Source organism: Equus caballus, chromosome 2 (assembly GCF_041296265.1).
Source record: "Equus caballus isolate H_3958 breed thoroughbred chromosome 2, TB-T2T, whole genome shotgun sequence".
In the NCBI taxonomy this organism is placed as follows: Eukaryota; Metazoa; Chordata; class Mammalia; order Perissodactyla; family Equidae; genus Equus; species Equus caballus.
In genome coordinates, this window is record NC_091685.1 from 21,602,501 (window position 1) to 21,830,617 (window position 228,117).

Below are 228,117 nucleotides of genomic sequence, written 5' to 3' on the forward strand. Positions count from 1 at the left end.
GCTCCCAGTTCTCTGAAAATTATGAAATCGCCAGGACCACTGTCTGAGCACTTACTGCACTAAATACACAGTTCTAGAGAATCCCACACGACATTACCCTTGACTAAGAAAAGAGAGGCTACAGACTGATGCCCTGTAAGTCACTTTACTTATTAGGTGGAGAGGTGGTATTATGTTATTTAGAAACAACTAACTTTATAGAACAATGGGATGACCAGTTGATGACTCATTCATGCCAGGTTGTGTGCTGCCCTGCAAGGTACAAGATAGGCTTTAAATCAACAATCAATATATAATTGTCTTTTGTAGCCAGAATACACATGAAGAGGTAGACGCGGGTGTAGCACATTATGGGATTGTACCTAATTACTTTCTCAAAGAGTTTGCTTCCCGTCTCTGACATTCTAGGTTCTGCAGGTCAGGAGGTTTTAGCATCTAGGGAGGAATGTTTCTAATCAGGGAACATAAGATGATTCTGCTGCATTCCAGGCGCTCCTCATTATACTAGAGGAATAGAAGAAAGGAGGTCACAGTGTAGGCTGGACTGATAATGGATATCAAGAGGAAATAGAGTTGCTACTACTTACTGAGGGCTGAGAGGTGCGTGAGTGGGACCCAGGGGACCCCTGCATCACCACCGTGTGCTCTTGTATTAATCAGGATTCTTTTGATTGCTAGTCAAAGAAATTCCACTCAAGTTGGGCTTGGCAAAATCAGGGCCTTATTGGAAGGTACACAAAGGCCTCGGGAAACGGCCTGGAACATCACCAGGACTTCTGTCTTTTGTCTCTGTGTCTGTGTGTCAGCATCATTTTCTTCTATTACAAACTGATTTCCACTTGGCAGGGAATGTGATTGCTACAGCCCTAGGCTCACGTCTTCCCTTAATTTTATTTCAGAAAGTCCCAGAGAAGGACTCTGACTCACCTGGAGTGGAGTTCCTATCCCTGGACTCATCAGGCTCTCGTTTGGAGACAGAGCCGGAAGGAGGGGTGGGAGGAGCTGCTCTGGGCCCACCAATTAGATGCCTTTGTGGCTGTAAGATACGAGAAGACCTGCATAACTCTAGCCCACCAAAGCCCAGAGCCTTCAGGAGTGAGGATCTGGGTCAGCTCCTGAGGAAGAAAACTCTGGCTAACGGCAAGTGGGACTTGCAGTGGATAATGGAAGACTAGTTAGGCCCTAGGACCTGATGGAGGAATGGGACTGAGGTCTCCACCTGCGTATTCTTAGCTGGGGGAGTGGCCAGAGTTTGAGTTACTTCTGCCTTCACCCTTTTATTTCCATTTCCCTCTTAAAATAGGAGTTGTCATAATCATAAAGTGGTTTTTTTCTCTTCCATTCCCCATATTTTTGTATATAGGATTTGGTGGTGTGATGGAATTTGCCTCTTAGTCTCTAGGTTGCAGAATGGACATTGGAATCAAGTTGGGACTAGAAGAGGATGCCTCATCACGCAGATCACGGACTTGAATTCTTCCTCATTAAAAAAGAAAGCAAAAGAAAGGGAGGCGGGAAAAAGACAGGGGTATTTCTAATGTCTTAGGATTCAAAGATGAATCCATATAAGTTTTGCTTTGTTTTTAACGGGGGGAGGCCATGAGGAAGGGGTAGCCAATTGCTTGGTTTGCTCAATAAAGTAGGGGGTATGGAAGGGACTTCCTGGGATCTCATGTCCCTAAAGGCTAAATTTGTCCCAGTCTTCTTCCTGGGCCTGTCTCTAGGCAGAACTTCATCTAAGAAGCCTTAACTTCCCTAACACCAGCTAGTGCTTTTTGGTTTTATGGTTAATGTTAGCAATTACTCCGTTCTTTTTGATTCAAACTGAGTCCCCGCTCCCTACACATTCCCCCCCTCCCCGCCCCAGAAGGAAGGGAGTGAGGGGATCAGACTTCATTAAGTAGAAACTGCACAGCTCACAGAAGAGCTCACTGCACAGGCGGCATGAAGGGGTACTCTGCCCTGCCTGGAGGAAGCCACCCAGACCAGGGTACAGGCCATTAGCTCGAGCTTTGTCCCAGAGGGGATTTTCTTTCTTCTGTTGAAACACAGCTTTCATTAAATGACTTGAATGAAATAAGCACAAAATGAATATATAATTTCAAATTGTGATACATGCTATGAAGAAAAGAAACACCGGGGGATAATACAAAAGGGGGAACTAATCTGGGTCTAGGAAGTCGGAGAAGGTTTATCTGAGAAGGGATCTGAAATAGGAGTAAATCGGGAGAGGGAAGAGAATTTTAGAAGGAACAGTGTGTGCAAAAGCCTCACGGCAGAAAGGAGTGTGAGGCCCAATTGCAGAGACGGTGGGCAAAAGGATGAAGCTGGAGAGGTAGGCAGGGCTGGATGCTCAGAGCCCTGGGGCTGCTGCCTTAAAGATTTACGCCGCAGTGGGGAAGCCGTTGAAGGGCTTTAAGCAGGAGGGTGGAACACGATCAGAATTTCATCTTGAAAACGCCACTGTATCTGCGGTGAGGCAAACCGATCGGAGGGGCCCAGCGACTCCTATTAGGAGATAAAACCGGACGTGGACGGGCTCGGTCACGGTTGCGGAAGGCAAGGGAGGCGGTTCCGGCGCTTCGACCTCGCGCGCTGCTCCGCGGAAACCCGAACCTGCCCACGTGGGTCGCGCCGCCCGCCCCGCCGCGCCCCGCCGCGCCGACGCCGCCCGACTCCGCAGCCCCGGCCCGGATCCCCGCATCCCGCGCCCCGGCCCGCGCGTGCGCCCAGGCCGAGGGAGCACCCCCCGCCTCCAGCCTTGAGGGACGAGTTCCCGCCGCGGGGCCCGCGGAACGAGAGCCAGCCGCGCCGGGCGGGCGCCTCCAGGCCGTGAGTCGGAGCCGGAGCGGGAGGGCTTGGGGTCCAGCCGCTGGGGTGGGGTGGGGTGGGGTGGGGTGGGGTGAGGTCGGGGGGAGTGGCAGCCTCTGCCCAGCTGCCTCCTTTGGGAAGATTAGGGAAGGATGATCTCCATCCTCTGTCTCCTGAGGGTGGTCTCCCTCTCCCGCAAAGCTAGGCGGGAAGGGAGGCCCCTCCCGCCATCCTTACAGAGCCACTTTTCCCCCACCCCGGCAAACTGCGGATTAGCTTGGAGAGAAGCCTGATCCGGGGGCGTCTGGGTTCCCATTTTACGGCCTCTGAGAACCGGGTTATCTTTGGCACCATGTCCGCTGCATCCCAGCTTCCTTCATGGCCCCGCCCAAGTTTAGGAAAAAGAAAACATTTGGGCGGGGAAGATCTCCAGGCACCTTGCTTAGCAGGATGGGAGTGCGTAGGTTACACAGGGGCTGTCCCCACACCATTCCCCCCAGGACTTCCACCCACTACTGGAAGTGGGGAGGGCTCCTGCCACCTCTACTAATGCTATCTCAGGCTCTCACAGATCCCCAGTTTTTCTAATTCTAGTCATATGTGGTCAGTAGAAACCTCTTGTCAGTTCAAGCCCTAATTTGGGTAGAAGCTGGCTATTGGGGAGGAAAGAATAGTGTGCTGTGCCTTCCCTCCAGGGCCTCAGGATGGAGCAAGCTAGGGGCAGGGACACAAGATAGCAGATAAAGAGGGAAGGACGCAAGGTCAGGAGAGAGGCTTGTCAGTGGGGGGAGGGGCTTCCCTGGGGCAGAGGAGGGAACTGAACCCAGTTCTTCCAGCCCTGGGCAGCCTGCAGTAGCCTCCTGCTGCTGTTGGCCCCATTTTCCTGAGCATAGGTTATCCCACTGCAGTCCCTCACCCCCATTCACTCATCAGGTATGTACTGACACCTGCTTAGCGCCAGGCTCCGTGCTGGCTCCAGGGAATGTGATGGAGGACGTACAGAGGAGTTCCATGTCTAGTCAGGGAGCCAGATTTATAAGATGCTATTATAAGATAGTTTTAAAAAAAAGCAAAACAGTTGAATGGACATCTACTGACTGTCTACTATATGCCAAGGACAGGAAACAAACGTGGATAAGATAGTGCATCCCCAGGGCGGTGGGGACCCAGAGGAAGGCCTGCTTAACTGTTTGTGTGTATTGGGACAGTGGGGAGAATATCAGGATGGCTTCAGAGAGGTGGGGGTGTTAGAGCTGAGTTTTGAGGTACAAAAAGGAATTTGCTGGGTGCAGAAGGGAGGACCTTAGAGGGGAGAGGAGAGGTAGGATATTTTAGGCCAAGGGATTGTGTGCAGAGAATAATGGTGTGTTTTGAGATCTCTGAGCAGTTTGGTGTGGCACGAGGGGCAGAGTGGCAAGAGGCAAGTCTGGAGGGGTGAGCAGAGGCCAGAGGAAGCACAGCCTTGAGGCCATGGAGAGGTTTAGCAGGAGTTGAGGGAAGGCCCTCGGAGCTGTGAGAAATCAACTGTATGTTTTTAACTGGAGGCAGAGAGATCAGTGAAAAGGCTGTGGTGGTCAGTAATCCAGGTAGGAAATGGCCTGAACCAAGTGAAAGGAGTGGACATGTGTGTACATACACACACAGAGGTTTTTAGGAGGAAGAATCGTCGGAATTTGGTGGCCAGTGAGATGGGGGAAGGAAGCAGGGTGAGGACCTGTGGTTGGTTGTAGAATTGGAGAGCGGTTGGATCTGGGCTGGAGACAGAGCTGAGAGTCATCGACACATGATGGTTCTTGAAGCTGCAGCAGAGGATGGGGTCATCTGGGGAGAAGTGCATAGAATGAGAAGACAGCCTGCCTCAGAGGGCTGAGGGAAAACTCGGTGCAGGCGACTGAGAATCCACAGTCAGAGAGGGAGGAGGAAACCCACGAAGGGAGGTGTTAGCGGAGTCAAGGGAAAGGGACTGAGGAGTGGCCAGGCTCTCACTTGCTGCCTGGTCCCTGCAGCTAGATCGCCATGGCTTGAGGTGCACCACCCTGTCCTGCTCTGACTCATTCTTCTGCTTCCCCTGTACAGACCAGATGTTCGCCATGCAGCCAGGGCTAGCCGAGGGGGGCCAGAACCTGGGGGGCCCACCCCCTGGAGTATGTCCGCCCGAGCTCCAACCGGACAGCAACTCCAACTTCATGGCAAGCGCCAAGGATGCCAATGAGAATTGGCATGGGATGCCAGGCCAAGGGGAGCCCATCCTGATGAGGAGCTCCTCCGAGTTGCCCTCGGACAACCAGGCCTTCCGGGCCCCTGGACTCTCCGAGGGGGAGGTCCGCAGCCCACCGGAGGGGGCAGAGATCCCTGGAGCTGAACCTGAGAAGATGGGTGATACCGGCACAGTCTGCTCCCCTTTGGAAGACAACGGCTATGCCAGCAGCTCCCTGAGCATCGACAGCCCTAGCAGCAGCCCTGAGCCTGCTTGTGGGACCCCTCGAGGCCCTGGCCCTTCAGATCCCCTTCTGCCCTCGGTGGCCCAGGCCGTGCAGCAGCTGCAGGCTCAAGAGCGCTACAAAGAGCAGGAGAAAGAGAAGCACCACGTGCACTTGGTGATGTACCGTCGCCTGGCCCTGCTCCAGTGGATCCGGGGCCTGCAGCATCAGTTGGTTGACCAGCAGGCCCGTCTGCAGGAGAGCTTTGACACCATCCTAGTCAACCGAAAGGAGCTTATCCGCTGTCTCCAACAGAGGGCAGCACCATCTAGGCCCCAGGACCAGGGCTAAGGGTGTACCTCCACAGGGGTGCAAGGGTATATGTATATATTTGCACGCATGTGTGCGGTTGTGCACAAGTAAGTACATGATTCTTCACTGATATGAGTGCAGGTAAGCGTGAGTATATATGTGCCAACATGTAGGCAGGTATGTGCAAGCATTTGTGAAGCAGCACTTGTGTATCAGCTTGTGTGTGCACACGAGCTAACTTAGGTGCACACCTATACGAGTATGTAAGAGGGAGCATATGTATATGTATAACGTGTGGAAGAGTGAGTCAATTTGTATATGCACGTGTGGACAGGTACCCAACAGTGTGTGTATATGTGCATGAGTAAGGATGTATGTGCAAAAGATGTGTGTACATATGAGTGAGTGAGTAGGCTTGTAGTGGGCGTATGTGAGTGAGCCCTTGTGTGTACAGGCCTATGTGCGGGGGTGCACGTGTGCAGGTGCAGGCATGGGAAGTGTATATTAGGAGCATGTATATTTTCAGGCAGACTCACAAGCAGATGTGTGTAAATAGATATTCAATTGCATGTGCGGGGCATCCATCCACACCCTGGGTTACCCATGACCTACCCTAGCCTTTTTCTCCATAGAAGAAGGAGGGCTCCCTGGAGAGAGAGGGCTAGCCTGCTGTCCTTTATCTGAGGGTTGTGACTGATTCATTTTCCTGGGATTTCCCAGGCCACCTCTCCTTCTCCCTTCCCCTCCTCCCAGACCTCACTCTGCTAAGCTGTTGTCCCTGATGGTGGATTTGCTGCAGGAAGTTTGGTGGCTGCTCTGATCTGCTGTGGCTTTTTGGCTGCGTTTTTGCCAGGGCAATTGGTAGAGAATTAGTATCAGGGAGGGGAGCTGGGGGTGGTGATTGACACCATGGCAGGGGTGGGGGCAGGGTCAGAGAAGATGGGGGACTTCTCTTGAACTTCCCTCTTGAACTCTGCCTTTGGGCACCTGGGAGATGGGGATGAGGGAGACGACAATTGCAGAACCCTGTGAAGAATAGAAGAATTCTACAATATCAGTTCCCAAACAAACCACGCCTCTCCGCTGCAGACCAAGTCAAATGGTTGCAAACCATGCTGACTTAAGCTTCTGATGAAATGGAATGTGCTAATATAATGTTATATGGCAATTGTACCTCAATAAAAAGTTTTTTTAAAAAAGAAAAGCAATGTGTGCTTATAAGTTTGCAAGGAATGGACGAGGTGTTCCAAGGCCTTGGGGAAAAATCTCACTTCCCTCTCTAGGCTTCCTCTCTGCTTTAAGCAACACTGGATGTTGAATTAGTTTGGTCCATTTCCCTGAAATCAGACTGTCCGGGCCAGGAGGAACCACCGTTCTGCTTCCAGGGTGGGCAGGAGGCAGTGTCAGCCCAGCCTCTGGAAGCTCTTAGGATGCTGGGTCATACCCACTTCTGTCACCACATGGCCCTTTAAATGGGGGTTGACAGGCTCCAGCAGAGGCTCCGTGAGGTAGAGGGCAGGTGGGTTCTGGGCAGAACCAAGGTCTAAAGTAGCTGAGCTCTCTGCCTTGCTTCTGGGAGCCAAGAGGATGCAAGATCCTGATGGGTGAGTAGTGGCCTGGAGGTCACGATGCTGCCTCTGGCCCTCATCTCCCTATCTGCAAAATGTGGGGCTTTGGGGCCGGCCCAGTGGCGCAGTGGTTAAGTTCGCACATTCCAGTTCTCGGCAGCCAGGGGATCGCCGGTTCGGATCCCGGATGCAGACATGGCACCGCTTGGCAAAAGCCATACTGTGGTAGGCGTCCCACCTATAAAGTAGAGGAAGATGGGCATGGATGTTAGCTCAGGGCCAGTCTTCCTCAGCAAAAAGAGGAGGATTGGCAGTAGTTAGCTCAGGGTTAATTTTCCTAAAAAAAAAAAAGTGGGGCCTCTTTCTGACAATCTCTAAGAGTTCCATCCCTGATGGTGGGTGGCTGAAAGGTGTAGGGAGTGAGTCTGAAGCAATGGCCCTGGGGATTCGGTGTCCTAGCCCTTGCATGCTGAGTGTGAACCTGGCCTCTGGACCAACCCAGGATGAATATACTGGGACAGAGAAATGCATTTCCTGAGTTTGTGTTTTTATTCTGCCTGGTGTCTGATGGCCTCTTTTCCACACCGGCTGAGCTCCCCTTTTGAGCAGGGTTCTGGGTTGGGAGCTGGGGTAGGGGGGGAAGACCCTGGGGAGGAGGAATTCTGCCTGCAATGGCTGGCAGTCTGATGGAGGGGAGGTCTCTCCTCAGGGGCCTCTCAGTCTGACAGGAGAGACTTGGCCCCTGCCCGAGAGCCCCATATGGGACTGTCCTTGTCCTTGCACCTTTGGGCCTGAAAGGGGGGCAGCGGTTATGAGGGACACATGCTCCTGTCCCCGCATCCAACATGCACAAACACACTTACATACTCAACCCTGTCCTAGAGCCACCGCTCCGCTGAAGGGGGTCCCAAGTGCAAGACTGAGTTAGGGTCCTTAGATCGGTCTGACACGAATGTAGCTATAATACATGTACATGACTTCAGATACTTGTGGATGCCAATCTAGACTAGATCTATTTTACATTAGTTTGATGATTTACTAATTTCTCAAAAATTCATTACTTTTATAAAGTATTAGTTACCTATTGCTGCATAACAAATTGCCCTAAAACTTAGTGACTTAAAACCACACCCATTTGTTGTCTCCCTATTCCTGTAGGTCAGGAATCTCTCGCAAGGCTGCAATCATTCCAGGGTCCACAGTCACATTTGTTGGGAACATTCAGTTCCTCAAGGGCTGTTGGCTGGGGGTTGCCTTCAGTTCCTTGCCACGTGGGCCCTTCCAACATGGCACCTTGCTTCATCAAAGCATGCAAGCCGAGAAAGTCACAGAGTACTAGCAAGACGGAAGTCACAATTTTCTGCAACCTAGTCACAAGAGTGACATCCATCCCCTCAATGTTCCTATATTCTATTGATTAGAAGCCAGTTACTCAAAGGGAAGGTATTACACAAGGTTCTAAGTACCAGGAGGCAGGGATCACCAGAGGATCTTAGAGGCTGCCAACCACAGAAGGTATATTTTGGTTGATTAAATAAAGTCGGGTTTTTTTTAATCCTTTTTTTTGGAGAGGAAGATTGGCCCTGAGCTAACATCTGTTGCCAATCTTCCTCTTTTTTTTCCTCCCCAAAGACCCAGTACATAGCTGTATATCCTAGTTGTAAGTCATTCTAGTTCTTTTGTGTGTGTGTGAGGAAGATTAGCCCTGAGCTAACATCTGCTGCCAATCCTCCTCTTTTTGCTGAAGAAGACTGGCCCTGAGCAACATCTGTGCCCATCTTCCTCCATTTTATGTATGGGACGCCTGTCACAGCATGCCTCAATAAGCGGTGCATAGGTCCGCGCCCAGGATCCAAACCAACAAACCCTGGGCCACCAAAGTGGAGTGCTCAAACTTAACTACTGTGCCACTGGGCCAGCCCCCCATTCTAGTTCTTCCATGTGGGATGCCACCACAGCATGGTCTGATGAGCAGTGCACAGGTCCACGCCAAGGATCTAAACCAGCAAACCCTGGGGCACTGAAATGCAGTACACAAACTTAACCACTTGGCCATGGGGCTGGCCCAAGTCATATTTTCTTGTTGTTTTTTTCTCCTGAGGAAGATTTGCCCTGAGCTAGCATCTGTTGCCAATCTTCCTCTTTTTTTGCTTGAGGAAGATAAGCCCTGAGCTAACATCTGTGCCAGTCTTCCTCTATTTTATATGTGGGTGGCCACCACAGCATGGCTGAAGAATGGTGTAGGTCTGTGCCCAGGATCTGAACCCACAATCCCGGGCTGCTGAAATGGAGTGCGCCAAACCCAACCACTACACCATGGGGCCAGCCGTGTTGATCATTTTTTAATTACGCAAATAAAAATTCTATTCTACTTATAATTGAAACATTTCAGAGAAACGTAATGTCCCCTTTTATCCCTTCCCAACAAGGTATATATATTTTAAACCTCGCAAAGTATACTTCTCACTGTAACAGTCATTGACCCAGAACATTAATAATTCTTGCTGTCTCTACATTTGACATTGAAATAGAAACAATACTGAACCAGTTTTAACAAACTCCCCTTATTAAGTGTTGTTCCAGCAAAGGGCTATAGCTAAATTCGAATAACTTTAAGCATGGAGATTTCTAAAAAGGCGACAATATTCAAGCTCTCGGAGCACAAGAGGGTGAATTGCCAGAAGGGGCCCCTTTCCTGAATGTGTGAAGGCTCTTCTAGAACAACCAGAGGTTAAGAGCACAGACTCTGAAGCCAGAGCCCCAGATTTGGATGTTGTCACCATTGCTTCCTGTCTCTGTGACCTTGGACAAGTCAACTTCTCTGTCCCTCAGTTTCCTCATCTTGAAGTGGAGACAACAGTAGTAACTACCTCATAGGGTTGCTGGAAGAATTGAATATATAATATGCAAAATACTTAGAACTGTACCTGGCACATAGTAAACCCCATTAATGAAAGTTATGGTTTATTATTATAAACAGTGCTTTTGTGATGCACATTTAACTTTTTCATAGAAAAACACATTTTTCCTTTAGGAATTTGAATCTAAAATTTGAAAGGCATGGGTCCTGCCCGGTGGCGCAGCGATGAAGTGCGCATGTTCTGCTTCGGAGGCCCTGGGTTCGCCGGTTCGGATCCCGGTGCGGACATGGCACCAACCCGCAAGCCACGCTGAGGGAGGCGTCCCACATATAAAGTAGACGAAGGTGGGCACCGATGTTAGCTCAGGGCCAGTCTTCCTCAGCAAAAAGAGGAGGATTGGCAGCAGATGTTAGCTCAGGGCTAGTATTCCTCAAAAAAAAAAAAAAAAAAAAAAAAAAAAAAATTGAAAGGCATCTTAAAAAAAACAAAAGCTTTTTTAAAATAAAGCTGCCTAATATTCCTGGCCACAAAAGAGCTTTCTGAGCTGAGAAGGAGATGAAACCAGACCAAGGACCAGTGTGATGAATTGTATGTTTATAGGACCCCTGCTGGTCACTGAGGGTCTAGGGACAGGCCTGCCTGGCTTGGCAGTGGGTTAGGGAAGGAGCCTGCCAAGGGCAGGGAGTCAGCCACAGCCAGGCCAGCAAAGTTTGGGGTAGGGAAACTGAGGCCGTACCCCAGTGAATGAGCCAACCCAGCCAAGAACTGCTGTTTTCCATCAGGTAGCTGGCCCTCAGGCCTGATCTGGGAAGTGCTGAGGCTACTGCTGCCCGTCCTGTGGGTGGCAGACCCGGTCCAGAGATTGTCTAGACGGCCTGCATCTCTTCGCCTGTGGCAACTGTACGGACTGAATGAGGAAATGGACCTGAAGGCGCTTTGTACGCATTCGAACGACTGAGCGCCTCTGCACCAGGCCCTGCGGAGCCCGCCCCTGCCCTAGAGCAGATCTTGCCGCAAAGGGAGATGAGACTTGCATCCAAAAGACGGCTACACGAGCCACTCTGAGCCTAGCAGAGGAGACGGTGGCGCGGGAGAAATGGGTGTTCATCGTACTAAGGTCAGAGCCGGGGGTGGGGCTAGGTCCCCCCCAGGGCCTGCCCGCCCCCCACCCGGGTTGAAACAAGGCTCGGGCTGTGCGTTGGGAGCAATCCGAGGGACTCTGAGCGTGACCTTGCCCCAAGAGGGGGCGCGAGGTGAAGCTCCAGTGCTCCGCGCTGGGGAAGGAGAGGGCTGGAGGCCGGCGTTCAGCTGGTGTTCAGCGGTCCTCGGGGGGGGGGCTCGTCCCCCAAGGCGCAGACAAAGGGGCGGCCGCCGCGCACCCCGGTGCCACCTCGAGGAGCACGGGCCGCGGGCTCCGCACAAAGCGGGGGGCGGGCGGCGCCGAGTCCGCCCCACGCGCCGGCGCGCACCGGCCTGTTGATCCGCACGATGGTGAGCGACGTTTCCTGCGCCTAATCCCAACAAGCATGAAAACGGCTCGCGCCGGCCCGCCAGCAGGCCCTTTGTCCCGGCCCCTCGCGGGACAGCTGCAGCCTGGGTCCCTCCCCACTTTTGTGTCTCCTCCCCCGCCCCCATCTCCCCCCCAGCTGCTGGAAGGCCGGGAGCCTCCCAGGGCTTTCGCCTCCGGCACTTGGGCGCACAAAGCGGGACAGCGCCCCTAATCTTGGGGCGGGGGGCGGGCAGGATTAACCCCAGGGTCTGCAGCGAGAGGTGGGGCCGCGGAGGGAAGAGCAAGAGAGTGATGCGGCCTTCTAAGTGAGAACATCCCTGTGGGACTGGACCTGTGGGTGTGCCTGTAGGGGTGGGTGCGAGTTAGAGAGCTGGAGGGCACTTGGGTTGTTCCCCATGCTTCTTGGACTCCTCTAGCCACCCCCTAACATTCAGTGTTCAGACAGCTCTCAGGGCAGGAAAATCCCTAGACCTTGATGCTCTCCTGGGCTGTCCGGAGGACCTCTTCTCTCCACACACCTCCTGGGATCTCCTCCACTCTGTGCCTTCAGTCCCCACCCATCTCGGGGCTCCCAAACCTCTGTCTCCAGCGGGACGTCTGCCTCCCATCCCTACCTACACATCAACGGCCCACTGGACAGCTCCACTCAGATGACCCACAGCTCCTCAAACTTCCCCGGTGGGAAGCTGAGCTCATCTTCCCCCCCACAAACCTGCTCACTCCACTCAGTTATCTGGGGCCTAAGCCTCCACCCTCCTAGTCACTACTCACGCTCGTCAATCACCAAGTCCTGTCCCTTTCACCTCCCAAGCACATTTCCAGCCCAAGCCTTCCACTCCATTCCAGCTTTCCCCACCTTGGTTCATGCCACCGTCATCGCTCACCTGGACAGCTGGAAGCGCTGCTGGTCTGGCTCCCTCCCTTCGGTTCACCACACTGCCCTCCAGTGGGCTTCTAGAAGACTCTGCCAGCTTAAGACCTTTTCAAGGCTCTCCAGTGGCTCAACTTGCTTAGCTTGGCTTGCAAGTCCCTCTCTGACCGGTTCCTGCATCCCCATTGGCCTGATCTGGTGTGCCACAAGTTACTGTCTAGTCCACAAAGACCTTCCTCAAGAGCCTTCATGGGGGGTTTTCCCTCTCAGGAAAGGGAATGAAATCACTGGCTGGCCTTGCTCCTCAAAGAACCATCCATCAGAGCCCAAAGGTCCAGGGAACTACAGGGCAGTGGATGGTTCAGGAAAGCCAGACCCTCCAGAGATGGTGTGTATTGGCCCAGCCTTACCCACACTATGCCTGCCACGTGCAGGACAGCTGGGTTCCTCCCAAGCTGATGAGGTTCTGCCCTCCTTTGGGCTCCCTTAGGCCCCTTGTGGCTACCGAGGCCACTCAAGGTGCCTGAATCCCCAGGGATGCTGGCACCCTTGTCTCTGTCCCAGATCCCTCAGGATGGACCACATCCCCTGAGGCCCCAGAACCCCACAGTTTGCAAGCATATCTATGCCACTCTGTATGTCACCATTGTCACCAGACACCTCCTCCCAGGCACTGCCGGGAACCTGCCTCCAGGGTGCTCTTCACATCCTCATCTTAGTCACAGACAGGAAACTCCGGCATTCAACAAGTGTTTCTTACTGTCTACCATGTGCCAGACCCTGTGCTAGGCACTGGGGACCCAGAGGAGTCAGACACAGTCCCAGCCCCCAGGGACTTCACAGTCTATAAGTGCTAGCAGAAGTCTGTACACGGTGCCATGGAAGCACTTTCCAAAGCAGGTTCCAACAGGTGGGAAATAAAAGATTTCCATGATCAAAGGGGCTTGGAGAACACTGGGTTAGACCATGCTAACTGGACTCCTTTACTGCAGGACTTCTCAGGGCCTTTACAGTGCCAGCATGCATTGTAAATTCCTAAGAGGAGGACAGTGTTTGAAGAGGGCTTCTTAAACTTGTTTGAGCATGGAACCCTTTTTTCATGGATCATCTTATAGATTGAGTGTTCCAAGGATCACATGTGGGAAACACATAGCCATGGGAATCTAGAGAATGGAGGGACAATTCTGTGTTTGGGGTGGGAAGAGGAATGAGGGAGGTGAGGGACAATTAGGAAAGAGTTCAGAGAGGAGCTGATGTCACCTGGAGGATGAGTAAAAGTAGGTAAGGAGAAGTGAAAAGCATCCTAGGAAAAGTGAAGGGACTTGCCCTGGGGAGGCAGGGACCAGGGGTCTCTGAGGGTTCAGAAGCAGGGCACTTTCCCAGAGACAGAAGAGTCTTTTGGAGCCAGAAACTGCAATGTGGAGAGGGGCTTTATCTGTACCAGTGTTTTGAATGCTCACTCACATGAACTTGGCCTGAGGCATCTCATCACTTCCTGGGATGCTGGACAGTATACTAAGGTCAGTGAAATATCCCACCTGTTTGTGAGCCAGACACACCTGTCTTCAGGTACGCCCAGGACCTTCACAGTTTAGATGTGTATGGGGTAGTAATGGATGCAGACCTGGAACCCCAGAAGCCAGTCCTCTGAAGAGAGTTCTGTACCAGGGTCATTGGGCTTCATTATAGGAGCCAACGGGATTGCCTCGAAAGACCCTCCCTGCTTTGTGTCAACTGAATTTGCTTCAGTAGAAACCCACCAAAGGCTCAGTCCAGAACACGCAGGTGTATACAGAGGTGTATGTGTGTGTCCAGACTCCTGGGAAGAAGTCCAAAGCTTCTATTCTCTGGTGGGTCTGGTGGGTTTTAATGCCATGCTCTCTCCCATTTTATTTCTCCCGCATCCACGTGTTATTCCCATCCCCGTGGCCAGCTGATCCCCCTCCCATTCTCAACACCATCTTTCCCAACTCACTTCTCTATTACAGCCCAAACCATCTCCCTAACAGCAACAACAACAACAACAAAAAGAGAGAAGAAGAAGCAGGAGAAGGGAGAGGAGGAGGCAGAGGAGGAGTGGAAGGAGAAGAGCATGCCCACAGAGTGCCTACTTTGTGCCAGGGCGGGCATCGTTCTTAGTACTTTAGGTGTTATCTCATCTAATCCTCACAATAACCCTAGGAGGAAAATACTATTATCATCCTCATTTTGTAGATGAAGAAATGAGGCCCAGGGATTTCCAGCAACCTGCCTAAATTTGCATAGTTGGTAGGAGGCAGAGCTAGGATTCAAACTTAGGCAGTCTGGCTACAGAATCAGTGCTCTCACCACCCCAAAATCCACACTGCCCCACATCCATCCCCTACCTACCTTTATAACCATCTCCATTTCCTCCTACCTGTATCCCCATCTGGATCTCCTTCCCAATACCTGTCCTGAGTATGCTATTTCCATCCCACTTACTCCATGTCAGTTTCATCCCCATTCATCACCCCCACCCCTACCCAATCTTTGAATCTTCAGCGTCCCCATTCCCTTCCTCTTCCTTGTAACCCTTGGAAAACTGGCTTTAGAGTCTGTTTTCAAGCTCACTAGCCTTGTGACCAAAAGATTAATTCACTTAATCTTTTGGAGCCTTAATTTCCTCATGTGTTAGAAGGGGGGAAGAAAGCAAGTACCGTCTACTTTACAAGATTGTTGCAAGGATTAAATAATGCTTTTGAAGTTGCTTTGTAAATTGCAAAATATTTTATAGCCCAATGTGTTGTTTTGTTAATTTTCCTTGATATTATTTTTCACCCCTTCTGGAAGCAACTGTTTTTATTTCAGTAATTGACCTTTTGTTTTCAAAACAGGGAAACTTTTGTGCTGTTTTGAAATTAATTTTAATGGATGCTACCGAAATGGTAATCTTTATTGTTTGTGATTATTAATAATTTAAGAGAAAGGAAAGTAAATTTGCTTGTGTTAACAAGGTTGTGAATACTTTCCACAGGAGGTCCTGCTTTTAGTATTCCTAAAAATGGAATTGTGAAGAGTGAAGGTGCTCTGGAACAGGGTGGAAGGAGATGAGATGAGAGAGGAGAATGGGGAGTGAGGATGGAGAAGTGGTTGCAAATACAGTAGAGATAAAGAGCAGCGAAGGGATATGGGTGAGAAAAGAATGACCAACACAAATCAGGCCTTCCTGTGCAGTTTCACCCTCACAATAACCCATGAAGCAGTTTCTCTGCTGTCCTATTTTACAGGTATATAAACATAAGTTTCTTTAGATGGGTTCCACTGCTGGCACACAGACACACTACTCTCCATTCTCACATTCTCCATTCGACCCCGACCAGGAAGAAACAAGGTTACAGACTTCTTGCATGAGAAATGAGCTCGTTTGTACCCAGAAAGGGTTCTCTAAGCTAGGGAGCATCCCCACTGACCCACCTGAGGCTAAGTGCAAAGGAACTGAGCAAGAAAGAGGTGGGGCAGGGCTGGCCTGGTGGCACAGCGGTTAAGTGAGCACGTTCCACTTCGGGGGCCCCAGGTTCCCCCGTTCGGATCCCAGGTGCGGACATGGCACTGCTTGGCAAGCCATGCTGTGGTAGGCATCCCACATATAAAGTAGAGGAAGATGGTCACAGATGTTAGCTCAGGGCCAGTCTTCTTCAGCAAAAAGAGGGGTATTGGCAGCGGTTAGCTCAGGTCTAATATTCCTCAAAAAAAAAAAAAAAAAAAAGAGGTGGGGATTTGCCATTGGAATGGAAAGGGGAGGGAGACACGACAGCAGGTGACAGCTTCGTGCTATACAGCTTTACAGTTAATGCTCTAGAGCACTGTTTCCTCCTTCTCAGGAAAAAAGAAGGAAGGGAAAGGAAGGGGCTGCCTCTTCTGCTTCCTGAGCCTGGAGTGCCTGAAATAATCCTCCCAGGACTCACAAACCCCTTTCCGCCTGAATTCGTTCCTACCCCCAAACTCATCCAGAGAGCAGCCGACTCTGCTAAGTCGATTTCCTGTCCCCCCTCCCCAGACCCTCAATTTGTCTCAGGTACAATCACCACCTTGATCTCCATAATGAAACTTCTCTTATATGAGACTCAAATACTCCCCTACTTCTTTTATTTTTTTTAAAGATTGACCCCTGAGCTGACATCAGTTGCCAGTCTTTTCTTCTTCTTCTCCTCCTCCTCCTCCTCCTCCTCCTTCTTCTTCTTCTTGTCCCCAAAGCCGCCCAGGACATAGTTGTATATTCTAGTTGTAGGTCCTTCTGGCTGTGCTATGTGGGACCTGTCTCAGCAGGACTTGATGAGTGGTTCTAGGTCCACGCCCAGGATCTGAACTGGCGAAACCCTGGGCCACCTAAGCGGGATCGGTGAATTCAACTGCTTGGCCACGTGACTGGCCCCCTCCCCTAATTCTTAAAGGGATCTTCTACTTTGTATGTACACGTGTGTGCATGCACATACGCATTTCGGGGATGGGGAGTCAGAATGGCTGTGCACTCATCTAACAGATGAGGAGACTGAGGCAGGAACAGGAGAAGGGAGATTTTCTGGCTCATCTGGAAATGGCAGATTACCTTATGGAATCTTCTAGTACCTTGCCTCTTCATAATATTTAACATTTTTCAAAACACTCCCAGTTCTGCTATTTGGCTATAGAGTAGGTGCAACCAACCCCAGTTTTCAGCCAAGAAGCTGTAGTCAAGGTCAAGTAGCATCAACTGACCTTGTGACTTATATGGGTCCCTCATTCAGTGAGACAGGAATGGTTAGGGTCGCTGCAGCCTTATAAACTTCACCCATAGAAGGATAACTGCCCTCAGGAGACTCTAACTAAATTAACAGCCTACTGCTGTGCTCCATGTTTGTAATAACATCCCTCACATGTGACCAGAATTTTATAGTTTATAGAGCCCTTTACCTCTCTTTTCCTATTACTTTCTTGTGACTACACCAAAAGGTTGGCATTGCTATGCCTTTTTATAAAAGAGGAAATAGAGACTCAGAGAGGTTAAGCGACTTGCACAAAGCCTGACAGCTTGTGATGGAGCAACGACTCTGCTCATTCAGCTAACTAACTACTCAATGGCCCAGGTCTTGATTGACTCCCACGGCAACATGCGGCAGGACTTAAAGGAAAGGCTTGCGCATGCATGCCGGGAGGGTTGCTGGCTCAGTGGGAATGCCTTTAGCATTTGGACAATTCTTTGAGTGGGACTGTCCTAGGCAATGCAGGGTCCCAGTTTAGCATCCCTGTCCCCTAGATATAAAATACTAATAAGATTGCCTACCCAATTATTGAGACAACCCAAACACCTCTCTCATAATTTTAGAAGCCCCCTGTAGAGGTGGTATCGGCCTCGCCCACCCCGCTCCTCCCCCTGCCACTGAGAACCACAAGGCTAGTTCTCAGCTTTGGACACTTGTCCCCTTTCTATTGTCCACCCCTTTCCATCCTTCTTTCCTCCCAGGGCAGTCTCAGGACCCCTCCCTCCCAGGCTTTCTCAGCAAGAAAGTGTTAAGAGGTACTGAGACTTGAGCCCCAACCTGCCTCTGAGGCTAAGGAGGCTGCTCCTTTTAGGAGGTTGGTTCCCAGGACTGGGAGGGGGGTGGAGGATAGTTGAAGAAGAGGAGGGAGAGGACCCCACCCCCGCCCCCTGTAGGTTTCACCTAATCTCCACACTGTGCATTATTACCCGCCTAACGCAGCGTGCTTTTAAATAAAATATGCAAAGATTTCCCTCTCAAATTATCTCCCCGGGCGTGCTAGCTCAACTCCAGCTTGTTAATGGAAAAAATGCAAATAAAGCCTCCCACTTCTCTCCCCCAGCCTCTAGGCTCCGGACAGCTAATGTGATTTCCTTCTTTTTGGGAATTTCTGTTTCCATTGAAACCATTATTTTTAGGGGGACAGGGGGGTTTTTCCCAGGTGCCATCCAAAGGGAGAGTCTTAGAAGGGAGGGAACAGCTCAGGTAGAAGTTTGAGGAAATCACTCCGTTATGGAGCCTGTCCCTTTCTGAGCCTCATTTTGCTCATCTGAGATCTCAATTAGTCCTTCCCAGGGCCCTGTGAGGCTGAACCCAGGGGAAGGCATGGGGCTTGCTGAAGGGTGATGCGGCTTCGGCAAACCAAGGAGTTGAAAGAAAGATTTCTTGGACTCTCAAGGTCTGGTCGTAGTGCTCCTTTATTCAGAGAATAGCATGGGGATAGGACCCATGGGCAGTGAAGAGCAGCAATGGGTTGAGGGTAGGGCTAAATTTATAAGGCATAGGTATGTTTATTATCTCTTTACAAGACAAAGGAAAGAGCTTGTAAAAAAAAAAAGTCGTTAAAATGGTATTAGTGCAGGTGGGGTCTGGTTATTGGGTGGTCCTATAACTTTGGATAGGAATCAGGTTGGATCAGGTCAGGATGTCCTCTGCTTCCCAGAGGATAATGTTGATCAGTTTGTAGGCCAGGCCACCTTGGCCTTCTCTCCCTGGGGCGGCCTTGGTCCTCATCATAAAATCCCCCCTGAACACATTTGGCCCCCAAATCTTTTGGGGATATGGACGATGGTCAATCTTCTGTAACTACGTCCAGCTGTGCAAGGTCATAGAGCTGTCCGTAAATGGGGCCGTAGGGGTATAGGCAGGAAGTTCAGTGGACTGGAAGGCTGCACCTGTGGAGTCCAAGACTGATAAGGTTACAGATCCTCTGGAGACGAGAGAATCATTTTATGAGAAGTGGTCCAGGAGGCAAAACTTCGCTGACATGTGGAAGACAAACAATGAAATAGACAACAAATTATAATAAGAAATACAAGCAATATGATTAAACCAATGAATAAGGCTTTGATAGTAGTCCAGAGACCTGGACCCGACCAGGAGTCCAACCAATCATTTAGGGATAGGGTAGGGTCAGACATAGATTTAATTTGGTGACTCATATTGGATAGGAAATTTGTTTAGGGCTTCCATGTGCCAGATGATACTTTAGATTCCTCATTGGGGAAGGAAAATTGGGGCAAGGTGATCATACCAGTGGAAGACAGAACAGGTCCAGTGTTGTTGTAAGCTGGGTAGGTTAGAAGGAGGAGATATAGTAAATGTAGTTCTACCTTGCATTCAGGCAAAGTCTAAGTTGCATCATCCAATCCATCCAGGTGGCAGTTAAGACCATAAATTGAAGACACATAACCATTGAGTGCCATGGTGTTAACCAACATATGCTGGGCCATCTATCCCAGTCAGTCCGAAACCACAGTATGTTTTTTTAAGGCTATGATATAAGAACACATATAACATGGAATTTTTCCCACAGGTCGGGTTCTATTAGGTTACATATCACAAGTATGATTGGTTTGCTGCCAACATAGAGTGGCCTTTTGACTGAGTTGACCTCTAGTAGGAGTGAGCCAAATATATTCATGCCAAATTTGATATTATCCATCCTGTTTGTTCGATGGGTTGGGGACTTTACCTTATGAACTCGTTGTTTATGATCCACCTGTAACAAGGTGAATCTAGTTAGTATTTGGGCAGTAGGGTTGAAGGAAAAGGTTTGATTGTGGCCAGGGAGCTCCCAGGTATCAGAGATGGATGGCCACAAGGTGACATTATGATTAGTAATAAATGAATCTTGTAGAAGAGAAGAGCTATAATCTAATATCCATGAATGTGTACTATAGCTTCTACTGAAACATAATTTTTCTCTCTAAAATCACCTTCATTTTTACAAAAGATAGCCAAATTAAGACGAACTGGTTTGCAAAATAAGTGTAGTTTCAATAAAACTTGGTTCAATTATTTACATAAGTGCAGCAAGAATAGAAATTTGTTGTATAGACTCTTTTAAATCTGCTTTGCTGGAATTTTTTGAGCAACCTCAGATTGAACTTTAAAGGCCTCTCAAGGCCAGGAAAGCCAAGCCAAGGACTCGCCATCAGATTTTGCCTGAAATATCTACAGATTTGGGTGGATTCCTCTCTTCTCAAGCTCCTCCAAAATATTTCGAGATTCCAAGCACCTGCCAGATAAGCAGCCTTCCTTACTTACCAGATAAGATTGCTGGAATCCCTGTAAACAAGGTACCAAGGCCAATATTTCCAGAAATATTTATTTTTCTTTATTCCAGCTTTATTCCAGAAAGTTAACCTTACCCTTCAAAGACTGTATTGTCCAATCTGAGCCTGTATGTTTCTCTCAAATATGACATTCCAGTCACAGCCTTGGTAAGATAACCAATGTTTCCAAATGTGTCCTGTTATAAGGAGAACAGATTCTTATTGAACTTATGCAAATAACTATATTGTCATGAAAACTATACTCACTCACTCACTGAGTTTCCAAATTCTGGACGGATCAGGTAGGGAGAAAAAGATAAATGTTTCAGTTCTGCTCACAAAGGTATAATTTCACCAAATTGCTATAAGTTATAGTTAGCACAAGAGAAAGGAGAAAAAGATTTCCATAAATCTGAGAAAACAAAGCAAAACATCAAAAAATCAACAATATTTCAAACAAAAGTCATAAAAAATTATAATCATCCTCGTCAGTTCATACGGTCCTGTATAATAGATTCTTTTTTATTTTTTTAAGATTGGCACTTGAGCTAACAACTATTGCCAATCTTCTTTTTTTTTTTTTCCTGCTTTTTTTCTCCCCAAATCCCCCCAACACATAATTGTATATTTTTAGTTGTGGGTCCTTATAGTTGTGGCATGTGGGACGCCACCTCAACGTGACCTGATGAGTGGTGCCATGTCCATACCCAGGATCTGAACTGGTGAAACCCTGGGCTGCTGAAGCAGTGCACACAAACTTAACCACTAGGCCATGGGGCCAGCCCCCTCAATTCTTGATCTTGATCTTCTGTTATCAGTTTCATGAGGTCATCAGTTTCTCTGTTAGATTTCTGTAATTTACCCAGTTCAGTTTTACCATCTGAAAGTTTATCAGAAATCTGTATTCTAGAATCCTGTGTCAGAATCCTTTCCATGGATTTCTCTGAAGAAGAAACATATTTGCAAAAGCAAAAAGCATCAGAGTAAGCAGCAACTATCTGCAAATTACGAAAGACTCAAAAGGACAATTGACAAAGAAACTTGGCTGCTTCTGTGACATCAAGATAATAACTGGGGGCTGGCCCCGTGGCCGAGTGGTTAAGTTTGCACACTCCGCTGCAGGTGGCCCAGTGTTTCGTTGGTTCAAATCCTGGGTGCAGACATGGTACTGCTCATCAAACCATGCTGAGGCAGCGTCCCACATGCCACAACTAGAAGGACCCACAACGAAGAATATACAGCTATGTACTGGGGGGTTTTGGGGAGAAAAAGGAGAAAAATAAAATCTTTTTTAAAAAAAGATAATAACTGAAATTATGGCTGACAACCAGGACAGATCAGAACTTTAAGAATGTTATATAATTTTAAAACATTTATATCAATAGCATTCACCCATATAATACCACCGAAGAAAGTTTATCATCACTTATTTGACAATGCTTCCCATGTAATTTAATAGACCAAATAAGGCTAATTAGTTTAGTATTTTCCTTCTTATAGGAAGAGAGAGCAAATTTCTTTGAGAAGTCTCAGGGGCCCTCTGAAAATCCTGAGAAATTCTCTTCCTTCTACCAGGTCAAAAGAAAGCCTTTATTCAGGACTTGAATAGTTTTTTGAGGGGACAGCTTGTCAAAAATATCAAAAGGTTTTAAAACACTTGTTCAAATAGGTAACAACACTCACTGAGAAACAATGCTCAGGTATATATTCAAAGTGACAACAGAAACAGTCAAAAGATCTTAACAGAGAGATCTCAGTGCTTCTGAACATAGGGAATTATTTTAACAAAACATAAGGTTTCTGTCTTTAGGTGGACTTACTCAAAGAAACACCTTTTATAACCTCTTTATCAAGAGCAGACCCAAAGTTCATGAAAGTTATCCTTTTGAAAGAGAAAACCAAATTTTAATTTTTGCACCAGCTTATTTGACATTAAAACTCAATTACTTAATTGGATTTACTTTAATCTTAGCCAACTTGACCAGGAATAAAACTCTTTTCAGAATTTCTTCTTTACAGCCTTCTACAGCTTTCGGAGTGTGGTCAGGAGCCATAGGGAGGGATCCCAATCCAGCCTTAGGAAAAGAAACCTGCCACGGGAGTCTTGGAGATTGATGACCATCCTCATACTTAAGTGGTCAACCCGTGCCTATGTAAAATTTATATATTAGAGATAGGATTAGGAAGGAATGGATTAATTCATCCTTCATCACCTTTAGGCTTAAGATACTGATTCTCTTCAGGCTGAATTCCATGGTTTGCCCCATAGTGTATCCATGAGCAGCAAACGTGGATTCATACAGCTGTCTGAGAAAGTTCCTGATGAAGTGAATCTAGAGCCATCCTTGAAGAAGAGAAAGGCACAAGGAAGAAAAGTGCGCTTAGCAGAATTTAAGCTCAAAGGCCGGTGAAGCAAATTCCCAGTATGGGCCACTAGAAGAAATGAGGCAGGCTCAGCGAGCTGAGGAGTTGAAGGAAAGATTTCTTGGATTCTCACGGTCTGGTAATAGTGCTCCTTTATTCATAGACTAGCATGGAGTAGCATGGGGACAGGACCCATGGGCAGTGAAGAGCAGCAATGGGTTGGGGTTAGGGCTAAATTTATAAGGCATAGGTATGTGAGTTATCTTTTTACAAGACAAAGGAAAGATCATGTAAAAAAGTCGTTAGAATGGTATCAGTGCAGGTGGGGTCTTGTTATTAGGTAGTCGTATAACTTTGGATACGAATCAGGTCGAATCAGGTCAGGATGTCCTGTGCTTCCTGGAGGATGATATGGATCAGTATGTAGGGCAGGATGCCTTGGCCTTTCTTCCCGGGGCAGCCTTGATCCTCATCAAAGGGTGGGTGCGCCTTTTCAGTTTAAACCTGCTATGCTTGGTGGATACAGAGATGGAGAAAACACACAAGGCATCTGCCCTCATGAAGCGCACAGTCTAGCAGGAAAAAACCCAGATCATTTAACATTTTAAAAGCAATTTTAGGATACCTTAATCAAGCAATCAAAATCAATGTCATCATAGTGAGACCAATGGACACCCATCTCCTGATATGAAGGCCTGAGGATACACCATCACCAAGGTAACATTCTCACCAAAGATGCAGAACCTGAGGAATTCAGAACCAGAAGGGAAACCATCAGACGAACCTAAATCCAGGGTCAGGCTAGGAAACAGCTGGCAGGGGCTCTTTAGAAATCTCATGTCATGACAGAAGAATTAACTGTTCCAGATTAAAAGGCCTAAATAAACATGACGACTAAATGCAATGCATGATTCTGAATCAGATACTGGATTGAAAAAAATTTCTGTGAAGGACGCATTGGGACATTCAGCAAACTGTGAATATGGATTGTATTATACACATTTTATTGTGTTTATCTTAAATTGCCTGAATATGATCATTATATTATGGTTACATAGAACATATATTTCCTTGTTTGGGGAAAATATGTGGAAATTTTAAGGGTAAAAAGATCACGATATTTGCAACTTAGTCTCAGATGGTTCAGAGAACAAATGTGGCAAAATGATAACAATTGGTGAATTAGGTGAGAGGTTTAGGGTTATTGATTGAATTATTCTTGCAACGTTTTTGTAGGTTGGAAATTTTTCAAAATAAAAAGTTGAAAAAATTGTCGTTGGCTTTTTTTAAAGCATGAAAATGATATTGTCACTATGATGTTTAAAGTCCTTATCTTTTAGAGACACTTGCTATCAAAACATTTTCAGATGAAATAAAATAATCTGTATTATTTGCTTAAAAATAATACAGGAGGAGTGAAGTAGTTGCGGTGAAACCAGATTGGCCGTGAGTTGATAATTTAAGTTGTGTGATGAGAATATCCTCTTCTTTTTTCTTTTTTTTTTTTTTGAGGAAGATTAGCCCTGAGCTAACTGCTGCCAATCCTCCTCTTTTCACTGAGGAAGGCTGGCCCTGAGCTAACATCTGTGCCCATCTTCTTCTACTTTATATGTGGGACGCCTACCACAGCATGGAGTGCCAAGGGGTGCCATATCTGTACCCGGGATCTGAACCAGTGAACCCCGGGCCGCCAGAAGCAGAATGTGAGTACTTAACCACTGCACCACGAGGCCGGCCCCCTCTTCTTTTTTCTTATATTTCAGTTTTCCATAATAAAAAAAAAAAATCTCAGCCTTACTGGACAGATGGAACACAGATCCACAAGAGCAATATCAAAGCATTGTTTTATTGCATTATTTACAATATTAAATAAAGCTGGGAACAATGAAGTGTCCGTCAATAGGGCAATGCCTAAGGAAATTATTACATCCAGTCATGTTTAGGAAGAGGTTGAGAAGGTTCCCATTTTATCATATTAGATGAAAAAGCCAGAAGCAAAATGGCAAATGCCATGTGACTTCAATGATATTTTAGAAAGAATAGAGACAAGAAAACATTGAGAGGAAACACACTGAAATATTTACAGTGGTTACCTCTAGATGATGTTATTTGGGTGTGGTTTAATTTTTAAAAATCTGTTTCCAAAATATCTAGTAATATGCTTGAATTACTTTTACAATGGGAACATTTCAACCTTATTTTGTTTTTTTTTTTAAACACCATTGTTTTTGGTTACAAATGAATAATGGTGAGTATCATTAGCCATCAGGAAAATGCAAATCAAACCACAATGAGATACCAATTTACACCCACAAGGCTGGCTATAACCAAAATGACAGATAATAACAAGTGTTGATGAAGATGTGGAGAGATTGAAACCTTCATGACCTGATGGTGGGGATGTAAAATGATGCAGCTACTTGGAATACAATCCGGCATTTCCTCAAAAGGTTAAGCATAGAGCTACCATAATTCCACAACACAGCAATTTCACTCCTAGTGATACCGACCCTGATATCAGTTCCCCCACATTAAACCCAGTGTATGTGGAGTTAAAACCAAAGCACTCATTCCCTGCTTGCTCCCTGGCTTCCTGGCTCCAGAATCCACTATACTCCATGGAGACAGACACAGCCAAGGACAAGCACCTGGATTCACTATCTCCTCCCTGCAAGGACATACAGGCTGGTGGGAAAGCTGCTGACCAGCAAGGTCATGGGCTCCCTCCTCTCTGCAAGTGTCTCAAGGCCAAAGACAGGCTGGTGGGAAAGCTCCAACCAGCAAGGCCATATGGTTCCCCTCCCCTACCTAAAACCCCAAATAAAAACCCTTCCTCTTAGCTTTTTGGGGAGTTTGGGATTTCAGCGTTAGCTGCCCTCTCTCCTTGCTCAGCGCTGTGCAATAATAAAATTCCTACTTTCTTCCACTACACCCAGTGTCAGAGATTGGCTTGCTGCGCAATGGGTGAGCAAACTCGCTTCAGGTTCAATATCACTAGTACACATATGCCCAAGAGAACTGAAAACATATGGTCGCACAAAAACATGTACATGAATGTTCATGGCAGCATTATTCGTAATAGCCAAAAGTGGAAACAACCCGAATGTCCATCAACTGATGAATGGATGAACAAATGTGGTATATCCGCACAGTGGAATATTTCCTAGCAATAAAAAGAAATCAAGTACTGATGCATTTTTATTTATTATATTATAATTATACTACATTATATATCTTGTATCATATCATATCATATCATATATTATAAAATAATAAGGCCACCAACTACAAGTTTGAAAAATAGGCTTGTGGAATTGTAAACAGCTGGTAGTGACTCCATAAGTATTGTGTAAGAGGGGCTTCAGATAGCAATCTAATGGAAGGGCATGGATCTTGAAGTTGCATTTCCATAGCACTTTACATGCTAAGAAATGATGTTGTCAATATCACAGACTGAGAGGGAGAGTATGATGAGGAGAGAGAAGCTAAAGATATCAGGGATGACTTTTCTCAAATACAACAACTCTTAGAATGCTGGTGTATTTTCTTTCAGATTGTTTACCCTGAGCATATTTTTCACATGGTCACAATCATAATACATAAGCATGACGAATTTGAATTTTTTTTTTGAGGAAGATTAGCCTTGAGCTAACATCTGCTGCCAATCCTCCTCTTTTCGCTGAGGAAGACTGGCCCTGAGCTAACATCCTGAGCCCATCTTCCTCTACTTTATATGTGGGATGCATGGCTTTATATGTGGGAAGCACAGCATGGCTTGCCAAGTGGTGCCATGTCCGGACCGGGATCTGAACTGGCGAACCCCGGGCCGCCAAAGCAGAACGTGCAAACTTAACCACTGCGTCACCAGGCTGGCCCCATGAATTCGAATTTTTGACTTAACATTGTAGTAATTATTTTCATACTCTTACATAGACTTTTTGACCATTATTTTAAATGATTTTATAATGTTACATAGAACAAACCACAGCTTACTCAACTCATTAACCCCTATTGTTAGATATTTAAGTTGCTTCTGATTTCTTTTACTATAATGAAGAATGCTATAATTAAATCTTTGTCATATTTTCCCTCATATTTCAAACTATTTGTTTGGGGTAGATTCTCAGAGTTAGAATTCCTGGGTCAAAGGCTCTTCATTCTCTTGAGAAATATTACGAAGTCATTTTCAAAGACAACTTTGCAAATTTAATAAATACAAAATCAATAATTATTAGATGTAATTGCACATATAACAATGAACAAAGTATACTGCATATTATTATACACAATATTACAATTAATAAAATATTATTAAAACTGTTATTTTAATTTTCCTCCTTCCTTTTTTCCTTTCTTCCTTCCAGATTTCTAGGGAGGTTGAGTAGCTCTCTTTTTTTAACAGTATCCCCATAAATCTTTCATGTAGCACCTATTTTGTGCTAAGTGGCTTTTTCTGCTGAACCTGTTGGAAGATAATTGAAGTACCATGCCATAACAAGGATGTGAGGGCCTGAGCCAGGTCAGTGGTGTTGGGGAGGGAGGAGATGCGGATGAAGTCAAGAGACTTTAGGCAAAGTCTAATACCCTCTATAGGATGAGGCAGGGCAAAGGAGACGGAGGATAACTGAATCAGAGTTGACAAGCCTGGGAGTTTGGTCATAAGATGAGAGAACCCAGAAAAAGAGCAGGTTCGGTTCAATCTGGGGCATATCGAGTTTGTGATATCCGAGAACATCCAGTGTGGCTGGCGTAGTGGATACTGTGGTACATCACCCACATTCCTTTTCAGGGGCAAAACACTGATTCTCTCCATTTCTGGAAGCTTTAGTGGCTGAGAGAGCTCTCAGCTGAGTCTCTTTATTGGCCCTCAGCTGAAGAAGCCACCTGGCTCCAGGTCACACTGCCTTCCCAGGCAGCCAACATCAATGTCTGACCAAAATGGGGATATAAAGGCCAGACACCCTTGCTCGAGGCAAGACAAATCTGAAGGCCATCCAGATTCCAGAGGTCATTATGGGATTGGTTGTGGCTTTGGTTTTGACCATTCAGTTCCTTCATCTGCCCAATTTTACTTCCTTCCCTCCCTGACTGGTGTTGACCCCAAGAGCACTCCCCAATACACTTCCTGCCCACAGATCTCCATCTCGGAGTCTGCTTTCAGGGAACCAACTTTACATTGTTGGAAATACACATCTGGGCTTGGGAGGAAAGATTGCTTGAGCGATAGAGATTTGGGGACCATTTGTCACAGCAAGGATGGTGGACGTGGGGCAGTGGGTGAGATGATGGGAGATGAGGAGCCAAAGAGTAGAGAAGGGAATCTTAGGGAGTGAAGGGATGAAGGCCTACATTGAGGGGGTGGGAAAAGAAGAGTAGACAGAGAAGGGAGCAGAGACACAACAATGTAGGCTCGAGACCCGTGTTTTCGGGAGGGGCAGCCAGTCAGGGCCGCTCAGAGGTTGACAGAGTCTAGGCCACTTCTGTTTATTTGAAGGGCCAGAGTACATTAAAAAAGTCTAATACCAGAACAGTGTATTTTAAATGTGGTATAATTTAAATGCTTTCATGAATAAACTAATTATTTTAATAGTGATATAAAAATACAATGAATCTGTGTACAATATCATTGGAAATAAAATTAAAAGTGCAAAATTTAGGTTCTTCATGCATATGAAGCCTGGGCCCAAAGCCTCTCCTGGCCACTGATGGTCCCACCTTCCTCTGTCCTAGGCCCTGCAGTCAGCAGAGGCTGACCTGGTCATAACTCGGAAAACGAAAACAGAAAATAACAAATGTTGGTGAGGATGTGTAGAAATTGGAACCTTGTGCGTTGCTGGTGGGCATGTAAAATGCTGCAGCCGCTGTGGAAAACGGTATGGCAGTTCTGCAAAAAATTAAACATAAAAATTACCATATGATCCAGAAATTTTACTTCTGGGTAAATGTCCAAAAGAATTGAAAGCAGGGACTCAAACACGTTCATAGCAGCGTCATTCACAGAAGCCAAAAGGCAGAAGCAACCCAAGTGTCCACTGACGAATGAGTGGATAAGCAAAATGTGGTATATACATACAATGGAGTATTATTCAGCCTTAAAAAGGAAGGAGGGGGCCGGCTTGGTGGTGCAGCGGTTAAGTGTGCACATTCTGCTTCTCGGTGGCCCAGGGTTCGCTGGTTCGGATTCCGGGTGCGGACATGGCAGTGCTTGGCACGCCACACTGAGGCAGCCGTCCCACATATAAAATAGAGGAAGATGGGCACGGATGTTAGCTCAGGGCCAGGCTTCCTCAGCAAAAAGAGGAGGATTGGCAGCAGTTAGCTCTGGGCTAATCTTCCTCAAAAAACAAAAAAAAAAAAAAAGGAAGGAAATTTTGATATATGCTACGTCATAGATAAACCTTGAGGATGTTATGCTAAGTGAAATAAGCCTGTCACAAAAGGACAAATACTGTATGATTCCACTCATATAAGGTACCTAGAATAGTCAACGCCATAGAGACGGAAGGTGGAATGGGGTTGCCAGGGGCTGGGGTTCGGGGGAAGTGGGGAGTTATTGTTTAATGGGTAGAGAGTTTCAGTTTTGTAAGATGAAAAGAGAATTCCAGAGATGGCTAGAGGTGATGGTTACACAACAATGTGAATGTACTTAACACTGCAGAAGTGTACACTTAAAAATACTTACGATGGTGAATTTTTTGTTACATATATTTTACCACACACACAAAAATAAACAAACAGAAAAAGTGATCGCCTCAAGCTCCGCTCTGAGAGCACATCCATCGCTGACTGTTGCCTGGACCAATCAGACCTGAGTGACTTCATGCAAGCCACCCTCAGGAGCATCACGTGTACGGCAAGTCGCACAAGCTGCACCAGCCGTGAGAGCTCAGGGACTAAACTAACTCTGTAGGCGACCTGGGACTTTATAGGTTATGATTGAAACATCAATTACTTATGGTTGTTAACTAATAAAATAATTAGCTTATACCCACTGCAAAAAAAAAATTGTCTACAGGTAACAAGCGTGGACAGCCTGAATCAGGTGCTGCAAAAGAACTGTAGTTCTCATTTCGGAAGGATTCATCTCTTTGACTTTGGTAATCTGTGCCTTTTGGAAAAAGGAAAAGAACCTGAATTCGTGTCAGTGGACTTGACAGCCAGTAGTGACTGGAAGGAAGTGCAAAGATGGTTATATTATCATCATGGTTTATGTAAATGGTACCCTAGAGTTATAAAGTCTACAACCTGCACAACTGTACTGAGCTCCCTGGGTAGCAGGCAGTGGGTTAGAGGAACACATAAACATGTCCCAGAATCCTCAGCAATACACGGGAGAGGGGATGGACTTCTGTGGTCACCCACGATGGGCACTGGGATTTGTGTTATTTGACTGTAGCCTCAAAGGTACAGGTAGCTATGTTAGGGAGTCTCCGGTTAACATGTGGGCAGGTGTGTATTTACCGGACACGAAGATCACCTCCTCCTCAAGCAGGTGAGAGCAGAAGGAAGTGCTTTCTCCCTAATGCCAGGAACTGGGTGTGATGCCCCTGGCTGTTAGAATGATGTTTGTACAACTCCCATAGACCATCCACTCTTCCAGAACAGATGTGAACTGTGGGCTATGAGGGCTGGAATGGGGTCCTGAGATGCTGACCTTAGAGACAGCCCAGCCCCTCCCTGGCCCAGTGGTTCAGCTGAGCCCTGCTCCACTGTCCAGGGGCAGGGAAGGAGTACCCACCCGGGAGTTAAGTGTTCCGGCCTTAGCGAGTCTCCTGGGGTCCTTTGACCCCCTTGTGTTGGGGTGAGGGGAGGGCGCTCTGAGGAGCCTTCCTGGCTGCAGCCAGGCCTCTTCTGAGGGGCTGACCTGGGGCTCCAGAGGCTTAGGGTTCTGGCCACGTGCCTGCTCCGGTGTGGGCATCCATTCAGCCTCCCAATCTTGTTCTTAGTTATAGAATCCTCACCCACCCCTCCCCCAGCTCATCAGAAACGTGGCGGGCTGGGTCTCCCCCGGGCAGGAGCAGAGACGGTGGCAAAGCCCAGGGTGGAAAGCAACCCCATTCCTTCCCCGGGACCCTCTTTGCCCCTCTTTGCAACCTCTTTTCCAGGGGCTCCTTTGTGGAAACGGAGTGAGAACCAGAACAGAGCAAGCCTCTGGCTCTTTATTAAAGATGTGTATGTGTGCGTAAGGAGAGAGAAGTGTGCTGAAAAATGAACGTGTCCCTTTTCCAATTTCCCCATGGCTCCCTCCTCCCAGCCCTGCTCATCTGTGCAGGTGGAACCGCAGGCTTGTCATTAACTCTCTGTCTCCGACGCCTCTGCCGCTTCCATGCCTGGGGCCCCTCCCCCGCCTCCCCTCCCCCTCCTCCCCTCCCCCTCCTCCCCTCCCCCTCCCAGCTTCACAGCCGCTGCTGCTCAGCGTCCCTGAAGCTACTCCCTCCCACCCCAACACCCGACCCCAGTGCTTTCCCTGAGAACAAGCCCGTCACAAAATAACCCCTCAGGCACTGAGCTCCTAGATAATAGGAGGAGGAGACGGAGGAAGGAAAAAGGGCAGCAATGCAGAGAATGGAGCTGAGTCTAAACTGATCAAGTTTAGGGAGGAGAGAGTCAGACTGTCCATCCAGCTTTTCATTCTTTTTCTTTCTTTTTTTTTTTGAGGAAGATTAGCCCTGAGCTAACATCTGCTGCCAATCCTCCTCTTTTTGCTGAGGAAGCCTGGCCCTGAGCTAACATCCATGCCCATTTTCCTCTATCCATGCCCATCTTCCTCTACTTTATACGTGGGACGCCTACCACAGCATGGCTTGCCAAGCGGTGCCATGTCCGCTCCCGGGATCCGAACCGGAGAACCCCAGACCACCGAGGAGCGGAACGTGCACACTTAACTGCTGCGCCACCAGGCCGACCCCACAGTGCTACTATTTTATCTTCATCTATTCACCTAGCCATCTGCCCACCTGCCTCTCTCTCTCTCTTTCTGTGTTTTCCTTTGATATATTACTTATCATTCATTCATTCATCCATTCATTCATTTCTCATTTATGGATCAAGTCCCAGTCAAATAGAACTACAAAACACTGTACATATAAGAAAAATTTTCCAAGCTTCAATTTTAGAAACCTTGTTTCACCCAGTACTTGCATTCTTGCTTCCACTCTCTGCCAAGGACGGTTTGTGCCTATCCCCCTTCTATCTCTCTGTCTCTGAACCCTAACACCACCCAGCCCTACCTGGGATGGCTCCGCCTTCTCACGAGCACCCCACTTCCCTCCATCTTGGCCTCCTGCAGGCACTGCCTGCCTAACACCCGCTCCAGCTGGCACACTGCTGGCTGCGGGAGGGATTCCCAAGGCCTTTCTGCACTTGAGGGGCACTCAGTGATGCTCTCTCTCCTGTTCCCGCAGTATTGCACATGCACAGGTCTTCCCCCAGCACCCCCTATTCTGCTCCTCCTCATCCCCTCCCTCAACCTGGGCTACGATACTGACTCCACAGAGCCCCCTCAATACGCACCCCCGCCCCAAGTTGAATGATCTCTGTGCTCTTCCCATCCCTCCTTCCCTCTGGATTCTGATTTCTCCTTCTGGGAAACCTTGTTTTTTGAGATGTAACTGACATGTAACGTTATGTTAGTTTCAGGTGTACAGATAACCATTCGATATTTGTATACACTGCAAAATGATCACCACAATAAGTCTAGTTAACATCCGTCACAATACATAGTTACAAAATTTTTTCTTGTGATGAGAACTTTTAAGATTTACTCTCTTAGCAACTGTCAAATATACAATGCAGTGTTATTAACTATAGTCACCATGCTGTACTTTACATTCTCTTGACTAATTTATGTCATAACTGAAAGTTTGTACCTTTTGCTCCCCTTCATCCATTTAGCCCATACCCGACCCTCTGGCAACCACCGATCTGTTCTCTGTATCTATGAGCTTGATTTCTGTTTCATTTTTTAGATTCCACATATTAGTGAAATCATATGGTATTTGTCTTTCTCTATGTGACTTATTTCACTTAGCAGAACACCCTCAAGGTCCATCCTTGTTCGTGCAAATGGCAAGATTCCATTCTTTTTTATGGCTGAGTAGCAGCCCATTGCATATACATACATAGGCTATATCTTCTTTATCCATTCATCTGTTAGTGGGCGCTTAGGTTGTTTCCATTTCTTGGCTGTTGTAAATAATGCTGCAATGAACATGGAAGTGCTTATATCTTTTCAAATTACTGTTTTCATTTTCCTCAGATAAATACCCAGAAGTGGAATTGTTGGATTATATGGCAGTTCTATTTTTAATCTTTTGAGGGACTTCCACACTGTTTTCCACAGTGGATGCATCAATTTACATTTCCACCAAGAGTGCACGAAGGCTCCCTTTTCTCCACATCCTCACCAACACTTATTATTTCTTGTCTTTTTGATAACAGCCATTCTGACGGGTGTGACATGATATCTCAATCTGGACAACTTTGGGTTCGACCTCTGCCTTCTCTACTCCTTGTGGGGCTTTTCTTTCCTGCGTCTTCTGTCTCTTCTGCCTCCACTATTTTCTTCCCGCAACCCACAAACGCCTTCCGCCCTACCTTTTGTCCCATTGCCACCAGCTCAATCTCCTGTCTGCAAAGTTCCACTTCAGGAAGAGGGGTCCTAACTCCCCCTCTCCAGTGTCTCCCTTTCACTCTTTAGTCCACTACAATTAGGCGTCTGTCCCCCACTACTCCACGAAACAGCTGTCACCGGGGTAACCAATGACCTCCAGCTCTTCAAATTTAACGGTATCCATTCAGCTCTTATTTCACTTGTCCACAATGCAATATTTCATGTGATATACTTGATTCCCTTTCTTGAAACGTTTTTCTTTATTGTCTTCTGGGACATCATTGTCTCCACGTTCTTATCATACCTTTGTAATAATTTCTTCCTAGTATTTCTGCCCAAAGATGTCAGACTGAGCTGGCATTTTGATCCAAACACGTAGAAATGTGGGATAGAAGGTGTTAGATTTTTTTTTCCTTCCAATTAAAGATAATGTGTAGCTGAGCTACACAGCAAAGGTAAAATTTCAAACGTCAAGACAACACTATGAACGCTTCAGGGGCGAGTAGGAGCCCAAGCCACGTAGGACATGAAGGTGTTGAGATCTAATCCTTGGAGCTGGGCTTTTATCACTAGGTGCTGGGGCCAGAGGCAAGACTACAGGCTAGAACTGGGCTCCGTGCATAAAGCTGGAGGCAGGAAAGAGCTGTCCTGTCTGTTGATTTGGGCTTACAAAACTCCCTACCTGCCCACTGCCTGGGGGATACGGCCAGAAGTGGAAATGGACCACTCAGTTCAAACAAGGAGAGGTATTCATGTCAACCCTGAGGAATCTGAACCTCCGGCTTGAGCAATACGTGAACAGAGGGTTACAATTCTGAACTACTTTCCTGATAGAGATACCCCAACCTCAAAATAGCCCCAGCCCAGGAGAAAAATTGATCCAGAGCCAGTGAACCACATTGGCCAGAGGCAATCCAAGATCTACTGCACAACCCGGGGCATTTATAGAATCCTGTGGAAGGCAATTTCCTAGGAGATAAGTTCACAAAGAAAAATGACAAAACAAGTAAAGAAATCAAATACCGTAAGAGATAGTCTGCAAAGCATAGATAATAATCTAATACTGTTTAAAATGTTCAAAGAGAGAAAGAAAATAATAAAAATAAATAATAAATTTAAAAATAATAATAAAAATAAATATTTATAAGATATAAAAACAACAGGTGAATTTGAAATATGTTCTAAAAATAAAAAATTATAGTCTTTGAAAAAAATAATTCAATGGATGAGTTAAACAGTTGACTAGATATAACTGAAGAGAGAATTGTTGAATTCTAATATATATGTCAGTGGAAATAACTAGGATATAGCACAAGGCGGGTATAAGTTAAGAGAGGGGGGGTAAAAGTTAAGAGACTTGACAATAGGATAGTAAGCTTCAAAATACGTCTAATAGGCATTCCAGAAGGAGAGAAAGGAGAGAATGAGGGAAAGACAATATTAGGAGAGAAGAGGGCTATTAATTCTTTAGAATTAATAAATGATATGAATTCTCAGATTGAAAATAAATGTGGTGTCCCAAGCAGGATAAATCAATATAGAGTCATACCCAATAAATCACAGTGAGACCACAGAACGTTAAATAAAAATAAAAATAAAAAATCTTAAAAGCCACCAAAAAGAGAAGATAAGATATATTACATAAAAAGGAATGGCCATCAAACCAACAGCAGATTTCTTAACGGCAACAAAAGATGCTAGAGGGCAGTGGAATAACATCATGAAAGTGTGAGAGAAAATAACTGTCTACTTAGGGTTCTATAACCAGCTGGCATATCATAGAAAGGTGAGGGCAAAGTAAATTTATTTTAGTCAAACAAAGACGAAGATAGACCTTGCTAAAAGAATTATTAAAGGATGTACTTCAGCAAGAAGGACTTTAAATTCAGAAAGAATATGTGGGATGCAAGAAACAATGGTGTTCAAAATGTTTCCGAATACTAAAACCTTTTTCCATCTCCTTTACAGGCTTCTCCTTCTCTGTTGATATCTTAAATATTATTATTCCCTTGAATTCTGTCCTCTGTTTTTTTTCTGATTCTACTTGGGCAATCGTATCTACACAAATGCCTTCAGCTAGCATCTATAAACGGATGCCTCAAGACTCTATCTCTATTCTTGGCTTTGGGTTCATATTTGCAATTGCCTGATGGACATCTCTATTTGAATGTCCCAAAGACACCTTCAAAGCATCATGCTCAAAGTAAATTCACCACCTTCCCCAAACCTGCTTCTCCTCCCGATCCCCTCTCACAAGAAATGGCACCAGTACCTACTCAGGGGCCCAAACTAAATGTCTGGACATCACTCTCAACCCGGTCTCCCTGAATCCAATAAGTTACTGACTTCTAAAATGTTTCTTAAATCTCTCCCTGCCTCCCCAAGTCATCGCCTTGTTTCAGACCACCATCATCCCCAGGCTTGACTGTAAAGATAAGTAAGCTTTTGCTTGTAAAGCTTGACTTAAACAAGGCAAAATAATTGGCATGGTGCCTGACAGATAGTAACTACTTAATAAACGATAGGTATTTATTTTTTCAAAAATTAGGTAATCATAAACACTTTGTGAAGTAGGTTCTACTCTTACTCTCATTTCAGAGTTGAGAAAACTGATGCTCATGGAAACTAATGTCACTGACCCCAAGTCACAGAGCTTTCTGATTGAAGACCTCAAATTCTGAACTACTGTCCTCCTCTGCTTCACTTACCCCGTGCTTTTAATCATAGACAGAGGCGACTATTTCCCCCAAAAGATCAGAAGGTGCTCAAGGAGAGGGACCAGATTGGATTTGTTTCTGCGTTATCAATAAATATTTGCTGAACTGAATCTGACTGACGCTTTTAGGATGGAGTGGGCATGGGGTGGGTGTCCCTAAGGATTAATGGTAGAGTTAGTGAAGAGATTAGCAGACAGGGGAGTGTTTGTGGGCAAGAGGTAACTCAGGGGGCTTATGGAAAGAGGGGCTTGATGAGAGGGGCACCTGAAGGACACTGCCTGGGAGTTTGAGCCTCTGGTCCTATGGCTGCTCCTCTTTAATGGTTCGTCTGCTTTATTTGGGGGTGTGGTGGGGGTTGGGCAAGGTAGGGATGCAGGGGGACTATGCTGGCACTGAAGGGCTCACATTGCGAGCATCCACTCTCTTCCTGGGACCTCAGGATGGAGAACAGAGAGATTTAGGGCTCATTTTCCAGGGACAAAAAAGTGCCTGATTCAAAGCCAGGTAACACAATGTCAATTTCTTAGTTTTGACAAATGTACCATGGCAATATACAATGTTAACAATGGGAAAATTGGGTGAGGGGTATACAGGAACTCTCTGTTCTAGCTTTGCAACGTTTCTGTGAATCTAAAGTTATTCCAAAATAAAAAGTTTATTAAAAACAGAAAAGCGGGCCAGCCCAGTGGCACAGCAGTTAACTTCACACGGTCTGCTTCGGTGGCCTTGGGTTCGCCAGTTTGGATCCCGGGTGCAGACATGGCACCGCTTGTTGAGCCATACTGTGCAGGCATCCCACATATAAAGTAGAGGAAGGTGGGCATGGATGATAGCTCAGGGCCAATCTTCCTCAGCAAAAAGAGGAGGATTGGAGGCGGACGTCAGCTCAGGGCTAATCTTCCTCAAAAAAAACAGACAAAAAATATCAACCAGAAGAGCGAGTTACAGCTGATCCCATGGCTGGAATCCCAGGAGAGCATGGCTTTTGAACAGAGAAAGGAAAACTCCTGTTGTCCTTGGACAAGCTATTCTGTTGCTCTGAACTTCAGTTTGTTTATCTGCAGAAGGGAGAAATATCCTTTTACAATGTACCTGCTGGGGGTATGGTGATGATGAAATGAGTGAAGGGACAGAAGGGAGGTCGGGATCCCACAGAGCAGTGAGATTCAGGAGCAGGCTATAGGTCTGGCGAGGAAGCAAGCCCAAGTCCTGGGCAGAAGCAGTGGTGGGATTGGGTTCAGTTCATCCCAATACACTGGATACTGAGGCAGGCTAATTCAAGACACTGGCCCTGGGAGGTAAGGCAGCTCCATCCTCCGCCTGATGGAGCAGGGGCAGGCAGAGACTAACACTTCCTAAGAGATGATGCCCCAAAGCCCTGGACCCTGGATGGCTCGTCTCTGGTCATCTTGTCCTCTTGGATCTCCTGGGAGAGATGGATAGTTCAGAGGAAGTTGAGAGGACAAGGCCCAGTAAGAGTAGCGGCCCAGGTTCTGGCCCCAGAAGACAGGTCCTACGTTATACGTGGAGGTAGGCAGGCAAGTAGCAGATCATGGCCAGAGGAAGAAAGTGGCAACTTTGGGCTGGGGGCAATGAGTGAAGCTGGGCTCTGGCAGGCAGAGCCTGAGTGTTTCTGCCTGCGTGGGTCTTCTTTACGTTAATTACCCGCCAACATGGTTTGTGCGCTGCTCTCCCTTGTGCTGTTTTAATTAACAGAGATCTCCTCTGAGCAAACCAGCTGCTGTGTAAGTTGTCAAACTGTCAGCACACGCAGGATGGGTGCCATGGGACATTAAGTGTGGGAACTACCCATGGGTTCCCCATCTCCCTAGCACATTTGAACCTCCCTCTAAACCCACCCCAGTAGTAATAATGGGCAGGAGAATATCAAGATCAAGAACTTGGCTTTGGGTTCAGACAGACTTAGGTTGAACTTTGTGCCACAAATTTGCTGTGAGAGTTTTGGCAAATCACTTAACCTTTCTGAATTTATATTCCTCATCTGCAAAATGGGAATAGTAACACTGATCTTGCCACAAGGATTGTGGTAGATAATGTACATTACGTGTTTTATCTAGTGCCTGTAGTGCCCAATAAGTTGTTATGAAGTCCATCTTCCTGGTCAGTATAGAGTTCCCTGCTAGGCCCTTTGTAAGTTCATTATGGCCAGAGAGGAAACTTTAACTAAAACATACATGGGAGAAATCCCATAGTTCTCATTATTGATTTTCTATTTTTCTGTGCAATGTCATTTTCCGTTCAATGAACCCTTGCTTTCTCAATAGCTTTGCCTCCCATCAAATCATTAGGAGCCAACAGTCATCTTCTCCCACTTTCATCCCTTCCTTAGCGGGTCCTTAATTTTGTCCAGGCCTGTAGGCCTCTGTGAGTGTGTGTGTGTGTGTGTGTGCTCGTGCACATATGTGAGCCTAAATAGGAGTGTATGAATGAGCTTTTCTGTGAGAGTATGCTTATGAACTTGGGTGTGTGTGCATCTGTATGGGAATGTGGTGGATTTTGTGTGTGTGTGTGTGTGTGTGTTGGCCCGTACATATTTGTGTAGGCCTACGGGGGAATGTGTGAGTGTGTCTTAGTGAATTCATGGACCTGTGTGAACATATATTCCCTAGCCAAACAGGGTGAGCTTGTGTGTGAATCTGTGTGTGTAAGGTTGATGCATGAGAGCTCCTGCGTGTGTTCATGGGTTTGCGTGTGTGTGTATATGAGCCTGTTTATCAATAATAATACCTAATATTTGCATCATGCATAGTTTTACAGAGCATTTAGATATGCTTTTCATTTGATCCTCACAACCTTGTGAAGAATACAAAATGGAATATTCAATAAAAATTCCACATACACTAATAATGTCTACTATATGCCAAGTAGTATGTTGGAAAGGGTATGTGTGAGTCCAGGGGTGGGAATGAGGACATATGTGGTTAATATCAGTGTCAACACACCCACATCTGCCCGTGTCAAAGGTCAAAGGGTTCCCTCTTGTCAACACATGTGGAGCCTGAGCTGGTCTGGGCTTTCTGACTGTATACCGAGGAAGGAGGTGGAAGGAGAGATGGGGGAGGGGGCGGGATTTGTAGCATGGAATAGCAGGGAAAGCGGAGTTTGTAGGACTTGGGCAGGAGGTTCTCTAGGCATTTGCCAGATAGGCTAGCAAGATGTTCAGTTGCATTCCCATGAAGCAAACTGTTCCAGATGGAACTTCAAAGGTGGGTGGGAGTGGGAGGAGGGAAACATATTGAGCAGAGTTCCTTTGCCAAGCTTGGCACTGTTAGGTACAGGTGTGTATGAGGGAGGACTCAGATATGAATTACGTATTAGAAAGTGCAATGCCATGTGCAGGGTCATGCCTCAAGTCCAGAGAAGGAGAGGGGAATCCCAAGCCATCTCAGCCACTGGGCAAGGACTCTCTGTGCCCATCCCACTCCTATTCTGGGCCCTATGGAAGGAAAGCATCAATAAGACAGATCACATCATGTTAGACCCTGGTGTGGTCTGGCTTGTGGCATCCTTTGGCTTGTCTTGTCCTGGTGTAGGCCATCTCAGAAGCTCCCTGGATGTTGCCTTGTGTCTCATTAATGGCATTGCCAAGCTCATTAAGTTGATCTTTCTCCTCTTCTTGTCTCCCAGGTCTGAGCCATCACCTCAGTCACTCCAAGCCTGGGGCTGGGTTAACCCTTGATGGCTCCAGCACAGAGGATCCTGCAGAGGTTGCTGTCGGTCCCATGACACAGGTTCAGAAAGACTGACCAGAGCTCCCTTTGCAGGTAGATTAGTTTTCCAGGGCTACTGTAACAAAGTGCCGCAAACCAACTGGCTTTAACAATAGAAATTTATTCTCTTACAGTTCTGGAAGCTAGAAGTTCGAGATCAAGGGGTCAGCAGGGTTGGTTCCTTCTGAGGGCTGCAAGGGAAACTCTGTTCCAGGCCTCTCTCCCAGCTTCTGGTGGTTTGCTGGCAATCTTGGGCATTCCTTGGCTTGGAGAAGTATCACCCCAGTCTCTGCCTTCATCTTCACATGGTGTTCTCCCTGTGTGTGTGTCTGTGTTCAAATTTCCCCTTTTTATAAGGACACCAGTCATGTTGGATTAGGATTTACCCCTAATGACCTCATTCTAAATGGATTTCCTCTGTAAAGACCCTATCTCCAGATGAAGTCACATTCTGAGGTACTGGGGGCTAGGAGTCCATTATATCTTTTTTGGAGGGCAGAATTCAACCCATGAAAGGGACAATCTTTTGCCTTTCCTAACCCCCATCTGAACACTGTGTGTCTTTGGGAAACACCTAAGCCTTTGCATCCAGAATGGCATGAACTGAAGCTCAGAAATAACTTCCTGGTAGAACATGGTGATAGATAAGTCTTTGGCTGGGGTAAGAGGAGGAGAGCAGGAGGAGGAGGAGGAGAGAAAAGAGGAGGAAGTTGAGAAGGAGCGGGAATGGAGGAGAAAAGTCACATCCAAACTCGTTTCAAGACAATGCTATTAAGAAGGGAAACCAGGGCAAAGTCTCTCTAAGGACTTGGGTTGAATATCTCAGCTGGACCCAAACCAAGGCCTTGGCCAGGGAATATGATTTATAAGAAAGAACCTTTCTTCTCACAGAGAAAATGCTGAGCGAAAGAAGTCACGCATAAAAGAGGGCATGCCATATGATTCCATTTCTCTGAAAGTTAAGACTAGACAACAAGAGTCTATGGTGATAGAATTCAGAAGTGGTTCCCTTTGATAGATATTGACTAGGAGGGGGCATAAGGGAGTCTCTGGGGTACTTTGATTTGGGTAGGTGTACATGTATGTGACACCATCGAACTTTATAGTTAAGATGATCTCACTTTACTGTAACTAAATTAAACCATAGAGAAATGTGTAAATCAACCCATTTCTTACTTTTCTTCTCACCACTGATCACTCCGGGCCACTTTGTCCAGCTCTCAGGTTGCTTCCATACTCTTTATGCTCACGATGCTCACAAATGTGAGATAACAGAAACGTCCAGCATGATGCCCGGCACAGAATACGTACTCACAGGACGCAAATTCCCATCATGCTCCTGTGCACATCGTGTTCTGGGAATACAGAAGGGGTGGTGTCCAGAGATGACCTGGGCTCCCTCCTCTCCTACCATCCATGGGGCTTGATGCCGGGCCCTGGGAATAGAAGGTGTTCAGGGCTTGGTAGAAGACTAGTAAAAAATCATGTCCCCTCTCCCCAGGAACAGAACACAGCCCAGCAGAAACCCCAAATCATAATTAAAAGATGCCCTGAAACTCTCTAGGCAGCATGAATTTTGAAGATGAAAGTAAATGATTAAAATAATTAAACACTTCAAGCTGACAAGCTGGAGCAGAATCTTGCCAGCGGACGTTTGTCAGTAATTAGCTAATTAATCCTGGTGCAGATTATAAGCCATAACAAACCAGTCAGGCTGAACAGAGCCGGCTGCTCAGAATTAGACTTTTAAAAAAGAGGAGAAGGAAGGGTGGGGTGGAGAGGGCATATAAGAGGGAAGAAGGAAAAATAAGAAAAAGATATGGTATTTAGGGTCACCTGTCCTTACCCTAGCAGACAGTATGGGCCCAGCCAATAGGGGGCCTTCTGGAGAGTTCTGGGCCTGTGTCTAGACCAGAGACCCAGCATCCACTGGTACTTCAATCAGAATGGATGCTAAGGAGGAGGATAGGGAGTGCTCTGGACCCCAAACCAGAAGGAACAGTAGGAAGGAGTCCAGACAGGAGGTGATGTCTGCATCAGGTGGGTACAGCATTATTCTATTCATTACACCATTCAGCAAGGGACCCCCAACAGTGACAAGGGTCCCATTGGTGTGGACAGGAATGACAAGATCCAAGAGAGGGATCAGGGCCCAACCAAGCAGTCTGGAATCAGGACAGGCTGCAGACCTGTGCTTCCAAGAGAAAGAAAATGAGAGCCACACATGTAATTAAAGAAAGTAAAAAGAAACAGATGGAATTAATTTTAATAATATTTTTTACTTAACCCAATATATCCAAAAGGCTATCATTTCAGCACATAATTAATATAAAAACATTTTTTCATATTTTACATTTTTTTGTACTGTCTAAATTCTGGTTTGTATTTTACATTTACAACTCATCTTAATTGGGACTAGTCATATTTTAAGTGTTCAATAGCCACACGTGCCTAGAGGCTCCCATATCAGAGGACACAGCTCTAGACAGAAGAGAAGTGATGGAGTGGGATCCCAAGCTCTGGGACAATCGGCAGCAGGGTGGAGGCAGACCAGAGTGACATGACCTCCTCACTGTTTGACTTTCTCTCCTTGGCCATTCTCCCTCCTACCTGCTCGTCTTGGCTATTTCCAGTGAAATCAGCCTCAACTTTGCGGGTCTCCAAGAGGAAGGGTCAGGGAAGGAGAGGAAAGAATCCAGAGTGACTGGACTTCTGCCCTGGTGTGACACGTGGGACAAGACAGTGCTACTGCTGCACGCAGAGTCGTGCCCTGCAGTCTGAGAGCGTGAGTGCATCTATGCACCTGCGTGTTTCAAAGGCGCTCTAGGACATGAGCACTGACGCTCAGAGAGCTCCCTGCAGCTGCAGCCCTTGGGTAAAGCTCAGTTTCCTTCATAATAATCACATCGGTCAAGGTACAAGAGACAGCACATTTCACTCAACTGGAATGTTCCGTAAAGACTGTCAGATGGAATCTGTCTCTTAGAAAATAAACAGGATCTTTTCTCTTTCCAATTTTTTTATTGTGTAAAATACACATAACATAAAACTTACCACCTGAACCATTTTCAATGTGCAGTTCAGTGGTATTAAGTACATTCACATTGTTGTGCAACCATCACCACCATCCATCTCCAGAACATTTTCATCTGGCAAAACTGAAACTCTGTATTCATCAAACAATAATTCCCCATTCTCCCTGTCCTTCAGCCCCTGGTAACCATCCTCCCACTTTCTGTCTCTGTGAAGTTGACTACTCTAGGTACTTCATGTAAGTGGAATCATACAGCATTTGCCTTTTTGTGGCTGGCTTATTTCACCTAGCATGTCTTCAAGGTTCATCCATATTGTAGCATGTGCCAGAATTTTCTTCTTTTTTTAAGGCTGAATGATATTTCACTGTATGTGTATGCCATATTTGGCTTATCCACTCATCTGTCAGTGGACACGGGTTGCTTTCACATTTTAGCTATTGTGAATAATAGCTAGTCAGGATCTTTTTGAGGCAAAGACCAGCTGCTTCTAGCCAGAGATAAGTCCATTTTCCACCACCATCCTGGCTTAAGCTCTCTGTGGATGTGCACTGAATCTCAGAACCCACATCAAAGCTCTGGTAAAAGCGAGGGAGTGAAAGGACACAGCTTCTGGATCAGTGGTGCAGACTTGTCAGTGGAGACGTGCCACTGTCCCCACTGCCTGGAGGAGAGATCTGGAGAGAGGGGAGGAGACAAGAGGGACAAGGTGGATTTTGAGGGCCAAAGCCACAGATCAGACTGCAGATTAATAGAAGGCACTTTAACTCCTAAATTCACCACCAAAGAAACATAACATTTCCCTGCCCCCAAACCTCATCTTTGCTTAGCCAAGCCCATGTCTCCCTTGTGTAAGAAGAAGGAAGAAAGCTCTTTAGTTGTACACCAAAAGATCCACATCTGACTTTGCACCTTGGCCAGTAGCTCTTGTCCGTAATTGAATAAGGCAGCATTGCTTAGGGCCAAGGGAGGTGCAAAGAGAATCTCGTGGTGGTCCAGGGCTCAGGGACATCCTTATCTTGGTTAGTGGGATTGATCAGGGAAGGCCCCCAGGAGGAGAAAAGCTTGAGCTGTACCTTGGAGACGGTGAGGAATCAGAGAGCAGAGAGAAGGAAGGAGGGCACTGTGGTAGGGGAATTTAACATAGACCCTCTCATTCACAGAGCTCTGTAGAGCTTATAAATTATGTTCACATGTGTAACCTCATTTCATCCTCATTGGGCTGTAGGATCCCAGAGGTACTGTCTCATTTGAGAGGCAATATAGCATAGTAATTAAGAGTGAAGTCTTTGGATTTCTGGCAGATGGAATACATGCATTTATATCTGTTCCCTCAACAAACCTCACTAAAAGAAAAGTAAAGGAATATGAAAGAGACAATGGTGGACCACAGATGTCAACACATTTTTGGAAGACAGCAAGTGGATGGAAGAGTTGGCAGAGCTGGAATAGTTGCATTCCAAGTGCTACAGAAAAGGATGCCAGACAGGAGTCAGCCAATTGGAGACCCAGGACCAGGGAAAGAACAGATATTGGAGGCAACAGTTACTGCAGAACGTGGGAGGGAGACATGGGGCTAAGAACAAGGGAATGGGCTGAAAGTCTGCCTAAGAAGCAGATCCCTTATGCAGACAGCTGACTACATCTTCTACACCCTGCCAGAGACTGAAGGGTTTATTCTGTTTAAAAAGTAAACCAGAAAAGCTCCAGCCAGGAACACCGGGCAAGGAGGATATCAGGGGAGAAATGTCATAATGAAAAGAAGGACATTAAAGGAGAATCTGAACAGTGGGATTCTAGGGCCCACGAGACATCATTTCTAGAATGCTTGTGGTCAGGTGTGTACGCTCTCAAATGGAGACTGGTACATTCTTCACTGGAGAAACTGAGCAGAGAGAAGACCTTTGTATATTAAGAGAGAGATCAGATAATACGGAGAGAAGATATTCACAGAAGTAATAGGAGAAAATTTCTCAGAGCTGAAAGACATGAGTTTCTAGAGTGAAAAGGCCTACCACAGGTGTAACAAATATGATAAACGGAAATAGGCCCATACCAAGTGTCATCAGCATGAACTTTTAGATGGGCAAGGATACAGACCAAATCTTAAAAGTTTCCGTACAGAAAAGACAGGATAGATATAAAAGATAACATAGAATCAGCAATAGCAAATAGACTTCTCAACAGCCATGTTGGAGCAATGCCTTCAAAATTCTGAAGAATTTGTATACCAGTCAAGCTATAAATCAACTGTGATGGGATAAAGAATTTTCTGAAATTCAAGGTCTCAAAAATTTCACTTCTCAGGAAAAACTTTTGTTCTTTCTCAGGAAGCTACTAAAATATGTGCTCCATCAAAATGAAGGACTAAACCAAGAAAGAAAAAGATGTGGGATACAGGAAAAGGGGATCCAGCCCAGAAAAAGTACACAGGGAATCCTCTGAATAATCACCATGCAGAAGGCCCAGAGAGTAAGTACACATCGAACAGGAAGATGGAAGGCTCCAAGAAGCCTTCAGGAAAGAAAAAAATGGAATTAATAAATTACCTGACGTGTTTTGCCATGTGGATATTAGCATTTAGAAGGTTTTTACATTCTGTTGAAGAGTTTGGGAAGAATTCACGGTCAGAATATGGAAAACTAAGAAAACGAAAGAAAAAATAAGGCCATTAACACAAGGGAAGATGAAAAAATCTGTACAAGAAACGCAATGCACTATCTGTTTCAGCAGTGAACCGTGTGTGCAAAATCAATAGGGCAAACCCTGAATATTGATTCAACCAAAAGTTGCTATATAATTATGTTAGATGGATACAAAAGGAAGAGGTAAGTGGGTGGGCACGGTAATAATATTAAATTATCATCTTTCATAATAGATAAGAACTAGCAGAAAAGCATATTATTTATATATTCAGAGGTAAGTACCGGTAGACACAGCTAAAATGATTTTAAGTAGTTGCCTTGAAGAGTGAGACTGGGAGGTGGGGTATGGACTACCGTTTTCTGTGATAAGACTTGAAGTACTAGTTGACTTTTTAAAACCATGAACACGTATTGATTTGCTTTTAAAGAAGGAAACATACCATGGAATATCATTCAGCCTTAAAAAGGAAGGAAATTCTGACACGTACAACATGGATGAACCTTGAGGACATTATGCTAAGTGAAATAAGCCAGTCACAAAAGGACAAATACTGTGTGATTCCACTTAGATAAGGTACCTAGAATAGTCAGATTCATAGAGATAGAAAGTAGAATGGTGGCTGCCAGGAGCTGGGGGAAGAGGCGAATGGGGAATTATTGTTTAATGGGTATGGAGTTTCAGTTCTGCAAGATGAAAAGAGTTCTGGAGATGGATGGTGGTGATGGTTACACGACAATGTGAATATACTTAATACCACCGAACTGCAGACCTAAAATGGTTAAGATGGTAAATTTTATGTTATGTTTATTTTACCAGAATTTAAAAAATATAAATAACTTAAAAGTTGGTTAAGATAGTAAATTTTGCGTTATGTGTATTTTACCACAATTTAAAATTTTTTAATTAGAAAAAGGAGTGCAGTCTAAAATTCAGATTTCCGGAAGATCAAATGTAAGATTAGAATGTAGGGATGAAATGTAAACTCCAAGAGGACAGGAAATTTTGTCTGTCTGCTCACTGCTGTATCCCTGGAGCCTAGTATAGTAGTCACTCAATAAACAAATATAATGACTACTCAATAAATGCTATCTATTATTATTCTTTGTATTTGTCTTCAGGGCACATCGCTTCCTGCTGCAGCATCAGCATTTCTTCCCATCATGCTTGTGCACACCTGTACACACATGCACTCAAATATGCAGGTAAGCCTCAGGGCATGTTCCTTCAACAAGTACTTGCTGAATGAATTAAGAATGACTCTGCAAGGCAAGCATTATTACCCCACTTTCCAGATGAAGAAAGTAGGCCATACAGCCCATAAATAGGATAACCAGCATTTCCAACTTGGCCTTTAGACTCCATGTCAGGTGTTTTTCCCTCAGTAGCCAACTGCTGAAGAGTGTTAGAAGAGCAGAGCTGAGTAATCACCTAGCTGTAATGGGAATGACTAATGGACCTGTATGGCTGGAAAAGAGGAGGATTTTTGCAGGGGAGGAGTGGGTGATGACTCTGGAGATGTGAATGCTTGTCAGATGATGGGGGAGGGCCTTGAATGTCAAGTGAAAGGACCTAGAAATTATTCAAAAGCAATGTAGAGTCATTGAAAGTCTTCAGACAAGAGAGGCCCTTTAGGAAGCTTTGTTTGGCAGCAGTATATAGGATGTACTGAAGTGGGAGGCTGGGGCACAAAGGCCTCTTAGGAGGCTGCCACAATGAAATGATAACGGTGTAAACTGGCACAGTGGAGGCAGTGGCAGGAGTAATGAAAAATCAATGAGACTTATAAACCTTTAGTCAGACTAATGAGGAGAAGTGGAGAGGAGATGCAAATTACCAATATCAACATCAGCAACGAGAGAGAGTTCATCACTACCTATTCTACAAAAATTAAAAGGATGGGGCTGACCCAGTGGTGTAGTGGTTAAGTTCGTGTGCTCTGCTTTGGTGGCACGGGGTTCGCAGGTTCTGATCCTGGCTGCAGACCTATAGACCACTCATCAAGCCATGTTGTGGCAGCGTCCCGTATACAAAATAGAGGAAGATTGGCACAGATATTAGCTCAGCAACAGTCTTCCTCAAGCAAAAAGAAGAAGACTGGCAACAGATCTTAGCTCAAGGCCAATCTTCCTCACACACACACACACACACACACAAATTACAGGGATAATAAGAAGATAGCATGAACAACTTTACACCAATAAATTTGACAACTTGGATAAAAATACAATTTTCTTGAATTACTCAAGAAGAAATAAATAACTTGAATAGTCCTACTTCTGTTAAAGAAACCACATCTTGTTTTAAGGTAAAGGAGAGTACACCTATAACTTCCCACTGCTCGTTGCAACAAGGCTTGGCATTCGGTCCACCACAGGTCCCATCGCACTCATCCAGCTCATTTAAATGCTGGCTTGAGCTAGTTTAAAGTAGGTTTCCACTTCTTGTAATCAGAAGAATCTTGGCTAATCCAGGATCTTAAAGACCGCTCTTCCAGGATAACACAGCCTGTGGTGTCTGTCCATGGTGCTGACTGTGTGCCCCTATTCATTGCTTCAGCATGAAGTCAGGGCCGCTGAACTCACCCTCAACCTCAGGCCCTCTGTACCCTGTGGATTCTGTCCAGGGTCCTGACCACAATCTGATTTGCCACTACAGCGCTAAGGGTCAATATCAGAGCTTATAACTCTTAACCATACGCTCCAAATTTGGAGACTCAAGAATATGCCCCCCTCTGGCTGTAGCGTCAGAGAGCCTCAGTGGTTCTGCAGTGCCCACTCAGGCAACGCTGAAGCCAAGGTCTGGTGACAGAAGGGCTAAACAACCCGGGGCAGAAGGCCAGCCATCAATAGACAAGTCCAGCCTCCTGGAGAGGATTCTGGCAAGATGAAGGAAGGGAATCAAGGCCACTACCTACTCGGCAGAGCTCCACCCTTTGAGGGACAGGAGAGAAAACTAATGAAAGAAGCCGACGACATAGACTAGGTACATTTGGGGGTAATAGAAGAGGTCACAGCCTGACAAGCACAAGAATGCACAGGGTACCCCTAGATACAATGTGACAAGCTTAGGATAGAACCTCTAAGTCTAGGTGGACCTTGCAGGTCTGATAAATCTGAGTCTGTCTGGTTTCCTTGCTGGAACTTGACAGCTCATTCCACAAAGGCAATCTAATACTATGGCTGAGCTTCCTTGGAGGCAGAATTTCTCCAGGTCAGAGAAAACACTGAGTCTCTTGCTGTCACTTGCACATGGCACTCAAATGATGAAAATAAAGATAGAAGTGGGATCAACCAGAGAGAGCTTCCCAGAGTGGGTGCATCTTGAGAAGAGTAGAGAGTCAATTTCCAACTAACATTTTTAGTTCCTACTATGTGCCAGGGACTGCAAAAGTACTTTCACACACATACTTCCTTATTTAATCCAAACAGTCCAGTGAGAAAGCTATTTTTAATCCCATACTGCGTTAGTCAGGCTTCTCCAGAAAACAAAACCGATAGGATATATATAAACATATATAAGAGGAGATTTATTATAGTAATTGGCTCACACAGTTATTGAGGCTGAGAAGTCCCACAATATGCCACTTGCAAGCTGGAGCACCAGGAAGGCTGGTAGCATAATTCAGCCTGAGTCTGAAGCCTGAGAGTCAGGAGCTCTGATGTCCGAGGGCAGGAGAAAATGGGTGTCCCAGCTCAAGAAGAGAGAGAGAATTTCTTTCCTCTGTCCTTTTGTTCTATTTGGGCCCATCAGCAGATTGAATGATGCCCACCCACATTGGTGGAGGTGGATCTTCTTTATTCAGTCTACTGATTCAAATGCTAATCTCTTTCTGAAACATCCCACAGACACACTCAGAAGTGTTTTACTAGCTATCTGGGCATCCCTTAGCCCAGTCAAGTAGACACATAAAGTTAACCATTATGCATACACATAGGGAAACTGGAGCCCAGAAGGGCAAATGATTTGCCCAAGGTCACACGGTTAATATGTGGCAGAGCCCTTGCTTTTTCCATTGCATGTAAACTCCAAGCTGAACCCTGCACCCACTCGCTCACTCACACTGGACCCTCCAAGCAAGCAGTGCCTTTTGGAAAAAGGCCATCAGCTCCTAGCATGGTTGAATGAGGTGGGTACCTGCCGTGCCCTCCTGTTTTGGTCAAGAGCAGCTAGAGGAGCTCTGAGCACCTATTAGGCCTGGGAGTTGGAGGAGGTTTGGAGACTTTAGGTGGCAGGGAGGAGGAGGAAGCCTCTGTGGAGGGAGGAAGCTGGTGGGGATGGAGGTGGGAGGGGACTGGCTCCCTGCTGCTCCCAGAACCATTCTCACCTGCAGATGGATGGCTAGAGACTCATGCAAGTGCTAATCAGCTCCTTTGACACACGCAGGCTGGGGCTACAATCCATTTTCACATGGAATGCCAGATCGATTCCTCATTCTCTACAGTCGCCAACCAGCCTCCTCAGGCCATCCATCCTTGAGGGGCTGAGGAGCTGGTTAACTCTCTGCACCTCTGGCCACCTGCAAGCTTTGGCCTTCTCTGTATTCTCCCTGGATACAGTCTTCTCCTCAAACCATTGCCAGGCAGAACAATTTAGTGGAACTCTGGGCTGGGAGTCCAACAGGTCTAGGTTCCAGCCTCAGATCAGCAGCTAATGTGTGACTTTGGATAAGTCACCTCATTTCTCCTAGTGTCAATTTTCTCAGATGTGTAATGAGGATAAAAATTTCAGCTCTGCAGGGTCTTTGTGAGGATCCCAATTACATCTAGTGGATGTAAAGTTAGGAAACATTGCAAGACGTAGCTAATCTAAAGCACAGGCTGCTGCTTCTAGAATAGGTTCCTTCTCCAAATCTGGCCCTCCCCCTTCACCTCAAGCCCTATCCTTGAGATCTGACAATTCAGGGAGGGAAGATCTGTTAACATGGTTGTAAGAGAGGTTTTCTCCTCTCTCAGGTTACGTTAAGTAGCCAAAAACAGCTCTTGAGCTGTTGATCTCCTGACATGGTCAGATCTTCTGGTGAGGGCCCGTGAGTTCTGGAAACTGAGCTTAGAACCATCGGAAACCAGCAGACAGGAGCTGGACTCAACAAAGCCAGGTGGAGTGCCTGGGAAAAGGTGTTTCTAGAACTCTGGGTAAATTTCTCGACTTATCTCCTCCCCTCAAAAATGAAATCTCACCCATATTGACAGAAATTTTGTCAGTACTCATCAGTTTTATTTAATTTTAGGAAAGAGGACCATGTTTTAGAGATACCCTCCATATTCTTCCCATGCATATCCTCTTCCAGAAGAAGGAGCCCTCTGTATTCCTTAATCCTATCTCCTAGTCATAGATGATTAGAGAGGAGTAGGGAACATTTGCCCTAAGCTGAGCCAGTCAGATCCTTTCTAACTTCGCGTGCATTGAGGCAACCATAATAGTGTATGTGGAAACAGAAGTCAGTTCACTGAGAGAAGAATGGAGCAGACAAGCAGAAAAACATAGAGACAAGAAATCATGGGGCCCTAAGAGAGAACAATGGGAGGAATTGCTGTCTGAGGATTTTCTGTTTCCAGAAATCTATCTGGAATCTATTAATCTAGGAATCTGTCTACCTCCAACAATGTGTGTAATCCTATATTGGAATTACTTGTTGATCTCATCCTCTCCCTGTGGACTCCTCCTTGAAGATTTTAATCTTTGTAACTCCTTTAGAACCTTGCCCAGTACCTGGCATACAGTTCGTTCTCAGTAAATGTGTTTTGCAAGAATAAATGAATAGTTATCAAGAATGGTGATGACAGTAATGATAATGTCAACCATTCAGATGAATCTGGTGTGTGACTGCGACAGTGTGGGCCAGGGGCCAGGTACATCATCACAGTCAAGCCCCAGGCCAGGAGGCTCCTGGGGAGATGACAAATACTTCAGCATGTAGACCAAGCCGTTGTTGTCACTGTGATTATTTCTGTCATTAGAGTTGGTGTTATGCTACCGTGTGGCAGCTGCCAGCAGAAAGCTGGCCTGCCATGCTTCCTCATGGCAGGAGAACCATCAGGGAAGAAAATGCTCTTAGAGGATAAGCAACAAGGAGGACCAGGCTCAGGATAGGCTTTTAGCTGGGACTCTCATCAATCTAAGCAGCAGTTCTGGGTGGTTGTGGTCATTTGCATCTTCCTCCTGTATCCACAGTACAAATCCCTAAATATGTTGGGGAGCAAGGATATAGAGGAAGGGTGCTATGGAGCAGGAACCACCAGATTAAGGGCCCTAAGCAAGAGGGCTCATCAACTTTCATTGCATTAGGGCCTGAGTGGGCAATGGAATACTTGGGGATGGGCTCCAAGTGGAAGTTGGATTTAGGGTGAGAATGGAAGGGGGACAGGTAATGCAGAGCTTAACATGCTCCTGAATTCTTTTCTAGTCCCAACCCTTGGAGGCGGCCCGCCAGGATTCTTGGATCTGTATAACCTCCTTGGGGACCAGAAGTCAGATAGAACAAATTATACTTCTGATGTTTGTGCAGAATCCCCATAAGTCCTCTGTGACTTTTATTTCCTAAAGGATCCCAGAATCATTGTATTGAATGATTACAGGCTTTTTGGGCCACTGGAATCCTCCAAAAGTCATTAGGTCCAGTCCCTTGCCTCTGGACAAGAGGTTGAGACAATTATAGATGGTAAATAGCAATTGTTTGCCACTGATGTGCTTGGTGAAGTCAGTTTTAGACAGTACAAGGCAGCAACAGGACCAACGAACAGGACCACGTCAATTCTACTGCAGCTGCATCAGCTCCTGTGGGACCTACAGGAAGAGTTGTGTTTTTGGCCACCAGCAGATGTGACCGCCCTGGTCCTTAGGGGTCATTCAAGGAGCATGAAGGTGTCATTTGTCTGACAGCCTCTGAGATGCTGGAGCCTGCTGCTGAAAACACCAGTCAGCCCTGGTGTTTGTGTTTTGGGTCAATTACACACTCCAGGGAGATGGGGGGGTGGGGTGGGGCGGGGAATAGGAGATTTTCCAGGGAGAAGTCTTCCTTTCCAGGTGGAGAAGCTAAAGCCTGGAGTGCAAGACCCAGCCATAGAGTTTGTCCAAGCTCTAGGTCCTTGAATTGTAATTTAACCTCTTCCCCAGAATTGGCACCATTCCAGAGCCTTCTAACTGAGAGCCAAGCTTCTTTTCCCCAGGTCAGTCGTGGGGAAGACGAGAGAGAATTTGAAATGTGAGAAGATACTTATCTGTCTTGGCTCTTTTTCTCTGAGACTCTGCTCCTATCACCTCAGGTTACCTTGGGCATTCATTCCAAATCTGCACAGTTCACCCATTTGTACTTTAATCTTTGTCTGGTTACCCCAAACACACCCTCATCTATCCCTGGTCTTCTCCCCTACACTCCCTCTCCATTTGAGCTTTTGAGGGGCTGCCTTTCCCTTTCTATGCTTTGGTTTGGTACCCTCGGTACCATCTGGCATAACTCCCCTCTGGCCCAACTCGCCTCTGGCCCAATCTCTTCTGTAATGAAATTCCTGCTGGTACAGCCCTGGTACATCCACCTCCCACGGTGGTAGATAGCCCTGATGGACAGTTCTTATTCGGCATTGACTGGCCTTTTGCATAACTACTGGATACCTCTGGGGCTCGAACAGCTACATATGAAGATAGTGAATGATAAATAATAATAATAATAGTATCATTTATTGCTTACTTAAAAACTTAATTTATTGCTTACTTAAATATATGCTGATCAGGCACAGTTTCTCCAAGAAGAGGAGACTACATATCTTAGAGTTTTGGGAAAGCATGGAATTCAAAGATTCGTGGATTTTCAGGGGCTGAATGGATTGACATAATTTTTAGAAGCGTGGTCATTTGGGTGAGATTTCATTGGCTGGCATTCAGAAGTATGTTCCTTACAATGAGTCAACTCTTGATTGGCTGACTTTTAGAAATGAGAAGCTGTCACTCAGTGGTTGGCTTGCAAAAGCAACTTCACTGATGTAACTGATTATATCAACAAATGTTGATTGATGAAAATGGTTTAAAATCTGTTCTGGTTATTATTTTTTACCAAGGGTATAGAACTCTCATTTATCAATTAGACAGGTTTAAAACAGATTCTCGCTTGATACCATGACCTCAGAAAACAGTCAGTCTTGGGGCCGGCCCAGTGGCCTAGTGGTTAAAGTTTGCGTGCTCTGCTTCAGTGGCCCTGGGTTCACAGGTTCTGATCCTGGGCATGGACATAGCACCGCTCTTCAAGCCACACTGTGACAGCATCCCACGTAAAATAGAGGAAGATTGGCACAGATGTTCGCTCAGCGACAATCTTCCTCATACACACACAAAAAGAAAACAGTTAATAATTTCATAATACTGTGGGAACTTTTAAATTGTGTTTTCCCTTTTGGTCTTCACTGAGCCAAAACTAATCAAAAGAGTCTGGAAGTCACTGTAGAAATGTGACCCAAGATTTCCCAGGTCTGACCAAGAAAACGTGTTCAAACAGCTCCTTGAGTCTGCCTTAGATAGCCAGGTTGTGTTTTCTTTTAGCTTAGATGTGAACTTTTCAATTTCCCTGTGTTGTAATTGATGTAAAATATGAAGTTGGCGGCCAGATTTTGTGCACTTGTGATATAATCTTTGCACCTCTCCAGGAATTTGTTTTTCTGTTCTATAAGAGGTTCTTGCCTAAGGTTCTTTAGACATATCAGCTTGTTAGCATGAATATCTGCTAAAGAATTCCCTTTAGCTTCTATATTATCTCTTTTACTGTGGGTATCTACCCTCACAACAGCAATTTCTTTGGGTAACATCAAGGCATTAAGCATATTAGCTTTCAGTGAATATATTAACTCTTTTGTTTTCAGCAATTTGACATGCCTAGAGAGGGCCACATTTTAGTCATTTGAATTGATTTGGCTTCTAGTTAAGGAATTGGATTCTATAAGAGACTTGGCTAGTTATTGTGGGAAAATTAATATAACACAGAGATGACACCACGAAAGTTGCTTATTCCACGTGAATGCAAACTGGTGGATTTTTTGTTTGTTTGTTTGTTTTGAGAAAGATTAGCCCTGAGCTAACATCTGCTGCCAATCCTCCTCTTTTTGCTGAGGAAGACTGGCCCTGAGCTAACATCCGTGCCCATCTTCCTCTACTTTATACATGGGCCGCCTACTACAGCATGGCTTGCTAAGTGGTGCCACGTCCGCACCCGGGACCCAAACTGGCAAACCCCGGGCTGCCAAAGCAGAACGTGTGAACTTAACTGCCGTGCCACCAGGCCAGCTCCACAAACTGGTTTTGATTCTCCTTCTTGAATGATATAGAAGGGATCAATAACTGCATACCATGTACCCAAAGTTGCATTATTCTGCTCTAGTAAAGATACTAAATCCAACACAGCAGATGCAATGGAGGCTATTACTTGGTTAAGTGTTCAGTAATCCACTGTCATCTGCCATAATCCTTCCAGTCTTTGCATGGGCTAGATTGATGAGTTAAATGGAGTTATGATGGGACAACCACCACTGCGTCATTCAAATATTTGAGGGGGGCACCAATTTCTGTCACATACCCCCAGGGTGGAAATATTGTTTTAAAATAGCTATCTTGAGATATAATTAACATACAATAAAGTACACATACAGTCTGATGAGTTTTGACGTATGTATACATCTGTGAAACTATAACCACAATCAAGATAATTAACATATCCCTCACCCTCCAAAATGTCCTCATGCCCATTGCATCCTTTTCTCCAATCTCTCCCTGGCTCCTCCAGGCATTGCCAGGCATCCACATATCACCTTTCTCTCACTGTAGATTAGTTTGCTTTTCTAGACTTTCACATAAATGGAATCATACAGTGTGTACTATTTTGGTCTGGTGTTTTCATCCAGTATAATTATTTCGAGATGTTTCTAACGTTGTTGTGTGCATCATCAGTTCATCCATTTTTATAGCTGAGTAGCGTTCCATTGTGTGGACACACAACAACGCGTCATTCACTCACCTGTTGTTGGGCATGACTCCCCTCCTCCATCTTTTCCAGTTTTGGGCTATTACACATAAAGCTGTTCTGAACATTTATGTACAAGTCTTTCGTGTCTTTACATTTAAACTGAGTATCTTGTATACAGCATGTAGTTGAGTCTTGCTTTTTTATTTAATCTGACAATTTCTGGCTTTCAATTGGAGTGTGTGGATCATTTATATTTATGTGACAATTGATATCATTGTATTTAAATCTATCATTTGGCTATTTGTTTTCTATTTGTCAAATATGTTTTTTTGTTCACTTTTTCTTTTTTGTCTCCCTTTGGATTGAGTATTTTACTTCATTTTACGTCCTTTGTTGGCTTATGAACTGTAACTCTGTGTTATTTTAGTGTTTGTTTTGGGTTTATTACGTACATCTTTTACTTATCATTGTCTAATTTTGAGCAATATTATACTACCTCATATATAATCCAAGAATTTTAAAGCAGTATCTTCCAATTTCTCCTCTCCTGGCTTTGTGCTTTTGTTGCCCTACATTTTACTTCTAAATATGGTACAAACCCCACAAATACGTTATTATTTTTCCTTTAAATAGTCAATTATCTCGTAAAGACATTTAAATCATAAAAAACAAAGCCTTTTTATTTGTCTACATAGATATCATTTCCAGAACTCGTCATTCCTTTGTGTAGATAGAAGATTTCATCTGGTATAACTTTCTTTCCCCTTTAAGGATGTCCTTTAATATTTCTTGTAGGGTAGGTCTTCTGGTGACGAATTTTCTCAGCTTGTCTATGACTGAAAATGTCTTTGACATAGCCCATCCTAGTTCAATACAGGGGAAAGTCTTAGCAATTGCACTGTTGTAGCAAGTCTGGGACTGTGACTTTTCCTCCTATCACCAGTGTTGGTGTCCTCATTGTCATCCAGCTGGTGAGTGTCCCACTCCAGAATCCCTTGGAGACTGCTTTCTGGGATCACTTTTGGTACCAAATATTTTAGTTTGAGTTCCCTAGAAGCAAAACTGAAATGCTTATTCAAGTCATTTATGGGGGGCTTGCTCTCAGGAGAAAGGGAGTAACAGAAGTAAGATAGGACAGGGAAAAAAGCTAAGCAAGAATGTGGTCTTGTCTGGAGACTAGCGTTAGAGTGATCCACGGGGAAACTCGGGAGGACAAACTATATCCCACTTTAAATTAAGGAAATTGACCTTTTAGCTCTGTGTCAGTCAGTCATTGGCTGATGGGTGGGTCTAGATGCATAGTCTCCCAGGCAAGGATGTCTCCCAGACGGTTGAGAGAAATTCCCTGCATAAAGGGACAGTTGTGAGTTGTTATCAACCAACATTTACAGCAGCTGGGGATGGCAGCTACCACAGGTAGGTAAAAGGGTTATTGGCAGGGCATGAATAGTATCCAATACATTAACGTTTCTGAATATTTACAGGTGGGCCACTGATATCCAGTCTACCATCATCTCAACCCTATTGTCTAAGCTCACAGGATATTTTGAGTGTGGGCTGTGCTGATGCTTTCATGTCCAGCTTGGGCTTGGGAGTCTTGGCAAGGCTGGCAGCTCCCATAGTATGGCCATGTTCCCTAAGGTCCTGCCAAACTTCCAATGAAGGAGCAGGATATGTTTCCTTATACTTATGGAACCATCCAAACCTGCATCTCCTTCCCATCTCAAGAGAAATGCAAGCAAATCTCTCTTCTAAATGTCCCTTTTATAAATAAGGAAGTTGAAGCTCAATGAATTTTGCACCAAAGTGGGAAAAGGTAGGGCTGTGACCAGAGTTAAGTGTTGATTTACAGGTCTCCCACTACATCAGAGATCTGCAAACTATGGCCAAATGAGCCAAATCCACCTCTTCCCCTCCCCCTGCCTTGTTTTTGTAAATAAACTTTTATTGGAATATAGCCATGTTCACTTATTTATGTATTGACTATGGCTGCTTTTGCACTACAGTGGCATCGTTGAGTAGTTGTGACAGACACCATATGGCCTGCAAAGCCAAAAATATTTACTATCTGGCCCTTTACAGAAAAAGTTGGCTACATCATGCCAGTTCCGGAACCTCTACAGACATTCTTTCCAATTCTAAGACTCCATTATCCTAAGACTTTAGTTGAAGGAAGGATTCCCTCTGATTCTTAGTGAGATAGAACAAGTTAGGTCTTGAAAATCCACTTTCTTCTACACTAACAGGAAGTTACAGAATCTCTGGTGTGACTTAGCTAGAGGGGATTTCAAAAGAGTCCTGGGGAGGAAGAGGGAGGAGCCAGCTTGAAAAATCTTTGGGTCCTTTATTTTTTGTGTGGTGGGGTCCTTTTTAAAAATTGAATTTCCCAATTCAGAATGCTGCAGCCTTTGTGAATGAATGAATGAATGAATATTGGTATATACAAAGGAAAAAAGGTCTGGAAGAATACATGCATCTGGTGGGTAGTTACCTCTGGCGGGAGCAGGAGAGATATTTAACTCTTCATTTCTTCTGTATTATTTGTGTATGTGTGTGTATAGTATAACTATGTATTTTTGGCATTTAAAAAACACACAAACACACATAATGAGAGAGGGAGAGGATGGGAGAGAGAGAGAGAAAGACTTAAGAGACTTCTTCTCCAGTGGTGTTTAGAAAAGGATCTTTCTAGGATGATGGATGCATCTGCGTTCATAGTGGGATACTTGACTTAATGACCTCACTTGCCCCTGGCATCCATCCCAAGATAAATGGGCCACTCCAAACTCCTCAGGCTCTGTGTTTCTGCATGGGCAGAGAGCTGGAAGAAACATTCAGAATGGAGTAAGGACTGCACATTTCTGCAGAAGCAAGTGAATTGAATAGTTCTGTTTGGAGATATAATTGCAACTGGTTTTCCATTTCCGAGGAAGTTAGCATGGCTAGTATGAAGACACAATCATGGATGACAGAAACTAATCACGGAATATTTCATCTTTTCCCAGACTGGCTGCAAGATATAAAGGGCTAGCTGCGCTTTTTCCTATTGATAAAAACGAGTAATACATGAGCATTTCGAAACATTCAAACAATACAGATGCGTATAAAATAAAAAGTGGAAGTCTTCCCTTCAAATCATTCTTACCAAAGGTAACAACTGCATGTAATTTGAGGTTGGAACACCTGTAAATAGATCTTTTATGATTTTAGTCTTAATGCTTAGATCTTTAACTCAACTATATTTTATTTTTGTGAAACATGTAAATAGAGCTCCTGTCAAGGTTACTTTTCTCTCTCTAATCCGACTTGCAGGGAAGGAGTTTCTGGCGATACTTTACCGAGTAACGAAGGGAAACGACCACGTAGGGACGCACGCCTTTTTGGCACCCACATGTGCTCGGCCCTTTATACATAGTGCGTGATTTCATCCTCAAGCAAGTCTCAATCTCTCAATTTATAAAGAAAGAAACTAGGCGCTACATAACATAAGCCATCCGCAGTGCCCGGATTGCAAGGAACCGGGACAGGTCGACAGCCGAGCACAGAGTTTAATACACCCAACGTCACGCCCACTTTCCAACCTCTCGCGACACTTGTACGTCATCCGAAAGCGCCAGTGACCGGGGCGGTCGCGCGGCCTGCGTCGCGCGAAGCCTCGCTGGGTGGTGCTGTCTCACCGGTGAGGCCCGGAAACCGGCGAGGCGCGCTCTCTGTTGAAGCTGCAGCCCCCGGCCTCCTGCCACCCGCCAGCATGGAGTACCTTATCGGCATCCAGGGCCCCGACTATGTCCTTGTCGCCTCCGACCGGGTGGCCGCTAGCAATATTGTCCAGATGAAGGACGGTGAGAGGAAGTAGGGGAGGCCCTGCCGGGCCTGGGTGGAGGGGCAGTCAGAGAGAGTTGGTGTAGGGTTGGATGAGTACCAACCAGGGAAGTCTGCGAGGTGGAAGCCCGCCTGCCCTGATCAGCACTTGCTCATTTTTTGGAACTAGGAGGCGGGCAGACAAGTTTAGGGCCTTGACATTCACTCCCCCCCGGGGCTCCTGGGTCAGTGCTGTGCTCTGGCCTTCGCTAAATGCTTGCTGGGCGAGAGTTGCCTAAGGAATTCAGTTTTTAAGTGTTTAAGCTCCTGCCGGGCTCCAGGCTCCCTAGAGGCCCCCAAATCTCTGATAAGTTTCTTGTTGTCACTACTAATGAGGTTACTTTGCTGACACCGTAAGTGGGATCCTGGGGAGAGTGAGACTGTACGACTGGAAACCTGGCATTTCCCTTCTGCTGCCTGTATCTCCCCGTGTCTTAGCTCTGATCCTCCTTTTCCAGGGCACTGGCTGTTAAGTTTTCCTTGTATTTAAGTAGTCAGGGGACTGGAGCCCTGTCACTTATTCGCTTTGTGACTTTTTACAGGTTATTTCACGGTGCCCAGATTTCCTCATCTGTTAAATCAGATTAGTGATACCAGCCTCCTAAGCTTGTTGGGAGGATTGAGTGAAAAACTTTTGTGCAAATGCTTAGCACCGCGACAAATACTTAGTAGTAGAAATACTAAATGCTTAAGTAGAAATACTTAGTACTTACTAAGTACTAATGCTAATACTTAATAAATACTAAGTAGAAATACTAGTACTAAATTCTAAGTGAGTTTTTATGTAGTAGGAATACTAAGTACCGTTGCTATTTTAAATGATTTACATTAATTCGTTTAACCTTTTGGGATAGGTTCTATTACTTTGCTACTTTACAAATGATATTTCTGGAGTGTAGAGGTTAAGAAACTTGCTTTAGGTCACAAGTGGCAGAATCCAGGTTCTTCAAACCTATGCAGTTTGACTCCATATCTTTTGCCCGTAACTACTATGCTACACCGTCTCCCTATAGTCAGTACTCAATAAATAATTTTAAAAAGATTTTGCCTGTTGATCTGTGGAATCTAAGATTGTGTTTTCATAATTGATTGTAGACATGGTACTGTTGAAAAAATGTTATGCTTTCGCTCTGATGATTTAATGTTCACTTGACAAATAGATTTTGGGCACCTCTGTGCCTGTTACAGTGCTAGGTGCTGAAGGAATGCAAGGAAGAGTAAGATGTGGCCTGTATCTAAAAGAAGTTACAATTTAATACAGACTCATATGTGTACAAACAGTTATAACACAAGCTAGAAAATGATACTGCATATGAAAAGTACAATCAAACTTCTCAGGTAGTGCAGAGGAAGCAGAGATAATTTTTAGGTAATCCAGAGGAAGAAGAGATTCTTTCTAGTTCTAAAGATTAGGGAAAGCTTAGAGGGCAGATAACAGTTCCTCTTGGGTTTAAGGAGACAAAAATGATTAAATCTGGGGTTTCCTGAAGTATGTGAACAGAGGCAAAATAGTGTCCACCACTGCTTTTGTAAGCGACAGGCATCTGATTGTCAGGCTATCATCGCTTGGGGAGCTGGAAAGAACTGAGGGACTTTGCCTGAGTTCTGTTCTTTCTGAAGAAGAGAGACCTAAAAGTGATTTGTTAAACATCTATGATATGTCAAATTACTTTACGAAATTCCATGATAAGTTTGTAGAAGTTCTATTTGTAAACCATACTTTCCAAAGGAGTAAATTTGTTTTGAGAGTAAATCTGTCCATTTTTTTGAATAGTAAAGCCTTTGACATGCATGTGATTGATTTTAGCATGAAGTAGTTTCTAGGTAGAGCAATAACCAAGTCAGTATCTTTACAGGGGATCTGTGTCATCACAAAAACGTATGTGAAATGACTTTGAAGAGTGGAGTGTACTTCTAGGTGTTACAGAGGATGCAACATACTAGGTATAATCCATAGAGGTCTAAGACATTAAGAAAACAAATAAATACTACAAGGTGATTTTGTATGATAAAGAAGTATCACTAGTAAGTACTAGGTTAGTTTTAAATTAATGATTTCAGGAGTATATCCTAAGGGTATTCAGAGAAAAGGAAGGTCACTGGGATGTGGAAGAAAGATGAATTTGAGTTAGTTCTTGAAAGATAGTTGGAAATAATTGCGCTCAACTCTCTCTAATTTTCCCTATAGCCTTTCCTGGTATAAAAATTTTTATTATAGCAGCTTTGGAATTGTATGAGGACTTTTTCGTATCTTTCATTTCATGAGGGACTTGTGTAGGATAGGCACGAATGCTGAAAATGAGTAACCTTTTGGAATTTGTTTTCTCTAAGTATAAAATGAGAATAATAGTTCTAGTCAGTTTTTTGGTTTATCATTTGTAAGATAGTTTGATACCATAGAGAAGATGTTTCCCAGAGATTGCTTGCTTATTAAAGTGGCACAACTCTTCAGTTTGGTTACATGCCACATTTCATGTCTCTTGTCTCCAGGCCTATATGGAATTGCTTTTAAATTACTCAGTACTTCAGCCCACACAGAATTCTTTTCTCTAAATTCCTGTAGCGTGTATAATGTGAACTCTGTTGTTTAACACTGAGTATAATAATAACATGTACAGTTTTCCCCACCTATAAGTTAGGCAGGAGTAAGTGATAGTGTTATCATTTTACATGCTTGGAAACTGGGGCTTGGAGAGGGCAAATAATTTGCCCAAGTGGGGAGGGCTGAGCCCAGATTATAGCCAAGGTCTGTGGGGTTCTAGTTCCAGTTGGCTTTCCACAGTATATTGTACACTGATGTTCATTTTGTTGTTCATTTGTTTCATGTGTGTGGATCTTGTAAGTTCTTTGTCAGGGACCGGAAATTCTGTAGAGCTGCATAGGCTGTTTCCCCGCACAACGCAGGGAGCCATTAGCATCTATTGCTTTTGTTTTCATATCGCCCTTCACAACTCGCTGGACGTGTAATAGATGTTTGAAAAACACTTTAGGTGTTATATTAAGTTCATTTCAAAATTGAACAGTTTATTGCCTTAAATTTCAGCATTTCTTTTAAAGGTGGCAAGTTCTTTGTAAACAAGTTTTTTTTCCCCTCAAAATAACAGTTTTTTAAATGTTTTCTTACCAAATGACGCATGTCACCTATAGACATTTTAGGAAATATTGATAAGCAAAAAGAAGGAAATAAAAATTGCCCATACTCTTGCCACTGGCAAGAACTTAGATGCCAGTGGCATATAAGACTCTTCTGGTGCTTTTTCTTTGCATTGGTAATATACCTTTAAGTGAATTTTTTTCTTTAATAAAAAGTTTGCAAACGGTCTTTAAATCTCCTGTAGCCTATAATAAAGGTGTGTTTGTTTAGGAGTTTCAAGGGGGTTTGATACTATCCACAGGCACATTTTTTGTGGGTTTTTCCCCAAAGTCTAAGAAGCCATATTACTGTTGCCTACAACTCTCAAACACTTGTGAAGTATTTGACTGTAGCATTTTGTTCTTTAAATCCTATTTAGGGATTTTGACATTTCAGAAGCTTTCAAACAGAAAACATGTCTCCCAGGGAAGATTATTCAGCACTACTTGAAAAATGAAAAGTGAAAGTGAGAATAAGATGGGGAGATAGGCTTTTTCTGAAGCTACAGACTGAATATGGAGTTTTCTTCCTTGGGCACTAATTGCTATCTGAATATTTATTTCTCTATCTAATCTGAATGAGTCTGGTTCAGCTAGATAAGATTAGAGTATTGAGATTTTCGAAGTGTTTCTAAAAAGCTTAGTGTTAACGATGTTTGTTAGAATTTTTGTTTTGGAAGTCATTTTAATTTTCTCTTTGCTTTAGAAATGGAGTTGATTTACTTTTTAAGATGATTTATAGTCTCAGTTTTTTTTTTTTTTGAGGAAGATTAGCCCTGAGCTAACTGCTGCCAATCCTCTTCTTTTTGCTGAGGAAGAGTGGCCCTGAGCTAACATCCATGCCCATCTTCCTCTACTTAAATGTGGGACACCTACCACAGCATGGCGTGCCAAGCAGTGCCATGTCTGCACCCAGGATCCGAACCAGCGAACCCTGGGCCGCTGAAGTGAAATGTGCAAACTTAACCACTGTGCCACCGGGCCAGCCCCCTCAGTTAATTTTTTGTTCTTTCTAGAGATAGCTTCTTAATTTCAAGACCAGTATTTTTCATATATGCTTTTGTATGTGTATAAATATAATTAACATTTGTATTTATAGAGACATTTCAGGACTTTGAAATCATGAGCCTAAAGATAATGGCTGTTGACTTGATACTTTCATTTCTTTGATTGTTCTGTTGCTTGCATTTCAAATGCCTTTACGTGTTTTTAGCTATATTTTCAATTGTCAGCTTTTATATATATTCTCTAACTGAAATTGACATTAATAAAATATGCTGAGGAGTTTAACATGGAGAGTGAAAGAGAGTATTTAATACAGTTGCCCATTAAAGCCTTTTAAAAATAGTGATTAGTAAAATTATTCGGTATAGTAATTAATAAACCTGTTTATGATTGCCTATATAATAGCAAGAAATTTCTGATAAGGTAACTTCTAACAGTGGGTGTTTTTTTCTTTGGGCAGATCATGACAAGATGTTTAAGATGAGTGAAAAAATCTTACTCCTATGTGTTGGAGAGGCTGGCGACACTGTACAGTTTGCAGAATATATTCAGAAAAATGTGCAACTTTACAAGATGCGAAATGGTGGGTAATACTTAGAATGTAGCATTGTTTGGTTTATCTTTAGATTTGCACTGAAAAAGAATATTCTCTACTAGCAGTTCTGCACATGAGCAGACTGGTGTGGTCATATTTTTATTTGAGTCTTCCTATTTTTAAAACCTTGTCTAGACCCTCCTTCTGATCCTAAAGATTTTTCTACAAGAATCACAGAGCAGAAAAGAGAACCGTTAAAACACTGATACTTGGGGGATAAAACTAACACCATCTTGTCGATGAGCATGGTGATATCAGACTTTTTAAGTGTTAGATATTTCAGAAGATGTGCTTTGAGCTAAAGTATATCTGAATCTCAGACCTAAAAGACCTGAATTAAACTCGGTTTTACTAATTTTTTTTATGTGACAAGTCACTTATCCTCTCTGGGGCTTTATTTTCCTTATTTCTAAAATGAGACTCTAGAAATATTAATGGAAAATATGCATAAAAATGGTTTGTAAACATAAAGCTCTGTGTAATTGTAGGAGGTCACTCTGTCATACAAGAGTTCTGCCTTGCCTCACTAGTAGGTTGTTGTCTAGGGAGATAATTAGGATTTTTGTGAGATATTTTGCAAGCCCTCATTGGAGCTATCCCCAGAGAGAGATTCTTATCCACTGAGAAAGCCTCCCTATGCAATAATACTGGCCACTAGCTCTCTAAGCCAGGAAAGTTTATAGTGCCACTCTAGCAGAAAGAAACTTACTTCACAGTTTAATAACACTGTTATACACAGCACTGGTATAATGCAGAGCTATGAAAGAAGTTACTTTGAATATAATTTTATGTGTAATATGACTAGATATGATCCGTTCATAGTTTTTTAGGCAGCAAATTTAGCATCATGCAATCAATTCCATAAATATTTTTGAGGGCCTCATCTATGTGAAGCACTCTCCCAAGTACCACAGAGAATTCGATGATAAACAAGACTCAGTCCTTGCCTTTCAGGAAGCTAAAACACATGGTACTTAGGTTTAAGCAAGTTCAGAATATTTCAAGAATTTTTATTATTATTATTCTTTTTTAAGATTTTATTTTTCCTTTTTCTCCCCAAAGCCCCCCGGTACATAGTTGTGTATGTTTAGTTGTGGGTCCTTCTAGTTGTGGCATGTGGGACCTCGCCTCAGCATGGCTTGATGAGCCGTGCCATGTGCACGCCAGGGATCCAAACTGGCGAAACCCCGGGCTGCCAAAGTGGAGCACATGAATTTAACCACTCGGCCACGGGGCCGCCCCTCAACAATTATTTGTTAATGGTTCTACTTTTTGCTTACATGGCAGGTGAGGGATACCAATAATGTTTCTGAAGTACAGTAGGTACAGCAATACTTTACTCTCTTGTCATGGGAGAGGGAGGAGGAGTAAACATGAGTCGAGAGAGCTGCTTGTTACATGTGTTTTAGGATCTAAAGTCAGTGCATAAACGAGAATTGTGTATGGTTAAAATTGTCCTTAAAACCCCATAAGTTGGGCCGGCCCCGTGGCCAAATGGTTAAGTTCGTGCTCTGCTTCAGCCACCTGGGGTTTCGCCGGTTCGGATCCCAGGCGCGGACATGGCACTGCTCATCTGGCCACGATGAGGTGATGTCCCACATGCCGCAACTGGAAGGACCTGCAACTAAAAAATACACAACTACATACTGGGGGGATATGGGGAGAAAAAGCAGAAGCAAAAAAATATATACATATTAAAAAAAAAACAAAACCCAGAAGTTACCTGTCAAGTATAGTTCGGTGTATGTAACCCTACACAGTAATTCTTCTACATATTAAAGTTGAAGAACTGAGCTAAAATAAGGGAAAGAAAAAATTTATATGCAGATGGTCAGGCATCAGACTTTTCTGCCTTTAAGATAACTCTCAAGTCCTTACTGGTGTTCAGGGGATTGGATAGAAAATTGAAAGTATTCCTGCTTGTCCAGAGTTGCTTCCATTATGATTTAATATGTACTGATAGACTGGTTGTGAGGATGGAATTCGGTAATATATGTCAAAGCACCTAGCACAGCATGGACCCTGAAACATGGTAGCTGTTAAATATTTGTTTGAATTCTAATCTAGATTGTACCCGATATGACGCTGGTGTTTGAAATGTTGTAGGGAATAACTTAACCACGTGCCATCTGTCTTTTTAAACTGGTGTTTTCTCTGTGGGTCCACTGAGTTGTGGGTCATTCTTGTGTCTTCTGGCACTAGTCCCAGTTTATTGGGGAGTTAATTTCCAAAATGAGTGCACCGTTAAATGCACACATGATGCCATTCCTCTGGGTTATACTTTGTTGGTGTTACAACTTTTTTCAAAGGTTTTACTTTTGAGATACTCTATTTTTAAAAATGTTGTAGTTAGTGATGGAAGCATTCTTTTTCTGTGACTCGTACTTTTAAAAAATCATATTATACTTAATAAAGTTACTTTCAATGGAATACTACTCAGCCGTAAAAAAAGGACAAAATCGTCCCATTCACAACAACATGGATGGACCTTGAGGGTATTATGTTAAGTGAAATAAGCCAGATAGAGAAAGACGAACTCGGTATGACTCCACTCATAGGTGGAAGTTAACATATAGACAAAGAGAACTGATTGGTGGTTACCAGGGGAAAGGGGGGGTGAGGGGAGGGCACAAAGAGTGAAGTGGTACACCTACAACATGACTAACAATAATGTACAACTGAAATTTCACAAGGTTGTAAACTATCATAATCTTAATAAAAAGAAAAAAAAAACCTTATAAAGTATGACTCTGAGGCTGTCCTAACTTCCAGCCTCTCTTTTCTTAATATCCTTTTTAAATAAACTTAAAAAATTGGCATCTCAACACCTCTTTTTTTTTTTCCACACTTGTGTATCTGTACCCCTTTCTTTCTATTGAGGAAACCACAGTCTGTTGATGAATGAATCACTTAAGGAAGGCTGTGAATTTTATCTCACCACAGAATAGTTACCTTGGTTCTGTTTCATGGCCAGGAATTACTGTCAGTACTGACCAGCTATTTCACAACTGTTGAATGGGGAAAGGGACGAGAAGAAAGATTGCACCCCTCATTCTGTGCACTTCATATACTCTGAGTGTACAGTGGGTGGTAGGGGGTAAGAACAAGGTTGTGGAATGATTTGGGGTACTGTTATTCCTTCTGCTTCATTTTAAGTGTGACTGTTTATCTCTTGTGCCAGGTTATGAATTGTCTCCCACAGCAGCAGCTAATTTCACACGCCGAAACCTGGCTGACTGTCTCCGGAGTCGGGTAAGCAATAGAGCCGGCAGCCTTAGGTACCAGCAGGAAGATCTGTGCTGCTTTACATTCCGATTACATGCAAGTAGTATTTTTGCCGTTTTTTGGCCTTTCTGAGCCCTTTCTGTTGCTGTTCATCACTCTTCGGTCTCTTTGGATTTGTTTTCTCTTTTTGCAGAGTTGCTAATTAAAGCCCAGAGGGCAAATACGCATTCCCAGAGAATTTGGATGGGGCAAATTCTCCAACAGAAAGACCTGTGACAAGCTTTTAAAGTTTTTTTCAAAGTGTTTTCGTGCAAACCATGTTTCTTAATTCCTGTCGTTGAAAGTCCCTACAAGGTAGTGGAGGTGAAACCTTGAAAATAATAGTGCAGATTTCATCTTGAGATTGTGTCTTTCTGTGACTATACTCTCCAAAGCACACAAAATGATTCCTCCTCCTGGGGGGCCGGCCAGGTGGTGCAGTGGTTAAGTGCGCACGTTCCTCTTCGGTGGCCCGGGGTTCACCAGTTCGGACCCTGGGTGCAGACATGGCACCGCTCATCAAGCCATGCTGTAGTAGGCGTCCCACATATTAAAAAAACAGTAGAAGAAGAGGGGCATAGATGTTAGCTCAGGGCCAGTCGACCTCAGCAAAAAGAGGAGGATTGGCAGCAGATGTTAGCTCAGGGCTGATTCTTCCTCAAAAAAAAAAAATTATTCCACCTCACTTGTTGTGTCTGTATTGCTATCTTGAAACCGTCTTTGTTCCATAGACAGCATGTTAAAATGCAACATTAAGTTAAGGATTGAATGTATTAAAGATTGTGTAGGATGTCCCAAAAAGGTTCCTATGATTGGTAAAGGTGTGTATTATTCCCTTCCCACAGGGACTAAGTAATTGGAGCCTCACCATGTGACCTTACCCTCTGTGCCTGTTTACTCATCTATGAAATCGAGATAACTTCCTAACCCCACAGGAGTGCGAGGAAATGAATGCTTGTAAATCATAATATTTAACATTCATATGGCTTTTGCCCAAAGCATTTTGCTTAATAATTTAATCTGCTCACTATTCCACTGAGATATAGTAGATAATTCTCTATCACTGATAGGGAATGAAAGGCACAAAGTGGCAGAAGAACTAGCTCCAGGTCACACAGCAGGTCAGGCAAAGCTACACTAATGGTGCCATAATTGAGTGTTCTTCATTAGCTGCTTGGTTTTTCAGTAGTGTTTCTAGAACAGAGGTGCTCTTTGTATTTTTATTATGGTTTTAGTTTCGTGTGCATTTGCTTAAGCTGAGTTATGACAGAAATCTAAATAAGTACAGGTGTTACTTTTTTTAAGTTGTTTATTACAGATCTTTAAAGCAGTTTATTTTCTAGTACCTAATAATACTATTTGAGAATGTCTCAATAAACGGAATCTCTTTTTCTTAGTGCTAGCTTTGACCAAGGGCCTTGTGCAATATGAAGGTCATGAAATTTGAAGAGAAACTAGAGACAAGATGGATTGGGAGGAGGAGACAAACTTACATACATAGTTCTGATCTGGGTAAAAGGTCAGTCGCCTTTTCTTGTTCACTCCTCCCTGAGTGAGCAAAGTGAGTCGGTCGTATGTGACCTTTACTTTCACCCAGAAGTTCCTGTGGTATTCAGTAAAGAGTATGCTGTGGCTTGCTGTGTAAAGTATTCCTCTGACTTGTCGGGCAGAACTGGAAGAAGAATTCTGGCTTTGAGCACAGTAAACACTTTGTCATAAATGCTCTAGACATTAAGTGAATTAAGCTTCTTTTAGAATTGAGTAAGAATGGCACTGTGCTTCGTGCAAATGCAGTGAATCTGGTTAATCTCCTGGCAGAAATATTTGATTCTTAACAAATAAATACCCCTTCTAGACAGTGACATGGGGCTCTAGTAGATACTGACTTCCTCTGCTTTGTGCTTCTGGGTCTAATCCCTACTCCTCTACCTTCCTATCAGTATAGGTTGTTAGTTCTGAAATATGAATTTATATTTTAGGCACTTTATTCTGGAGAGAAGGGTAGTGGTGGTTTTTCAGTCTTTCTAATATAAATGCAAAGCCACTAGATTTAGTACATTTACACAGTTAGACCAGTTGGCACATGAGGCTTATTTTTGGTCAACCAGTTACCATGCATAATTGTGTGTCTATATCTCAGATTGTTTGATTTCCAGTTTGCTGGATGTGGGTGTGTGGTATTTGGTTCAGAGGACATTTATTTATGACAGGGTATATAATGAATCTTGTGTGAACTGGTTCTTTAAAATGCAGGCAGTTTAGCCTAGTGGTTAAGCACAGTTTCTGGATTTAATCTGCCTGGGTTTAAATCTTTGCTCGCTGACTTGCCAGCTATATTCTTTGGACAAATTCTCAGCTTAATTTCCCTACCTAGAAAGTAATAGTACCTACTTCATAGAATTATTATAAAGATTAAATGAGGTAATCATGCAAAGCTGTTAGCACAGTGTATGGCACATATAACTAATAAATCACTTTTGTTTTTATGCTGTTTTTGCTTTCTGGTTGAAGAGGCAATTTAATAGCTATAAGTGAGTTTCTTATGGGAGATTCTTTGTTGTGGTATTTTAGTTGACCTGATTTGCTAGTAAAGAGTGGGGTATAAAAAATTACTGATATTGATAGGGAAAATAGAAGTAAACCTGTGTGGATTGTCTGTTATGTGCTAAGCTTTTTTCCAGATCAACCCAGTCCAGTATGGTAGCCACTTGTCATATGTGGCTATTTAAATTTAAAATAATTAAAATTAAAACAAATTTAAAATTCAGTTCCTGGGTGAGAGTCTCCTGGACTTTGAATGAGAAATAAACTTTTATTTCTTTAAAAAAATGTGGTTCCTCAGTCACATTAACCAGATTTTAAGTGCTCAATAACCACATATGGCTTATGGCTACCGTTATTGGACATTGCAGATATGGAACATTTTCATCATCATAGGAGGTTCTCTTGGACAGTGCTACTCTAGATAGTTATATATGTGACGTTATATATGGGACGTTATTTAGTGCTTATTATGACACCGTAAGATGAGTGTTATCCTCATTTTATTTACAAGGATACCAAGGCTGGTTAATAGAGAGGTTGAGCTTACCAAAGGCACATATATAGCTGATCTATAAAAGGCTGAGGTAAGATTCTAACTTCAAATACTATACTCTTTCACTGTCTCCTTTATTGGTTACTGGACTAATGTATAAGTATGTTTGTGCATTTGGGGAAGCATAAAATATTCAGTTCTAATAAAATGTAAGGATCTCCACATAGGGGCCTGGCCCCATAGCCCAGTGGTTAAGTTTGCACGCTCCGCTTTGGCGGTCCAGGGTTTCGCCCGTTTGGAGCCTGGGCATGGACCTAGCGCTCCTCATCAAGCCATGCTGAGGTGGCATCCCACATAACACAACTGGGAGGACCTGCAACTAGAATATACAACTATGTACTGGGGAGCTTTGGGGAGAAGGAAAAAAGATCTCCACATAGGATTTTATAGATAAGATATAACAATAAATATTTACTGAATAAATGTCATCCAGTTAGGTCCACATATACCACTGAAGTGTTATTGTGCATTTATACGCTGGAAGGGAATTTTATTGAAGTATTCTTAATGAATGGATATTACTTCTCCATGTAAGGATTAAAGAGCAGGAGGAGATGAAAAAAGACACAGATTGGGGAAAAAATCAATAGCTTTCATTTTAGTTTTTATGTGAATCCATGTGTACATTTAAGTTGGTTTGCTCCTGGTTATACTCCAAGGAGCTGGAAAAGGGCTTATTAGGCTTTTGCTATGGGTTTGACTCCCCAATTTCAAATACTTATGAGGCTTCTTTGAGCATGGGTTTTGGAGTCCAGAGCTCCAGTCTCTTCCCTGGTTTGTATTAATTTGGGTAGTCTTGAATAAATTACTTCTGTTTGCTGAGCCTCACTTTCTTCATCTATGAAGAAAGAAGGAGTGATCAGAGTGGCAAATTAGGAAAACTGAGAATTAACCAAATGAAATATGTTTTGAATGAGTGAATGATTGTTGTTAGTGCTGTCGAGTCAATTCTGACTCCTAGTGACGCTGTATACAGTGGAGCAGAACCCTGCCCAGTCTTTTCTCTCCATCCTCTCACCTTCTAGCTCTGTGTCAGACAATGCTCTATTTCAGAGGGTTTTCATGGCCAGTTTTTTCAGAAGTGGGTGGCCAGGTCCTTCTTGCTGGTTTGCCTTAGTTTGGAAATTCTGCTGAAACCTGTCCACCATGGATGACCCTGCTGGTGTTTTGAATACTGGTGGCATAGCTTTCAGCATCACAGCAACATGCAGCTGCCACAGTATGACAATCAACAGACAGGTGATGTAGTTCCCTGACCGGGAAACAAACTCGGGCCATGGCAGCGATAGCAGTGAATCTTAAGCCCTAGACCTCCAGGGCTGGTGAGTGAATGATACCTCCCTGGAAAATACTAAGTATCTAATTTAAAAGTAACTTCATTGTTAAGGAGCTGCTACTTGGATTTTTAACAGGATTATTTTGAAAATTTTGTAATGTCTTAAAGGAATAGTTTGCACAATGCTTGTTTAAAATTCTCCTTATGATTTGATTAGTGGGCTATAGAAGGGAGAGTGATAAGTAATGGGGCTGTTTCTTGCTTGAAATGAATTATGTGGCATGTTTGGTGTAGCCTATCTGAATGCCCTAAAATCATCTATGATAATCCACCAAGGTCTCCATTTTATATATGTGGAGACTGAGGTATGAACCAGCCAAATCTGATATCTTGGGGGAATGTGGAGTTTGTGGCAAGGCTTAGAGTACAGTGCTGGCCTCCACGGTGTGTAATCTTCAGGCTTTACTACTGCTACTCACTGGCCAAAGTGTTTTCATAGAACCTTTTCTGGAGTGCTTGGTGAGCCTTTGGTAATTTATCTTTTTATACGGCTATACTTGTAAATGCTTAGCAAATAAACAGTAGAAATAATGAGTTTGAAGAATATCATTCAACCCAATGTAGAACTTTCTAAACTTTGTTCCATGAAGCTGCCTCAGGAGACTCACCAAAGAAGACCAGTGTGGCACAACTTTAGCTCTGCTTTATATAGATCAACTCGACTTTTATCTACTTTATGTTGGGGATTCCATTTAAGATTTTACTTGAAAAAAGTGTTCACTTCTCACCAAAGTTTGAAAACTAGTGGGATAGTTGCAAGAGCCCTGCTCCAAGAGGTTTAGCACCAGCTCTTCTGTGAGCTCGTTGAAAAGCCTTGGGAGAAAGAGAGGATTTGATTGAATCATTTTTATGGTTTCTTCCGGCCCCCAAATAGTATGATGTAAAGATCTGGTGTCAAGACTATAAACAGATTTGAATTTATTTTTTCAGTGAAAAGGAAAGAATATGTAGGAAAGAATTTCAGATATTAGTCATTTCCAGAAGTGGCCATGACTTGTCCCAGCACTGTGGCCTAAATGCGTGTTTGGTCTGATTAATAGTAGTCATGTTTAGTGTGTTCCTTTCCTAGAAGAATCCTGTTACTTTGAGCCTTCTATTCTGACCACTAGAGTTGTTGTCCTCATGCCTTTGGTGGCTAGCACAAAGACATCATCTCTTGGTATCTGTGACCTTGTGAACAGATGGTCCAGGTGAAACCTTGACTTTGCAGGTCTTGTCCCCTAAATATGACCATTTGTTATGTGTGATTAAAATACCACTAACAAGGGCAATTTCACATGCTTTTTGGCAAATGTGGTTAGCAGGATGTGACATGACACAGTACTGCCTTCTTCCTCTGTGTGCCATCTCCCTTGAGGCCTCATCTCCCCTGCTTGCCCCCGTCTCACCCATGCCCAGGCTTGCCTTCCAGCTCACCTGCTCCAGATGGGCGGCTCAGTGGGAGGACACTGGCAAAGGCAGATGTGTTTATTTTCCGGAGACAAAATGTTGTGCTGCTGCAGATGGCAGTGCCTTGGAGCAAATGGCAGCCTTTGACACCACTGCCACACAGCCTGGGCATCTTGACAGACAGAGCTGGCTTCTTTTTGGTGATGGGGAAATTGAAAAAAAAAAAAAAATCGAGATGTTCATCGTGAAGCTCATGGAATTTCAGTGTAAGTAGCAGTTCTTCTGGACCTGGAGAACAGTTTTCTTCCATACTGGACCTGGTCAGCTAACAGGATGTTCACTGTGGGCCAAGAGTTATATGTCTATTAATTACTTTTGTCTCCTAGCCTAAGTAAGACATAAAGTAAAAACTGAAAACATGCCTACATTTAGATGGATATTCAGTGGTACTGCAAAACACATGTGCATCCCAAGTTGCATCTCACAGGAGTCTCTTAGGATTGGGGCTGGCTTGTGTCTGCCCCATTGGAGATACTCCTGTTCTATTTTTGGTGGTCATTTTGATGATCCAAAGGCCCAGAGACAGATGTGCCTTGAAGTTGAGATGCCTTAATTAATATGACAACACTCTGTGCTTATAGTGTTTTTCTACCAAGAAGAATAAGAATTCTGACAGCTGCCCTTTTAAGCAGTTTGCTTATACAGTCATTAGGGCTTGAAGGAAGACAAAGACCTGGATGTTGAATCATTACACTTACTAGTCTTCTAAGAAAAAATGGCTTAAGAAGATAGCTCTTGAAAGTTACTGGCTTTATCAGGAAACCTTTTTTTCTTTTTTTTTAAATATGTGCTGTTTTTCCCAGCCCTAGTGCTGATAGAGTTAGGAGTTTGCAGGTGTAAAGTCCTCCCCCCTCCCCTTCCCCATCTCTCTCCAGGGGGCTGTATGTGAGAAGGTGTTGCTTTCTCACTCAGAGAGCATATATGTGCTACCCTGTTGGATGCCTGCTGTGAGCAGAGAGAACCCCAGTTCTGGTTGAATGGAATGATCCTGTTGGGTGGCTGGGATTGTGCAACCCCCTAATGCCAACTTTTCACTTAAAGCATCTTTCCTACCTACAATGAGGGGGAGCCAATATAGGAAATGGTCTAAATTTGTAGGGTTTTGAAACTTGCATCTTGAAAATTATGTAATTTCCTGTTAAGGTTTGGTTTAAGCCAGGAGCAGCAGAATACTGTGTCTGCTTAGTAAAAACATGCTTTATTTTGAAAATGTTTACCATTAGAAGTAAAGATTTATCACACCTTTTAAGATTACTTTAAACCAGTGCCCTGGCCTGGTGGGAATGCCCTCACACTCACAGATACAAATACACATATACCTTGGCTTCTTGGTGCCTCTTTTTACCTCTTTTTACCTGCCCCAGCCTAGGATTGTGCAGGGATATGAATTCAGTGGCTGATCCCAAAAACTCAGTGAGACAATGAGGTTTTCTTTATTCTCTCCCAAAAAATCAGTAATCTAAAATGCAGGTCGGTGAGAAGTCTTTGGAGGGAGAGTTGACTGTTCTATTTCTTGTCCTGGGAGGTAGTTAACATGTGTATTCATTTTATTCATTAAGCTGTATATGTGTATTTTGTGCAGTTTTTTATGTGTTATTTCACAAAAGAGTTTAAGAAAATAACAAGGGTAAAAGGGCAGGAAAGCATAACACATTTTTTGAAAAGTTAAAAATGGAAAAAATAAATTCAGATTTATTGTTACTTTTGAGTGTAGACAATAGAACAAATAGGATTAACTAGCTTGAAAAGTAAAAGGGAAAGGAGAGGAAATAATAATCTCTAAATCTTTATAAACTGAAATAACCCACCAGAATTCCACATTTCCCTTTCTGATGCCTCCTAGAGCTGAGAAGTTTCATAGGTGCTGATAGTCATTCATTCAGCAAATCTACAGCCTGCATTGTCCTTGGGGCTGAGGAAAAGGTGGAAAGCTCAGAGTGTGCCTTCAGGTGGGGAAACAGAGAAGTAAACAGTCAATTGCACCGCAGAGTGTCAAGTACTACAGTAGCCCTTCGGATAGATAGGTGCTCTGGGAACAGGGCCTAACCTGAGCCTTGAAGGACTAGCTGTCATTAAGGCAAAGATGAAATCAAGGAGGTGCATGAGAGAATGTGTTAGGTTAGGCACTGTGGTTTCCTAATGATGTTCAGGGCAGGGACAAATAGTTCTCTGAGCCTCCTACTCCTAATTTTTCATCTGTTTTAACTAGTGAGGTACTGTATGCAAATTAGGGCTCTACTGATTGAAAAACAAATATAAATAAATATTTTATATGATTTTCTTCTACATAGAGCTAGTTTGTTAAATATGGCTGAGGGTTTTAGAGGAATGGTAAGAAATTGAAACCAGAGAGGTGTAGTCCATGTTATGAAGACCGATGAAAACCTTTATGCTAAACGCAGCAGGGCTCTCTTATTGGCTAAGAGGTGATAAGCATGATCAGATGAGATTTGGTTAGACCATTGGCTACTCTTTGGTGGAGCATTTGGGGAAAGAAGAAGGAAGCAGGGAGACCACTGAGGAGTTTCCAGGTCTATTAAAGAGGTAGGAATAACTTATGTTAGACCTAGGCTGCTAATGTCTTCTAATAGGAGGGCTCCCAGTCTTTTCCCCAGGATTTTCTTAATACTCTACGTATAGTTGCTGTGCACGTCCGAAAACATGTCATATATGGTCCTAAATAATCTTTTCCAGCAAACCTTACTTTTTAACTCAGGGAGTTGAATCAGCTCTGATGTTCAACATTCATAGATATTCATGGGCATGCTTAACATGTACAACTTAATATAAGCCTTGGTGGTATACAATACATGGCTTCTGCCCTTGTATCTTTTGAGAACTGACTTAAAGGTTTATGGAGTCTTAAATTTTCCTTGGGAATTGCCAGCTCATGAAAAAAAGAATTCAAGTGGCCTTGTTGCAGACATGGTGTTGTTGGTTTTACCATTGCACAATCAGCAATTTTATTTTGATGTTATTTGGGAGAAAGCAGTATTTTTGATTAGCAAGTAAAATTAATGTAGAAAACAAATACTGTTAACTAGTTGGTATAATAAGGCATCTGTGCCATGTTGCATTTCAACTCATTAAATTTCTAAACTTCTAATTACAGTAAGATTACAACTTTAATAGGAGAATCATTCAAACTTGGGGTTAGTGATAGCTTTAGAGAGGTAAAGTTGACAGAAATTTGGGGATTATTGAAGGGGAACTTTAAAATCTAATTTTGCTAAAAATTGAAATATACACAATATTTAATTTTTTGCTTCTAAAATTCAGATTCTTTTGACCTTTATCGGGCACCTACTATTTTCTAGGCCTCCCTCCAAGGACCTTTAGTACAGATGAGCACTTTTCATTCCTCACAGCTGACAGGCAAGCAGTAGTATCCCCCACATTCAAATAGGGCACTTGAGGCTCCACGGCCAAGTGGCTATCTCTGGTAACACAAATGTAAAGTTATAAAGCCACGGTTGATCTCGGATTTTGATTGCTTTTTTAACAAAAACACATGCCTATCTTATGACTCATGGCATTTAAAATCATAGTTCTTTCAAATAATTTTAAAGATGTTTTGCTTTTAAAGTTTAAAATGTTGGTTGTAAATGCTGTAACATTCCTGAGTTTAAGTTCACTCAACCATTATAAGAATTTTTGCCAATGTGTTATGCAAAAACATTTGAACATGAGCTAAGTATTATTAAAGGAAAATGAAGACAATTTTTATATTATGATTTTGCATCTGCCAGCATCAAACAGTTATACCAAATACACTTTCAGAGACCTAAGGTGAAGAAAAGAAAAAGAGAAACCTTGGTTAGTTAGTCTCATTTCCAGAGTTAGTGTTTCTTTTATTTTGTCTTGGGCTTCTGAAAATCAAAGGTTTGCTTTGTGTTGAGGCACATTTGTTTCCTTATATCTCAAGTTAGTCTGAGAATTTATAAACATGAGCTGCTTTGTTTTTTAGTGTTACGAAAGAGAAATGTCTCTGAAACAGGAGAGAATCAGGAAAGTCAGGCAATCAGCTTAATTTAGCTTCCCTCTTGGAAAGGTCAGTGTAGGATTCTGAGTCTGATCAGTTTAAACTCCTACTTTTTTCAGTCACAGGATTAAGAGGAAACTGTTTCAACTTCCAACTCATCTCTCTTTTTTTTTCTCTGTAGCAACAGTGGATAACAGGACTTGTCCCAGCTTGTGATCATGAAAGAAAAAAAGTCCAGTTTCTTCTCAGCTCCCCAGAACTGCTCTCTTAAACTTAGAAGTTCACAGTCTCTTGCATTTATTATAGATACTATAAAATAAAGAAAACGAAAAGTTCATAGTCTTAGAGATTAGCCTCTCTGCTTCATCTCTCTTCTTTCACTGCTTCCCCTGCTCTCTCCCCAGACCTGCCTCTGACCCCTTTCTCACTCACATTGTCCACTTCATACTGAATCACTTGCACTTCCCCTAGCCTGCCATGTCTCCTCTCTTGTATCTCTGCTGTTGCGGCCTACACCACTTTGCTGGTCATTCTCCCCTGAATGTACTTGCACGTCTCCAGATGGGTAACTCTTAATTGTCATTTGAGACTCAGTTCAGCATTTTTCGGAAAACTTTCTCTGTGCTTCCCACTCACATACGTTACCCTCAACCTCTTTGTGCCCTCATGGCAACCTAGGAATACCTCTGCCATAGTATCCTGTTGTAATTGTTTTCTTCACTGTCTTCCACATGTGAGCATAGGAACGTGTGTGTAAATAAAACCTCCTAACTGGCTGGCTCTTCATTTGGTCTCATAAATTTGGCTGTATACTATTTTATCTTGCCAGCTGCCTTTGCACAGCATAACTTAAGCTCATTGGATCTAAATTGAGCTTTTTACATTTACTCTACCACATTTCCCCTTATTGAGAGTCCTCTTAACTCCTCATCTTCTATTCTACTAGTTGTAAATTCCTATCAGTTCTGCCTTCTAAATACATCTCATATTCCGTATCTCCCCCTGCATCCCTACTGCTTCTGCAGTGTTCTGAGACATGAAAAAGGCTTGAATCAGCAGGGGAATGGGAATGGTTTTCACTGGTCCTCCATGGTTTACATAGTGAAGTTCATACTCTTTAGGAAGCCAATGACGGTATCGTCCCAGTTCCTGTCATCCCATTTCCTCTCTGCTTCCTGCTGAAATCATGTAATTCACTAGGTATACATGTCCTATATTCACCAGTACCCAAACATTTCGTGTTCCTACGTTTCTTTACCTTCGCATGTATGCTATTTCCTCTATCTGTAATCCTTCCTACCCTTGTCTACCTTGTGAGCGCCTTCCAGATCCAGGCTTCCATCTTCATCACCTGGCACAGTGCTTCTCACATAGTAAATGTCAAATAACATTTATTGAATTTATAATATATTCACATTCCAAATGTACAAGTGAAGTTGATTAGGGTATCCACCCATTTCATAATTATCCTGTGTTGTAGTCTCAGAGAACTCTCTCGGGATTTGGTTGAAGCTTTTTATGAACTCTGTACATTTATACTTAAGGCATAGTCACCATTGTTATTAGAAAAGAGATTTATGGGTTTCCTTAAAAAGGACCGCATCAAAGAGGATTAAAGTTACGGCACAAATGCTTCTGTATTGCGTAGACATTAAGGTTAGGTAGTTCTTCCCCAACCACCACCCCATCCTAGAACCATAATCTTTTAGAGCTGGAAAAGGTACTTCGGTCACGAGGACAGTTGGAAGTTGCTGAAATCTTTGAGATTTTTTTTTTAAGTGTTTGAAATAGTGAATATTGCAATTCCAATATAGGTACAAAAGTCCTTCTTTAATTAAAACAGCAAAATTGACATTGAAATTTTAAAGTTATACCACCAAACCCACCCAAAGTGGATAGCTAGTAAATTCTGTTGGTTATTGGAAACAAGCTCCTGATTCAGAGTTCAAAGCACCAGTGTAAGAAAATAATAATTGATTTGTTAATTAAAAATTAATTAATTAAACCTGCCCTTTTAAAACTTGAAGTGTTATTGGTCATATAAGATGTGATAGAGGAAATAGAGAACAATAGGTACGGTATGCAAAATAGTACATTTTGAAATATTCGAGTGTGAAACTTGCATTTACATATTGAATCATATTTCACACTAATTTCCATTTTGTGGAGGCAGCATGGTTTCCTAGAAAAGTGCACAAGACTTGGAATCAGGAGGCCTGGTCCTGACTCTGACGCTAATTAGGCGAGTCACTGTCCCCTCTTTGAACTTGAGTTCCCACATTTGTAGAAGGGATTTTGTATAAACTAGTGGAGCTTTTAGATCCCCTCTAACTCTGTAAACTGCATTTGTGTGAAATACTTAGTGCCAAAGATGGAATTTTAGGTTGCTTTGACACTGGCTAGGCTAAAAGAAATAGTAAGCACTGTTCCCTTCAAAGCCCATTCTCTGTTTAGTGTGTTTAGAAGTCTATTTGTTAAAACACTGTCATCACTAGACAAACTCCTTTATCCCATTGGTGGTTTCTGCATCTCCTTCCAAATTACTGACCCTCCAGGAATGGAAGTATGCTTCACACGCTGCTTAACATTCCAGGTTGCAGCACGTCACAAAAGAACCTGCACTGTTCTCCACGGCACCTCACTCATAGCAACGTTGTCCTATTCAATTAGAGGTGGCAAAGGCTGGCCTGGCTCCAAAGGAAGACTGTCAATTCCTCTCCTTTTCTGTGTCCACGCTCGGCAGGATGCTTCCTCACGCCCACCTCTCTCCCCCTTGCTGTGACTTTGGCTTCCGCCAGATGTCACACCGCTGCTTGTCACCGCCCAGACTCTCGTCGCTGATTTTGTTGTTTCAGTGTATTTATCACAACTGTTCTCTTTAGCTGTAAAATTTATGGAATTTCACACTCTTCTTAATCACTACAGTGTTTCTTTTTCATGAGAGAGGGAATATTCAAGGAGTTCTGTGCACAAAAGTTGGAGGAAGGAAACAACTCCATCTAACTTAAGGAAAGTTTGCCTGTGTGTGCCATTTACACCCCTTCCTCCCAAATGTATAAAGGAACTGAGCTCAGTTCTGGAGGGCTCAGGGGTACTTTGGATGTCCATTTCAATCCCAGGGAGAAGTACGTAAGAAATGTGCTTATTGGTTAAATTTTATCCCTTTTAGCAACTAAAAACAGGTGAATAATTTTATTGGTTCTCTGTGTTATGTCTTCCTGATCTTCTTATATAGTCAGATCTGTAAATAATGTAGTCAGATGCTAAAAATGATGGTGGTGGTGGTGAAATGATGGTGATAATAGCTAATTTGTATTTTTACTATGTGACAGGCATTGCATTGACCACTTTAGATTTATTTATTTAACCCTTGCTACAGTCCTGTAATGGTGGATACTGTTACTATTCCTGCTGTATAGATGAGGAAATATCAAAATGACTTAAAGCTCTCCACTTAAGAAATAGGCTTTTGGGGCCAGCCCCGTGGCCAAGTGATTGAGTTCATGCCCTCCGCTTTGGCGGTCCAGGGTTTCACTGGTTTGGCTCCTGGGTGCCAACTTGGCACCGCTCATCAGGCTGTGCTGGGGTGGTGTCCCAACATAGCACAGCTGGAGGCACTCACAAGTGGAAAACACAACTGTGTACTGGGGGGCTTTGGGGAGAAGAAGAAGAAGGAAAAAAAAGATTGGCAACAGATATTAGCTCAGGTGCCAATCTTTAAAAAAAAAAAATACGCTTCTATCATGTATTTTTTAAGGGAGGAAAAGATACCACGTTGCCTAGGTTTTTTTTTCGCAGTTGTAAAAAGAGGCAAAATTTTGGCGGTACCTTATTTTAGAAGCTAAAATTCATTTTGAGTTCCCAGGATGGTTTGTTTAAAATTTTATGTATATATATATATATCTCAATTAGATACAACTTTTAAACCTAAGCATGTTCGTATTTGCACTACAAACCATTGATGGTGATCCTCAAGGCCATTGGGCAGAGTATCTCAGCTAAATGTTTAGATTCATTTACTGGTCATTGGGAAGTTTAGGTTAATTCAAAATTATATATACTATTCATCCTAGCCTTTGCTGTGGAAGGTGCCTAGACATAAAAGATACAGTTCCTCACCTTGGGGACCTCATAACTTTGTTTACCGCCTAGACTTGCTATCTAAACAATTGGAATAGTGGAGATAACCACAGACTCGATTATGTCATGCACAGAATAAGGATTACTCGTAAAAGATAGAGGATTTCTGGCATTTCTGTCGTGATTGATTAGTGTTCCCATTTCCCCAGAATCATTGGCAAATTCTCACATGTAATACTGATCATGGGAAAGAAGAGAACTGATGAAAAAGTAGTTCGAAAGTGAGGCTTAGCACTCAGGAGGAACATACTTGTAAGGGTGGAAACAGCGTGAAGGTACTTAATAAATAGCAATTTACTCTCCAAATCTGGATGTAGGATTTGTTTTTGTTTTTTCAGGTTTCCAGAAAATGCCTATGTCAATCTCAATATAGGTTAGGGTGTGTTGACCGTGAAGCAGATATGCTCTAAGTGTCAATGCTTGTGAATGTTTTTGACAATGAACTCCATCACGTTTAGAGCCCCTGAAGAGTCAAGGAAGGAAAGAGGAGTAAACTGTCATTCACTGTATTCCTACCATGTGTCAGGCAGTGTACTGGGCACTTTTTAAAAACATCTCTCTGTATCCCTTTATGAAGACATAGATGAGGAATTTATCTTGTATTTCAGTGCCAGGAGTAGATGGGCTTCTCCTGAATACTTGCCCTGTTTATTTCATGGACACTATGAACTTCGTAGATGATTGTTTTTCTGGTAGTAATTTTAGCATTTATCAAACCTTCGCTATGTTTTAGGTACTATGCGTACCATTTATATGCATCATCTCTTTGAATCTTCACTGTAGCCCTTTTGTGGTAGGTATTATCCCCTGTTTTCAATGTGAACATTAGAATTCAGAGAGGTTGTGACTAACTTTTCTAAAGCCACACATCTGGTACTAGAGCCAGATTTCAAACTCAGATCTAACTCTACAGTGTAGCCCAGCTCTTTCTTCCTGAGATATTTATTTATGCTTATTGTTCTCTCCTTCATTCAATTCTAAATGCCTGATCTATATCCTAAATTTTTCTTACTTAGCAACCCATGTCTAAAAGGAGGTAGAAAGAGAAGGACCCAGGAGTCTAGCAAAAAGCAAGAATATATGTGCATTCAAAGAGATTCTGGCAATTGATTTAAACTTGAACCAGTTCTCAGAAGTAGAACCTACCTCTTTCTAACATTTGTTTAGTGATTTTCTTAATCTTTCTTCTTGTGATACAAGGCATTAGCCATATATATATTAAGACGTGTAATGCTTTCTGGTATGCTTATTATTCATTCATTCAACAAATATTTATTTATTTATTGAGAATATACTATATACTTGTACATCATTGAACAAGCCTTGTATAGTCCTGCCTTCATGGAGCTGATGTTTGGTATAAATATTTGAATAGATGGATTGTGCCTTACACATACTATTTCCCTAAACACACCACAAGCAGTCACATGTGTGTGTGCTGTAAAAAAGCACAAAATTGAATGGCTTGGAATTTGTCTCATTCTAGGAAAACACTAATGAGTCAAGAATATGAGGGAATATAACAGTCAAGAAAGCCATAACTATGGCTTTGTCATTTTGAGCTGTCAGTCTTAGAGGAGTGAGAGAATGACAGTACACCAAACTTTATTTGAAATTTTAAAAAACTAGTGTAAACCAGAGATCTTTGATGGAGCATTGTCAGAAGAATTTCAGAAACTGCAAGTTGTTACACAGATGTATTGATTTAATTAGTCTAGATAACACCATTTATTTATGCTTAAGCATCTCACACATGCAAAAGTTGGTAATTCAAAGTCACACAATAATTTGTGAGTTATCTTCTATACCACGTGTTTTAGCTCCTGAATACTAACTTTGATGAATGTGTGTGTCAGATGCCTGAGCATAAATAAATATTATATAGACTTAAGAAATACAGTTTGCTTTTGGAATTCTGTTAACATAGTTTTATGTAAAATCTTTTGGTGGTGGCTTTTAAAATCACATTAATTGTTTTAAACGCAGTTTAATCTCATAGTATGGGCAAGATCCTCACTGGAGACAGAACACGTCTGGGTTCTGCTGGTTAGGCCTCTTTGGATATCTGGGTGGATCCTTAATATACCACTGCAACTTGCAATAGTTATTTTGTTTTGGTTAACCATACAATGAGTGTTTTGGCGGTGAATGAGGAAGAGTAGAGTTATCCTCTTAGCAAAAAGAAGAACTTATTTTTTGATACGTAAGAGACTGTATTATAAATCTCTTGGGGAGGGAAACCATTTAGAATCCCCTTGCTATATTTCTCTGTCTCTCTCTCCTTTTGCTATCCTAATTTTAACTGTAAGAACACCAAGATATTCTATGTCTGCCTGATTTTACAATAGTTTCCACACACACAAAAAAATGCTATTAGTTATATGTTTTTTGTCTTTAGTTAATTTCAGTAGTTTTGTTGTTGTTTAAAGTGGTAAGCTATCAAAAGGAGACTGGGGTATAGCTCATATACTAGGAATTTAGGTGGCATCTTTTCTTCCAGAATTTGGGATACCTCACCTCTGATATTTTTTCTCACCATACTCCCTAGAAGGTGGGGGAAGGATTAATTAACCCAGTTTTACACATAAGGAAACAGAAGCTCATAGGGGTTAAATATATTGCCTAAGGTCTGGCTTACTAAGAACGGAGTCACGGAATGCAGCAGAGAATTCCAGGTCCTGGCAGAGTATAGCACACTACCCACTGGGAAATGTGATAGGCAGGTAATTACTTTCTCAGAAGACTTGACTACTGCTGGTCAGTTCTTACTCCTCTGAGTCTATCCACCATCTTATCCCCAAAGCAGAAACTTGTTTGCAGGTTGGGGTTACACTGTAATATTCAGGAGATGTTACTTAGCACAGCTGGCTTGGAATTCCAAGTAAATATGTAATATTTTCACATGTTCCTCTAATCTGAGTTTCTTCAGGCTGCCATGTTAATCAGTGTTCAAAGAATGTAAGATATCACTTTTAGGACCATTAGCTGTTATTTATGCTCTATAATAGGGTTCATAAGTGTATTCAGTTTCATTTAATGTGCATTTAATTGAATATATAAGTTTAGGGATGGGCACATAACCATGGGTAAGGGCTGCTCACTACCCACTGAGGCAAATGCAAGAGGAAAAACAAATTTTGCAGAGAAAAAGGAAGCCGTGTAAGGTGGGAGTCTCACCACTGATGCCTGGGTTATAGACAGACTGAATTTAACATGGTAAATGGCCTAGCTGCTGTAGAAAAAATAATCATCCATTTGGAGATGAAAAGCAAGGCAGACTTGGTCAAGGTCCTTTGTAGAAATTGCATTTTTAGACTTGCAGGTAATACAAAGAAAGGACATCTATAAATCTAAGTTATAACTACTTTTTGTCTCATTGATAAAAATGACTTCTTAGTTATCTTAGAGGAGCCTTGTTAGATTAGAAAAATGTTAGCATCTCACCTAAATCTACAGTTCATCTAGCATTACTATGTTTCTTTGTATCTGTGGACTTCCATTGTTACTGTCTACATTAAAAGTTTAGTTATTTGACTTAAATATTTGAGAGCTACTATCCTTCCCCACCCCAAGAGTTGTTTCTTTAAGAGTGAGGCAGACAGTTTACCACTTGAGATTTTGGTCCAGGTACCCAGACTGAGTCTCTTTATTTTGGATGATGTGGTTGGAGCTGCTGCTTCCTTTAGTCTGTGGCCTGACACTCTCAGAATTGTGTTTATTGGTTTCAGCAATTAGGAAAGACATAAGAGCACCCATGCTTTGCCTTTGAAATGCTTTTGTAACAAGTTCTGGTCCATAGGCTTTAAGCAGAGAGCAGCTCTTATATATACCTTAAAGTGCTCCAAAAGCTCTTCTATTCAAAGAAAACACACCAACCTCCCTTCACCTCTTACCACACTCTAGGTCCTTTAGATTTCTCTGAATTTTTACTTTCACTGTGATTTACTCAGCTGCAGCTATTTTCTTATTCATCAAGAATTGGGATGCTCCCATTTGCCATGGGAAGAGATGTTGGTGTTACTGCTTGACCATCACTTTGCCATGTCTTTCTTTTGTAGACTCCATATCATGTCAACCTCCTCCTGGCTGGCTACGATGAGCATGAGGGTCCAGCTCTCTACTACATGGACTACCTGGCCGCCTTGGCCAAGGCCCCTTTCGCAGCCCATGGCTATGGTGCCTTCCTGACTCTCAGTATCCTGGACCGATACTACACACCAAGTAAGTTCCAGCACTCGAGGTAGGGAGTAGTAGAGCCCTGTCCTCAGCTACTTTCTGGTCTTGTGCACTACCCCTTGGAGTTGGGTGGCCAGGGCTTGAATAGAGGATAGATCCTAAGAAGCATATGTAGGTATCCTCTGGAAGCTACTCTCTCCTATGGGTCAGTACGGTTATTGAAAAGCTGATAAAAAGTCCCTCTTTTGCAAGACAAAATGAGTATTATGGCCAAAGCTGGGTTTTGTTTTAAAGGGGAATTGGAGTAGTGAGTAAAACTATAATTCTTCAGTTACAAAAGTTCGGGTTTTTTACTCATTTTGCCCTGCTTAGATGCTTATTAGCATCTCAGCTCTGGAGAATGAGCAAGTAAACCAAGTAGTGTGTTTGTTTTGAGCCTGTGAGGATGAACAGGTCCCCAGCATGACAACTGAAGATTTCTTTGTTTAAATGTCAAAGCTTTGGAAGGCACAAGCCTGGGTCCTTCCCTTGGTTCTTATCACCTCACAGCTGCCCCCTCCTGCAAGAAAAAGTTGGACTCTCTACTTGTCAATAAACTGTCAGCTTGGCAAAGCTTCTGGACAGGGATGCTTTTGTGCTAAATTCTATCTTCTGACCCCAATTCCAACCTTGACTTCAGCCACTGTGAGCAAATAGGCTTTTAGGATTCTTAGCTTTTTCAGGCTATAGATGCAGCACAGATAACCACTTCTTACATTCCATTCTTCCCTGTCAGTATAGTAAAAATCTGACTTGTTCATTCCTTTTTTGGTGCTGCCCTCTTGCTCAACCTCACCCACACCAGAGCTCCAGGCCACATCCTGAAAAGAATTAGCCTGGCCTCCTAGTGACTGTTGCTTAATTTGGCATCTGTCAGTAATACAGCTGATTTGCCCACCGAAATAACCACCAACCACCCCTGAAGCCTGACTGCATAATATGTCATCCCGGTTTGCCATGCCCATACACTCTTCCTTTGGCTCCTATTTTATGCAAGTCTCAGCTCCATCCTATGAATTCTCTTTCCATTGTTAAACTGAGACCCAGCTGGGAAAGTGAGACTAAAACTCTGGCCGTGTCCTCTCTTTCCCTGATTTGCAGCTGGCTAGGGCAGATGGAACTGATTTAAGCCCTGGCCTAAAGCGGGGGTTGTGGGGGGGATGGGCTATGAAAAAGAGGCAGGCCGCTGGACTCCTCTAGAGGCAGGCCCTGGCCATGGGAGGCAGAATTCCGTCATGCTTACCCTTCTCTGTAGCAAATCAATTTGCAATGGCTTGTGGCTGCCGGAGCATTGGATCTGGAGCACCCTCAACTGCATATGGAATACGTTTTTTGCAAGCTAGAAGGCTAGGCATATTTTTGCTTTTTTTGTTTGTGTGACACACTGACCTGAAGAATTTTGAAACTTAATCAGAAGTTGCAGTGGAGAGTTGGACTTAATGGCAGCACCTTGAGTACTTGGCCTCTGTGTTCTCTTTCAGCTATCTCACGTGAGAGGGCAGTGGAGCTTCTTAGGAAATGTCTAGAGGAGGTGAGTAGCTCCCCTGGGATCCTGAAAGGAATGTTTTGTCTCTCTCTTTGCCAATAATTGTTCCAGTTCCTTGGTTGGATTTTTTCTGATCCTTGCCAGAAGGTGTAATAAATACCCACTAACCAGATGTGAAGTTGCTACTAGGGATAGAGTTTGGTGGGTAGCAAGCTTATTTTTTCTCTCATGGGTCACCTCCTCATCAATGTCAGTCTTGTAATTTGTTTACATTTTGGTTCATCCAGACTAGTGGTTCTCAAATTTTAGCATGTATAGGGATCATCTGGGGAACTTGTTAAGAAAAAAGGGCAGATTCATGCCTGCCACACCCCGCCCCTGAGATTCCGATTCAGTCGTCCTGGTGTAGAGCCTAGGAATATTTTCACTAGCAGTCCTAGGTGATTTGGCTGCAGGTGGTAAGTGGGCCATACTTGAAGAACTACTGCCCTAGACCTTATACCTTCTCTATTCTTGTGCCACCCATAGTTGCCATACTGTCTGTTCCCTTAATAGTGCATGAGTCCTAGAGAGAAAGCCTCCCCTGAGAACTCAGGAGGCCATAGAACGCAACTGGGGAGCTTTGGGCAGACGAGGAGAGTAGTCGTTAGTTTATGAGGCCAGGAACATGGACCTCACCCATTTTGGTACTGCTCCTAAGAGTCTGAGGCTTTGGGCTGTAAATGGAGAATGAAGAGGAAAAGAAAGCGGGCCTGTTTTCATTCTTTAACTGTTCTTGGGGCCTAAGGCTAAACTGGAATTCGTGGTCTAGTGAGAGAGTAGGAGAATGAGAGCAGCTGGGAGCATTGGACGTGATGTCAGTTTGCCTCTTACACAAGCCTGTCATTTTCAGTCCACAGTGCCCCCTTCTTCCTCTTGTTTGTAAATCCCCTTTCTAAAGCAGAAACAGATTAAACTCATGTGCTTTACTTAACCGTTCAGCTGAGAGACCATATTAGTCTGGCAGCCCCAAGTGTCAGGAAGAAGCCACTGGAGTATCAAGTGCTTTGAGACGTTATTACCCAGGGATCCTAAAGACAATCATTTTAGAAACCCATATTTCCTTATTGTCACCTTTTCTTGATCTTGAAGCTTGTTTCTGGACATAGGAGTCATCAGCCAGAGGACTCTGGAATGGAATGGGTTGTTGCTCCCCAGCCCTCAGCTGAGAAAGAGATGGGAAATAGCAAGGGAGGGGGGCTTAAGCCTGGGGAGGTGGACGTTTCTGGGACGTGCTCCTAAGGGAGGAAGTAGAGAGCTTTGTGCCTTCTTTTTTCTTCTGGAGACTTTAAGTGAGGTGTCCAGGAAGGATAGCCACAGAAGCAAAGATTTCCTCCAGCTCTGTTCCTCAGTCTACCCAGGTTAGTGGGGCTGTCTGCTTCCATGGATGCAGGCCACAGCTCCTGTGGAACAGCCTCTCAAGCAGAGTCTTAGGAGAGTGCAGAGGTGTTACTTTAATGATGGGTCAGCTTGGATTGGAGGAGACAGAAGCAGGGGTTGTTCCAAGAGCAGTTCTGCCCACATCCTTCCCGCCGCCCCTCCAGCTACACACACAAGCACACTCACACCCAGTTCTTATAACGTGGTTGGGTGACTGGAGCAACTGTTGGGACTTGAGAGTACATTGCTTTGTCCAAAGCTTATTCCTAGGGCAGTCACTCCTTTATTTGCCTTATTACCTTGAGACGTTTTAAAAGAGAAGTCTGTGTTTCCCAGGCTGATAGGTAGCACTGTGGGCAATATGAAGCCTTGGAGCACTGGATTGTCTCATTCTTTCATCCGCCGACTGACCAGAGAAAGCTCCCAGCTGTGCCTCCCACTTCATGCTCACCAGCTTCCAGTCAGCTGTCAGCTGCAGTTTGGGCTTTCCTCAGTGTCTTAGGACCAGCTGCCCCAAATAGAATATAAGCTCTTATCTGCTGGTCTGCCCAGTGCCTAGAACAGAATCTGGCCCATAGTTAGTGCTCAGTAAATATTTGTTGACTGATTTCCCTCCTGTCTCTCTGCAGCTCCAGAAACGCTTCATCCTGAATCTGCCAGCCTTCAGTGTTCGAATCATTGACAAAAATGGCATTCACGAGCTGGACAACATTTCTTTTCCTAAACATGGCTCCTAACATCATGCCCTCCTTCACACTTGCCAGGGAACTTTTTTGGATGGGCTCCTTTATTTTTTTCTACTCTTTGGACCTGCACTCTTGATAGGTGGTTAATTCAGAATAAAGCTGCATATGGACAAATTGAGCTCTCTGGTTTGAGTCTCAGTCTGCCTAACGTCACCTCAGGAAGGAATCGGGGGAGGATTGTCTGCATTGGACTTTTTTCCAAGACTGTCTTTCCTCTTGTCCCTTTCCCTTCATCACTGCTCTAATTGCCCTTTAACAGCTGACGGCCCCACGTTCCATTTCACTGCCCTGCTTCCTTCCCATCTAGCTCTTTCATATATCTTGCTTGCTAATGACTCATTCCCTCTAAAGCAGTGGTTCTTTTTGCCCCTAAGCTTAAAGTTTTTTAAATCAGTTAGTTAATTTGAGTGGCCAATACCATGCACTTAATAGAAAATGCAAACAGTACAAAAACACATAGTAAAAATGTCTCTGCCCTCACTATAATTTGATCACCTGCTTCTCTTCCTAGAGGAAACTTCAGCTACTAATTTCTTATCCTTTAAGAGACATGCTGTTCCTGTATAAAGCGTGTGCGCGCATGTGCGTGCCTACACACATGCAGACGTCCCCTTTTAATTTTATGTAATTTTTTTTATTTTTCTTTTTTCTCCCAAAGCCCCCCAGTACACAGTTGTGTATTTTTAGTTGTGGGTCCTTATAGTTGTGGCATGTGGGATGCTGCCTCAGCATGGCTTAACGAGTGGTGCTGTGTCCGCGCCCAGGATTCAAACCAGCGAAACCCTGGGCCACTGAAGCAGAGTGTGCGAACTTAGCCACTCAGCCATGGGGCCGGCCCCAATTTTTTAATTTAATTTTTTTTTTCCTAGACATCCCCTTTTAAAAATATTTTAAATGTTCTACACATTGCTTATTTCATTTAACACTATATTGGAGTTTGTTTTATATCAGTACATATATAGCTACTTTATTCTTGTTGACAGTTGTATAATATTCTGTTAAATCGATGCACTCTAGGCACTTAGCCAGATATCTGTTTAACTTCCTAATCTAGCTTTTTGGGAGTAAATAATATAGATATTTTTTGATTGGTTCCACTAAAACAGTGGTTCTTTACCAGATGTCTGTATGAGAATCACCTGGGGAGTTTTCTTTTTTTAGTCTACATAATTAGGCTGCATTCACTCCCGGATTCTAAGTAGGTTTGGGGCCTAAACATAGGAATATTTTTTAAAGCTTCTCAAGGTATTCTTATCTTCAGTAATGATAGAGAACCGCTAGATTTGAAACTTCTTTGGAGCAGTGGTCCTCAACTTTGGCATGCCTCCCAGTCCGCTGCAGGACTTACTGTAGCACAGCTTGCTGGCTCCTACTCCTATAGTTTCTGCGTGTTTGGGGTATGGCCTGAGATTTTGTGTTTCTGACATTTCCAATTACTGCTGCTGCTGGTCTGGGAGCCACACTTCGAGCACCATTTCGTCTTAAGATAAGCCCTACTTTATCTAATTCTAATTCTTTGCTACTCTTAATATCACATACAGATAGGTTTTTGGTTTATCTGCAGTGAAATGTATCATTTCTAAGATACTACCTCTCTAGAACATTCATATTAACAGTATTGAGTTAACATCAGATTTGAATGTCATACACTTTTTCCTACACCAGTGGTAAATGCTTTATACCATAAGGAGAAAGCTAATCATAGAATAAACGGGGGAGGGGAGGAGTCACATCACCACAGCTGCTTCAACCTCCAACACCACTATGAATATTCATGGCTTTGGGCTTTTAGCTAGATTCCTGAGTCTCTCTCTAAGGCATCTATTCTAAAGTTCCACAGATGATTCTGATGCTTGCCTCAGGTGAGTACCACTACTAAGGCAGAGGCAATCCTGCTTCATGGTTTTCCCATGAAAACCATGGGGTTTTCCATCTATAAAATGGTCATAATTGTACCTGTTCCATGGGGGAGGTTCTGAGGATTCCATGAGATAAAGTAAAGCATTTAGAACGGCCTGGCAAGTAAGTGCTCAGTAAGTATGTTATCAATGGTAACCTTGTTATTCTCCATCCAGGCCTCTCCAGAAATGAACTGGTTCTCTGTCTTTGAATGTAAGTGTCCTCAGGGTAATCTCAGGCAAGCCTACCAGCCCATCCTGACTCCTAATCTCTTTTCTCTAACCCAGATCTCTTTTCTGAGTTCCAGATCAACTTATTCTTCAGTATCTTACCCTCCAGCCAGAGGGACATCAAACTCAACATGTCTGAAGCTGAGCCTTACCATCTGCCATCCTCTAAACTTCCTCTGCAGCATTCTATCTTAGAGAATTAGAGCCACTTGGCTCCCAAGTGCCCAAGCCAGAAATTTAGGCATCATTTATTTATTTAAGCTTGGCACCTGAGCTAATATCTGTTACCAGTCTTTTCTTCTTCTTCTTCTTCTCCTGAAAGCCTCCCAGTACATAGTTGTATATTGTAGCTGTAGGTTCTTCTGGTTGTGCTATGTGGGATGCCGCCTCAGCATGGCCGGATGTGAAGTGCCATGTCCGCGCCCAGGATCCAAAATGGCAAAATCCTGCGCCGCCGAACCACTCGGCCACGGGGCTGCCCCCAGCATCATTTATTTTTAATAAACTTATTTTGGAATAAATTTGGTTTTACAGCAAAGTTGTGAAGATAATACAGAGTATCCTTATACCCCTCACCCAGTTTCCCCTAACATTAATGTTGTCCATAGCCACGGTACATTTGTCAAAACTAAGACACCTGCATTGGTTGGTACGTTAGTATTAACTAAACTCCAGGCTATATTCAGATTTCGCCAGTTTTCCCACTAATTGTCCTTTTTCTGTTCTAGGATACAGTTCAGGATACCACATTGCATTTAGCTGAGCATCATTTTTTATTTCTTCTTTTTCTCCTGCCTTTACATAGTCACCAAGATCTGGCATTTTTACTTCCTAAATCTCTTAATAAAAATCTCTGTCCCCATTATTCTGGTTTATCCTGCATCATTTCTTTCTTAGACTATTTTAACAGCCTCCTAACTTCTTTCTACTTTTAATCTGTTCTCTGTCCAGTTCTTCTCTGTACTCTAAAACCACGTTTGATCATTCATTCCTCTCCTCAGTTAAAACTCAATGATGTTTTTCCATTGCTTATAGAATAAAGCCCAATTCTTTTAGTTTGACATGCTAGGCTCCCTGATCTAGCTCCCCAATTTCCTTTCCCTCTTCTACATCTCCTAAAGCCCATGATCCAACTGAATTTATGTGGCCTCAGCGTAGATTTATGACGTCACCCCTCTTTATATACTTACTGTGAAAACAGTAAGCATTGCTTTGTGGAACTTTTTACAGATATGTATATAAGTGTGCTCGAGTCACAATGCAGTGCACGCTGGTATTTTTCTAATCTGTTTTCTTCTATCAGATTTTATTTTTTTAAATGCCACCTGTGTCCCTGTAAATCGATTTCCTGAAGTTTGAAAAACGCTGGGAATGCACCGATTCTTTAACATTCCTTACCAAACACTGCTCAGAATGGTCTTCTGATGGGTTCCCATCTGCTTTCAGGTGATTAATACAGTTTATTCCTTTCCAGGCTTGGGGTGAGAGGGGATAGGTTGGAGGAGAGAGCAGCTGTTTGCCTCAGGGTAGGGAAGCTCAGCTCTGACTGGAGAAGAGGTCTGTGAGGCTGACAAAGAACCTCTAAGAGAGACGGAAGAGGCACTGGAATAGCTTGGGAAGCTCTCAGTGGTGTTGCTGCTGAGCAACAGTGGCTAAGCCTGCTCTGCCTGGATCCTGGCTAATGCCTGAAGCCCAGAGTCCTTTCACTGTCTCTTCACCTTGACCCTTGGACTAAAGCAACAGCCATGCCCAGTCAAGAGAAGGAGGGACATTCCCGGGATCCTTTCTAGATGTCTGCTACTCGCTGAGCTCCTGTGTGTGAGTTACGAGTTTGTGTTTGGGAAGAGAAAGGCCTGCATCTCTTCCTTTATGAGGTTTGAGGGAGGGAAGCTTTTCAAAGGCTTCCTTTTTCTTATTCCTCCTGAGCACTATGATCCTTTAAAAGAAAACAGGAAAGTCTTGTCTTTTAAAGATTGGCACCTGAGCTAACATCTGTTGCCAATCTTCTTTTCTTTTTAAATTCTTCTCCCCAAAGCCCCCCAGTACATAGTTGTATATTCTAGTTGTGAGTGCCTCTGGTTGTGCTATGTGGGATGCTGCCTCAGCATGGCCTGATGAGCTGTGCCAGGTCCACACCCAGAATCTGAACCAGTGAAACCCTGGGCTGCAGAAGCGGAGTGCACGAACCCCAACCACTCAGCCATGGGGCTGGCCCCAAGAAAGTCTTTTTTTAAGTGAAAGTCTTTAAACTCCCAAAATCGTGATGCTTACCCAATCTAAATACTCTTTCAGTTTGCAGCTACTTGGCAAAAAAGAAGCTGTGTAAACCATCCGTGTATACTTTTTCTTTAATCATCGTCCACTTTTGCTTAGGGCTAAACCAAACAAGTCAGTGGCTAAAACACTTTTTGCTACGGGAAAAAAGACAACCAAAAAACCTTACTGGGAAGAATCAAATGCAGAGACCTCATCAGAAGCTTCTTCTGCCACTTATAGTCTCCACACTGTCCTGCTGCCTCTGCACTGTTAGAACCCTGACCATGTACTGGAGGAGCAGAGCCTTGGGGCCCAAAGGCCTGGGAGGACCTGCTTCCCCTCTCTGGGCTCAGGCCCCTGAACCTCTCTGCAGAGGGCCATGTGGTGCAGTGGAAACGAAGGGATTGGTGGATCAGACAGATCTGCCTGCGTCCCATTTACCAGCTCTGTGACCTTGGGCGAGTTGATAAGATTTTCTTATCTCTAAAATAGGATTGGTCAGGACTACATGGTTAATTTAGGGAAATTTATCCAGCACTGAAAAGTTTGTGATAACCTAGTTTCTTCCTTTTTCACCTTAGAGGTACTTACAACCTTTTACTATGTGGTGGGCATTGTTTAAATACTGTATATCTGTTATTTCATTTAATCCCTTCAACTTCCCATAGTCTAAGATAATTTTAGTTGAATGTGTCTTGCCAGACCCAGGGCTTTGGTTAAAGCAGAGCATGCTTCCAGCCTTTCCTCCATTCCTCCTTTCATATGGGTGGGTTGCGGCAGCGAAACTTCTTGGGAAAAGGAATCACATCTTTGGACTTTTACCCTGGGAGATGATGCCTAGACCCCATGCTCCCTTCTGCAAAACACTCAATATCTGTCTCTGACAGCACACCTACAAAGAACCGGGGGAAGAGCATACCAAGCAAAGAGAACAGTGAGTGCAATGGCCCTGAGGTATAAAACAGAGTGGTAAATTGAGGAACAGAAAAGAAACCAGTGTGGCCAGAACAAAGGGAATGATGAAGAGAATAGTTTAAGATAAGGTTGAAGAAGTAGGCGAAGTCCAGATCATTGCAGGGCCTTAGTATGAAGTTGTACCAGGGAGGCCAGTTGCAAGACAGTTGCAGTGGTCCTGAGGACTAGGGTGGTGGCAGAGGAGAAAGAAAGAAGATCATGGACTTTCTGATGGATTGGGTGTAGAGCAGGGATCAAATATGACTCCCCGGTTTCTGGCTTGAGCAACTGGGTAGAGGGTGGTGCCATTTACTGAGCAGGAAAGTGTGAAGGAGGTCAAGATTTGAGTACTTGACATAAATTGAAGATGTGTGTTAGACAATCCACTGGAGTGATCAGGCAGGCAGTTGTACATCCAAGCCTGGAATTCAGGGCAAAGGCCCCAAGGAAGGCCCACGGTTAGAGATTAAGTAGAGAGGGAACCAGAGTTGAAACCAGTGAGGTCAGAGGAAACCAGAAGTTGGAAGCCACAGAGAAGAGAGTGTTTCAGAAAAGAGTAAGTGGTCAGCCATGTCAAATGCTGCTAAGTCTAGAAAAAAGGCCTTTGGATTTGATACTGTGGCCATTGAAGACCTTGCTGAATGGATTTCAGTAGACTGGAATAGAAGCCAGACTGAAGTGAGCTGAAGAGTGAATTGGGGGTGAGGAAGTGGAGATAGGGATAGCAATCTTTCAAAAACTTAAACTGCAAAGGAAATAAATGGGAAAGGATTTATGTTTTGTAAGAGATCCTAGAACGTGTGCTTTGGGGAATGATTAGTGGACGATTCAGTAGAGGCAGGGACTGATGATGCAGGAAATAAAAGATGCCTGAAGAGAGAAATCCTCAAGAAGAACAGAGAGCTGGATTAGCATTGGCCAGACACATGTAGCCACCTGCATGCACACTGACACATACAGACCCACCACCAGGGGTCATGGTAATATGGACCTAACGCATTCACACACTGACACATTCACACACAGGCCCACCAAGTCAAAACGGTATACATACTGACCCAGGATTCCCTTCACACACCACACAGAACAGCCACAATGACAAACCAGAGAGATCCACCATCTGTACCCCCCCCCCCCAACCCCTGCCACACACACAGGTGCCCACAGCTCCTTCCCATGATTTCCCCTTAGAGGCCCCTTCCCACTCGAACCCCTCCTCCTAATTCCAGGCTCTGCCTCTCCCCAGTGACCTTGCCCTCTTCGGAGGCAAATCCAGGCCTGGGCTGAAGAAGGACAGAGAGGGCTTCATATCCAATGAAAAGGTTTTATTAAGAGAATGAGAAAGCAATCTGAGAGGTGGGGAGGTACAGTGATTGCAGGGTCAAGAGAACAACAGCAAATACGAAATCCCAGCGACAACCTCAGGGTCCCTGACACATCGTTCTTCCCTCCCAGCCCACCCACAGCCCTTTGCGAGCAAAAACACCCTCTCTATTCTGGTCCGGCTGGACATCTCAGTGCATGAGCAGAAAAGAGGGAAATGAGTCCTCAGCTTATTGGGATAAATAAGTTGCACTGGACATTTTTAAACTTTCAAATTTAATTACAACATACATAAATAAATAGGACAGACAGCAACAGGAGTGAAGTGCAGCCTGGATTCAAGTTCTCCAATTTGTGCTTTATCTTCTTTGATCCTGAGGGCCCCTCCTGCCCACTTCCTTCCAAGATTAGGAGGGGTCCAAAGAGCCCACTGGGGCTTCCTGCCAGCAGCCCTTTTCTGGGGGTAGGAGATTCTGGATGAGGAGCACATCTCCTCAGTAGCACCTCTGGTTTGTTAACATTTTCCTTCCTGCCATCAGTAAAAACAGCAAGGCCTTGGCCCCTAGGAGCACCCATTGCTACCCAGGCACCCTAATGGGCGGGGCTCAGCCCCAAGAACCAAGCTTTCCCATGCCAATTTCCTGTCTAAGCACTTCTCAGCAATCAAGGGTCAGAAAATTGCACATGAGGCAGATGCCTGAGCCCTTATCAACAAACCACCACAGAGAGGCCACCTCTCCTCTCCAACCCAGACCCCGAACTCAGGGGTTTCTGGATGAATGTCCTCTTTCTGGCCTAACTCCAACCCCACCTTTTAATCCTTTCAGGCCCATCCCCAGGAGCTAAGACCTCATTTCGGGCCTCAGGAGCCCCTTAGGGATGGGGCGGGGGAAGCGGTTATTTCCGATGCTTGGCATCCTTCTCTGAAGCCTTAGTGTCACCATGCCCGCTGCCCGCACTGCTTAGAAACATCTTGTCCAGCCCCTTGAGTGACTCCAGTAAGTAGTTCTGGAAGGCAGTGAGGGCAGCACAGATGGCGGGCCCACCGAAGCCATGGGTGATGAGGCTAAAGTGTGTCAGGCAACTCTGCACTCCGGGCTCCAGGATGAGTGCTGGGCGGCTGTTCCCCAGTGGTGAGCGGTCCTGAGCCATCAAGTCTGCAAACTCCTTGCAGATCTGCCTGGTGGGGGAAGGAGGGTCAGAGGTTAAAGAACAAAGGTCTGAGCCCAGAGAAGGACCTACCACGTGCTGGGTACTTTATATGTATTATATTTATGATGGCTGACCCTGCCAATAGTCTGCAAATGATGATCATACCCATTTTTCAGAAAAGGAAACTAAGGTTAAGAGAGTTTAACTGACTTGCTCAATATCACACAACTAGTAAACAGCACATGTCAATACCCTACAATCTCTCTTCCTGTGGGTATCCTGCCCACATTCAAATTCCAGCTCAACTATTGCCTTATCCTGGAAACTTTCCTTGATCCTCTCTCCCCCTCTCACCCCCACCACACACACTCAATGCTTCACAGAGCTTTGTCTTTGAAATTTTTTGTTGTTAGTGCCATCGAGTCGATTCCAACTCCTAGCGACCCAGTGTACAGCAGAGCAGAACCCTGCCTGGTCTTTTTGTACCATCTTCTCACCTTCCAGTGCTCTATCAGACAATGCTCCACTGCTAATCATAGGGTTTTCATGGCCAATGTTTTTGGAAGTGGGTGGCCAGGTCCTTCTTCCTAGTCGGTCTAGTCTGGAAGCTTTACTGAAACCTGTCCACTAATGGGTGACCCTGCTGGTATTTGAAATACAGGTGGCATAACTTTCAGGATCACAACAACAGCAGCCGCCACGGTATGACAATCGACAGATGGATGGTGTGGTTCCCTGACCGGGAAATGAAACCAGGCCGTGGTCGTAACAGCGGTGAATCTTAACCACCAGACCACCAGGGCTGGCTGTCTTTGAAATTTTTAGGGAACAATCCAGAATCTACCTTGAATAATTAATAGCTAACAGTGAACATGAATTGAGGCCTAGACGCTATACCAAGTATACTATGCATCATCTCACTCAATCCTCACAACAAATCTATACCGTTATTATCATCCCCATTGTATGATGAGTAAACTGGTTTCAGATAGGTTAGATGACCTGCCCAAGTGACTAAGCTGGGATTTGAATCCAGCTCCAGTTTGTGGCCGTTATTCATTTCTTTGTGCATCCTGCATGTGGCTCAGGCAGGAGGATCACTCATGTCTAAGCTTTGTCTCACCATGGAACCCAGCCAGCATCTTAGACATGACTGGGACCCAGGAAGTTCTTGATGAGTGAGCTGACTAATGAGTGTGATGAGTCCCCCTGGATATGTTTCTCCAGCGACAATATGAGCAGCCTCAAAGGTCCTAGGAGTCATGGCAGTCCCCTGAGTCTGTGATTTCACCTCTGCCTAGGGGACTTGAGGAAGCCTCAAAGGAGGGAGAGCGGAGTTGTGATTTGAAGGACTGCATTGGGTGAGGGGACTGGAGGGTGTTCTAGCAAACCCAAGGACGTGAGGACAGGAGAGAGCAAGCAGGTCAGTTAAAGTGGTTGGGGTTTGTGTGGCCAGATTGTGGGCCCTCAGAGTCTGGACTTGGCCCCACAGATTGGTGGTTTTCAAAATTTTTTTTTCACTCTTTCCCTCTCTTTTTCTCTCTCTCTGTCTCTTCTTGAAAGGGGACTCTTTCTAAAAACTAAATCTTAATGGAATACCAGCTCATTAAACAGGCCCTGCGGCATCCCCACAGAACCTAGTTTGAAAGTCCATGCAGTAGCAGTGGGAGCTATTGAAGGTTCCTGAGCAGGAGAGCCGTGCATGTGCAGGAAGGCTGAGGGAGCAACGGAGCGCTGGGGTGAGGGGCCAGAAGTGAGATGAGGAGACCAGGGTTGAGGGGACAGTATGTGAATGGTGGTGAGGGAGACACCAATGAGATTTGCAGAGGGGACTGTGTGGGCATTGGTGCTCCGATGGAAGTCACTAGAACAGAAGGGCTGATGGGCAAGGCTCAGGCAGGGAGAGCTCTGCAAGACCACAGAAGCCCAGACCCATGATAGGACTGGGGCTGGTCATGCCATGGGGCAGTATATGGGGTGTGGTACCCACACAGGCCTAGGTAAGCCTCTCTGTGACACGGTGTTTGCTGATGCATAGAATCCAGATATGTTACGTGTCCATTTGTGCCCCTGTGGCATGCACAGCATGGAGCCTGGGTGTGCCGGTGTGTGGTGCCATTTGTACATCACACGTGCACATGAGTGGTGTCCACTGTGACCATGCTTGGTGTCTATGTGCATTGCACCTACACGTGCCTGTTGTGGCACCCCATGACATCCTGTGCATGGTGCCCCAAAGTGCCCACACATGGCATCCTCACTCACTTGGCGGCCAGCAGCATGCTCTTGCGGCTGTGCAGTTCCCCGGGGTCAGAGTGCTGTCGGCACAGGTACTCGGCAGCTGCCTTGGCTGGGAACTCGGTCTCACAGACGTAGCCAAAGTCTCGGGCCAGGTGCACAGCCTCTCCTGGTGGGGACGAGAGTCAGAGATGAGCCTTCACTACAGACAGGTGTACGTTTGAGCCCGGAGCACAGCCTTGACCCTCCGATCCCCTGGCCAGGGGCCATCCTGCCCTGCCCTGTCCTGCTTCTACAGATACCTTCCTCTGATGCCCCGCCACAGCCCAGCTCCAGCACTAATCTCATTCCCCTCCCTCAAGGCCACAAGGGATGGGCTCTGAGCTCAGGGGTGGGAGCTGAGTCCACCATGTATCCCAAAGCCTGAGCTGGAGATGACCAAGCCCAGCATCACCAACCTCCAGGGAAGGAAGGAACCTTCACCGCTCATCCCTTTACCACATCCAAACACTGGCCACTCCTCCCCGCATACACACACATACACATGCTCTCTTTTGTGTGGGTGCATCCACGCGTGTGCATGCACATACACATAAAGACTCTACACACATATCACACACACTCCTTACTTAGACATGACACACAGAGAACACACACGTGACTAAACATACCCTGCCGCATCAGAGACAGCCACACAGTCACACTGGATGACACAGGTCCCCTCATGCTCACACGCATGCCCACCCTCAGGCCTCACTCACCCTCCACCAGTGAAGTCAGCAGCGTCACATTGGCAGCCTTGCGACGGCCGGCCGGCAAGTTGAGCCCGATCTTCTCCAGCCGTTCCCGCAGGCACCGGCCCCCGTTCTTGGACTTGGCCCTTGACGTGCACAGAGAGAGACAGACACACACTATGAAGACAAGAGAGAAGCATGTAGGCTAAGTGACCCCGATGGGGCCTTGCTGCCTCCACCAACCCCTGCTGAGACTTGGGTCTGGCTCTGGGGATGCTCTGGGGCCTCTTTCAGCCTGGTTCCAACCTCTTCCTAACCTCACTGGCTTTGTAGCCAAGATGGGGGCGGGGGGCCTAGTACCCAGCTCCAGGAGCCCTTCATTTCTCCCTAATCCTCTCGCAGCAGGAACAGCCCAGGGTGGGGCAGAATAGGCCAGCATCTTGGGGTCCTTTTTCCCACTTTAGCACACCTGTTGGGCCATACACAGCTACCCAGAGACACGCAGACCTATATGCAGAGATACACAGGAGACACAGGTACACACACAGTCACTCTGGGACACATAGATAATATACACACACACAGGTAAACACACTGAGGGCCAAGAATAAAGACACACACACACCAATAGAGAGAGACATATGCAGACACAGACACCCAGGGACACAGGGACACAGAGACACATGTTCACATCAAGTCAGGATCCCAGGGACGTGTGTACAGACACTGATGGACTCACACAAGTCCCTCTGCTGTGCTCAGAGACCAGGAATAAGAAGATACCCCCACACCTGCACAAATGCAGCCCCTACACAGAAGTACAGACAGGTAAACATACGTACATCAGCTTCAGATGTGCATGCAATCACACAAACACACACAGAGTAGGACACACTCCAGCCAACACATCCACTAGAAGTAACACAGGAAACTCACACTCATGGAAACATGTATTCCTAGCCATCCCCTACACCACAGACACATGCACACATATGCACACACCATCCTGAACACATCAAAACTCATAGCCTTGAAGCACAAATACCCTACCCAGGCACAAGGACATGCAGAGAGAGAGACAGACACATACCTATGAAGACAAACCATGGACCCCTAAACACACACACCAGAGAGGCCTCTGCTCCACAGGGAATGGCTGTGGGTCCTGGGGTCCCTTTCCTGGAAGAGGGGGTGAAGATGGCACTCTCTCTTCCCCAGACTCAGCCTTGTCCATCCTGCCCAATGTTGGTGAGTCCTCCATCCCTTCTCTGTGCCCAGGCTTCTTTCTCCACCACCCACCCCCAAGCCCACAGACTTGTGGTTGCTGCTGGGGACCTGGGCCTCTCCCCAGAGCATACACAATCCCCCAGGGAGACCAAGGTGGACGTGACCCTGTGGCCTGGGGTGAGGCTGGCCCCTCTCTGACCCCCTGAGAAGGTCTGAAATGACCATGGATTTTGGCCCAGGCACTGTGCAGGGAGTTGTGGGCTGGCCTTCCTACCTGCGAAGGACGCCACCCAGGAGGGAAGCATTGAGGCACTCAGGAGGAGAGAGTCGCCGCTGGACCTCCCCCACCGTCACCTTGTACTTGGACGTCGAGCTGAGCAGTGAGAGCCGGCCTGGCACGGAGCAGAAGACCTCACTGGGGTTCGTGATGCCGCCAACCAGGCTGTCTTTGGCCAGTGAGAGGGCTGAGAGGCTGCTGGCTTTGGAGGGGATGGGGACTGCGGAGCAGAAGCAAGGGCCAGGGAGAGAGAGACAACACTGAGCCAGGGACACAGCACACGGGCACCAGCCAGCTGTGGCATGAGCACGTTGATGAAGCGCCAGCTGTGTGCTGGGCACCCTGCTACATGCTGTGCACACAGAGCTGCATCTAAATGTGCCAGCAGCTTTCTGAGGGAGGCTCTGCAACTCCTGCTTTACAAAGGAAGAAAGTGAGGCACACTAAGGTTCACGTGACTCACCCAAGTCTACTCAGCTAATAGGCAGTGGAAATTGAACCCAGAGCTGTCTGGCTCTTGAACCTGTGTTCACTGAGGGATTCACTGAGCCAGGCTGGTTCTCTGTTAAAACTCAGACAACTTCAGCAGAGTCTTGGAGTTTTGGCATGTGCAATCAGGGAGGGAGATGGAAATGAGGAAATGGATCTGAGCTGGAGGCAGGATTCCTGGGTCACTGTAGCAGGGCAAGGCAGATCTGCACAACCACAAAGAGTCCCTGACATCCCCCTGGCCACTGTGACCCCTATCTCTTTCCCACCCCCAGGACAGTGAGAGGCCGGCAGGCTTTGGACTCCCACATCCCAGGGACAAGGAGGTTGTGGCCCCATTAGGCCTCCAGCCTTGGCCCACTTCCTGCCACATCACCCTGAGTTGCTCAAGGAGAGCAGGAATAAAGAGGCGCACCCTCTCTCCCAAATGCTCTCTAATTATCAACGAATATCTATGGGAGGCGGGGAAGGGACTCTGAGAAGTTAATTTTATAAAACCTTCTTGGATACTCTTGGCTCTAAAAGAAAGTTCTTCCTGCAGTCTAACCTCTATCTTCCTGCTTAGCATCAGGGGGAAGGGAGAATAATTGAGGCACTTGCTTCCCCTTGGGCTTCTCTTCTTTCAAGGAAGTGGGAGCATGGTAGAGAAGGTGGGCCTTGTGTGGGGGGCAGGCAGGGATCAAGCTGGGAGTCTGGGACCAACAGTTACTGAGCACTCACTATACTGTGTGCTTACACAGATAACCTCACTGAATCCTCAGAACAACCCACTAGGGGTCTACATTTATTATTCCCATTTTACAGATGAAGAGATGAAGCCTGAGATCACACAGGTGGTAGACTTAGAACCAGTAGTAAGCCCTGGACTGTGGTCTCAAAGGCAGTGCTCTCAGCCCTCCAGCCATTCGGCACTATTTGCTGAGCACCTGTGTGCCAGGACTGTGCTAATGCAGAGGTAAGCAAGGCTGATCCTGTCCCCGGGCTGGCAGAGCCCCTCCAGCATTCCCACTCTCCACCCAGTCGCCCAGCCAGAAACCTCCATGATGCCCTCCACATCGCCCTCTCCCACCACATCCCACCCATCACCATGTCCTGGAGCTTTCATTTCTCCATGTGTCCTGGATGCAGCTCCTTCTCTGCATGCACAGAGATGCTCGCTAGCTTCCCGCTTGAATGTCTATACAGACCCTGCTCAGGTCTCCTGCCCTGCTCCAGAAGAATCTTTCTGAAACACGCATCACTCTGCAGCCTAAAACCCATCAGTGCCTGGTCAGTTCCCTGAGAACCAAATCCCAGCTCCATAGCTGGGCAGAATCATGCTGCCCATCCTTCAACTATCTACTACGTGCTTTCCATGAACAGCTCTGTGGGGGCCGCCCCATGGTGTAGTGGTCAAGTTCGGCGTGCCCTGCTTCAGTGGGGCTTTGCAGCTTTGGATGCAGGGCAGAGACTTACAGCACTCATTAAGCCATGCTGTGGCGGTGACCCACATACAACATAGAGGAAGACTGACCACAGATGTTAGCTCAGGGTGAATCTTCCTCAGCAAAAATAATAATAGTAACAGCTCTGTGGAGCAGATGCTATTGTCCATCCCCATTTCAGAGTGAAGAAACTAGAAGTTCAAAGAGGTTAAGATGGCACAGCAATAAGGAGGAGAAGTGGGTGTTGAACTCTGACCACAGACTCCAAAGTTCATATCCTTAACCCTCACAATTCCCTCCTTCACCCTCCTTCGTGGTCCAGCCGATGCCTTACCTCTCCTGCTTGGTCCTCCATTTGTCCTTTAGGCTCTCAACCCACACTGACCAATAGAAATATACTGTGAGCCACATATTAAATGTAAATTTTCTAGTATCTCATTTACAAAAAGTAAAAAGAAACAAGTGAGGTTAATTTTAATATATTTTATTGACCCCAATATATTAAAATTTTATCAGTGACATGTAATCAATATTTTTAAAAGCATAAATGAACCATTTTACATTCTTGCACTTAGTCTTCAAAATCCAGTGCTATTTTACACTTACAGCCCATCTGAATTTGGACTAGCCACATTTCAAGTGCCCAATAGCCACACGTGGCTAGTGGTTCCGCAGTGGACAGCACAGCTCTAGACTTCAAAGGGGGAGCACAACAGGTAACATAAGCCAGCGAGGTATGGGAGACGTGCCACCCTAGGTAAAGCCACCACTTGGCTGAGTGTTCCCCTGCAGGACACACCAACGTTGCCAGAACTCCCAGTTTGTTTTTTTGGCTGGTGAGACCAGGATTCTGGATTTCTATGTGAAATCTCTGGGTTTTTAAACATTGGCAACAGATTCAAAAATTTAAAAACCCAGTTCTGGCCAAATGGAACATGTGTGAAGCACCACCTGAGATATGGGACCACCAGCGTGTGAGCTGGTGGAACAGCTCACTGTCTCTCTCAGGGCCCCCTCCTTCCAAGCCTCGGTTCAGGTTTTGGCACCATCCCTGGTACAGAGCTTCCCGTCCCTCGGCCTCAGCTCCCTCTCACGCCATCCCTGTCCTGACCACACTGAACTTTCATGTCTGCTTCCACGGCTGCCTCTCCCACCAACTAGGAGTGCCTTGAGGGCAGGGTTTTGGCCCAAGTGGGCATCAGTGAATGCGGAATAAATGAGTGACACAAGGGCCCTTGAAACCTGAAACGAGGAAAAGAGTGATGGCCCACAGCCCAGGTTGTGTGTGAGGGGACGATGGGGGAGCCTCATTCCTTTGTTAGCAACTGATAGTCAAGCTGCCCTTCCTCCCTGGGCCCCCATTCGGGCACCAGGGAGGGCTCAAAAGGTCATGGATGGGGTGAGTGGGAGAGGTGGGCGGATCTAGAGAAAGGGAGCAGCACACACCCTACCCCAGGCAAGTTCCCTGTCCCCAGTGCAGGCCCCAAACTAGGGTGAGGCAAGTGAGGCGCAAACCTTGGGTGCAAAATTTAAAGAGGTGCCAAAAAACTCAGCCATCAAGATAAATAGTATTTTAATGCAATATTAAAAAAATAAAAATTAATGTAAAAACATCCATGGTGACAAAATATCAAAATTTTAATTAGAAACAGGTTCTGATTCTGCTCTTGCACGATCCTGCCTCACTCCCCTTGCCCTCATCCCAGCCCTCTCCCAGAGTGAGGAGCAAGGATGTCCTCACTCAACAGACACACTGACAGTGGACATGCAACGGGAGCGCTGCCTTCCTCCCCCCCAACATCCCCCAGGCCTGTGCATGGGTTCCTTCTTCACCTGTTTCCCTCTGCCTTGAGGAGAATCTTTGGGCTGACAAAACTATTCTACATCTTGATTGTTTGAGTGGTGACATGACTATATGTTTACATTTGTCAAAATTCATAAAAATGCATATCTGCAAAGGGCAAACTGAACAGTATGTAAATTGTACCTCACGCTTGATTTAAAAAATAAAACTACAAATTAATAAAATAAAAAGAAGGGCAGAGCGACTCTCCTCCCTCTCACAACCTCTAGCCAGAGAGCAGTCAGAGGAACAGAAAATTCTCTCCTCCAGCAGCCTCCTCCATCCAACTTCTAATAAAACCTGGGGCCCCCTGGGGCCGGGTGCTGTGAGAGGGGCGTGAGACTGTTCGTGCTTGTGCAAACAGGGACATATGTGAGCACACGTGTGTCACAAAAATGACTGTATACAAACACTGTATGCCCTGTCATAGAGCAATGAGGGTGAGACCGTGCATTTGCACACTTACTCAATAAATACTGAGCCCCAGGTATGCACACAGCATAGTCTCTGCCCTCCTCTAGTGCTGCAGGAATGTGGCAGCATGCATATGGATATCTGCAAGTGCTTTTGCTCCTGTTGATATATTTAAACACAGAGTGTGTGCCGGATTTATGCAAACGTAGGTGCAGCTAAGCGTGGATGCCTGACAGGTGGCCATGTGTTTGTGGACATGAATGATAGACTTTGCTGCTTCCCCTACGTGTCCTTTTCCTTTTCCTCAGAGCCTCTTCCCTCAAAAATGGTAAGAGGGATGGAGCCCAAGGTTAGGGAAGCAAGTGGCCTGGGGAAGGGACAGTCATGGAGGTGGGACTTAGACTGGCACAGATTGCAAAGCAGGGACACTGATGTTTGTCTCCCACACCACGGTGACTCCTGAAGCTGAAGAGGTCTACTCATGGTGTCCCCCCGGTGACACAGCAGAAGTGATTCCCATATACACACTTCTACAGACACGAGAGCTCCTAGTAATTCAACCTGTCAGACGAGACTCTCACACACATCTACGCAGTATACGGTCTGACCACTGAATCTGGGGCGTGTGCAACAGATTCTCCTGGAAAGCTGGTTAAAGTCGCAATTCCTTCTAGAAGAAATCGTAGGAGGAAAGTCTTTGTGACCTTGGTTGGGGCAAAGAGTTCCTAGATACCATGCCAAAAGCATGACCCAGAAAAGAAAATAATGACAAATTGGACTTCATCAAAATTAAAAACTTTTCCACCTCAAAAGACTATCAAGAAAATAAAAAGACAAACCATAAACTTGAAGAAAATATTTGCAAATCATATAAGGGATTAGGGATGTGACTCCAGAATATATAAAGAACTCTTTAACTTAACATTAAGATAAACAACCCAATTAGAAAATGGTCAGGGGCCGGCTGAGTGGTTAAGTTCACGCGCTCCGCTGCGGCGGCCCAGGGTTTCGCAGGTTCGGATCCTGGGCGCGGACATGGCATCGCGCATCAAGCCATGTTGAGGCAGAGGCCCACATGCCACAACTAGAAGGATCCACAACTAAAAATATACAACTATGTACTGGGGGGCTTTGAGGAGAAAAAGGAAAAATAAAATCTTCAAAAAAAAAAGGTCAAAATATGTGAATAGACATTTCACTGAAAATGAGATATGAATGGCTAATAAGCACATGAAAAAATGCTCAACATCCTTAGTCATTAGGGAAATGCAAATTAAAACTATACTGAGATACTATTAGGATGACTATAATAAAAAAGATAGTGTAGGTGAGGCTGTGGAGAAACTGGAACACTCACGCATTGCTAGCGGGAATGTAAAATAGAACAGCCACTTTAGAGAAGAGCTTGGCAGTTTCTTAAAAAATTAAACACAAACTTACAATTCCAATTACTACTTAAGAGCAATGAAAACAGATGTCCACACAAAGACATGTACGTATGTGAATGATCATAGCAGCATTATTCATAATAGCCAAAAAGTGGAAAGAACCCAAGTGTCCATCAACTGATGGATGGATAAACAAAATGTGTTTCATCCGTACAATGGAGTACTACTCAGCAATAAAAAGAAATGAACTACTGACACGTGCTACAACACAGATGAACCTCAAAAACATTATGCTAAGTAAAAGAAGCTAAATGCAAAAGTCTGCATATTTATATATTCCATTTATATAACATGTCCAGAGTATGCAAATTTATAGACAGAAAGCAGATCAGTGGTTGCCTAAGGCTTGGGGTGGGAATGGGAATTAACTACAAATGGGAATGAAGGAATTTGGGGGCGGTGATAGAAATGTCTTAAAATGGATTGTGGTAATGGTTACACAACTCTATAAATGTGCTAAAAGTCATTGAATTATACTCTTACCACGGGTGAATTTTAGGTATGTAAATTTTACTTCAATAAATCCATTAAAGAATGAAAGTGCCAGGGATTCTCATTCAGTAGATGTGGGGTGGTGCCCAGGAAATCTTCATTCCTCAACAGGCACCCCCAAGGGGTTCTGATGCTGGTGGTTCCTTAGACCACACTTAGGGTGCTACTGCTCCAAAGCCTGGGGGGAGGGAGGAGCAGCCGGAGGAAGGCAGACAGAAGAGGTAGCAGGACCTGCTGGTTAAATTTCCCTCTCACCAACTGCCAGCGGGTTTGTTTTACATACAGCTCCTACCCTTCACCCCCTGCTCCATGCTGCCCTCGGGTGCAGCCCAAACTCTTATCTGCAAGGGCACTGGTTTTTCCATCCCTTTCCGGGGCAGGCAGTGGCCTGGGAGGCAAGTGAGACAGGGTTGTGGGAGTGCAGGGTCGGATTCTGCCTTTTTGTAAAATTTCGATATTTGTGTTTATCATGGATTTTTTGCATTATTTTCCACTTTAAAATATTGCATTTAGATATACCATTTATCTAAATCTTGCCTCACTCACCTCCCCCTAGGCCTGGCCCTGCTTGGAGAGTCACTTGGAAGCCCAGACTGTCCCCATCTCCATCTTCCTTCCCCAGAGGAGACGGTGACAATTTACATCAGGTCCTGCCCTGGAGATGCCCTGAGATTGGACAAGAGCCCAGCAAAGAGGGATTTCCCACCCCCAGCTCGGCAAACCCCCCCCCCCTTCCTGGAGGGAAGGAGGAACAACTCAGTTCTCACCCCCAAACCACTCCCCTCCAGCTGTGACTGTTTAACTTGAAATCCACAGAGACTTTTAACCTTTTTAACCCGTCTGGCTTTTGTACAGTTGAGGGCATTTGTACATGCTGTGCCCAGGGTGTAGCTTGGCCCTTTCTACACTCCCTCTCCCAATGCACTCAGACTTCAAAACCCATCACTCATTCATTCAACAAACACCCATGGAGCACCTACTGAGCCGGGTCCTAATGTCTCTCCCCCAGGAATCCTCCCAACATCACAGCACCTCCTCTGAGCTCCCCGAAACAGGTGTTTCCTGGTTGATGGGAAGCATTGCTTCCAGCCGATGGGACCCCTGTGAGAACCACTCTGCTTTTTCTAACTTGTTCTTTCTTCAAAAAGAAAAACTAATAAAATTAGACGTATCTGTACAGACCCTGCTCACCGCTCTTCTCAGCTAGAAAACTTTCCCTTCAAAGTCTGTCTCCCCTGCCAGTCCTGCCTGCTTTCTGTGCCTCTAGGACAGGGAGCAAAACTGGAGGTGATAAATGTGGGCAGAAAATGGAGAGCTCCCTGCTTCTCCTCCTGCCAGGCCCTATCTGCCATCCTCGGATCCACACCGTGGCTGCAAGAAGCAGCTGATCTGCAAATGTGTGGTTGGACAGAGGCTTCGCTTCCCCTCCCCGCCCCAGGACAAGTGCTTGGAGCAGAGAAGATTTTACAGCCAAGGTCTGGGCCCCAGAGCCTCTGGGCTCCCCTCCCCGGCGGCACCCTGCGGTAGGAAGGCCTCTTCTGGGGTAGAGCTGGGGCTGCCTTCATTTTGTACTCAGGACCCCCAACAGCTGCCCGCGACACAGCCGGCCCCACCACCAGGGCCGGGAGGAGTTGGAGGAACCGGATGCTTCAGCTAGCCAAAAATGGCTATGATTCCAGGGCCCGCGTCGGACTAGGATCCCGGCGGGTGCCGGAGGTCTTCAGGACACGACAGGGGCTCCCAATGCTGTCGGAAGGGCCTGAGGGAGAAGAAGGGCGCTAATCTACAGCCCCTAAGGGGCTGGTGACCTGACCAGAGTCCCTCAACGACAGCGCAGGGCCTAGGCGAAAACTGCCCGCTGCGCGCAGAGCTCCACCGCCACCAGCTTAGCCACAGCGGCTCCGCTCGGCCGCCTGCGCACGCTCGCGCCTAGGACTGGCCCTCCCGGAACCAGCTCCGCCTCCGCGTTTACAAAGCTCGAAAGCGCCGGTATGACCCTCTCTCCTCCCCAAAGGCCCGCCGCACCAGCAGAAGGCTCACGGTTCGAGACCCAGGTGCTTCCCTCTGCAGGGAGCGCACCCCCAGCCCCCTGCAGCGCTCGGGGCTGTGACTCGACGTCGGGGTGGAGCGCCCAGGACGCAGTCTCCGGCTCTGGTCGCCGGCACTCCACCACGCTGCGCTGGGCCACCGACAGGCCAACACTGTCGTCCGGCCGGTGTGCGCACCCAGGTCGGCGATGCCCCGCATCAGGACAGTCCCGGCTGCACTCACTGTGTTCTTGGGACCGCCTTTGGGGATTCCGGGCGCACACCTACGACCCGGGATTTAGGGAAGCTGATACCCTTTGAGAGAAACCAACTCGGGCCATTCCAGGACCTCCTCGAAGCCAGTCTCCTGTCCTGGCTCTGGCCTGGGGATTGGGGTTTCAGGAACTCAGAACCCCAACTGATCCTCTACGCTGCCCCAGGGCAGAGGTCCTCAAGCCTCTTCCCAAAATGCAGGGGGCTGGCCTCCTCCAGGGAGTCAGTGAGCCTAGGCCCCCCAGCTCCCCGAGCCAGTGCAGGAGTCCGGAGCTGGGGGCTGCGACCACGATCGATCGTTATCAAAGAGTAGATGCAGCCCAGCGATAGGCTCTTGCCAACTGCAGACCTAACTCTTCCTTCCGACGGGTTCAAAAAGTTCCACTAAGCCAGGGCAGCGCCCAACAGCAAAGAGTAAGGTCCCACGCACACCTCCGCCCCCAGTCCAGGCCGCCGGGTTCCTAGCGTCGTCGCCACACCCCCAGTTCCAGATGACACAGCTGCAATACCTGGAGCACTCCTTCCCTAAGTTCCAGGAGGCCCGTCCCCTTCTCTTCTCTACACACTCTCCAGGCGGTCCAGCTAATTGTCAGCCCCTGGGAACCCAGCCCCAGCTCCTGGAAATCCAGCGCCCGACCCCCAGCCCCAGCCCCAGCCTCCCCCGAGAACACGTGGAGGGCAAACAGCCCGGGCTTGAATGCACTCTTTTGAAAAACAATTTGAGCCAAATCCCGCGGGAGCGGCGCCTGCCCCAGGCACGCAGGGCTTCTCTGCACCTCCAATTCCTCCTGGGCACCCGCCCCAAATCTAAGGAGCCGTGAAGCGCCCGGACCCCTCTGAATCTCTGTTTCTGTCTTTCTGTCTCTTTCTCACCTTTCCCTGGCATGGCCAGAACTCGTCCTCAGGCCCGAAAATACACTAGAGGGTCGGTCTCAAACCCCTGGCTTTTACTAACACAGAGACAGAACACTCCCAAAAATACACAAGGAGCGACCCTCACATGCTAGGAGATCCTCGGTACCGAAGAACAAATTCCGGGACACTACGGAGCCCCTAACACACACATGGAGACCCCCAAACCACAGAAATGTATGCCAACATAACAGACACGCATCACACACTCAGCAACAGAGACATACCTACACGCCAAGAGATACCAGAAAGACACCTAGGAAAGGAACATACGGAGACAGACAGGACCTCGAACTCACGTAGACACCAACACCCAGGAGCAGGCCACCCTGACCCTCCTGCACACCGCCTAACACACGACATTCACACACCAGCTCCCTTAATCCTAAAGGCGGAAAGAGGCTCCTGCACGGAGAGAAAATTCCCCAGGCAAACACGAGGCCGCCGAGGCTCTGCTGAGAAGGAAGGGGCCGCAAGCACTTGCCAGGCTCGGAAATGGTAAGGCTATGTAATGTGGAAATCATTTAATGAAATCCGTGGGAACAGCACCCCGTTCCCACCTCTTAGGAAACAGGGAAGTGGTTTAACTCGTTCTGCAAATTAACTCCAGATCCACAAGAGCGCCCTCCCCTCCGTAGGGTTTGTGTGGCTTGGCTGGCCCGGGCAGCCCAGTGGGCGCGGATGACCTCGAGCCCACTCCCGGCTGCAGGCTCTGGGGCCGACTCACCAAGCGCGCAGCTACCCAAGCTCTGGCCAGGCCCTCAGGCTCCGCTACCCGTCTGCTGGGCGGGAAAGAGTACCCCGTGGCCACCGAGTCTGACGACGCACAAAACGCACGCTCCCCAGGAAAGAAAATGGGTCTGCGCGTCCGGGGCCTGCACCGTCTCGCCCGGTTCTGCCCTGGCAGATGCAGCCATTCCTTACCTTTCTTGATCACGGACTGGTCCAGGAGACTCATTCCGGGCTCATCCATGGCCTGCAAACAGGAGAGGCGGTGGTAAGGGCGTCCGTGGAACTAGTCTCTAGTCCCTTCCCAAACCCCTGCTGTCACTGGTCCCTGTTCTGTCTGCTCCGCCCCACGCGCACCACCGTCGCCTGGGGCGGAGACGGGCGGATGCAGGATTCGCCCTGCCTCGGCAGCATCTGCGGCCCAGCCAGGAGCCCTGGGTACCTCGCCGTGCCGTGCAGAACGGGAACTGTGAACCTTAGACAGGCAACTTCCCCGCCTCTCTCCGCTCCAGGCACGGCTGCCCCGGCAGACTGAGACTGGGCATGGATGCCCTACGTGGCCCACTGGAGAGGGAGAGAAGTGGTTCGGCCCCTGTCCATTTACTCCGCCGAGGGTTGCCGCCATCCAGGCACCGCGCAGGGACTCAGTGCCAGGCCGCGTTAATGGCCAAGCAGCATCTACCCCAGGACGTGGGACGCATCCTCGGAGTCGCGAGCGAGAAGCGGCAGGCTGGGAGAAAAGTCGGGTCCCCGCATTCCTCACTCTTTCGCCTCCAGACAGAGTCCTAAATCACCGCGGCCGATCCGGGCCTATCCCGGACCCTTCGGGCCTCACCTGCAGGTCCTCCAGGCCGGGCGGCGCCGCCAGCCCGGGGAGGCCGAGGGGCGCGTCCGCCAGGCCGTGCGCACCGTCGGCCAGGCCGTGCAGGAGCCGGGGCACCGCGGCGGCGTAGTCGCGGCGCGGGTCGAGGCCCAGGGCGCGGGCGGGCGGCGCCAGCAGGCCGGGCGGCTCCTCGTGGGCGCGGGCGGTGGCGCGGGGCGCGGCCCAGGCGGCCTGTGGGGGCTGCGGCTGTGCCAGGGGCGCTAGACCGCCGTACGGGTCCCCGGCCAGGTGGGGAAAGGAGGCGGCGGCGTCGGACGCATGGCCGTAGGGCAGTGGCGGCTGCGGGTAGGGCGGCGGGAAGTAGGGCGGCTGGAAGTCGGCGGCAGCGGCGGCGGCGGGCGTGTGGCAGAGCGGTGGCGCCGGCCCGTAGGCCGCCTGGGGCAGAGACGACAGGCGGGCCCCGCCAGCCGCTGCGCCCAGCCCGTCGGGGCGCTCCTGGGGAAGGAGAGGGGCGCGTTAGGCGACTCACCGGCGGCTGAAAGGACCCCAGCCCGAAAGGATCCTCCTCGGCTCGCGAGGGTCCATCTGCCGTCCTGCCCGCTTCCCGGGGCCCGAGATCTATTTCTGAGTGACCTGCGGGCGCGGGAGCCTCGGGCTGGGGACTGCGGTCTCCTGCGCGCACCGTTCTCAGCTGGAAGAGTCCCTATGGCCCCCTCCCTCCGAGATTTCGTTGGAGGTGGAGGTTCGCAAGGACCAGCACTCAGGCTCCCTAGTCCCCGACCCTGTATGCCCCCGTGTCCCCGCCCCGGAGACTACTCACCATGGCGGAGTAAGTGTGCACCAGCATGGGGCGGGCAGCGTGGGGCGCGAGGCGTGGCGGCGGCGGAGCCCTCGCTCGACGGCGAGCCCTGCGGACAGAGGCGCGGGGAGCCTGCACTGCCGGCGGAGGGCACTTTGCGGCGACGGGGTGCAACCCAGCCCGGAGCCCAGCGGGCGTCGGGTCCTCAGCTGTGGGCGCCCATGGGCGGGTCCATGGGGGCAAGACGTGGGCCGGACGGGCTCTGATCGCACTTGGAAAAGTCGGTCGACGGGTGCCCAGCGCCCGCCCTTCTTCCTCTGAGCGCAGCCTGCTCCATACACTCCGGTTATAGTGGCGGGGGCGCGCCGGGCCTCCGGGGACGCGCATTAAAGAGACATGCTGTGGCCGTTTTCTCTCTTCTCCCCAGCGACCGCTCCAGGGGAGGCGTGGCTTTGGCGCGCCCCCACAGGGGGGTAGCAGCCGGTGAATTCAGCCCCTGCAGGTCTCAGACGCCTTCTAGGCTTGAAGCTCCCAGCTGTGGTGACACTGGGAAGGATTCAAGGCTGGGACATAGAGGCCGGAGGTTTGCGTCTCAGCTCCGTTGCATCTTTGCGTTTGGGCAAAGCGCTGCTCTGATGCGGCCTCAGCTTTCTTGTCTGTAAAACGGGTATCAGTCCGTTCTCTAAACACCTCACTGCACCATTATGAGGTGGGCGAACGTGAATGTGGACAAAGTTTGGGAGCTGCAGACTCAAGCCCACTGGCTCACGTGTGCGTGCGCGCGCGCGCGCGCGCGCGCGTGTGTGTGTGTGTGTGTATGTGTGTGTGTTGGGGGGGGTATCACAGTCTCTCTCAATGTTTCTGGATCAAACCCCTTTGAGGGTGCCCACTTCACTCAGGCTTTCGCAGGCTGGTAATTCCTAATCCCAAGCCAAAGTCCCAACTTCAAGGAGGTTGAAGACACAAACTGGCCAGACAGAGAGTTGTCTGGAACGGGGGTTGGGCATGAGTTCCACCTGAGAAGGGCTCAAGATGTTTCTGAAGCCACGAGGGCCTCGGCTGGTTGAGTGTGGGCCTGTCACACCCAGAGACTGTTGACTGAATATGAGTGTAACTGACCCACATGGCGGATGGTGTGCGTTCGTTACACCAACATGCGTAGGCTATGTGTTTGTGTGTTACCATGGTGGGCACTGGCTGTTGCTGCCCATGCCCAGCTCTGGGGATCCGGTGTTCTCTCCAGCAGGCTTGGGAAGGCCAGAATGGCAGGATGGGCTGCCTGGCCGGTGGCTTCCTTGGGTTTCTTCACCCTACTTCCCTGCAGTTCAAGACACTCCCTTCTTGGCTCGTTTTCCTCCTTTCTGCTCTGACCACTTCTCAGTCTTCTTTTCTGTCTCCTCTCTTTTCACCCACATCCTCAATGTCAATTATTCATTCTCAGGATTGAGTCTTCTGCCTTTTCCTCCTATCTACACTCTTCGTGAGTCAGTTCATCCTTTCTCAAGACTTTAATGACTACCTGTCCTCTGTTATCTCCCAAACTGGTTATCTCCAGTCTGTATCAATCCAATCTCATAAATGCAATTGCCAGCTGAGTATTCCCTCCAGACATCTTGTTGCAGCCATCTGAGACTTTCCAGGTCTCAAAGTGAACTCAACACCTCCACCCCCGCCACCAACCCCAATCTGCTTCTCCTCTTGTGTCCTATAGTTCTGTAAATGGCACCACCATCCTTCAAATTAAAACAGAGTCGGGGCCAGCCTGGTGGTGTAGTGGTTAAGTTCGCGTGCTCTGTTTCAGCGGTCCTGAGTTTGGTTCCTGGGCGCAGACCTACACACCACTCATCAAGCCGTACTATGGTGTCATCCCACATATAAAAAATAGAGGAAGATTGACACAGGTGTTAGCTTAGGGCCAATCTTCCTCACCCCAAAAAAAACCCCAGAATCATCCCAGACTTTGCCCTCCTCCTCACCCCCGCAAGCTCATCTTCATAGACTGTTGTCATTTCTAACCCTTAAACATCTCTCTCCACCCCTCTGTCAGCACCTTAGCTACTATACTATTTCTCACAGACCAGTAGTTCTCAAAGCGTGGGACCAGCATCACCTACAACATCTGGGAACTTGTTAGAAGCGCCAGTTCTTGGACCTCACCTCAGACCTACTAAATCAATAACTCTTGGGGTGGGTCCCAGCAATCTGTGTCTTAATAAGCCTGTAAGGTCACTCAGAAGCACAGTAAAGTGTGAGAACCACTGCCTGGACCATTGCAACAATCCTTTAACTGGCCTCCTGCCTTCATGCATATCTCTTCTGATCCAATTCCAATTCCATTCAGCCACAAGAGTGACTGGCCCATGTCACCCCCTACTGAAAACTCTTCTGGGGCTCCCCATAGCCCATCTTCAGGGAAAAAAAGTTTAAACACTCTAACCAGCATTCCAGGCTCTTCACAGCTGCAACTAATTTTTCTTTCCTGCCTCATAAACCACTTCACAAGAAGAAGAAAGGAGAAATAGAAAATCTGTCCTGCACTGGGCTTGGTGTGTGGCAGGTGCTCAGTGAATGCTTATTAAATGATAAATGAATAAATGGATGAGTTTATGAATCTTTCGGCCTATTGAGGGATTCTTTAGGAAGCCTCCATGTGAACGTGACCCTGGGTAGCTAGACATAGAACCCAGGAATAATCTAAGGAGATCATTTGACAAATGACTTTGATTATGGCTAGTGGGGAGAGGAACGTTCTCCATGATCTGCTGCTGCTTTGGGGCTCCTAAAAACTTCAAGGTCCTATGGCTGCAGACTCTGTGTCTCTTCTCTTTCAGGGCCCAGGGACTCCTCACTTTCTGAGGCATGGAGGTGGGCACTGCTGGTTGCCCACTCTCTGGGATACATGCATACATGTGGAGGCCTGGGACGTGCACAGGGGAACACATGCAGATTCTCCTGGGCACATGGGGCATACAACATGCACAGAGACACTCATGGGAAACACACACACACGTGGTAACACGGGATATATATTGACACATAGGTGTGCGTGTTCAAACACGTATGGACTCTCATTTGGCATACTTGGCATATTACTCTTCTCTCAGACTCAAATCTTTCCCTATCTTTTCAAAAAGTGAGCTTGCATTTGGACTGTATGTTAAGAAAAAACTCAGGCCTGCCTCCTTTATTGTGGACACAGCCTCCCTCCTCCCAGCCTTTGACAACCTCCTGCTCTGGGTCTGAGTGTTTGCAGGCTGGAGGAAATCTGGCACGAGGAGATGCTGAGGCGCCACCTCGTGGTTAGATCCCACAACTGCAGCTCAGGCCCCCCTTTCCTCCCTCTCGGCTGAATTACCAGGAGCAAGCTTGGTCTCCCCTAGTTAGGCTAGCCCCCTCCCTGATCTGGAACCCAGAACTCTCTGATCATCTCTCATTGAAGTACAGAGCTCAGTCTGCCTTGTATTATGAGGCTTTCTGTGGGGTTTGGCTCCCCCACTGCGTGAGGGAGAGTACTTTGAGAGCAGGAACCATGTGTGGTCGCCACTTACTTTGGGGCCCTTCCCTTCTCTTTTCGCTTCCCTAGACGGTCTCAGTTACTCCCATGACTCTAAGGACCCTCTGACAACTCCCCAGTCTGTCACTCACCCAGACCTCTTTCCAGCTCCAGAAGGCAGAAGCAACTGCCCCCTGGGTATTCCACAAGCAGCACAAATTCACCATTTACCAAAATGAGCTTATACTTTGCACGAACCTGTTTCTCTCCCGGTGTTCCCCATGACAGTGGATGGCCCCATTATCCACTCAGTGGCCCAGATCAGGAATCTCGAAGTCATCCTTGGCTCTTTATTCCTCTTCACGTCCAATTAATCACCAAGCCCTATTAACTAACTCCTACCTATATTTTCTCCGTCCTCACTGCCACTGGCTTAGCTAAGGCTTACTACCACCTCTCTGAGCTCCCTTCCTCGGTCGTCCCTTTTGCAGCCAAAATCATCTTTCTAAAATGCAAGCTGGATCACGTTCAGTCTGCTCCAAAATCTGCAGTCTTGGCATGATCTCACATCTAAGCTTCTTAGCATGGCACACCAGGACTTGTTAGATCTGGTCCATGGTCACTGGTCCAACCTCACCTTCCACCACCTCCCACTTCCCACCCCTCTGTCGCACTAATAACCTATTGCAGTTCTCAAGTTTGCATGCCTTTACACCTGCTGTTCCGCTGCTTGTCTATCTGGCAAGCCCCTCCTCACCCTCAGGTCTCAGACCAATACTTCCTGAGTTTTCCTGGACTTATTCAGCCAGGCTGAGGGGCTCTCATGCTTCAGCCACACTTTGTTGTGACCCCCATAGAAGCAACTGCTTATATCTTTAGGAGCAGTCTGTTCCCTTGTTTCCCCTCTAGATTTCAAGCTTCTTGAAGACAGGGTCTTTTTATATTTTTCAGGGATTTCAGGGAATCCATGCCAAGAGTGTGACTCTCAATATATCAATAAATACACGTTCCTGTCTGTCTATGCATAGCCAACCACAGGTAGGCACTTAGGATGTGCTCAGTGAATGTTGCAGACTTGAGGGCCTAGGTGGAGAAGAGTCTGCAGAGAGTGTGGGCTTAGGGCTGGTCTGGCTCCAATCTGACAGCTTGGCTCAGGCTGGTGAGACAGTGGGTGCTCGGCTCCAGCCTCCTGCTGAAGCTCTCAGGCCCTTCTCCTTCTCACTTGGCATAGAACAGAGGTGAACAGCTGGTTGCCTGAAAGCCACATTTGGTCTGCAGGTGTTCTGTTGGGGTAGTAGTGATTTAATTTTTAAAAATCAACATTCAAAAAATCAGATTTCACATAAAAATCAGGATTTCTGACTTCCCTCTTGAAATGGGAGGATGTGGCAGTGCCACTTGGCAACACCCTGGTGACATGGAGGGGCAGGACTTCATTTGTAAACATCAGAACCCCCACTAGGCCTGGCCACATTAACATTTGAGTTTGCAACCGTGTTCTAGCAATGAAGGGTGTGGGCTGAGAAGTTGGATAGCCTGGTGGAGGCTGCCTAGTCTTGGCTCTGGCACTTACTAGTTGCAACACCCTGAGCCAATCACCTCCTTATCCTGTTTCTTCTGTAAAATCAGGATAATGCCTGCTTCACAGGATTCTTGGGGGCGAGCTGAATGAGATAACACTTGTGAAGTGTGCCTAGCAGGGCATGTGTTCAGCAAATGGTAGTTGTGAGCTGCTGGAGCCTGGAAGGGAAAGAGAAAGTGCAGGACAGAGCACACAGAAGCCATCTTGTCACCAATGAACATTTATTGAGTGTCCACATGTGCACAGCTTTGAACTTGGCAATCACAGAACAAACTGGGGGAGAGTAGGGGGGCAGGAAGGGATCAGGTTGGGGGGGGGGCCCTGGGTTCATGAGAAAGGTAGTCCCTGCTGGAGCCGCCAGTCGCGTCTCTCTGCAGAGAGGAATCATAGCAGGGTGGGAGTTAAAGCCAGGCACCACGATGGCAATGGGGTGCAGTCACTAGGGAAACATGCGGATCTGGGGAAGGGTCCCTCCTGTTCCTGGCTTCAGCCAGGCCAGATGGCACCAGGAGGACAGGGATCAGATGCTCAGGTGTCCAAGCAGGGATAAGGACAGGCAAAATAAATAACCCCCCAACCCCCACTGTCACTCTGCTGCAACATGACACAAAAGCTTAGAGACCAGGGCCTAAGGGCTCCTGGGTCCCATCAAGGAAGCTCAGGTGGAAGATTTCCCCACCCCCCACCAGGCCTGTCTGTCCCAGGTTTCCCTGGAAGGATGGGACAGTTCAGACCCTGGGTCACTGACGTTGATAGGAAGAACTGCGATGTCAATGGCCTGAGCCTATTCTCTGCCCAAGGGGGCCAAGGGCAATAACCAAATGGCCACTTTAAAGGACGTGGACCTGGGAGGCCAGAGGGGCACCACAACCTAGGGGAGCCCACGCCCTGGCCGGCAGGGCACATGGGCTGAGGCAGCCAGCTCCTGCCAGCCCTGTCCCACCCTAGGGCCTCCCTCCTGTGAGGGAGCCAGACATCGGACACAACGACACCTAGTGCCCCCCTCCCTGGGGGCTGCTCCAACCTTCCCCGGCCTGGCGGGGACAGCCACATTGATTTCCAAGCCAATCCTTGCTCCTGAGTAGGCCCAGGAGGCGGGACGCAGTTCCTTACACTTGAAGGGTGGGCACCATGCCCTTGCCCTCAGAAAAGCCAGAAAGCTGGGGTGTTTAGGGGGGAATTTTAGGGAGGGGAGGTCCAGTTTGGGGGCTTCAGGGAAGATGCCTCCTCCCTCCATCCCTCGCTACCCGCCCCCGGGTCTGTCCCCAGTGGACACCCCCTCAGGGCTCTGACAGGCATTGCTCCAGGGCAGCCATACGGTAGTGGCTGGCAGTCTCCTCGCCCGCCTGCAGCCTCATGGCCTCCCGACACAGCCGGTTGGCCCGTGCCAACTCAACCAGGACACCCTGATAGGCGGCTACCATCTCTGGCTTGACTGAGTTGGGGCTGACGCTGCCTAGTAGCTGGAGCAGCTCCTGCGGCCAGCGGGAGCGCAGGGCAGCAGGAGCCAGCCAGGGCAGCAGTGGCACGCAGCCTGTGAAGGCCTGCATGCCCAGGAACCAGAGCTCCTGCAGATCGGCCCAGATGCCCTCGTAGTCAGGGGACAGGGCCAGCACTGCCTGGTCTGAGCCAGGCGTCGCCCGAGCCACGTGGGACTGCGACAGGAAGAGGATGGCAGCTGCGAAGAAACCCCGGGATGCTGGTGTCCCCTGAAGAGCTAGAAGGCAAGGAGGGAGTCGGGGCATGAACCAGATGGGCCAGCTGCTTTGCCAGACCCTTACTTTCCCTTCCTGGGTGGGCACACTCGGGCAGCTGAAGCATAGCCTGGCATCAGCCTGCCTGGGTTCAAACCCTCCCTTTGACTTCACGGCTTAACTTTGGGTAATTCACTTTTCTGGGTCTCGTTTCTTCACTTGTAAAACGGGGCCAATAGTGCTAATCTTAGACATCTGTTGTTAGAATTAATGTAATAATCTTGGTACACTCAACCTCAGGGTCAGATCCTCCTGTAGTCAGAAGTGACAAGAGCGTCTGTTGGGCCTAGAGCTCCTCAACAGGCTAAGGAGATGCACCGATTTGATTCTTGGGCCAGAAGAGGGCACCAGAGGGACCCACGGGCTGCTGACCTGGGCTTTGCTCACCTGCCGGGCAGGGGTTCACCCCTGCACTGCAGATGCTTCTCTTGGAGGCTGTTAGTCTAACCTGGTGGCATTGGTGGGTAAACTAGCATTGGGGCTCTACTCAGGGCCTATGGAGATGCAGCCTGGGACTGAAGGAGCATGGGGGCTAGAGGGCAGGGGGACTCCTGGTCCACTGGGATGTACTTCCCATCCCACTGCCGGGTACCCTGCTGGGATCCCCGTCCAGAGAACACAGAGGCAGCTGAGGGTACGGGCTTGTTACACCCTGTTCCCAGGCATCTGCTCAGCTCCTCCAACCTGACAGATGGGGCAGAGGGAACAGGCAGGGACAGAGGGACCCAAGCAGACACCCACGGCCAAAGTGGGAGACACAGAGGGCTGGTAGGGCTGGAGGGGACGCCCCTCCCCCTGCACATAGCCAGAGTGAGGCAGTGAGGGGAGAAGGTATGTGCAGAGGAACACTGAGCACTGAAGGGTGTCACGAGGGAGGTGAGGTGCTAAGCAGAGAAAAACCTCAATGGAAAGCAGTCATGTTTCTGACTCAAGGCCTGGGTGGGGGCGGCTCCACCTTGAAAACACTGGATTCAGATTCCTTGAGCTGCTGGGAATTCCAGGTGCCTATGCCTGTGCCTCTGAACAGGCCTGTACTTACACCCACCAGCTCCTGCCTTAAAAGTCTTCAGAAGGAAGAGAATGTTATCATTTTGGAAAGAAGGGTGGGGTGAGGTGGGGGCTGGAGACATACTTCAGAGATTTCCTCTTGATTGGAAAATTCTATAAATCCATTTTCTGAAAATGGTGGCTTATGCCCCGAACACAGCAGGTCCACCCAGCTCTTCTGCCCCCATCCTTTAGGACTGGGTCCCCAGGGCTTACCTGGAGAGGTGCTAAGGAGCCGGGCCATGAGGAGGCCTAGGGTGGCCACATTGGCAGCCAGAAGCAGCCTCCCCTGCTGTTGCACCAGTGCGGGCAGCGAAGTCATCAGGGTGTTCATAAGAGACGTGAAGCAGGCATCTCGCCTGGGGAGAAAGGGAGGGAAAGATGGGGGAGGCGGGGGGTTAGGAGAGCCAGACCAAGGCTTGGCAAATTAGACAGCAGGGTAGAGAGTTAACCTCGGGCCCCATTCATGGCATCTGGGGAGCAGAGACTGGGTATGTCTGGAGCAGGCAGATATACCCAGAGGGGTTCCAAGTAAGCCAAATCCGTTAGTGGGGTAGTTCTGTCTATTCTGAGACCCTTTCATTCCCACACTAACAGGAATCCCTGGGCCTAGGAGACTAACGATTTGGGGCAAGTTTGAGCAGCCCCCCTTGCTTCTTCCGACCTGCTCCCCAGCCTCACTTGATCAGTCCTGGTGCAGTGACCACGAGGTTGAGAAAGATGTGACAGCAGGTCTGCAGGCCAATCTCCACGCTGTCAGGCAGCACTGAGGTGTCATGGCCAGGGGATGTGAGTTCCCACTGCTGCAGGAAATACTTGCACAGAAGTGAGGGGGCCCCCTCCTTGATCAGGATCTCCCGGGGCCCATCTTCGACTGTCAGGTGGCACCAGCCGGGCAGAAGGAGCCTGGGGGTGTGGAAGGAACAGATGAATAAGGGGTTGGGAGAGATGAAGGCAAAAGGCTTCTCTTTTTGGGGGCATCCCACATAAGATAAATGGAAGCAGGGGAGGAGGAGGACACGTCCTCAGAGGTACTGCAGAAAAATCACAAGCTTCAGAGTTGCACAGCCTAGTCTCAACCTGGGCTCTGCCACATGGTGTGAGTGTGGGCAAGTTACTTGAACTTCTTTGAGTCTCAGCTTCCTCATCCTGAAGATGTGGATGAGACTCATGTCATAGATTTTCTGTGTGGACCAAATGAGATAGTTTTGGTAAAGGGTATAGCAAAATGCCTTGCAGGGAGCAGATGCTCACTGGGCATGAGTTCTGTCTTGATAGAGAAATCTGGGGTTGGCAAGTGACACTTGGCAGTCTGGGAGTCTTGTGGGAACAAGTCCCTGAAAACAAACAGAAATAACCCTAAAGGCAATCTCATGCCCCAGTCAGGAAGCCCAGCACAGCCCAGCTTGGGGGGAGGAGGTGTCCCTGTACTACACGTGTCTTTAGAACTGTCTGGCTGGACAGGCTGTAACTACAAACTCACCGGAGAGCGTCCCCTGGCCAGGTGGGCCCTGAGGTGGTGGGGGAGATGGCCAGGGTGGCCACCTGCTGGGAGAGGTCATTGGTCTCCTCGGCCTCCTCGTAGAGGGTCTTGGCATAGCGGACAAGGAAGGGCAGCAGCTGGCAAACCTCCTTGCGCAGAGATGAGGTCTCTTCGGCCAGCCAGGCACCCAGGATGCGCACGGATGCAAACACAAAGGGCTCCTTCTGCTTCTCCTGCCCCACCTGTTGCCATAGGACCCCTTTGAGATGGAGCAGGACCAGAAACTCTCTGTGCCTGGCCAGCATGCCGGCCAGTCTAGGAATAACACAACTAGAAGGGAATTCTGGCCCACGAGCCCTTCAAAGACAGGCACTGAGCCTCATTCTGCTTTTTGTGCCCAGCACCTAGCACATGGTAGGGACGCACCCAACAGGGGCTTGGCACAGAGCATGCCCTCAGCTGATCGAACTGGACTTCAGAAGACATAGCCCTGCACTTGCTGGGACACAAGTCACATGCCCCTCTCTGCCCATCTCTCTAGTATGTCAAGGCTAGACGGAAACTCACAGATCCAAGGCTAAGTAAACACTCCCTCGGTGTGTTTGGACCGGGGAGGAGCTGGCAGAACCTCTACAGAGGCCGGGAACCAGTCAGCCCTGCTCCTTTCCCCTGCACCGCTGCAAGTTTGTATGTGTATGTGTGTTAAATGATGCTACAGAGATGGAGCAGAACAGACTGCTTCGATTTTGTGTGTGTGTACCAGGGGGAGGGGGGAGGGTTGTGAGTGGGAGGTTACCGTGTTGTGTGTGCGCGTGTGTGTACCGTGATGTGAGTGCACATATGGTGTGTGGTTTGGTGCTTGTGTGGAGGCTCGGGGACGGGGGGGAGAGGGAGGTTTGGTCACACACTACTCCCTGGAGCGCTGGAGGATCAGCCTGTGGTAGTGCACCTTCATCTTCCCATTATACTGCTGTCTCCCCATTACACCAAAGTGCAGGAGTTTCACTTCCCCCTTTCCCCTGCCTTCTGCCTCCCTCCGCACTGGGCTCCCTCTGCAGGCCACTGCACCCTCACCTGCTGCAGGTAGTGGATGACAGCCCCGATGGCCTCCTTCATGATGCTCACAAGCTGTACCTTCTGTGGCTCCTTCAGCAGTGACTGCTCACAGCGGGTGCATTCCTGGATCCCCAACTCCATGAGGGCATAGCAGGCGGTCACTACATCCTCTTTCACCTCCGTGCCTGTCTCCTCCAGTGCCAGCCGCACTTCCACGCATGCCAGATTCACCAGCAGGGCCAGGAACTTGCTCCCGGAGCTGCCCGCCGGGATCCAGTCGGAGCCGCAGGCGTGTGCCAGGCGGGCTGCCAGCTTCAGTGCGGGGTTGCGCTGCCAGGAGCTCAGCTTGCTGCCCAGGATGCGTGCCAGCCCGGCCTGCAGATCCCGGAGGCATTCAGAGGGCACGGTTGTAGGGGGCAGAAAGAGGGGTAGCAACTGGCAGAGCTCAAACTTGCTGGCATCCTCAGCTTTCTGGAAATCTTCACTGAGGCCCCGCAACACAGCCAGCAGGTCGGGCTCTGCCTCCTTCCAGCACTGTGTCTCGGCAGCAGCCAGCAGCCCCACCAAGAGTGCCAGGGCCTGGTCAAAGCCATAGCCATGCCCCAGGTATGCCTGACACAGGGCAGACACAGTGCCACCAGCAATGAGGTGTCGTGGCCCACGGGGTGTGCCTGCCACAGCCGTCAGGCACTGGTAGGTGTCATCGATCATGGAACGGCGGGCAGCATCGTCGGGGTCCCCCCGGGCTGTGAGGAAGGTGCTAAGGATGGGGATCTTGTTCAGGACCTGGGGATGGGCGGCCAGTTCAGGGTCACTGCAGAAGCAGGCCAGCAGGGCCACGCCCAGGGCCCGGAGGACGTGGTCAGGGCAGCCATCTGGTGCCTCCTTGCTGGTCAAAAGACGATTGGGGAAGGTGAAGCCTACAGCATCGAAGATCCGCCGCCGAGTTTTGGCATCGATGTCACCTGCTTTGACTGCCTTGGTCACCTAGGGGGAGTGTGTGCTGTCAGCAGGAGGAAAGAAAGAGGTGGCAAAGACTGTCCCCTGCACCCCGGTGCACTGACCATTCGCATGATTAGGTTATGTAATGGGACTCACTCTGGGCTCAGGAAGCCTCTCAGAGGTCATTTCATCCTGCTCCTTCCTCTTCCCCAGAGACAGATAGGCGTGACCTCTGGGACCCCTCATCTACGAGTATATCTGTGGAAGGGGTCTAGTCCTCCTCAACTACTCATTCTGCTGTTTCATCACCTGGTCAGTCGGGAAGTTCTTCTTGATGTCTAATCTAGACACCCACAACCTGAGTTGGAAGGGGCTTAGAATTCAGTGTTTAAAATCCTCCAAGGATTTAGGGTCCCTTCCTAATTGTTCCCTCTAGAGAAGTCTCTGATCCATTCCCGCCACCTTCTCATGGGAAATGGCTCCTGTGTCTCGCCGCTCTGCTTGTCAAAACATTTCCCCTAAACACCTCCTCTGCTGCAGTGTGAGCCCTTGACTCTGGAGCCTTCTTCCTGTTGCCATGGCAAACAGCAGCGGCTGTACTCCCTCCTCCCTTCACCCCCCCCCCCAACCTAACCCCCCCTTCCCAGCACTGCAGCTCCTGCTCTGCTGTCCCCAGCTGGGGTTCCTCCAATACAGCGAAGCCCCAAACCACATCCCTTACCCTCAGCCTAACTACTGCCGGCCCAGCGATCCCCTGGGACCCTTTCCCGGTCACTTACAGCCTTGCTACTCTCTCCACCCCCAGAACAATCATCCCCAGCCCTCAAGTACTCTGCACTAGTTACTACCTGCTGCTGTTACCCTATGAGTCAGCTCCCATCTGCTCTGGGACGCCCCAGAGAGCAGACCCAGGCAGCCTCCTCCAACGCTCCTAGGACCATAAGCCGTATTCACCCCCACTCTCCCCTTTGTCCCCATACTCAGGGGAGCAAAAAAGAGTCCAAAGACAGGCATCTTAGGCCTTCTTTGGTGCATCTAGGGTTGCCTATATATCCTTGGGGACTTGTTGACCCCATTCCTGGGGGGCCCAACCACCCAGCCCTTCCCACCTCCCAATTTTCAGTCAGTTCCTTACTAGCAGCAGGGCTGCAAACTGCTCGCTGTCATTCTTGGCCTCACGGAGGGCTCCTAGGTAGCGCTCCAGGGTGGGGTTTCGGCTCTCTGCCTGGTTCAGAGCTGGCTCGCAATCCGAGGCCATGATGCCCGCCTTGCCCAACTGTGAACACAAGAGGGACTGAGCATCCCTCTGCAGAGGAGGGGTGGGGGTGGGGGTGGGAGTGGAGGATGGAGGGAGGGATTGGCACAGAAGGAGGGATCAGGAGGAATGGGCTCCTCAGGACTGACCTCCTTTGGGGAGCCTCTTTATGGGGCTGGACCCTCAAATCCTTAGGGATGAAGAAGGGACCCTGGTCCAAGGTCACCTCCAGAAAGCGGGAAAGAAGGACCATGCATGCTGCTCCTCTGCTGGACAGCTCTCCTCACCAATCTCCTGGGGGTGGGAGGGTGCTGGCCCCACTGCTCAGCTGTCCCCTGGCACCAGAGGTGGGGTTTTATCTCCCTCCACCAGGCACACACGGAGGGAGTGGTGAGGACAGACAGGGAGGAATGGAGACATACATGGGTGAAGTTCGATTATCCGGACTCAGGCTGACATGAGGGAAAAGGGCATCCTAGGTTTCCTTTCCTCTCCCATCTTCAGAATAAGCAGGAGACAAGCTTGAGCAGAAGTGAGGATGCAGGACGCTGACCAGGGAAGACCTGGAGGGCCCTCTGGAGACCCCACCCCTCCAGCCAGGGCTCTCAGTCGCCCCCGCAGGCTTCTTGCCTCCTCTCCTTTCCCTCCCTCGGGCAGAAGCCGCAGCAGCAGCAGCAGCAGCAGAAGCAGCAGCAGAATTAACCCCTTGCGCTCCCTCTCCTAGCCCTCCCCGCACCGCTACCAGCCTGTGGATGTCGGCAGGGGCTGGAGAAGCAAGAAGGGGTCCCGGGCAGCTCCCAGGACAACGGAGACTTCAAAAGCCGGATAATCGAAGCGGGGCTGCTGAGATGGGGAGATGAGAAGGGGAGGAGGGTTCCTGGCGGTCACCACCTGTCCCGCCGCAGCCAGGTCACAACACGACATTGATGAAGTCACGACAAGGCGGCGATGAGATCACACTTCACGATGGCGCGGTGATGTCACGGAGAGATCACGGCAAAATCACGACATGAGACAGCCCCCAAAGATGACAGGGCAAATAAAAAAAATAGAGCTATATATTGAAAAGGGCTGTGACAAAATGGAGTCTCGACAGGGCACGATGATGTCGCGATATGGCGCGATGGAGTCGCGATAGGGTCCCCGGGGTCTGTCGGCATCGATCAGCGCCAGCTCGGAGAGGTCCCGGCTGGGATGTAGGGGAGGGCCTGAAGGGGGCTGAGCTCACCAGGCTGCGGCCCCGAACGGCGAAGTCTTCTCCGAGAGCGATGCTCCAGGAGCCTGGGGCCGCTGCTCACGCCGCGTTGCCCACTCCGGGCTCCAGGCTGCTGCAGCTCCACCCCCACCCCCGCAGCGATCTCGACCAATCCGTGGCGGCTTCACTCCAGGCTCTGGCCAATGGCGCGGCAGGGCGCTAAACCGTGGGGGGTGCTGCCGTTGCGGCCATCTTTCTTGTGGGTATTGCCCGAGTCTGAGGCCTGGGGCTCGCGCAGGGCAGGCGAAGGTGCAGACTGCCTCTGGAGAGCGGGAGGCGACAGCCTGGGGGCCCAGGTTCCTTTGCTCGTGCGTAGTTCTAACCCCCAGGAGTGCCCCTCCTCCCCTCGGGCTCGCGGCTGGCATTGAGCTTCCGGGGGTGGGGGGGCGAGAGTAGGAGGCCTTGCTTAGCAGGAAGTGTGTTTCCGGGTTGAGCCCGGGGAGGTGGGAGGAGGCGGTGTTTCCGGCCGCCGTCGCTGTCCAGGGAGGCTGAGGCGAGAGGGAGCTGTCCGGGTGGGGAGTCCGCACTACCTTCTTCCTCTAACTCCTCCTCCGGGTGAGGGGAGCGAAAGTTGGGGCCCCGACCGCATGGACCCGAAGGAGGCGGAGGCCGCCGAGAGCCGGGGCCCCACTGTGTGGCCCTGAGCCCCGGTAGGTGGCCGGCGGCGGCTGGCTTCCAGGCCGAGGACCACGAGCTCAGGGGAGGGGCAAGCGGGACGGGTTATTTCTGGGGGTGAGCTGGCCGGGTGTTGGGAGCCGGAGGTGGCCCTCCTGGCCCGGCTAGGACAGCCAGCTGCTTCTGACTTTGCAGGTGCGGAGCTCGAGTCCAAGGCTGGACCCCGCTTCTCTCGGGCCCGGGCCTGGTCCTGCAGCTCCCTCCATTCCCTGACAGTCAGACAGACAGACCGGGCTCGGGGCCCTGCTGTCCTTCTTCTCCCTCGACGAGTGCAGCCTCTCCCTTAGCTGCTGTCTCTGGTTTTTGGTTTCCCCACCAAGATAGAAAGTTGATGCAGAATAAGGGGGCGGGGCTGAGCACTATGTGTTGATTGTGATGTGAAACTTGCCTGATTCAGGACTTCGAAAATTATGCCCCGCAGATGGTCCTGTGGTGACTGCAGTGAGCACAAAGGTGCGACGGAAGAAGTCAAAAGAGAAAACCTCAGGAAGAATTCCAGGAAAGCTTTGCCTTTTCTCACCTCGTGGTGGTTGTGCCCAACCGACAATAGCTGCAGTTAGTGAAGAGCATTAGCTGACTCTCCCTATGTTTTCTTATATGATTAACAGACTGGAAGCTAGGAACAAATCGGAAAGACGACCCCCAGAACAATCTGTTCATTTTTCCAGCTATTTAGAAAACAGTGTCTGCAAATATAAGCAAAGCTATTCATGGCAGTCTGTTCTGTAACTTTCCCAAATATCTGATTCTTTTTTTCTTTAAAGAGCTTTATTCTTGATTACTCATACCGGCTGAATAGGCTGTTTCAGTCGTGCTCTGTCGTTCAAACATATCTTATCGCTGTGTACATAAATGGAGTTCCACGTATGCAGCTGACAGACTGAACTATGATACATCCCCCATCAACCTGAAGTATTAAGTAAACATTCCCCCCTGCTCTGTCTGAACAGCTGCGGCAACAGAGAGAGCTTTTATTTCGGGTGTACTTGTAACGCCCTAAATGCCAGAACTATTGCAAGCTTTTCTAGATTTTCATTTGTCAAGTATTGTGGGGGTGTGTGTTCTCTCCCTAGGTTGTTACCCTTTGATTCTGTAACAAACCGTTTAGATCTTGGTGATGTGTTGTTGTTCCTGCCTCTGGTCAGCAAGCCTTGGACTGGACGCTAGCAGTGATTTGTGCCCTTAGGCAATTGTAGGTTTCAGAGGAATGACTAGTTGGGAGTTCACCGGAAATTAGTCCTGCCTCTCTCTTATGCATGGTTTGTAAGGCTTCGCACTTCTAATCAGCTTGCTGATCCAGTAGTGTTTGTTACTTCCATTATCAAAACCTATTCATTTCTTTTATGCTTCTCTCGCCCACCTGTCACGCTATTGATGACAGGTGTTGAGTCACCTTGAGTTTAAAATCCTTTTGTGGTAGGCAGGAACGTGTTGGGTAAGACACATACACATGCACGCCATTCCATCTTGGGAGGCTAGAGAAGTTGCTGGCTATACTTTGTGATTTAGGCTTCATTTCGTAATCTCTTGAACATATCTCTGGCCCACACACCTCCTTTCTGTCCTTCCTACCCCCATCCCCCGACGCCGCTCCTTAAGATACAACTACAAAACAACTGGAAATAGGAATGGATGGAAGTGAGTGAGAAAGATGAAATGAAAGCCTTTCCTTGGGGGGCTGCACCTCAGTTTTGCAGCTGTGTGTGTGTCTATTTCCTGGTATTTTTCGGCATTGATGCTCAAACCATGCAATGCCAAACTCCCTATATGCTGGCTAGGGGTGGGGCTTGTCAACCTATGCCATTTGCCAGATGTGGATGACAGGTGCACATTTAGGACAGAAGATTTTGAATTACTTCTTCAGAACTCAATCACCCTCCTCATAATGTAGCCAAGATTTATATAATATAGGGAAATTGTGTAAGAGAGAAGAAACTGATGGAAAATTACTTTTTCTTCTGGAAGGGACATCAGTCATCTAGCCCCTGGATTCTAGAGTAGCCAGCACAATGCCTAGCACATAATAGGAGCTATGTAAATATTTGTTGAATGTATATATCAATTCAAGTCAGGAATTGCAAATGATTTTAGGGATCAGGGAGGTGACATTAAAATGTATATTGGATAGATTTTTAAGATAATAGTGGTGGGGACAGTAGCAAACTGGAGAGTGCGTGCCCTGCCTAAAGACAATCACGTTAAAATGTTTTAAAAACGTAGCTAGACAGAACGCTCAGGTTATTAGTTTACCTCTGACGGTCCAACCTCTTCTTTTCATAGATAAGAAAGTGTGTTTGGTCAAAGTCACAAAGCTATTAGTAGCAGAGCTGGAACTGAAACTCAGATCTTTTTTTCAGGTTAGTGCTCTTTCCATTCTTCCACATAGACGATTTACTGTTAGATTAGAAAATAATGCAATATAAAGTGTTTCAGTTTTACAGTAGATTCATTTCGTATCCCTTGCTGTGTTTTTATCCTGATAATTATAGGGTATGTCAAAGCTCAGGTTTAAGATTTATGGGCAGGGATGAGCAGTGAAAGACAAACTTGAAATTTCTGTTCCCCCTGATCTGTTGCATTCTCTAGCATTCCACATTTCCAGGAATCAATTATTAATTACTTGGCATATAATTTGTTCTCTTTCTGTCTTTCTAGGGGACTGGTTCTGCCTTTCTGGAAGGCCATGGAGAAGAGGCTGGGAGTCAAGCCAAGCGCTACTTCCTGGATTTTATCAGGATTTTGTTGGCAGACGTCCGTGAAGTGGTTGAGAGGCCTCTACCTGTTTTATACTTGCTTCTGCTTCAGTGCTCTGTGGTTGTCAACAGGTACCATTTTCTTTATGGATTTAAGATTAAAAAGAGCGCTTTTTGTGAGTCCTTCGGTTCATTTTAAAGACCAGTAAGAGGCAGAAAAGCAATCTGCTAATCAACAGAAATGATCATCCTTTTGGTGGGCACTGTGTTCGGTTTATTTGTTTTGGAACCAAAATTAAATTTGGGTTCTTTCTCATGGCGGAGAATTGGCACAATCATTTTGAGATTTGATGAAGGTGTAATGAAAAGAAACAGGTTTCAAAGTTGGATGGACCTTGGTTGTGGAGCTGAATGTTTTCACTAAATAACTATAAAAGCTCGAGCAAGTTACTTATTGTCCATAAGGAAGAATAAGACCTACCTCATAGCTTGATTTGAGAGAGAATGTAATTAAAGCGTGTAGTACAGCACTCTGAACATAGGTGCTTAGTAAATGGTATTTTGCTTCCTTTTCTTTCCTAATGGAATCTACACTTACAGGGAGAACGTGTTTCTTGCTTTTTCCATAGAAAGGGGTTATGCTGATAGATTTCCTAAAGTGTGCTTTCCTCCTAGAGATTATTTCACCAGGCTACAACCTCTTGCCAGGAAAGAGTGCCAAGAAGGCAACATTTCAAAGAATATCCTTTCTTTCTGTCTTGTTTCTTTCAGTTCTTTTGTTGACATTGTTCCTTGCAGAGTGTGGAATATGAGAAAACAGCAATTTGAGAAAGACTTCTGAGTATGCTGCCATTCTGGGCAGTGACCAAAAAGCTTTCTGTTGTAGGGACCACTGTCTGAGATAACTAATCAGCCTTCTGCTCCTATAATTACAAAGATTTCTGAAAGGAATTGGTGGTCACAATCTTGAGAATCAAGTAATTACTGTATTTAGCAATTTCAGTAACATCAGCTTTGGGGTTTTTGTTGTCTGGCACTGGTGGTTGATGACTGCATAATTATAGCAGTGGAAATTGCAGTTGACAGAAAGCTGACCTAAATGATTTTTACCCAGATGATGCTTTGCTGGGACAGCTAACTATTTCAGGCCAACATTTTATGTAAGATCATTTGAATTAAATAAGTAATTGATTTAGTACCATCAGAGAAGGAAAATCACATTTTTTGAAGTGGACCTACCACATACCAGACCCCTGGTTATAAACATCACATCTCTTATCTCATTTAATCCTCATGATAACCCTAGAACAGATAGTTTTATTCTCACTTTATAGATAAGGAAATTGAGGCCCAGAGAGGCAAAATGACTTGGCCAAGGTCACACAGCAAGAATCCGACAGAGCCAGGATTCTGAACCTAGGTTTGTTGACTCCAGTGCTCGTGCTCTTTATCTTCTGCTGCTCTACTTTCCAAACACAGGTGATCTTTTGGAGGACCAAAGATAGTTTTTTTTTTTTTTTTAAAGATTGGCACCTGGGCTAACAATCGTTGCCAATCTTTTTTTTTTTTTCTGTTTTATCTCCCCAAACCCACCCTGTACACAGTTGTATATCTTAGTTGCCGGTCCTTCTAGTTGTGGGATGTGGGATGCCGCCTCAACGTGCCCTGAGGATCCAAACCCTGGGCCGCTGCAGCAGAGCATGCGAACTTAACCAGTTGGCCACGGAGCCGGCCCAGAAAGATAGTTTTTTACCTCGAACCGTGATAGGCAGCTTGTTATTTGAGGGATTCCAAGTACAGGGCAGGAAGAAGCGTTTCTGTATTTTCCAATCTAACACTTAGTTAACCATAGTACTATGGGCTCATTGGGCCGGTCTTAGTATCCCTTGACCTTGGGACTTCGAAACAGCACCTAGCGAGCAGATTGAGTATAAAGGTACAAAGGCGGTATTGTTAGGAGTGGTTCTAGTGGGGATTAGATTGTACCAGTTCCATTTTAGAAAAGTTTGGAGCTTTTACCATGGAAGAACCAAGAACCACGTGTGTTCAAACTGAGGGAACATGCAAGCAACACATGGCAGATGGATTTGTTATACATGTTAATTTATCAGAACTCTTTCGCATCGATTTTTCAAAAAACACCATATCCTAATAGAAAAAAATGAATAAAGGATCTAAACAGAGTACCATATGTAAGAAATTAAAATGACTTATAAACATTTAAAAAATATTAATTCTCATTACTAACCGGAGAACTGCAGATTAAAATGAGAAATCCTTTTTAATCTATCTTATTGATGAAGATTAGTGTAAAAACATCTAGTGCTGCCAAGGGGTAACGTGGTTGCCTTCATATTGTGCTGGGGAGTTTGAACAGAGAACTTTTTGGCATAAATATCAAGATCTTTAAAAAGTTCATGTCCTTGGGGCTGGCCCCGTGGCCGAGTGGTTAAGTTCGCGCGCTCCGCTGCAGGCAGCCCAGTGTTTCGTTAGTTCGAATCCTGGGCGCGGACATGGCACTGCTCATCAAACCACGCTGAGGCAGCGTCCCACATGCCACAACTAGAAGGACCCACAACGAAGAATACACAACTATGTACCGGGGGGCTTTGGGGAGAAAAAGGAAAAAATAAAATCTTTAAAAAAAAAAAAACAAAAGTTCATGTCCTTTGATTTAGTAATACCCCTTTTAGGAATTTATCTCAAGGACACATTTAGATAGTTGTGAATGAGAGCCTTCATCAACGCTCATTTATTCTGTGTTGTAAAACATTGCTACAACCGCCCAACAACAGGAGGGTGGGGAAATGATGGCGTGTCCACATAGTGGAATATTATCCAACCTCAGAATTTATATTTTAGAAAAATAAATACATGGGGAAATGCTCCTATGTTAAGTGGTAACAGCAGGATATACAAATGCATATTCACTATGGTGCCAATTTTGTGAGAAGAAAAAAACATTTTTATATGGTAGAAAGTCTGAAACAAGATATTCAACTAAATATTTGTATATTTTTTGAGTAGTGGCATTATTATCTCTTTATTCATTATCTCTTTTTAGGCAGCTGGTCTACAAATTTTCTTGATTATGCAGTCTAATCCATAAAAAAATGGAGGATGTATCCCAATATATGTTTGTTTATATAACAAGTACCATTGTACTAATGCCTCATGTATATCAGATACCAAAACCAAAAATTTTAAAGGATTAACTAAAAAATAAATATAAATAGTTTTAATATTTCCTTTTCATACCCCAGTGATTTGTCTTGTGCACGTCTTGTAAGCAAACACTCTACTTTGGAGATCATTGCCTTAGGGAACTGGGAACTATTGGGAATTTTAAGTAGAAGAGTAAAAACTGGTAAATTTCCAGGTCATTTTTGCTGGAATATAGAAGAATGATAATGGTGGGGATGGGAGGTAGATGGAAAGGGGAGGGAGGGCAGGGCTAGAGGTAAGAATATCTGTTCGGAAGCTAATGAGATAGTCCAGAGAACATTGATGAGGTGTCTGTCTTCAAGGAACCTCTCTCTCAATGAAGAAAGTCATTTCACTCAATACAAATCGGTAGATGTAGTGCTAAATAGATGGGTAGGATTTAGGAGTTCTGTAGTAAGAGATAAAAGGAAGTTATTATTATTTTTTAATTGAGATATAATACTGTTTAATTCCAGAACACTTTCCTTACCTCCCCAAAGAAACCCCATACCTATTAGCAATTACACCCTATTCCTCCCTCCCCTTAACTTCTGGAAACCACTAATCTACTTTCTGACTTTGTGGATTTGCCTGTTCCAGACATTTCCTATAAATGGATTCATATAGTATGTGGCCTTTTATATCTGGTTTCTTTCACTTCGCATGTTTTCAAGGTTCATTCATGTTGTAGCATGAATCAGTACTTCATTCTTTTTCATGGCCGAATAATATTCCACTGTATGGCTATGCCATGTTTTATTTATTTACCTAGGAGTGGAATTGCTGAATCATATGGTAACTCTTTGTTTAACTTTTTGTTTTCTGCAGCAGCTGCACTATTTTACATTTCCACCAGCAATGTATGAAGGTTCTAATTTCTCCATGTCCTCACCAATGCTTGTTATTGTCTTTTTGATTACAGTAGAGGAGGTTATTGAAAGTTAGAAAAATCAAGGAAGGCTTCATGGAGGAAATGGAACTTGACTTGGGCCTAATAGATATCTAGTTTGCAGATAGACAAACTGACATGGCAAGAAACAAGGACTGGTGAAACAACCAGATGGGTACAGATCATTCATTTATTCATTTTTTTAAACTTACTTATTCATTCAATAAATATTTGTTGAGCCAGGCATGTTCTCTGTGAGTGAGCTCTAGCCAGGTTGCTGCCTTAGTCTTCCCAGTCTGCGAAGCTTTCTGAAAGAGCAGATCACAGTTGCTGTCTCCATTGTCCCACCTCTGTCCTCTTCTGAACCCAGCAAGGTCTGGCTTCTGCCTAAACCTTGGCTTTTGCCAGGGTGACCAGTGACCTCCCTAACTGGACACCTTTACTTCTCACCTTCCTTAACGTCTCTGTTGCATTTGACCCCTTTGACTCCTGCTTTCTTGATGCCCTTTCCTCAGCTGCCTTAAGTTACACCGTGCTTTTCTTTGTTCTCCTTCTCGTCAATGCATTGAGCTTTCAAATTATTCTTCCCACATTCCCTTCTCAGCTTGTCCCTTAAATGTTTTGTTCTTAAGGTTCTGTTTCTACCCTTTCTTGTCTGACTCTTCTGTACTCTCCCTGGGCAATCTCATTCGTTTCCGTAGTTGTGACCTCTGTGCTCACTACTCCCAAATCTATAACTGTTCATTCTCTTCTCTCCAGACCACATAGCCACTGTATGTCACACATCTCCAACTGGATGTCTCACAACTACCTCTGACTTAATATATCAAAACTGAACCCATGATCTTTTACCCCTCTTCCTCCTCCTTTATTCCCTATAACCGGGAAAAGACCACCTCCACTTGTATTCTGAGGTAGAAACCCCTGAGTCATTCTGTACTCTTTTCTCTCCTCCACATCCGAATCGCTGTTGATAGAGTGCCATCTCATGTTTCCACGCAGAGAGCTCCGTTCCTCTGCACGTGCACTTACCGTTTCTGCCTCTGTATTCTGATTCACGTAAACATGAGCTCCCTTCTGATGCTCTCCCCGAAGCCCCTGGTTTGAACTTGTCCTTTAATTTCTCATGGTGTCTATGTCACTCCCTATTATTGTATCGTATTATACCGTATATGGCTTTGGGCTTTGTGAGGAGAGATTCAGAGTAGGTTTTGCTCCAGAGTGTGGTCCTTAGTCTTCAGTCGAGGCCTTTCTGGTGTCTGCTTGTCTGTGGTGTTAATGTGATTTCTTCGTTCTGGTAGAGCTGGAATTCCAAATGCTCCTACCTCCTACCCCCAGCACTGCTTGACCTCTAGTGATTCTGTTTCCCTCTCAGCCCTGTAGCATCTGCTATTGAATAAACCTCAGGTGGTCTCGCCCTGTGCCTTTACATCCCAGCTGTCAGCCACAGACTGCCAGGGGACCCTCCAAGTGGACGTCTGGGGCCCCCTCTTTTCACAGCTCCTTCCTCTCCAGTGTCTCACCGCTCAAATTCTAGCCAAACTCAGATCTCTGCTTCTTGGGCTCAGTGAGACCCCCTTGTTCTGTTTGGGTTCCCTCTGTGTGCCGTGGTTGGGAAGTTGTCCCTTAACAGAGAACTGGGCAATTGTGGGGCTCGCTTCAAGTCTCCCTTCTCTTAGGGACTACAGCCTTGCTCGGCCTGTTACCTCCTGACTGAAAACGTTGTTTCATATATTCTATCCAGTTTTATAGTTATGTGTGGTAGATAGTGAATCTAGTACCAGTTACTCCACCATTGCTGGGAGCAGAAGTCTACTATGATTACTTGCTTATGTATCTGCTTCATGAAATTGTCTTACTCATAGTTCCATACCTAGCATCTAGCACATGGTAGGAGGCAATAAAGGTTTGTTAGGTTAACCTAAAGATAATACTGGAGGGGCTGGCCCCATGGCCGAGTGGTTAAGCTCGTGCGCCCTGCTTCGGCGGCCCAGGGTTTCGCTGGTTCGGATCCTGGGTGCGGACATGGCACCGCTCATCAAGCCATGCTGAGGCAGCGTCCCACATGCCACAACTAGAAGGACCCCCAACTAAAATATACAACTATGTACTGGGGGGATTTGGGGGGAAAAAGCAGGCAAAAAAAGAAGATTGGCAACAGTTGTTAGCTCAGGTGCTAATCTTTAAAAAGAAAAAAAGATAATACTGGAAATGGCACCACTCTGGAGAATACGTATTAAGGAGAATCATTCTTTCCTACTCTATTTTTCAATCTTGGCCCATTAAGTGGGCACTTCATTTCCCAGGAGGGAACAATATTTGGAAGGTAATTTTTGCTCTCTTTTCCACTTTTTCTCTGAATGAATGGGAGAGTGATTTTTCTGTTTGGTGAGATTGGGAAAGAATCCCGTTGTGTGAAATGGCTGGTCTTCAGGATTTGCATGCATTCTCTCCCCGCTATGCTCTAACTGGCCTGCCCATGTCAGGACAGCCTGCGTTTGTCCAACTGAGTAAGTTTAATTCAGTACAGGAAAGTATTAGATTGAGATTGTACATCTAAGCTATGTTCTCCAGTCACCTTATCACTTATTATAAAGATGGTATTTTGATCTCCATCTATGCTAACTGCCATGTTTTATTTTTTAATTAGTCCCAAACTCTGGGTGGGAGAGATTAATTATCACTCTCAACCACCACAGAGACTGCAGGTGGGACAAAGACAGCTCCTGGCTTAGCAAGAGGTCTTTTTCCCCGCTAGTTGCCGTTCTTTCTGTTCTCGTAACTGCTTGCATTTGCCCCTGGCAGACAGAAGGCACCTGAACTCTTTTCCTCCCTTGCTCCTACCCTTTGGTGGTACTCTGAGAGCTGTAGCCCCTGTTGCACCAGTCAGACCAAAAGGGATCTTTTTCCTTTAAGAGAATAATATATTTTGAACATGCATCAGTCTTATCTTCAGGAGAAAAGCACTTTCAGGAGACTTTTTAGGTGGTGTTATATCTCTGTTCTTCTTGCATCTGCTGGGCACCTAATTTAAGGTGAATGACTAATGGAATACATCTCACCGCGATGAGCCTTCAGCAGGAACTTTCTCCTGCCAAACTGTCCTATATTCTTAACTACATTGCAGTACAGGAAGGTAATAAATTATTAATCCTAAATCTGTCTCCTCAGATTGTAGGATAATGACTTGAGTACATGGCAGCCGGGGGAAGGTAAAGTTTTCTGGCTGTTAACACGAACCCTGAAAGCTGCTTGATTCTAAAATTCAGCTAGTATTGAGCAAGTCTGTGGGATCTTGTTATATCACAGTTTAATTGACCTAAGTAAGACCAATCAGAACCCTCTAAAGTTAGGCTGCTCCAAGTGAAATGAAGTAATTGTCTCTTGCTTAAATACTCTTCAGTAAAACAATCATCTAAGTCCTTCTCTCTGTTTGAGAAGACTGAAGTTTTGTCTTTTTGCTTGTCTTTTTGTCTTTAGAAACATTTTGCAAACACAAACTTATTTCCTAACTTGTGTGACACAGTGAAGAGGGATAAAAAAATGGCGTAATTGGGCAGTAAATCCAGTTCCATTTAAAAGCTGTCTTAAATTGACTCTCCTCAGGAATTCCTCAAGGGAGGAAATAATAAGATAGCAGAAGAGTTTATAAAAACAAAATAACAATTGCAGGGCCAAAGCAAGGCCTTTTGGCTTATTTTGGAGATTGTGTAAAAATCTTACTAATTGGAACAGCTTCCAATTCAAGGCATTATGTGGAATTGGCAGGAACATGAGCAAGAACTGTGTGTCTAGTTAGTGTTTGGACATCTGTTCTCAGGTGAGTAGTACTGAAGAGTTTGGGTCAAAACGCATAGCTCTTGGGGCTGGCCCCATGGCCTAGTGGTTGAATTTGGTGTGTTCCACTTCAGCAGCCCAGGATTGTAGGTTCAGATCCCAGGCGTGGACCTACACCACTCATTGGCCATGCTGTGGCAACGACCCACATATAAAATAGAGGAAGATTGGCAACAGATGTTAGCTCAAGGCTAATCTTCCTCAGGAAAAAAAAAAAAGCATAGCTGTTGCTTTCAGGGCCTGCCTTTTGAACTTTCTTTCTGATCCTTCATCCAAGAACTTCCTTAAGCAAAGTCAGCCCATGTGGCTAAGGTCCTTTAGCCACTTTTGATTCCAGACAGTACAAGATAAGTTTTAGAGAGATGTTGTAAGATGGTCTTGACCACCTACCTATTCTTCAACTGAGCAAAAGACAGGCGGCAGAGTGGCCAAGAGCATGAGCATGGACTTGGGAGTCAGACAAGCATGAATTTGAGTCCTGGTTCTGTTATGTGCTGGGTAGTGTTACTGAAACCCATCTTCCCTCAGGTTCCTCATCTACAAAATGGGAATAATAGTACCTCTCATGGGATTGTTGTGAGGATGAAATAAAACATTCATGCAAAGTTCTTAGCCTATTCCCAGGTGCATAAATAACAGTTCAGCAGATATTAGCAATAGTCATTATAATATGATAACATAAAATCTTGTTTGGTTAAACTCTTGACTAATCCCAAGATGACCCAGTAAACAGTAGGTTTGAGGTCTCTGCTAGCTTCTTTTTGTTTTCTTTTGGTGAGGAAGATTGGCCCTGAGCCAACATCTGTTGCCAATCTTCCTCTTTTTGCTGGAGCTAACATTGGTGCTAGTCTTCCTCCATTTTATGTGTGGGACACCACCACAGTATGGCTTGATGAGTGGTGTGTAGGTCCACACCCAGGATCGAACCTGTGAACCCCAGGCCACCAAAGTGGAGTGTGCGAACTTAACCACTGTGCCACCGGGCTAGCCCTGCTGCTGACTTCTTAAATCTCTGTCCAGTGGGACCTCAATCCCCACATTTTTGAAAGTATAACATAGGCAGCTGGCGTTTCTGCATTGTCAGGAAAAGTAGGCCTTCATTCATATAGCTTTACAGCTTTACAGCCCTGAGGTTGGTTGAAGCCCATGACAGGGAGAGCTGTATTGTGCCTTTTCCATTATTGTAACCTGCCACTAAGGAGCATGACTGGCTGCTTGTTTCCTCCTTCAGCCAAGGATATTTCTCCTCTGAAAGAGGACTCTGTTCTGCTGCCATGACACCACCTGGCCCTCAGCCCCAATTCAGTTCCCCCGACACTGATGGTGTGCCCATGCTTGGCAAGGCCTGTTGCTAGGCCAGGTAGGTTCTGTCTTTTGGTCAGGACAGTGTTTTGACTGGGGCTGATTCAATAGCACTTTTGGATTTTGTGCAGAAGTAGCTTACAGAGTTAGTCCCTTCCTTCCTTCTAAATGTATTTATTGGGTGCCTACTATCCTAGGTATCAGACGTGCAGTATTGATTAAGACAGACATGATCTCTGCTTTCATGGATCTTACGGTCCATTGCTTCCTCTGCCATTCTAGGGACCAGAAATTCTCTCTGAGAGGGATGATGTTATTGGTGTTAAGATTCCCTTCAAAGAGGCTGAGGTCTCCCTTGGGTTCCAAGGTAATTCACTGACAACAGAGGCCCAGTCTTCCTTGCAGAATCCCAGGAATGTAGGAGACTAGGCAATTTAATGTCTGAAGCTGGGCTCAAAAGAATAACTTCGGCTCAGAATTATTTAGGTGAAGCCCCTGTCTACAATACAGTCTGTCTCCAGCTTTCCTTTAATCCAGCCCACTCTCTCCACCACCGATAACCCGTATCCCTGAATGAGCAATGAGGTGGTTATCTGGAGGTGGAAAAAGTACTACAGCTGCAGCCTTTGCCCCCAGTTTGGAAGTGTGTGTCCTCTGGAGATTTCATGGGTATTAGATATACCCAGCCAGTCACCTCTTAAAAGTCTTTTCTGTATCAGGGTGCTCCTGCCTTTTTGGTATCAGGTTTGTTACTCAGGCCCTCAGGTGAGCAGTTCCACAGCTTAGCATCATGCAAGACTCAAATTATATAAATCCTGAATTTCTCTGGTCAATCACAAAAGGAAACTGTAAAATACCCTAAGATAAGAAGGAATTATGCGTGTCCCTGAATCTTGAGTTAGCCATCACAGATGCTGTCCTAGGAGAAACAAAAGCAGAGAAGAATTTTGGCCAAGGCCTATCTGAAACTCCACCAACTGCAGACTCTGTCCCCAAAGATGGGTGCCCGGTGCGGCTTACCCCAATTCCCCTTTTTAAACTCTCTCAGCAAATGACAGGATTTTTAGGAATGCTCTCTTTCTTCCAACTGGTGTAACATTTTGCTTTGATTCTAATCCAGCAACACATTTGAGTTTGTTTGAAATAAATGTGTGCTCATGGATTCTCTCAATTTTAGATAATGAGAGGAATACGTAGTGTTATCAGACCTGGGAGATGGGGAGTTTATATTGATTGGATTTTACTTCTGTACTCTAATTTCAGATGCAGGTTTAAAATTTTAAAAGAACTGCCATCCTGCCTATTAAGAAATGGCTCCTCTGATTTTTTGCATACAGCTCAGTGTATATTGTTCTTAACTGAGGGCAACCTGAGTCAGCTGGAGGCTTGTGGAAGTGGGCTGGGTAGAATGAGTGAGTCTTAATCAGAATACATTCTTCTCCTGTACAGAGAAGCTGGAGACAGATTCCATTTCCGCAAGTTGAGTAATCTGCATCCTGCTTGGTCAGTCTGTGGCTTTTGGCCTGAGGCAAAACAGCCCCAAAGTGGCGCCAAGCTTCTCTTCTACCTGTGCGTTCTGCCTCGTCAGTCTCTAACTGCTTGGTTTTCAAAATCTCTCTCAGCTCTGCTCTCCAGAATATGCTTACACGCTGCACCCTGACATTTCTCACAGTGTGCTTGTCAAATAATGGGGTGAATTTTCCTGTTACCCTTTCTGTGAAAGGTGAAAGGGAGGGCTTGGCCTCTAAGTTCGGGTAAGCAGACTTTGGGCAGGGTTATTTGCCCAGGATGGTCACAGCAGAAGCAAGAGTTTTCTGGCCTTTCCATGGAGACTTTCGCTGACAAGCATACCTTCCTTACCTTTCCCAAGCTGTTTTGATTGAGCTGTTTCGCCTCCACTCTTTCATATTTCACGTGGGGGTTGCTGCCTTGGCAGCATGGCTGCCTCTGTTAGTGAGGAGGAAGAGGTGAAGAGTGAAGGCCCTTTGTGTATGATGTGTTTTCAAGGGTTTTCCTGTGTGCCTCCAGGAGTGTGTGTCTGTATGTGTATGTATGTATGTGACACACACACACACATTACTGAAACACACTTGGATATCCTTTTTGCCCTGCCTGGAATTAATGTTGCTTATGACGCAGCAGAGAAATAGTGCCGTTTTACAGATGAGGGTAAGGAAAGGGCAGTTTCTTTGTGGCCAGAGAGAGTCCATACTAGATAATTTGGTGGTGAGGAATTTTGACCATTTTGCCCCAATTTTTATTTCTGTCAATAGAATGTGTGAATTATAGTCAACTTGAAATGGAGGCATGAGAGAAAGATACATATAAGCACGTCATAAAAATGAAGTCTGTTAAAAGCCACACATCTGCAGTAAATAAACCAAACAATTCCAAGTTATCTGAATGTCAGTCTGTATTATGTAGATGACCTTAACTAGAGCACATGTTTCTAGTATTTGTGATCCCTGGCTCTTTGCATGTCTTATCTTATATTTAGTGCCTTAAAGTATGCTTATTGCATTTTTAATACCTTCTCTAGGATGCTTAATTCAAGTCACTTAATGATAATTAATATCTAGGGGTTATGTGCATACTATAGATACATACGATTCAGGTCAACAAACACTGTTGCTGGCTAAATAAAACCCAGTTCCTGCCATCAGAGAGTTCACCTATGGAGGCAGAGATAGATGTGGAAACATAAAGAAGCGTGAGAAATTCCAAGATGTGCTCTAGGAGCACAAAGAATGAGGCAGGGAAGAGCTGAACCCTGTTCTATAGCAGGCTAGTGAGAAAAGCGATATTCTAATCCCTTTGAGCTTCCTTCTCCCAGATTCATTTGAAGTGATTTTTAACCTGCAGAGCTCTTTTCACTTCTTTACATCAAAGGGAGGTGCAGAGGGAAGAGCGTGTGCAGCTCTGTAAAGCCTAGAGAGTAAGAGCCCTGAGAAAATTATTTCTGCACAGATACAGATTGGCTTTGATTTCATTTAAATAAACTGGCTCTCAAAAATTCTAAGAATACTAGCTACTCACACAGTTTTGCTTTCATTTACACACAGATGAGAAAGCATCTGTAGCTCTGCATTTTATTTGCTATAAGCAAAAAGTGGTTCGAGATATTTCGGTATCCGAAGCTTGGTTGTATTGAGCCCTCACATGGCCCAGTTCAGCCCACTGCAGGTTTGTTTTTTTTAAAATTTTTTTATGACGCTTACATAATACTCCAAAAAGAGAGGTTTTTAATGGATAAATTGACATAAACTTTTCCTCTACTGGCTATGTCTGCTGAAATAACACTTCTTTGTTTGCTATATTATTTCCTCCCAAGTTTACTGCTATTTTATTTAATTTATGTATTTCTGCTGCAGCCCTCTAAATGACCTTCTGTTTAGAAACAAAACCAGCCAGCAAAAAACAAAACAAAACGAAGAACAACCCTTCCCAAACAACAAAACAGTGCTCTGATTCAAGGTTTGTCGTGTGGGTTTTCAAAGAAGGTTGGTATGGTTATGGTGAATGCAAATAATTTATCAGCCCTGCAGTCAGAGATGGCAATCAAATGTAGGTTCTTAACAATAGCATCTACAAGGGGGCTATACAGGGAATTGCTAGATTCGTGACATCATATCCATATGCTTTTCTCTTTAGAAAAAAAATTTCTGTCTTTCTAGAACGACTTTTATATGCAGGCGCAAGTTTATCTGTTATCATTTGATACCTGTGCTTTTTGAAGTACAAAGACAGTGTTACATAGAGAGGTGTGGGTTCCTTCACGCTGTGGCTTGGAGGCGTGCTCTCCTTGCTGACAGCATTATCCAGAGTCTTTTAGTCATAAGGTGGTGGGAGAAAAAGCAAAGCAGGAGATTCTGAGTATATTATATGCAGCATTGTAACCCCCTAGTTACAGTTTTTTTTAAAAAGTACATGGTTTAATCATTTGCCTTCAATCTGTCTTTAAATATTATAAAGCCCTTGATGACTAGATCATTTCTGAGCTGGTGACTCTATGGTAGGAGAGCTATTTTCAGCTACACCAGTGTTTCGATTAATACTCTCACTTATAACCTGGTTGTCAAAATGGCTTTGGACTAAACCTTAACAGATAGGTCTTTTGAAACTTAATAGCAATCGTACCCAATTAATACAAACTTTTGATTAATAAGTACCAGGTAGCAGCTAAAGGCATTACAATTGTGATAGACTGGTTTCCATTTTTTCGCCTAGGTGACCAGACTTTGAGGTGTTTTTTCCTTTTCCTTCTTATGATTGCTCAGGAGGAGGGAAATGGATGGCTCTAGGTGTCATCAGTGATGGATGGCTATTTGCCTAGGTGAACTGGGAAGCTATTCTCCACCGTTGCTTTGTTCAGAAAGTTCCATCTTATGAAAGCCCATCTTGCCTTTGAGTGAAGTGGAGTGGTCTGAAATGGATAGCTCAGGGAACTGAAATTTGGTTGCTCCTTTTATGAGGAAAGATTGCTTTGTGATTTGAAAGGATTTTTCAGTTTAGTGTTTAAGCAGGAAAGGCTGTTTCCTAGCTGGTTATGTTAGATTTAGTTCTCTCTTCTTAATCCACTTGGCTTTTCTTCAGTTTCTCTTTTTGCTCATCTCTTATCATACCTCCCATTCTAGTGCTCTCCCTAATTTAAGTTGAAAAGCTCTCATTTCTTAGTGAACTGAGAACTTTGTTTTTCTCTCCTGTCTCTCTCCTCCTTTAGCTAAGGAAATTAATAAACATTGAGGATCTGACTCAAATGACTAAAACTCGAGTAATTCCATATCGGAGCTGACATCTTTTGCTAGATTTTGTTAGTTTAAAAAATAACATAAATTTATTTAAATATTGGGTAAACTTTTAAAATTAACAAATAATTCTTTGAAGGCTTATTATGTGCCAATCATTTTGCTGGGCCTACAGATACACAGATACAAGATACAACCCCAGCACTTAGAGAGGACAGAGTATGTGAGGTAGACAAACAAATAGGATCCAGTGACAGAAATACTACAATAGAGGTATATGTAGGATATGCAGAAGAGAGGAATTTTGGGGTGAAGGTTTCATCAAGGAAGACTTTCTGGAATAAGTGGTACCTGAGCTGAAATGAAGTGTAGTAACAACAATAAAAGTAATGGCAGCTAATATTTACTGAGCTTTAACTACAATGCCAGGCATTATGTTAAGTAGTTAAGTACTTTGCATAGCTTATCTTGTTTTATATCTATAATAACCCTGTGAATTAAGTACTGTTATCATCATTCCAATTTTTACAAATGGAGAAACCCAGAAATTTAAAGACCCACGTTGACTCAACTAGTAAGTTAACTAGATTGAGATTCAAACCCAGGCAGTCTTATTTCAGGGACCAAAGCTTAACAAGACTTGTAAGGTGGGGGCCAGAAGATGAGATGAGAGAGAATAAGGGTATTGATCTTTTATTTATTTATTTATTTATTATTGAGTTAATGATAGGTTACAATCTTGTGAAATTTCAGTTGTACATTATTGTCTGTCAGTCGTGTTGTAGGTGCACCCCTTCACCTTTTGTGCCCATCTCCCACCCCCCCTTTCCCCTGGTAGCCACTAATCTGTTCTCTTTGTCCACAGGTTTAAATTCCTCATATGAGTGGAGTCATTCAGAGATTGTCCTTCTCTATCTGGCTTATTTCACTTAACATAATTCCCTCAAGGTCCATCCATGTTGTTGCAAATGGGACGATTTTGTTCTTTTTTACGGCTGAGTAGTATTCCATTGTATATATATATACCACATCTTTTTTATCCAGTCGTCTGTTGATGGGCACTTAGGTTGCTTCCACGTCTTGGCTATTGTAAATAATGCTACAATGAACATTGGGGTGCATGGGACTTTTGGAATTGTTGACTTCAAGCTCTTTGGCTAGATACCCAGTAGTGGGATAGCTAGATCATATGGTAGTTCTATTTTTAATTTTTTGAGGAATCTCCATACTGTTTTCCATAGTGGCTGCACCAGTTTGCATTCCCACCAGCAGTGTATGAGGGTTCCTTTTTCTCCACAACCTCTCCAACATTTGTTACTATTTGTGTTAGTTATTTTTGTCATTTTAATGGGTGTAAGATGATATCTTAGTGTAGTTTTGATTTGCATTTCCCTGATCATCAGCCATGATGAACATCTTTTCATATGCCTATTGGCCATCCGTATGTCTTCTTTGGAGAAATGTCTGTTCATGTCTCCTGCCCATTTTTTGATTGGGTTGTTTAATTTTTTGTTGTTGAGTTGTGTGAGGTCTTTATATATTATGGATATTAAGCCTTTGTCAGATGTATTACTTGCAAATATTTTTTCCCAGTTAGTGGGTTGTTTTTTTGTTTCAATCCTGTTTTCCCTTGCCTTGAAGAAGCTCTTTAGTCTGATGAAGTCCCATTTGTTTATTCTTTCTATTGTTTCCCTTGTCTGAGAAGACATGGTGTCCGAAAAGATCCTTTTAATACTGATGTCAAAGAGTGTATTGCCTACATTTTCTTCTAGAAGCCTTATGGTTTCAGGTCTCAGCTTTAGGTCTCTGATCCATTTTGAGTTTATTTTGGTGAATGGTGAAAAGGAATGGTCAATTTTCATTCTTTTACATGTGGCTTTCCAGTTTTCCCAGCACCATTTGTTGAAAAGACTTTCTTTTCTCCATTGTGTGCCCTCAGCTCCTTTGTTGAAGATTAGCTGTCCATAGATGTGTGGTTTTATTTCTGGGCTTTCAATTCCGTTCCATTGATCTGTGCACCTGTTTTTGTACCAGTACCATGCTGTTTTGATTACTGTAGTTTTGTAGTATGTTTTGAAGTCAGGGATAGTGATGCCTCCAGTTGTGTTCTTTTTTCTCAGGACTGCTTTAGCAATTCAAGGTCTTTTGTTGCCCCATATGAATTTTAGGATTCTTTGTTCTATTTCCGTAAAGAATGTCATTGGGATTCTGATTGGGATGGTGTTGAATCTGTAGATTGCTTTAGGTAGTATGACCATTTTAACTATGTTTATTCTTCCAATCCATGTGCATGGAATGTCTTTCCATCTCTTTATGTCGTCATCCATTTCTTTCAGAAAAGCCTTGTAATTTTCATTGTATAGGTCTTTCACTTCCTTAGTTAAACTCACTGTGAGGTATTTTATTCTTTTTGTTGCAATTGTGAATGGTATTGTGTTCTTGAGTTCTTTTTCTGTTAGTTCATTATTAGAGTATAGAAATGCTACTGATTTTTGTAAATTGATTTTATACCCTGCAACTTTGCTGTAGTTGTTGATTGCTTCTAAAAGTTTTCCAATGGATTCTTTGCGGTTTTCTATATATAAGATCACGTCGTCTGCAAACAGCGAGAGTTTCTCTTCTTCCCTTCCTATTTGGATTCCTTTTATTCCTTTTTCTTGCCTGATTGCTCTGGCCAGGACCTCCAGTACTATGTTAAATAAGAGTGGTGATAGAGGGCATCCTTGTCTCATTCCTGTTCTCAGGGGGATGGTGCTCAGTTTTTGCCCACTGAGTATGATGTTGGCTGTGGGTTTGTCATACATGGCCTTTATTATGTTGAGGTAGTTCCCTTCTATCCCCATGTTGTCCAGAGTTTTTATCATAAATGGCTATTGGATCTTGTCAAATGCTTTCTCTGCATCTATTGAGATGATCATGTGGTTTTTATTCCTCAGTTTATTGATGTAGTATATCATGTTGATTGATTTGCGGATGTTGAACCATTCCTGTGTCCTTGGTATGAATCCCACTTGATCATAATGTATGATCCAAGAATAAGGGTATCGATCTTAATTTGGAATTTTCTTTTGGAAACAAATTTTTAACTCAGTTTTCTGAGGGTTCTCTATGAACCTCACCTTGGAGACTGTATGTAGTTTTTCATTAAACCAAGATTAAATGAGAGTGGTTTTCATAGTTCCTTTAACTAGTAAAGTATAGTAATTCTACCTTAAGTAGGTAGATTAAAAGAACATTTTCCCCCTCTTTTGCCTGTAAATATTGCCCTCCTGTAAGATGTTATGGTACTGTTTTTTTCTTCAGCAACTTGCCACAATCCAGTACGTCTGAGGCTTCTTTCGCGACAGTCTTAGAGGAGAGGACTTACTCTTCTGAGTGTTCTTAACTAGAGAAGTGCTGCAAGTGTCAGGTTTTGTGAGGTCCTGGAAGCTTGTTTTCCATCTAGCCCACACTCAAGAGTTAATGTGAATAGTGGCTGAGAGGTATCTGTTGGGCAGCTGGTTCCATGGGGAGTTTGTCTTTGATCAAAATGGTCTTTGGGAAAAATGGAAACATTACAGTCAAGGGAAATGAGTCATATGGACACAAAGCCTTTTGATTCTTGTTTAGCAGTTAGTTTAGTTTGAGCAAATCACCTACACCATAACATTTAACAAACTGTGTCTTAACAAAGCTAGGCACACAGGAAAGGCAATGGATAGTAATTATTTTCTTTTCAAAGGACTGCTTTTGTGAGGCTGCTGCCACGTTTCAATCCAACCTGTGTGCAGCTGAGGAAAGAAATGGTGGCCCTTTTTGAAAAGGGAAGAGGGCAATGGTTATTACCCTGACTTTTTCCAAACTTCATAATGCCTGATTGTGCCCTTCAGAGGCTTTGGTTACCTCCTCTGCCTTGCTTTGTGAATATTCTAACCCCCGCAGGAGAGAACTGGGATGGAGAGTAACATGGAACCACTTTTTTATTTGTTTATTAGTGGGTGTGCAGGTGACAGACATGCTGACAGTCAAAAGTAGGGTGGAACGTGCCCCCTGAGGTGGTTTGTTTTCGAACGGTTCCTGTGAGTTGTTTTGGGATTGATGATATGCCTGCTTGTCTCATTTTCACGTGGTAGCCATCTTGGCTGGGACCCACTGCTTCTGAGAGAAGGCATACTTTTGATGATAGCTGCAGGAAGACAGAAGGTGTGGAGCCATAGTTCAATCTCTGACTTCAGCACCAAATTTAAGGCTTCTGCCTTACTGCTTGACAATAGTTCATTACAGGTATAATTATCAAAGGAAACCTTTGAATGGATTCTTGACCATATTATACAATCGTGAGATTTCAAGAAAAGAATTCTGGTTTCAATGAATGTTAAAAGTAAGTGCAAATTTTGCCTATAAAACCTAACCATGTATTATTTTCTACAGAAACTTGGTTCCCCCGCCTGCAAAAGAAGAATTTACCAACTACTCTTTTTTAAAAAATAGTACTGGTGGGACATTCTCTCTACTCCCATTCCCGCCGTCTCAGCCCTTCCACTGGGATACAATTTGATGAATTTGGTTAAAGTGTGAATTCCTAGTGACCTTAACAATATAGTTCCTAAGATAGCGGGCGTTCTGTCTCTGCTTTCTTCTTGCTTGCCAGCCAGCACAGTTTCCAAGTTAGCTGGAGAAGTCAAGCTTGTTACCTGAGATTTAAGAATGCCAGAGGCAACAGCACTGTCTCTAAATATTTCCAGAGTTGTTCATAGCTTTCTAAAAGTATTCGATGAATTTTCTTCTGGCTAATAATTCATATATTCTATAGACTTTTCCACTCTGCTGCTTGGAATCATGAAACCTGGTCTAGATTTTGTGCCAGATTTATTAGAATTCTGTCTTTTAAGAGGTGGTAGTGATAAGTAAGCATTGCTAGCTCCAGAGCCTCCTGTTCTGGGGATCCTCCAGGAAATGCTTGTGGGAGCCCTATATCCTCTACTTTGCCGTGGCTTTAGAAAGCAAAGGATTGGCTCTGCTTCCCTGGTCTCACCCTGGGCAAGCTTTCTACGTGCTCCTACCAAAGTGAGTTCCAGACTTTCCCAAAAGGTTTTCAGTCTAATGTTCTACCAACTGTAAGCCCTTTTTTGTAAGGATTTAGTATTGCTTTTGCTTAGGCCCTGGGAGCAGAGCCAGGCTATGGCGGCGTGGGCAGGAGAGGAACTGATCTAAAATTGGAGCTTATTTTCATCTTACCTTTTATCCAAGTTACTTCTAGAATCCAATATTGACTCTACCAATGCTTCCCTGCTTCCTCCTCTGATGAACTCTTTTCCCAAGAGTAACAACAATGAAAATTGAATCTAAGAGAGGTTAAATTACTTTTCAAAGTTTGGATTACTAGTAAATGGTGGACCTAGAGCTGAAACTGGAACCCATATCTTTTAACCATTCAAAATGGTTAACCATCTTTTAACCATCTAAGAGGAAGAACTGTGATCCACTGAATGGATGAAAAAGACCTGTTTCCCCCCCATATTTTAAATTATTGAACACGTAATAGAGCAACATTAAATAGCATTTAATAAAATAAAATAACTCAGTTAAAATTCCACTAACTAAACATTTCAACTGATAAGTCAGCCTCCTCCTCTTATTGGGAACTATTAAGATTAATTCTCTTAGCAATGCTGTAGCCAGCTAACCTCCCCCAGATCTCACATTTCTTTTATTCCTGGTCACTGTCAAAGATATAAGTGCTTCTGATCATCTGTCCTCTCCCAGGCTCTATTCCTGTGAGCTAAGACAAAGGATCAGATTGTCAGATAATACTCACATGAATCAGAGATCTTACCCATTACTAAGCTTTAGTAATAATTTTAAGAATATAGCAATCAAGAGGTACAATGAAGCAGGGAAGATTTGGAACATCCTGTATGAACCCCCAGATTGTTCCTTCCCTCATTGAACATGTTCTCTGCAGCGCAGAGTAATGGATGAGATCTCTAACTGAGGCTTCCCAGTCACCTCACAAAGCAGGGGGAATGTTTGGGTTATGAAACATTTCTCTTTCATACTACCAGAGAGTTGTGTAGCTTTTGTGATATTCTTCAGGGAGCCATGGAAGCAGAAGAACGCCTTTGCAGGACAAACCAGTGTTGAAGCTTTCCCCCCTGCTTTTAAAATTTTTTTTGTGAGGAAGATTGGCCTTGAGCTAACATCTGTCACCAATCTTCCTCTTTTTGCTTGAGGAATATTGTCCCTGAGCTAACATTCCTGCCAATCTTCCCTATTCTGTACGTGGGACGCTGCCACAGCGTGGCTTGATGAGTAGTATGTAGGTCCACGCCTGGGATCCAAACCCTCGAATCCTAGGCTGCTGAAGCGGAGTGCCCGAACTTAACTACTACACCACAGGGCTGGCCCCTCACTCCTGCTCTTATCTCCTCCTCTTTCAAAGATCTGGATTTTACCAGAGGTGCTAGCAACAACCAGAGAATTAGAATTTTTTTTGCTATCTTCCTTTCTTCTTTGTAATCCCCATAAATCCCCTTGACCATTTCTTCTGAGTCCAAATCTGTTTACCCAAAATTCCATTGGTAAAACGTCTCTGTGACTTGCCTTAAAGCTTTCACCATTTTGTACCAAGGATGGATAGGCAGCCATCCTGTCATCAGTTCCTCATCATTTCCATTCTCTCCTTTTTTCTTGCTATAAAGTGCCTTAACCATTATCATTTGTGTGAGTCTGATTTGACATTCCTGTATAACTTTGTGCTTTTCAACTCACTCGCACTTATCACCCCTCTTTCCCAACTTTTTAACTGTGACAAGAATTCATTGAGTTATTAAACCTTCTCTATACTCAAACTTGTTAGTCAAGACATTAGATAGAGAGAATGTTCTGAGACCTGGCTTTCTCTTGGAGAAAGACAGTGTTTTCCCTCTAGCCTGCAGGCAATGGTTGCTCATTCTCCCATATCCCATGTACCTCTCTCTGAGTTTGGAGGTGGAGCTGATGTCCTTATCACTCCTCACTGTCACTTCTTGAACATTACTCCTCCACTTTCATGTAAAAGCTTCGCTCTTTGAGATTTATACCACTTCCTACCCCTAATCATTACTCATCTACCAACCATCATTCACCCCCCCACCTCACTTATCGTGGCATTTGGGCCTCATCTCTTTTCGACGTACTATCATCAGCCTGGTTGCCTTCAGTATGACCCACCTGATACCTGGCCACCTGGTTTCCTGACAGTTCATCTGTTCATTCATTCTTTCAGTACTTTATTCATGCATATGCATACATGCACTTATTTGTGCATTCATTCATAAAAGATTTTTTGAGGGGCTGGCCTGGTAGCATAGCAGTTAAGTTCATGCACTCCCCTTCGGCTGCCTGGGGTTAGCTGGTTCGGATCCTGGGCATGGACTTACACACTGCTTATCAAGCCATGCTGTGGCAGGCATCCCACATATAAAATAGAAGAAGATGGGCATGGATGTTAGCTCAGGGCCAATCTTCCTCAGCAAAAGGAGGAAGATTGGCAGCGGATGTTAGCTCAGGACTAATCTTCCTCAAAAAAAAATTTTTTTTATGCCAGAATTGGAGATACAGTAGTGAGAAGAAAAAAAACACCCCAGACATAGTCCTGTCATACTGGAACTTACAGTATAGTGGGGGGAAAAGACACTGAATAGATGATCACACAAAGAAATGTAACTTTATAAGTGCTGTAATTGCTTTGAAGGAAAGGGGCAACAGAGCCCAGAGAGTGTGCAATTAGAGAGACGTGATTTAGCATGGAGGCTTCTCTGAGGAAATGATGTTTTAACTGAACCTTCATATATGGAGTTAACTGGATAAAGAAGGGAGGCAAGAGAGTTCCAATAGGTTGGGCAGCATGTGCGAAGTCCAGTTAGGGGAGAGAGCATGGTCCATTTGAGGAGTGAAAGAAGGCTGGTGGGTTGGAATATAATGAAGGAGGAAGAACATGATACAAGGTGGGCCAGAAAGGTAGGCAGGGTCCAGATCATACAAGATCATTTTAGGTTATGTTAAGGATTTTGGTCTTCATTCTAAGAGCCTTGGGAAGCCATTGAAAATTTTATTTAAATTTTTAAAGTTTATTTTTCAAAAGATAAAAAGATAATACATGTACATTGTACAAATTCAAAAGGTATAAAGGGTATTTAGTGAACAAACAAGTCTCTTACTTCAGTCTCTTAGCTACCTAGTTTCCCCTCCTAAATGCAACCATGCCAATTTCTTGAATATGCTTCCCCAAACAGTCTGTGCATATGTATACATAAACATATTTCCACCCCCCCACACACACACAAAAATTGTAGAAACTATACACACTGCTCTGCCTCTTTCTTTTTCCACGTCATGTATCCTGGATATCATTCCACATCAGGACTATACAGAGTGACCTTATTCATCCCAACAACTCTGTAGGTCTTCCTTAATTCATTTAACAAGTTCTCTATTGAGGGATGTGTAAGTTATTTCCAATAGTTTTTTATTTCAAATAACATACGGTGAATATCATTGATATCATGCCACATATGTGATAATATATCTGTTCAATAAATTCCAAATTTAGCTACCTTTATTCTAGAAAGGCTGAAGGAAAGACCTCAGAGCTCTTACATTAGTTTGCAGTCCTACATTTATTGTCTGTTTAATCTCTGTCTCCCTCATCTAATTTATAAGCTCCATCAAAGTAATGCCTAGTGTGAAACAAATGCTCAGTAATATTTGTTGAATAGGTGAATGAATAAGGAGATAAGGGTAATAGCCAGGTGGGAAGAAAGGGTGCCTTTTTATATCAGACAGAAATAATTTGCATCTCTATAAAGATCAAAATCATCTGCAACTTGTCAATAAGTTAACATCTGAATTTACGCTCTAATTATAGTTAATAGTAACTCAAACAAAAGTACGTTCTCTTAGACCAAGGGTTGGCAAACTTTCTTAAAGGGCTAGATAGTGAATGTCTAGGTTTTGCCGGTCTCAGGAACTCCGTTGCAGCTACTTAACTCCGCCGTTGTAGCGCAAACGCAGCCGTAGACAATACATAAACAAGTGAGTGTGACTATGTTCTGGAAAACTTCTATTTTCAAGAAAGCTGTAAATAACTTTTGGAGTTGGCCCTAGGGCCATAGTTTGCCGCCTGTGGCTTACTGAATCAGTAGTGATATCCCTTCTTTCATTCCTGATATTGTTAATTTGTGACTTCTCTGTTTTTTTCTGTCATCAATCTGACTAGAGCTTTGTCAGTTTTATTGATCTTTCAAACAACCAGATTTTGGTTTCATTGATTTTCTTTATTGTTTTTTGTTTGTTTTCTGTTTCATTGGTCACCCTTGTCTTTATTTTTTCCTTTCTCTACTTATTTTGGATATAATGTACTCTTCTTTTTCTAGCGTTTATGATGAAAGCATAGGTCATAGATTTTTTTTTTTATGTTAAAAGTTTGGCCTTTATTTTTCCAGATCTTTTTGAATGCATATAATATATATGTACAAACAAAAAAGCTTCATTTAAAAAATAAAACAAGACCATAATATGTAGATTTTCTGCTGCTTGCTTTTTTAACTTAACGAAGTATCATGAGGATATTTCTATGTCTGTACATGGAACTCTGCCTCCTTGTTTTCGGTTGCTACATAGTATTCTAGAGTAACTATTTTTGTATTGACAGACATTTATGTTCTTCATATATTTCAGCAGTACATACTATTCTAAATGAAATCCTCACAAGTGAGAAGTTCCCCAAGATAGAGGTGCACAGAATATTTTTGTTAAATGTGTGATTTATCGAATGTCAAAGAATAAACTGCTTCTGTATGATTTACTGCACTAACTATATTTGATGACCCTTTCTTTGTTATGAATTTTCTTATGTTGTTTAAGGGCTGAACTTTGGGGGAAAAGTCTTCCTACATTCATTACATTCATAAGGTTTTTCTCCAGTATGGATTCTCTGATGCTCAGTAAGGCCTGAGCTGTGCTGGAGGCTTTCCCACATTTCTTACATGATAGAGTTTTTGTCCAATATGAATTTTCTGTTGTTCGATAAGGACTGAGCTCTTCCTAAAGGCTTTCCTACAGTCGTTACACCAATGGGGTTTATATCCACTATGAGTTTGATGATGTCCAGCAAAGGATGTATACTTGAAAGATTTTCTACATTTACTACAATGATAGGGTTTCTCTCCTGTGTGTATTCTTTGACAGCTAATAAGAGTCGAGCTCTTCCTAAAGCCTTTTCCACATTCATTATACCAATATGTGTGTATGGATTTTCTGATGTTCCAACACAGTCGAGTTATCTCTGAAAGCCTTCTCATATTCATTACGTTTAAAAGGCTTTTGTCCCCTATGTGTTCTCTCATGATGAGTAAGGGTTGCCTACTGAGCAAAGACTTTCCCACAGTCTTTACATTTGTAGGGTTTCTGACCAGCGTGAATTCTCTGATGACTTAAAAGGATAGAATTCTTTCTGAAAGCTTTTCCAAGTTTGTTGCATTTCTGGGGTTTCTCTCCAGAATGAATTATCTAATGATTAATAATTGAGTGCTTCTTGAGGAATTTCTCACATTCAATACATCTATAAGTTTCCTTGCTTATGTGAATTTTATGATGATTTAAAAGAGATGAGCTGCTCATAAAGGCTATCCGACATTCTTTACATTTATGGAATATCTCACCAGTATGATTTCTCTGGTGACTAGTAAAGGAGGAATTATGTCTGAAGACTTTCCCACATTACAGTACTCTGTGGAGCTCCATCTTCCCAGTCAGGGCCTATATCAATCATGATGCTTTTGGTTTGCTCTTACAGAGCAGATCCTTCAGAAGTATTTTGCTTTAGGGCTGACATCTTTGTTTCAAACCAGTACTCCTAGACTGCACACGTAGCTGGTGGAACTTCTTGCACTTTCATCCAGGGCTCTGTCCTTTGCTCCAGCTGGGCAATTAATTTTAGTTTGAAAGAGAGAAGCCCACAGACACCAGATTCCCATAGTTTTCCAGCATCACATCCATATACATGTCCACTGAATAGCATCCAGGTGCCTCCGTTCAATCTGGGTAAAGGCCACAGCCACACCCCAAAATGTCAGTGATCCCTGGAATCTAGGCTGTTGGTAGTCTTGGAGCCATCTGTTTCCTAAACTGTCCTCTCAGGCAAGGGCAGAGAATCCCGCATAAGCCAATAGTTCTGAAGGCTAGAAGTCCAATGTCCAGGTTTTGGCAGGGGTGGTTCCTTCTGAGACCCTGGGTAGAATCCTAACTTGACTCTTCCTAGCTTCTGATAGTCACTGTCAGTTCTTGGCATTCCTTGGCTTGCAGCTGTATCACTCCAATCTCTGCCTCTGCCATCACATGGCATTCTCCCTGTATGTCTCTCTAGATCATTGATTTTAGACTTTTCTTCTTTTCTAAAATAAGCATTTAAAGCTATAAATGTCCCTCTAAACATTGCTTTAACTGCACCCCACAAATTTTAATATGTTGTGTTCTCATTTTTGTTCAGTTCAAAATACTTTCTAATTTCCCTTGTGTGTCGACCTCTAAGACTGAAGGGGATCATTGTCCAGATGTCTGGAGCTTTTTCTCTGTGTAGCTTTCTCCTTTTTGGTAGTTTGTTCCAAAATTCTAGCTATCACAGTCACCCTGAATTCTCTTTCCTCAATTCAGCAAAACTGCACTGTTCTGCTTGGTTCTCCCTCCTTGTCCCACTTTCCTATGTTAAATATGAGAGAATTCTGAGAAGAATGATGGAAAGTTGCCATAAAAGTAACTGACAGTAGTTACTGATGTAACAATTTATTAATTTCAACAAAGTCTGTACACTCAAGTAGCTGTTTCTAAGATTCATACCGTTGGTTACTGTCTGGGAAGGAGGATGAGGAAATGAGGGTATTTTTGTAGCTCTTGTTGGCTTCATTTTTTTCAGTTACTATTTCTTCATCTATTCTTAGGGAAGTTCTGTTTCTTCTGGCGTTTTAAATTGCCTTGACTGGTGTTAGATTGGTGCCAGTGTATCTCTTTTCTTTTAAGTAACATTGGCAGATTGGCTTCCATAGTGCTTGCTCAACTCAATATCAATAATCCAGAGCCTGCCCTAATCTCCTATCTCCCAGTTGCCCGGGGTCCACATTTAGTCTGTTGGACATGTGGTAAGTGTTTCCTGGGAATCAGGTTGGCTTTGGCTGTTTATCAGGTTGTTGCTTTAGTTAGTCATGGCCCTTTTCCAGTTATGTGTACATGCAGACATAATTATCCATCTCTTCAGTACTTTGCTTCTACTGCATATTTTCTATATGTCATTCTAAAATATATTTTGTGTTATAGCCCGAGATCCTGGGCTAGGGTGAAGAAAGAGGCACCTCGGGCACAAAATTTAAGGAGGCACTCACTCTCAAGGTTGGGTGAGCCAGCCCTGCACTTACATGACTCTGAGAGTGAACGCTTCCTCAGTTTATATTGCTGCCAGTTCAGTGGGGAAAATATTCCAGCTTGTTCAGCAACCTGCTCTGCTGTTCCCATAGTCCTCACACTGGCCCTGAGAAATACCTTGGAGGTGAGTAGGAAGTCGAATAGCAGGACTTTCCCCAGCCCCTCATCCTTCCATATGCTTCCACCGGCATAGCTCCTTTGTTTTCCTTTTTTCCTGTTTCATGTACTGGAGTTCTGTGTAAAAGGTCTCTGTAGAAGGGACTCATTGAGAAGGGGAACCACTGATGAACTGGAGTAGTACTTCCACATGCTAAAATATCCTGAGCCGAAAAATATTCTTTTCCTTCTTCTGTTCCACTTACTAGACAGGTTTCCCACTCTCTTAAAAACCAGTCTTCAAAATAGCCTAAAACGTTGGTGTTTAGCACTCTTTACAAAGCAGTACTCTCTGTTTTTATTTCATCTTAACATGTTTTCATTCTTTGTTTTTAGATGCCAGTGAAAGCAGGTGCCAGCAGGCGAAGACACAATTTGGAGTTGGCCTGAGATCTGGGGGAGAAATTCACCTCCAGCTTCTTGAAGGAACCCCCTCCCTCCAATCGTGTTGGGCTGCCTGCTGCCAGGACTCTGCCTGCCATGCCTTTTGGTGGTTAGAAGGGATGTGCATGCAGGCAGACTGCAGCAGGCCCCAGAGCTGCCGGGCTTTTAGGACAGACTCTTCCAATTCCATGCTGGTGTTTTTAAAAAAACCCCAAACCGAAGATGATTTGGGCTTTCCACATGAAGATGGTGTACCACATATTCTGGGGCTAGATTGGAGCAGGGCATCTTGGAGGAGACAGAACCCACACAGAGCTACACTCAGACCTGCTGTATCTTCCAGTGACCAGCAAAGCTTAATCAGGAAGCTTCTGAAGAGAAGTAGTCCCAGGGAAGAAGTAGTTACACCGTTAGTGACACAGCATTCTGAAATGAATGACTCCAAGGAACTAGATGATAGGAATACCAATGGCTCTACAGAGGTAAGCAAATTATGAATAAGGAGCAGAGAAACTGTTAAATCTGCTCTCACATTTGGCACATGTGAGCAATGAAACTGATGCTTGTGGGCAGCACTCATAGACTGAGGAGTGTATGCAAAAAGCTGCCACGTGTCATCTTCATGGGTACTGCCCAGACGTACAAGGGTAACTTGACCTTAGAGGTGTTCACTCCATGCAAGTCTGACCTTTGTTTTGGTGAAAACAGAAAGCTGTTCATTATCTAGTCTAAGCTGGTTTTTGGCTACAGGTAAGTGCAATTGTGTGGGTGTTAGTCTCCACCAACGATTCTGCAGTGTTTTCTGCCAGATTGCAAAACACTTGATTGATGTGGTTGCAGTCAAGTTCTCCTCCTCCTCCCCCATCTCTTGCCTGTAAACACATTCCTTATGAGATAGTTTCTATTCCAGACTGTAGTAACCATGTCTGGAACCACAGATTAAGACCTGACTTGCCAGGCTGGGTAGCCGGATGTGGCCATTAGCCAAGCGCTCTCTGGGGTGAATTCTCACCAAGCTTTGTATGCCAAGGGAGATGCCAGCAATAGAGTTTATTCTGCTTATTATGTGTCTTCATTGTTGATTTTCCTGGGCAAATGATTAAAAGGAATGACTCACTCTATGCTCAGTCTCTCTTGATTGCTGTGACTTATTTTTGTATTTCTTTTGTTCTAGTTGTCTCTATCAAGTTGAAGCCAGAGTGGGGAGGCTACGACATGCCAGGCGCTGTGTGTGCTAATCGTTGTACTATGTGATTTTGTTTAATTTTCATAGCAATATTTCCACATAGGTATTATTAGCCCCATTTTACTAGTGAGGAAACTGAGGCCCAAAGAGGTTAAACGGTTTGCTCATGCAGTTAATTCAAACCTAGAATTGGAACCCAGATTTAATATTAAGAAGAAATCTTTTAGTGCAGTATTAGAGATACGGTCTTAGGTTTAATATGCCCCAAAACATTTATGGACACCTATTATCATTGTCAGGTACTTTTCTAAGCACTAGAGATACAAAGATGAACAAGAGAGAAGAGATCCGTGCCCTCAGGGAGTTTATAGTCTAGATTCAGACATGAACATAGGTATTTACAGTAGTGTATATTTATTGCACTAGGAGATTTGTGTAGACAACACAGTAGGAATACAAAAGAGAAAGTGATCCACTTAGGCAGGCAGGTGGTGTGTATGTGCAGGGAAGACTTTACAGCGATGTGTAGCTTGTTTCTTGAAGGATGTTTAGGATTTCACTACAGGGTTAAAGGTAATACAGAACATTCTGGACAGAGGCATAGTGTATGCAAAGGCTCAGTCAGTCAGCAGATATTTATTGCACGTTTACTATGTGCAAGGTACTACACTAAGCTAGGCACTGGAATATTATAGTAAATAAGATGAACATTATTTCTGCCCTAACAGAGCTTACACTCTGGCAAGAAAAACAGACATTACATTTATAATAAATCATTATAAGTTTGGTGCAGGTTATGAGAGGATAAGTGCAGAGAGCTGTAAGAGTATCTAACAGGCACCTAGTCAAGACTAAGGGTAAAATTAGACTACCCCAAGTAAGGAAAGTTGAAGCTGAGACTTGAAGCAGAAGTAGGAGTTAGGAAAAGAAACAAGCAAAGAGTATTTCAGGCAGAGAGAGTAATGGTTTCAAAGCTTGTTAGGTGCCCTAGAGCATGGCAAGATCAAGCAGTTGAGAGAGACTTGTCTTGTTTGGTAAACCAAGCAAGAGAGCTAGTGAAAGAAGAGGCTTGAGAGGTGTGCAGAGCCTGAGGCCTTCTTAAAATATTGGTCTTTGTATTAAGCAGGGAATGATATGATCAGCTGTGTTGCTGTGTGGTGAATATACTGGAGAAGGGCAAGGATGTACACGGAGCAATCAAATAAGAGGCACTTCAGGCAAGGGAACCATTGCACTGAAGAAGGGGGTTGAAGATCCAGGAAAGGAGATAAGCAACAAATAATCCTTTAGAGCTGTGGTTCTCAGACTTTAACACGCATCAGAATCAGCTGGAGGCCTTGTTAAAAATAGAGTGCTGGGCCCCAAGTCCAGAGTTTTTGATTCAGTAGGTCTAGAGTGGGGCCTGAGAATTTGCATTTGTAACAAACTCCTGGAGAGTCCTGATGCTGCTGGTCTGGGAGCACTTTGTGAACCCCTGCATTATAGGTCAGGTGGAGTCCAGAGCACGGAGCACAAGATTACCCTTAAGCAGGAGGAGAGACCACTCCTTCATTGTGATAGAAAGGAAGAAATGGGTGGATATAGGTGTAGCCAAGGTGGATTTTTAGGTTTGGTAGAAGGAAGTTGTGGTGTTCTAATCTCATTCCTGTTTTTTTCTGAAGTGGGATAGATCATTTACAGAGCAGAGAAACAGAGGTAGGTAGAGTGGGGATAGGTGGGTAGTAGGGAGGAAAATCAGAGGTTTGGAGAGAATGTTAAAGGTCTGAAACGGCCATTGTGGAGGGTAGGAGAAAGCAAACTAGGTGATGAAATAGAAAGATTGCTGGGTAGCATTGAAGATGGAGACCATGAATTTATGAGTGGTACTGATCTTTATAGTTGTAAGATTCTCCTCAGTAGCTCTCAGCCACCTGTCAAGAAAAGGCTGATAGTTTGATTCATCTAAGATTGGGACTTTGCCAATCTTTTATAGAAGGAAAGTGGGGCATGGAAATTAAGGTTGTTGTCAAGAAAGTGGATGAAAGAGAGAGCATAAGAGGAAAGGAAAAGAGGCAAAGATGGGAGGGGCTGACAGAGATACGATCGAGGAGTTTGGCATTCAGAGGTTTCAATGATGAGAAGCAGATAGAAGGGCAGAGGTAAATGTGAGTCCTGGAAGGACAGGAGATGGTAGTCAGAGTATGGGATATTTGAATTTAAGATGTTGGAAGTGGAGAAGTTCTGGTGATTGCAGGATCTAGGGTGTACCTGTGGAAAAGAGTTGCTGAGGTAGAGTGGAGAAGAAATTTATTGGCAACAAGGAGCTCAAAGAACGTATTGAGTTATCCCTGTAGACATTGAGATAGACTTTAATAATGATGATGACGGTGACAGCAGCAATAGCTAATGTTTACTGAGTGAGCACTTACTATGTTCTAGGTACCATTCTGAATCCTTGATGTGTATTAACTTTTAATCCATACAACAAATCCTATGAAGTACTATTACCACCTCTATTTTATAAACGAGGAAACTCAGGAAAAGAAAGATTAAGGAACATGGCCAAGGCAACATAGCTAGTATATAGTAGTACCAAGTCTTGAACCCAGAAAGTCTGATTCTATCCAGTGTTTGTCCTCTTAATCCTCTTACTCTTTAGGCAAGGACTTGGAGTAAAGAGGAATTTTGAGAGCCAGACATCAAAGCCATCAGCTAAGTAGGAGGAGTATTGAGTAAGTTGGGAGATGACAGCTCTCATAAGGACTGAAGTGTAGTACAGCAAGATGGCAAAGGAGAAGAGGTTTTCACAAAGAAGAGTAACTGTTTACAAAGGGCTTTGGGAAGGGGAGCAAATAAAATAGCAGCCCACCTTCAATCCTGAAGTATGGGGGAATAAGTAGCCATCATACTGCAAGGATACGTGGGAAACAGTATCCTCAGGGGAGGGCAGGCTTGCAATTAAGAATAGGTGATCAGGGACCACTCTATGGGCATGTGACCCGTGCAGTTAGTTGTACAAGTCCCCACACTTAGAAAGGCACTGGTTAACGCTCGGCTGTCATTGTCTTGAAATTCTTAGTAATTTTTTAACAAGGGACTCTGCATTTTCGTTTTGCACCAGACCTTGCAAATTATGTAGCCTGTCCTACAGAAGGTATAGGGAAGAAAAGATGAAATGACTGAGTGTATAGGTGACTTTTTGATCATGAAGTAGAAATTCCAGACAGTTCGGTGGAATGTTTGAGAGAAAGAAAAGGAGGTTGGGTCTCACAGGAGAGGAAGTGTATATAGATCACTATAGGGGTAACAGTTGTAGTGTGGTAAATGTTAAACAACTGGTTTTCCCCCAGAAAACAAAAACAAGCCTTGACTTACAGACTTTGCCAATTTCCATGGTGTAAATACCACCATGACCAATTTCAAACTACCAGCATGAAGTCACTGAACACAGAGTTGGGGGAGAGAGGCATTGTCAGCTCATATGAGCTGGCTCTGGCACACTACAGGATAATTATGATCAATAAAATTAGACACAGGCCAGTAAGATTAGAAATATGGTAGATTTAGGCAGTCTCCTGGAAGATGGTGAAAATTCGAACTTGACCCTTATAGAATTAAGGTGTACGCTGGAAGGAAGATCCTGAGGTTGTATGGCTGGGGAGTTCTTTTCCTTCTTGTTTAGCAGCAGTGGGCAGTGGCAATAAATTGCTGCCAGTGAACAGGATCTCAAGCTTTATGGTCTAACATGAAGAGTGGGTAGACATGGGGGGAGGAATTTTGAACTTGGACTATGAGCCCCAAGAGTGAGAGTGGGCCTTTGTGCAGTGTTCCACAGAGGCATTACATAGTTTGGCATCGCATGTTGAGAACTGCAAGCATTGCTAAAGAACGGGGCAAAGTGAAGTCTTCAGATCCAGACAAGTTATATTTGACCTTATATGCCATGCTTAGGAGCTTAATAGTTATCCTGAAGGCCATGGATAGCTCTGGAAGGGTGGTGGGATCACCTTGTGCATTCAGAATAAACTGGTAGGTATTTCTTTTAGGAGAAGACTTGGAGTTCAAGCTTCTGCTTAATGCACTAGGGAAAGGAAGAGAAATGTATACACTGCTGATCTTCTCCTCCTAATTGGGGATGACTGGCTAGCAGCACTAGTTTCTAGTTTGTGCTCTTTTCGCTAAGGTAGGTCAAGCAACTCTGCATCCAAAGTGGGAAGAAATTATATCATAAATTCCTTTTGTCTTGCCTGAAATGCCTGTAGAGCTGCAAAGGCATTGGCTTGTCAGTAGCATTTTTCGTTCTTTTGGAAACATACATATATTGTATCCAAGAGCAGGTATTGTAGACCTTTTGCAATTCCAAACGTGGATAGGAGTGTCACCAGTTTATTCCCCTTTCTCAACTTAAGGAAGAAGTTTGTACTGCTTGGTTTGTGTAATGCATCCTTTCTATGCCGTGAACCTCTGAATTATTGGCAGGAGGAGCATGAAGGGTTGTTGATTGGGTCCTGGAATGTTTGCAGTACAAGCAGTTCAGCCACTGGCAGTTAATTGCTGCCAGTCCTGCTTTGTGAAAGGAGAAGGAGTGTTCTCTTTGAGCCCAGGAAATGAAGGTCCAAATAGGTATCCCCACATGTAAGGTTTGACTTCAGGAAAACTGAAGTGCTCCTGTTTCTGCCATCACCATGTCCCCATTTCCAGTCAATCATCACAGCATTTCAACCCCTACAAGCCAATGGTTATCTGTGGAACAAATGACTGAGAGGATAAGTGAGCCAAGCCCTTGGACACCTCTCTGCTGCCTTTTTTCACCAAGGAAAACGCTTGTGCTGGCTCTACATAAGGCCGGAGCTTACCTCTTACCAGAGGATAAAGGCGTGGGATGTGGGCAGTAACAGAGAAGAGCCTTGCGTAACCAAGCACAGAACCAAGCACTTCTGTTTCTCTTCATCTGGATTTTTGTTTTGTTTTGGTTTTGTTTTCAGGTTTTTTTGCTTGGTTGCTTGCTTTTGGGTTTTGCTTTTAAATCTTTCCTTTAATCTTTTAGGCTTGTGAGATTTTTGCCTCGGGTTCCTTTATTCTTCTGGCTATTATTTTCTGACAAGTTTGGAATCCTTCAGGGCCTTGTTTTCCCTAGACGGTCATTCTCAGTTATCTGAGCAGCAGACATGGAAAATTTTTTAGCCCCAGGCCCCCTTCCAGCCCTCTGACCTGGGTAATATGTGTGGGTTTCTCACCCCTCAGTGTTCTAGGCCCTTCCAGTGCTCTCTGTGTACATATGTGTTCACTGAGCACTCCCCCGAACCCCACCCCCCTACCAACTCCCCCCCACCGCCATTCTGATTTTACCTGAGTGGCTGATTGTGTCCAGAGAAAAACTGGGCAGCCTATTTCCTTGTGTGTGAGTGTGCAGAAATCCCTACTATTGTACTTTTCCCTTTTCAGAAGTATTAGTGCCTGAACCATAATACTTTTTCCTTATTTTATTTTCACCATAACACTTTTTGCTTATTTTTTTTTTCACCATAACTGCTCATTTTCTTCTCTAATCTCCTAAGAATCCTGGTTCTTTTATCTTCTTGTCTGGTTTTTATTCTGTGAAATGAATTTGAAGATGTGTTTATTGGCTACTTTGTAAGTTAATTTATGAAATGAGGTGATGAGGGTTTTGGTGTGAATCCTTTAACAGGTCCTTGCTAATTGACAGAACTTGAACCATGGGAAAAATGTCTCAAAAACAGCCATCTCTTAGTTCTAACACTCCTGTCATCCCTCCCCCTTTCTCCCTTCGTTGGTGGTCTTAGTTTCTCCCAGGAGACTCTGAGAAGACATAACTTTGTAACTGACTGCAGAGATAAACCCTGCCGTGTTCTCCAACGTCAGCTTTAGTTGCTGAGAAGCGCTTTGGGATGTGTCTTTAAACCCTACTGGTTTTGCTACCCCAGGAGGACACTCTTTCCTCTAGTAGGATTTTGTTAGTGACAATGGTAGTTTTTGTCTTATTTTAATACAGTTGTGTCTCAAATCAAAATGTGTTGAAATCTGAATTTTTGTGAATTGTCCTTTGCTCTTAAGTAAACATCAGAGTAGCAGGTGTCTTCCCAAGGAGGGCCCCTACCTGGACTGTGATGAGATAACTTGGATAAGTGTGAATGTCCTGTGTGTGCCCTGCAGGCTCCTACTCAAAATGGAATAGTTCATGATGGAGGGGTTTTGGTCTTCTTGAGTTATGGTATTAATCACTGGGGCTGGCTTGGTTGATTTGGAGCCGGTAGTCCCAGACTAGGGGTGGGGAGGAAGAAGCAGGGAGAAGGAAAAGGAGGGAGAGAGAAATGGAGAGATGGAGAAAGAGCATGTGAATAGAAACCTTTCATCATTTCACCTAAACTTCTTTGAAGAAGAAACAGGTGTATGCACTGGGGGCATGATTGTATGACTTATGGTTTGTGCAGAATGGGTTAGTTTTTATGATTTTTGTCAAGTGCCCAAAAAAATTGCCCAAGGGAATTCCACCCAAGTCTCCCCAACCCTATATCATTCCCTAAAAATTTTCAGTATTGGGGCCGGCTGGGTGGCGCAGCAGTTAAGTGCGTACGTTCCGCTTCAGCAGCCCGGGGTTCGCTGGTTCAGATCCTGGGTGCAGACATGGCACCACTTGGCAAAAAGCTATGCTGTGGTAGGCGTCCCACGTATCAAGTAGAGGAAGATGGGCATGGATGTTAGCTCAGGGCCAGTCTTCCTCAGCAAAAAGAGGAGGATTGGCAGTAGGCTCAGGGCTAATCTTCCTCAAAAAAAAAATTTTTTTTTCAGTATTACTTCATAGTTTCTGAAGTAAAATAATTTGCTCCGTATCATCTTTTTGTTTCCTTAAAAATAAATAATAATAAATAATAAACTAGCTGTTTCTTTAAAAATACAAATCTGCCTGCCTTGCTTAAAAATATTTGTACTCTTCTGCTTTTGGGAGTCTATTCTAAAGCAGTAATTCCTAAATAAAGAAAGAGCTTTGCAAACAATGATGAGACACTGTTTATTTAATAAAAAAGCGGAAGCAGTCTGTTTATTAAGGGGAAAGTGGACATTGTGCAGCCAATAAAAATACTTTTTGTTTTTTTGGTGAGGAAGCTTTGCTCTTAGCTAACATCCATTGCCAATATTCCTCTTTTTTTTTTTTTTGCTTGAGGGAGATCAGCCCTGAGCTAACATCTGTGCCAGTCTTCCTCTATTTTGTATATGGATCACCTCCTCAACATGTCTTGATGAGTGGTGTAGGTCCACGCCCAGGATCCAAACCTGTGAACCGGGGCTGCTGAAGTAGAGTCCGCCGGATTTAACCACTACGCCATGGGGCCAGCCCCTAAAAATACGTTTTTGATTGCATGAATGGCTCTTTTGTTACTCTCTTCTACTTTCCACTCCAGCCACACTGAATGTTTGCTTTTCTGTGGAAACCATACTTTTTGAAAACAGCTTTATTGAAGTTTAATTGACATATCATAAACTGTACACGTTTAAAGTGTATAACTTGATTAGCTTTGACCTATGTATATACTCATAAAACCGTCACCACAAAAAAGACAAGGGACATGTCCTTTACCCCCAAATTTTCCTCCTGTCCCTTTGTAATCTGTCTTTCCCGCTCCTTTCCTTATCCCCAGGCAACCATTAATCTGCTTTAAGTTATTACAGATTTTCTGGAATTTTTAAATAAACAGAGGCGTACATTATGTACTCATCTTTTTAACAACTTTATTGAGATATAATTTCTATACTATAACACTCCCTGCTTTTAAGTGTACAATTCAGTGATTTTAGTAAACATATAGAATTGTACATCATCACCACAATCCAGTTTGTTAACATTTCTATCACCCACCAAAATACCCTTATCCCCATTTGCCCCAAAGTTCCCCTGTGCCGTCCCCACTCCCACCCCCAGCTCCAGGTATCCCCTACTCTGCTGTCTGTATAATTTGCCTTTTCTGGACTTTGCATGCAATATGCAGTCTTTTGTGTCTAGCTCCTTTTACTTAGCGTGTTTTTAAGTTCTTCCTTGTTGAGCATGTGTCAGTAGCTGGTTCCTTTTAATTGATGATTTAGTTTTGGTTTTCGGCATATGAATATTCAGTTGTGGTAGCACACATTTTTTCCATCCTTTCTCCACTGAATTGCTTTTCACCTTTTTTGAATAGCAGTCAACCATATGTTTATGAATCTATTTCTGGGCTCTGGTTCTGTTGATTTATTTGTTTATATTGATATCAATACCACACTGTTGTGGTGACTATAACTTTGTAATAAGTCTTTAAATCAGATGTAAATCTTACAACTTTGTTCTTTGTCATCAAAATTGTTTTGGCTGCTCTAGGCCCTTTATATTTCCATATAAATTTTAGAATCAACTTGTCAATTTCTTTTTAAAAAGCCTTCTGGGATTTTGATTGAGATTATATTGGGGCTATAGATCAATTTGGAGAAAATTGATAGCCTAATAATAATAGTGAGTCTACTGATCCATGAACACAGTATGTCTTTTCATTTTTGTCTTTAATTTCTCTCAGCAATATGTTGTAGTTTTCAGGGTACAGATTTTGCATATCTTCTGTCAGATTTATCCATAAGTATTTCATATTTTTGATGCTATTATATATTGATATTTTTAAAAATTCAATTTCTGTTTGTTGGTATTGTATAGAAATACAGTTGTTTTTTTGTATGTTGATCTTGTATCCTGAAACCTTGCCAAACTCACTTATTCATTCTGGTAGCTTTTTTGTAGATTTCGCAGGATTTTTCCATATATGTAATCACATCGTCTGTAAATAAAGACCATTTTACTTCCTCTTGTCCAATCTGGATGTCTTTTATTTCTTTTTCTTGCCTATTGCTCTGGCTAGAACCTCTAATACAATGTTGAATACAAGTGGTGCAAGTGTGCATCCCTATCATATTCTTGATCTTAGGGGGAAATGAGTCTTTCACCATTAAGTATGAGTTAGCTGTAGGTCTTTTGAAGATAGCTTTTATCAGATGGAGGAAGTTCCTTTCTTTTCCTAGTTTGATGTGAATTTGTGTCAGAATACATGTTGGATTTTATCAAATGCTTTTTGTATGTCTATAGAGATGATCATATGACGTTTGTTTGTTTTTTTAGTGTGTTAATATAGTGGATAACTTGATTGATTTTGAGTGTTAAACCAACTTTGCATTCCTGGGATAAACCCCACTTAGTTATGATGTATTATCCTTTTTATATATTTATTTATTTATATATATATATATATAAGCTCTGTTATGTTTTTTTGCAACTGTGTTCATGAAGGAATATTAGCCTGTCATTTTCTTTTCTTGTAATATCTTTGGACTTTGACGTCAGAGTAATGCTGGCCTTATAGAATGAGTTGAGAAATTTTTACTTTTCTTTAATTTCCTGGAAGAGTTTGCATAGAATTGGTACTATTTATTCCTTAAATGGTCAGTATAATTTCCTGGAAGCCATCTGGGCCTGGAGTTCTTTTAGGAAAGTTTTGAACTACAAATTCAATTTATTTAATAAATATATAGCTATTTAGTTTATCTATAATAACTCTTCTTGAGTGATCTTTGGCAGATTGTGTCTTTCAAGGAATTTGTGCGTTTTATCCCAGTAGTCAAATTTATTGTCATAAAGTTGTTCACAATATTCCCTTATTGCCCCCTTAATATCTGTAGAATGTGTAGTCATGTTACCTCTCTCATTCCTGGTATTGGTAATTTGGGTTCTCTCCTCGTCTCTCCCTCCCACTTTCCTTCCTTCCATTCCCTCCCTCCTTCTCCTTCTTTCTCCGCCTGATCAGACTGGCTAGATTTCCTCAAAGACAATCATTGGTTTCATTCATTTTTCTCTGTTGTTTTTCTAGTTTGTTGATTTCTTTATTATTTGATTTCTCCTTCTTAATTTGGAATTCTTTTGTTCTTCTTTTTCTAGTTTCTTAAAGTGTAATCTAAAGTCATTGATTTGAGACTTCCTTCTTTTCTAACATAGGCATTTAGTGCTATAAATTTTCCCCATGTACTGTTTTAGCTGCATCCAACAAATTTTGATATTTTGTATTTACAGTTTCAATCAGTTCAAAATATTTTTAAATTTTCCTTTTGACTTCTCCTTTGACCCATGGGTTATTTAGAAGTATGCTCTGTAGTTTCCAAATATTTGGAGGGATTTTCCAGATATTCTTTTATTATTGATTGGTAATTTGATGCCATTTTAGCCAGTGAACATTGTATGACTTGAATTCTTTTAAATTTATTGAGACTTGCTTTATGGCTCAGAATATAGTCTACTCTGGTAAATGTTCAATGTGCGCTTGAAAAGAATATGTATCCTATTATTGTTGGGTGAGTGTTTTATAAATGTCAAATTGATTAATGTTGGTCAGACCTTCTATATCCTGACTTATTTTCTATTAATTTCTATCAGTTCTTTAGAGAGGTGATGAAATATGACACTATGTTTGTACATATATCTATTTCTCCTTACTGTTAGATTAGCTTTTGCTTCAGGTACTTTGAAGTTCTATTATTAGATGCATAGGTGTTTAGGTTTGTTATTGCTTCTTGATGAATTGACCCCTGTGTCATCATAAGTTTATCTTCTTTATCTCTGGCAATATTCTTTGCCCTGAAATTTGTTTTGTCAGGCTTTCTTTTGGTTAGTATTAGCATAATACATGTTTTTACATCCTTTTACCTTTAACCTATTTGTGTCTTTATGTTTAAAGTGGATTTTTTATAGACTGCATATAGCTGGATTTTGTTTTTTATCCAGTCTGACCATCGCTGCCAATTAATTGGAGTGTTTAGACCATTTAATGTCATTTTTGATGTGATTGGATTCGAATCTACCAACTTAGTATTTATTTGCTGTTTGTCTCATGTGTTCTTTGTTCATTTTATCCTTATTTTTATGCTTTCCTTTGAATTAGTTGAGTATTTGTTATTTCCATTTTACCTCCTAATGTTGACTCATTAGTTGTGGTGGGCAGAGTGATGGCCCCTCCCAAGGATGTCAATGCCCTCATCCCAGGAACCTGTGCATAGGTTATGTTACGTGGCAAAGAGGAATTAGGGTTGCAGATGGGATTAAGGTTGTTAGACAACGGCCCTTAAAATAGGGAGATTATGCTGCATTTTCTGGGCAGGCCCAATTTAATTACAATAGTCCTTAAAAGTGGAAGAGGAAGACGTAACTATGGAAGAAAGCCAGAGAGAGATGTAACATTGCTTGCTTTGAAAATGGAGGAAGGAGACAATGAGCCAAGGAAGCTGGGTGCCTCTAGAAACTGGAAAAGGCAAGGAAACGGATCCTCTCCTACAGCATTCAAAAAGGAACAGAGCTGTGCCAGCCCCTTGATTTTAGCCCATTGAGATCTGAGTTGGATTTCTATCCTACAGAACTGTAAGATAATAAATTTGTATGGTTTAAGCTGCTAAGTGTGTGGTAATTTTTTACAGCAGCAGTAAAAAAATTAATGCATAATTATAATTCTTTGTTATATAGTTTTGCTGGTTGCTATAAAGTTTGTAGTATACATCTTTAGCTTATCAACGACTACCTTCAAATGATATTTTACTGGTTCGTGTATAGTATAAGCACCTTACAAGAGTATGCTTCCATTTTCTCTTCTGGCCTTTATGCTATTGTTGTCATACATTTTACTTCTACATATGTTGTAAACTCCACAGTATATTGTTATTATTTTTGCTTTAAAGAGTCAGTTATCTCTTAATGAGATTTAAATAATAAGAAAAAATATATACTCAGTTGCTGTTTTTAGTGCTCTTCATTACTTTGTGTAGATCCAGGTTTCCGTCTGATATGATCTTTCTTTGTCTTGAAGGACTTCCTTTATCATTTCTTGTAGTGTAAGTTTGTAGTGATGAATTCTTTCAACTTTTGTAGGTCTGAAAAGTCCGTATTTCACCTTTATCTTTAAAAAACCCTTTCACTGTTTAAGTAAATCTAAATCGGCAGGCTTGGGTTTTTTTATTTCTTTGCTTTCAGTTCTTTAAAGGTATTGTGGCAACATCTGGTAGCTTGCATTGTTTCTGTTGAGAAATCTGCTGTAATTTTTATATTTGTTCTTCTATACATAATGTGGCTTTTTTCTCTGGCTACTTTTAAAATTTTCTCTTTATCACTGTTTTAAACAATTTGATTATGTTATTTATAGGTGTAGTTTTCTTTATGTTTCTTGTGTTTGGAGCTTGTTGAACTTCTCAAATCTGGGTTCAAATGTGGGTTTATAGTTTTCATCTAATTTGGAAATTATTGACCATTATTTCTTCAAAAATTTTCTGTCCCCTCTTCCTTTGAGAACTCCAATTAGGAACGTATTTGGCCACTTGAATTTGTTCTACAGTTTGCTGATGCTCTGTTCATTTCTTTTCAGTCTTTTTTCTCTGTGTGTTTTATTTTGAATAGTTTCTATTGATATATCTTAAAGTTAACTAATCTTTTCTTCTGCGTTGTCTACTCTGCCATTAAATCTCTACAGGGTATTTTTCATCTTAGATATTGTAGTATTCATCTTCCAGAAGCTTGAGTTGGGTTTTTTTTTTTCAATCTTCTACGTCTCTACTTAATATATGCAATCTTCCTGTAGCTTCTTGAGCATATGGAATACAATCATAATAATTATTTTAATATCCTCATCTACCAGTTCTGTCATCTATGTTATTTCTGGATTAGTTTTAATTAATTGATATTTTTCCTCCTTACAGGATTTATTTTCTTGCTTCTTTGCATGTCTGGTAATGTTTGATTGGGTACCAGGTATTTTCCTAGTTGAGTTCTGGATACTTTTGTATCACTATAAGTATTCTTGAGCTTTATTCTGGGATGTAGTTAAATTATTTGAAAACAGTTTAATCCTTTTGAGTCTTACTTTTAAGCTTTGTTATGTGGGCCCAGAGCTGCATTGAATCTGGCATTAATTTTTCCCCACTGCTGAGGCAAGACCTTTATTAGTACTCTTAACTGATGTCCCATGAATTATGAAGTTTTCCATTCTGGCTTTTTGGAATAGGTATTATTCCTAGCCCATGTGAACTCTGGGTACTGTCCCTTGTAATCCTTTGGGTAGTTCTTTCTCTGACCTTGAGTAGTTTCCACACATGCATGAGATGATCAGTACTCAGTTGAATACTTTAGAGCATCCTCTGCAGATTTTCAGAATTCTGTCTCTGTGCAGCTCTCTTCTCTCCCATACTTTTAGTTACATTTCTTCAACTCAGGGGTACTGCCAGTTTCTGCCTGGATTTTCTCTTCCTGTGCTGTGACCTAGAAATTTCTCTAGACAGTAAGTTGGGGCACTCTTAGGATTCATCTAGTTTTTTTTCTCTTAGGGATTGCTTTTTTTCATTACCCAATGTCCAGTGTCTTGAGTGTTGTTGTTTCATATATTTTGTCTGTTTTTTCAATTGTTTCAAATGGGAGGATAAAAATCTGGTCCCTATTACTTCATCTTGACCAGAAGCAAAAGTCCACCATGTTTTGTGTCTTTTTCTTTTTTTAAACCTTTTGGCATTTACCTGCCTAACTACTACATGTTCTTTGAGACTCGCCCCAGGCTTTACTTCTTCTAGGAATCCTTCTCTGGTATCCACTTACCCAGATAGGGCCCAGATGCTCTCCTAAATGTTTGTGCAATAGCCTAAGCTTTATCATCGTCTCAGACAGAAGTCTGAGAATATGATGCTTATTGTTCAAATTCATTCCTTCCATATATGTCCTTGATCTTGTCCCCTTGCATCTTTAGTTACTCTTACATTGCTCTCTTTTCCTTTTCATCTCAAAATTTCTAAGGTAGCCTACACTTGCTTTCGCTTTTTCATTCACTTGTATTTAATCCTCAGCCCTGTGGAATTTGGTTTCCAAGCTGCTCTTGCCAGGGTCACCTGTAACCTGACAATTGCCGAGTGTAGTGTATTCTTTTGAGTCCTTATCTGATTAGATCTCTCTGCATTATTTCATATTGGTTGCAATTGTCCTTTCTTTCTTGTTATAGCACACTTTCCTGATTCTTTTCCTTCTATTTGACCATTCCTTCTTAGTCAGTTTTGTGGGTCATTTTGTCTGCTCACATCTTAACCCTTAGTATTCCCAAGTATTCTATTTTCAAGGCTCTGTTTCCTTTACTTACATGCTCTTCTTGGGCAAGCTCATTTACTCCCATGGCTTCACTACTATCTTTGGGAACTTACTTCCAAGTGTGGGTCTCTATTTGAATTTCCCAGAGGTACTTCAGATTCAATATGTCTAAACCATAACTTGCCTGTTATTTTCTTAAAGCTGCTCCTTTAGTTTTTTGATACCACTATAGTTAGTCCCTTACTCAAGCTAGAAACATGGAGTCATCTTAGCTTCTTTTCCCCAAGCCCCAGATACATCTCAGCTTCAGAAATATTAGATCCTTAATATTTTAAAATCTGTCCCATAGGGGGAATTTCCAGTAATGGTGGGAGAGTAAAGTGCTCTCCTGAACCCTCCCACAGAAAATAATTATAAAATATGTAAAAAATGTATTTAAAGAAACTGGAAAGGATCCAAAAGCAGACAGAACCTAGAGGAGAGTTTACTTTTGAAAAACAGCAACTAAAAGTGATAAAAATTGTGAGTTTGCAGCTTTGAAAAATTTGCCTGAGGGTATTCATCAATCCCTAAAGTAGAGGAAGGTGGCAGAGAAAAACCTCAGCCTTACTTTCTTATGGTGGCAAAGAACAGAGTTCAGAATAGAAAAATTATATAGATATTTGAGGGGAAGTGCCTTTGAAAGTAAGAAAATCACAGAAGAGGGTGAAACTCATAACCTGACTATAAAATCTACTAAAATCCCTGGCTGAACCGCTCAACTACACTGTTCCCAACCATGTGTATCTCAGGTGGCAGAAATCTGAAGTCTTATTGACTTGAGCTGTCAGAGGACAGAGTCTAGGGCTGAAAAATTGGGGAGTGATCTCCAGAAGTAAAGAAAGCACAGTGAGAGCAGGCCCCAAATCTGAGTATAATCTGTGGCCAAGTTCTTGGCCAGTTATTAGATTACCCAAGAAGACCTGCAGGGGACCAGGCTAAAAAAGTAGCTGCAAGAATTACACAGAGGTATCAGTTGCTGCACATTGCAGGGGAAGCAAAGTCTAAAGTTTAAGTCCAGATAAGTTACTTGCCTATTAGGAATAAAACCCCCAAACAATCACAATCCCAAGGAAAACAAAGTAGAATCCAGAGTTACTACAACTGGTAGCTAGAATGTCCAGTATTCAAACAAAATTACTAGACATGCAAAGGAATAGGAAAGAGTACTCATACTCAGAAAAAAGCAGTCAATAGAAACTGACTCCAGCTTGACTCAGATGTTGGAGTTAGTAGTCAAAGACTTCAAAGTATGTTCAGAGAACTAAAGGAAATTAAAGGGAAATGGTTTTAGTGAGTGAACAGTTAAGGAATTTCAAAAGAGAAATGTAAGCAATTTTAAAAATGGGAAAATGGAAAGAAGAGAACTTCCACTTATGGTATTATAAAGGGGTACATAATTTTCTCATTGTAAAAAACAAGTATAAAACTGGACAACATTGTCGAAACCAAATATTTCAGGCCATTAGAAATATAATGGAGGCAGAGGCAAAGTGAGAAGCATTTATTCTTGAAAAGCTGGTAATGCTTTGAGCAAGTACAGTGGGAGTCTGTAGTCTGCTTCCTGGGGCCTAGCCATCTGTCCCTACCTCCATCACCGCAGCTCAGGTGACAAGAAATGTAGTTTTACCAGTGTGTGGCTGGACATGAAAACTAGTAACTTTTCTGCCAGAGGGGTTGGACTTAATTTGGGGCAGAGGGTGAAAACGTACAACTAAAAGTGGCAAACTTGATTGGGAATTAATAGAGAGAATCCACAGCTTTTCTAGCCCGAGGTTGCAATGCCAGTTGGGGTAAGTGGTGGACCTGCTGGAAACTTAATAGGAAGATCCTGAAAATAAGAAAGCCATAGAAGGGCTGAGATAAGCTCTACAGATGACTGAGAAACTACCTGCACATGCAAGAGAGACCCAAGAGAGCCTGGTAAAAAGTAAAAGTCAAGGGAGACTTGAGGATTGGCTGCTACTTTGAATGCAGTTCCCCAAGCAACACACGGATGGATTGGCAGAGGTGAAGCTTTATGGGCTCGAAGTATTTGAGTGACCGCTGGCCAAATTATTGGCTGACTGCCAAACTATGCAGATACAGGTGTGATGCCTAGGAAGCCGGGCTAAAATAAAAACTGGAATAAAAAAAAACTGAGCAGAGATATCAATGGCAACATACTGTGGGGGCGTCAGATTCTGTAGTTTAAGTACAGGGAAGTTACTAAAAATAACCAGCAGCCCATCAGAAAAATAAAACAGAATCCAGAGTTCCTGCAATATATTATTTAAAATTTCCAGTTTTCAACCAGATGTTATGAGACACGCAAAAAAGAATCAAGAAAATGTGACCCACACTGAGAGAAAAAAAGTGATCAATAGAACTGAATTCTGAGTGGACTCAGCTGTCAGATTTAGCAAAGACTTCAATGCAGCTATTAAAAATGTGCTCAAGAGCCAGACCTGATGGCCTAGTGGTTGAAGTTCTATGCTGTCCACTTTGGTGGCCCAGGTTCATTTTCTGGTCGCAGAACCACACCAGTTGTCTGTCAGTTGCCATGCTGTGGTGGCAGCTCACATAGAAGAACTAGAAGGACTTACAACTAGGATATACAATCATGTTTGGGGCTTTGGGGAGAAGGAAAAAGAAAGAGGAAGGATTGGCAACAGATATTAACTCAGGGTGAAACTTTCCCTGCCAAAAAAAAAAGTGCTTAAAAATTAAAGGAATCTATGCACATAAAAGCAACTGGTTAAGTGAATTTGGCAAGCTTGCAGGATATAAGATCAATATTCAAAGATCAATTGTGTTTATATATTAGCAATGAATAATTGGGAATTGCAGTTTTAAAAACTGTATTATAGCACCCAAAAACATGAAATACTTAGGGATAAATTTAACAAAATATTTGCACATATACTGAGCTATATATTGAAAACTATAAAACACTGCTGAGAGAAATTAAAGAACTAAGTAAATGGAGAGATATTCCATTAAAATGGATTGAATAGTGTCCCCTCCAAAATCGTGTCCCCCCGGAACCTCAGTATATGACCTTATTTGGGGAGAGGATCTTTGTCGATGTAGTTAAGGATCTTGAAATGAAATTATCCTGTATTTAGGGTGGGCCCTAAATCCAATTGCTGGTGTCTTTACAAGAAGAAGGAGAGGGAGATTTAGAGACACAAGGAAGAATGCCATATGAAGATGGAGACAGAGATTGGAGTTATGTTGCCACAAGCCAAGGATGCTAAGAGCCTCTGGGAGCTCTAAGAGGATTCTCCTCGAAAGCCTTCAGAGGGCCTGTGCCAGTGCTTTGATTGTGGACTGCTGGCCCCAGTGCTGTGAGAGAACAAATTTCTGTTGTTTTAAGCCACCGAGTTTGTGGTAGTTCGTCATGGCAGCCCTAGGAAACCAATACAGCCATGTTCATGGATTGGGACTTAGAACGATCAAAATGATTTTGAAAATGAACAACCACGTTGGAGGACTTAAACTATCTAACTTTTAAGACTTATTATAAAGCTGCATTAAAGCAGTGGTATTGGCATAAAGATAGACTACATCAGTGAAACAGAATAGAGTCCAGAAATAGAACCACACAAATATGGTCAATTGATGTACCAAGGCAATTCAGTGGGGAAAGGATAACTCTTTTCAATAAATGGTGCTGGAACAGTTGTTTAGTGATATGGAAGAACATGAACCTTGACCCTTACCTCACACCGTACAGAAAAGTTAGCTCAGAATGGATCATAGACCTAAATTTATGAGTTAAAACTATAAAACTTGTAGAAGAAAACACAGGAGAACATTTTTGAGATCTTGTCAGTAAGTAAATAAGTCATTAAAAGCATGAGCCATAAAAGAAAAAGTTGATAAATTGGAGCTCATCAAAATTACAAACTTTTGCTATTTAAAAGACACCATTAAGGAAAATGAGAAGGCAAGCCACATATATTTGCAAAGTACCCAACAAAGGACTTGTTTCTAGAATATATAAAGAGCTCTTGTAACTTAATTAGAAAACTAATAACAAAGCAAAGGATTTGAACAGATAGCCCACCAAAGAAGATATACAAATGCACAATAAGTACATGAAAAGATGCTCAACATCATTAATCATTATGAAAATGCAAATTAAAACCACAATAAGATGCTACTGCACACCTCGATAATGGCTCAAATTAAAAAGACTTCCCACACCAAATTCTGGCAAGGTTGGAGAACACCTGGAATGCTCACACTGGTGGTGGGACTGTACAGTGGCACAGGACTTTACAAAATGGCCTAGCAGTTTTTTAAAAAGTTAAAAGTACATCTTCCATATGACCAGGCTTTCTACTTGTAGATATTTACCCAAGGGAAATAAAAGGATACGTCCATACAAAGACTTATAGAGGAACATTTCTAGCAACTCAATTTGTCATAGCCAAAAACTGGAATCAACCCATAGGTCCAAATTGTGGTATATTCATACAATAGAATATTACTCAGCAATCATAAGGAAAGAACTATTGATATCCACAGCAACATGGATGAATAGTAAAATAATTTTGCTGAGTGAAAGAAGCCAGACCAGAAAAAATTACATACAATTTTTTGGATTCAATTTATGTAAAATTCTAGAAAATGCAAACAATGAAACTATGATGATAGGAAGCAGAGCAATGATTGCTTAAGGATGTTGGTGGGGAGAAAGGATTATAAAGGAACATGAGGAATCTTTGGAACTGATGGATATGTTCATTGTCTTGATTGTGGTGATAGTTTCATAGGTATACACATATGTCAAAATTTATCAAATCCTACACTTTAAATATGTTAAGTTTATTATATGTCAATTATACCTGAATAAAGTTGTAAAAAAAACCGACAAAGATTTGAATAAACTTCATCAAAGAAAATAAGTGACTGGCCAATAAACACATGAAAAGATGTTCAGCCTCATTAGTCATCAGGAAAATGCAAATTAAATCACAGTCAGATATCATCAGAATGATAAAAAGTAAAAAGACCAAGAATACAAAGTATTGAAGAAGTTGTGGAGCTACTGGAACTCTCATATATTGCTGGTGGAAATGCAAAATGGTGCAGCCACTTTGGACCAAACAGTCCACAGTTTCTTTTTTTTTTTTTTTTTTCCAAAGATTTTATTTTTTCCTTTTTCTCCCCAAAGCCCCCCCGGTACATAGTTGTGTATTCTTCGTTGTGGGTTCTTCTAGTTGTGGCACGTGGGACGCTGCCTCAGCGTGGTCTGATGAGCAGTGCCATGTCCGCGCCCAGGATTCGAACCAACGAAACACTGGGCCGCCTGCAGCGGAGCGCGCGAACTTAACCACTCGGCCACGGGGCCAGCCCCCAGTCCACAGTTTCTTATAAAGTTAAACATACACTTGTGTGTAACCAGCAATTCTCCTTCTAAGTATTTACCCAAGATAAATTGAAACATATATTTACAGAAACATTTGTATTCAAACACTTATAGCAGCTTTATTTATAAGAGCTGAAAACTGAAAACAACTTAAATCTCCATCAATAGATGAATGGATAAATAAATTTTGGTATATCTCTGTAATGATATACTACTCGGTAATAAAAAGGAATGAACTACTGATACACACAATAGCATGGATGAATCTTAAAAGCATTTTTTATGTTTTATGTTGAGTGAAAGAAGCCGGAAACAAAAATGCTATGTATATGACCCTTTTATAAGAAAACCCAAACTAATTAATGGTGACAGAAAACAAATCAGTGGTTGCCTAAGCCTGAGGGTGGAGGCAGGAATTTACTGCAAAGGAGTGTGAACCAGCTTTTGGGGCTGATAGAAATGTTCTCTCTCTTGATTGTGGTTACATGGGTGTATACATTTGTCAAAACTCTTTGACCTATACACTTCAAATGTGTGCAATTTATTTTATGTAAATTTCACTTCAGTTAAGTTCTTTAAAAAAATCCATACCGCTATCCTTGTTTAGCCATGCATCATTTCTCGTTTGGATAAATAGAATACCCTCCTAAGTGGTATTCCTGCTGTTGTCTTATTTCTTCAAACCCATACACTATGCAGCAACCTGAATGATCCATTTAAGACAGAAACTTGACCTTGTCCCTTCCTGCATACAACCTTTTAATTGCTAGCAATTACCTGGTTCCTTAAAGTAGCATATAACGTATTCTTTTTTTGAGGAAGATTAGCCCTGAGCTAGCATCAGCTGCCAATCCTCCTCTTTTCGCTGAGGAAGACTGGCCCTGAACTAACATCAGTGCCCATCTTTGTCTACCTTATAGATGGGACGCCTGCCACAGCATGGCTTGCCAAGTGGTACCGTGTCCGCACCGGGGTCGGAACCGGCAAATCCCGGGCCGCTGAAGCAGAACATGCGAACTTAACCACTGCGCCACCGGGCCGGCCCCTATAATGTGTTCTTTAGTCTGCCCCTTGACTGTCTTTCCAGCTCATATTCCATTACTTCCTGCTTCTCACTTTGCTTATGACTCTCAGTTCCCGACACACGCCATGTTAACCTCATTTCTTGTGCCTATATTCATCTTTCCTCTCAGCCCTTTGTTTACCCTTTAAAATTCAGCTCAAGACTCTCTTCCTCCAGGAAGCCTTTATTTATTTAAACAATCCTTCTTCAGTTGCTCCCTCTCTCCAAAAGAGAGGAGTTAAGTACCCTAAGATTGTGTTCCTTTGGTTCATCATAACTTTTATAGTTATATTTACCGTTTGGCTTATTGTGTTTTCAGTTCTCTCCCTCTAGATTGTGTGCTGGTGGTTGAGCCCAGTGATTATGTTTTTTTTTTAAATATTTTGGATCCACAAGACCTGTTCCATAATAAGTGCTCAATAAGTATTTGTAGAAAGATTAAATATAAATGTCAAGTGAGAAAAGACGATAAAAGTATACATAGTATAATTATTACTATTTTGTTTTAAGCAAAACTCTTTGTAAAGACAAAAAGATTGGGAAGATTTATATTAACATTTTAACATGAGTTTGGGTGGTGAAATTAGTTTCTTTAGTATTTTTGACAGTTTTGCATTTTTAAAAAAACATTTAGCATGCAATTATTTCTTGAGACATAACCTAAAAAACTGGCTGTGTAACTTTTGCCTACTCAAATGAACTTTTGCATTTTTTTAGGTCCACACGGCAGTCACAATTTCCAATCCCTTAACCATAGACCTGACTGCAGAGATTGCTGGTCGGTCAAAGAATGTATCAGTCCAACCTGAGACATCAGAGGATCCCGGCACCACGCCTAGTACTCAGCAAGTAAAAAGCCCGGGGAAAATCCACATTGCTAGCCCTCTGCCTGTGGCTCCCTCCTACAGTTATGCTACCCCCAGCCCCCAGGCCTCTTTCCAGAGCACCTCAGCACCATACCCAGGTGAGGCCCTTTGATTCTGCCCTGGGAGATAGGATGGGAACCTAGAGCATTTGATCAAAGTGTTCTCTTTTAGTGGAAAGAAAGGAGGGAGACATGACTTTTGAATACTGTAGGTTAGAGAAAAAATAACCCTGTCCCTGTAATCGTAGGACCTAGGGCTCTCAATTCTTTTCTCAACAGGCTCCAGCCTATGGGAATTTGTGAGGCTCATTTTCCCAGAGCCAGATTCCGCTGTGCCTGGAACTTAAAGGCACAGGATTCAAATAAGTAATGTTCAAGGAATCAAGCCAACGGAGGCTACTGGGAAAAAAGAGTTGGATCTGTTTGTTGGATCTGAAAGGCTGATTGTAGGTCAGGTATTTATCTCTCTGATTTTCACAGCATCTTTATTTTTAAAGTAACCCATAGGAAGGAGAGTTATACATAAAGTGTTGCCTTAACAACAACTCTGCGCATCACGGGTGCTGTTCTAAGGAGTTAGGAGGAAATAGTTAATCAAGGAAACCAAGTTGATCTTTATCCCCTGAAAAAGTCAACAGGGTGAAGCAAAGCCAGTGAAAACAAAATTTTGCCAACTTTTAATTTCCTAGAGTCTCCTTTGGTGGTACTATAACATGAAATTTTAGGGCTTCAATCCTGAGGCACCAAAGTAATTTTTGTATTCAGACAGAATTTCTGTAAGTTTTGGTGTAATTGTGAAGAGTTTGAGTTGCTCTGTATTTTTGTCCATTATACAATCTCTGAGTATCATAGTTTCTTTCTTTCTTTTGAAAATCACTTCAGAGAATTCTAATTCCACTTCCTGGAGTGTCTAAATGCTGAAGCTTCCATAAAGGATGGTTTCATTTCTCCCCAAGTGCAATGTTCCCAAGCAGACAGACACATCTCAAATTTCATATTTTTCTAGGAAGCCCTTCTCACCTCCCAGTCTTGAATTATGGCTGGACCAGCCAGTTGTTTGCTTTAAGCTCTTCTAGTCCCTAGGTCTCATACCAAATGAACAATTATTGTCAGAGAAAGAAGATTTATATAATCAGTGGTTCTCAACAACCTGCAAACATTTTTGGTTGTTATAACTATGGAGGAGGGGTGCTACTGGCATCTAGTGGGTAGAGGCCAGGGATACTGCTAAACGTCTTACTGTACGCAGAACAGTTCCCCTGCAACAAAGAATAATCTGGTCCAAAATGTCAATGGTGCCGTGGTTGAGAAACTCTGATATACCTGAGATAGCTAGTGAATAGTATAAAGATAGTATATAGCTATTTGCTAATGTGGGTGTTCCAAAAATGCTAAAGTAGATCAGTTTGAACTGAAATGATCTGGGAAGATTTCTTGGAGAGAAGACTGGCTTTAAGCTAGAAACAAAGCACTGTATTTGGAATAAAGAAAGGCAGGTAAACACTCCAATTGAAGGAAATAGCTTTTACCAAGTCCTCAAGAGTAGACCATGGCTTCTATGGGGTACAAGAGGGAAGATTAATATAACTAGAGGCAGAACTGGGTAGGAAGGGTGAGATGGTGTGATCAGATGATAGTGGTTCTCTAATGCCAGGTTAGGAGTTTGGTCTTTAACATGGTGTGGGAGTCAGGGTCTTAAGTAGGACAGTAACATGATAAGTGAGTATTTTAGAAAAATTAATGGTGATGCGTGTTTTAGGAAGACAGAATGGATTAGAGTGGGGAGAGCTAGCAGAGGGAAGACCAATTAAGATTCTTGGAGTAATCTAAGTCTATGGTTATGGAAACTGGAATGGAAAGAAATTAAGGTTGGCCTTGTGACGTGACACTTGTCTTTCCTTCTAAGAACTGTATATATGTATTTTATTAGCAAATTATTTATCAGCATAAAGGTGATCCTTGAAATAGAATTGAACTCTGTAGAAAGTAGTTTAGGAGGGCTTAGGAACAGACCATAGTTAAAATACAGTAGAGAAAAACTCAAAGAGAAAGGAAGAAAAGTAGAATAATATGGCGTCATGCTAACCAAGAGTTTTAAGATGGAGCTAGTCAGCAGAATGAGATGCCACAGAGGTGAAGGATGAGGGTGAGAAACAGCTATTTAATTTACTAAGAAGCAGTTCGCTGATGACCCCCAAAGATTCTTTTCAATGGAAAAGTGGGGGCAGAATCAAATTTCAGGGATTAGAGAGGATAAATAATGAGGAAATAAAGGCAGTGGCTGAATATTGTTCATAAAAGAAATTTGACCACAAAAGGAAGGAGGGGAGTGAGAGGGCCTGGGTCTAATTTCTTATCTCGTGTATATTTCCCTTGTTTCAGTTGTAAAGGAACTGGTGGTCTCTGCTGGAGACAGTGTCCAGATAACCCTGCCTAAGAACGAAGTTCAGTTAAATGCATATGTTCTCCAAGAACCGCTGAAAGGTAAAACATTCCCTTACGTTTGGGGAACTACTGTTTTAATTTATAATGCTATTTAAATACCTTAACTCATTTACTCACTGCAACAGTCCTGTGAGAATAGGAGATAGCAGGTGCATGCACAAATATTTATGTGATACAAGAGGCAATATACTATAATGTTTGAGATCATAGACTTTTGTTGTCAAGCCTGGATTCAAATCCCAGCTCAGCCAGTCATTAGCTGAATGATTTTAAGCAAATTATTTAACTTCTCTGAGTTTCCATTTCTTTCTCAGTAAAATGAGGATAATAATTCCTACTTCATAAGATTACTTTAAGAGCAAAATGAAATGGTATATAAGGCATCTACGTCAGTGCCTAGCACACAGCTGCTGCTCATTAAATGTAAGTTGTATTATACTCATTTAGAAGAGGAAGAAGCTGAAACAGGTTTGTCTGTTTGTTTTGCCCAAACTAGTAAATAGCAGATGCAGAACTTAGAGAGAAGTTATTCAAGACCGCTGCTAACATAGATTTAAAACTTAAAAAAAAAAAGACAATTCCAGTGTGATATACAAAATTCAAATTTATAAAATATATAAATAGGGAATGATTAATTCATTTTTTAAGAAAACTTTTGTAAGATGAGCATCCCTGTCACCTTTGAAGTATATGTTAATATACCAAAGTTTAACTTATAAGCACATATGTTTAGTACCTTAAGACTATCTATGACATGAAGTGAAGCATACTTTGATGCAAAAGGATTGCATTGGGTTTCTGTTACTCTCATTATAAGGTTAGTCAAGTAGAATGCCATACTCTATTCTAAATGGAGTCCTTCCATTTTAGGTACACACATTTCTAATACAGTATTCCTAATTTCTAGGCGTAATAGCAAATAGTATATTTATGCAAAAAGTACTTTAACAGAACTGAAATGCCCTCTCTGTTCTATATTTCTGCCCTCAAATTGAGGTTTTCTTGTCAATTCATTCCACCTTCCTCTAGAGAGCTTTTTCCTTTTCTCCTCTAGTGGTTAGTTAAGGTGAATGGATTCGTTGGCCTTTGAAGACGGAGGTGAGGAAAGAACTGCCTTGAGTTGTGATTGCTTCAACTCTTTTGTGAAAGATATGCTGGGCTCTACTGTATTTTCTTTTCTAATCCCTATTTGCATGTATATTTCAGTAAGTTAATATCACCTTGTAGATCAGTATTTCAAAACACATCAGTTGAGAAACAGATTCTCTTCAACTCTCCTCTTCCCAAGTTCTTCAGCCCTTATCAGATACATGAGATGGATGGTTTCAAACTTTCAAAGTTTGGTGATCATGAGACGGGAGCAGCTCTGCCTGCTCTCCATCCCCCCTCATATCCTGTGACAGCAGCTCTCAGGATCCCTCTTGGGTTCAGAGGCACAGTTTGAAAACCACTAACCTAAATCATTAAAACTAGCATTCTGTCTAACAGACCTATACTCAGTTGTTCTTACCTTTGGGCAAATTTCTGGCTGTAAGGCATAATTCATCCCCTGAGCTTTTCTGTCCTAGGAATATTGTCCTTTTTTGAAATTTGTGTTGCTAGCCTTAGATATTATAAAATTGTCAGTTCCCAGGCTAGTGTGAGTCTGTTTTCTGTGTGGAAAAGAATTTCCAACTATAGTTGGAAGAAATGTCATCTCAGCACCAGTCCTACTGCTGCTGCTGCTTTCCTGCTCCTCACCTAACCTACCTTCCATGGATAGACTGGTGAGAGCTGCCTGGGGCTGACAACTGGCCATAACAAAATTAGTATTTTGGGGAGGAAGGAAGAGTACTCGATCTTATATCTCAAGCTTATGAAATAAAATCGGCCTTAAGATGAAGGCTATCTAAGAATTAGATTCTATGTGTAAACTTTAACTTTTGAACTCATGAAACAAGAAAAAGAATACCATTCTCTTCTAAGTTTGAGGTTTCTTTTTTTCCTTTTATTTTTTCCTTTTGAGTAGTCACTTAAACTAAGCCTTTCTACCAAATCCTACCCTTCCCTAGCCAAGAAATGCATTTTGTTCCCCCCAAAATTAAAACCACTTTTACTGGGGAGGGATTCCGTTAGATAAAGGATTCTATCCTTGCCTTCCCCAGTCATACAGTCTAAGCTACAAATGAGGACCATTTAATGCTTCATTTGATCTTAATTAATTTCAGTGGGGCCTGTTTTAAATGGGCCATCCCTACCATCTTCTGCAGTGTGTTATTTAGCTCAGCAGGAATGAAGTAGCTCTTTTAACTCACCAGGGTGTGATGACCTCAGTGAGACGAGCATTGTGAACACTCTGTAAAAAGCTATTTTTGAACCATGTTATTTAGAAGTCATTGCCGTGCTTTGTTGCAGAAGTTTTGCAAGAAAATGGCCTTTGTTCCCAATGAGTTCATCTGCAGTGGTTGGTAGGACATGTATCTTCACTGGGATGCCATGAGCATCCCTGGTATTTTGAGGGGGGATTGGCCTTGAGAAGGGTGGGTATGGGGCAGGAATGAGCATCGCTGGGAGAGTGGAAGAAGCCCTGACTGTGGCTGAGTCAGCAGAATCCACCCTTTCAACAGAACATTTGGTTTCCCTAGAGGCTTTAGGGTGAGATCTAAAAAACAAAGGCCTTGTCAAGATTTAGAAGAGGTTTGTTATTGGCAGGCTGTCTGGCTGCCCTCTTTGTGTGTAGGTGTGTGTTTTCATGATTTTTGTAACTGCCCTTTTATAGGAGAAACCTACACCTACGACTGGCAGCTGATTACTCATCCTAAAGACTACAGTGGAGAAATGGAAGGGAAACATTCCCAGATCCTCAAACTATCCAAGGTGAATTTGCCTCCTGTCATTTTCAGGGCTGGGGTAGAGGTGTTGACCATTTCCCAAAATGTATACTGTTGGATTTTTTGTCCACACTTAAGTCGGGAACAATCTTTTGGAACTGAATCCTCCAAAAGTGTGACTGGCTGACATCCAGTATTTGTTAGTATATGATTCTCAGATTTTCATTTATGTTGAGAAGACTGTATAAGCATGGTGGTGATAGCTGAAAATATACCCTAAACAGCTTTTAAGGGTAACATAAGGATTTTAGAATTTGGGAGATAAGCTAGGTTATTTGTGGCCACATGACTGTGTAAATTGGCTCAGTCTTTTTTGGGATTCAGTTTAGTTATTAAGAGCCATAAAAGTGTTCATATTCTTTGGCCAAACAATCTCATTCATTCATTCATTCTTTCAACAACAGTTCATTGTATAGTAGTTATGTGGCAGGCATTGGGGGCTTACCAGTGAATTAATCACAATCCTAATATTGAAGGACAATAGAGTCTAGTAGGTGACACTGACCGGAAGCAGGTGTTATAACAGAGGATACACTAGGTCAGTGCAGGGAGTCTTGAAGCCCTGAGGAGTTAGAGTAGATTTCTTACAGTTTGCCTAGTTAGGTTGTGAAAGATGACTAACTTACCAGGTAAAGGATAGAGTGATAATACCCTAAGCAGAGGAAGTAATATGACCACTGGGCCAAATATTAGAGAGAAAATGTGGGAAGAAGGGAATTATATGTGGTTCAACTTGACCAGACCCTATGGTATGAGAAGAGCAGTAGCACAAGTAAGTTAGAGAGATGCAAGGGCCAGATTGCACAGAGCATCGTATGGCAGAGTTAGGACTTTGAATCTTATCCGGAGGGAATATAGAGCCTTTGAAAGATTTTAAGCAGGAGAAAGACGTGTTCAGATTTTCACTTTAGAAGGATCACCCTGACTGCAGACCAATGAGGAACGTGTGGAAAAATGTAGGTATGAGATGATAATCGTCTGAGTAAAAAAACTAAATGAATAAAATAAAACTTAAAAACCACCTATTGAGCTCATATCATGTGCCAGACACAGTGCTGTTGTTTTATGCAATTATTTCATTTAATCTTCATAACAACCCCAAACTGTAATGTTAACATCTGTTTTACAAATGACAAAACTAAAAATTGGAAAAATAGAGTGATTTGGTGAAAGTTCACAAAGATATTAAATGGTAGATTTGACCTGGAACTTTCTGTCTCTGATGCGGATGCTTTTAACAACTGTGCTGTGATGAATGGTTAAAAACTAAGGTGAGGGCAGTGTGAATGGAGAGAAGTGAGTGGATTTGAGAAATATAATGGAGGTTGACTTGATTTGACTTGGTGATCAATGAATTGGGTGGAGGTGTTGGGGAAGAGAAGTCTAGGATAATTCTAGCCTTTGGCTTAGGCACCTGCGCGGATGTTGATGTGATTGTGGTGATATTCACTAAAAGGAGGAGCACAGAAAGAGAGGAGAGTTGGGGGAGGTTTGCAGATGACTAATTCGTTTTTGAACAGAGTGAGTTTGAGGTACCTGTGAAACACTTGAGTGGAGGTGTCCAGTAAATAGCTGGGGGTGTGAGGGCCCAGAGATCTGTATACAAGTCTTGGGTGGAGAGATAAATTTGCACACCACCCTCAAATAGATGACAGTTGAAGCCATGGTAGTAGATGAGATCATCCAGAGAGCGTGTGTAGAGTGAAGAAATAAACGAGTTGTGATTGGACTCTTGCGGAACACTGTCATTAAAGGTATGAAAGAGAGAGGAAACTGAAAGAAATGAGGAGTGGGCAGAGAAGTGAAATCCAGGGAAGGAGAGCATTGCAGGAAGAAGGAAGTAGTCAAAAACGCTACATGGAGTCAGTTAGCATTTACCCAAAGAAGATAATTCCACAGAAGGAAAAAACCCCATTTGCCTGAAAGATGTTCATCACAGCATTAGTTATAATAGTAAAAATTTGGGAATGACTCAAATATCCAACAACGTGGAATGCTTATGTGAATTATGGCACATTTATTCATGTACTAGTCTGTAGCCATTAAAATGACTACTAAAAAGACTCTTATAATGGGGAAAGTGTTCATGCTAAATGAATGGAAAGAAGAAAAATTAAAAGTTTGATACGCACCTTGATTTTACCTGGGCCCTGAATACCATTGAAATAGGAGTTCCTTAAAGGTAGGGATCTTATCTTACTCATCTCCAAACTCTATGCCTAGGACAATGACTGATATGTACTTGGTTCTCAATAAATGTTTGTTGAACAAATGAACTGTTTAAAACTATTTTTTGCATGTGGTCAAGGATTGGAAAGAAATAAGAGAAATATGATAAATTGATGTGTTAGGACAGTGGGATTGTGGGTGTTTTTTTCTTTTATGTTATGTTTATACAGTTAGTGGAAATCAAGAGGGAAAAATATTTAGATATTTGGGAGCTATTTGATATTTTTACAAAATGTTTTTCTTTGCAGAGATGATTGTTTTAATTTCATAATTCTGTAAAGTTGGATGATTGGGCCCTTAATAGTTCTTCTGCAAAGAAAATGGGAGTACAGAGATATTGAAATCCCTTCTGTTGTTTGAGAGTCAGCTAGTAATAAGATTCACATTAAAAGCTATGTTTTTTTCGTTTATAATTCATTGTTTCATCTCTTCAGCAAGTTTGCTTTCTCCATTTTGGAAACAGTGCAAGAAGAGGAGAGTGCAAGCATCAGCATAGGAAAGTTCAGATATATGTGTTATTTTAAATGTAATCGCTGTTCTTTGTGATTGTCTAAAAGATCTTCTCTCACTTGTGCAGCTCACTCCAGGCCTGTATGAATTCAAAGTGATTGTAGATGGTCAAAATGCCCATGGGGAAGGCTATGTGAATGTGACAGTAAAACCAGGTATGTGTTTCTCAGTCCTGGCCTTGTCTCCATCACTCCCTCAGCAGAATTGCCTAGGAGATGGAGATTTGACTTCAGTCATTCTTTTTTAATTCTCATTCTTTTTTTGTAGTATATTTATTGGGCAATTCCTAGCACAATGTAGTAAAAGGTTAGAGTGGCAAAGTATGTACTTTGGTTCTAGTTGGAACACTTGGCTTGGCGGGGAAATATTAGTCACATGGCCCACAGTGCAGTATGGCCTGAGCAATAGTCTATTTGCCTGAGAACTGGTTCTCCAAGTGGGTCATGCTGAGAGAGGACCATGTGTTGTACTTAAGAGACACAAGAAAGCCAGGACCCTAGGAGAAGCATGTAAAAGGAAAACCAGCCAAGTGGCTGGCTTTTCTGATCTCTTTCCAGAAATGTGGGCCTTTGCACGCAGAATTCCTCATTTAAACCCTGCCAGTCCTCTTTCACCTTGGAAATGAAATTCAGGCTTTCTTTTAAGTGATCCACCATTGGTAGATTACAGCATAATAGCAAGATTTCTTGTTTCGTATTTTCAGAGGATTTGGAGTAAGTTGGAAAGTGGCACATACGTTGGCACAAATTCTTAGTACTGTTTTCTGTCTTTGTTGGTAATACATTTTCTTTTCATTCCTTGAACTTTGTAGTCAAGGTAATCTTTTACCTTCTTAAAAATGGGTTTGGCATAAAGACCATTCAATCATTTCTCAAAGAAAAGGCTGCTGGGTATGTAGCTCACAGTCGGGTTGGACCAGAGTGGTTCGTGACCTTCCCATCACTCAGGCCTAGTCACCTCACACACAGTCAGCTCGAGGACGGTTGAGAAATCACCTGTTATCTTTTCAGCACAGTCTGTGTTAAGGGATAGTTTGTTTGCCCAGGCCTTTATTGCACAAAGCTTGCTTGTTGCCCACCTCTAGTCAGCTTGCCCTGAAAGCAATCACTTGCTGCTATAGTGCTTTTCGTAAGCTAGATAGCACATGAACATTGAAAGAACACACAGGCCATGGTCTTAGGACTAGTCCGGTTTGGAAGAGGCTTTAAACACTCTCAGGTGTCTTATGTTAAAATGGCAACCTGGTCTTGTGACTTTCCCATTTGGCTATGCTTCAACAGTCACTTATGTAATAGAAGCTGCTTTATAATCCACCCAGATGTGGCCCGCTCCTCCTATAATTTATAAAGCCCCTCTTCCAATTTCTTCTGGGTCATTTTCTTACAGAGCCCCGTAAGAATCGGCCGCCTGTTGCCATTGTGTCACCACAGTTCCAGGAGATCTCTCTGCCAACCACTTCTACAGTCATTGATGGCAGCCGTGAGTACTTGTCCAGCCGTAACGTTCCAGAAGAGCATTCACTGTGTGCTCTCGTAGAAAACTCTGGTAGAAGATTTGGAGCCAGCTATGTCTGCATTCTGTTTAGGCCAGTCTTCTTGACCGTGTTCTAGGAAGACCAACCATCGGAAGCAACTGATCAGGAAGTAAAAACCAGACAGGCTGGATTTACAATCCCCATGTGGCTTGTTTGAAGTAATATTTCTGCTCTGAGATGGTTAAAAAAGCAAGTGGCTTTATGCACATATTTAGCATTATTTTAGTTCAAATTTGGTGTTTTTCAAATTTGCTCAGATATAATTGCCATTCCCAGTTACGGAAACAAAGCTCCTTCTATCACAGCAAGATAAGTAACTGAGAGTCTTGACTGAGGAGCTCTCACCCAGCCTTCACTGCCTAACAAGGTTCGTGTCAGCCTTCTCCTGGAAAGACTCGCAGAATGTACTCTACACCCCTGCCTGGGCTCATTACATCTTACCCTTCAGGATAGTGTCACCTGATGGGTGCCATGAGAGGACTTCTGAGTCTTTGCCTTGGATCCTGACTATGTGTGTGCAGGAGGTTTCAAGCCTCCCATCTCACCAGCACTTGCCTGGTTTCTTCTGAGACCCGTTGAGGCCCTGTTACCCTGACTGTCTCGGCACTGACAGTGGGTTTTGGCAGAGGCAGTCACTGCTTTAGCAGAGGGATCTCTAGCAAGGTTAAACATTTCATGTAGATGGTTCTGGCAAGAAGAGGAGGCTAGAAGAATAGCAGGCCAAGAGGAAGGAAAGAGAACAGTAAGAAGCACTTGTGAGAGTACTAGAAATGGTTCTCATAGAGCCATTTTATTTTGTATTTTTGTAGCTTTTTTTTTTTTTTAAGGAAGACTAGCCCTGAGCTAACTACTGCCAACCCTCCTCTTTTTGCTGAGGAAGACTGGCCCTGAGCTAACATCCATGCCAATCTTCTTTTCTACTTTATACGTGGGATGCCTACCACAGCATGGCTTTTGCCACGCGGTGCCATGTCCGCAACCGGGATCCGAACCAGCAAACCCTGGGCTGCCGAGAAGCGGAACGTGCATACTTAACTGCTGCGCCGCCAGGCTGGCCCCTTATTTTGTATTTTTGAATAGGTCAAAGTTAAATAATACATAAAGGTATACTGTGAAAAGAATCGCTACCATCCCTGTCTCCCAGCTATCTAGTTTTCCTACAGACGATCAATAGTATTATTTTATGTATCTTTCCAGTGATAATTCATGCATATATAAGAAAATACATATGCAGTCTTTACGATAACACTGGATACACACTATTGTGTACAATGCTTGTTTCTATATGTTGGAGAATTTTTCTTGAATCAGTACATGAAATTCTTCTTCATTCTTTTCTCTTTTAATGATTACATGGCCTTCCATTATATGGATGTATAATTTCATTGTATGAATGTATACTTGTTTTCAATCAATCTCCCTTGGTGACCATTTAGATTATTTTTGGTCTTTTACTATTACAAATGATGTTACCATGAATAATCTTGTAAGCATGACATTTAACATACCTGCAAGTATATCTGTAGGATATATTCCTAGAAGAGGAATTGCAGGGGCAAAGATAAATTTTACCAAATTGCTCTTATGGAGGTTGCATCAACTCACACTTCCACCACGACTTATGAGTGAGCCTCTTTCTCCACACTTTTACCCAGATAATGTGTTATGAAACTTTGGTATTTACCAATCTCATAGGTTAAAAAAATGGTTTCTCAAGTGTAGTTTTTATTTGCATTTCTTTTATTTTAAGTGAGGTCGAGTATCTTCTCACATGTTTAAGAATTTTTGATTTTCCTTTTTTTATACAGTAGCATTTTAACCAGAGGTTGTCTGTGTTGCGTCCTTGGAAAACTACGCAGTGGCGTATTCATAGAGAGGCAGAATGACCCAATATTCCTAGGGAAGAAACACTCTGGAGAGAGAGTCTGTAATTTCATGACATTTTCCTAGCTTCAAGTCTCTGGGTAGTTGTCCTGGTTTGTGTAAACTGGATAAATGCTGAGACCCAGTGCTCTCATGTTGTAACTGATGTTTCTTTGTGGTCAAGAAAGCACTGATGATGATAAAATCGTGCAGTACCATTGGGAAGAACTTAAGGGGCCTCTGAGAGAAGAGAAGATTTCTGAAGATACGGCCATATTAAAATTAAGTAAGCTCGTCCCTGGGAACTACACTTTCAGGTAAATTGGGATCCAGCTTCAGGTTTACTATAGGCCTTTTTTTTTTTTTTTTGTTGGTCTTGTGGGTTTTACATTCTTATAGGAATAACTCTGACAGATATCAAATTCACTGTAGAGTTGGTTGATAATACAGCCTGTGATTCTATTGGTTCTCTGAGCCCTATGGTGATTGTGGTCACACGATGATAACATTTTAGGGCAGAGGGCCCTGCTTGGTAGATCAGGATCCACCACAGTTGTTCCTTCTGAAAGCCTTAGCTAGCAGATCTCCAAAGTTTTTTTAGGATTTCCGTCATTAAGTGAAAGGGCCCATCTTCCTTTGTCTTTTCTCAGGCAAAATCTGGAAGGAACCTACTCCTAGCTGTCCCTTCTCTTTGGGGAATGCTTCCTCAACTTATGAGATCTCAAAATCTTTACTTTTGATTAGTGGTTTATTTGAATATGATTTGTAGAATCTTTCTCTATTGGAGATTTTTGGAGAACTTGATTGAACGAAAGTCCTTTTGGGAACTAGTGGCGACGTTCTAGAATGTGATTAATGAGAGTGTAAGGCTGACTCTAGAGTAATCCTCCTTATATTTGCATAATTCCTTGTATGTTACAACGAATGTGTCCATGAGTATCATACAAACACCATACGTGCAAGATACTGTCTTCATTTTACATCTGAGGAAATGAGCCTTAGTCTATTTACTAACTTCTCTGAGGTCATACAGCTAGAACTGAAATGCAGATTCTCTAACCCCCAAGTCAAGGCTTGTTCTGCTCCACTCCGTGACTCCTTGACTTGACCTGTACATATTTTGTTTATGCTTCCTTGCATGCCCTTCTCAATCTGTTGAGTTCTGCCCATCCTTAAGGACCTGCTCAGTTTTCCACGAGGCTCTCTGAGATCCCTCCATGGAGGACAGGATATGTCTCTCCTCTTGTTGCACTCAGTGCCTCTCTGGGGCACCTGCTGTGGTGCCCCAGCTTATTCATGGGCATCCGTCTTCCCCACTGGGGCTGAGAGGAGTCAGGTCTGACACACCACCAGAGCCACAGCAATGAGTGTCCTAGTGCGACATCTACCAGAATAATAAATACACAAGTTTTGACTTAGCAGCACTCCCATTGACTCCAGACTTCAGGTGAATGAAGAGTAGCTGCCAGGACAAGATTGGGGCCTTCTCACTGGCTTAAAATGAATTTCTAATATAGGAATTTCAATGTTAATGGAATTTAGCCTGAGCCATGTCGATCCTTTTTAAAAATAGTAACAATAATAGCTACTGTTTCGTAAACATTTACTCTGTGTTTAGTACTGTTCTGAGCTGTTTGCATGCAGTATCTCATTTAATCCTTGTAACAGGTATTATAATTGCTCTTGTTTGACAGACTAGGAGATTTAGGCACAGAGAGGTTAAGTGACTTGCCCAAGGTCACACAGGCAGTTTGGCTCCATAGTCTGAGCTTTTAACCACAATGTTGGCCTGTAGAGTTTTGGGTGGATGGGGTATTGGGAGTGATTCTTTTTCTAAGTCTCAGTCTATGAAATGATGGGTTTGGGTTTGATTAACATTAAGGTCCAATCTTGTGTGATTCCACTTACCTTTTGCTCTCTCTGCTTTTATGTGGCAGTAGCCTCTTTCCCCAGCCCCATGGTCAGCTGCGGTTTCGTTCCAGGATACTTGCATGCAAGCCGGGGACTGCTCGAGGTGAAAGTTGGAGTAATGGGCAGCTGCCATTTGTCTACAAGTAGACAAATGGTTTTGTTCTGGAATAGGATATGTTAAAAAACAAAAAACTGAAAACAAGGAAACTGGAAAAAGAGAACTTCTCGGATTTTTCTTTTTCAGATGTTTGCTGATTTGCACATGTCTGTGTGTCTGATGTTTTTGTGCACTTTTTCTAAAGACTGTAATACCAAAAATGCCCTTCAGACCGTAGGGAAAAGGTGAGATTGTGGGTAAAACCCCACAGATGTCTGGCTCTGTCTGTGGCTGGTGGCGAGATTTAAACAAACGACATGTCTTTTCTATGCTTTTCCTCTTTCTGTCAGCAAAATGGAAGGAGCCCAAACCTCCTTGCTTGCTTATGCTCACATTTTGAGGTGGCAAGAGAAGCTTTAGGCTGTTCAGCTGGAAAGCATCATTTAGGTAAAAGCCTGCTCTTATAAATGAACATTTTTTTTTCTCTTGCAAATCCTATTTCACACTGGCACAAACTGTGGAACTGTTGCGTGGGAGAATGCATTTCCATCTCAGGCTCCTGTCTTACCAGAGCCAGCCCTCCTGGTCCATCCCAGAGGCTGTCTGCCTAGGATGTCCGTTCTTGTGATCTGTACTCAGCCGAAACAGGATGATGGGAGGCAAACCTGCTGCAGACAGAGCTTGCTCTATTTAGCGCAGCGTCCTTGAACCCCACGGGACTAGAGGCCAGGTATCCTCTTGTCTGAAGACTTGGTTTCTGGGCTTTGGGGTCAGAGAACTGGGCTTGCATCTTAGCTCACTGTGTAGCCCTGGGCAGCTTATTTAGCCTCTCTAAGCCTCCTGTAAAGTGAGATCGATGGTATCTACTCTATTAGATTGTTGTGAGGGCCGCATCAGACAGTGCTTCTAAAGACACGCAGGCAGCAGAGCAAAATGGTGCTGGAGACATATTGCCTGGATTCGGATCCTGTCTCTACTCCTTTCAAGCTGTGTGACCTTGGCAAGTTACTTTGGCTCTCTCTGCCTCAGTCTCCTCATAGATGTAAGGAGTAAAATGAGGACGGTACTTTACAGAGCTGTTGTGAGGATTTGATGAGATACAAAGCGCTTGGAACAGTGCCTGGCACAGAGTAAACGCTCAGTCAGTGTTAGCTTCTAGTATGACTGCCAGGAGGAATGGGTAAGAATTGGGTACCAGTTAGTAACCCTACCACCTTGGGATTCCTCAGCTTTGATTTGCAGTCCTCTCGTGTTTATTCCTCTTTCCTTAAGCCCATCTCTGATTGCACAACTCTCTCTGCCCTGATAGTTTGACGGTTGTAGACTCTGATGGAGCTACCAACTCCACCACTGCGAGCCTGACGGTGAACAAAGCTGTGGATTACCCTCCTGTGGCCAACGCTGGACCCAACCAAGTGATCACCCTGCCCCAGAACTCCATCACCCTCTTTGGGAACCAGAGCACTGATGATCATGGCATCACCAGCTATGAGTGGTCGCTCAGCCCAAGCAGCAAAGGGAAAGTGGTGGAGATGCAGGTAGGAGGGGGTAGTTTCTGTCTTTTCTTGCCCAGGGGGCTTAGAGCTGCTGGACTGGGTCACCCATCCAAGGCCTGTTTTTCTCCATTTTAATTACCAAAGTCAGATTTGTGCATAGAATACTTGAATTTTTTAAAAATCCAGAAAGTTTAAGGGGACTTTAATTAACACATTAGCAAAAACCTTTATCTTAAATGTTTAGTATTAGAGGAAAAGGCTAGGTGAGAGATGGTAGTTGTTCTAGATGATTCCAGAGGGTCAAAACTATTTAGAAGCTATAAGGGTGCAAACCTTAGTGAACTCTATTCCAAATTGGAGTCGACTGCCTGACTAGATGGTGAGCATCTTCTCTGTGGAGATATTTAAGAAGAGACTAGATCTGTCACCAGGCAGGTAATGTAAGTAAAGAAAGAAAACTGGATGGGGGCTCTGGCGAACTGGAGAACTTCAGCCCTGACCAAAGGGGTCAGCTGCTCTTCAGGTCCAGCTGGTTGTTGCCACATGGAAGTATGGTCCTAATATTGCTTGATCATCCAGCTTTTCAAGAGAAGACAGAAATCTAGACCTTTATGTGAAATTTTCTAACTTTTAAGACACTACAGGTCAAACAAAATGTCTGCAAGCTGGATTCAGCCCAGAGCCTGCCAGTTTTTACCCACCATTCTAGAGGAAGTTCCTACATTGGAAGTTTGCCTTAAATGATTTATAATGTTCCTTCTGACACTTAAGAGTCTATGTTTCCAGACTTGAGGCATGACGTGAAGCTCACATTTCACCTGGCTTTAGTTTAAGTATCATGTTAGGTTTTGCTTCTGTTGCAGAATCTATACAAACCTCACAAGGGGACAGTGTGGTGTTAGCGTCCTGAGTCGCTGCTGTGTTTTATTGAGGTAGCTTTATTAGGATCACTGCGTGGCTTTTGTAGGAAGAACATGGCTTTTAAAATTGTGTTATTTTATTTTACGTTCATGGTCTTCTCTCTGGCTTGGCTCATAGAGACTGACCTTGGTTATCTCTGCACATTTTCCCGTTCTCCCCTCCCTTGTGAGAGCTCTGACTTTATTTGAAGCTGCTGCTGTGTCAGGGAGGGCTGTTCCCTTGAAGGGAGAAACTTTGCAAGATGTTCCACAGGGGCTGATTCAGCATTCTCTAATTCTGCTGAACTGGGAGGTGATAGCCCAACGCCAAGCTGGGTTTAGAAAACTGGGTAAATCATTTCTACCAGAGGAGGACTTACTGTATGATGTTGTGATTCTGGGAGTCTGCTTTTCCACTTGTCTGTTTTTATATATTAGGGTGTTAGAACACCAACCCTGCAGCTCTCTGCCATGCAAGAAGGAGACTATACCTACGAGCTCACAGTGACTGACACAATAGGACAGCAGGCCACTGCTCAAGTGACTGTTATTGTGCAGCCTGGTAAGTTCCAGCCTTGTGGTGCAGCCTCTTCTGTTGGCTGGTCCCTTTAACCTTGGGGAAGAAGAGGGTTTGGGTTCTGAGCTATATGAGGGTAGAAGCAAGAGGCACTGTTCCATGAAGCCCCTGGCAACTTCTGTTGTCCATTCCCTTAGTGCTTTGTTCACAACCAGAGAGAAGGAGTACCTCACAGCCTCAGCTTATGCCCTTGCCCTTGGCTAGTTATCATTCCTTTGAGGGGACCTAGCAGATAGAGGCTCTGCCATCCCGAATCTTACCATGTCCTTTAAGGGCCAGCTTAAAGCCCACTTCTTCAAGAAAGCCCAACTTTATCACTCAAACCCTTTCATTTGAACTCCTGTAGTATTATATTTCATATTCAGCATGGCATTATAACTTCATTATGTTCCGTCATGTTCTTTCAGAATTGTTTTATATGTTTCAGTCTTACATTCTTCATTTGAGCTCCCTGGCTGTCCCCATATCTCCCACAGTATCTGACCGTTCTGTGGGCAGAGAGGCAGAATCCTCATGGCTTCCAGAACATATGTCCCAAATGATTGCTTTCCTTTCCCAACTGGACTGTCTGCTTTTGACTCCAAGGCTCTGTCTTTTAGAAAACAACAAGCCTCCTCAGGCAGATGCAGGCCCAGACAAGGAGCTGACCCTCCCCGTGGACAGCACAACCCTGGATGGCAGCCGAAGCTCAGATGATCAGAAGATTGTCTCGTATCTCTGGGAAAAAACACAGTGAGTATTGACACCAAATTCTTATTCATGCAAAGGCTCCAGACCTTTGAAGAGCAAGGTTTTAAGTAAACTTGCTTGCTCTTACTGACTTATCCAAGGGAGTGACTGAGAAAGAAATGTTTGTAATCCCAAACTTCAACTCTAAGAAAATGATATGAAATAATTCTTGTAGGAAAAAAAGAATGCTTACCATCAGCTAGTCCCCGGGCAGTATTTTTGTGGTCCTGGTGCTTTTACAGGTACAATCCATCTGTGAAAATGCATAGTTTAATTACACTTGAGAGGCAGGATGGAAGGGGTAATGGAGCAGAAAAATACCGTTGCTCAAAATTAACTGGGTAAGGCTGGCAGGGGGGATGGGGCAGAGCAACTATTAAGGAGAATTGAAAATTCATCTACAAAATGAAAGCATCGCTCTGTTATTGTTTCCTTGAAGACACCATTTACCAATTATGTTAGCCAGAGGCCAAAGGCAGTAACCAAAATAATGTTAATTAAACTGGAATTACATAGTTGACCCTGGTTCCCACAGTTTCTTCTAGCTCCTTTAAACCGTAACAAATGGAACTCAGATTATATGCAAGATTCTACAGGAAGCAAAAGAATTCCAAGGGAGAGTTAAAAGCATTCTCAGTTTCCAAAGGTAGCCACCATGGGACAGACTGGGTTTTTGTTTCTGTTGTTTTTGACCAGGGCGTTAGAGAGGGGCAGGAAGGGGCTTTAATTTGACTATAGAAACCACCTGACTTAACAATTGGTGAGTTAGATTCTAAAAATTATTTTCCTCAGCTCTTGATTCAGTCTTTTGGAGAACCTAATCTTCCTCAGTCCAGTGTGTTTTATTTATTTATTTATTTTTAAGATTTTTTATTTTTATTTTTTTCCTTTTTCTCCCCAAATCCCCCCAGTACATAGTTGTATATTCTTTGTTGTGGGTCCTTCTCGTTGTGGCATGTGGGACGCTGCCTCAGCTTGGTTTGATGAGCAGTGCCATGTCCGCGCCCAGGATTTGAACCAACGAAACACTGGGCCGCCTGCAGCGGAGCGCGCGAACTTAACCACTCGGCCACAGGGCCAGTCCTATTTATTTTTTTTAAAAGATTTTATTTTTCCTTTTTCTCCCCAAAGCCCCCCGGTACATAGTTGTGTATTTTTAGTTGTGGGTCCTTCCAGTTGTGGCATCTGGGGCACCACCTCAGCGTGGCCTGATAAGCGGTGCCATGTCTGCGCCCAGGATCCGAACCTGCGAACCCTGGGCCGCCGAAGTGGAGCGCGAGAACTTAACCCCCCAGCCACGGGGCCGGCCCCAATTGTGTTCTAATTATAACTGTTTGTTGAAAATACAGCTGATAAACCTTTCAGTTGAGTTTTATTAGTGTTTACAGCTGGAATAATGCTTAGCATAGCTTCGTGGAGGAGAATCTGTTTCAGGAGGGGCCACTAGGATGAGAGGTTATATGTTTCAACAGCAAAGCAAAAGTAGAAGTCGGCAGATTTCTCTGGTTGTCCTGCAGTTTTAAAGAAAGCTCTGGGGCATTTTGATGCTTGAACAGAAGAGCTCCCTGGTATGTGCAGCATTGTGCCCGGATGTTGGCACAGAGCTGACACCCCTGCTGCAGGTTACTGTGTGAGGCCACAGGGGAGAAGGAAGGAGGTAGGGTGTCCTGGGTCCTCTGTGGCCCCCGTGCAGGAGCTGGAGGGAGCTTTGCTTATAGAGCAGCGAAGAAGACGACGGTAGCCTTGAGAGTTCTTCTGCAGCCTTGGCCCCTTTCCCTTCCCTCACTTTTCAGCAGGAGAGAGTTTGGCTTGAGATTAAGAAATGCATTTTGCTTCTTTGCTGGCAAGAGCTGAACCAACTACTGAGCCAGAAATGCTTTTCAGAAACATCACTCTTAAATCATTCTTTTGATCAGAGACCTGTTCAGAGCACTTTCTTCCTCTCAGAAACTGAAACAGCAAAGAGTTTGAATGTTCTAGAAGCTTATATAAGGGATAAGGCTAGGTGTGTTTCAAAGTTGGTGAGTGGAATTTTCTGATCAGCAGGTGGCCTGTATTTTGGGGCCAAATGACACTCTGTCCAAATGGAATATTTTTAAATATGCCCTCTCAAGGTCTGGGAAACAATAGTTCATGTCTTAGCTGAGGCAATAATTGTCTCCTCCTGCTGAGTCAGGGACGGGAGAGCAGCAGACAGGTGCAACTCCACCCTCTGGTTTCTCTCTTTGTCCAGGGGACCTGACGGGGTACAGCTTGAGAATGCTAACAGCAGTGTCGCCACTGTGACGGGGCTGCAGGTGGGAACCTATGTGTTCACCTTGACTGTCAAAGATGAGAGGAACCTGCAAAGCCAGAGCTCTGTGAATGTCATTGTCAAAGAAGGTACCTCCTTGCCTTGGGTTGGTGCAGCAGACTCTGGGGCAAATAACGGAAGAATCCATCATCTCTTGTTAGAGTGCAGAAATTGATTAGAGACAAGGAGTGGGAAGAAGGTTGGGGTGAGGGCAGCTATTATTTGCTTTCCTAAAACAACCTTTAAGTGAGAGTGACTGTGAGGTGAATTTTAGCTTCTTGTTTTCCCCTTCCTCCTTCCCTCCCTTCCTTTCTTCTCTATTGAATAGGGAAAGAATTAAGGTTTTTTCCTTTGCGTTTTAATTTTGCGTTTGTGCTGCTAAGCCCCAGGGTTTCTGACTCTCCAGGTAGCTGCAGTGACACCTGCTGTCAGACCTCAGAATGACTGTCCTGCACGGTGGCTTCCTGTGCTCGGCCTATGAGCCTGCACGCTGAGGTCAACTTGAGGCAAGAGTGGACTGGCCTTGCTCTGGTTTGCAGGCGTGGTGGTCAGTCATGTTTTGGGGCGAGGGCTGTCAGCTGGTAGTAGGAAAACCCATCAGATATGCGGATGGCCTCCAGATGCAGTATCCTGAGCTCAGTAAACAGGGCACACACCTGCGTAAACAAAGTTGCAGGTGGGGCCCCAGATGAGCAAGGTGTCTCTCTCCCTTTTCTCTATCAACATAGTAAGGAAGGAATCAAAAAAGATGTTCAGAGAATAGCATTTTAAGCCATGTTTTAAAGAGAATTTGTGGTATCAGCTAGAAGCATCCTAAGCTCCAAGGGTTTAATACGTTTTGGCCCTTTGTTTCCAGTCATCACATACCTCCAAAGCAGAGAGATGGAGTCCTTTCAGGGAGGCTGCTGGAGAATACAGGAGGAAACTGCCCCTGTCCCCTCTATTGTACGGTGTCAGGAGAACATTTCTTTGAGTGGGACTCGAGCCTCAGGACCTGTGGCCCTGGTGGCTTTAAATCTACACTCTTAGTTCCTGCCATGGATAGGCACTTAGTTCTCCATTTAAGATGCTTTCAATGTTTAGTTTCCCCATAAGCATCATGAAGAAGCAGACCTGCTTTTCCAGAATGTTACATTATTTCAGTGATTTCTCTTTGGTTAGAGATGAACAAACCACCTACCGCCAAGATAACCGCGAATGTGGTGATTACTCTGCCCACGGACACGGCAGAGCTGGATGGCTCCAAGTCCTCGGATGACAAGGGAATAGTCAGCTACCTCTGGACTCGAGATGAGGGGAGCCCAGCTGCAGGGGTAAGTGTGCCAGGAGCTGGAGAGCTACACAAGGTCAAGGTCGTGAGATGGGGAGAGGGGCCTGAGCCAAACATTCCAGTTTCAACCAAGTGGTCCCTTATATCAAACCTGGATTGCTCTCTGAAATCCAGAGAGGTTAAATGACTTGCTCAGGGTCACGCTGCAAGCTCCTGTGGCACAGAATGTGTTTCTGTCTCCTGATCCAGCAGCTGTGGCTGCATTGCCATTCCAGAGCAGAAACTGCCCAGCGTTGAAGCATTCCAGCCCCGAGGGAGCTTAGTTGTGACAAGCAGAACTGATTCCACGAAAGGAATGTGGTTTTGTTCTGCAACATAGCCATGTTGTTCAACCCCACAGGAGGTGTTAAATCACTCTGACCACCACCCTATCCTCTTTCTTTCCAACCTGGTCGAGGGAACTTACACATTTCACCTGAAAGTGACTGATGCGAAGGGTGAGAGTGACACAGACCGGACCACTGTGGAGGTGAAGCCTGGTGAGTTCATTTAGTGATGAGACTGAATGGAGTCCTGGATCAGCCAAGCAGGGCCTCGAGTGTGAGCAGACCTTCCCCCGCAGGGACAGAGCCAGTCGGCATGTCCAGCTTTTAAAAAAATCTGCAAACCCGAAGCCAAAAAATTCTTAGAGACTGTCTGTTCCAGCAACACCTCGCCTACCCACTCAAGTATATGGATCTCCCCCTACTCATCTCAGATGGAGGAACAGAAACTCAGAGAGGGCAGGGCTTGCTCAGCGTCACACAGCAGTTGTGTCAGAGCCAGGCCTTTGTGCTCCTGGTCCAGCACTTTCTCCTCTACACATGGCTGATGGGAGCAGGCTCTGGGTGCTTGGGGAATCAGAGCACAGGAATAACTTGAGTCATGATGGCTCATCAGCACCCAGATGCAGAAAACAATTTATTTTTATAAGTTGAGCCTCAGGCTTTGTCTGACAAGCCAGGGAAGGTAAAGTAACTGGTAACCTTTACATTTTCAGATTTTCAGAAATAAAATTTCTTTCTTAAATGGAACTATGTTTTTATTTTGCTTTGAGGCTAATTTGGTATTAGGGAGGAAGCAAGTGTGGGGGTCGGGTAGAGCTTTATAAATTCCTGAGCATCTGACGAGAAGGTATTAACTTTTAACCTGCTCTTTATTATCTAGGCCAAGCTCATGTATAGATGTCTTAATGGGAAGGGATCTTGGCAGGTCTTCCAGTCCTTGTCCTACCTCTTTGAAGGACAACAGCCAAGACACTATAAAGTCTCTTCTGTGTTTAAAATCAGATCACAGATTGTCTCCTAGTTATGTCAATTATACATCAGAACAGGCAAGTGGTGTATCCCAGTATGTGAATAAGGTATTCTGAATAATCACTTTTTTTTTTTTAAGATTTTTTTTATTTTTTCCTTTTTCTCCCCAAAGCCCCCCAGTACATAGTTGTATATTCTTTGTTGTGGGTCCTTCTAGCTGTGGCATGTGGGACGCTGCCTCAGCGTGGCTTGATGAGCAGTGCCATGTCCGTGCCCAGGATTCGAACCAACATAACACTGGGCCGCCTGCAGTGGAGCGCGCAAACTTAACCACTTGGCCACGGGGCCAGCCCCTCTGAATAATCACTTTTAACTTCCAAGTGTAGCACAATGTTTAGGACATCATCAAATGTAAAGCGCAGTGTTCTCACGGTTCCAGAGCTGTAAAAAGACCGTGCAGCTGTGATGTTGCTCTAAGGAAATCCTTCTTTCTTGGCTGCTTGGATTTCCTTTGTGGTTACTGTTTTCAAACCCGTATGGTGGATGCATTCCCATTATTGATAAGATGGCTGAGATGAACATTTTCCCTCCCATTATTGTAGACAAAGTACAGCAGGTCACTGAAAATCAGGTGTGGATTGGGAGAGATTGCTGGATACTGCCTCCGGCTTGGCCAGGAGAGTTCAGCAAAGCCGATTGGGCAGAGGCTTTTAAAACAAGCCTTGAAGTGTTTCTTCCCCGCTTGCTTCACTCATCCCCTTTGCCTCCTTGCTTCAGCCTGATCCCCAGCACGTGTGTGGCCATTCTCAGGTTGGTACAGAGACCAGGAGTGCCTGCCTCTCCAAGGCAGCCCCAGGTTGCATTAGTAGGAATTCTCTGTTGTCGCTTTGCATTTGAAGGAGGTCAGTTGCATTTCTGAGTGCTCTCACTGCTTTTCTCCTGTGCCAAAGCAAACGCACAGCGGCAGGGCTGTGTTAACTCTCCTACTCCTGAAGCCGTGACTGATCCACATGCTTTCCAGATCCCAGGAAAAACAACCTGGTGGAGATCATCTTGGATGTCAACGTCAGTCAGCTAACTGAGAGGCTGAAGGGGATGTTCATCCGCCAGATTGGGGTCCTCCTGGGGGTGCTGGATTCCGACATCATTGTGCAAAAGATTCAGCCGTACACGGAGCAGAGGTAGCTGGGCAATGAATGGGGGGAGAAAAGGAAAGACCAGGGGCTCCCTGGGCTTCTTGACTGAGTGAGAAATAGTGTGGGTAGATAGAGAATGGGGGGCTTTCTGACCAGGAACCACTCATGGTGTCCATTTCTTTCATGAACTTTCCTCTTCTAGTACAAGTCACATGCTCTGTGCTAGACACTGCAGCAGGTACCGGGGTACAAGCTCAGAGGAGGCCCAATGTGTGTGAAGGCCGTAGTCTAGTAGGGGAGATGATCAAGTAAACATACAACGTTAGTACAGGGTGGATTTGACGCAACATGTGATTTTGTGGAAACTCAGAGGCAATGGAAAGTAATTCTTCCAGGAGGGTTGGGGTAGGGAGTAATCCAGAGATTTTCCAGAAAAAGTAAAACTTGCATTGATCAAGCATAGGTGGACTAGGAGGAAATTCAGAATAGGGGAACAGCAGGAGAAATGGTCCTGTGGTGTGAAAGTACAGTTTCCTCTGGAAGAAGTCATTTGGTTCAGAGCGCTTTGTGGGCCCCAGGACGCGGCGGAAGATGAGAACGACCATGCAGACTGAGAAGAGGCATATGGAGCCTGAGGAGTTTAATTTCAATAGTTTGGGCAGGAAGGCCCAAGTTAGTTTGTTTTATGTGTGTGAAGTTTTTGTTTGTTTTGTTTTTGAAGCAAATTAGTTTTTTGTTTTTGTTTTTTTTTTGGTGGGGGAGGTCAGTAATGTGGGGGCTAGACTAAAATAGGGAGAAATCTGGGAGACTAATTAGGAAGCTTTTGCACTAGTCTAGTCAAAAGGTGATAAAACCTGAATTAAGGTAGTGGTGATGGAAATGGCAGAAGAAATTAAAAGAAATTCAGAGGTAAATCAGTAGGATTTGGTGACCCTTTGTGAATGAAGGTGAGTAAGGCATCAAAGGTAAGGGTTTTGGTTTGGATGCCTGCATAGATGGTGAATGCCATTAGCTGAGATTAGGGAGACAAAAGGAACCAGTTTCAAAGAGAAGATAATTAGTTCAGTTTTGACTTTTCAATTTGGAGTGTCTTTTTTTTTTTTTTGAGGAAGATTAGCCCTGAGCTAACATCTGCTGCCAATCCTCCTCTTTTTGCTGAGGGAGACTGGCCCTGAGCTAACATCTGTGCCCATCTTCCTCCACTTTATATGTGGGACGCCTACCACAGCATGGCTTGCCAAGTGGTGCCATGTCTGCACCTGGGATTTGAACCAGCGAACCCCAGGCTGCCGAAGCAGAACATGTGCACTTAACTGCCGCGCCACTGGGCCGGTCCCTGAATTTGGAGTGTCTTATGGGTTACATAGGGAGATATTCCATCAGGTAGTAGCAAGTACAGGCTGGAACTTGGGGTGAAACAAAAAGCCAGAGATGGGGAGTCACTGCACACATGGAGGAGTCAAAGCCAGGAGGATGAATGTGTCACACTGGGAGAGTGTCAAGAGGGTTGAGACAGCTCTGGAGAACACCAATATTTAAGGAGGAGGCAACAAAAGAAGAGCCAGCAAAGAAAACTAAGAAACAGCAGTGAGAGAGGTGGGAGGAGAACCGGGTGGGAGTGGCCTGCTGGAAGTTCAGGGACGAGCTGGGAGGAGGGGGCTGCCGAAGGATTCAGATGCTACAGGGACGACGGAGTGTGGCGTGGATGCAAAACAGGCCTTGGGTTTGTGAGTAGGTCACCAGAGCTATAGTGGGAGCATTTAATTACATGTTGGGGGCAGAGCCCAAATTCATTTCGTGGTTTCAGGTTAAAAAGATGGTAAGTATAACACCTCTTTGAAGAAGTTGGTGCCAGAAATAATATGGGATGTAAGACTGAGAGAAGACCTTTTAAAAATAGGACATACTTGAGCATTTTTATAGACTGAGGGAAGGTGCAGAGGAAAAGTAGATGGTGGAGATTGGGGAGGTGAGTTATAAATGGAGGTGGGTCTGGGGGACGGGCTGTGGGTAGAGCTAGGAACACCGCATTCTCTGGAGATAGGAGGAAAGGAGGGAATATGTGATATTATAGGTGAATTTAAAGGTAGAGAGGATGCGATTTGAGAGCATGGATACCAATGTCCTGCATTTCGTCTCTGAAACGGGAGGCAGGGCCGTCTGCTTCGAGGAGGTGGGAATGAGGTGGGCAGCCTGAGGAAAGTGTTACGGTTGGGAACGGCAGCTCCAGGAAAGGTTGCTGGCTTTGAGCAATATTAGGGTCTCAGCCAGGGTTAGGGACATGAAGTGAGAACAGTGGCTCGCAACTCTAGCTCCAAGATAGAATCACCTGGAGCTTTTACAGACATACCATCACCTGAGCCCCACCCCCAGAGATTATGATTCAGTTGGACTGCGTGAGTCCTGGGCACCTAAAATCTAAAAGCTCTCCAGGCGAATCTAATATGCAGTCACGGTTCACAGGGGCAGAGACGTTTGAGGATTAGGGCTTTGTTTTAAAGCTCTGCTCAGCAGCCTGTGAGTGGGAACAGGGAAAGTGGCTGCTTGGATGGATGCAAGCTGGTGGGAACTGGTGGGGTGGAAGCAGTGGGAAGACATCCGGGAGAGTGCGGGTCAGAGCTTTGCGGAAGGGTTTGTGTGCAGACTTGCTCTCCCTGCGTTTGGGGCACGAGGAATAGAGAAGCATCACAAAGACTCTGGGTTTCCGGCTTGGACTGGATTGGCTTAGTTGAGGAATTCAGGCGGAGGATATGATTAGAGGGAGATAGTATATTACAGTGGGAAATAGCATAGGCCTGAAGCCGACAGACCTGGCTTCTGAGCCCTGCTCCATTAGTGTCAGCTCTGTGACAGCGGGCGTGTTACTTCACCTCTCTGAACCTGTTTTGTCACTTGTGAAAATGCTCTGACCTGTTTATAGGATTATGGTTGAGGATCGAATAAGATAATGTTTGTATAACACATGGTGAGTGCTCAATTAAGGGTTATCATTTTAGGTTTATTTTGAGACATGTTGGATTTGAGGTGCCTGTGGAAGGTCTGGGGTAGATATTCTAGCAAGCACTTGCGATGTAGATTTGCTCACTCAGACAGACGTGGGTAGAGGTGATACATAGGTTTGAGTGTTATTGGTATACAGACAGAAATTGAAACTAAATCATGGAGTAGGTGACTAGGAGAAAATTATGGGAAATGGACCACAAAGCTTTTATGGTAAAGGTTGGTTTTTCATTCTGGAACTTAGAATGCTAGCCTCATTGTTAGCCTCACTGTGCAGCAAGATTTTAGAAAGTCTTTCATGACAGTGCTTACCAAACTTTTATGTCATGCCACACAAAGAAAATGATGTTTATGTGGCACTTTGGGATAAAGGCTACTTATACTGGAAGCAACTTGTCTGTGGTCTCCAGGTCCCACCTAGCCCCACTGTGTGCTGAGGGGATCAATATCTTGGGCACACCTCTAAAGCCAGTGTGACCCGCTTATTGGGAAGGTTTGGTTTGTGAGACTAACATGGAGCTCAAGAAGCAGGCTACCAAAAATGGAGGCCAAGCACAGAGAACAGATTCCGTGCCAGCCAGATGTGAGTTCAGACATGGTCTGCCTTGAACAGAAATTGACAGAAAGCAAAAAGATTCTGGACAGGGAGTAACAGAATCTTGCACCAGCCACACGATTGTGTAGGGTCTTTCTTGTCGCTGTCATAGTAATGATCATTTGGAGTATATTTTGACCTATGGATAATGCTTTGATCCTGTCCAACAGTTTACATTTTACAAAGCCTTGTGGTTTGTCTTACAAGTAACCCAGGCCCAAACCCAACGGCACCACCGTCTTAGTTGTTAAAAGGCTGACAACAGCGATGTAGCCATCACCAAACCCGCATTTTCCTGACCTCCAGTTACCTGTTTGGAATGGGTCCTCCTGTTAGCTGGAGCAGCTCACTGCAGTTTTGAAAGCACAGGCTTTGGAGTTAGACGCATCAGGGTTAGGATCCAGCTCTGCCATAATTAACTGTGTGACCTTGGGCAAGTTACTTAACCCTCTGAGCCCCAGTGTTGTCCTCCATAAAATGGAGATGACACTGATAATGCCTTTCTCGCTGGTGTGCTGCAGGGGAATGCATGTGACACCTAGCACAGGGTCTGGCACAAACAGAAGGAACTTAGTAAATGGTAGCTGCTGCTATTGTCGTTGACAGCTTCAGCTCATTCATACTGTGGCATGTCTCTGCAGCACCAAGATGGTGTTTTTTGTTCAAAATGAGCCTCCCCACCAGATCTTCAAAGGCCGTGAGGTGGCAGCGATGCTCAAGAGTAAGCTGCGGAAGCAAAAGACAGACTTTCTGATATTCGGAGCCCTGGAAATCAGTACCGTCAGTGAGTAGTTCTGGGAGGTTGGGAATAAGAGCCTAGCCAGTGCCCACAGCTCACGGGTCAGTCCCCGCTGTCCCCAGGCTTCATTTCCTGTTCTCCAGGAACATGGAGATAATCACTTTCCTCCACTAACATTATCCCCTGAAAGAGTTGAGGGGTTCTTAACCTGGGGTCCATGGGCCCCTGAGATAGTGTTCAGAGGGACTGTGAGTTTGAATGGGAAAAAATTGTATCTTTATTTTCACTAACTTCTAACTGAAATTCAGTATTTCCATCAATTATGAAGGTAGGCAACAAACTAGAGTAGTCTTAACAGAGCCTGTGACTTTGAGGCAATAGAAATCACAGATAACTTCATATCCCCCACATGATGAAATACTGTTCTTACTCATCACTACTTCAAAATTACAAGTTGTTAGACCCACTTTTAGATCTTGTTACTTAATGTTTTAATAAAGATACACATGTTATTACTTTTAAATTTTATATTTTTAAGTATTTCAAAAATGTTCAATATAATTGCTTTCCTTTGTACTACTATGTATTTTATTTTTGCAATTAAATTATTCAGAGAAGGGAATCTAGGGGACATGAAAGATTAAGAACTGCTAACAGAGAGAAACAAGTAAGAACAGCCTAGAACCGTCTTTCGGTGGCCTTTCTGACTGCTCCAGGTTGATCTGACCATGACGACGATTACGGGCAACAAGCCCAAGCTGTAAAAGCTCTTGGGGCAGGTGTCCGGGGAATTTCCCGGCAGGCATAGAGCAAGGGGTGCTTCTGTCTTCACGGCACCGGAAGCTGGTTATCCCCCTGGCTCTGACTCTTGTTGACTCTTTCCCCTTTCCTGCTGCTTTCAGCATGCCAGTTGAACTGTTCTGACCATGGCCACTGTGACTCATTCACCAAACGCTGTATCTGTGACCCTTTTTGGATGGAGAATTTCATCAAGGTGCAGCTGAGGGATGGAGACAGCAACTGTGGTGAGTTTTCTGCTTGGCGCTGTGCCAGCTGGTTTGGCGCAGATTGTGGTTCTGAGTTGAGTGGGTGGGTGTTGGTGTTTCCGAGGCAGATGAGCAAGTGAGAAGAAGAACTTTGTGTATTTTCTGTTCGCAGAGGACTTTTCCTTCCTTCCTCCACACTTGCTCAAGGTTAGAGGAAAGCTCTGAGGCAGGCAGGCATCTAAGAAGGACCAAGCTTAGATCAGACCAACTGCGACCTGCAGCTAACTCAGCCCAGCTGCAAGGCCTCGTGTATGGTAGAGTGCCTGCTGCTAGAGCCGAATGGAAGCCTTCAGGCTCCTTTCCCCCTCCCTCTGTTCCAGCTCCTCACAGCCTGCCCACTGCCCCAGGGTCTCAGAGCAGGGACTGGAAAGCAGGTCAATTCAAAAGGTTTAAAGCTTTGGCTGCCTTCAACTTCATGGTCTCACCTTCCCTGGGGAGCCCTGGGGACATTCTTGTCTACAGAGTGAAGCCCCCTCCTGCCCAAGGTGGGAGCAGCCTAGACCTCCCTTCTAGCCTCTCTCTTCCTCACCATTTTGTTTTTCTTGGCAGAGTGGAGTGTGTTATATGTCATCATTGCCTCCTTTGTCATTGTTGTTGCCTTGGGACTCCTGTCCTGGACTGTGATCTGTTGTTGCAAGAGGTAAGATGGATTCTCCTTGGAAATTCATTTGGGCTTCTAGTCATGTATTCATTCATCCGAGAGGTACCTGGCACTTTGCATAGGGAAGGTGCTGAGCTCTGGGTATTCACCCTACCTGTCACTGTTTTAGTTGTTTGGCCCACCCAAGTCATGTGCAGAAAGGCTTTCCTCACCCTCTGACACTCCTGAGGGCAGGAGCACACTCCTTCAGCCAAGTGGCTGTCTGCAGTAATTTGCAACTTGGAAAACATGGCAGGGGTTGGGGGGGAAGTAGGAGGGCCTGGGGTGTGGGCCTGGATCACATCTCTACGATGTGTGTCCTTTCATACTCCATACCTCAGCCTCACCACCTTAACACACGAGTTCTTAATTTTTCTGCTGTCCTTTCTAGTTGGGATTCACGTGTATACGTGTTTTCACATAATTCTAGACTTAGCTTAGTCAAGATTAAGTATTCTGGGTTTTTTCATTTGAGTCTTCCTATCTAGTCTTATAATATTTAATAGTGTTTATGTTCTTCATTAATAATAAGTATGATTTCCGTGTTTACTGAGTACCAAACACCATGATAACATTTTATAGTTAATATCTGTTTAATGTACATAAGAACCTTTTCTCATCTTACGGATGAGGAAACAGGCTCAGGAACATGACACACCTCTCCCTAGACACACAGGGAATGAGTGGCAGAGCTCAGGTTCAACCTACAATATAAGCACACATAAAACTTAGAAAATCGAAAGAATTTTTAAAAATTCCCACCAGCCTAAGACAACCACCATTGATAACTTTGTTGGTTTGTTGCTTTCCTCCACCCCACACCCCTCAAGCGTGGGGTTTTTGTTTTCTTTACATTTTTAACCAATCATTGCCAGTATGGAGTGGTGAGTCCATGCTAAGATGGCCGTATTTCCCTTGCCTTTTCCCAGAATTGGTGAGGAAGATTTGAAGAACAGATCACAGTTGCACCTTCCCCACCTGCGAAGCCAGGAGAAACAGCCCTCCCATTAAACCGCTTCCCCCAGGATGGGGCCCTGCGTGCAGTCTGGCTGTGGTGGGCTGTCTGAGCTCACGCAGAACCTCTTTCCTCAGCAGTGGTGGGATTGTGTTTTTCAGGCAAAAAGGAAAACCCAAGAGGAAAAGCAAGTACAAGATCCTGGATGCCACAGATCAGGAAAGTCTGGAGCTGAAGCCAACCTCCCGAGCAGGTAGTGGGGCTGGGAGCTGGGGCTGTCTAGACTTGTGCACTCTCCCTGTGAAGAGCCTCCATTGCTAGGCCCCTCCCGAAGGCGTCGCTAACAGCTGTTTGTGCCGGCACAGCATTTTGTCCCCTGCCTGGTGAAGGCTGAGGGTCAACCCCGCCCTGCTCTAGCCAGGCTCTGGCTCCAGGGCCCCTTCTCAGCGCCCCTCACTTTGCACAGGGGCTCAGGCTCTTGCTTTCCTTTGCCTGCTGTTCCCCTCAGGATTCCTGCCTCGAGTTCAGCTTTTCAAGCTGCGCCCTGTAGTCAGGCTCAGAGACCTTGGTCTCTTGGGCATGAGCCGTCTGTCCTTTCTGGGCAGACAGCAAGGGGAGGCAGCAGTGAGATCAAAGCCAGTGTCTGCCAGCGACCTCCTTTTCGGCCCCTTCCTCTCCCCTCTTCCTCTCTGGTGTTGGGCAGGTAGGTCCACAGGCTCCATCGTTGTCTTAGAGCAGGCGGGAGGCCAGCTTCCCTGCTGCCTCCGGGTGCATTGGGCGCATCTGACAGGCGCCTCCCACCGAAGAACTTCCAACCGCAGGAGCACTGAGCTGGCTTCCAGTGATGGGCTGGGAGGGGTCGGGCGGCTAGAGCCTCCTTCCTTGGTTGGCCTCGGTCACGGGTGAGGTTCCCATTCATCATGGACGCCCCCCCAGGACAGGCACTGTCCGTTTATGGGAGCTGGACTCCATGTAGAGCTATTCCTAAACACTCTGCAAGCAGAACTATTTTTATTCAAAGTATTTATTCAACATCTCTCACACTCAAAGCTTTGTATTAGGAGAGGCTGTAGGGGAATATAAGAGTTCTAAGACTCAGGCTCTGCCCTCAGAATTTCCGGCTAGTGAAGGAAAAAAGACACATCAGAAGAAAGCGAATGCTCACAGGCTGTCTGGGCTCTGTACCCAAGCAGCTCGGTTAGAGAGCACTGTGGGGTGGATGTGGAGGCGGTGGGCTTGTCCACTGGAGAAGTACAGGCAGTGCGTCCCACACGGAAGTAGGAGAATGAAGGCCTGGAGGTGAGAACGTGCACGACCCACGCTCCGCACCACAGCCCAGCTCGTCTTTGTGTTACTCTGACAGGGATTTTCCAGCCCTTGAAATCCTTCGGTGACCTAACTTTTGGTCTGGTAGACTTGGCCTTGGTGAGCTTCCGTCCGTGTGCTTTCCTGAGATCTTCCTCCTTGCTGATCTCACAAACAAATACTGCTGGTTCATATCTCTGTCCAGAAAGCTCTTTCTCATCCCTTCCTTAGCCTGCTAGTTAACGTCGTGCTCATCCTTCCCCCACATGCCTGCATTTCTCTCACTGTATTCTCTTAGTTCTGTGTTTGTTCCCTTACCAGTTGGTGGAACCCTTGAGGGCAGGGACTGTATCTTATTCTTTGGTGAATATGGATTGAGAGCACTGTGTGCTGGGTATGGTTATATTATGTTGAACAAAACAAACACACTCTGCTCTTGTTTGGCTTCTATCAGACAGACATTAAACGAACAAAATCATAAATATACAAACTGTGATAATGAAAGTTCTTTATGAAGAGTAGCACTTAAGCTGAGACCCAAGGGGTGAGTAGGGGTTAGCCGTGTAAAGACTCTGGGAAATAGCATTCCAGGCAAAGGAGCAAAGTTGGAGAAGGCCCAGCTGCTGGAAGGAGCAGAGGGCACTTGAGGAAGCAGAAGAAGGCGGCATGCTGGATGTGGTGAGCCCAGGGCGAGAGGCACGAGGCTGGACAGGGAGCAGGGATCTTGCTGTGGGTTCCTTCTAAGAGCAGTGGGCAACCATGGATAGTTTGTTAAGTGGGTGAATGGTCTCATTTGATTTACATTTTATAGACACAACTGTGGCTGCCGCGTGAAGGACTTGGAGAGGGTCAGGAGTGGGTGAGAGGAGATTCCATAGAATGTCCTTCTGGTGGGGAGATGATGAGATCACGAGAGGCACAGACTCCAGATGCACTGTGGGGGAGTCTTGATGAGGTTCGTGGAATGTCGGCCGAGAGGTGTGAGAGAAAAGGACAAGTAAAGGCTGGTCGCCAGGCCTCTACTCTAAATTTCTCTGGGTTGGGTCGCGTTAGTCCCTGAGATGGGAAAGATCGGAGAAGAAATGTTGGAGAAGATCACGTGTTTGGTTTCGGACAGTTTGATGAGGACTAACCTGTGGAAAGTCTTGAACATCGGCCTAAGGAGTTAAGCGTTTATCCTGATGGTGATAAGAGTGACATCTTTAAAGTGCTGGCTTAGGAAAATTATTCTAGTGACAACATTGAATCTACTGTAGGGGATAGATTACAGGTGGAGGCCAGCAAGGAGATTTTTGCGACAGTCCAAGGAGGGGGTGCTGGTGGCTCAAACAGTGTGGTGTCAGTGGGATGGAGGGACAGGAAAGGTCTCTCCAGCCTGAGAGACAGAGAGTGATAGCAGTATTGACAGAAGTAGGACACCTGGTGCAGTGACATTTGGGTAAGGGAAAATGAGTTAAATTGAACTCAGCAGAACAGTGAAGACTGGAGGTGCTAATGTAGGGGTCAGCCGTATGCTGCTGAGGATGAGCACCACAGAAGTGGATCACGTCCCTTCTGGGGAGAATGTCGAGGGACAAAGGAGAGTCCAGGGCTGAGGAGCCCAAGAAGACTGACAGCGAGGGGGAGGGGCATCATTAGGGAGTGGTCAGAAGAGGAAAAGAATAAGAACTGACAACGATGACAAGGACACAGGAGAAGTTTCTGGTCACCTGAAGAGCTAGGGTAGAATGGTGAATGACAGCAGAAGTGACAGTGCAGGTTATTTAGGAAGGAAGCAGGCAGAGAGGAAATGGAGGCCCTAAATACTTAAAAGTCCTTTTAGAAGTTGAGCAGTGAAAAGTGGAGGAGAAGCAGGACCGGGTTGGAGGCCGAGGGCTTTCTCGGATGGGGTTTTGGGCAGAGATGCAGAAGATGGAGGTGAGGTTCCTGAGGAGGAGGGTGGGAGTAGGGGAGAAAGGAGAGAGTGGGGGATAAATGGAGTTACGATACCCACTCTGAGGCAGGAGGGAGGGAAAAGCTGGGTTGAAGGGACAAAATGGGAAGGGAGCCTGATTGCAGGAGGGCGGACTCTAGTGGAAGGGGAGGTGGCAGGGGAGAGCCACAGGGTGGCCCATTGCATCCAGGTAACCAAGATGAGACTAGATGAGGGTCAGCAGGCCCTTCTCTTGCGGGCGGTGTCTGGGAGGGGCGAGAGTCCGCTTGGATTTGGTGTGGTTCTGACCAGGCCGCAAGCACCAGCTCTTCTTCTGGGCTCTGTGGATTAGTGGGTACAGCCCAGAGTAGAGGCCCTAGAAGGATGAGAAGAGTGGGACTCAAGACCGCATTGTATAAGGTGTGGAACTGCAGGTCAGCTTGAAGAAGAGTAGATGTAGTGGGCCGTGTTGCAGAGAAAGCCAGTGTCTGGGGAGGTGAGCCGAAACGGACGCTGTTTGCTGGAAGCCAGGTTAAGCTCGGAGAGGAGTAACTGGACCTGGAGCAGTCCCACGTGGGTGGGCGTGGGGCTCTCGGCCCGAGGCGTGTGGGGACGCCCGCCCTCCGGGGCTGTGGTTTATATTCAGCAGCTGTGGTTTGGGGTTTTGTTTTGTTTTGTTTAGCTATTCTATTGATTGTTTCAAAACTTTCTATTGAAGTATATTTGGTTGAACCATATGAAATTACTGATATTTGACTGTTTTGACCTATAAAATTGCAGTGTGTTATGGTTCAACCTAATGTGTACAGAAAACCATAAGCACAGCTTGATGGGTTGTTACAAGTGAACATGGCCATGTAGTCAGCCCCCAGAAGCACCCCCTTTGGTGCCTCTTTCCAGTCACTGCCTCCCCCGCAATTTACTTCTCGTGCCTTGGAGTGGTTTATATAAGTGGAATCACTGTGTTTGGCTCCTTTCGCTCAGCATTACGTTTTTAAGATTTGTCCATGCTGTTAGGCATACCAATAGCTTGTTCATTTGTAATGCTGTATAATTTCCACATTTGAATATGTGTATTTGTCAGATACACTGTTGATGGGCAATTGAGTTCTTCCATTTTCGGCTCTTCTGAGGAGTGCTGCTGTAAACGTTCTTGCCCACGTCTTTAGGTGGACATATGTGTGGGTTTCTGTTAGGTGTAGACCTAGGAATGGAGTTGCTGAGTCATTGGAGATGTTTGTGTTCAGCTCCATTGATATTACCACCCTCCCAGCTTGCAGTGTTTAGTGGGTGAAATCCACTCAGTTCTTCAAGCAGAGCAGGAACCAGTGGTTAGAGGGCCCTGGGTGAGTGCTATGTACCGTGGAGCCTGCAGCGTATCTCCCCTTGGTCTCCTGTCCTCTGCGGCTATGACACAGAGGGGGCTGGGGAACAATGGAAGCTGCGAGGGGGCCCTGGGAGGAGAAAGCCCCCAAAGGACACAGGGAAGCAGGAGGTGAGTATTTCATCCACAGAGGTAAAACAGGGATTTTGAGACCCTTGACCGTCCCCTGGACTTGATTCTTATGTTGACCGCTGTCCTCCATCACATGGGAGAAGCCCAGCAAGCTGGTGTTCTTCTCTGGCCCTGCTGCCCTGCCATCCCGAGGATCAGTGGGAGGCCATGGCTGTCTGCAGTTATGTCCCAGAACTGTACCCTGAGATGGACAGGCTGGCTAAGCTCCTTGCCTGAGCCCCAGAGCACACTGCACAGCTGGGCCAGCACATGGGCAAGGTCTGCAGGGGTGTGGTCCCCAAGTGACAGATGCAGTCAGAGTCTGGATGCCCCAACATTCACAGCCTGAAGTCATAGCTGGCCGGGAAGGAGCAGAATGGCTGAGAATCATCTCAGGACACTCTTTCAGTGTCTTGGGGATCTGGGTGGGCAGGGGGAGAGGGAGCGATGGCTGGATGATGAGGGTTCAAACACACCTCGCCTCACTGGCCACCTTTTTAAGAAAAGGGGTAAGTTCGCTGCTGGGGGTGGGCAGTGCCAGGGCCCAGAGCACTGCCAAGCTGGGTTCTCTCCATTGGCATTCCCACCTCCAGTCCTGCGTCCTCAGCCTGTCTTCTGCTTTCTCTGGAGTGGTACTGGTACCAGCCAGAGGGAAGCCAGCTTGCTGTTGGATGGATCTGCCCTAAAGCTATTAGCAGACAACATTTTATGGTGTGGCCCCTTTACAGCCATGGGCCTTGCAGAATCTCAGGCATCCTTTCTGACCTCAGGTGCTTCTTATGGGGCGTTTTTTGTGTGTTCTGATGAGCTGATGGCTTGGGACTGTCTCTGAGTCCCCATTTCAGTCAGGTTCTCCCAGCCCGAGAGACCTCTCTGAGTAGTGTGCCTGCTCTCCCATCTCCAGCACCTGCTCAGTGAAGCCAGAGCAACTAAACGCCAGAGGGCCCACCGAGCAAACATCTGTGTGGAGTGAAGTTGGTCCTCAGTGTCGGGAACCCTGGCCAGCACTTCACGTGCGTGCTGAGCCAGGGTACGGTGACAAGCTCCTTCTCTAGAGCCTGAGTCCTTGTTTGCTGTGCTTTCCTGCCTCCCGTAGAACTCCACCCTGTTCATCAAGGAAGCTGACAAAACAGTCCACATTTAAAAAGGGAAAGAAAAGAGAATGTCATTGGGTGGCACTAACCAAAGTTAATAGATCCTGGCGATAAAGACTCAGCATTGGACCCAGGTCTGTGGGTCTCCAGGCTGCTCTTTCTGGGACTTCCCTTATGGGACTGTGCCGGCAGCCAGGACTGGGAGAAGGGCTTGGGGGTCTCCTTCCCATCTGCCCCTCCCAGCCCAGAGAGGGGACCATGACTTTCCCCGTCCTTCTCTTCCGGCTGGGGGAGGGTACAGGCTGTGGCTCAAGCCAAGGAAGCTTCATGCTTCTGATGCTGGGCTCCTTGTCTCCCTTCCAGGCGGTAAACAGAAAGGCCCGATGCTGAGCAGCAGCCTGATGCACTCCGAGTCGGAGCTGGACAGCGACGACGCCATCTTCACGTGGCCAGACCGAGAGAAGGGCAAACTCCTGCATGGCCAGAATGGCTCCGTGCCCAACGGGCAGACCTCACTGAAGGCCAGGAGCCCACGGGAGGAGATCTTGTAGCCACCTGGTCTGGCTGTCTCAGGGTAGGGGTTGGCAGTGCCGGGGTCCAGAGCATTGCCAGGCTGGTTCTCATACCTCCCATGTCTGTGGGCAGCTGTTCTCCCAGCGTCTGCTGGTCACTCCACCCTACCACCCCCAACCAGAGCAGAGCTGCTGGTACTTGAATCTAGAGACATTCTCCGGGAACCCCTGAACGAAGCTGTGAACAAAGAGGTTTCCTCTTTAAACCTGTCTGATAGGCCCCCCAAAACAGCCTCACCTCAGGGCCTCCTTTTTGCAAACCCCTCCCTGGCTCCGACAGCGGACACAGCCAGCTCCTGGCCTCCTCCCCAGCTCCCTGTTGGCCGTGTTGCTGCTCCCAGGGCACCTGCACAGCGAGGCCCAGCTGGGCCCCCCACACCTGGGTACAGAACCAAGCACTGCCAGCCTCCTGCTCCCAGAGCACGCTCTGTTCTCTTCTTTGGGATGGGGTGTGCCCTCTCGCTGGGTCCAGAGGAAGGGGCGCTCCCTCCCCTCAGCAGTGATGCCAGGCTGGTAGGGCAGAAATGGTGTCTGGCCCAAGACTGGGGAGGACTGGCTGTTTCAGGAGTGGAGAGGGGCCCTTCTGGCTGCTGGACTGTTATGTTAGGGCAGCTAGGCTGGACGGACTGCCTCCCCTCCACCTCCTGACCAGCCCTGACTACTTCAGGGCTCAAGCCACTGCTCCCTGTGCCCCGAGGAGACAGCTGCAAACAGACTGGAATATTGTGGCCCGAGAGCGCATGTGTGCAACTGCCCCCCTATGGTCTCCTCTATGTCCGTCTGTCCGTGTGTCTTCTCTCTGTGCCCCTTGCATGTATGTGTGTGTTAGAGTGCGTGTGTGTGCACCAGCTCCTCACAGGGCTCTCAGCTACTCACAAGGCAACCTTCACCTGGAAAGACTTTCAGCTCCTTGGAACAGAGACTTCCTGAATCCCTCTGGCCCCGTCACTGGTCCCTCAGCCGTGGTATCTGGGTGTTGAGGAATGGGAGCTTTGGGGGAGTGACTTTTTAAAAAGAAACACAGTTTATACTGCTGCACTACTGTCTGTTGTGAGGTGATTAAACATGCTATTTAATTGTACACGTGCCTGCTGGGTGTGCTGCTTTGTGCTACATCGCTGACCTCTACCACGGCTCCAGCCACCTGTGCGTCCCTGTGACATCATGGCCCCTGACAGGGAAGTCGTGGGCCTGGCCTCAGCGTGTGGCCGATGGCGCTGGGATTCTGTCCTGGCCACTGCCTGCCTGCCGGTAGGGGACTGCGTGCCTCCTGGACCCCTGGCTCCTGGGGAGGGGAGCTTTCTGTGCTTTCTTCCATACGTTTGTTAACACAAAAATGATTCACACGCCCCCATCCCCACCACACACACTCCCCGTGGCCAAGCTGGGAGACACAGAGTGTCCTGATGCCCCCAGGGTGTGGCCTTTAGGATTTGGGGCCCCAGCTCTTTCCTTTTGGGTTTCCAAAGCAGAAGAGGTTGGCTCCCTGCCCCCAGATGTGTTCGCTGTGCAGTGTTCATGGCAGTGTGCTGGGTGTGTGGGCTAGAAGGAAGGCTGGACAACAGCCTTGGACTCCCAGGAAAGGAGAGGAGAGAAGAACCACGGCGCTCATACTCTGCCCAAGGCCTGTGCACAAACCCAGCTGAGGGTGGGCAGTATTGGCTCTGTTTTTACAGATACAGAAACCGAGGCATAGCGAGCACTCAGTCCGCACAGGTCATAAGTGACGGAATTAGAACTCAGGCCCAGCAGAGCTTGTGCTTGGCCTGGATCTAAATCACCTGGAAGGTTTGTTAAAACAGACTGCTGGGCCCCCATCGCTGAGTTTCTGAGTAGATCTGGGGTGGAACATGAGAATTTGCCTTTCTAACAAGTTCCCAGGAGATGCGATACTGTTGGCCCAGGGACCACACTTTGAGAACCGCTGGTCTAGAAGTACGTATTCAGCGCACATGAATACCAGGCAACAGCTGTCCCCTCCTGAACAAGGAAGTTCAGAGAAGTGAGAGCTTGAAGCTTCCAGGGGCTGCGCTGCAGGCTACAGGCTCGGGTTTCCCCAGTTATGCAGGCCCGACAGCACAGGAGTGGACGGGTGGGCAGGTGATCCGGACTTGGCCAGGCTGGTGTGTGGGAATAGCTTTCAATGATTCAGGAAGCAGCTACAGGACTTGATAACTTGCTGGCTTTCTAGATTTTTCCTGTTTCCTTTGAGCCTTATTTCCACATTTTATTTATCTCAGCCACAGCTCATTGAAGGGTATAGTTTTATCTCAGTTTCAGAGATGAATAAAATAATTTTTCATCCCCTGCTTCTCCCACCAAAAAAGGCACAAATTTCAGCAACCAGTGCTTTCCTGGCTTGGAGTCTGGCATTAAGAAGCCTGCCATGTCCCTACCCTTCCTTGCCTGACTTGTGAGTGGCAGAAATCCCTGGACTTGCTAAGGGAGTGCTAGGCTACCTCCAGATCAACCCCTGTCACCCCAAAGGAACCCTTCTGAAATAATACTGAATTTCAGGAGCCTGGGAACCCCTGTCTTGACCAAACTTAGCTTGACCAAACACTCCTCTACCTTTACCTAAGGCTTCTCAGTCTCTTCTCTAGAAAGGCAAGAAGGCCAATAGAGGGCATCCTTGCATTTCTCAAACCCCACGGGTACTGTGCACCTAGAGAGAACTCAGTCACCAGGAAGCAACACTCAAAGAAAACCCCTAAGACTGGAAGGCTGCAGCGTTGGCCTTCCTGTTTGGGGAGGGACTCTGATCTTTGTTCTTCCAGCTTCCCTTTGGCCTGAGAGGTGGAAGGGGCGGAAGAGGCGCTCACACACACTGAGAGTTGTTCTCCGGAAACAGGTGTGGAAAGAAGGTGTGTGGAATCAGGAGCCATCAGCCCCGGAAAGGAGGGTTTGAAGAGCATGGATCAGGCCCTTGACTCCTTCGTGGTTGTGTTGACTGCTTTAGGAGCCCTATATATTCTCTGGTCAAGCCTGAGCCACTGTTATAACCCTTCCCACCCCACTAACCCCCAGTTTGTGGGTGGTGCTGGTAGTGGCTACCTAATAGCAAAGATTTCCAGCATCGCGGCTGTCCACTCTCGTGCGTCCCTATAAAGGGCCCAGAGGGGTGTGCACCTCTCTGTCCAAGTGCTGCCAAAATAGGGAAAGCTCCCTCCCTCCCACCTGGGGGGACTCTCTGAGTTGCTCAGGTTTGACATTGGAGGGTATTGATCAGGCTTTTTTGGTCACAAGGGAAAAACTAAAGTTACCACTCATGGGAAGGACAGGCCTTGCCAGCTTTCTAGCCAATTCTCAGTGCAGATACAGAACTCTGCCCAGCAAGATATCTCTGCGCCCTAGTCTAACCTTCCCGGCTACACTTTAGATTCCCCTCCCTCCTCACTTCTGACTAATGACCACGTTCCTGTGCATTGACATCAGTCGTCCTCATGCTGGCTGCATATGAGAATCACCTGGGTAACTCTTAAAACATACTGATGCCTGGAACCCCACCCCAAAGGTTATTTTGATTTTTAAATATTAAGCTCATCTTTTATAAATTCCTCAGATAATCTGTGCAGCCATACCGTGCCATGACAAGGGGCAAAACCAGCCCTTAGCAGCTGGGCTCCACAAGACTTGCAAACGAGTTAGGACTGAGTAGACAAAGACGGAAAGTACCCAGACATCCAACACCTGTTAATCACCTCGATCAGCCCTTCACCAACCAGAGTCCTTTCCCAGGACACACGGCTCATCTACGTCTCCAGCACAGTATGGGCAGAAGAGAGGTGTTCCGTCTTCAGCCCTGACCCATTAAAAACTTCTGTGACCCTTGCTGACTCTGAGGCCACAGTGGAGACGCAAGATGGACGGAGCCTGGTCTCTGAACCACTGTCTAGAAGAAGAGAGCTGTCTACCAGAATGGCCATTGGATCGTTATGAGAGAAATGAACTTCACCGTGCTGGCCAATCTTTTCTTTTTTCTAATCATAGCTGGTGTTAAGATTGGGGGCCCAGGCTCTTCTGTGACAGGCCCCCCTGGGCCCAAGTAAACTACCAGGGTTGAAAGTGATGCCTCAACCCAGGCTTCCACGACAGCCACATGCGCTGCAGGACGGGCAGCTAGAGCACCAAGGCACACCATCGTCTTGGCCATACAGTTCTAGGTCACATGCTTTTTGTTCTTTTTCTGAAGAGCAGACAATAACAACTCAGATCCTCTCTTAGGGTACGGGCAACGTGCTTTGGGATTGAGCCGGGGGTATATTTCCCTGTAGTATGTGGTTGGGGGTTTGAGGATCTTGGAGAATAATCAGCAGCAATCTGAGACTTAAACTCCTAGATCTATGTGCAGAGGAACTTCCCACCTGACTATTGACCGGAGCTATCTGGATTGTTCCTATATCTTTTTTGTGTGTGAGGAAGATTCACCCTAAGCTAACATCTGTTACCAATTTTCCTCTTTTTGCTTGAGGAGGATTGTCCCTGAGCTAACATCTGTGCCAGTCTTCCTCTATTTTCTATGTGGGACACTGCCACAGCATGGCTTGATGAGCGGTGTGTAGGTCTGCGCCTGGGATCCTAACCTGCAAACCCTGGGCTGCCGAAGCGGAGTGCACAAACTTTACTACACCACCGGGATGGCCCTGTTCCTGTATCTTGTAGCCCAGAAACTAAACTAAACACACTTCAAATACCCATTTCTATGATCTTGCTTAAAGGAAGAGCCAGGACAAATCAGTGCAAAAAGTGTTTAATTCAAACTTTGTGCTGTAATGGCTACAGCATTTCATTATTCTTCAATTGGAAATATGGCTACATGGAGAAAGTCATCTTTGTAACCTGCAGGTAACCACGCACACCCAGAACCTCTGAAGGCAGCCAGTGCCCTTGAGGAAAACAACGTCAGTAAACACCTGGAGTCAGACCTGGGTGGAGCCCAAAATGGGGACTTGAATATGGGAACACCTGAGTCACATGATTCTTCTTGGCATTTATTATTTGGCTAAATAAATTAAAGCATTAAAGCAGACCAAGTGCCATCCCCTGAGAGCACTTTAAGCTTTCTCCGTAATGCCCTCCAGTCCAGTAGATCCCAGCAGACCAGAATCTCTCCCTCTGAAACCTGGGGCTACCCTGGGGCTGACTCAGGGCCTCTTACACTCCGCACAGCACTCCGCCTTTGTCTCCTACTTGCAAGTTCAGGAGGCTGGAGCTACCTCATGTTTTATCAGCACAGATAACAAAACAAATGTTATGTGAGAGCCAGATGATGTGGGAGTAGTCAATACCCAAGAAACTTCCCATTCTGATCCTGTTACATGGAGAAAAAACACGAGTCTCAAATACCTGCATCCCAGACAGAGAGGGTTCCTGGCATGCCCCCCATAATCCATATGCGCCCCTCAGGGATTAATGCCAATGATGGACAGCTGTAGAGAAACCACAGACATGGCTGTCCTCAGGAGAGACAGTGGCACTCTACCTGATCCCTACCTTATCTCAAAAATCCCAAGCGCTCTCCCTCAAAAGCATGAAGCACTTTTAAACACGGTACTCTTTGGAACTATTAAATACCATATTCTTATTTGGAAAAGCAATATCAACTTTACCATTCCAAAAGCACCAGTGTCCTCTAGTCATCATCTCTCTATCCCCAGCACAGTGGCTGGAATGCACTTTAAAGTGTGCCTATGATGAACACAGAGGCTGACTCAGATTGACCCAGCCTAGGGATGCGGGAGAGGTGACCTCTCAAAGAAAATGCCAGCTGAAGAGGGGAAGAAGATGGAAGATCGAGTCACTGCTGAGCTGAGCTGACACTCCAAGGGAACCTGGCCTAGTCAGTTCCCAGGTAGTATATTTGGGAGTTAAAGAGACGGAATGAAAATACTGAACAATACCATATGAGACAGTGGTCAAGTGGTGACTGAAATGAAAGTAATCTAAAGTCCTTCCACAGGGGGACAGTAAAAATGCTGATCAGAGTTTAAGTCAGGCATTCATATTATAAATATTGGGAAAGCCAATAAAAATTCAGAACTAGAATATGTAATATCTAAACCAAAGAAAGAAAAAAATTAAAATACTTCAATCAACCAAACAGAAAGCAGGAACAGAGGGGAAAAAAGCAGCATTAAAAATCTGATCACTTAATAAAGGCAACAAGTTGTCAGACTGGATATTAAAACCACCACCACCTCCTCCAAACAGAAGTTCACAGATGGATATAAATCGTATACTCTATTTACAAGAGAAACACCTAAAAGATATCACAGAAAGATTGAGAATAAAGGGATGGGCCAGCCCGGTGGTGCAGCAGTTAAGTTTGTGTGCTCAGCTTCAGTGGCCCGGAGTTTGTGGGTTTGGATCCCAGGTGCGGACATGCACACCAGTCCTCAAGCCATGCTGTGGCGGCAACCCACATACAAAATAGAGAAGACTGGCACGGATGTTAGCTCAGCGACAGTCTTCAGAGAGAGAGAGACAGAGAGAGTGTGAAAGAGGCTCCAAAAATTAACCCTAGGAAAACAATACACCTTAGGAAATAGCATCAATCTGAGGAACTACCACTGAAAACCAAGCCAAAATCAAAACCAACAAGAAATCCCCCCAAATCCTGTAAGAACCCCAGAAGACTGAAGGTCATCATAAACCGTAAGGGGAGGTAGGACAGCAGTGAAATGTCTACTCTCGCTGTACACAGGACAATCAGCCAAGTCACTGGTGTCAGTGGGACACCATCAGGCCAGCTCAAAAGCTCTGCCATGGTGAAGAGGGGTGGGCTAGGCAGCTGCTCTTGAGATTAAAACCCTTTCCCCCTCCAAAGTCCCTGGGCTGGTAGATGGCAACTAGGAATTGCTGCTTCTTCCTAAGGGTCTGAAGGTAAATCTGTGAGCAGGTGCTGGTGGAGTGGTCCACAGTGACTGTGACGTGCCTGAAGGTCACAGCCCCCTTCTTAAGGTCATTGGGAGGGACAGAATGGGGCCTGGCCTTGGCCCTTCACCAATAAATGCTACGAGAGGAGCTGGCGCTCTGAAGAACACGAGCTCACAGGCCCAAATAACCAGATCCTGCCTGAGGAGTGCAACCCCTGGTCCCCAGAGAGAACAAACTAAGCTATACTCTCTAACCAAGAATTGAAAATACAGCACAATAAACATACAAGGAAATATTAGCAATATGAAACAAGAACAAGAACCAAGTGGAAATACTAAGTACAAAAAATATAATGAATGGGGGGCCGAGTGGTTGAGTTCGAACGCTCTGTTTTGGCGGCCCAGGGTTTTGCTGGCTCAGATCCTGGGTGTGGACACGGCACCACTCATCAGGTCACGTTGAGGCGGCGTCCCACATAGCACAAACAGAGGCACTCACAACTAGAATATGCAACTATGTGCTGGGGGACTTTGAGGAGAAGAAAAAAAAAACCAAAGACAATTAGCAACAGTTGTTAGCTCAGGTGCCAATCTTTAAAAAAAAAACAGGGGCCGGCCCGGTGGCACAGCGTTAAGTTCCCACGTTCAGCTTTGGTGGCCTGGGGTTCACCGGTTCGTATGCCAGGTGCGGACATGGCACCGCTTGGCAAGCCATGCTGTGGTAGGCGTCCTACTTATAAAGTGGAGGAACATGGGCACGGATGTTAGCTCAGGGCCAGTCTTCCTCAGCAAAAAGAGGAGGATTGGCAGCAGTTAGCTCAGGGCTAATCTTCCTCAAAAAAACAAAACACACACACACACAACCCCCACAAAAAACCACAAAGCATAATAAAAAATATTCTCAGGGATATAAGACTTCAGAAATTTTTTCACAAAAGACCCATTTAAAAAATATTCTTGGAAGAAGTGGTTAAATACAAAAAATAAATTTAGACACGCGAAGAGATAGAGGAAGGGGGGGCAAATAAATTCTTTGGCAAAGTTTGTAGTCTGAAACAACTAGAACCAATGGGGGGAAACAGTATATTAACAATCAGAACCAAAATTCTAAAATATAGCTACACGGTAAGACTGAGAAGACCAAAGGAACCTAAGAGTATCATAAAGTCTTACGAGGAAGAAGATTCAGATGTAATTAAGGAAACCAACAGGGGTAAACAAACATGATTAGTACTCAGTAACATCAATAAAAATATAAACAGAATGTATTAAGAAAATTTTCCATCGCTTCTCAATAGAAAGCAAAGGAAAAGTACAGTAAGTAGAACTTGTGAAGTAACAGCAGAAATAAGGTCTAACAGCAGTAGACAAAATGAACGGAAATATCTTCAACCTAACCACAGACCGACTCTCACGCCTTCTTCTCCATCTTCACTTGCCCTCCCTGCATGGAGACATTAGTGTCGGAGGGAGTCAATGCACCGAGTAACTGTGAGCCTGGAGCCCAGGGAAGCCGCTGGAGAGCGCTGCCACAGCGGGGCAGCCCAACCGCAGAGCAGTGAGGCAGGGGGTGGCTGGGACCGTTAGGAGACTGATTACACTGTGCAAATAAGTTAATAGAGAAACTAAGTGCATACACTGAGGATAATGGGAGCAGATTTCTCACTGCTTTGAGCAACTATTTATCAACGTGGAAAGGGAGGAGGCTAGAAAGAACCTTGAGGGGTTGAAATGGAATTGCAAGAATTGGTATGAACTCACAGACAGAGTTGTATACAGTTATATAAATATGTGTACATATTTATGAACTGACTGATTCTAACCGACAGGGCACAGAAACAATTCTACCTTAGTAGCAATGAATGCACCAAGTGCTAAGGCTTTAGGGCTCCACGGTTGATTCCAAGACTGGGGCAGGAAAGTACAAAACAATCCCGGAACATCTTGTTTTGAGTAAGTAAAAGCTGAAAAAATGATGGGGACAATGTCAGAAGGACACAGGAGCCAGCCAGAAAAGGCTTCCATTGGTCAAATCTAGGACAATTTGAGTATCAAAATAAAAGAGAGTATCAGATTAGAGCCTAATGAATAAAATAGGAATCCATGAGTCTATACTGATATAAATAAGTGACTAAAAAATTAGTAAGACTCAGTATGAATTCTTTAAAAGAAAATCCAACAATTCAGGGCAAAAGTGATGGAAAAAACACTACCAGGCAAATATTAACCAAGAGAAAGCTGGGGAAGCAATTATAGCATCTGATAAGACAGGATTCAACGCAAAAAAGAAAAAAGGTGGGAGATTAGTGACAAGAAAGAACAATTAATCAAGAAGATGTTAAGTATCGTGCATTTTTTCCCCCCATGGATATTAGTATACCTCAAAAACAGCCTGAAAACTGACAAAATTTCAGGCAAAGAAAGGGAGAATGGATAATCCTAGGGTTAAAAAAGGAAATGAGAAAATGTCTACAATGGACTAATGAAAATCATTAGGTCTGAATCTGGAAACACAGCTAAAGTAGAACTGAGAGGGAAATAATATAGATTTGAAATCATTTTTCATTTCATGAAATCACTTTCAGGAAACACAAAAGATTAAGAATGAAAGAAGCAATCATTCAATTCAACAATTTAGAGAATGAACAACAGGAAAAAAAATAAATGAAGAAAAATAGTAATAAAATCAGAAAAAAATGGAAAAGAGACTGACAAAACCAAATGATGGTTCTTTGAAAAGATTGTAAGATAGATTAAGACTGATCAGGAAAAAGAGAAAAAGCAAATAAAAAATACAGAATGGAAGAAGGAAATAATTATGAACCATATGCTAATAAACCCGAACATATAGATGAAACTGAGAAAATTGCGGAGAAATATAAAAATCCAAATTGACAAGACACCAAAACTTGAATAGACCAGTGAGCATTAAGTAAATTAAAATGGCCATAGACTTCCCCTTAGAGGGATTAAAAAAAAAACAGAATTAAAAATTTTATAGTTTGACTATACTTTCAAGAACAGAAGTTTTATATAAGTTGTTCCACAAAATGGAAAAGGAATAAAACTTGCCCAACTCTTTTTGAGACTAAGGTAACAGTGATTCCAAGATCAGATAAGAATTCAAGAAAAAAAATTTAAGAAATATTTCATTTGTGACTATAGATGCAAAAACAAAACAAAAACTAAGTAAGATATTAGGTAGCCAAACCTAACAGTACAAATACATTTTTAAATCAACCAGGGTTTACCCAAAGAATGTAAGAACCATTCAACATAAGATCTACTGATGCACTTCCAACATTAATAAAGGCAGAAAAATAAGATGACAAATACAATAAATGCAAAAAAAAAAGCATTTGATACATTCAACACATTTATAATTCAAAGAAAAACTCATGGCAAACTAGGAATAGAAGGAAATGTCCTTAACTTCATAAATGTTATATATCTAATCCAATAGTATATATAAACAAATATATCATGATCAATTAGGGTTTTTTTCCAAGGAATGCAAAGATGGTTCAACATCAGAAAAATCCATCAATGCATTTCATTAAGTGAATAAAAATTATATGATTATATAGACACTGAAAAAAAGCATTTGATAATATTAATCTTTTATTTAATGAAAAGGAGGGAAATTTCTTAGTAAAAACCATCAAACTTCTTTAACTTGATGTTTAAGATTGCCCTCCAGATTGTACATACAGTTCTACATTTATTCTTGCAAAATCTAAGGGTTTATAGTTTATACCCCTACATCACCACTAACACTTGGCATTGTCCATTTTTCTAATTTTGTACAGTCTTAAGGATGTAAAGTGATAGCTCTTTTAAAAAAAAAAACCCATGATCACTAATGAGTTTGAACATCTCTTCATATACCTGTTACTCTTTTGGGTTTCTCTTCTATGAACTATCTATTCATTATCCTTTGTTGAATTTTCTTTACAATTCAGCATTTTTTTGTATATTCTAGATATAAATCCTTTAGTGGTTTTACACATTTCAAGTATCTTCTCCAAGCCTGTCATTTGTTTGTCAAACTTTACTGACAAACGTCTTAAATTCTGATACAAAAATTTTTTCTCCATGTTTTGTGTTTGGGGGATTTTATTTAAGAAGCTTTTTCCCTCCCCTGATCACAACATTCTCTTATAGTTCTACTAATTTTTAAATTTACCTTTCATATTTAGACCTTTAATCCATCGAGAGCCCACCTTTGGACATGATGCTAGTTAGGTATCCTGTTTAATTTTTCTCCAGGTATACAGCCAGTTTTCCAACACCATCTACTAGAACGAACATATGGGTCTTGTGCATTCTTATTAAATACAGCTTTTGTTGCTACTATCTTTTGCTTTTAATTACATTATCTAATTGACTATTGCTCTTGTAGAAAAATGCTTGACATTTTTATAAACATAGTTTGTAGCTGGCATCCTTACTTAAACTTATTTTTAATAGTTTGTTGTTTCTCTTGTTTTTTTAATGTAGATATTCCTGAATCTGAAAATAATGACTTTAAAATAATGAGTTTTATTTCTCACTTTTCAATCCTGATAATCTCTTTCTCTCTTTTTCCTTCGTTACAGTCTGGATCAGAGCTTCTGGTCCTATGTTAAATAGTAGCACAATACCGGGCATAGTAGGTCTCTTAATTAGGATATTGGTTTGGCTACTTTAATGGAGACCAAATAACAACGGTTTAAGTAAGATGGAAGGTTTCTTTCTTTCCTGTGTGACCGTCTCAGCTAGCAGGCAGTTCAGGAGATAAGTGGCTCTGCCTTACGTGGTTAA

General features: G+C 44.6%; 5 protein-coding genes, 1 long non-coding RNA gene and 1 pseudogene across 24 annotated transcripts; 3 read left to right on the forward strand and 4 right to left on the reverse strand.

Annotated features, from left to right (window-relative positions):
• Positions 1-2,385: 2,385 nt before the first annotated feature.
• C2H1orf216 (chromosome 2 C1orf216 homolog) lies at positions 2,386-6,747 on the forward strand. Its single transcript, XM_023633531.2, has 2 exons — positions 2,386-2,832; positions 4,888-6,747. Exon 2 carries the CDS (start codon positions 4,893-4,895, stop codon positions 5,580-5,582), a length of 690 nt encoding a protein of 229 aa, XP_023489299.1. The 5' UTR covers positions 2,386-2,832; positions 4,888-4,892; the 3' UTR covers positions 5,583-6,747.
• Positions 6,748-57,554: 50,807 nt separating this feature from the next.
• Positions 57,555-89,278, forward strand: PSMB2 (proteasome 20S subunit beta 2). 3 transcript variants are annotated; one of them, XM_001503676.6, is made up of 8 exons: positions 57,555-57,912; positions 58,439-58,583; positions 58,746-59,275; positions 63,892-64,014; positions 67,208-67,278; positions 85,353-85,515; positions 86,991-87,040; positions 89,044-89,278. In XM_001503676.6, exons 3-8 carry the CDS (start codon positions 59,185-59,187, stop codon positions 89,149-89,151), a joined length of 606 nt encoding a protein of 201 aa, XP_001503726.1. In that variant the 5' UTR covers positions 57,555-57,912; positions 58,439-58,583; positions 58,746-59,184; the 3' UTR covers positions 89,152-89,278. The 3 variants fall into 3 exon arrangements, with proteins under 3 accessions (XP_001503726.1, XP_070116543.1, XP_070116542.1); XM_070260442.1 differs by having other exon boundaries at positions 57,568-57,641; XM_070260441.1 differs by having other exon boundaries at positions 57,582-57,697.
• A 6,801-nt stretch (positions 89,279-96,079) lies between these two features.
• TFAP2E (transcription factor AP-2 epsilon) lies at positions 96,080-113,536 on the reverse strand. The gene is made up of 7 exons (XM_023627853.2): positions 113,145-113,536; positions 112,337-112,819; positions 111,697-111,748; positions 101,448-101,670; positions 99,974-100,092; positions 99,240-99,381; positions 96,080-97,002 (listed from the first exon to the last, which is right to left on the reverse strand). Exons 1-7 carry the CDS (start codon positions 113,508-113,510, stop codon positions 96,720-96,722), a joined length of 1,668 nt encoding a protein of 555 aa, XP_023483621.2. The 5' UTR covers positions 113,511-113,536; the 3' UTR covers positions 96,080-96,719.
• A 4,866-nt stretch (positions 113,537-118,402) lies between these two features.
• NCDN (neurochondrin) lies at positions 118,403-127,314 on the reverse strand. Of its 7 annotated transcripts, XM_070260465.1 has the most exons (9): positions 126,964-127,090; positions 126,627-126,694; positions 125,885-126,070; positions 125,616-125,756; positions 123,557-124,525; positions 122,483-122,724; positions 121,681-121,905; positions 121,216-121,358; positions 118,403-119,915 (listed from the first exon to the last, which is right to left on the reverse strand). In XM_070260465.1, the coding sequence occupies exons 4-9, from the start codon at positions 125,736-125,738 to the stop codon at positions 119,479-119,481; spliced, it is 2,139 nt and encodes a 712-aa protein (XP_070116566.1). In that variant the 5' UTR covers positions 125,739-125,756; positions 125,885-126,070; positions 126,627-126,694; positions 126,964-127,090; the 3' UTR covers positions 118,403-119,478. The 7 variants fall into 7 exon arrangements, with proteins under 7 accessions (XP_070116566.1, XP_070116569.1, XP_014592777.1 ...); XM_070260468.1 differs by lacking the exon at positions 125,885-126,070 and having other exon boundaries at positions 126,482-126,694; positions 126,964-127,073; XM_014737291.3 differs by lacking the exon at positions 125,885-126,070 and having other exon boundaries at positions 126,964-127,070.
• On the forward strand, positions 127,152-217,520 carry KIAA0319L (KIAA0319 like). 10 transcript variants are annotated; one of them, XM_070260463.1, is made up of 23 exons: positions 127,186-127,298; positions 128,087-128,220; positions 129,946-130,022; positions 130,321-130,490; positions 157,263-157,792; positions 179,785-180,031; positions 182,315-182,416; positions 185,136-185,233; positions 188,054-188,141; positions 189,373-189,465; positions 191,568-191,700; positions 194,701-194,929; positions 196,225-196,348; positions 196,963-197,095; positions 199,326-199,474; positions 200,547-200,698; positions 201,056-201,194; positions 202,972-203,131; positions 207,323-207,465; positions 208,323-208,445; positions 209,016-209,106; positions 210,223-210,314; positions 216,231-217,520. In XM_070260463.1, exons 4-23 carry the CDS (start codon positions 130,349-130,351, stop codon positions 216,416-216,418), a joined length of 3,156 nt encoding a protein of 1,051 aa, XP_070116564.1. In that variant the 5' UTR covers positions 127,186-127,298; positions 128,087-128,220; positions 129,946-130,022; positions 130,321-130,348; the 3' UTR covers positions 216,419-217,520. The 10 variants fall into 10 exon arrangements, with proteins under 10 accessions (XP_005607263.2, XP_070116564.1, XP_005607264.2 ...); XM_070260461.1 differs by having other exon boundaries at positions 127,192-127,298; positions 128,087-128,118; XM_070260459.1 differs by lacking the exon at positions 127,186-127,298 and adding an exon at positions 127,403-127,640 and having other exon boundaries at positions 128,087-128,118.
• On the reverse strand, positions 143,143-197,683 carry LOC102147570 (uncharacterized). 2 transcript variants are annotated; one of them, XR_002805377.2, is made up of 4 exons: positions 197,605-197,665; positions 197,286-197,345; positions 193,292-193,456; positions 143,143-143,415 (listed from the first exon to the last, which is right to left on the reverse strand). It is a non-coding gene; the product is annotated as an uncharacterized lncRNA (long non-coding RNA). The 2 variants fall into 2 exon arrangements; XR_002805378.2 differs by lacking the exon at positions 143,143-143,415 and adding an exon at positions 148,280-148,500 and having other exon boundaries at positions 197,605-197,683.
• On the reverse strand, positions 154,099-155,190 carry LOC106782763 (zinc finger protein 485-like; annotated as a pseudogene).
• Positions 217,521-228,117: the final 10,597 nt, after the last annotated feature.

Coding starts and splice junctions, on each gene's coding strand:
- TFAP2E (XM_023627853.2), bottom strand. CDS start 113,510: ATGCGCGTCCCCGGAGGCCCGGCGCGCCCCCGCCACTATAACCGGAGT. Junction 111,749..112,336: donor CCGGCCTGGAGGACCTGCAG/GTGAGGCCCGAA, acceptor TCCTGTTTGCAG/GCCATGGATGAGCCCGGAAT. Junction 100,093..101,447: donor CTGGGTGGCGTCCTTCGCAG/GTAGGAAGGCCA, acceptor GTGCACGTCAAG/GGCCAAGTCCAAGAACGGGG.
- NCDN (XM_014737291.3), bottom strand. CDS start 126,659: ATGTCGTGTTGTGACCTGGCTGCGGCGGGACAG. Junction 124,526..125,615: donor AGTTTGCAGCCCTGCTGCTA/GTAAGGAACTGA, acceptor CACTCCCCCTAG/GTGACCAAGGCAGTCAAAGC. Junction 122,725..123,556: donor TCATCCACTACCTGCAGCAG/GTGAGGGTGCAG, acceptor CTATGGCAACAG/GTGGGGCAGGAGAAGCAGAA.
- KIAA0319L (XM_005607206.4), top strand. CDS start 130,349: ATGGAGAAGAGGCTGGGAGTCAAGCCAAGCGCTACTTCCTGGATTTTA. Junction 196,349..196,962: donor GACTGTTATTGTGCAGCCTG/GTAAGTTCCAGC, acceptor TCTGTCTTTTAG/AAAACAACAAGCCTCCTCAG. Junction 201,195..202,971: donor CACTGTGGAGGTGAAGCCTG/GTGAGTTCATTT, acceptor CATGCTTTCCAG/ATCCCAGGAAAAACAACCTG.
- PSMB2 (XM_001503676.6), top strand. CDS start 59,185: ATGGAGTACCTTATCGGCATCCAGGGCCCCGACTATGTCCTTGTCGCC. Junction 59,276..63,891: donor TATTGTCCAGATGAAGGACG/GTGAGAGGAAGT, acceptor TTCTTTGGGCAG/ATCATGACAAGATGTTTAAG. Junction 67,279..85,352: donor CTGACTGTCTCCGGAGTCGG/GTAAGCAATAGA, acceptor TTTCTTTTGTAG/ACTCCATATCATGTCAACCT.
- C2H1orf216 (XM_023633531.2), top strand. CDS start 4,893: ATGTTCGCCATGCAGCCAGGGCTAGCCGAGGGGGGCCAGAACCTGGGG.